This window comes from Bombina bombina, chromosome 9 (assembly GCF_027579735.1).
Source record: "Bombina bombina isolate aBomBom1 chromosome 9, aBomBom1.pri, whole genome shotgun sequence".
NCBI classification, from domain to species: domain Eukaryota; kingdom Metazoa; phylum Chordata; class Amphibia; order Anura; family Bombinatoridae; genus Bombina; species Bombina bombina.
In genome coordinates this window covers 275,945,173-276,233,530 of record NC_069507.1, presented here as the reverse complement: position 1 = coordinate 276,233,530, position 288,358 = coordinate 275,945,173, and the positions used below count along the sequence as shown (strand labels likewise).

At 42.0% G+C, this 288,358-nt stretch overlaps 1 protein-coding gene across 1 annotated transcript; it reads left to right on the top strand.

The window, feature by feature from the left end:
• Positions 1–55,260: 55,260 nt before the first annotated feature.
• Positions 55,261–275,372, top strand: LOC128640585 (centrosome-associated protein CEP250-like). Its single transcript, XM_053693056.1, is given in 12 exon segments — positions 55,261–57,493; positions 57,687–57,831; positions 69,651–69,797; positions 87,600–87,860; positions 145,438–145,538; positions 147,395–147,522; positions 147,602–147,705; positions 153,241–157,856; positions 157,858–161,194; positions 259,043–259,129; positions 260,698–260,748; positions 274,953–275,372. Coding segments are annotated over 12 exon segments (10,197 nt in total). The 5' UTR covers positions 55,261–56,495; the 3' UTR covers positions 275,175–275,372.
• Positions 275,373–288,358: the final 12,986 nt, after the last annotated feature.

Here is a 288,358-nt window from a genome sequence, read left to right as displayed (position 1 = left end):
AATGATACACTGACACGTTATATATACACACACACAATGATACACTGACACGTTATATACACACACACAATGATACACTGACACGTTATATTCACACACACAATGATACACTGACACGTTATACGCACACACACAATGATACACTGACACGTTATACACACACACACAATGATACACTGACACGTTATATACACACACACACAATGATACACTAACACGTTATATACACACACACACAATGATACACTGACACGTTATATATACACACACACAATGATACACTGACACGTTATATGCACACACACAATGATACACTGACATGTTATATACACGCACAATGATACATTGACACGTTATATACACACACAATGATACACTGACACGTTATATACACACACAATGATACACTGACACGTTATATACACACACAATGATACACTGACACGTTATATACACACACACACACAATGATACACTGACACGTTATATACACACACACACACACAATGATACACTGACATGTTATACACACACACACACACAATGATACACTGACATGTTATATACACACACACACACAATGATACACTGACATGTTATATACACACACACACACAATGATACACAGACACGTTATATACACACACACACAATGATACACAGACACGTTATATACACACACACACTGATACACTGACATGTTATATATATATATATATATATATACACACACACACACACACATACACTGACACGTTATACACACAGTAATATACACACACACAGTAATATACAAATTCTGACGTTTCACTCACACACATAAAGTTATACTCTGACATGTTATACACAGACAGTGACACACACAATAATACGCTGGCACGTTATATACACTCACACAGTAATATACAAATTCTGACATGTTTCACTCACACATGCAATGATACCTTGACACTTTATACACACACACACTGAAGCTTGTACACTGGCACACTTACACACACTGAAGGTTGTACACTGGCACACACACAAACACTGAAGCTTGTACACTGGCACGATCAATGAAATAAATGTGTATCTTGCAGCGCCACAAAAAACAACCATACAAGCTATACCTCAAAATGCGGAATCTCCCAACCAGATTCCGATGAGTCAGTGAAATAAAGTGCCAAAAGTACAGCGCTACAGTACCCTTGATGGGGGGTATGTGGCTAAAGATGGTGTCCATGATCAGTTATAAATAAATAGATAACTAGTTAGCTCAAATGGTAAAGATCCAAATATTAAAATATTAAAATATTGAAATCAATCAGTACATAACTGGATTAAAATATAACATTTAATATGACAATGAATTAAAATATGACAATGGGTTAAAATATATACAATTTATGCATATATTAAGATGCTGCTGAATAAGAAACTATAGGCAAAACTATAGTAGATATTTGACAGAAGTTATGTTGTTCAGTCAGTATGATGTCCAGTTAATTTGGGATATACAAAAGATACCCAAAAAATCCAAAAGCAGTCCTCAAACCTATTCAGGCTAGTGAAATGTCCAAATTTATTTGGAGCAATTGGTTAATGTGAAAGTGATGAAAAAAATCAAAAATGAAAAATTAATTGTCCATATGAACTCCAACGAAGGTGAAAAAATGAAAGTGTTAAAAAAATATAGTGATCCAAATTTGTGAGATGTAAAAGACTCCAAAATGTAAAATTAAACTCCAAAATTAAAAATTAAAATTATATGATATATCACATCACAAAAGTGTACGTGAAAAATAAAATTAAAAATCAGCAATACAGAGGACAAGGGAAAAAATAGAAACGTAAAAACGTTAAGGTGTACACCTATTGACAGCCCTAAAAAATGTCTTTGCAAATCATCCTTAAAAATCCTTAAAATAAGTCCTTTGTGTAAACCAGTTTTAGTGTTCCCAAAGTTAGTGTGATAAGTGATAAACCCAAATTGATCCAAACAGGTGATGTTATTAGATTTCTAGGTGATGGTCCTCTTCTCAAAGAATGTGTCAGTAATTTGATGATGCCATCATGAACCTATAAAATTATACAGAAAACGGACATAGTGCAATAAAACTACTATAAAATAGGAGTATAAGTGTTCTACTCACCAGATAAGATCCTGAGCCGTAATACCAGTTAATAGCCAACGCGTTTCGGTCCGCAAGGACCTTTCTCAAGACTGGTACCGGCTTTCTGGCATTTACACCTTAAATGTGTTTGGTTAGCCAATTGGATTACTTCAAAAATTTGTTACTCCTATTTTATAGTAGTGCAATAAAGCTACTATAAAATATAAAATACTATAAAATAGGAGTAACAAACAATATAGAAGGGGCAAAACGGAATATTATAGAAGGGGCAAAACGGAATATTATAAACACCACAAAATTGGCGCACTTTTTTCGGCGCAAATTTTAGGCGCACATTTTTTAAGTAATCCAATTGGCTAACCAAACACATTTAAGGTGTAAATGCCAGAAAGCCGGTACCAGTCTTGAGAAAGGTCCTTGCGGACCGAAACGCGTTGGCTATTAACTGGTATTACAGCTCAGGATCTTATCTGGTGAGTAGAACACTTATACTCCTATTTTATAGTAGCTTTATTGCACTATGTCCGTTTTCTGTATAATTTTATAGGTTCATGATGGCATCATCAAATTACTATGAAATCAAAAAAATGGAAAACAGCACACCAATTTACCTCTTCCAGTGGGGCACGGAGTAACAGACTTGCCAAGTCTCACCAAAGTCCATAAATTTCAAAAAACTCCAGCCACCAATTTCTTTAAAAGACCTTTATTCTTTTGTCATGGGTCCCATTGATATACAACGTTTCAAGCCAGCATTAGGCTCTTAGTCATGTACACTTTAACTATACAGGTTTCTGCTACTTATACCTACACCTGTTAGTCACTCACCTGGTGTTAATTAACCCATTCCATAAGGAACACAACTATTGCTATTGCAACAGTGACATCTTGTGGATGAAAGATATAGTACACCACATGTTTTTATTCTGAATTTTTCAGTGTTCCTTCATGGAATGGATGAACACCATCACACATTCTTAAAATCACATAAAACCTATATACAATTTAAAAGAGGAGTATAAAATCCCAATATCTATAGAGCCACAGTAGTAGGAATCAATGTACATAATACATTCTCATTATCATAAATTTCAAACAAAAAAATAAACATACAGAAAAATTTAAAGAGATATACCTTCCCAAAAACACCTGTTTTTTTCAAAAAAAATATATTTTATTTTTCAAATCCTATTTGCCAATATTTGACCAGTTCTTATTATCCTTAGATATTTGCCAGTATTTGACCAGTTATTATTATCCATAGATATTAATGTCTATACCCATAATATTTTTATGTATTAGTTGACTTATCCATACGCTACATAATTAATTAGAGGTCAACAAAACAGACTCCAATCAAAGTCTTTATTTAGACCCCTAGGGGTCAGGCAATCTAGTTTATGGATCCAGAACATCTCCCTCATTTTGAGGAGATGTTCCCTGTCACCACCCCTTCTTGGTTTCATTACCTGATATATGAGAGGACACAGGAGCCTCCATATTTTTACATCTTATGTTTGATTTATGTTCTGTTACCCTCTCCCTTACCTCTCTGCAGGTCTCGCCTATATAGATTAGTCCACATGGACACTTGATCATATAAATAGCAAAGGTGGTTCTGCATGTGAAATATGTATTTATTGTGAATTTCCGTCCGCTAGTTGGATGATAAAAGTTTTTTCCTTTTATCATGGAACTGCAATGGCTGCAGTTCAAGCACGGATAACAGCCATTATTTTTACTACCAATTGTTAATTGGATATTTCTTTTAGCAGAACCTATGTCAGTGTGTACAATCAAATCCTTAGTACTTTTATTTTTCTTATATGCTACCATGGGCACCTGTTTAAATTCAGCCATATTGGTGTGCACGTTATTCCCAGGGCAGCATACAATGAAATCAAAAAAATGGAAAACAGCACACCAATTTACCTCTTCCAGTGGGGCACGGAGTAACAGACTTGCCAAGTCTCACCAAAGTCCATAAATTTCAAAAAACTCCAGCCACCAATTTCTTTAAAAGACCTTTATTCTTTTGTCATGGGTCCCATTGATATACAACGTTTCAAGCCAGCATTAGGCTCTTAGTCATGTACACTTTAACTATACAGGTTGGGAGCCTATTAACATTCATAGAAGATTTGAATTGCTCAGTGCAAGGATTGAAATTTAGTATGAATATGAGTGAAGTAAGTATAGAATACTTGGAAACTTATGTATATAAAGACAAAGGTTTTTTAGAAACTGATCTATATATAAAAAAGACTGATAAAAATAATTTGCTACAATATGGCAGCTGCCATCCAGAAAGTGTGTTTAAAGCAATACCTAAGAGCCAGTTCACTAGGGTTAAGAGAATTGTATCAGATAGCAATAAATGTAAACAAAGATTAGGGGATATGGCGAATAAATTTATTGCCAGAAAATACCCTAGAAATTTGATAATGGAACAATTGGCTAATGAAGAAGCTGGCTCTAAACAAAATCAGAGACAAGGAAAGCTAGGCAAGAAAGGAGAGAACAACATAATATTTGTCACCCAACATAACAGGTTCAGTCAAAAAATAACCAGTGTCTTAAAAAGACACTGGCATATAATAAGGGAATGTAATCCACAAGTAGAAGAATTTAAACAGGTGCCCATGGTAGCATATAAGAAAAATAAAAGTATTAAGGATTTGATTGTACACACTGACATAGGTTCTGCTAAAAGAAATATCCAATTAACAATTGGTAGTAAAAATAATGGCTGTTATCCGTGCTTGAACTGCAGCCATTGCAGTTCCATGATAAAAGGAAAAAACTTTTATCATCCAACTAGCGGACGGAAATTCACAATAAATACATATTTCACATGCAGAACCACCTTTGCTATTTATATGATCAAGTGTCCATGTGGACTAATCTATATAGGCGAGACCTGCAGAGAGGTAAGGGAGAGGATAACAGAACATAAATCAAACATAAGATGTAAAAATATGGAGGCTCCTGTGTCCTCTCACTTCCTCTCTGCAGGTCATAATATTAGTCAACTTAGATTCCTTATCATAGATCAGGTAATGAAACCAAGAAGGGGTGGTGACAGGGAACATCTCCTCAAAATGAGGGAGATGTTCTGGATCCATAAACTAGATTGCCTGACCCCTAGGGGTCTAAATAAAGACTTTGATTGGAGTCTGTTTTGTTGACCTCTAATTAATTATGTAGCGTATGGATAAGTCAACTAATACATAAAAATATTATGGGTATAGACATTAATATCTATGGATAATAATAACTGGTCAAATACTGGCAAATAGGATTTGAAAAATAAAATATATTTTTTTTTGAAAAAAACAGGTGTTTTTGGGAAGGTATATCTCTTTAAATTTTTCTGTATGTTTATTTTTTTGTTTGAAATTTATGATAATGAGAATGTATTATGTACATTGATTCCTACTACTGTGGCTCTATAGATATTGGGATTTTATACTCCTCTTTTAAATTGTATATAGGTTTTATGTGATTTTAAGAATGTGTGATGGTGTTCATCCATTCCATGAAGGAACACTGAAAAATTCAGAATAAAAACATGTGGTGTACTATATCTTTCATCCACAAGATGTCACTGTTGCAATAGCAATAGTTGTGTTCCTTATGGAATGGGTTAATTAACACCAGGTGAGTGACTAACAGGTGTAGGTATAAGTAGCAGAAACCTGTATAGTTAAAGTGTACATGACTAAGAGCCTAATGCTGGCTTGAAACGTTGTATATCAATGGGACCCATGACAAAAGAATAAAGGTCTTTTAAAGAAATTGGTGGCTGGAGTTTTTTGAAATTTATCATCAAATTACTGACACATTCTTTGAGAAGAGGACCATCACCTAGAAATCTAATAACATCACCTGTTTGGATCAATTTGGGTTTATCACTTATCACACTAACTTTAGGAACACTAAAACTGGTTTACACAAAGGACTTATTTTAAGGATTTTTTAAGGATGATTTGCAAAGACATTTTTTAGGGCTGTCAATAGGTGTACACCTTAACGTTTTCACGTTTCTATTTTTTCCCTTGTCCTCTGTATTGCTGATTTTTAATTTTATTTTTCACGTACACTTTTGTGATACCATATCATATAATTTTAATTTTTAATTTTGGAGTTTAATTTTACATTTTGGAGTCTTTTACATCTCACAAATTTGGATCACTATATTTTTTGAACACTTTAATTTTTTCACCTTCGTTGGAGTTCATATGGACAATTAATTTTTAATTTTTGATTTTTTCATCACTTTCACATTAACCAATTGCTCCAAATAAATTTGGACATTTCACTAGCCTGAATAGGTTTGAGGACTGCTTTTGGATTTTTTGGGTATCTTTTGTATATCCCAAATTAACTGGACATCATACTGACTGAACAACATAACTTCTGTCAAATATCTACTATAGAGTTTTGCCTATAGTTTCTTATTCAGCAGCATCTTAATATATGCATAAATGGTATATATTTTAACCCATTGTCGTATTTTAATTAATTGTCATATTAAATGTTATATTTTAATCCAATTATGTACTGATTGATTTTAACATTTTAATATTTGGATCTTTACCATTTGAGCTAACTAGTTATCTATTTATTTATAACTGATCATGGACACCATCTTTAGCCACATACCCCCCATCAAGGGTACTGTAGCGCTGTACACAAAAGTTAATTCCCCACTGCTGGGAAATGAAACAAACCCCTCCGTGGTCAACCAGTGTGGATTAATTCTGACTTATGTCAGCTTGTAGATGAGGATTCAAAGGTACTTACCCCCCTCTTCACGGCTTAAACCCGGGATGATGCCTGTACTTGGAGAGCCGTGAGTATATTCACTTTGGGCGCACGCCGGTCCATATACCACGCTTGGAGTCTCCACGCTCAACAAGCTATTCCATCAGTCGCCGCCATCGTGACTCACCCGGCTCACAGGTCTGACGTCACCGGAAGATGCCGACTTGCTGGGGGTAAGGAGTCCCCGATGCTTTGGTTCCGAACAGCGGTCCTCACTCATCCACCTCGTAAGTAACCTTTAGCTTGTCACTGGGTAAAGATTGGACTGCTTGCTCCAGGAGTTCGGCTCATATCCAGGCAAATAATAAAGTTCTGGAGTCGCAGTGTTGAAATCAAACTTTCAGCTTTATTATCCTTAACCCCTTAACGACCGACGACGTATGCCATACGTCCTCAAAAAAAAAAGCACTTAACGACCGAGGACGTATGGCATACGTCGTCGATCGGAATCGCTTCCAGCTGCTCTAACAGTATTGCAGGCTTGCCTTGAGGTCTAGGCATCCTGCAATACTGTTCCCGAGTGCCGGGACCGGATTGATCACTCCCCCACGAGTGATCACTTCCGGTTTCGCTCCACGTGGAGCCCGGCAGTGTTTCAGAGCATCGGAAGCGATCGGACACGCTTCCGATGCTCTGATTGTGTGCTAAGTGCCTCGGTGGGTCGAGGCACTTAGTTAGTTATAAAATAAAAGTAATAATAAAAAAAAAAAAAAAAAACGTATATTAAAAAAAAAGCCCTAAATAGCCCCCCCCCCCCTTCACTAGGCATCCAAGATGGCGATGCCCAGTGCATCATGGGGCCTCTGGGGGTGTCCCTAGCCTGCCTCATCATAGGGGCAAGCTAGGGTCACCCAATCTGAGCCTCCCACCCTAAAAAAAAAAATAATAATAAAATACCCCATTTGTCTGATCATGTCAATATTTGTAAATATTGACTCTGATCAGTGTGGATCTCCCTCCCTCTCCTCACTTGCCATTTTGTTGGAGAGAGAGAGAGACCTGTATTTAGCAGAGAGAGAGATTTATTTCTTTTATTTGTTAAAAAATATAGAACCAAAGGCTCTTTTCAGAGCCATTAACCCCTAGCTTGCCAGTGATCACTATATATCACTGGCAGTAACATAGGTGCACTTTTTTTTTGCTGCATTTTGCTGTCTGTGCATTTTTTTAGGGGTTAATTTTGTTGTTATAATTTTTTAAAAACCCAAAGGCTCTTTTCAGAAACATTTAGTTAATTTAATTTAATTTTCAGAGCCATTAACCCCTAGCTTGCCAGTGATCACTATATATCACTGGCAGTAGCATAGGTGCACTTTTTTTTTGCTGCATTTTGCTGTCTGTGCATTTTTTTAGGGGTTAATTTTGTTGTTGTAATTTTTTAAAAACCCAAAGGCTCTTTTCAGAAACATTTAGTTAATTTAATTTAATTTTCAGAGCCATTAACCCCTAGCTTGCCAGTGATCGCTATAAATCACTGGCAGTTGCATAGCTGTACTTTTTTGCTGTCTGTGCATTTTTTTTAGGGGTTAATTTTGTTGTTGTAATTTTTTAAAAACCCAAAGGCTCTTTTCAGAAACATTTAGTTAATTTAATTTAATTTTCAGAGCCATTAACCCCTAGCTTGCCAGTGATCGCTATAAATCACTGGCAGTTGCATAGCTGTACTTTCTTTCATGTAATTAGCAAGAGTCCATGAGCTAGTGACGTATGGGATATACATTCCTACCAGGAGGTGCAAAGTTTCCCAAACCTCAAAATGCCTATAAATACACCCCTCACCACACCCACAATTCAGTTTTACAAACTTTGCCTCCGATGGAGGTGGTGAAGTAAGTTTGTGCTAGATTCTACGTTGATATGCGCTCCGCAGCAAGTTGGAGCCCGGTTTTCCTCTCAGTGTGCAGTGAATGTCAGAGGGATGTGAGGAGAGTATTGCCTATTTGAATGCAGTGATCTCCTTCTAAGGGGTCTATTTCATAGGTTCTCTGTTATCGGTCGTAGAGATTCATCTCTTACCTCCCTTTTCAGATCGACGATATACTCTTATATATACCATTACCTCTGCTGATTCTCGTTTCAGTACTGGTTTGGCTATCTGCTATTTGTAGATGAGTGTCCTGGGGTAAGTAAGTCTTATTTTCTGTGACACTCCTAGCTATGGTTGGGCACTTTGTTTATAAAGTTCTAAATATATGTATTCAAACATTTATTTGCCTTGACTCAGAATGTTCAACTTTCCTTATTTTCAGACAGTCAGTTTCATATTTGGGATAATGCATTTTAATTTAACATTTTTCTTACCTTAAAATTTGACTTTTTCCCTGTGGGCTGTTAGGCTCGCGGGGGCTGAAAATGCTTCATTTTATTGCGTCATTCTTGGCGCGGACTTTTTTGGCACAAAAATTCTATTTCCGTTTCCGGCGTCATACGTGTCGCCGGAAGTTGCGTCATTTTTTGACGTTATTTTGCGCCAAAAATGTCGGCGTTCCGAATGTGGCGTCATTTTTGGCGCCAAAAAGCATTTAGGCGCCAAATAATGTGGGCGTCTTATTTGGCGCGAAAAAATATGGGCGTCACTTTTGTCTCCACATTATTTAAGTCTCATTTTTTATTGCTTCTGGTTGCTAGAAGCTTGTTCTTTGGCATTTTTTTCCCATTCCTGAAACTGTCATTTAAGGAATTTGATCAATTTTGCTTTATATATATGTTGTTTTTTCTCTTACATATTGCAAGATGTCTCACGTTGCATCTGAGTCAGAAGATACTACAGGAAAATCGCTGTCAAGTGCTGAATCTACCAAAGCTAAGTGTATCTGCTGTAAACTTTTGGTAGCTATTCCTCCAGCTGTTGTTTGTATTGATTGTCATGACAAACTTGTTAAAGCAGATAATATTTCCTTTAGTAAAGTACCATTGCCTGTTGCAGTTCCTTCAACATCTAAGGTGCAGAATGTTCCTGATAATATAAGAGATTTTGTTTCTGAATCCATAAAGAAGGCTATGTCTGTTATTTCTCCTTCTAGTAAACCTAAAAAATCTTTTAAAACTTCTCTCCCTACAGATGAATTTTTAAATGAACATCATCATTCTGATTCTGATGATTCCTCTGGTTCAGAGGATTCTGTCTCAGAGGTTGATGCTGATAAATCTTCATATTTATTTAAAATGGAATTTATTCGTTCTTTACTTAAAGAAGTACTAATTGCTTTAGAAATAGAGGATTCTGGTCCTCTTGATACTAATTCTAAATGTTTAGATAAGGTATTTAAAGCTCCTGTGGTTATTCCAGAAGTTTTTCCTGTTCCTAATGCTATTTCTGCAGTAATTTCCAAAGAATGGGATAATTTGGGTAATTCATTTACTCCTTCTAAACGTTTTAAGCAATTATATCCTGTGCCGTCTGACAGATTAGAATTTTGGGACAAGATCCCTAAAGTTGATGGGGCTATTTCTACCCTTGCTAAACGTACTACTATTCCTACGTCAGATGGTACTTCGTTTAAGGATCCTCTAGATAGGAAAATTGAGTCCTTTCTAAGAAAAGCTTATCTGTGTTCAGGTAATCTTCTTAGACCTGCTATATCTTTGGCTGATGTTGCTGCAGCTTCAACTTTTTGGTTGGAAACTTTAGCGCAACAAGTAACACATCGTGATTCTCATGATATTATTATTCTTCTTCAGCATGCTAATAATTTTATCTGTGATGCCATTTTTGATATTATCAGAGTTGATGTCAGGTTTATGTCTCTAGCTATTTTAGCTAGAAGAGCTTTATGGCTTAAAACTTGGAATGCTGATATGGCTTCTAAATCAACTTTACTTTCCATTTCTTTCCAGGGTAACAAATTATTTGGTTCTCAGTTGGATTCCATTATTTCAACTGTTACTGGTGGGAAAGGAACTTTTTTACCACAGGATAAAAAATCTAAGGGTAAAAACAGGGCTAATAATCGTTTTCGTTCCTTTCGTTTCAACAAAGAACAAAAGCCTGATCCTTCATCCTCAGGAGCAGTTTCAGTTTGGAGACCATCTCCAGTCTGGAATAAATCCAAGCCAGCTAGAAAGGCAAAGCCTGCTTCTAAGTCCACATGAAGGTGCGGCCCTCATTCCAGCTCAGCTGGTAGGGGGCAGGTTACGTTTTTTCAAGGAAATTTGGATCAATTCTGTTCACAATCTTTGGATTCAGAGCATTGTTTCAGAAGGGTACAGAATTGGTTTCAAGTTAAGACCTCCTGCAAAGAGATTTTTTCTTTCCCGTGTCCCAGTAAATCCAGTAAAAGCTCAAGCATTTCTGAAATGTGTTTCAGATCTAGAGTTGACTGGAGTAATTATGCCAGTTCCAGTTCCGGAACAGGGGATGGGGTTTTATTCAAATCTCTTCATTGTACCAAAGAAGGAGAATTCTTTCAGACCAGTTCTGGATCTAAAAATATTGAATCGTTATGTAAGGATACCAACGTTCAAGATGGTAACTGTAAGGACTATCTTACCTTTTGTTCAGCAAGGGAATTATATGTCCACAATAGATTTACAGGATGCATATCTGCATATTCCGATTCATCCAGATTATTATCAGTTCCTGAGATTCTCGTTTCTGGACAAGCATTACCAGTTTGTGGCTCTGCCGTTTGGCCTAGCTACAGCTCCAAGAATTTTTACAAAGGTTCTCGGTGCCCTGCTGTCTGTAATCAGAGAACAGGGTATTGTGGTATTTCCTTATTTGGACGATATCTTGGTACTTGCTCAGTCTTTACATTTAGCAGAATCTCATACGAATCGACTTGTGTTGTTTCTTCAAGATCATGGTTGGAGGATCAATTTACCAAAAAGTTCTTTGATTCCTCAGACAAGGGTAACCTTTCTGGGTTTCCAGATGGATTCAAGAGACGTCTAAAGTTGATTACAGCTTGTCGAAACCTTCAGTCACAATCATTCCCTTCGGTAGCCTTATGCATGGAAATTCTAGGTCTTATGACTGCTGCATCGGACGCGATCCCCTTTGCTCGTTTTCACATGCGACCTCTTCAGCTCTGTATGCTGAAGCAATGGTGCAAGGATTACACGAAGATATCTCAATTAATATCTTTAAAACCGATTGTTCGACACTCTCTAACATGGTGGACAGATCACCATCGTTTAATTCAGGGGGCTTCTTTTGTGCTTCCGACCTGGACTGTAATTTCAACAGATGCAAGTCTCACAGGTTGGGGAGCTGTGTGGGGATCTCTGACGGCACAAGGAGTTTGGGAATCTCAGGAGGTGAGATTACGATCAATATTTTGGAACTCCGTGCAATTTTCAGAGCTCTTCAGTTTTGGCCTCTTCTGAAGAGAGAATCGTTCATTTGTTTTCAGACAGACAATGTCACAACTGTGGCATACATCAATCATCAAGGAGGGACTCACAGTCCTCTGGCTATGAAAGAAGTATCTCGAATTTTGGTTTGGGCGGAATCCAGCTCCTGTCTAATCTCTGCGGTTCATATCCCAGGTGTAGACAATTGGGAAGCGGATTATCTCAGTCGCCAAACGTTGCATCCGGGCGAATGGTCTCTTCACCCAGAGGTATTTCTTCAGATTGTTCAAATGTGGGAACTTCCAGAAATAGATCTGATGGCGTCCCATCTAAACAAGAAACTTCCCAGGTATCTGTCCAGATCCAGGGATCCTCAGGCGGAGGCAGTGGATGCATTATCACTTCCTTGGAAGTATCATCCTGCCTATATCTTTCCGCCTCTAGTTCTTCTTCCAAGAGTAATCTCCAAGATTCTGAAGGAATGCTCGTTTGTTCTGCTGGTAGCTCCGGCATGGCCTCACAGGTTTTGGTATGCGGATCTTGTCCGGATGGCCTCTTGCCAACCGTGGACTCTTCCGTTAAGACCAGACCTTCTGTCACAAGGTCCTTTTTTCCATCAGGATCTGAAATCCTTAAATTTAAAGGTATGGAGATTGAACGCTTGATTCTTGGTCAAAGAGGTTTCTCTGACTCTGTGATTAATACTATGTTACAGGCTCGTAAATCTGTATCTCGAGAGATATATTATAGAGTCTGGAAGACTTATATTTCTTGGTGTCTTTCTCATCATTTTTCCTGGCATTCTTTTAGAATACCGAGAATTTTACAGTTCCTTCAGGATGGTTTAGATAAGGGTTTGTCCGCAAGTTCTTTGAAAGGACAAATCTCTGCTCTTTCTGTTCTTTTTCACAGAAAGATTGCTATTCTTCCTGATATTCATTGTTTTGTACAAGCTTTGGTTCGTATAAAACCTGTCATTAAGTCAATTTCTCCTCCTTGGAGTTTGAATTTGGTTCTGGGAGCTCTTCAAGCTCCTCCGTTTGAACCTATGCATTCATTGGACATTAAATTACTTTCTTGGAAAGTTTTGTTCCTTTTGGCCATCTCTTCTGCCAGAAGAGTTTCTGAATTATCTGCTCTTTCTTGTGAGTCTCCTTTTCTGATTTTTCATCAGGATAAGGCAGTGTTGCGGACTTCTTTTGAATTTTTACCTAAAGTTGTGAATTCCAACAACATTAGTAGAGAAATTGTGGTTCCTTCATTATGTCCTAATCCTAAGAATTCTAAGGAGAAATCGTTGCATTCTTTAGATGTTGTTAGAGCTTTGAAATATTATGTTGAAGCTACGAAATCTTTTCGTAAGACTTCTAGTCTATTTGTTATCTTTTCCGGTTCTAGAAAAGGCCAGAAAGCTTCTGCCATTTCTTTGGCATCTTGGTTGAAATCTTTAATTCATCTTGCCTATGTTGAGTCGGGTAAAACTCCGCCTCAGAGAATTACAGCTCATTCTACTAGGTCAGTTTCTACTTCCTGGGCGTTTAGGAATGAAGCTTCGGTTGACCAGATCTGCAAAGCAGCAACTTGGTCCTCTTTGCATACTTTTACTAAATTCTACCATTTTGATGTATTTTCTTCTTCTGAAGCAGTTTTTGGTAGAAAAGTACTTCAGGCAGCGGTTTCAGTTTGAATCTTCTGCTTATGTTTTTCGTTAAACTTTATTTTGGGTGTGGATTATTTTCAGCAGGAATTGGCTGTCTTTATTTTATCCCTCCCTCTCTAGTGACTCTTGTGTGGAAAGATCCACATCTTGGGTAGTCATTATCCCATACGTCACTAGCTCATGGACTCTTGCTAATTACATGAAAGAAAACATAATTTATGTAAGAACTTACCTGATAAATTCATTTCTTTCATATTAGCAAGAGTCCATGAGGCCCGCCCTTTTTTTGTGGTGGTTATGATTTTGTATAAAGCACAATTATTCCAATTCCTTATTTTATATGCTTTCGCACTTTTTTATCACCCCACTTCTTGGCTATTCGTTAAACTGAATTGTGGGTGTGGTGAGGGGTGTATTTATAGGCATTTTGAGGTTTGGGAAACTTTGCACCTCCTGGTAGGAATGTATATCCCATACGTCACTAGCTCATGGACTCTTGCTAATATGAAAGAAATGAATTTATCAGGTAAGTTCTTACATAAATTATGTTTTTTTGCTGTCTGTGCATTTTTTTAGGGGTTAATTTTGTTGTTGTAATTTTTTAAAAACCCAAAGGCTCTTTTCAGAAACATTTAGTTAATTTAATTTAATTTTCAGAGCCATTAACCCCTAGCTTGCCAGTGATCGCTATAAATCACTGGCAGTAGCATAGCTGTACTTTTTTGCTAGTTAATTTAGTTAATTAATTTAGTTAATTTAATTTAATTTTCAGAGCCATTAACCCCTAGTTTGCCAGTGATCGCTATAAATCACTGGCAGTTGCATAGCTGTACTTTTTTGCTGTCTGTGCATTTTTTTAGGGGTTAATTTTGTTGTTGTAATTTTTTAAAAACCCAAAGGCTCTTTTCAGAAACATTTAGTTAATTTAATTTAATTTTCAGAGCCATTAACCTCTAGCTTGCCAGTGATCGCTATAAATCACTGGCAGTAGCATAGCTGTACATTTTTGCTAGTTAATTTAGTTAATTAATTTAGTTAATTTAATTTTTTTTTTTTTTTTGAAAAGCTTTATTGAATGTCCAGCATAAACAGAAATAACCAACAATCTTTGGCAAATAAACAAGAGTTGCATATTTAACATTGAGTTGAGTTACAGTCAAGTAAACAGTGCGTTAACAGTATTTTCAACATTGCTCTTGGTTTAAATATCTGGTACATTGTTCTCATCTTTTCAGTGCATTATTATACATTATAGTTTTAAGCGTATCAGTCTTTTCAGAGTTATAATTAAGCTTGGGTATTAAGTCATACCCAGAATTTAAACAGTATCGGAAGGAAGAAAGGAGGAAGATGAAGGGGGGAAGAAGAAAAAAAAAAAAAAAAAAAAAAAAAAAGGGGGGGGGGGAGGGGAAAGGAAGGAAGAGATGGGGAGGGAGGGAATCATGAATGTGCGGGAGCGAGTGAGGGATATGGGCAGGAGCGGGGTTCACCCTTGTAGGTAAGCTATTCCTATCACCCAATGTTATATATATATTACATTATTAGTTCTCATAAGTTCTTTCATCTAGGATGTGTTCTCTATAGCGAGTCAGGTTGTGCATCTCCAGGGTCTGCAACAGCGTATCAATTAGAATATTGGTCTCTATTTTGATCTATTATATGCTTTTGCCTTCCCATATCATGACCATGTGTTCATGAAGGGCTATTTTCCCAGATCTAAGGTAGTGATACCTTTCCAAACCCAGCAGATCTCTAACTCCATGTTTCCATTCATTTAAGCTTGGCACTGTTACTGATTTCCAATACTTTGGAATTAGGCCCTTAGCGCAGTTCAGCAGCAAAAGAAATAGAGCACGCTTCGCCTCTAGCACCATCTTAGGCATGGCATGGTAGACCAGGTATTGTGGGTTTGGGGGCAAGATCATTTGCAGGAGTCGGCTGCACTCTCGGAAGACCGCCTCCCAAAATACACCTATTCGTGGACATGTCCACCATATGTGCATGATCGATCCCTGTTCTCCACAGCCCCTCCAACACTCTCCATTTGTCTGTGGGTAGATCTTATTCAGCCTTTGTGGGGTCAGGTACCATCGGCTTAGAAATTTAAAATGCATCTCTTGTAGTTTCATAGAAACCGATGCTTTCTTAGCTTTATTGAAGATCTGTAACCAGTCTGTTGGGGTGATATTTAAGTCAAGATCCTTTTGCCATGCCTCTGTATAAGAGGGCAGTGTCTCTTCATCGCCTGTTGACAGTAATTTGTACAGGCGTGAAACCAGATGGCCCGGTGGTTGAGCCATTGTACATATCGATTCAAAGGGCGTTCTCTCTCTTGTGAAAGCAGCCATATCACTTTGTCCATTAACATAGTGATGAAACTGTGCTACTCTGAACCAGGAGGAGAATAGCCATTGATCCCATTCCTGCAGGCTCTCTTGGGCCTTGATCTTCCCGTCACAGAAAGCATTAGAAACCGCCGCTTCTGCTAACGTATATTTACGTCTTGGGGCATGTGTTCTGTATGCTAAAGCGTTGTCTGGGTTTTCATAAACCGGGGTTACGGGCGATGGTTTGGTAGAGATATATTTATCTTGCTTAACCAGAGAATCCCACACACAAAAAACGTCTTCCAATAGTGGGTATTGATGGATCAATGAGATCCGATTCTCTGTCGAGACCCACGCAAGGGTGCCTACGTTGCCTCTTTGTAAGATCTCGCAGTCAAGGTCGATCCATGCCTTGTCCGGTTTGTTATGACACCAGTGGGCCAGTCGTTGTACATTTATCGCTTTAAAGTACATTTTCAGCAGGGGAACTCCAGCTCCCCCTCTGTCTCTAGGCAGATACATTGTTTTTTTCCTGATTCTCGGCCGTATGCCATTCCATATGTATGCCTCCATTTCCGATTGGATCTGGTGGATAAGAGGTATTGCAGATAAAAGAGGTACCGCCTGCATTATATACAAAGCTCTAGGCAAAACATTCATTTTGATCGCATGGATTCGGCCCATCCAGGAGATGGACTTGTTTTTCCATTTCGTCAGGTCCTCTTTCACTGCATCTCTAAGCAATTTGTAATTTATGTCGACAATGTCGGAGACCACTGGTGTCAGGATGATCCCGAGATATCTCAAACGATGTTTTGTCACACTAAGTGGGCAGAGCGTGCATGTCTCCTTGAAAATATCAACTGGTATGGAAATATTAATAATCTCGGATTTGGTCAGATTAAGCAGAAAGTCCGAGACTTTTCCAAATTCCGCGAACTCTGCCAATAGTGCTGATAATGAGGCAGACGTATCAGATAACATCACAAGGACGTCGTCCGCGTACATGGCTAACTTGTGCTCTTTTTGCCCGACCACTAATCCCGAGATATTAGGATTGTTGCGGATTTTGCAAGCCAGCGTCTCCATCACTATTGCGAATAGTAGAGGAGACAGGGGACACCCCTGTCTCGTCCCATTGGTGATCTTAAAGGATTTAGAGAACATCCCATTGACTCGCACCTTAGCACTCGGTGATGAGTATAACGAGAAAATTGTGCGTATAATGCCGTTACCAAAACCCAGTTTAGCCAAGGCATGTCTCATAAATGACCAATTGACCCGGTCAAATGCTTTTTCAGCGTCCGTTGACACAAGGGCCAACGGAGCTGAGTTGTTATGGGCGAAGGATATCAGTTGTATTACCCTAAGGATATTGTCCCGGGCTTCTCTGCCCGGGACAAACCCCACTTGGTCCGTGTGGACCAATTGTGGTAAGAGCTTAGAAATGCGATTAGCGATAACCTTCGCCAGGATTTTAATGTCCGAGTTAAGGAGCGAGATTGGCCTGTAGCTACTAGGCTGGGTCTCAGGTTTTCCTGGTTTATGTATGACTGTGAGGTGCGCTTCAAGCATAGAGTCGGGCAGTGAGGTCCCTTCTGACAGCTTATTGAATATCTTCAGTAAGCGTGGAGCTAGTTTGTCTGAGAATGCTTTGTAGTAGCGCATGCCAAAGCCATCTGGGCCGGGGCTTTTACCTCCCGGCAGGAGCTTGATCGCTGATTGGATCTCTTTGATCGTGAATGGTGCCTCAAGCTTAGATGCCTCTGCCTGTGTCAGCCCAGGCATCTCTATTCCATTTAAGTAGTCTAGTATGGCTCTCTCCTGGGGATCCCCAAGAGTTTGATCCCGCTCCTCTTGGACTGTAGGATGCAGATTATATAGGGTTTCATAAAAGCTTCCAAAGGTGTCAGCAATAGCCGACCCTTCTTGGTGTTTGTTACCAGAGCAGTCAGTTATCTCATATACATATGTTTTCAGTCTTTGGCGTGCTAGTGCTCGCGCTAGGAGTTTGCCTGCTTTGTTACTTTGTTCGAAGTAATACTGTCGGAGCTTAAGGGCTTTAGATTGCTGTTCAGCCTGTATATGGGTCAAAAGAGCTGCCCTGGCTTCAGCAAGGTCTTCCTGCAATGCACAGTCTGCAGGTCGTGCTTTATGTGCAGTTTCAGCTTGTTCAACTTTTTGAAGAAGGATGTTATATCGGTGTCTATGTTCCCTTCGAAGGATCGAAGTGTGTCTAATCAAGACGCCTCTTATGACACACTTATGTGCCTCCCATACCAAGTTATCATCTAGGTCATCTTCTGAGTTAATGCAGAAGTATTCTTCAATGGCGCAGTTTAACTTCTGCTTTAATAATGGGTCATCCAGCAGGGCCTCATCGAGGCGCCATACAAACGGGGTGACAGGCATTTCCGGCCATTCGATGGTGCATCTCACAGGAGCATGGTCAGACCAGGTGATCTGCCCTATATTGCTGCTGGTGGTAATAGATAATCCTGCTGGATCCGTGAGAATATAATCAATTCTCGTGTATTTCCTGTGTGGATGAGAATAGAATGAGTAATTCTTGGTAGATGGGTGCATTGTACGCCATATATCGTGGAGGACCAGGTCCCTCATGCATTTAGTTATTTGTTTCACAATTTTGTGCTTAGTACTTGATAGACCGTCTGAAGTATCTAATGTAGGACAGAATGAAACGTTAAAGTCTCCACCTAGGAAGACAATCCCCTTCTGGTTTTCCAGGATGTTATTTGTTAGCTTTTTAAAAAAGACATCCTGTGCCACATTAGGCAAGTAGGCGTTAACAAATGTTACATGTTTTCCATATAGCGTCCCAATTAGCATCAGAAACCTACCCTCAGGGTCTTTTATTGTCTGCTCCATCCGAAAAGGTACCCTAGTCCCGAATAGTATTCCCACCCCGTTTTTTTTAGATGGGCCAGATGCAAAGTGCGCTACTGGAAATTTTTGATTATACCATTTCGGTTCTTTAAATTTAGAGAAGTGCGTCTCCTGAACATACACAACGTCCCCGCCCATCCTCTGAAGGTCCCTAGTGACAATTGACCGCTTCCCAGGGCTGTTAAGTCCTTTGACATTGATTGTAATGAGGTCTATGGTAAGATTTCCGGGACCTCTCATTGTATCGAGCGAGCACTCTAGGGCCACCTAGTTCGGCTAATAAGGCAAGTGGGTGTGGAGGGGAGAGACGTTGATCAGGGGGTGGTAGGGGGGGGAGAGGGTAATAGAATGAAGGAGAGGGAAGAAAAAGAAAGGGAAAAAAAAAAAAAAAAAAAAAAACGGGAAAGGTGGGCAAGCTAAATAGAAGATTGGGTGTGGTCAGTGTGGGGTATAGGCAGTAGGTAAGGTTCAGAGGGGTAGGTATGTGGGTGGGGTGAAGACAAATATCCCTATCTCAGGCAGGGAGGAAGAAAGTACAGAAATAGTTCGAAATAAGAATAAAGTAAAGAGTGTAGAGTGAATCTCTACTAACAAGTAATACAAATCAAAGGGGGTAGTAACCCTTATACTCTCAGCAATTGGTTTATACTTAAGAATTCTATATTTTGTAGGTAAACACGACAAACAATAAACAAAACATATCTTCAGCTTTACTTATCGAGCCAGGGACATATTCCTTATAAAGTCCTGTCCATAGCCTAACTATAGTATCTAAGGTGCGCTATTAGGAATCCTATACACTTTCTAGTGGGCTGGGCATCTGAGTTCTCTCTTGGTCTCACACACCTATCCCTTTCTTCTCATACCTAGTGTCAGTACTCTATATCTCTATTGAGATCTATTTATAATCAGTGCTATGTTATAAAATATATGATACTACCTAGTCGCTTGCGCATGAAATCTTTCTGAGGGGCGAATGACTTCGTGTGGGGGAGTTTCTGCAATCCATATAACCTCAGATATGCCTCAGGTTATGCTATACTCGGCTATGTATCCCTCTCCTTTACTCCCTCTTTCATTCTTCCCTTTCCCATTCTAGTTATTAATGATGGGGGGCTAAGGTGATCAAAGAGCTTTTTGAATAGTAATTACATGAGGAGACTGTGTGATTTAAAAGATCGGTTGTCTGAATTGCATAGGGTGGCGCAGTATTTCGCACCATCAAACCAAAGATAATAAGAGCATGTAATGGAGCGTATGAAAAATAAAACAATTAACATAGGTCAAGGCTGTGGGTAAAAATGTACTGGTCCCATACTCGATTCTATGACATAAAATGGTGAGCACAACTAACTGGTATGCTCCTAAATCTAATGATAACAATAAACATTTAAACAGTGCAGTAACATGTGCAAAATCAGTAATATCATTCTTTCTATTGTATTTTCTATATGGTAAGTGGTTAATGCTTGTTCACAGGTAGTCCACACATTTGCATTACAGCTAGAGGGAGTTCATGCAAAATTTCCAAGGGGGTGCTGTGACATATCGGTATAACTGTGGTTGAATATAGTCCCATAGGTCTGTGATCTTAAGCATGGCATACATAAATCAAAAAAGAATTGAAGTGTCCCAGACAATAATAACTACTATAGCCATGTGTGGGCCGCCAGTTGCTCTGCTGTCCCTGGGTGCTGGCTTTGTACATTTAATATGGAGCATGTGACATGTTATAACTTTATCATTATCAGGCTAACTATGTGCATTCAAGATAAATTATATACTTAGCTGCTAGACATGAAGATCCATGTCTTGAGTGAAGCATCTATCCTTTATAATGACCTGCAGTCTCAACATATTCACTTATGCAGACACAGTCCATTGTTCCAATGGGAGAGTAAGATGTTTAAGGCAGTCTTCTGTTTTGTGGGACTCTCTCTTCCATGTGTATTCCTCCTTTTTGTGCAGGTTCTGCTGCAGGGTGTAGAGGCCTTATTTGTGTTCCAAGTGCCTGGTTAAAAGCAGGTAGGTCAGATATTGTGCGATAAGTGGCTGTGACTCCATCCTTAGTGGCAATGAGACATGTTGGGAAACCCCATCTATATGGGATCCTTTGCTCTTTAAGTTGCAGTGTCAGAAAGCGCATCTCCCTCCGTTTTTGAAGGGTTGCAGGGCACAAATCTGTATAGACCTGTATCTCTGTTCCCTCGTAAGATAGTGGCTGTCTATTTCTGGCGTGGCGGAGTATTTCCTCCCTGTCTCTATATGACAGGAGCTTGACTATAATATCCCTGGGGGGTGCTCTCGCTGGCGGCTTAGGTCGCAAGGCCCTGTGGGCTCTCTCCACATGAATATCCCCTTCTTCAGGGTTATTTTTGATGTGTTTAAACAGCTTCTGAATGTACTCATTGATTTCATTCGGGGTCACTGTCTCAGGAACTCCTCTCAGTCTCAAGTTATTCCGTCGACTCCTGTTCTCTAAATCTTCAATCCTTTCAGTTAGATTTTGAACAGTCATGTCTTGTGATTGAATACAATTAGTGTTATGCTGTACATCAGCACGCAGCGCCTCTTGTGACTCCTCTGCAAGTGTAACACGATGATCTATAGTGGCAATGTCTTTTTTAAGGGCCCCAAACATATTTTTCATTTCCATAATGGCCTCCTTTATATCTTTTTTAGATGATAAATGTCTAATATCTTCTTTTGTGATATAATCACACTGTTTAGGCTCAATACCTTGGGAGGGAGCTGTCTCTTGTGAAAGTACAGGCTCTGTTATGTCTTTTAGTGGATTTTGTCCTGAATCAGTAGGTATCAAATAACTGTCCATATTTGATGTATGCAGGGCCTTGTGTACCTTGGGGCCTCTCTTGCTTGTCATATTAACGTTGCACACAAAGTTGGGCCTATGTTGCAATTTTCCCTTTTCACATCTGTCTCTGTCACTCCTTATTGTTAGGGGCTGTGTACAAGAGTAGCTGCTATTAGGGAGTGCGTATCAATCACAAGTGTGGCGGCCTAGTGGCATTTATTTCTCGACCATTTAGTTAGTACCTCTATGCCTCCAGTTTTCCCTGCAACTATATAAGCAGTCCCCTTATGTATATGTATACTTTTGTTGTGCTATCTAACTTGTGCTTCTGCAAGTGCACACTCTTGCTCTCTATTGCACGTGTACTGCCAGTTACTTGTCACCTCTCCACTCGGTTTTGAACTACGCACCGAGGTGCCACTCACCACTCCTCCGGTCAGTCTTCCCTGCCGCGGCCCCCTCGTAGGGATCTTTAATGCCGCCTGCCAGTAGTAGGTAAGTCACCGGTGTGTACCGGGGCCTCTTCACGGCTCTGGGGTTTATTAGCCGCGGTCAGGTGTGCGCCGGCAAGCGCTTCGTTACTGGGTCTATTTCGGACCGCAAGGAGGGGGCTACTCAGATATTGTCCAGTGCTCCGGCCGCTCAGTGTGCGATTCTCTGTTACTCCTCACAGGTAGGCCGCGGCACTGAAGGGCGCCAGATAGATGCGAGTTGTGACTCCTTCACGGCGTCGCTGTAGGCCTGGCTCTGCAATCTTATTAATATCCAGCCGTGCTTGATTAGGTGACCGCTTCAATGTATATATGTTCACCAGTCAATTGTGCTGCTTCAGGATCATTTTTAGTGCTGCATGTCGTGTTTAACCTTACACTGAGAGTATTTGGGTGTCAGAGCACTCTCAATGTGCAGCCATTAACAGTCGTGGCTAGGCTCCACCCAATTTAATTTTTTTTAGTAATTGTTTTCTGTGACAGATACAAAAATGTCACAGAAAAGATATAGTGCTGAGGAGGCGTATGCCATCCTTGCGTCAGAGTCAGATGCCTCTATTTCTGACTCAGACCCCAATTTTGACCCTGCCATGTGCTCAGATACATCACTAGATGCAGTCTCAACTGATAGTGATGTATCTGTGGCTGCTAGCCCCCCTGCCAGCCCCCCTGCTAGCCCCCCTGCCAGAAGGAGGCGTGTTGCTGCCATTGCTGCTGAAGAGTGGGTAACGCCTTATCTCCAGAGGCCAGATATCCCACCCTTCACAGCAAATGCTGGCATAAATATAGATGTGGCAGGTTTTAGCCCCCAGCAGTTTCTGGAAGTGTTTCTGGGCGATGATATATTGGGGAACATTGTCGCCCAAACTAATTTATATGCCCATCAGTTCCGTGCTGCAAAGCCTGGAACATATTTGGCAAAGCAGCAATGGGCCCCCATCAATGTGCCAGAATTCAAAAAATTCTGGGCATTGACTATGCTGATGGGCATCATAAAGAAACCCTCCATTCGCTCCTACTGGAGTACTAGCCCCATCTGCTCTACCCCCATTTTCTCCCAGACTATGTCGAGGAAGAGGTATGAAATGATTCTGCATTTCATGCACTTCAGCGACAACAGCCTGTGCCCCCCTAGGGAGCATCCCCAATTTGACAGGCTGTATAAAATCCGCCCCCTGATAACCCACTTTTCTGCCAGGTTTGCAGAGGCTTATACACCTGGAAGGAATATATGCGTTGATGAATCCCTAATGAAGTATAAGGGAAGGCTGGGATTCAAGCAGTATATTCCTTCCAAACGCTCCAGATATGGGGTAAAGGTGTATAAGCTCTGTGACAGCGAGACTGGGTATACTCAGGCCTTCCGGGTGTATGAGGGAAAGGATAGCCACCTTGACCCTCCAGGTTGCCCAGAACATATGGGAACCACTGGCAAGATTGTCTGGGACCTGATATTACCCCTAATGAACAAAGGGTATCACTTGTACTTAGACAATTTTTATACAAGTGTCCTTTTGTTCAAGCTACTGTATTGCTTTGATACAGTAGCTTGCGGTACAATTAAAAAGAACCGCGCAGGTTTCCCAGGACAGCTTGTACGCACCCGGCTACGAAGGGGGGAGACCTCAGCTCTGCGCCAAGAGGAGCTGTTGGCACTGAAGTACAGAGACAAGAAGGATGTATACCTTCTTACCACCATCCACACAGAGAGGACGGTGGCGGTTTCTGTACGTGGCAGAGCTGAGATCATAAGGAAGCCAGTGTGCATCAAGTCTTATAACCGGCATATGGGTGGGGTTGATCTGGCTGATCAGCTGCTGCAGCCCTACCTAATTATGCGGAAGACAAGGGCCTGGTACAAAAAGGTTGCAATTTACCTAATGCAGATTGCAACCCACAACGCTTTTTTGTTGTTCAAAAAAGCAAACCCCAGAGTTAAAAAAGACTTTTTTACAGTTTCAGCTCCAGATTATTACTGGGATTTTGTACCATGATGCACCTGCTCCCCGGGCGGTGATGGGAGAGAGCAGAGTTGGGGCTACCCATTTTATTTTTAAAATCCCCCCTACTGCCACAAAGCAGAAACCACAAAAAAAATGCAGAGTCTGTACCAAGAGGGGGAAGAGAAGGGACACCATATATTACTGTCCTGATTGCCCTGGACAGCCTGCACTCTGCATTGGGGACTGCTTCAAGCGGTACCATACAATGGTCAATTTTTAAAAAAATAAATACATTTGCTGTTACATATATATATATTTTTTTTTGGTTATGTTTACAGTTAGATGTTTTTTTGTTTTTTTTACTTTTACTGTGCCAGATTTTTACATTTCACTACTCTATTTTTTTTCTAAAATTGGGCCTGTTTTTTTTTAACCAAAACCCCTGTCAAACCTATGCATGGGGGACATAGGTGTTCTCAGGGTGCCTTGCAGAAAACAACCTGAAGTATGTTTTTGTAATAACTTACAACAGTCTCTCCTAAATTATAGTCAAAAAGCAATGTGTCTGTAAAAATGAAAATTGAAAAATTACCACCATACACTTTCTCCAATTTTTTGGGCTAAAACGGTTGCTTCAAAGGCATCAAAGCACACCATATACAATACCTTGGGGTGTCAACATTTAAAAAATATACACTTTGAATGCAATAAATAAAAGTGGGGTATGCGTATGCGATAGGCCCCAAACTAAAGATAGGCCTATCAGAAGAAATACTCTCATTTTTAATAACTAAAATCACAAGTCATAAAATTGTAACATAACCTTCCCAAAATCCTGGCAAACCTATGCATGGGGGGCATAGGTGTACTCAGGGTGCCTTGCAGAAAACAACCTGAAGTATTCTTTTGCAATAACTTACAACAATCTCTCCTAAATCATAGTCAAAAAGCAATGTGTCTGTAAAAATGAAAATTGAAAAATTACCACCATATACTTTCTCCAATTTTTTGGGCTAAAACGGTTGCTTCAAAGGCATCAAAGCACACCATATACAATACCTTGGGGTGTCAACATTTAAAAAATATACACTTTGAATGCAATAAATAAAAGTGGGGTATGTGATAGGCCCCAAACTAAAGATAGGCCTATCAGAAGAAATACTCTCATTTTTAATAACTAAAATCATGTAACATAACCTTCCCAAAATCCTGGCAAACCTATGCATGGGGGGCATAGGTGTACTCAGGGTGCCTTGCAGAAAACAACCTGAAGTATTCTTTTGCAATAACTTACAACAGTCTCTCCTAAATCATAGTAAAAAAGCAATGTGTCTGTAACAATGAAAATTGAAAAATTACCACCATATACTTTCTCCAATTTTTTGGGCTAAAACGGTTGCATCAAAGTCATCAAACCACTCCATGTATAATACCTTGGGGGGTCAACTTTTTAAATATAATCACATTTATGGAAAACAAATAAATTGGGGTATGTTAAAAGACCCCCAAAAAAGACAATAGGCAAAGAAAATATGTTAAATGTGAAAAAAAATCACAAACACATGTCAGACATTTGGCATTGCACCGCCCAAACAAGCCACCAAACCTATGCATAGGTGGTATCACTGAACTCAGGAGATGTTGGTGACCACATATTGGTGTCTTCTTTGGTAGTAACACATAACAGGAGCTGTGAATCCATGTCTAAAGTACAATGTATGTGAAAAATAACACAAAGAAATGAATGCCCAATAGTTTGACAAAGACTAGTGGTTGAATTAGTGTATGGAAAGTGTTAAAACACCTGCATTTGAAATACCCTAGGATGTCTACTTTTCAAAAATATATGGTTTTATGGGGGTAAATTACATTGGCCGGCTTCAGAAATGTCTTAAATAGAACATGGGTGCATGGGATGTGAAAAGGGGAAGTGTAAAAAATGGAATGCGCTTCCTAAAAATAAGGCCTTCTAGCCCCCAGAGAACCCAACACACCTATACATGGGTGGTATCACTGTACTCAGGAGATGTTGTTGAACACATATTGAGGTGTTTTTTGGCAGTAACACATAACAGGAACTGGGAATCCATGCCTAAAGTACAATGTGTGTGAAAAATAACACAAAAAAATGACTACCCAAAAGTTTGACAAAGACTGGTGGTTAAATAAGTTCATGGAAAGTGTGAAAATACCAGCATTTCAAATACCCTAGGGGGTCTACTTCTCAAAAATATATGGTTTGATGGGGGTAAATTCCATTGACCAGCTTCAGAAATGTCCCAAATAGGACATGGGTGCATGATGACCGATGTGAAAATTCCAAGTTGAAAAACTGGAATGCGCTTCCTAAAATTAAGGCCTTTTAGCCCCCAGAGAACCCGACACACCTATACATGGGTGGTATCACTGTACTCAGGAGATGTTGTTGAACACATATTGAGGTTTTTTTTGGTAGTAACACATAACAGGAACTGAGAATCCATGCCTAAAGTACAATGTGTGTGAAAAATAACACAAAATAATGACTACCCAAAAGTTTGACAAAGACTGGTGGTTGAATTAGTGCATGGAAAGTGTTAAAATACAAGCATTTGAAATACCCTAGGGTGTCTACTTTTCAAAAATATATGGTTTGATGGGGGTAAATTCCATTGACCAGCTTCAGAAATGTCCCAAATAGGACATGGGTGCATGGTGACCGATGTGAAAATTCCAAGTTGAAAAACTGGAATGCGCTTCCTAAAATTAAGGCCTTTTAGCCCCCAGAGAACCCGACACACCTATACATGGGTGGTATCACTGTACTCAGGAGATGTTGTTGAACACATATTGAGGTTTTTTTTGGTAGTAACACATAACAGGAACTGAGAATCCATGCCTAAAGTACAATGTGTGTGAAAAATAACACAAAATAATGACTACCCAAAAGTTTGACAAAGACTGGTGGTTGAATTAGTGCATGGAAAGTGTTAAAATACAAGCATTTGAAATACCCTAGGGTGTCTACTTTTCAAAAATATATGGTTTGATGGGGGTAAATTCCATTGACCAGCTTCAGAAATGTCCCAAATAGGACATGGGTGCATGATGACCGATGTGAAAATTCCAAGTTGAAAAACTGGAATGCGCTTCCTAAAATTAAGGCCTTTTAGCCCCCAGAGAACCCGAGACACCTATACATGGGTGGTATCACTGTACTCAGGAGATGTTGTTGAACACATATTGAGGGTTTTTTTGGTAGTAACACATAACAGGAACTGAGAATCCATGCCTAAAGTACAATGTGTTTGAAAAATAACACAAAATAATGACTACCCAAAAGTTTGACAAAGACTGGTGGTTGAATTAGTGCATGGAAAGTGTTAAAATACAAGCATTTGAAATACCCTAGGGTGTCTACTTTTCAAAAATATATGGTTTGATGGGGGTAAATTCCATTGACCAGCTTCAGAAATGTCCCAAAAAGGACATGGGTGCATGATGACCGATGTGAAAATTCCAAGTTGAAAAACTGGAATGCGCTTCCTAAAATTAAGGCCTTTTAGCCCCCAGAGAACCCGACACACCTATACATGGGTGGTATCACTGTACTCAGGAGATGTTGTTGAACACATATTGAGGTTTTTTTTGGTAGTAACACATAACAGGAACTGAGAATCCATGCCTAAAGTACAATGTGTGTGAAAAATAACACAAAATAATGACTACCCAAAAGTTTGACAAAGACTGGTGGTTGAATTAGTGCATGGAAAGTGTTAAAATACAAGCATTTGAAATACCCTAGGGTGTCTACTTTTCAAAAATATATGGTTTGATGGGGGTAAATTCCATTGACCAGCTTCAGAAATGTCCCAAATAGGACATGGGTGCATGATGACCGATGTGAAAATTCCAAGTTGAAAAACTGGAATGCGCTTCCTAAAATTAAGGCCTTTTAGCCCCCAGAGAACCCGACACACCTATACATGGGTGGTATCACTGTACTCAGGAGATGTTGTTGAACACATATTGAGGTTTTTTTTGGTAGTAACACATAACAGGAACTGAGAATCCATGCCTAAAGTACAATGTGTGTGAAAAATAACACAAAATAATGACTACCCAAAAGTTTGACAAAGACTGGTGGTTGAATTAGTGCATGGAAAGTGTTAAAATACAAGCATTTGAAATACCCTAGGGTGTCTACTTTTCAAAAATATATGGTTTGATGGGGGTAAATTCCATTGACCAGCTTCAGAAATGTCCCAAATAGGACATGGGTGCATGGTGACCGATGTGAAAATTCCAAGTTGAAAAACTGGAATGCGCTTCCTAAAATTAAGGCCTTTTAGCCCCCAGAGAACCCGACACACCTATACATGGGTGGTATCACTGTACTCAGGAGATGTTGTTGAACACATTTTGAGGGTTTTTTTTGGTAGTAACACATAACAGGAACTGAGAATCCATGCCTAAAGTACAATGTGTGTGAAAAATAACACAAAATAATGACTACCCAAAAGTTTGACAAAGACTGGTGGTTGAATTAGTGTATGGAAAGTGTTAAATACAAGCATTTGAAATACCCTAGGGTGTCTACTTTTCAAAAATATATGGTTTGATGGGGGTAAATTCCATTGACCAGCTTCAGAAATGTCCCAAATAGGACATGGGTGCATGATGACCGATGTGAAAATTCCAAGTTGAAAAACTGGAATGCGCTTCCTAAAATTAAGGCCTTTTAGCCCCCAGAGAACCCGACACACCTATACATGGGTGGTATCACTGTACTCAGGAGATGTTGTTGAACACATATTGAGGTTTTTTTTGGTAGTAACACATAACAGGAACTGAGAATCCATGCCTAAAGTACAATGTGTTTGAAAAATAACACAAAATAATGACTACCCAAAAGTTTGACAAAGACTGGTGGTTGAATTAGTGCATGGAAAGTGTTAAAATACAAGCATTTGAAATACCCTAGGGTGTCTACTTTTCAAAAATATATGGTTTGATGGGGGTAAATTCCATTGACCAGCTTCAGAAATGTCCCAAAAAGGACATGGGTGCATGATGACCGATGTGAAAATTCCAAGTTGAATAACTGGAATGCGCTTCCTAAAATTAAGGCCTTTTAGCCCCCAGAGAACCCGACACACCTATACATGGGTGGTATCACTGTACTCAGGAGATGTTGTTGAACACATATTGAGGTTTTTTTTGGTAGTAACACATAACAGGAACTGAGAATCCATGCCTAAAGTACAATGTGTTTGAAAAATAACACAAAATAATGACTACCCAAAAGTTTGACAAAGACTGGTGGTTGAATTAGTGCATGGAAAGTGTTAAAATACAAGCATTTGAAATACCCTAGGGTGTCTACTTTTCAAAAATATATGGTTTGATGGGGGTAAATTCCATTGACCAGCTTCAGAAATGTCCCAAATAGGACATGGGTGCATGATGACCGATGTGAAAATTCCAAGTTGAAAAACTGGAATGCGCTCCCTAAAAATAAGAGCTTTTAGCCCCCCGAGAACCCGACACACCTATACATGGGTGGTATCACTGTACCCAGGAGATGCTGCTGAAGACATATGAGGGTGTTATTTGGCAGTAACCCTTAATATTATCAGTAAATGTATTCTTAAATTGCTATTTTGTCAAAAAATCAAATTATTTTTTTTCCCCCCCCAAACTTTGGCATAGATTGGTGGTAAAATGGTTGCATGAAAAAAGTCAAAATACCCCAAGTTTAATACCTTAGGTTGTCTTCTTTTAAAAAATATATACATTTGAAGGGTTATTCAGGGATTCATGACAGATATTGGTGTTACAATGTAACTATCGCCAATTTTGAAAAAACATGGTTTTGAAATAGCAAAGTGCTACTTGTACTTATTGCCCTATAACTTGCAAAAAAAGCAAAGAACATGTAAACATTGGGTATTTATAAACTCAGGACAAAATTTAGAAACTGTTTAGCATTGGTATTTTATGGTGGTTGTAGATGTGTAAGAAATTTTGGGGCTCAAAGTTAGAAAAAGTGCATTTTTTTTCATTTTTTCCTCATATTTTATATTTTTTTTTATAGTAAATTATAAGATATGATGAAAATAATCATATCTTTAGAAAGTCCACAGTGACAAGATTAACTCATTCCTTTCCAGTAACTCTGTTCAATACATGTAAATCCTATTACTGTGTATATAACCTGTATTGCATATAACCCTTACTTTTATAAAAATAACAATATCAAAGTGTATACCTAATTTGAAAATGTCATTGTGTGAGTGATATTGATTATTACTTAAATAGCTAAACAATGGTAATTGCAGCTTGAGCTGCTTTGTACTAAATGCCTAAAAAGACAAAATAGACTATGGTTACCTCTCACTTACAGGCTTACCCCTGCTGTCCTGCATAACTTGTATTGTAACTCCCTTATCAAATTATGATTTCTATTTATTTGTGTCTACCGTTAACTCAGATAATGTCATACTACTGTAGCATTGAATCATATTAAGATTGAAATAAAGCCATAAAGGCTAAATTAACCTCAATTATTCCTTACCCTATACCCATAAAGAATCAGAGATAGTATGTGGGATAATATAATGCTTTAAAAGAGATCAGATTATAATTACTTCTTTAGGTTTCTAACTTTAATAAGACAGTAGTTTATGTAATCTAAGATAAACTAGTGGCTGGGAAATTACTTTATTTATGTCCAGTGGTTAATTAGGTCATAAGAGGAATTCAATCCTTTGGGGTACCTTGTCCCCAATTTGAATATCCAGAACACCTCTTTTTTGGCAAGTGCGGACTCCCTGTCCCCCCCCTCTTGGCCCTGCATCCACAGTTTCAATTATGGTCCATTTAAAGTTAACACTTTCTTTATTATGGAACAACTTGAAATGCTGGACGAGAGGGGTAGTCAGAGTGCCCGCCTTGATATCCAAGAGATGCTCTCTGATGCGCACCCGTCTCTCTCTTGTTGTCATACCTACATACTGTAGGTTGCATTCCACACAGCTTGCTAGGTATATTGAAAAAATGTTCCTACAATTCATACATTTTTTGTGATTGTAAATTTCATTTGTAACACTACTCCTGAATCCTTCTCCTACCAAAAGGTGCTCACATGCCTTACATGTGATGTTGCTGCACCTATACACCCCCTTAAACCTAAGCCAGGAACTAGATTCTTCCCTTCGGAGGTTCTTTAATTGGGTGGGGGCCAGTAGGTTACCCATGGTTACTCCTTTTCTAAAAGAATATTTGCAACCTTGCTCTACCACACCAGCCAACGCATTATCTGCTGCCAGCATTTTAAAATGTTTGCTTATTATCTGACATATTTTATTGTATTGGGTGCTATAGTCCATTACAAAGTACATATCTCCATTTTTTGCAGATTTGGTTTCAGCTTTTTCCAGCAGTTTAGTTCTGCCAGTGGTAGTGACCTCCTGCCTTACTTTCTGTATTTCATACTGCTTATATCCTCTCACCTTTAAGCGTTCTGATAATCGATCTGCATGTTTTTCATACTGTTCTGGACTGCTGCAATTGCGTTTAAGTCTGGTGAATTGGCCCTTTGCGACCGATCTAAACACCTGTTTTGGATGACTGCTCCTGGCGTGGAGTAGTGTGTTGCCTGTTATAGGCTTTCTGTAGACTTCGGTTACAACCCCGACTTTGGGAATCCCCTTTAGAGTGAGATCCAAAAAATTGATCTGATATTTATTTAGTTCAAAAGTGAACTCCAACCCAAAGTTGTTGTTGTTTAACCATTCCACAAAAGTCTTCGCATTCTCCACTGTTCCCCTCCACACCAGGAGCAGATCATCAATATAGCGCCGATAGAATTGTATACTTCCCCTGAAGGGGTTCTCATCTCCATAGATGCGGGACAGCTCCCACCACCCCATGTAGAGGTTGGCGAAAGAGGGCGCAAATTTAGCTCCCATTGCTGTCCCGGATCGCTGGAGATAGAAGACCCTCCCCAAAGGAGAAATAATTATGTGTCAAAAGATAGCGCGTAATTCTGAGTATATACTCCACTGAGTCATCAGAAAAACCTGTATTTCGCCTCAAAAAGAATTCAACTGCCTCCAAACCCTTCTCATGCGGTATGGAGGTGTACAGTGCTCTAACATCAATGGTGAGCCACATGTCAGTTTCCTCCCATGCCATGTTTTCCATCAACCTCAAAACATGTGTCGTGTCCTGTAAAAAGCTAGTTAATCTCCCCACAATGGGTTGCAAGATACCATCAAGCCACTGTGAGGTCCTTTCGAGGAGTGATCCTATACCACTCACGATGGGTCTACCCGTGACCCCCTCCAGGGACTTATGCACCTTGGGTAGATGATTAAAAATAGGTGTTACTGGATTGTCCACCAAGAGGAAGTCACAGGTAGACCCATCCAAAATACCTAGCTCCCTGCCATCGTCAAGGATCTGCGCCAATTCTCTCTTGTACCTGTTTGTAGGATCCCCTCCTAGAACCTGATATAATCTGTTATCATGTAGCTGTCTTTCAGCTTCTATGATAAATTGGTTTCTTGACATTACCACCACCGAGCCACCTTTTGTCTGCGTTTCTAATAACTAGATTATCATTGGTTTGAAGTTTCCTCAGAGCTTCTCTCTCCTTAAAGTTCAAATTATACTGATTATTAGGTGTGGCCTGGTGTAACAATGTCAAGTCCCTTTCGACTCTCTTTTGGAAGGTTTCCAATATGTCCCCCCTATATTGCATTGGATAAAACCTAGATGATGTTTTGAATTTTGGCGTCTGGACCTCTGTCACAACATCATCTATCTCTCCTTCATGCAACAAAGTTTCTAAATTCAGAATATCACATTCCTCCATGAAGGGAAGTTTTTCGGTAGTTAGGTGTCTGTCCTGCTTCAAAGGGGTCAAGTCTGTGTCCTCATTGGCCCTATTTGAGTAGAACTTTCGTACTGTTAGTCCTCTAATTAATTTATTAACATCTATTAAGGTGTTGAACAAGTTAAATTTTTGTGACGGAACAAAGCCCAATCCCAAACTCAACACTTTTATTTCCATGTCAGACAAAATATAATCAGACAAATTGATTACATTAATATCATTCACTGATACTTGCTCCCTTGTCTGCCCCGTCTGGTGGATTGACGGATGTGGCTTGGCTGGCCTGACTGGCCCCCTTTTCCTCTCCCCCCACCCTCTGGTTTCTTTGGGGGAAGGGAAAACACCTGCTCAAGATCTTGTTTGTCACTTTGACCTACATTCACCACCCTGTTATCATTGGATGGTCCTGCAAAAATTGTGTCATCTGGTATATATTTAGACCCCCCTTGTTGTTGCTTCTTCAAAATAGAGGGCATAGTTGTACTGGGGACTTTTGCTCTCACTACCAGTTGTTCAGATACCACTGGTGCTAGGAAATTGGATGACTCATTATTCTCTTCCCCACCCGACGCTGAGCTCTCGTCATAGGACTCAGCTTCACTTTCTGAAAACTGGACCTTTTTCTCCTTGGGGTACCCAACTACACCCTCCTTCTGCATTTTATTATCTACCACCTGATTATTCTTATTATTGAAGGGAGCTCTACCTCTTCCTCTACCACGTGACCTATTGTATGCTCTGCGGCCTTCAAATCTGTCTTTCCTGTTCCAAACATACACCCTATTTGTATCATAGTCAGATTGATCTCTAAGATACTTATTATGCTTTGTTGTAATCAGCAATACCTTAGATTCCATTAAAGTTTTTTGCAAAATGCTATCGTACTTTGGGTATTCCAAAGCCTCTCTCCTGTGATTTAATTCTACCTGTATTGTCTCAATCTGTATGGTGATTACATTAAGGGCTTTAGTCTTGTAATCAACTAAGAGGACCATTAGACGTAGAGAGCAATCTGACAAGATCATGTTCCACTCATTAATAAATTTGCGGTCATCAGTTTGAAAAGTTGGAAACTTGTTTACCCTGAGGCCCCTAGGTATAATTTTCAATTCTTGATATTTATTAAGGGTCATTATGTCCCATCTCAATTTACTTTCCTTCAGTAACAAAAATTCCATCTCTTCAAATAATTTGCCTAAAGTAAATTTAGACCTGTCAGTACAGAATACCTCCTCTAATTCATAGGCGCTATTATCTCTTTCCTGTAAAGTTTTAAGAGAAAAATACTCCTCACTTGCATTGGTGGCCACTACTTCCATGTTTAATATATAGGCTTACTTCACTCTAGCTAAGCCACTGATCTATTTATGGCAGGTTGTAAGTGGTTAGTTTCACACCTAATTAAATTGAAATAAGTAGCAATTGTGATAAAACCTACGGTTGATATTCAGAAATCTGCAGCCTTAAAGTGTCTACGCTATAAAATACCCTCTTATATCAAATATAGAGTAAGTGAACCCAGGACAGTATTACTGCTGTCTAAACATACCTAAATGAGCCCTAAGGTAAACCTGATACATTGTCTACAATCAACACCTATAATGATGGTCTTACATAATACCCAGAGGAGAATAAAAAAAACCCCCCTTGCTGTTGTTTCAATCCTAGTGCATTGCAACTAATACAAACTAAGCATATTAAACATATAGGGAGAGAAATAACATTGTACAAAGTGTACTAATAGGTAGTTATATGAACCTTACACCTTAGCAACCCAAAGTAACACAATGTTCTGTTTCGGTAAAGCTGACCTCTTATTCAGGTTATAATGAACTTAATGCAGGCTAAACGCCCTAGCAATCAAGCTCATATCCCCTGTAGATGATTGTAATTACCACCATTAAATGACAGACCAGAGTCCATAATACCGTTAATAAAGTCCAGGAATGAATAAATACAGAAGATGAAACACTTGTAAGGGAACAATTTCCAATATTCTTATTCTGCTGACATGTAGTAATCCTTATAGATGAAAGAGCATACAACCATACTGCTTTGCTGCAAATATCCACCGGCAAAGTGAGGAAAAAAAAAAAAAAAGGAGTAATTAGGCTGCTTGGTTTTACTTTCCACCTCAAATCGCCATGTACTTCATCTGTTATATACAAGGAGAAAAGTACTGTAAGTCAGTAGTGAATTATGTCATGAGAGTCGGGCTGTCGCACAAGAGAGACCTTGATCCGTCTTTCACAACAAGTAAGGTTATATGCTGGATAAAACACTGTCTTAACATTAGCTGCTTGTTATATACTTGTTATATATACTGTAGCGCTGTACTTTTGGCACTTTATTTCATTGTACACTGGCACGCTCACACACACTGAAGCTTGTACACTGGCACGCTCACACACACTGAAGCTTGTACACTGGCACGCTCACACACACTGAAGCTTGTACACTGGCACGCTCACACACACTGAAGCTTGTACACTGGCACACACACACACACTGAAGCTTGTACACTGGCACACACACACACACACACACTGAAGCTTGTACACCGGCACGCTCACACACACTGAAGCTTGTACACTGGCACACACACTGAAGCTTGGACACTGGCACGCTCATACACACTGAAGCTTGTACACTGGCACACACACACACACTGAAGCTTGTACACTGGCACACACACACACACACACTGAAGCTTGTACACTGGCACACACACACACACTGAAGCTTGTACACTGGCACGCTCACACACACTGAAGCTTGTACACTGGCACGCTCACACACACTGAAGCTTGTACACTGGCACGCTCACACACACTGAAGCTTGTACACTGGCACACACACTGAAGCTTGGACACTGGCACGCTCATACACACTGAAGCTTGTACACTGGCACACACACACACACACTGAAGCTTGTACACTGGCACACACACACACACACACTGAAGCTTGTACACCGGCATGCTCACACACACTGAAGCTTGTACACTGGCACACACACTGAAGCTTGGACACTGGCACGCTCATACACACTGAAGCTTGTACACTGGCACACACACACACACTGAAGCTTGTACACTGGCACACACACACACACACACTGAAGCTTGTACACTGGCACACACACACACTGAAGCTTGTACACTGGCACGCTCACACACACTGAAGCTTGTACACTGGCACGCTCACACACACTGAAGCTTGTACACTGGCACGCTCACACACACTGAAGCTTGTACACTGACACACACACACACAAACTGAAGCTTGTACACTGGCACACACACACACACTGAAGCTTGTACACTGGCATGCTCACACACACTGAAGCTTATACACTGGCACACACACACACACTGAAGCTTGTACACTGGCACGCTCACACACACTGAAGCTTGTACACTGGCACGCTCACACACACTGAAGCTTGTACACTGGCACACACACACACACTGAAGCTTGTACACTGGCACGCTCACACACACTGAAGCTTGTACACTGGTGCACCCCCACACTGAGGCTTGCGCACTGGTGCACCCCCACACTGAGGCTTGCGCACTGGCGCACCCCCAGACTGAGGCTTGCGCACTGGCGCACACACACACTGAGGCTTGCGCACAGGTGCACACACACTGAGGCTTGCGCACTGGTGCACACACACTGAGGCTTGCGCACTGGTGCACATACACTGAGGCTTGCGCACTGGTGCACACTCACTGAGGCTTGCGCACTGGTGCACACACACACTGAGGCTTGCACACTGGTGCACACACACACTGAGGCTTGCGCACTGGTGCACACACTCACTGAGGCTAGCGCACTGGTGCACACACTCACTGAGGCTTGCGCACTGGTGCACACACTCACTGAGGCTTGCGCAGTGGTGCACACACACTGAGGCTTGCGCACTGGTGCACACACACACTGAGGCTTGCGCAGTGGTGCACACACACACAGAGGGTCTTACACTGGCACGCACAGAGGGTCTTACAATGACACACACTGAGGGTCTTACAATGACACACACAGAGGGTCTTACAATGACACACTGAGGGTCTTACAATGACACACACTGAGGGTCTTACAATGACACACACTGAGGGTCTTACAATGACACACACTGAGGGTCTTACAATGACACACACAGAGGGTCTTACAATGACACACACAGAGGGTCTTACAATGACATAGAGGGTCTTACAATGACACACACAGAGGGTCTTACAATGACACACACAGAGGGTCTTACAATGACACACACAGAGGGTCTTACAATGACACACACTGAGGGTCTTACAATGATACACACAGAGGGTCTTACAATGACACACACAGAGGGTCTTACAATGACACACACTGAGGGTCTTACAATGACACACACAGAGGGTCTTACAATGACACACACACTGAGGGTCTTACAATGACACACACACTGAGGGTCTTACAATGACACACACACTGAGGGTCTTACAATGACACACACACTGAGGGTTTTACAATGACACACACAGAGGGTCTTACACTGGCACACACAGAGGGTCTTACACTGACACACACTGAGGGTCTTACACTGACACACACTGAGGGTCTTACACTGACACACACTGAGGGTCTTAAAATGACACACACTGAGGGTCTTAAAATGACACACACACTGAGGGTCTTACAATGACACACACACTGAGGGTCTTACAATGACACACACACTGAGGGTCTTACAATGACACACACACTGAGGGTCTTACAATGACACACACACTGAGGGTCTTACAATGACACACACACTGAGGGTCTTACAATGACACACACACTGAGGGTCTTACAATGACACACACACTGAGGGTCTTACAATGACACACACTGAGGGTCTTACAATGACACACACTGAGGGTCTTACAATGACACACACTGAGGGTCTTACAATGACACACACTGAGGGTCTTACAATGACACACACTGAGGGTCTTACAATGACACACACACTGAGGGTCTTACAATGACACACACACTGAGGGTCTTACAATGACACACACACTGAGGGTCTTACAATGACACACACTGAGGGTCTTACAATGACACACACTGAGGGTCTTACAATGACACACACTGAGGGTCTTACAATGACACACACTGAGGGTCTTACAATGACACACACACTGAGGGTCTTACAATGACACACACTGAGGGTCTTACAATGACACACACTGAGGGTCTTACAATGACACACACACTGAGGGTCTTACAATGACACACACACTGAGGGTCTTACAATGACACACACACTGAGGGTCTTACAATGACACACACACTGAGGGTCTTACAATGACACACACTGAGGGTCTTACAATGACACACACTGAGGGTCTTACAATGACACACACTGAGGGTCTTACAATGACACACACACTGAGGGTCTTACAATGACACACACACTGAGGGTCTTACAATGACACACACACTGAGGGTCTTACAATGACACACACACTGAGGGTCTTACAATGACACACACACTGAGGGTCTTACAATGACACACACTGAGGGTCTTACAATGACACACACACTGAGGGTCTTACAATGACACACACACTGAGGGTCTTACAATGACACACACTGAGGGTCTTACAATGACACACACTGAGGGTCTTACAATGACACACACTGAGGGACTTACAATGACACACACTGAGGGTCTTACAATGACACACACACTGAGGGTCTTACAATGACACACACACTGAGGGTCTTACAATGACACACACACTGAGGGTCTTACAATGACACACACTGAGGGTCTTACAATGACACACACAGAGGGTCTTACAATGACACACACTGAGGGTCTTACAATGACACACACACTGAGGGTCTTACAATGACACACACACTGAGGGTCTTACAATGACACACACTGAGGGTCTTACAATGACACACACACTGAGGGTCTTACAATGACACACACTGAGGGTCTTACAATGACACACACTGAGGGTCTTACAATGACACACACACTGAGGGTCTTACAATGACACACACACTGAGGGTCTTACAATGACACACACTGAGGGTGACACTAGTGCCATCATTTGCCTTTTGTGTCACAGAGCCATGGGGAGCTGGAGCTGGAGAGAGCGCTGCTGAGGCTAGAGGAAGAGCAGCAGAGGTGAGTCGTTCTGTCTGTGGATTGTTGTGTACAAAGTCAGTCGCTAACACTACCCCCTCCCCAGGTGTGAGAGTTTGGCCTCTGTGAATGATCTGCTCCGGCAGGACCTGGGGCGCATGCAAGACGCCAATCACGAGCTTGCGGCAGACCTGAGCAAACTGACTGTGGACTGGACAGGGGCTATGCGGGAGCTGCAGCAAAAGGAGAAGGACTGGGAGTCGGAGAGGGAGGTGAGGAACTGGATCAGTATGGACCGGTCCTAATCAGGGAAAAAGGGAGAACAACATTAGTTTTCCTGGGGTGGGCGGTTTTATGTCCTTTCTCTCACATTCTGCACATTATTGTCCTGCAAGCTTACTTTCTAAAGGGATATAAAACCAACAGGTTGTCTCTCGTGATTCAGATACAGTGTGTCATTTTCTACAACTTACGTTTAGTTTGCTTTGTTCTTTTGGTATCATTTTTTGAAAATCATTATTAGCTAGGCTCACAACACAACACAGCTAGTAGTCACAACACAACCTTACATGACTATTAACTAGTGTCAGAGTATGGGAAGTGTTTGCTTCACCAGATCTATCAGGGAGTAATTAGACTGTCAGCTGCTTAGTATTTATGTAGAATCTATGCTTGCGCACCTCTCTTTATATTCACACTGCACTTATCCAGCCTGTTCCTCTGCTGAGTCCTTGGTTTTTTTATGCTATTCATATTTTCATGTCGGGTTAGCGCATATGAGAATATGCGATTGTGTTTGGAGAGAGTGTTTTTTTATCCATTGACTTCTATGGGGGAATATGTGAACACGCACGCGATATTCAAAAAAGATTTTTACGCTTGTCGGGTTATCGCACAAGTGAAAACAGTTTACTTTCAACATGGTCCCTAATAAACACATTTATATCTGACTTTTGTGCTGACCCCTATGTTGCAGGTGTGTTGAGCTTTAGTATGAACCTGTCGGCTGTACTATGACTGCAACATTCTAGTGTTTTACTAACGCAAAAGCTGAGGAGTCCCAGCCATTTGGGTGGGGAGGTTTGAGAGGTGTATAGATCTCCCAGGGTTTTTTTAATTCCCCTTTCCTATACATTGAATGGAGCATGATGGGAAATGGTATCGTGCAAGGGGATTTGTCAAAGACCTTGAGTTCTCCTTCCTAAGTAACGTATTAGTAATTAATTTTCTTGTGTGTGCCGGAAGATGAAAAAACAGGATTTTTGCTTAAAGGGACAGTCTTCTTCAGAATTGCTATTGTTTAGAAAGATAGATAATCCCTTTTATCACCCATTCCCCAGTTCTGCATAACCAACGCTGCTATATTAATATACTTTTTACCTCTGTGATTACCTGGTATCTAAGCCTCTGCAGACTGCCCCTTTTCTTAGTTATATTAATATACGTTTTACCTCTGTGATTACCTGGTATCTAAGCCTCTGCAGACTGCTCCTTATCTCAGTTATATTAATATACTTTTTACCTCTGTGATTACCTTGTATCTAAGCCTCTGCAGACTGCCCCTTATCTCAGTTATATTAATATACTTATTACCTCTGTGATTACCTTGTATCTAAGCCTCTGCAGACTGCCCCTTATCTCAGTTATATTGATATACTTTTTACCTCTGTGATTACCTTGTATCTAAGCCTCTGCAGGCTTATCTCAGTTATATTAATATACTTTCTTTTTTAAGACACAATGAGTCCACATATCTTAATTACTAATGGGTTATTCACCTCCTGGTCAGCAGGAGGCGGCAAAGAGCACCACATCAGAGCAGTTAAATAGCTCCTCCCTTCCCTCCCACCCCAGTCATTCTCTTTGCCTACGTTATTGATAGGAAGAGGTAAAGTGAGGTGTTAGATTAGATTCTTCAATCAAGAGTTTATAATTTTTAAAGTAGTGCCAGAGAGTGCTGCTTTGTTCTAGGGTGTAGCCGTAGTCCATATCAGTCTCTTCAGTAGAGCTTTTGGTGGCTTTAGAGCAATGGGAACTTTTGGGACATAATTCTCACTGCGCCTCCCATACAGATGCTGCCCTGACTAAGAAAACCTGAAGGAATTTTACTCAGGACTTTCGTTTCTTTCCAGGTCCATGGGAGGGAGAGGACCTCTTAAACTAGGGTACTGCATTGTTGCCAGGCAGACAATGAGGTAAGTGCTAACTTCTATCTTCTGGGGTACGTACACAGAAATGTTGGCACTTTAATATATACTAATAATGGACACAAGATGACATTATCCCTAGGAAGGGTTAAGTCATGGGCAGTTTCTGCAGGCACTGGGGACGTGGAGAAGTGGCTCTTATGTTTTTGTGTTAGGTGCAACAGGATGGCAACTCTCAACGGCTTTATTTTAATTAGCAGCCGATCGGGAGGTTTGTTTTTGCTAGACAGCTAGTCTCATTATGTTTAATGGCTATCTCCTTTCTCCCAACGGCTTGTTTGTAATTCTAGCCGTATGGGAGGTTTACCTTGTTGCGCAACTAGTCCGGTTATATTTGCTGACAGCTCAATAGTCTAGCCGACCGGGAGGTGTACCTAGGGAATAGGCATTCTGAAAACAATGTGCGCCATGCGGTCCTTGCTCCCGGAGGTTCTATTTATGACATGAGTGTTACCGCCGGGAGGTTTACATTTGTTACGCCCATGATAGGCGGAGTTGGTCTACGTGTCATTGCGCGCCTTTTTCCCTCAGAGTCCGGAGGTTAATTTCGTTATGCCCACGATAGGCGGAGATAGATTGCGCGACATTGCGCGCCTTTATCCCACATAGCGCGGAGGTTTACTGGTTACGCCAACGATGGGCGGAGATAGACTGCGCGACATTGCGCGCCTTTATCATATATAGATGACACTGTGCACATAGCCCAAAGCCAGATGTGTCGGCTGGTGACCATTGGTCTCCTCTGCTGTGTTTGATAAGACGCGCAGCAGAGAGGATTCTCATTATGTATTTAAGTGTTTTGTTTTTTTCTTATGCAGTTTGATAAGCATTCCCAATTGTATGCCTACTATTGGTACTTTCCTATCTGTGGGTTGTCACACGCCGCTGCGCTGAGGTCTGGGGTTTTTCACTTATGGGCTAAGGCATTATTTTTCCCTAAAATAAAGTAATTTATTTTACCATTTAAAGTCACAGTAACATTAAACTTATAGTTACAAATTTGTGATCACTTGTCCAAAAGATCTCTTTATATGTTAATTAAATTACTTTTAATTTTTAAAGACACAGTATCTCTAGGCTATTAAGATTTTATGTGATCAAAATGTGAATAAGGATGTTACATATACCTTATGCTTTGCCAATCAAGACGTTCTGTTCTGGGTTTTACAGTTCAGAGATAAACCTCTTTTTCAGAGCCGAAATTGTCTCAGATGCTGTTCAAGATGCATTCTGACAATTGTCAGTATATTCTGCAGCCTTCTCCTCAAGTGTCCTAACAAAAAAACAAATTAGCGTCCATTCAACCAGTGTCCTGCGCTTCCTCCACGACTCCTCCTGGAGTTACCTTGCAAGACATCGCTTCCTTCTTGTACTAGGCGATCCAGGATGCGTTGTCGGCTTTTCCCATGCTGCAGGGAGAGCGCAAGAGGAAAACTAGACATTCAGTGAGCGAGGTTTTATGTCACAGTTGTTGCTATCTCAGAGGTTCTCTTCCAGAAGCCTGAGGATACTTCGGTAGCGCCTGAGAATAAATCCTCAGATTCTGACGGTAGAATTTCTCCTGCTGATACTGCAGTGGTATCTTTCTAGTTTAAGTTAGACCACCTCCGTCTATTACTTATGGAGGTTTTAGTTACTCTGGAACGACATTGTGGTTGTTGTTTTTCTTACGTCAGATTGAGTTTTCTCAGATCATTACTAAAGAGAGAACGGGTATCTCCTTTTTCTCCATTTCCTATATTGAAAGAGGGGTTTGCCTTAGCGGACCCCTCAAAGGAGTCTCCGCAGACGGTACACAGGGTGGATTACTTTCCACGCTAACCAGGAAACCTTCTATTCCCATAGAGGATAGTTGTTCCTTTAAGGTGCCCACGGATATAGGGGGGTTGCTCAGGATGGCAACCTAGATTGATATGACTACCTCATGTGGCAGCATACTGGTTCATACGTTATCTAATGCTATTCGGACCAGATATTCCTCTTGAGGAATTCCAAAATAAGTATTTCTTTCTATTAGCTACTTCCCGTCAAGTTTTAAGTGGGAAGTCTAAGCTTTCAGGCTTACCATGTTGGCTCGAAAATCTTAATGATTAAGATCTTGATTTGAGGATGCGTCATCTAAGACTATTCTTTGGCAATTCCTTCTTTTTTGGGCCTAGGTGTCTGGAGGTGAGGGTCATCCCTACCTCTACCTAAGATTTATTTTCATAACTTTCAGAAATTCAAGGGACTTTATTTTTCTTATATTCTTCCTACGAGCTGGAGGGTAGTTAATTTCTCGAGACTATCTATAGACCAGACAAAGAGAGCAGGGGAGTGATAGTTCCTGTTCTGATACAGGAACAGGGTCTGGGATTTTACTCCCTTTGTTCGTGGTTCCCAAAAAGAGAGGGAACCTTCATTCCAATTTAGAAGACAAATTGATCAGAGTCCCGTTCTTCTAGATGGAAACTATTTGCTCCATTCTCCCTTGATCTAAGAGGGTCAATTTATGTCAACAGTGGATTTAAAGGGCGCATACCTGTATGTTCCCATTCACAGGAATCATCCTAAGGTTTGTCTTTCTGGCCAATCACTACCAGTTTGTCGCTTTTCCTTTCAGTCTTGCCTCAACTCTCAGAATTTTCACAAAGGTTCTAGGATCGCTGTTGGCGGTGCTTCAATTCCGGGGCATCACAGTGGCACCCTATTTGGACGACATCCTAGTCCAGACGCCATAATTTTATCAAGCAAGATCTCACACGGACATGGTGTTATCCTTCTTGCGAGGAAGGTAAATCTTAAAGAGTTACCCTTCTTGGGAACTATATTAGATTCCCCATCTATGATGATATTTCTGACAAATACCTTGTATCTAACCCTCTGCAGACTGCTCATTATCTCAGTTATATTAATATACATTTTACCTCTGTGATTACCCTGTATCTAACCCTCTGCAGGCTGCTCCTTATCTCAGTTATATTAATATACTTTTTACCTCTGTGATTACCTTGTATTTAAGCCTCTGCAGACTGCTCCTTATCACAGTTATATTAATATACTTTTAACCTCTGTGATTACCCTGTATCTAACCCTCTGCAGACTGCTCCTTATCTCAGTTATATTAATATACTTTTTACCTCTGTGATTGCCTTGTATCTAAGCCTCTGCAGACTGCTCCTTATCTCAGTTATATTAATATACCTTTTACCTCTGTGATTACCTTGTATCTATTCCTCTGCAGACTGCCCCTTATCTCAGTTATATTAATATACTTTTTACCTCTGTGATTACCCTGTATCTAACCCTCTGCAGACTGCTCCTTATCTCAGTTATTTTAATATACTTTTTACCTCTGTGATTACCTTGTATCTAAGCCTCTGCAGACTGTCCCTTATCACAGTTATATTAATATACTTTTTACCTCTGTGATTACCTTGTATCTAAACCTCTGCAGACTGCTCCTTATCTCAGTTATATTAATATACTTTTTACCTCTGTGATTACCTTGTATCTAAGTCTCTGCAGACTGCTCCTTATCTCACTTATATTAATATACTTTTTACCTCTGTGATTACCTTGTTTCTAAGCCTCTGCAGACTGCCCCCCTTATCTCAGTTATATTAATATACTTTTTACCTCTGTGATTACCCTGTATCTAAGCCTCTGCAGACTGCCCCTTATCTCAGTTATATTATTACACTTTTTACCTCTGTGATTACCTTGCATCTAAGCCTCTGCAGACTGCCCCTTATCTCATTTATATTAATATACATTTTACCTCTGTGATTACCTTGTATCTAAGCCTTTGCAGGCTGTCCAATTAGTTGAGATCTTTTGACAGACTTGCATTTTATCCACTTAGTGCTGACTCATAAATAATTCCACAGGAATGAGTATGTTATCTATATGGCCCACATGAACCAGCACTGTCTAACTATGAAAAACTGTCAAAATGCACTGAGATAAGGTGGCCTTTAAGCATATGAGCCTACTTAGGTTTAGCTTTCAACAAAGAATACCAAGAGAACAAAGCACATTTGATGATAAAAGTAAATTGGAAAGATGTTTAAAATGACATGCCCTTAATCATGAAAGTATCATTTTTACTAGACTGTCCCTTTTAATGATATATTTTATCTGCATCCAGAGGTACAGCAGTCGGATTCAGGGTGAGCACTCCCGTCTCTTGCATATATGGACAGAGGTTGTCACTTTTCACAGACATTTCCGCGAACTGAAAACTGCAACGGACCGGTGAGTTGACACTGACTGTCAAGCTAATGTCATAAAGAAGAGGATTATGTCAGAAACTTGCTCTTTATTTATAGCTTACTTTTACTTACTGTCGTCTTAAAGGGACAGTCTACAATAGAATTTGTATTGTTTATAAAGATAGATAATCCCTTTATAATCCATTCCCCAGTTTTGCATAACCAAAACACAGTTATATGAATGTACTTTTTACCTCTGTAATTACTTTGTATTTAAGCATCTTCTGACAGCCCCCTGATCACATGACTATTTATTTATTATTTATTGACTTTCATTTAGTACTGTGTTGTGCTAACTCTTAAATAACTCAACGGCGTGAGCACAATGTTATCTATATGCCTTACATGAACTAGCTAACTCTATAGAGGCTTTAAAACAGGCAGACATTTAGATGTTTAAAGGTTATAAAGTATATTAATCTGACAATGTTGGTTGTGCAAAGCTGGGGAATGGGTGGTAAAGGCGTTGTCAATCTTTTTATATCATTTATGTGGCTTATTATACAAGGCTTTATTATCTATACACATGAATACTCTGTTGTGCTGAACCCACAGGATTGAGGCCTTCATTAATAAATGGTCATTTGTGTAGAAAGCAGAATCTGTTTGATCTTTTAACTTGTCTCTATTATTATTATTATTATCATTTATTTGTAAAGCGTCGCTAAATTCCGTAGCGCTGGTATAGTTTAGTTCAAATATTCGATCCATTTAGGTAAGGTATAAATGAACGGTCATGTAGCTGATATACAGGTTAGGACAGTCTACTAGAGAATTGTTATTGTATAAAAAGATAGATAATCCCTTTATTACCCATTCCCCAGTTTTGCACAACCAACACAGTTATATTAATATACTTTTTACCTCTCTGATTACCCTGTATCTAAGCTTCTGCAGACTGCTCCTTATCTCAGTTATATTAATATACTTTTTTACCTCTGTGATTACCCTGTATCTAAGCCTCTGCAGACTGCCCCTTATCTCAGTTATATTAATATACTTTTTACCTCTGTGATTACCCTGTATCTAAACCTCTGCAGACTGCCCCTTATCTCAGTTATATTAATATACTTTTTACCTCTGTGATTACCCTGTATCTAAACCTCTGCAGACTGCCCCTTATCTCAGTTATATTAATATACTTTTTACCTCTGTGATTACCTTGTATCTAAGCCTCTGCAGACTGCTCCTTATCTCAGTTATATTAATATTTCTCCAACATAGGTGTGTCCGGTCCACGGCGTCATCCTTACTTGTGGGATATTCTCTTCCCCAACAGGAAATGGCAAAGAGCCCAGCAAAGCTGGTCACATGATCCCTCCTAGGCTCCGCCTACCCCAGTCATTCTCTTTGCCGTTGTACAGGCAACATCTCCACGGAGATGGCTTAGAGTTTTTTAGTGTTTAACTGTAGTTTTTATTATTCAATCAAGAGTTTGTTATTTTGAAATAGTGCTGGTATGTACTATTTACTCAGAAACAGAAAAGAGATGAAGATTTCTGTTTGTATGAGGAAAATGATTTTAGCAACCGTAACTAAAATCCATGGCTGTTCCACACAGGACTGTTGAGAGCAATTAACTTCAGTTGGGGGAACAGTGTGCAGTCTCTTGCTGCTTGAGGTATGACACATTCTAACAAGACGATGTAATGCTGGAAGCTGTCATTTTCCCTATGGGATCCGGTAAGCCATGTTTATTACGATCGTAAATAAGGGCTTCACAAGGGCTTATTAAGACTGTAGACTTTTTCTGGGCTAAATCGATTCATTATTAACACATATTTAGCCTTGAGGAATCATTTTATCTGGGTATTTTGATATAATAATATCGGCAGGCACTGTATTAGACACCTTATTCCTTAGGGGCTTTCCCAAAGCATAAGCAGAGCCTCATTTTCGCGCCGGTGTGGCGCACTTGTTTTTGAGAGGCATGGCATGCAGTCGCATGTGAGAGGAGCTCTGATACTTAGAAAAGACTTTCTGAAGACGTCATTTGGTATCGTATTCCCTAGGGATGCACCGAAATTTCGGCAGCCGAAATTTTCGGCCGAAAATGAGCCTATCTCATTCGGGCCGAAAGAGGGGCAAACCGGCCGAAAATTGCGTGCTCTATCTGCCCCACACCTACACTTACTGGCCGCCGCTTACTGCATCTACTTGCACCTAAAATTAAGGATGGTGCAGCTAGAGGCCTTCTAGGCCGTTTAATTAGCAACTACATTTCCCACAACACCACTCACTGCAGCACAGCCTCCTCCCTCCTTTCCTACCTAGAGCGGTTCCTTCCTCTTTTTGCAAAATCTGCACTTCCTGTTCTGAAAGGCTCCGGTGTACTGTTTGCTTAGTGCTGTAGAAGAAGAGTTGCTCCGGTTCAGTGGTTCAGCAGTTCAGCTCTGTGAGAGACAACGGAGGTTTGATTTACAGTTGTGTAGTGTGAGGAGGTAGAGGGGGGTTGCTCTGTGTTATGCTGTTGTAAATCAAACCTCCGTTGTCTCTAACAGAGCTAAACTGCTGAACCGGAGCAACTCTTCCTCCACAAAATGCTGAATAATTGCAGTAATAGACAAAGCTTCTATGTTTTAAATCCCTAGTAAACAGTTATACAAGCAGGGCTTTTACTTAGTGTGTGTACCACATGTGTGACTTTATTGTGCTGTTATTTAGTCTGTAAATAGTGTGTGTGAGCTGTGTATAACATATTTACTGTATAACCTATATATATATATATATATATATATATATATATATATATATATATATATCTACTCATAACCTAAATATACAAAGCTTATCTGCTCTTTATTAAACCCAACAAATACCACACTACAGTTTTGTGCTGTTATATAGCCTGTACATAGTGTGTGTGAGCTGTGTATAACCCATAAATATCGAATACACAGCTTATCTGCTCTTTATTAAACATGACAAATACCAAACTGCAGCTCTGTGCTGTTATATAGTCTGTAATTAGTGTGTGAGCTGTGCATAACAACTATTTACTGTGTATAACCCATATACAGTATATCTAGTTATAAGCTAAATATCTAATACAAAGTGTATCTGCTCTTTATTAAACCTAACAAATACCAAGCTGTAGCTCTGTGCTGTTATTTAGTCTGTAATTAGTGTGTGTGAGCTGTGTATAACATAACTATTACACATGCAGTATTCCTGATCTGCCAATAAATATTAATACTGCAGTGTAAACCATTTCTTGCAAGTTTTAATTGTCTAGCCCTTACTGTTTTGCATAGATAGAAAGGTTTTCTAGGACTATACTAAATTTGGATAACTAGTAAACCAAAAGAAAATCTCTTAAATCTGATTCTGTTACATAGAACTGAATGAAGAATGTATATTGATATTAAATAATCAACAATATATTATTCTTCACTCATTCATATATAACAGAAACAGATTTAACAGATTTTTATTTATATTGCTTTTTAAAGTTATTTTTTTGTCCAATTTCAGTGTGGTTAATGGTTATTTATTTACTGGCTTGTAGTTTTTTTTATTTCAGATCCATTAAATTCATTAAAAACTGTAATATAATAAAATTATAGAAAAAAAACTATTTTAAAATCATTTTTGAAAAAAAAAGTCAGTTTCGGTTTCGGTTTCGGTTTTCGGCCAAGGGCATCCTGAATTTTCGGTTTCGGTTTCGGTCCAGAATTTTCATTTCGGTGCATCCCTAGTATTCCCCTTTGGGCTTGGTTGGGTCTCAGCAAAGCAGATACCAGGGACTGTAAAGGGGTTAAAGTTTAAAACGGCTCCGGTTCCGTTATTTTAAGGGTTAAAGCTTCCAAATTTGGTGTGCAATACTTTTAAGGCTTTAAGACACTGTGGTGAAAATTTGATAAATTTTGAACAATTCCTTCATGGTTTTTCGCAATTGCAGTAATAAAGTGTGTTCAGTTTAAAATTTAAAGTGACAGTAACGGTTTTATTTTAAAACGTTTTTGTACTTTGTTATCAAGTTTATGCCTGTTTAACATGTCTGAACTACCAGATAGACTGTGTTCTGAATGTGGGGAAGCCAGAATTCCTATTCATTTAAATAAATGTGATTTATGTGATAATGACAATGATGCCCAAGATGATTCCTCAAGCGAGGGGAGTAAGCATGGTACTGCATCATTCCCTCCTTCGTCTACACGAGTCTTGCCCACTCAGGAGGCCCCTAGTACATCTAGCGCGCCAATACTCCTTACTATGCAACAATTAACGGCTGTAATGGATAATTCTGTCAAAAACATTTTAGCCAAAATAAACACTTGTCAGCGTAAGCGCGGCTGCTCTGTTTTAGATACTGAAGAGCATGACGACGCTGATATTAATATCTCTGAAGGGCCCCTAACCCAGTCTGATGGGGCCAGGGAGGTTTTGTCTGAGGGAGAAATTACTGATTCAGGGAACATTTCTCAACAGGCTGAACCTGATGTGATTGCATTTAAATTTAAGTTGGAACATCTCCGCATTCTGCTTAAGGAGGTATTATCCACTCTGGATGATTGTGACAAGTTGGTCATCCCAGAGAAACTATGTAAAATGGACAAGTTCCTAGAGGTGCCGGGGCTCCCAGAAGCTTTTCCTATACCCAAGCGGGTGGCGGACATTGTTAATAAAGAATGGGAGAGGCCAGGTATTCCTTTCGTCCCTCCCCCCATATTTAAAAAATTGTTTCCTATGGTCGACCCCAGAAAGGACTTATGGCAGACAGTCCCCAAGGTCGAGGGAGCGGTTTCCACTTTAAACAAACGCACCACTATACCCATAGAGGATAGTTGTGCTTTCAAAGATCCTATGGATAAAAAATTAGAAGGTTTGCTTAAAAAGATGTTTGTGCAGCAGGGTTACCTTCTACAACCAATTTCATGCATTGTCCCTGTCGCTACAGCCGCATGTTTCTGGTTCGATGAGCTGATAAAGGCGGTCGATAGTGATTCTCCTCCTTATGAGGAGATTATGGACAGAATCAATGCTCTCAAATTGGCTAATTCTTTCACCCTCGACGCCACTTTGCAATTGGCTAGGTTAGCGGCTAAGAATTCTGGGTTTGCTATTGTGGCGCGCAGAGCGCTTTGGTTGAAATCTTGGTCGGCTGATGCGTCTTCCAAGAACAAGCTACTTAACATTCCTTTCAAGGGGAAAACGCTGTTTGGCCCTGACTTGAAAGAGATTATCTCTGATATCACTGGGGGTAAGGGCCACGCCCTTCCTCAGGATCGGCCTTTCAAGGCAAAAAATAAACCTAATTTTCGTCCCTTTCGTAGAAACGGACCAGCCCAAGGTGCTACGTCCTCTAAGCAAGAGGGTAATACTTCTCAAGCCAAGCCAGCTTGGAGACCAATGCAAGGCTGGAACAAAGGAAAGCAGGCCAAGAAACCTGCCACTGCTACCAAGACTGCATGAAATGTTGGCCCCCGATCCGGGACCGGATCTGGTGGGGGGCAGACTCTCTCTCTTCGCTCAGGCTTGGGCAAGAGATGTTCTGGATCCTTGGGCGCTAGAAATAGTCTCCCAAGGTTATCTTCTGGAATTCAAGGGACTTCCCCCAAGGGGGAGGTTCCACAGGTCTCAGTTGTCTTCAGACCACATAAAAAGACAGGCATTCTTACATTGTGTAGAAGACCTGTTAAATATGGGAGTGATTCATCCTGTTCCATTAAGAGAACAAGGGATGGGGTTCTACTCCAATCTGTTCATAGTTCCCAAAAAAGAGGGAACGTTCAGACCAATCTTAGATCTCAAGATCTTAAACAAGTTTCTCAAGGTTCCATCGTTCAAGATGGAAACCATTCGAACTATTCTTCCTTCCATCCAGGAAGGTCAATTCATGACCACGGTGGATTTAAAGGATGCGTATCTACATATTCCTATCCACAAGGAACATCATCGGTTCCTAAGGTTCGCATTCCTGGACAAACATTACCAGTTCGTGGCGCTTCCTTTCGGATTAGCCACTGCTCCAAGGATTTTCACAAAGGTACTAGGGTCCCTTCTAGCTGTGCTAAGACCAAGGGGCATTGCTGTAGTACCTTACTTGGACGACATTCTGATTCAGGCGTCGTCCCTTCCTCAAGCAAAGGCTCACACGGACATCGTCCTGGCCTTTCTCAGATCTCACGGATGGAAAGTGAACGTGGAAAAGAGTTCTCTATCCCCGTCAACAAGGGTTCCCTTCTTGGGAACAATTATAGACTCCTCAGAAATGAGGATTTTTCTAACAGAGGCCAGAAAAACAAAACTTCTAGACTCTTGTCGGATACTTCATTCCGTTCCTCTTCCTTCCATAGCTCAGTGCATGGAAGTGATCGGGTTGATGGTAGCGGCAATGGACATAGTTCCTTTTGCGCGCATTCATCTAAGACCATTACAACTGTGCATGCTCAGTCAGTGGAATGGGGACTATACAGACTTGTCTCCGAAGATACAAGTAAATCAGAGGACCAGAGACTCACTCCGTTGGTGGCTGTCCCTGGACAACCTGTCACAAGGGATGACATTCCGCAGACCAGAGTGGGTCATTGTCACGACCGACGCCAGTCTGATGGGCTGGGGCGCGGTCTGGGGATCCCTGAAAGCTCAGGGTCTTTGGTCTCGGGAAGAATCTCTTCTACCGATAAATATTCTGGAACTGAGAGCGATATTCAATGCTCTCAAGGCTTGGCCTCAGCTAGCGAGGGCCAAGTTCATACGGTTTCAATCAGACAACATGACAACTGTTGCGTACATCAACCATCAGGGGGGAACAAGGAGTTCCCTAGCGATGGAAGAAGTGACCAAAATCATTCTATGGGCGGAGTCTCACTCCTGCCACCTGTCTGCTATCCACATCCCAGGAGTGGAAAATTGGGAAGCGGATTTTCTGAGTCGTCAGACATTGCATCCGGGGGAGTGGGAACTCCATCCGGAAATCTTTGCCCAAGTCACTCAGCTGTGGGGCATTCCAGACATGGATCTGATGGCCTCTCGTCAGAACTTCAAAGTTCCTTGCTACGGGTCCAGATCCAGGGATCCCAAGGCGGCTCTAGTGGATGCACTAGTAGCACCTTGGACCTTCAAACTAGCTTATGTGTTCCCGCCCTTTCCTCTCATCCCCAGGCTGGTAGCCAGGATCAATCAGGAGAGGGCGTCGGTGATCTTGATAGCTCCTGCGTGGCTACGCAGGACTTGGTATGCAGATCTGGTGAATATGTCATCGGCTCCACCTTGGAAGCTACCTTTGAGACGAGACCTTCTTGTTCAGGGTCCGTTCGAACATCCGAATCTGGTTTCACTCCAGCTGACTGCTTGGAGATTGAACGCTTGATTTTATCGAAGCGAGGGTTCTCAGATTCTGTTATCGATACTCTTATTCAGGCCAGAAAGCCTGTAACTAGAAAGATTTACCACAAAATTTGGAAAAAATATATCTGTTGGTGTGAATCTAAAGGATTCCCTTGGGACAAGGTTAAGATTCCTAGGATCCTATCCTTCCTTCAAGAAGGATTGGAAAAAGGATTATCTGCAAGTTCCCTGAAGGGACAGATTTCTGCCTTGTCGGTGTTACTTCACAAAAAACTGGCTGCTGTGCCAGATGTTCAAGCTTTTGTTCAGGCTCTGGTTAGAATTAAGCCTGTTTACAAACCTTTGACTCCTCCTTGGAGTCTCAATTTAGTTCTTTCAGTTCTTCAGGGGGTTCCGTTTGAACCCTTGCATTCCGTTGATATTCAATTATTATCTTGGAAAGTTTTGTTTTTAGTTGCAATTTCTTCTGCCAGAAGAGTTTCAGAATTATCTGCTCTGCAGTGTTCTCCTCCTTATCTGGTGTTCCATGCAGATAAGGTGGTTTTACGTACCAAACCTGGTTTTCTTCCAAAAGTTGTTTCTAACAAAAACATTAACCAGGAGATTATCGTACCTTCTCTGTGTCCGAAACCAGTTTCAAAGAAGGAACGTTTGTTGCACAATTTGGATGTTGTTCGCGCTCTAAAATTCTATTTAGATGCTACAAAGGATTTTAGACAAACATCTTCCTTGTTTGTTGTTTATTCCGGTAAAAGGAGAGGTCAAAAAGCAACTTCTACCTCTCTCTCTTTTTGGATTAAAAGCATCATCAGATTGGCTTACGAGACTGCCGGACGGCAGCCTCCCGAAAGAATCACAGCTCATTCCACTAGGGCTGTGGCTTCCACATGGGCCTTCAAGAACGAGGCTTCTGTTGATCAGATATGTAGGGCAGCGACTTGGTCTTCACTGCACACTTTTACCAAATTTTACAAGTTTGATACTTTTGCTTCTTCTGAGGCTATTTTTGGGAGAAAGGTTTTGCAAGCCGTGGTGCCTTCCATTTAGGTGACCTGATTTGCTCCCTCCCTTCATCCGTGTCCTAAAGCTTTGGTATTGGTTCCCACAAGTAAGGATGACGCCGTGGACCGGACACACCTATGTTGGAGAAAACAGAATTTATGTTTACCTGATAAATTACTTTCTCCAACGGTGTGTCCGGTCCACGGCCCGCCCTGGTTTTTTAATCAGGTCTGATAATTTATTTTCTTTAACTACAGTCACCACGGTACCATATGGTTTCTCCTATGCAAATATTCCTCCTTAACGTCGGTCGAATGACTGGGGTAGGCGGAGCCTAGGAGGGATCATGTGACCAGCTTTGCTGGGCTCTTTGCCATTTCCTGTTGGGGAAGAGAATATCCCACAAGTAAGGATGACGCCGTGGACCGGACACACCGTTGGAGAAAGTAATTTATCAGGTAAACATAAATTCTGTTACTTTTTACCTCTGTGATTACCCTGTATCTAAACCTCTGCAGACTGCCCCTTATGTCAGTTATATTAATATACTTTTTACTTCTGTGATTACCCTGTATCTAAGCATCTGCAGACTGCTCCTTATCTCAGTTATATTAATATACTTTTTACCTCTGTGATTACCTTGTATATAAGCCTCTGCAGACTGCTCCTTATCTCAGTTATATTGATACACTTTGTACCTCTGTGATTACCCTGTATCTAAGCCTCTGCAGACTTCCCCTTATCTCAGTAATATTAATACACTTTTTACCTCTGTGATTACCCTGTATCTAACCCTCTGCAGACTGCTCCTTATCTCAGTTATATTAATATACTTTTTACCTCTGTGATTACCTTGTATCTAAGCCTCTGCAGACTGCTCCTTATCTTAGTTATATTAGTACACTTTTTACCTCTGTGATTACCTCGTATCTAAGCCTCTGCAGACTGCTCCTTATCTCAGTTATATTAATATACTTTTTACCTCTGTGATTACCCTGTATCTAAGCCTCTGCAGACTGCTCCTTATCTCCGTTATATTAGTACACTTTTTACTTCTGTGATTACCCTGTATCTAAGCATCTGCAGACTGCTCCTTATCTCAGTTATATTAATATACTTTTTACCTCTGTGATTACCCTGTATCTAAGCCTCTGCAGACTGCCCCTTATCTCAGTTATATTAGTACACTTTTTACTTCAGTGATTACCTTGTATCTAAGCCTCTGCAGACTGCCCCCTTATTATTATTATACTTTATTTATGAAGCGCCAACATATTCCGCAGTGCTGTCCATGGATACAATTCATATAAATAAAACAGTACAAGACTTGTAATTTACAAACATATACAGGAGGGATTGAGGGCCCTATTCCCGTGGGAATTTACAATCTAGAAGGGTAGGAGGTTGAGAAAACAGGAGGTGAGGACTGCAAGATTGAGAAATATGTTCATACAGAGTTAGATGAGGAAAATGTTAGGTAAGTGAAATTAATTTATTATTGAGTCTTCAGGGAACATTTAAAGGAAGACAGATTAGGGCAAAGCCTGACAGCACGAGGGAGAGTGTTCCAGAGGGTAGGTGCTGCACGACAGAAGTCCTGCAGTGTAGCATGAGAGGAGGTGATAGTCGCAGAAGCAAGGAGCAGGTCATTGTTGGATCTTAGTGGGCGGGCTGGAGTATACTTGTGTATTAGAGAGGAAAGGTAGAGGGGAGCGGCGTTGGTGAGAGCTTTGTATGTAAGGGTGAGAATTTTGAATTTAATTCTGGGGAGCCAATGAAGGGACTCGCAGAGAGGTGCAGCAGATACAGAGCAACAGGAAAGGTGGATCAGCTGGCCGAGGCATTTAAGATGGATTGAAGGGGAGAGAGGCGGGAACTAGGAAGGCCGGCGAGTAGGTTATTGCAGTAGTCAAGTCGGGAAATAACAAGGGAGTGGATTATTTGCTTTGTGGTGTCAGCGCTCAGAAAACGGCAAATCTTGGAAATATTGCGTAGATGGTTTGGCATGATATAGAAAGCGATTGGATATGGGGGACGAAGGATAGATTTGAGTCAAGTGTAACCCCATTATCTCAGTTCTTTTGACAGACTTGCATTTAGCCAATCAATGCTGACTCATAAATAACTCCATGTGAGTGAGTACAATCTTATCTATATGGCACACATAAACTAATGCCCTCTAGCTGTGAAAACCAGTCAAAATGCACCAAGATAAGAGGCGACCTTTAAAGGCTTAGAAATAAGCAAATGAGCCTACCTAGGTTTAGCTTTCAACTAAGTATACCAAGAGAACAAAGCAAATTTGATGATTAAAGTAAATTAGAAGGTTGTTTAAAATTGCATGCCCTATCTGACTCATGAAAGAGACGTGCATGGGTACAAACTGACTCTAGACGTTTCCTTTCTCAGGGACTTATCTGAGGTTCGGGCTGATTGGTCAAGATTCACTCGTCTTCTCCAGACCTCCTGTTCCTCCCTCATCTCACTGAGACCACATGGACCAGAAACTGCAGTGACACCAGCCACAGAGCCGCCATCCTACCTGCTTGTTACCTGGGAGCCAAGAGTGGGTTCAGTGCAGACCAAAGAGGAAAGGACAGAACCTCAGAGTCTGCTGGAGGCAGAACCTGCTGCGTTGTCTTTTGAGATGTCTCCACAGATTGAGGAGTCATTGAGGTCACAGTCTCTTGCACTTAAGCAGGAACTGCAAATGAAGGAATCATTACTGGAGTCATCTGACCAGGAAATAAGGCTGCTGAGGTCACAAATAGAAGGAACCGAGCGGGAAATTAAGCTGCTGCTGTCACAACAAGCGACATATGAACTGGAAACGAGGTCCCTAAGGTCACAAATAACTTCATCAGAACAGGAAGTAAGGTTAGTAAAGTCACAACATGCAACAGTACAACAGGAAGTTAGTTCACTAAAGTCACAGCTAAAGATGTCAGATCAGGAAGCAAAGTCAATACAGTCCCAATTAGTAGCCTCCGAGCAGGAAGTAAAATTAATTAAATCAAAAGTAGAGATATCTGATAAGGAAGCTGAAGTTGTCCGGGAAAATGCAGAACAGGAAGTAAGTTTTATGAAATCGTTATTAGAAGGATCTGTGCTGGAGGCTGAGTCTCTGAGGTCACGTGTGTACACATATGAGACGGAGGTAGAGACTCTGAGGTCACACGTGGACACATATGAGAAGGAGGCAGAGACTCTGAGGTTACGTGTGGACACATATGAGAGGGAAGTGGAGTCTCTGAGGTCACGTCTGGAGTCACAAGAGAGGGAGAAGGAGGAGACCAGACTGCTACAAGAGCAGCGAGAGCTGAGAGACCATCAGGAAAGGTAAGGAGTCACTGTGCCCCCTACACATGATACGACTTTCTGGACTTACCTAATTTCTGTCATATTTAATGTCATTCTCCTTTTTAGTTAGTTACCCTTAATTCTCATTAAGAGAATCCTGCCGTCACCGCGTAGGCCTGTCCTGCCTGTACCGCGTGCACCTGTCCTACACTGTCTTCTGTTCTCTCCCCAGCCAACGGTCACTGGAGCGACTGGATTATGAGCGTTCTGCGACGTTGCAGGAGCTCGTTGTGTGCCGGGAGGAGCTGCTGCGTTGTCACCTTGAAAGGGACATTGCTAGGGAGGAGGCTGGCAGTCTGCAGAATGCTCTGCACAAGGTAGGTGAGGATTAGTGTTACTGTGTCATGTATGGTAGGGACATGGTAAGTCTAATGACAGATGTGTAAGCTAGCCATGAAATGCTACTGCAGTTCCTGTAATTTTGCCGACAGAATTACTAGATCATTATGATTTTTGCCAGATTTACAAACAGCTTCTGTAATATTTGTGCTATGATTACTTGCAGAGGGCCAGTGGACAAGAAATGTTTACAGGTAACAGGTGTTTCATTCTAATGACACAGTGAGTCCACGGATCATCATTCATTTTCTAGCCTTAAATCTTAATGTCAGCGGCAGACAGCAGCTGTGACCCAGGTATACCCATACCTCCTGATCTGGTCACTGCCCTGAAACGCTGTTAAAAACAAAATTTATGCTTACCTGATAAATTTATTTATTTCTTGACACGGTGAGTCCACGGATCATCATCAATTACTGTTGGGAATATCACTACTGGCCAGCAGGAGGAGGCAAAGAGCACCACAGCAGAGCTGTTAAAGGGACAGTGTGGTCAAAATTAAACTTTCATGATTCAGATAGGGCATGCAATTTTAAACAACTTTCCAATTTACTTCTATTATCTAATTTGCTAAATTCTTTAGATATCCTTTGTTGAAGAAATAGCAATGCACATGTGTGAGCCAATCACACAAGGCCTCTATGTGCAGCAACCATTCAGCAGCTACTGGGCATATCTAGATATGCTTTTCAGCAAGTGATATCAAGAGAATGAAGCAAATTAGGTAATAGAAGTAAATTAGAAAGATGTTTAAAATGACATGCTCTTTCTAAATCACGAAAGAAAAAAATTTGGTTTCATGTCCCTTTAAAGGGACAGTATACACTGATTTTCATATAACTGCATGTAATAGACACTACTATAAAGAATAAGATGCACAGATACTGATATAAAAATCCAATATAAAATGGTTTAAAAACTTACTTAGAGGCTTTCAGTTTAGCTCTGTTGAAAAGGTAGCTGGAAAGCCCACTGCAAGTGGCAAATAAGACACTCCCCCCCCCCTTCTTTTCCATATGAAAAGACCCTTTACACAAACAGGAGCAAGCTGGAGAAGGTAGCTGACGGTATTCACATAAAACTTTGGGGCTTGGTTAGGAGTCTGAAAATCAGAGCAATGTTCTTTAAAAATAAGCAAAACTATACATTAATTTAAAAAAAATCTTTATGGGCTATATAAATAGATCATCTACAAAACATTTATGCAAAGAAAAAATGAGTGTATAATGTCCCTTTAAGTATCACTCCCCTACCCACAAACCCCAGTCATTCTCTCTGCCTCTAGTACAAGGAAGAGGTGAAGTAATTAGGTGTCCTGATTAAGATTTTTATCAAGATTTTTTTTATTTTGTATTCTGGGCAAGATTGCTCTGGCCTTCCATCACAATCTGTGTCTAGCCGTACTCCACGTTAGTCTCTTCAGCAGGGCTGTGGTGGCTTTAAAGCAGTTAGAAACTTGTAAAGTGGGCTTTGCTGCGTTTTCCTAACATGTTGCTGCCCTGGTATAGAAAGCCTGAGTAAACTTACTCTTTCTTTTTACACAGGTCTCTGTGAGGAGCGGCATCCTCTCAAACTTTGTGAGTCATCTGACTGCCGGACGGCTAGAATGCAGGTAAGTGCCTTTTGTTCTTCTGGGGCTAGAAGGCTGGCACTGAAGGGGTCAAAGGGCCCTCTGCGGTTAGTGGGACAAATCGTGAGGGATACTTAGGCAGTATGAGTTTTGATTTTTAGAAGTAGATGAAGCTAAAAACGTAACTGAGATTATTGCATGATCCCATATAAAAATGTCATTAATACTGGCTTCTGATTTACAAATGGCCAGTGGTTTAGAAATAAACAATATATCTATTCTGGAAAAAGTCTTATGGACATTTGACTCGCATGTAAAACTTCGCACATCAGGATTTTTGAACCTCCATATATCTACCAGACTTAATTCATGACAGCATTTTTAAAAATATTTTCCAGTTTTATGATATTCTCTAGCATTTTTTGTCCAGTTCGGGACAGATAGACATATTAACCCCCCCACCAATATTAAATTCCCCCAAATAAACGTGAATAGTTTACATTTAATACTATCCCAAAATTCTGGGGACAAAATATTCGGGCCATATACATTGCATAGAGTATAATTACAACCATTAAAGGGACACTGAACCCAAATTTTTTCTTTTGTGATTCAGATAGAGCATGCAAATTTAAGCAAGTTTCTAATTTACTCCTATTATCAATTTTTCTTCGTTCTCTTGCTTTCTTTATTTGAAAAAGAAGGCATCTAAGCTATTTTTTTGGTTCAGCACCATGAACAGCACTTGTTTATTTGTGGGTGAATTTATCCACCAATCAGCAAGAACAACACAGTGTGTTCACCAAAAATGGTCCGGCATCTAAACTTACATTCTTGCATTTCAAATAAAGATACCAAGAGAATGAAGAGAATTTGATAATAGTAGTAAATTAGAAAGTTGCTTAAAATTGCATGCTCTATCTGAATCACGAAAGAAAAAAATTGGGTTTAGTGTCCCTTTAAGCTGAACTTGTAGGATAATATACCTTCCTTCTGGATCTGTTTCAAATCTTATAGTTTAAATTTTTATGAAAAATAATCGCTACCCCAGATCTCCTTTTGACTATTTCCCCTACCCATTTACATCTCAGTTTAGGGAGTTCTGACTCTTTAAGGTGTGTTTCCTGCAGCATTACCACATCAGGATTAAACTTTGCAAGATATTTAATAATAAGTTTACGCTTCCTGGGGGATGTTATGCCCCCAACATTCCAAGAAAGAATAATAATCTTAGCTGTAATTTCAACCATCACACTCTCATGGATACAAGATATTTTATTCTATGTAAGAAAAAAGAGCAGAGCGGGCAGGATAGGGGGAGAAAAATAAAAAAATACTCTGACTATATATACAAGGAGCCACCCTTTTTGTTTGACAGAGAGGACCCTGCTATGCAAATTATTTACACACAGCATTTCAAACAGTTTCCATAAACCTATTCTTACAGTCACTTAAAAATACAAATAATAAAACTCGACCAAATAAACTTTGCACCTGACCAGAGAATAGCTCTCCATATTATACTATCTAGTACCAATAAATTGAGCTTCTTGTGGGTTGTTTAAAACACGTCTAGTACCATTATCTTCAACTATAATCTTTGCAGGATAAATTAACCAAGCTTTCAAAATTTTTTGTACACTACGGAATCATTTGCTTTCTCTTAGAGGAAGTTTCAAAGGAAAAATCATGAAATAATGAGTTTATTTTTATCAAATATAAATGCCTCAGTTTTTCTGTATAACTTCAGTAATTCTACCTTATCTTGGAATCTCAGTAATTTAAAAATACACATTCTACTTTTGTTTGGGGGACTGCCAATAGCTTTCCTGGGGCCAGTCCTATCCGCCCTTTCAACTACTAGTGGGAGCTGATGCGCCGGAAAACCTAGCGCTTGAGGAAGTAATATAGATGTAACCTTCATAAGGTCCTCATAATGAGAGGTTTCTGGGAGACCAACAATTCTTATATTGTTGCGCCTGGAGCGATCTTCCAGGTCTTCCAGGCGCGTTTGTAAATTAGTAATTTTGACCTCTTGACTTTGCACTATATTGTCCTGAGCATTAACCAGATCTTCCAAATCTGAAATTCTATTTTCTGCCTCATTTATTCCTGATGCAAATTGCTTGACCTCGTTTGATAAAGACACAATATCTGAAGATATACTGTTAAGCTCTTTTTTGATAATATCAAATTGTGGAGTGGACATATCTGCTAGCTGGGATAATAAGGTTTGTGAATCAAAAGAAGGAGTAACTGAATCTATAGATGGTTCTACACTCTTGTTCTTCCTGTCCTTAACTCTTGGCGGCATTATGGGAGAATTTTGTTTCGCCTGTGTGATAAATCTTTCCATGAATTTTACGTGTACTAAAAAAAACAAAAAAACAAAGAAAACAAACACTGCAATATAATAGTGGTTCAAAAAACAAACAATAATGTGTCTACCAATTAATACTAAACAAGGTTCATATACAAGAATCTCTAAAGTGATATGTGAGGGATCTTTCCCTCCCCCCCCCCTTTTCTCTCTCTTTTTTTTTTTTTAATAAAAAATAAACTGTGCAATGAGAGCCTATTTTATATACTAAAAGATCCTTTAAAGACACACACAGGAAGTAATAATAAACACAGCTCCTCTAAAGATTTTGTGAGAAAAAGCCTACCCCTGCTACCCCTTTACCAGAGACAGTTTATTTATAACAGCCTAACTTTAACATAAATTAGATCTCATGAGACAAAGCAAGGTTAATTAAGCAAGACAAGTATTTCTTTAAATTGTATCTTCCCTTTTTATTTTCATTTTCCTTCTCCCAGATTTTTTCTTATATACTGTTGTGTGTTCCTTTTTTATTTTAACCCCTTTTTCTAGGTTTAATATAGGGGAAAAAAGGAGATCAAGAAGACCTTCAGAATAGAGAGCACAAGCAAATAGTGAATAACAACTTGCTACTTTCCAGGAGTTCTTCACAAGCTAACAGATATTAGATAGTTCCCTGATCCACTCAGTGGGATAATTATCAAGGGTGCAGTTCAAACACTCTACTTATAGATCCCCAATGGAGATGATCTTGTACAGTCTCATATAAACAGCAACTACAACTATCTGGGTTCTTTAAAAAGAAAATAGCCTCGTCTGTAAGTGTTACATATACTCCATCTAACACAGTAAGGTAAGAACCAATGAGCAGATACTTACGAAGTTCAGCTGAAGGTCAGGAGGCTCCTTAACGACCCCACAATATTTCAAGCAAGGAACAACGGTGGATTGAGCCTTACAAAGTACACGTTTGCGCTTTCCTCCAGACAAAAATGACCCCAAATCAAAATAAGAATACTAGGGCCACAAACAGGTAAGCATCAGGTTAACAGCTCCTTGAAAACATCCAGCCCGCCTTGGGGTGCACAGAAAAAGGGGAAGTGCCCTCGTATATTTGGTAATTCCTTTTCAGTAGTCGGGTGATGCTCTCCATCACGAGGAGGAGGCGCCGCCTACGGATCCCTCCGCAGGCTGACAGCCTCGACCTACAAGCGGCTGCACCAGTCACGGATCCAGGGAATACTTCTCACAACCCTTGGCTTCTTAGCAGCTTGTTACTGCCCTGGCAATCCACTTCACTGGCGTTCTTCGGCGGCAAGTGTGGTATTTACCACTAGGCTCCACAGCCAAATAGAGCTTCCGATTCGCAGGCTTAAACACAGCCTCATCTCCCGTAACAGACCCGGATCAAGGCCAGGCACAACTGGTAAAGAAAAGCGCTTGGGCAAGATTTCACAGCTCCTGATCTCATGAGCCCGTTTGGAACTGCACAGCATGTTTGTCAGCTCCGCCCCCAATGGAAGTTCCGATTGTCAGACATGACTTGTTAGTCGAACTTCTTCCCTTTGTTAAATGGTGCAAGGAGCAGTGATTTAACTCTGTATCATTTTCAAAATTATTTTAGCCTCATGTCTCCCTTGATGATGCTGTTCAGGTTAATGCCACAGCTTCTCTTCAAACGTCCCAAGTCCCTTTTTTATGATGTTACATGCAGTGCCCTGCAGTTCCTCTCGCTCTCCTGGAAGAGTTATTTGTTGCAGAATTGCTGCCAAGGTTTCTTCTGGTATCTGGGACATTATCTGTTTTTTCCCTATATTAATGAGAAATCATTAGAGGAAATTTTAATAAATCAGATAGTAAGGTTTCTGCTCCGCTTTCTGCTATACATATTGCCTTTCTTATAGTTTAATAAGAAGGATAGTTGGTAGACTTTGAGGGTTAAATCTCCGTTTTGGACAGTATAATCCCTTCATCTGGTGCTGAAGTAGTTTTATTCAGAGTCAAGCCTGTTCACCCTTTAGTGTTATTTAGGAGGGGTTGGCTTCTTGGTAGACTGCGACTCTTTGGTCGTTGTCACTCCTCAAGAATCTAGTAATTTTTATATACACTAGGTTTCATTGGTAAAGATTTCTCCTGTTCTTGATTATGCTAGGAGAATTTCTCAGGTATGGGAGAAGTCAAGGATTCCTTTTTTCCCCATCTGCTGTCTGTATTAAACTGTCTCCTTTAATTATCAGCATAGTACTTAAAGTTGTAGGAGCCTCTATTATTCAGATAAAGATTGATGCTCCTTCAGGATAGAGACCTTTATGGACCTGTGCAGCATCCTTTGGTACGACGCCTGGTCTTATTCCATGTAAAGGCCAATTTGTTGTCTTTCGTTAAAGAAACCCTCAGCTAAATCTCACTCAGCAGGTAGGGTTTACCCCGAGCCAGGATCAGATACTATGGGGGGGGGGGGCAATCTATCTCAGTTTTTGTATTGCCTGGATACGATAGGTCCTAGATCTCTAAATGGGCCGTTGATATAGTATTCCAGGGTTTCGATTTGGAATCAACCCCTTCCTCCCAGGGGCAGGTTTTTCTTTTTAGGATTATCTGTAGTCCAATAAGAAGAGATGCATGCTTGTAATGTGTTCAGGGTCTTCCTTCCTGGGAGTAATGGTCCAGTTCCAGTTTGGGAACAGGGATTGTTTATTTTCCATTCTGTTCGTGGTTACAGAGGGAACTTTTTGATCTAATTTAGAACTGAATTGTTTAAACAGTTTCTTGAGTACTGTCCTTCAAGATGGAGACAATTCGCTCCATTCTTCCTTGGTGCAGAGGGTCAGTTTATAGTGACCTTAGACCTAAGGGATGCGTACACTCAGGCTCCCATTAAAGGGTGGTTCTTAGAATTTTTCCTTCTGACCAAACTTTTTCAGTTTGTGGTTAAACAATGGCTTTGCCCCAGCTTCCTGAGTTTTCTAACAATGGTTCTGGGATTGCAGTGGCGGCCTGCCTGACTGAACTTTTGGTTAGGCGACATTCTTCTTCAAGCAAAATCTCATTCAGATGTTTCTTTTATCTTGCTCACATTTGTGGAGTGGAGCTGGGAAAGAAGTCCCTTATTTCAGCTACAGAGAGGGACTATAATTGTTTTCCTAGCGATGCACATCCTACTGACAGAAAAGCCAATCCTTTTCTCTTCATTCTACTGTTCGGCAGCTGCGGTTCAGTGTATGGAGACAATTGGTATGATGGGGCCTCCATGGACATCATCCCTTTTTGTATTTCGTTTGAGAGCCTGCAGCTTGGCATGGTTAGTCATAGGAATGGGGATTATTGGGATGTCTCTGGAAATAGATCTACTCAACAAGAGTCTCTTCCCTTGGTGGTTTTTCAGGAATCTTGGTCTCAGCACTCATATTTCAGAGACCTTCCTGGGCATTTGTGATTGTTAACTCCAGCCTGCTGGGCTGGGAGTACTCTGGGACTCGTTGAAGGCGCTGGGACGTTGGTTCCGTGAGACTGCTCTCCCTTTCATCATTTGGGAATTGTGAGAGAGTTACAATAATCTAAATTTTTGGCCTCAGTGTCCTAGCCCAGTTTAGCGGGTTCTATTCTGAGCAGCGCCTTAAGACATTATAGCCTCTGTGGCTTATATCATTATCTTTCTGAGTTCCTTAGTCATGTAGGAAATGTTTCAGATTTTTTCTGTGGGCAGGTGCTCACAGTGTCTGTCTATCGGCCATCCACTTTTTTGGAGGGGACATGTGGGAAGCGTTGTTTCTGTACCTCCATCCGGAGGTGTTCGTCTGGTTCACAACTAATTAGGGTTTAACAGAATGGGTTCTAATGGCGTTTTGTCAAAACACCAAGTTCCCTAATTGGTCGAGATCAAGAGATCTTCATGCCTTTCTGATAGATATTCTGGCAGTTCTTTGGAACTTCAGGTGGACTTTTTCTAGGGTTATTCTCCTTCCATGAGTCTTCGTTCAGCTCAAGAGGGAGAGAGTATTGATTTTTCTAGTTGCTCCTGCGTTGCATTGCAAGATCTGTAGGTGGATTTAGTGGAGATGTCGTTTCGAGAGGTCATCTAAAATTTTCATTCTCTGAGAATGACGACTTGGAGATTGAATGTTTGTATCTTAATTTAGCCGGACAGTTAGTTCTGCTTGCTAAGGCACTGTGGCTGAGCTCTGTAGCAACCCAAGGGTTGCAGGTTCATCCCCGGCGAGGTCTACTCAACCTTTTATCCTTCTGAGGTCGATAAAATGAGCGGCGCTTTGAGACCCTTGCGGGTGATTGGCCGCCATCCAAGTACCCAATACATTCATTCTTTTGTGCTAAGTAATCACTGAAGCACATTTTAATGAGTTATCTCTTAGTAGCCACAAGGTCAGATTCTGGCTAATTCCATTAGGCGGATGGTGACCTACGTTGGCTTAGTGGTGAACTTTGCTGCTTTATAAGATGAAAGTCGAGAGTTTGAATCCAGCTGTGGCTATGTACTCTTATTACCCTAGCATCCGGCAAATGGGCCGGATGTACAATCCTTATCAGCTCCTGGTCAGTATCAGGCCTGTGTTAAGAAGGTTGCTCCTCCTTGAAGCCTTATCGTTGTTCTTAAGGTTTTTTATTCTACATGGGATTATGCGGTCCATAGATCTCTTGGAAAGTTTTTGTTTCTTTCTGCTTCTTCTGCTAAGAGAGTTCTGGATTCTCAGCGTGGCAGTGTGGTTCTCCTTATCTCGTATTTACTGTTAGATAAGGTAGTTCTCTGTACCAAGTTTGGTTTTCTTCTTGGGTCCTTTTGGACAGAAAGGAGATTGGGTTCCCTTTCTCTGTCCTATCCTTCTCTTCATGTAGATCGGCTGTTACACATCCTAGATGTTGTGCGGGCCAAATCATTTTATCTACACTATTAGGACTTTTTGTCAGTCTTCTACATTGTTTTGTTTTTCTAAACATAATTACTGTAAAATTCCTTCCACTTTCTTCTCTGGTTGCAAAGTATTATTCGTAGGGCTTATAAGCCTGCAGGACAGCAGCCTCCTGAGGATATTTCAGCATCTCCGCTGGGGCTATGTATTTTTCGGGCCTTCAAAAATGAGACCTCTGTGGAAAAGTTTTTTCTAACTTTTCTTAATTTGGTGTTGCCTCGGCTGGGGCTTCTTTTGGGAGAAAGGTTTTTCAAGCAGTAGTGCCTTCTGTTTAGATTACCTGTCTTGTCCCTCCCGTATCATCTGTGTCCTCTAGCTTGGGTATTGATTCCCAACAGTAATTGATGAAGATCCGTGGACTCACCATGTCATTAGAAGGAAAACAAAATTTATGCTTACCTGATAAATTTATTTATTTCTTGTAGAGCTGCAACAACTAATCGTCATAATCGATAATAATCGATTATGAAAATAGTTGTCAACGAATCTCATAATCGATTAATCGATTAGTTGGTTTGCAATTAGTTGGTCTGTGCACAACACCAGCTGCTTCACTCCAATGAACTCCTGCACATGGTATTGTGTTTTATGTCCTTAGCCTAAAGGACGTTTACAGACGTCTACTTTTCACTTTTTCAGGACAGTATACGTTTACAACTACCTCTGGCTTATGTGCAACCCTGATATTATAGTCATCATTTGTATTGTTTATATTAAATCAGGTGATTTGGAACTATGCTTTTCATGATATAGTGCCAAGCTTGTTGTTTACACCTAGCCCTTAGATTGATGGGAGTTATTTAAATTGATGTGCACTATTATCTGTTTGCACAATTATTAGCGTATTGCTTGCTATTGCTGATTATATGTACTGTATAAATAAATGTGTAAGGCTTTGTCCTGTTATTGATATACAGTCCTTAGCGCTTTTGATTTTGTTTTTTATTGTTTTTCTATATTTTTAATAAATTGTGATATGTACCAGATTCAACCTTTATAAGTATATATCCGTTATTTTTAGAGCGGACTAGATATTTCCCCTAACCTTATAGCTGGTTATTTACCATTGCATATAGATATTCACAATATTTTTATGGTAGAGTGAAGTCAAGGGTTACTTTGAGAGGCCCTTGTCAAGGTAGAAAACCCTTAGCATTGGTGAAGATCTAACAAAGATAAATATCCCACTTTGGTGAAATTGGCAAAACCCTACTTATACACCTCAACAGCCTTTTCTCTGCTGCAGGAAATATAGCTGCAAACAGAGAACCAGCCTTAGCCAGAAGCATGTGGACATGTTGAGATTTTTGCATTTCAATGCAAAGTTTCTGAAAGAGTGAATAACAGAATGTGATTAACAGTGATAGTCTAACTCTTTCTAGTTCTACCTCTTTTCAAACAGTTTGTGGTTTTGTTTTGTTTAATTATAAAACTGTGCTCTGCTGCTTAAAAATTGAAGAAACAGTTGTGTTAATGTAAAGTTTTAGTCTGAAGTTTATATTTGTAACACTCATTATGTGAATTTTATTTAAAACAGAAAACTATTATTGATTCTCTTTTTATCCGATTAGTTGATTAATCGAAAAAATAATCGGCCGATTAATCGATTATGAAAATAATCGTTAGTTGCAGCCCTAATTTCTTGACACGGTTAGTCCACGGCCCTCCCTTTTTTTCAGAGAGGGTTATTGATATAAACCTCAGGCACCTCTGCACCTTGTGTTATTTCCTTCCTCTCCTTTTCCTTTGGTCGAATGACTGGGGGTTGTGGGTAGGGGAGTGTAACGGTACCAACAGGATACCAAGGGTTAACACCAGGGAACAATGTCCTGCATAGGGAATCAGCAATTCACAACCCAGCCAGTTTTCAGGTTTAAAACAGAATGACATTTATTAAAAGGCTATGCCTAGTATTTATGCAGGTCTGACCCCCCAGATGGGGGGTTGAAAGAATGTTGTACATTAGATGGAGGGCCCACACCCTTGGACAGATCACATTACTTTACTTAGGCAGATAACAACTTAAACACAAAACACATTTGGCTTTTCTTATCACCTAGGCATCTGCTCTCTGAGGGTGATTAAACAATGGACTGCTTATCACTAACTTTAATGACAGTACACAATAGCTTCTTAAAGTTGAACACAGTTAACTCCTTCAGCACTGACAGAAGGGTCTGTCACATCTACATAGCACCCAATGCAGCCTATAGACAACCTTTCTTACATTATAGTCCAGAAGTGGCTAGGTTTGCCACAGGGAGTGATACTTAACAGCACTCTTTGCCTCCTCCTCCTGGCCAGGACTGATATTCCAAACAGTAATTGATGATGATCCGTGGACTTACCGTGTCAAGAAAGAAATACATTTATCAGGTAAGCATAAATTTTGTTTTTAACAGCGTTTCAGGGCAGTGACCCTCAGTCAGGAGGTTTGGGTATACCTGGGTCACAGCTGCTGCCTGGGCTAAAAAAAATCATTCTGAACCTCAAACAATTTGTGTATATAAAAGAGCAGCATTGTTTTTTTAAGTTTTTTTTGTTTACATAAATTATGCATAAACTAGTTTGAAAAGTGTTCCTTAATTGTCATATTGCTCACTGTTTGATAAGGGCAAATCCCACCGGTATACAGGTGCCAGCATAAAAAAAGGTTTAGCAAGCTCAAGCATGACCATTTATCAGGAAATATACAGCTGTAATATTCACTTTTTCTATGTAACAATTATGTTAACTTGTTTGCCGCTAACACTTTTTGTTATGATTTTATCCTTATAAATATATATATTTTATTTTACTTGTACAGTAGGGCACACCCCGAGGTGCCACTTAAGTTTGATAAATTAGTCAGGGGAGCCGCACTTGTGCTGATCTAGCAGATGGTCATGGAACATTTGTCTCAGACTCATGAGCAAACACATTGTGAGATCATAGGTCAGTGAGTTTCTAGGGTCACCCAGTGATCTAAACACTCTCACACAGACAGAAAAAAATATCATGGAAGTGTCTATGGCCCAGAGCCGTCAAAAGGCTGAACTGGAAGACATGCGGGATGCGGTCACTAAAATGGGAGACTTGAACAGAGCACTGAGTCTGGACAAGGTGGAACTGCACCGTCTCTTGCATGAGGTGAGGAGTCTCTTGCCTGAGGTGAGGAGTGTCGTCTTGCATGAGGTGAGGAGTCTCGTCTTGTGTGAGGTGAGGAGTGTCGTCTTGCGTGAGGTGAGGAGTGTCGTTTTGCGTGAGGTGAGGAGTGTCGTCTTGCGTGAGGTGAGGAGTGTCGTCTTGTGTGAGGAGTGTCGTCTTGTGTGAGGAGTGTCGTCTTGTGTGAGGAGTGTCGTCTTGTGTGAGGAGTGTCGTCTTGTGTGAAGAGTGTCGTTTTGTGTGAGGAGTGTTGTCTTGCGTGAGGTGAGGAGTGTCATCTTGTGTGAAGAGTGTCGTCTTGTGTGAGGAGTGTCGTCTTGTGTGAAGAGTGTCGTTTTGTGTGAGGAGTGTCTTCTTTTGCATGAGGTGAGGAGTGTCGTCTTGCGTGAGGTGAGGAAGAGCCTCTTGCGTGAGGTGAGGAGGAGCGTCTTGCTTGAGGTGAGGAGTGTCGTCTTGAGTGAGGTGAGGAGTGTCGTCTTGAGTGAGGTGAGGAGTGTCGTCTTGAGTGAGGTGAGGAGTGTCGTCTTGCGTGAGGAGTGTCGTCTTGCGTGAGGAGTGTCGTCTTGCGTGAGGAGTGTCGTCTTGCGTGAGGAGTGTCGTCTTGCGTGAGGTGAGGAGGAGCGTCTTGCGTGAGGTGAGGAGGAGCGTCTTGCGTGAGGGGAGGAGGAGCATCTTGCGTGAGGGGAGGAGCCACTTGGCCCTGCACTTTCTGCTGGTCTTTGTTTTCTGAGGTGTCAGTGTTTCCCCTTCTTCACTTTGTACTGAGAAACAGATTGTAATGAAATCACAAATAAAGAATACTATTTGTTTTCAATGGCATGGAGAGTCTACTATTCCATTCAATTACTGTTGGGAATTCAACTCCTGGCCACCAGGAGGAGGCAAAGAACACCCCAGCAAAGCTCAAGTATCCCTCCCACTTCCCATAATCCCCATAATTTTTTGCCTTTGTACATTGGAGGAAGCGAAGATAGTGCTCTGAAGAAAAATTTAATTAAGTCCTTAAATGAGTTGCTTCCCTTTCAAGAAAGGCCCGGGGTGATGCTGTGTCCATGTAATCCTTTTGAGTAAGAATATTGGGAGCTGTTAGCTGCTGGAGGTCACAGAGTAGTCTCTGTTATCTCTTCAGCAATCTATGCTAACCCCCAACCCGGCAGCCAGGGTTAGTTACTCTGCTTTGCTTCTCCATCTCAGGTCCCTGTCAGGTGTGGAAATGACACTGCGGGTAAGTAGACCCCTGCGGGTAAGTCCCTGTTTTTCTCCTAGTGCTGGGAAGGGCTCTAACCTAATCTATGAACGTTATAGCAGCCTATTAAGTGCAGGACTGGCTGGTTCTATAGAACCATATGTGTTTATTGAGAAGAAAGGGGTCTGTAATTTATTAATATCCCTGGAATGGGATTAAACGATAACTTAAATCTAAAGTGTGCAGTTGGGGTTATTATAAGGCCTATAGTGGTTTCTTATACCCCTTATACGCCGATAGTCCTCGAGTGGGGTTTGGCATTTTATTATACCTTAAAGGGACACTGAACCCAATTTTTTTCTTTTGTGATTCAGATAGAGCAGCATTTTTAAACAACTTTCTAATTTATTCCTATTATCAAATGTTCTTCATTCTCTTGGTATTTTTATTTGAAAAGCAAGAATGTAAGTTTAGATGCTGGCCCATTTTTGATGAACATCCTTGGTTGTTCTTGCTGATTGGTGGATAAATTCATCCACCAATAAACAAGTGCTGTCCAGGGTACTGCACTTTCTTTTCTTTTTTAAGACACGATGAGTCCACGGATCATCTTAATTACTAATGGGATATTCCCACTCCCTTCCCTCCCACTCCAGTCATTCTCTACATCAGTGATAGGAAGTGGTAAAGTGAGGTGTTAGTATAGATTCTTCAATCAAGAGTTTATTATTTTTAAAGTAGTACAAGATTGTGCTGCTTTTTTCTAGGGTGTAGCCGTAGTCCATATCAGTCTCTTCAGTAGAGCTTTGGTGACTTTAGAGCAATGGGAACTTGTGGGACATAATTCTCACTGCGCCTCCCATACATTGATGCTGCCCAAACCCTGATAGCCTAAGTAAGATTACTCAGGCTTTATCCTTTTTCCACAGGGCTATGGGAGGGAGAGGACCTCTTAAACCTGTTGAGCTGCCCTGCTGTCGGGCAGATTTTAAAGGTAAGTGCTGATTTTTTTTATTCTGGGGGAGATCTCAGAAGAAATGGAGCACTTTATTGGGACATAACTCCTTCATATTTAAAGGAGGACACCCTATGACAGCACGTTGTAAACATGCACTGGGCTGAGGAGACTAGAAGGTGGCTTTCCCTGGGATAACAGAACTCACTAGGAAGCTAATATGCAGTGATTGTTTGGGTCACATATATGACTAACGTGCTATCTATCATGCAGTAGCACAATTTGCCCCCAGGTTCGCAACAGGGGTTGCTAAAGCGGTTCGGTTAGCTCCCGGTGGCCTATCTCTAACATTATAATGGCGACCGGGAGATTATGTGTTGTATCGCCCACGATGGACAGAGCTAGTTTGTGGCGCCATTTTGGGATGCGCATTCCTCTATCTCTATGCAGTGACGGAGAAATTGAGTGTTATCACGCCCACGAGGGGCAGAGCTATGTTTGAGGTGTTTTTACAAATGCGCACTCTTCATCTCTTCCGATATCGGAAGATAGAGCCACTACATAGTTCCAATAATTTGTTATTCACAATACTATTCCTATATAGTTCCAACACAGTCCTTGGTGTTTTGCCAATATGTGGGTCCGGCCAACGCTACTAAGCTGAGTTCCAGATCTTCAGCCATTTATTGTTTAATCATCCTTTGTGACTCAGGATGGAACAAGAGGCTCTGAAAGGGATTTATTGTTTTAAGATTGGATACCAAGGTGGTACTACCAATCTGTTTGCATTCTCATTTATTGATACAGTCTAATTGATAATGATAGACTTGTTCTGAACCTATTTCACCAAAGGCGCATGATGTTTAGGAGCCTATTGTTGAGATATGCCACAAATTTCTCCTAATATGTCCCAAAAAAATTATAGCCCAAATGCAGTGCCCTGTGTTTCCTCTCACACTACACTTTGTGTTACCTTGCTTTAATGCGTTATCTGTTTTTACCACAAGGTAGAAAACATTGATAGAGGAATTATTTCCAATCATTTAGGGAGATTGATTCAGTAGTTGCTATTACGAAGGTTTCTTCCTCATTACCTGAAAAGAGGAGGATACTTCGGGAGTATCTGAGAGAGAATCCTCTGACTCAGATGGAGTAATATCTTTATCTGATCTGAGGTTGTTTTCTTTCAGTTTTTTTTTTGTAGCTTGAACACCTCCATTAATTACTTGGGAGGCTTTGGCTACCTTGAGTGACTCTGACACTACTGACGTAGTCTATTCTTGTACATCCAGTAAATTATAAGGAATGGGAGAGGCCTCATGCCCTATATTTAAAAGGATGTTTCCTGAGCCGAATCAGCTAAGGAGGCTGGGCAGACTTTCCCTAGGGTGGAAGGAGTCGTTTCCAGCTTAGCTAAGACATCTACTATACCCTTAGAGAATAGTGGTGCTTTCAGAAGTCCTATGGACAAAAAAATAGAAAAGGGATGTACACCAGGGTTTACAATGACAACCAGCTGTGTACTCTGCTACCCTACCGTCACTAGTGAAACGGCTTATTGCTTCAATGCGTTGTCTGATACTACTAGGTCAGAAACTCCCATGAATGATATCCAGGATAGGATAAAAGCTTTCAAATTGGCTAATTCTTTTATTTGAATTCTCTTAAAGTTTGCAATCTGGGGGCATAGATTTCAAGTTTCTCTGTTACATCTTACAGAGCCCTATGGTTAGAGCCTTGTTCTACGGATGTGTGCTCTAAGTTTAAGCTTTTGGTGAGTCCTTAGAAGGGGAAGACCTTGTTTGGACCTGGCTTGATGGAAATATTATCTTTGGAAATTTAAAAACAAAACAAACCCCCCCCCCCCAAAAAAAAAACACAATCCAAAGAGCCTGCTGTTGACTCAAGGAACAGCATGAAGGGCATGCCCCCGATCCTGGACTCAATCTTGTAGCGGGCAGACTTTCCTTCTTCGTTCAGACTTGGGTTTGAGATGTTCAGTCTACGGCCACTCCACCCTGGATGTGCCTGATCTCGTCTAAGATCTCGGTAGCTAAGCAGGGTCGGGCCTAGGTTAGTACTTAGAGTCTCTCTGGCATAGCTTAGTGGTTAACTTTCCTGCCTACGAAGCAGAAGGTTGAGGGATCAATGCCGTCCTCTGCCTTCTGTTTAATGGGAGACCGCCTGGGAATACCAGGTACTAACAGATCTCTGGGCAATAGAAATTGTGTTCCAGGGATACAACTTAGAGTTTTTTCTTCCCAGAGGCAGGTTTCTGTTTTCAAGATTATCTGCAGAAAGAGAGGCATTCTTACACTGTGTAAGAGACCCCTCCGTCTTGGGAGTGATTGTTCCTGTCTCAATACAGGAACAGGGTTTTTATTCCAATCAGTTCATGGTTCCTAAATAAGGAGGGAGCTTTCAGGCCAATTGTAGATCTCAAGAGTCTAAACAAATTTCTCAGAGTACTGTCCTTCAAGATGGAATTAGTTCCATTCTTTTTTTGATTCAAGAGGGTCAACTTAGGACAACAGCAGATTTAAAGGACGCTCTTCCTTTCAGTCTTAACACAGCTCCCAGAATTTTTCATAAGGAGTTCTGGGATCTCTGTGGGTGGTGCTTCGGTCACAGGGCATTGCAGTGGCTCCCTATCTGAACGACATCCTAGTTCAGGCGCCATCCTTGCAACATACAAGATTACACACGGACATGGTCTTATCCTTCCTACGATATCACAGGTGGAAGGTAAATTTGGAAAAGAGTTCCTTAGTCCCAAATACAGGGGTAACTTCTTGGGAACAATAATAGATTCCCTTCCTAGGAGGATTTTGCTGGCAGAGTCATAAAAATCAAAGATATTGATACTTGTCTAGTCCTTCAGTCCACTCTTCGGCCGTCAGTGGCCCTGTCCATGGAGGTAATCGGACTGATGGTGACAGCAATGGACACCATTTCGTTTGTTCGGTTCCACCTCAGTCCTCTGCAGTTACGCATGCTCAAGCAATGGAACAGGGATTATACGGATTTGTCTCCTGGAATACTACTGGAGCAGGAGACAAGGGATTCTCTTCGATGGTGGTTGCCTCTGGCTCACCTTTCCCAGGGATCCGGCCTTCACAGTCCATTTGGGGTGATTGGGATAACAGACGCCAGCCTTCTAGTGTGGGGAGCAGTCTGGGGCTCCCTAAGGGCTTAGGGGGTTTGGACTCGGAGTCTGTTCTTCTTATAATCATTCTGGAGCTGAGAGCGATCTAAATGCTCTTCTGGCCTGGCCTCAGTTTGACTCTGTCCTTTTTATTAGGTTCCAGTCGGTCAACATAACTCCAGTGGGCGGAGACCCATTCTGGCTACCTGTCGGTGATCCACATGCCAGGGGTGGACATCTGGGAGTCGGATTTCCTGAGCAGACAGGCCTTTTCTTCCGGGGGAGTTCTCCTTCCGGAAGTGTTCTCCTGCTATTTTCTCCTTTACTCTTCTCCTCTGGTCAGTGTTTGGATCAAGCAAGAGAAGGCATTGGTGATCTGCTTTGCACCGGTTTGGCCTTGCAGGATTGGTCTGCAGATCTGGTGGATATGTCATCTCTGTCACCTTAGAGACTTCCGTTGAGGAAGGTCCTTCTGGTTCAAGGGTTTTTCCTTCTTACAAATCTGGTTTCTCTGAAACTGGCTGCTTGGAGATTGCATGCTTGATTTTATCCAAGCGGGGGGAGGTTTTTTTCTGACTCGGTCATAGAAACTATGATTCAGACTTGTAAGTCTGTATATAGAGGGTTTTACAGTAAGATTTGGCGTAAATATTTCTATTGGTGCGAATCCAAGGCTACTCATGAGTAGAGTTGCGATCCCTAGAATGTTGTTTTTTCTCCAGGAAGGTTTGGAGAAACGGTTTATCGACAAGTTCCCTAAAGGGTCAAATCTCAGCATTATCTATTTTGTTACAGAAACGTCGGGCGGATGCCCCAGACGTACAATCATTTTGTCAGGCCTTGGTCAGGATCAGGCTTGTGTTCATACCAGTTACTCCTCCATAGAGTCTTAATTTAGTTCTGAAAGTCTTTCAAGGGGCTCAGTTTGACTCTATGCATTCCTTAGATATTAAGTTACTATCATGGAAAGTTTTTATTTCTTGTGGCTTTTTCTTCTGCTAGGAGAGTGTCAGAGATCTCTGCATTTCAGTATGAGTCTCCTTATCTTATTTTCCATTCATATAAGGTGGTTTTACGTACTAAATTAGGATTTCTTCCTAAGGTTTTTTCTGATCGGAACATTAATCAGGAGATTGTTGTTCCTTCCTTGTGCACAATTTGGACGTGGTCCATGCTTAAAGTTTTATTTGCAGAAGACTAAGGAATTTTGTCAGTATTTTTCTAAAGAGTATCATACGTTTTGCATATGAGTCTGCTGGACAGCAGCCTCCCGAGAGAGTTACGGCTCTTTCCTCGAAGGCTGTTACTTCCTCATGGGCGTTCAAAAACAAAGCTTCTGTGGAACAGATTTGCAAGGCTGCCACTTTGTCCTCTATTCACACTTTTTCACAGTTCTACAAATTTGACACTGTTGACTCGGCTGAGGCTGCTTTTGGGAGAAGGGTTCTTTAAGCAGTGGTGCCTTCCGTTTAGGTTCCCTGTCTTGTCCCTCCCGTATCATCTGTGTACTCTAGCTTGGGTATTGAATCCCATTAGTAATTAAGATGATCCGTGGAATCATCGTGTCTTAAAAAAGAAAAAGAAAATTTATGCTTACCTGATAAATGTATTTCTTTTTTGACACGATGAGTCCACGGCCCGCCCTGTTCTTGTAGACAGGTTGTTGGTTATTATAAACTTCAGACACTTTTGCACCTTGGTTTTTCCTTTCTCTTCCTAACTTCGGTCGAATGACTGGAGTGGGAGCGAAGGGAGGAGCTATTTAACAGCTCTGCTGTGGTGCTCTTTGCCTCCTCCTGCTGACCAGGAGGTGAATATCCCATTAGTAATTAAGATGATCCGTGGACTCATCGTGTCAAAAAAGAAATACAATTATTAGGTAAGCATGAATTTTCTTTTTCAAATAAAGATAGCAAGAGAACAAAGAAAAATTGATAATAGGAGTAAATTAGATAGTTGCTTAAAATTGCATGCTCTATCTGAATCACAAAATAAAAAATTTGGGTTCAGTATCCCTTTAAGTTAAGAGCAAATATATCGGTTGGGGAAGGTCCTGAGAAGCCGATGTTCACTTGTTTGAACGATGTAAATATATGTGTGTTTTACCGATCATTCACACAGGGCGGTAGCCTAACCAGCATTATCTTTATTCGCTTTAAGAGACTGTATGGGACGTGTCCTCTTTTTCTGCATGGCGGCAGCGTGACATACTTTTATGTGTAGCACTTTATTTGCTAACAACTTTAGGATTCGAACAGCTGCCTTTAGCCTATACCTTAATGGGAGGCATCTTAGTCGTGTGGATTTCAGCAGCGGCACCTCTGGTTTCACAGGCGAACGGAGGCTACCGCTGAGTGGTGTGTCTGTAGTTGGGGGCCACGTGTATGTTCGCCTCTATCAGGAGATGGTTTTAGGTACATACTTGGGGACAATCGCATTGCGCGCCAATAGTTTAAGCCTCCTCTTTTTCGAGCAATCTCTCAAGTGCAGGCTCTCATGAAAATGTTTATTTTATGTTGATAGGTATATATGCCCCTTTGAGCGCACTATATTAAATGGAAGTGCTCATACTAATCTGCCTGCATTTTTTATTTAATCTGACAGAAGGGTGCTTATTTTAAGAATGGCGGCGGGGTTAATATTAGACCGCCAAGGTCTATTTCTTCTACAAGATACGACGAGTCCACGGATTTCATCCTTACTTGTGGGATATTATCCTCCTGCTAACAGGAAGTGGCAAAGAGCACCACAGCAGAGCTGTATATATAGCTCCTCCCTTCCCTCCACCCCCAGTCATTCTCTTTGCCTGTGTTATACTAGGAAGAGGTAAAGTGAGGTGTTAGTTTTAGTTTCTTCAATCAAGAAGTTTTTTATTTTAAATGGTACCGGTGAGTACTATTTTCCTCAGGGGGATATGAAAGAAGATTTCTACCCTGAGGTTGATGATCTTAGCAGATGTAACTAAGATCCACGTTGGTTCCCACAGAGCTTCTGAAGGTAATACAAGAGACATCTTCAGTGTGGAGAACGGTTTCATGCTACAAGCAGCATTGAGGTATGTGCAGCCCTTTATTTCTGAGGAGACTTGGTATATCAGAACTGGCTGACATTTATTTCCCTGCAAGGGAAGGGGTAAGCAGTAGACCTGTAAAACATAGGGGTGTTACTGGGAAACCTGTGTTTAATTTATTTCAGTTGACATATTGGGCCACGCATTATAATGGGCTTCACAGCATTATAAGAGACACTGGGAGAGGCAGGAATATGCTTAACGTTTTTTGTGTGCAAAATAAACAGTTTGACCGTATTGGGAGTGTACTTAGGGGTTAAAGAATTCCACATGACTTATACTTTAAACCGCTTCTCCATGCGGTTGTTCAGGCCTACACGATCATCGGACATGATGGGTGGGGCTTGTTTTCGCACGCTCAGATGCGCTCTTTACTCTGGCTGAGAAGCAGCAGGCATTAGCTCTGGTTGATCCTAGACAGGGGCTCTGTTAACTGGATCGTTGTTGAGTCATTTTGAAGTACCATGGGGGCAGGTAGGAGCCACAGCAGAGCTGTGGCGAGGTGCAGGGGGTAAATTTGTCAAATTTAACATATTGACTATAAATACCTGTTAGAGGTTAATTTCTCCCCTTACTCTAATAATTTTTGGTACCAATAATTAGGTGTAGTTAATTTTAAAGAGCAAATTAACGTTTTGAAGCAGTTTTGGAAAATTTGTGCGTTTTTTTATTACTTATTGGCACAGTACACGTTAATCAAAAAAATTTTAAAGCAATAAATAAAGTGTTTAACGACTATTGTGGTTATTACCAGTCTGTTCAACATGTCTAACATTGAGGAATCTCATTGTTCTATGTGTTTTGAAGCCATTGTGGAACCCCCTCTTACATTGTGTACCTCTTGTACTGAAAGGGCCTTACATTGTAAAAAGCATATTTTAGGTCAAGAAAGTGTGCCTAAGAATGATTCTCAATCTGAAGAGAACCAGGATATACAATCCAATTCTCCCCAAGTGTCACAACCTTTAACGCCCACACAAGCGACGCCAAGTACCTCTAGTGCGTCTAATTCTTTTACGCTGCAGGAGATGGCTGCAGTTATGTTACTACCCTTACAGAGGTATTATCTAAATTACCAGTGTTACAGGGTAAACGCAGTAGGTCAGGTATTAATGTGAATACTGAATCCTCTGATGCTTTATTGGCTATTTCCGATGTACCCTCACAGTGCTCTGAGTTGGGGGTCAGGGAATTGCTGTCTGAGGAAGAACTTTCAGACTCAGGAAATGTGTTACCTCAGACAGATTCGGACATGATGTCCTTTAAATTTAAGCTTGAACACCTCCGCCTGTTACTTCGGGAGGTTTTAGCGACTCTGGATGATTGTGACCCTATTGTGATACCACCAGAGAAATCGTGTAAGATGGACAAATGTCTAGAGGTGCCTACTTACACTAATGTTTTTCCGGTTCCTAAAAGAATTTTGGAAATTGTTAAAAAAGGAATGGGATAGACCAGGTATACCGTTCTCTCCCCCTCCTAATTTTAAGAAAATGTTTCCGATATCAGACATTATTCGGGACTCGTGGCAAACGGTCCCTAAGGTGGAGGGAGCTATATCTACCCTGGCTAAGCATACAACTATACCTATTGAGGACAGTTGTGCTTTCAAAGACCCTATGGATAAAAAGTTAGAGGGTCTTCTAAAGAAATTATTTATTCATCAGGGTTTCCTTTTACAACCTACGGCTTGCATTGTTCCAGTAACTACTGCAGCAGCTTTTTGGTTTGATGCTCTAGAAGAGTCTCTGAAGGTTGAGACTCCATTAGATGACATTTTGGATAGAATTAAGGCTGTCAAGCTGGCTAATTCTTTTATTACTGATGCCGCTTTTTAAATTGCTAAATTAGCAGTGAAAAATGCAGGATTTGCCATTCTAGCGCGTAGAGCGTTATAGCTCAAATCTTGGTCTGCTGATGTGTCATCAAAAACTAAGCTTTTAGCTATTCCTTTTAAAGGTAAGACCCTTTTTGGGCCTGAATTGAAGGAAATCATTTTTGACATTACTGGAGGTAAAGGCCATGCCCTGCCTGAGGATAAGTCTGTTAAGATAAGGGGTAAACAAAATAATTTTCGTTCCTTTCGAAATTTTAAAGGAGGACCCTCTGCTTCCTCTTCCTCCACAAAGCAGGAAGGGAATTTTGCTCAATCTAAGTCAGTCTGGAGACCCAACCAGGCTTGGAATAAAGGTAAACAATCCAAGAAGCCCGCTGCTGCTACAAAGACAGCATGAAGGGGCTGCCCCCGATCCGGGACCGGATCTAGTAGGGGGCAGACTTTCTTTCTTTGCTCAGGCTTGGGCAAGAAATGTTCAGGACCCCTGGGCGATGGAAATCGTGACCCACGGGTATCAACTGGAATTCAAGGATTTTCTCCCAAGAGGGAGATTTCATCTTTCACGATTATCTGTAGACTAGATAAAAAGAGAGGCATTCTTACGCTGTGTAAAAGACCTCCCTACCATGGGAGTAATTTGTCCTGTTCCAAAACCAGAACAGGGACAGAGGTTTTACTCAAATCTTTTCTTGGTTCCCAAAAAAGAGTGATCTTTCAGACCCATTTTAGATCTCAAGTGTCTAAACAAGTTTCTCAGAGTCCCATCGTTCAAGATGAAGACTATACGAACAATCTTACCAATGATCCAGGAGGGTCAATATATGACTACCGTGGACTTGAAGGATGCTTACCTTCATATTCCTATCCACAAGGATCATCATCAGTTTCTAAGATTTGCCTTCCTGGACAAACATTATCAGTTCGTGGCTCTTCCCTTTGGGTTGGCCACAGCACCCAGAATCTTCACAAAGGTTCTTGGGTCCCTTCCAGCGGTTCTCAGACCGCGGGGCATAGCAGTGGCGCCTTATCTGGACGATATTCTGTTTCAGGCGTCAACCTATCATTTGACAAAATCTCACACGGACATAGTATTGTCTTTCCTGAGAACTCACGGTTGCAAAGTGAACATAGAATAGAGTTCACTAGTTCCACGGACAAGGGTTCCCTTCTTGGGGACTCTTATAGACTCGGTAGACATGAAAATATTTCTGACAGAGGTCAGAAAAATAAAGATTCTAAATACTTGCCGAGCACTTCAGTCCATTCCTCGGCCATCAGTGGCTCAGTGTATGGAGGTCATTGGATTAATGGTAGCGGCAATGGACATCATTCCGTTTGCCTGCTTTCATCTCAGACCACTGCAGCTGTGCATGTTTCCCTCAGCTGAATGACTGGGGGATTATGGGACGTGGGGGGTGTGGGATACTTGAGCTTTGCTGGGGTGTTCTTTGCCTCCTCCTGGTGGCCAGGAGTTGAATTCCCAACAGTAATTGAATGGAATCGTGGACTCTCCATGCCAGGAAAGAAAATAATTTATCAGGTAAGCATACATTTTGTTTCTTGAGATGCCACTGGCATTTAGTTGTGTGCATCTGATCTGTTGTTCCAAACAGTTCCATGCCAGACAGATTATTTCTCTTGTAAGGTGTATCCAGTCCACGGGTTCATCCATTACTTGTGGGATATTCTCCTTCCCAACAGGAAGTTGCAAGAGGACACCCACAGCAGAGCTGTCTATATAGCTCCTCCCCTAACCCCCCCCTCCAGTCATTCTCTTGCAACTCTCGACAAGATAGGAAGTATCAAGGGATATGTGGTGACTTAGTGTAGTGTTACCTTCAATCAAGAGTTTGTTATTTTTAAATGGTACCGGCGTTGTACTGTTTTACTCTCAGGCAGAAATTAGAAGAAGAATTCTGCCTGGAGGTTGATGATCTTAGCGGTTTGTAACTAAGGTCCATTGCTGTTCTCACACATAACTGAAGAGTATGGGAAAACTTCAGTTGGGGGAACGGTCTGCAGATTACCTGCTTTGAGGTATGTTCAGTATTTTTATTTCTAGAGAGATGAATAAGTTCTAGAAAATGCTGACAGAGCCTTGTGTATTTGAGGTAAGCTAGATGCAGTGATTTAACAACGACTGGGATCATGCTTACAAAACAGGGTAATACTCATGTTAATACTCATATTACTTAGTGACAAAACGTTTACATCTTTCATAAATAGGACGTTTTTTCTCTGAGGGAGATAAGTCTTTTATTTGGGGCCTAGTTTCCACATGGCTAGTCAGATACTCCTAGGAGTATTTTCTTAAGGTCTCTCTGGCATCCAGTACATGGTGGGAGGGGCCTATTTTCGCGCTCTAGATGCACAGTTTTCCTTAAGACTGAGATATCCAGCTTCCCTAGAGGAGTCCTCTGGCATCTGATGACCATTATAAAGGGTTTATTTCTTCCAAAAATCGTATTTGAGGGCAGGTAGGAGCTTCAGCAGAGCTGTGGCAAGGTGCTCAACTGTCTTTTACCGGTGGTTGACGTTTTTCAAATCTGGTTTGGGGGCTAAGGGGTTAATCATCCATTTGCAAGTGGGTGCAATGTTACTTTAGTCCCTTACACACACTGTAAAAATTTCGAAGACTTTACTATATTTTTACACTGTTTTGCAGTTTAAGTGCTAGTTTTTTTCTCTTAAAGGCACAGTAACGTTTTTGTTTAATTGCTGTTTCACCTTTAGTAAAGTGTTTTCCAAGCTTGCTTGTCTCATTACTAGTCTGTTAAACATGTCTGACATAGAAGAAACTCCTTGTTCAATATGTTTGGAAGCCAATGTGTACCAAATGTACTGAAATTTCTATAAACTATAAAGACCATATTATGGCGCTTAAAGATTTATCTCCACGGGATTCTCTGACTGAAAAAAAGGGAGATTATGCCATCTAGCTCTCCCCATGTGTCAGAACCTATAACTCCCGCTCAAGTGACGCCAAGTACATCTAGCGCGTCTAATTCTTTTACCTTACAGGACATGGCGGCAGTTATGAATGCTACCCTCTCAGAGGTATTGTCCAAACTGCCAGGGTTACAAGGAAAGCGAGACAGCTCTGGGGCTAGAACTAATACAGAGCTTTCTGACGCTTTAATACCTGTGTCCGATATACCCTCACAATGCTCAGAAGCCAAGGCAGGTGAGCTTCTATCTGTGGGTGACATTTCAGATTCAGGGAAGGCGTAACTTCAGTCTGACTCTGAGATGACAGCGTTTAAATTTAAGCTTGAACACCTCCGCTTATTGCTTAGGGAGGTTTTAGCGACTCTGGACGACTGTGAACCCATTGTAGTTCCAGAGAAACTGTGTAAGATGGACAAATACTTTGCAGTGCCTGTTTACACTGATGTTTTTCCAGTCCCTAAGAGGTTTTCGGAAATTATTACTAAGGAATTGGATTAACCAGGTGTGCCGTTCTCTCCCCTTCCTGCTTTTAAAAAGTTGTTTCCCATAGATGCCGCCATACGGGACTCGTGGCAGACGGTTCCTAAGGTGGAGGGAGCAGTCTCTACCCTAGCTAATCATACAACTATCCCCATCGAGGACAGTTGTGCTTTCCTAGATCCTATGGATAAAAAATTGGAGGGTCTCCTTAAGAAATTTTTTATACATCAAGGTTTTATTCTCCAGCCTCTTGCATGCATTGCCCCAGTTACTGCTGCAGCGGCTTTTTGGTTCGAGTCTCTGGAGGAGGCTCTACAGGGGGAGACCCCGTTAGATGATATTTTAGACAGGATTAAGGCTCTTAAGTTAGCTAATTCCTTTATTTCTGACGCAGTTTTTCATTTAACCAAACTAACGGCTAAGAATTCAGGTTTTGCCATTCTGGTGCGTAGGGCGCTATGGCTTAAGTCCTGGTCAGCAGACGTTACTTCAAAGTCTAAGCTTCTTAATATCCCCTTCAACGGACAGACCCTATTCGGGCCTGGTCTGAAGGAGATCATTTCTGATATTACTGGAGGAAAAGGTCACGCCCTTCCTCAGGATAGGTCCAATAAGTTAAGGACCAAACAGAATAATTTTCGTTCCTTTCGAAACTTCAAGAGTGGCACAGCTTCAGCTTCCTCTAATACAAAACAAGAAGGAAATTTCGCCCAGTCCAAACCAGTCTGGAAACCTAACCAGGTTTGGAACAAGGGGAAGCAGGCCAAAAAACCTGCTGCTGCCTCTAAAACAGCATGAAGGAGTAGCCCCTAATCCGGGACCGGATCTAGTAGGGGGCAGACTTTTTCTCTTCGCTCAGGCTTGGGCAAGAGACGTCCAGGATCCCTGGGCACTAGAGATTGTTTCCCAGGGATATCTTCTGGAATTGAAAGGTTCATCTCCAAAGGGGAGATTTCACCTCTCACAACTATCTGCAAACCAGATAAAGAGAGAGGCATTCTTATGTTGCGTTCAAGACCTACTGGTTATGGGAGTGATCCACCCAGTTCCAAGGGAGGAACAGGGGCAGGGTTTCTATTCAAACCTGTTTATAGTTCCCAAAAAAGAGGGAACGTTCAGACCAATCTTGGATCTCAAGATCCTAAACAAATTTCTCAGGGTCCCATCTTTCAAGATGGAGACAATCCGAACCATCCTCCCTATGATCCAGGAGGGTCAATATATGACTACCGTGGACTTAAAGGATGCTTATCTCCACATCATCAGTTCCTCAGGTTCGCCTTCCTAGACAGGCATTACCAGTTTGTGGCTCTTCCCTTCGGATTAGCCACGGCACCAAGAATCTTTACGAAGGTTCTAGGGTCCCTTCTGGCGGTTCTAAGGCCGCGCGGCATAGCGGTGGCCCCTTACTTAGACGACATTCTGATTCAGGCGTTGACTTTTCAAATCGCCAAGTCCCATACGAACTTTGTTCTGGCCATTCTGAGGTCTCACGGGTGGAAAGTGAACATAGAAAAGAGTTCTCTCTCTCCTCTCACAAGAGTTTCCTTCCTAGGAACTCTGATAGATTCAGTAGAAATGAAAAATTTTCTGACAGAGGTCAGGATATCAAAGCTTCTAACTTCCTGCCGTGCTCTTCATTCCACTTCTCGGTCGTCAGTGGCTCAGTGTATGGAAATGATCGGCCTGATGGTAGCGGCAATGGACATAGTTCTGTTTGCCCGCCTACATCTCAGACCACTGCATCTTTGCATGCTCAACCAGTGGAATGGGGACTACACAGATTTGTCTCCCCTGTTAAATCTGGATCAAGAGACCAGGGATTCTCTTCTCTGGTGGTTATCTCGGGTCCATCTGTCCAGGGGAATGAGTTTCCGCAGGCCAGAGTGCACTATAGTGACGACAGATGCCAGCCTTCTGGGCTGGGGCGCAGACTGTAAATCCCTGAAGGCTCAGGGTTCGTGGACTCAGGAGGAAGCCCTCCTTCCGATAAACATTCTGGAACTAAGAGCGATATTCAATGCTCTTCAGGCTTGGCCTCAACTAGCTGCGGCCAGGTTCATCAGATTTCAGTCAGACAATATCACGACTGTAGCCTATATCAACCATCAGGGACGAACAAGGAGTCCCCTGGCAATGATGGAGGTTTCCAAGATAATTCTATTGGCAGAGGTTCACAATTGCCATCTCTCAGCTATCCATATCCCAGGAGTAGAGAACTGGGAGGCGGATTTTCATCCGGGGGAGTGGGAGCTCCATCCGGAGGTATTTGCCCAGCTGATTCAACTATGGGGCAAACCAGAACTGGATCTGATGGCGTCTCGTCAGAACGCCAAGCTTCCTCGTTACGGGTCCAGGTCAAGGGATCCCCAGGCAACGCTGATAGATGCTCTAGCAATGCCCTGGTCCTTCAGCCTGGCTTATGTGTTTCCACCATTCCTCTCCTCCCTCGCCAAGATCAAGCAGGAGAGAGCTTAGGTGATTTTGATATCACATGCGTGGCCACGCAGGACTTGGTATGCAGATCTGGTGGACATGTGACAGATTTCTGCTCTGTCTATTCTTTTGCACAAGCGTCTGGCTGATGTTCCAGACGTTCAGGCGTTTTGTCAGGCTTTGGTTAGAATCAGGCCTGTGTTTAAACCTGTTGCTCCGCCATGGAGTTTAAATTTAGTTCTTAAAGTTCTTCAAGGGGTTCCGTTTGAACCCTTGCATTCCATAGAGCGTACCAAACCTGGGTTTCTTCCTAAGGTAGTATCTAATAGGAATATCAATCAGGAAATTGTTGTTCCGTCACTGTGTCCTAATCCTTCTTCAAAGAAGGAACGTCGGTTACACAATCTTGACGTGGTTTGTGCTTTAAAGTTTTATTTGCAAGCTACTAAGGATTTTCGTCAAACATCTGCATTGTTTGTTGTCTACTCTGGAAAGAGGAGAGGCCAAAAGGCTTCGGCAACTTCTCTTTCTTTTTGGCTGAGAAGCATAATCCGTTTAGCTTATGAGACTGCTGGCCAGCAGCCTCCTGAAAGAATTACAGCTCATTCTACTAGAGCGGTAGCTTCCACATGGGCTTTTAAACATGAGGCCTCTGTTGAACAGATTTGTAAGGCGGCGACTTGGTCTTCGCTTCATACTTTTTCTAAATTCTACAAATTTAATACTTTTGCTTCCTCGGAGGCTATTTTTGGGAGAAAGGTCTTACAGGCAGTGGTGCCTTCCGTTTAAGTGTCTGCCTTGTCCCTCCCTTCATCCGTGTCCTAAATCTTTGGTATTGGTATCCCACAAGTAATGGATGAACCCGTGGACTGGATACACCTTACAAGAGAAAACAAAATTTATGCTTACCTGATAAATTTCTTTCTCTTGTGGTGTATCCAGTCCACGGCCCGCCCTGTCACTTTAAGGCAGGTGTTTTTTATTTTTAAATTACAGTCACCACTGCACCCTATAGTTTCTCCTTTTTATTACTTGTCTTCGGTCGAATGACTGGAGGTGGGGGTTAGGGGAGGAGCTATATAGACAGCTCTGCTGTTGGTGTCCTGTTGCAACTTCCTGTTGGGAAGGAGAATATCCCACCAGTAATGGATGAACCCGTGGACTGGATACACCACAAGAGAGAGAAATTTATCAGGTAAACATAAATTTTGTTTTTTTACTTATTTAAAAAGTGCAGGATAGACCCAACTCATTTTTATTATTATTATTATTAGTAGTAGTAGTATTATTTTTATTATTAGTAGTATTAGTATTATTATTAGTATTATTAGTATTAGTATTATTTTTATTATTATTAGTAGTATTATTAGTATTATTATTATTAGTAGTAGTAGTATTATTATTTGTATTATTTGTATTAGTAGTAGTATTACTGTATTAGTAGTAGTAGTATTAGTATTATTATTTGTATTATTAGTATTATTAGTAGTAGTATTAGTATTTTTATTATTATTATTTTTAGTAGTATTAGTATTATTATTTGTATTATTAGTATTATTATTATTATTATTAGTAGTAGTATTAGTAGTATTAGTATTTTTATTATTATTATTATTATTATTATTATTAGTGCATGAAATAAACAAAGATCAAACTTTCAAAGGATGGTGGAAGTTTCTGTCTATTTGCGGTCTCGCACCTTATTTTATGAGCTTTCACCTCTGTACAGATGGAGAAAGACAAAGAGTCTCTACTAGCAAAGCTACAGCAGTCTGAGCAAGAGAAAGTCTCAGCCCAGGAGAATCTGAGGCTTTGTGAAGGAGAGCGCTCACAGCAGGAAGTAGAAAAAACAAAGATACGGCTGCTCGTGGAGGACAGTGAGCGTCTGAGAGAGAGCCTAGAGACAGAGCTGAGATACGCACAGAAGGACAGAGATACCCTAGAGACTGCCGTGAGAAATATCCAGAATGAGAGAGACCGAATACAAGAGGTAATAAATCAGGCAACACAGAATTTGTAGTAACCTGACGCTGCCAGCACAATTGCTGACATACAGGATTGTGAGAAATCTAACCGCAACATGAATGCTGAATAATATGCTTCTAGGTATCCATATTGCTTATTTTGTCAGTCTCCTCTCACATTATCCCTCCCACTGATCTCCCCTCGGTTTCATTTTTCTTTTTCCTTCCCCTTGATCATGCTTCTCTTGGCCTAGCCCTCCTCCACATCTCACCTCCCCATCTTTCCCCTGCCCTTACTGTTCTTTAATCTGTCTCCCCAATCTCCCCTTACTGTTTGCTCTCTCTTCCCTTACCCACAATTTTCACTTACTCTCCATTTCCTATTCTCCTTCTATTGATCAGTCTTTTTTCTTTAAGGTGGTCAGAGGCCACGATTCCTAACTGTTGGTAGTTCATCACCTGGCCACCAGGAAGAGGCAAAGACATCCTACACCAAGAGCTTTAATATCTGTCCTACTTCCCTGTACCTCCCAGTTTTCTTTGCCTCTCTATGAGCAGGTGAAGATTAAGGTGTTCAGGATTTTATTAGGGGATCTCTGATCCTTTATTCTCCTCATAAGGTAAAACGCAAGAAGAGGGGCATAGGAGAGTACTGGCTGTGCAATGTAAATCTCCTGCGGGAGTTCTGGCCACAAGCCTGCCTCAGGTGTTGCTGGGACTGGCTGTTCAGCCACCTCCTGTAGATGTACTCTATATTCTCTACTGTCTAGTGCAGTACTGGATGGGCTCTCTACTGTAGCCTCATGTTACATCTGGGTAAGAACAGTAGAGTAGGTGTTTGCTGGGTAAATACCTGCATCTTTAACACAGCCCACAGGCTATCAGTGGGTACATATGCAAGTGTACATCATAGCCAAATGATAGCATGATGGTAACACAGCCCACAGACTATCAGTGGGTACATACGCAAGTGTACATCATAGCCAGATGATAGCATGATGGTAACACAGCCCACAGGCTATCAGTGGGTACATACACAAGTGTACATCATAGCCAGATGATAGCATGATGGTAACACAGCCCACAGGCTATCAGTGGGTACATACGCAAGTGTACATCATAGCCAGATGATAGCATGATGGTAACACAGCCCACAGGCTATCAGTGGGTACATACGCAAGTGTACATCATAGCCAGATGATAGCATGATCGTAACACAGCCCACAGGCTATCAGTGGGTACATACGCAAGTGTACATCATAGCCAGATGATAGCATGATGGTAACACAGCCCACAGGCTATCAGTGGGTACATACGCAAGTGTACATCATAGCCAGATGATAGCATGATCGTAACACAGCCCACAGGCTATCAGTGGGTACATACGCAAGTGTAGATCATAGCCAGATGATAGCATGATCGTAACACAGCCCACAGGCTATCAGTGGGTACATACGCAAGTGTACATCATAGCCAGATTATAGCATGATGGTAACACAGCCCACAGGCTATCAGTGGGTACATACGCAAGTGTACATCATAGCCAGATTATAGCATGATGGTAACACAGCCCACAGGCTATCAGTGGGTAGATACACAAGTGTACATCATAGCCAGATGATAGCATGATGGTAACACAGCCGAGCTCCCTAACAGCTACACATATTATCATTGTTCGTTAATGCGCTGAAACATTTTTATTAGTAATTGGCAGGATGCTCAGTGTTGTGTTTTAAACCCAACGCAAATTTTTTTCAAAGGGACCACCCTAGTTAAAGTTTTTTATTCTGCCGGTAGTGATTTATAACTCTCCTCATTTCTGACTAGATACAGCAGGGTCACATTGAGCGCTTTGAGGGTGCCTGGGGTGGTTTATTGGGTGCGCAGCTGGGCTTGTTCATAGCGCAGCATTAGTGTCATTTCTCTCTAGAATAGATAGCTTTAAGTAATTTTCCAACGCACAGCCCTTTTCGCTCGCTCGCCGCTCCTTCCTCACTCTGTTGGCAGCTACCATTAGCATCAGACATGCTGGTCTTCCTTGCTGAGCAGTATTTTGGATAGGGTGAGATTCCCTATAACAGGAGCAGGGGAGTCGTTTTAAGGGCGTACTTATTTTTATTATTATTACTGCCTTCAGCAATTGCAGTTTAATGGTTAACCTTGCTTTCACTCAACTCTGGTCCTTTTTTCTCACTATTGGTGTGAATATTGTTTTGTCATTTCCTATTGTAATATATCTTCTGTATTATTCTGTGCTGTTTAATTTACTTTAATTTTTGTAATGGAGCAGACTGGAACTGTCCCTTCTGGGGTACAACCTTCAGAAGATAGACCCACAGATTTTGAGTTTCCAACCAACAAATATGCTTTACAAACTGGTTACTGTCTGTCCTCCAGATCAGCTTTGCAGTACCTGTTTAAATTCTATATTGCATTCTCAAATGTCTACTTCTACTACCGCAAGATCAGTTTACCTTCAGTCAGTGAGAACCTTTTTACTCCGGTTTTAAGGACTACCTAAAGTCCACTATTTTTAAGGTTTTGACACCTATGCTGCCTTCAAGTAAAAATAAGCGCAAACGTATTTCCTCTAGTACTTCTGCTAGAAGTGATTTACTTACTGTATCTGCTTCTGTCAAGCTAGTTCAGGATTCAGACTCTGAGGTCTCTAACTCATCCTCTGAGGATGAGTTGCCTTTAGAGGATTTGTCCTCGAATCCGGATCAGGATTCTGAGGAGGTGTCATTTAACTTCAAGGTAGAGCATTTACATTCCTTACTTAAGGACGTTTTACAGATTTTGGGGGTTCAGGAACCTAAACCTGTTGAGAAAAAGACTGTAGAACAGCTGGATCTAATCTTCAAACCAAAAGCTAAGTCTGTTGATGTTTTTCCTGTTCCTGATGCAGTGTCTGAAATTATATCCAAGGAATTAAACAAGTCTGGGGTTGCTTTTATCCCTTCCCCAAGATTGAAGATGTTTCTGTTTTCAGCTTCTAATTTAGAACTTTGGAAATCCAATTTGAAAGTGGATAAAGCCATTTCTACTTTAGGAAAAGAGTCACAATTCCTCTGGAAGATAGCTGTTCTTTCAGAGATCTTATGGATAGGAAATTAGAAATCTATCTCAGGAAGGGGGTCTGTTGTTTCAACCAGCTGTAGGAATCGCTTATGTTGCTTGAGCAGCATCACTCTGGTGCAATTCTTTGTCTGAGTTGGTGTCAGTTAAATGTTCTTTAGAGGATATTCAGGAACATATAAGCTTTTTAAGATTGGCTAACTACTTTATTTGTGATGCGATAATTGAAATTAATCTCATTAATACAAAAAATGCGGCTCAGGCTGTCCTCACTTGAAGGCCCTTATAGTTAATTTTGGTCTGCAGAGATGGTTTCAAAGTCTTGGCTTTTATCTTTATTGTTTCAGAGTAAAATCTTGTTTGGACCAGGTTTGAATTCTATTATTTCCACTGTTACAGGTGGAAAGGGAGCATTTTTATCCCATGATAAGAAATCCAGATCCAGGGGCAAATCTAATTTTGTAAATAAGATATCGGAAGGATGCCTGGTAGCACAGTAATTAATGTTGTGCCTTATGTGGGACTGGATTGCGCCACTGCTGTGGTCTGAATCCGTTTTGAATGAAATTAGAACCAGTATCTTATTTTTCTTCCTTGCAACTTGTTATAATAAAGTTCGGGATTTTATGGTTTCAAAGTGAGATGGACACCTCAGCAATGTTAGGCTGAGGTGTAGATAGGTTCTAATATAGTTACGTTCTTTTTTTATCCTTCTGTTGCTCTGAAAAATATAAAGTTTCTTTTTAATTTTTAAAGAGACAGTAATGTTTTTCATGGTTATCTTTTATTACAAGATTTTGCATGTGTATTTCTTTTATTCATCCTTTGTGACTTAGGATGGATATAGAATATAAAAAAAATAAAAAAATAGTTTCTTTTTAAGTTTTTAAAGATACAGTAACATTTTTCATGGTTATCTGGGAAATGGAAAATAGGTCCCATGGATACAAGTTAGAGTTCAAAAGTTTTCCTCCCAGTGGCAGTTTTCTGTTTTCAGGATAATCTGTAGACCAGACAAGAAGAGAGGTGTTCTTGCTCTGTGTAAGAGACTTCTATGACCTGGGAGTAATAGTTCCGATTCAGGAACGGGATCTGGGATTTTATTCCATTTTGTTTGTGGTTCCCAATCAAGGAGGGAACCTTCAGGCCTATTTTAGATTTCAAGAGTCTAAACAAGTTTCTTAGAGTACCGTCATTCAAGATGGAAACTATTTGTTCCAGAATCCTATCAGCCAATTGGAATTCGAGGGACGCCATCTTGAATGACGTCACTTAAAGGAACCTTCATTCGTCGGGTAGTCGTTGGGGAAGAAGGATGTTCCGCGCTGGAGGTCTTGAAGATGGAGCCGCTCCTCGTCGGATGGATGAAGATAGAAGATGCCGCTTGGATGAAGATGTCTGCCGGTCCGGATGTCCTCTTCTGCCCGGATAGGATGAAGACTTCTGCCGGTCTGGATGTCCTCTTCTGCCCCATCGGATGAAGACTTCGGCCCGGCTGGGTGAAGACGACTCAAGGTAGGGAGATCTTCAGGGGGGTAGTGTTAGGTTTATTTAAGGGGGGTATGTGGGTGGTGGGTTTTATTGTTGGGGGGGTTGTATTTTTTTTTACAGGCAAAAGAGCTGATTACTTTGGGGCATGCCCCGCAAAAAGCCCTTTTAAGGGCTGGTAAAAGAGTTGGTTACTTTTTAATTTAGAATAGGGTAATGACCTTTATTATTTTGGGGGGGCTTTTTTATTTTATTAGGGGGCTTAGAGTAGGTGTAATTAGCCTAATATTCTTGTAATCTTCTTTTATTTTTTGTATTTAGTTTAGTTTATTTAATTGTATGTAATTGTAGGTAATTTATTTATTTAATTTATTGATAGTGTAGTGTTAGGTTTAATTGTAACTAGGTAGCTATTAAATAGTAAAGAACTATTTAATAGCTATTGTACCTAGTTAAAATAAATACAAAGTTGCCTGTAAAATAAATATAAATCCTAAAATAGCTACAATATAATTATTCGTTATATTGTAGCTATATTAGGGTTTATTTTACAGGTAAGTATTTAATTTTAAATAGGAATACTTTAGTTAATAAGATTTAATTTATTTCGTTAGATTAAAATTATATTTAATTTAGGGGGGTGTTAGGGTTAGACTTAGCTTTAGGGGTTAATACATTTATTAGAGTAGCGGCGAGGTCCGGTCGGCAGATTAGGGGTTAATACATGAAGTTAGGTGGTGGCGACTTGGGGGGGGGCAGATTAGGGGTTAATACTATTTATTATAAGGTTTGCGAGGCAGGAGTGCGGCGGTTTAGGGGTTAATAACTTAATTATAGTGGCAGCGAGGTCCGGTCGGCACATTAGGGGTTAATAAGTGTAGTTAGGTAGCGGCGTCATTGCGGGGGGCAGATTAGGGGTTAATAAATATTATGTAGGTGTCGGCGATGTTAGGGGCAGCAGATTAGGGGTTCATAGGGATAATGTAGGTGGCGGCAGTGTGTGGTCGGCAGATTAGGGGTTAAAAAAATTATAGTGGCGGCGATGTGGGGGGGCCTCGGTTTAGGGGTACATAGGTAGTTTATGGGTGTTAGTGTACTTTAGAGCACTGTAGTTAAGAGCTTTATAAACCGGCGTTAGCCCATAAAGCTCTTAACTACTGACTTTTTTTTGCGGCTGGAGTCTTGTCGGTAGAGGGTCTACCACTCACTTCAGCCAAGACTCTAAATACCAGAGTTAGGAAGATCCCATTGAAAAGATAGGATACGCAATTGGCGTAAGTGGATCTGCGGTATGGAAAAGTCGCGGCTTGAAAGTGAGCGGTAGACCCTTTCCTGCTTGACTCTAAATACCAGCGGGCGACCAAAAGCAGCGTTAGGACCCCTTAACGCTGCTTTTGACGGCTAACGCAGAACTCTAAATCTAGGCGTATGTTTATTTTTAAGTTTACAACTACTCCTGTCTTATGTGCAACCCAGAAATAAAATAGGAGTTATCATTTGGATTGTTTATATAAAATCAGGTGATTTGGGACTGTGCTTTGCATAATATAGTGCCAAGCTTGTTATTTACACCTAGCCTAGATTGATGGCATTTGTTATATGAATTGATTTCACTATTACCTGTTTGCACAATTTTTAGCGGATTGCTTGCTTTTGCTAATATATGTACTGTATATATAAATTTGTAAGGCTGTGTCCTGTTACTGATATATAGACTTTAGCCCTTTTGCCTTTTTTTTGTTTTTTTTATATTTTTAATTAATTGGAATATGTTCCAAATTCAACCACTGTAAGTATATATCTGTTATTTTAAGAGTGGACTACATATTTTTCCCCTAACCTTATAGATGGTTATTTACCACTGCATATAGATATTAAAGATATTTTTATGTCAGAATGAAGTCAAGGCTTACTTTGTTAAGAGGCTCCTTGCATTGGTGGAGAACTAACAAAGATAAATAGCCCACCTTGGTGAAATTGACAAAACCCTACTTATGCATCTCAGGCACCTCAACACCATCTGAGCGCCTCTTCTCTGCTGTAGGCAAAATAGCTGCAAAAAAGAGAGCCAGCCTCAGCCAGGAGCATGTGGACATGGTGACATTTGTGCATTTCAATGCAAACTTTCTGAAAGAGTGAATAACAGAATGTTATAAACAGCGGTAGTCTACCTCTTTCTACTTCTACCCCTTTACAAACAGTTTGTGGTTTTGTTTTGCTTAATTATATAAAATTGGACCAACAGTTGTGTTAATGTAAAGTTTTAGTCTGAAGTTTATATTTATAACACTTAGTATGTGGATTTTACTTTAAATATAGGATTTTTTTTATCCGATTAGTCGATTATTTGAAAAAAATAATCGGCTGATTAATCGATTATGAAAATAATCGTTAGTTGCAGCCCTGATATATATATATATATATATATATATATATATGAATATATATACACACATACATAAAAACATTTATTGCATGAAGTGTTTGGACACTATAAGTTTCAATGACAAATGACACACACACACTACATATTTTTTTTTTTAATGACACAATGAGTCCACGGATCATCTTAATTACTAATGGGATATTCACCTCCTGGTCAGCAGGAGGAGGCAAAGAGCACCACAGCAAAGCTGTTAAATAGCTCCTCCCCTCCCTCCCACTCCAGTCATTTTCTTTGCCTACGTTAGTGATAGGAAGAGGTAAAGTGAGGTGTTAGAAAAGATTCTTCAGTCAAGAGTTTATTATTTTTAAAGTAGTGCAAGATTGTGCTGCTTTGTTCTAGGGTGTAGCTGTAGTCCACCTCAGTCTCTTCAGTAGAGCTTTGGTGGCTTTAGAGCAATGGGAACTTGTGGGACATAATTTTCACTGCGCCTCCCATACATTTATGCTGCCCTAATCCTGATAGCCTAAGCAAGATTACTCAGGCTTTATCTTTTTTCCACAGGGCTATGTGAGGGAGAGGACCTCTTAAACCTGCTGAGCTGCCCTACTGTCGGGCAGAATACAAAGGGAAGTGCTGACTTTTTATTCTGGGTCTGGGATGATCTCAGTAGAAGTGGAGCACTTATTGATCTGGGACTTATCTCCTAAATACTAAAGGAGGGGTTTTTCAGCGACAGCACATTATAAGCAGGCACTTGTCTGAGGAAAAAAATAAGTGGTTTTATATCTGGGGACCTTGTGTTCACTAGGGCTGAGGGAAGATAAACTTTCAGTGGGAAGTGATACGTTGGTTTCATTTAGAGGCTAAGCTGCTGTTCAGCAAGCGGTTGCCCTATCTGCCCCCAGACTTCACATATAGTCACAAGAAGCAATAGATATATGGCGCTCACCTGCACCACGTGTGTATTCGGCAGCGTTTCTTCAGCGTGCACACGTCAAAGGGAGCCTGTTCCTGGTATTGGGTGTAGCTGGAAAGAGAATCTTTATTGGTGGTGAATACAGGTAAAACCATGGGGGAGCAAGCAGCTCACATCAGCAGGAAAGAATATCCGGCAGTGCAGGAAACAGCAGACATGTTTCGTGTGGGATCTCCACACTTGTTCACTACTATAGTCTGCACTTACCGGAATGCCCTTTTAAAGGGATACACTTCAAAAATGAAATTGAACACACATGTGATAGTTAACACATTCCTGCCTGTATAGTGAAGCTATATTGCACTAAATCAGTTGAAAGTGGCTATACAATTAGATCATACTACATATTAATAATAAAACATCTACAATCCTATAATCTAGTGAAATGGGAGATAAAAGACAAGAATACATATAGATAAAACTAAAGACTTTAATTTCCTGTGAGCAGGAGTTGCGGTGGAAAAATTTGTGTATACTTCACATATAGTCAGTTTGCTCCCTGTGGCTTATTTGTTTTAACTATCATAATGGCGACCGGGAGTTTAATATTGTAAAGCCCACAATGGGCGGAGCTACGTGTGGTGACAATTTTGGCTGCACACTTTCTTCTCCACTTCCGAGTTTGGCAACGGAAGGAGGAGTTTTTCTGTTTAGCACTGTACTTAGTGTTTTCCCATATCAGGGGGCCGGACAAAGTATACAGTTATGTTCCGGGCCTCTTATGCCTAGAGATGTAGACAGTTATGAGTCTATTGGGCTAAGGGCTTCGTTTTACAAAATAAAGAAACAGTAACGTTTTCAGATGGGTACCTCAGCAGGGTATGCTGAGGTGTTGACAGGTTGGGCAGTAACTGCGTGCTAAGTTACCTTCCTGCTGCACATAAAAATAAAAAATTGTGTTTTAAAATTTAAAGAAACAGTAACGTTTTTATGTGATAATTTTTTTCTTCTAAAAATGTAAACTGTTTACTTGTTTAACTCATCCTGTAGACAGGATGGACCAAGAGGCTCTCTTGTCTTGAGCTTGATATATAATGGTACCGTCAAACCTTTATGTTTTCTCATCTATGGTGAGAAAATTATTTCTCTTGTAAGGTGTATCCAGTCCACGGGTTCATCTATTACTTGTGGGATATTCTCCTTCCCAACAGGAAGTTGCAAGAGGACACCCACAGCAGAGCTGTCTATATAGCTCCTCCCCTAACTGCCACTCCCAGTCATTCTCTTGCAACTCTCGACAAGATAGAAAGTATAAGAGATATGTGGTGACTTAGTGTAGTTTTTACCTTCAATCAAGAGTTTGTTATTTTTAAACGGTACCGGCGTCGTACTGTTTTACTCCCAGGCAGAAATTAGAAGAAGAATCTGTCTGGAGGTTGATGATCTTAGCGGTTTGTAACTAAGGTCCATTGCTGTTCTCACGCATAACTGAAGAGTATGGGAAAGACTTCAGTTGGGGGAACGGTTTGCAGATTACCTGCTTCGAGGTATGTTCAGTATATTTATTTCTAGAGAGATGATAAGATCTAGAAAATGCTGACAGAGCCTTGTATAATTGAGGTAAGCCTGATGCAGTGATTTAACAACGACTGGGATCATGCTTGCAAAAAAGGGTAGTATTCATGTTAATACTCATATTACTTAGTGACAAAACGTTTACATGTTTCATAAATAGGACGTTTTTTCTCTGAGGGAGATGTCTTTTATTTGGGGCCTAGTTTCCACATGGCTAGTCAGATACTCCTAGGAGTATTTTCTTAAGGCCCTCTGACATTGAGTGCATGGTGGGAGGGGCCTATTTTCGCGCTCTAGATGCGCAGTTTTTATACAGACTGAGACATCCAGCTTCCCAAAAGGAGTCCTCTGGCATCTGAGGACCACTATAGAGGACTTATTTCTTCCCTAAATCGTATTTGAGGGCAGGTAGGAGCCACAGCAGAGCTGTGGCAAGGTCTTAACGGTTTATTAACGTTTTTTAACGTTTTTCAAATCCGGTTTGGGGCCTAAAGGGTTAATCATCCATTTGCAAGTGGGTGCAATGCTGCTTTAGTCCCTTATATACACTGTAAAAATTTCGAAGAGTTTACTACTTTTTAACACTGTTTTGCAGTTTATGTGATAGTTTTTGTCTCTTAAAGGCACAGTACCGTTTTTGTTTAATTGCTGTTTCACATTTATTAAAGTGTTTTCCAAGCTTGCTGGTCTCATTACTAGTCTGTTAAACATGTCTGACATAGAGGAAACTCCTTGTTCAATATGTTTAGAAGCCATTGTGGAACCCCCTCTTAGAATGTGTACCAAATGTACTGAAATTTCTATAAATTATAAAGACCATATTATGGCTTTTAAAGATTTATCACCAGAGGTTTCTGAGACTGACAAAAGGGAGGTTATGCCATCTAGCTCTCCCCACGTGTCAGAACCTATAACTCCCGCTCAAGTGACGCCAAGTACATCTAGTGCGTCCAATGCGTTTACCTTACAAGACATGGCGGCAGTTATGACTAATACCCTCACAGTGGTATTGTCCAAACTGCCAGGGTTACAAGGAAAACGAGACAGCTCTGGGGCTAGAACAAATACAGAGCTTTCTGACGCTTTAGTAGCTATGTCTGATATACCCTCACAATGCTCCAAAGCCGCGGCAAAGGAGTTGCTATCTGAGGGTGAGATTTCAGATTCAGGGAAGATGTTACTTCAGTCCAATTCTGAGATTACAGCCTTTAAATTTAAGCTTGAACACCTCCGCTTATTGCTCAGGGAGGTTTTAGCGACTCTGGATGACTGTGACCCCATTGTAGTTCCAGAGAAATTGTGTAAAATGGACAAATACTTTGCAGTGCCTGTTTACACTGATGTCTTTCCAGTCCCTAAGAGGTTCTCGGAAATTATTACTAAGGAATGGGATAGACCAGGTGTTTCGTTCTCTCCCCTTTTAAAAAGATGTTTCCCATAGATGTCGCTATACGGGACTTGTGGCAGACAGTCCCTAAGGTGGAGGGTGCTGTTTCTACCCTAGCTAAGCGTACAACTATCCCCGTCGAGGACAGTTGTGCTTTCTTAGATCCTATGGATTAAAAATTGGAGGGTCTCCTTAAGAACATTTTTATCCATCAAGGTTTTATTCTCCAGCCTCTTGCATGCATGCATTGCCCCAGTTACTGCTGCAGCGGCTTTTTGGTTCGAGTCTCTTGAGGAGGCTCTACAGGTGGAGACCCCGTTAGATGATATTTTAGACAGGATTAAAGTTCTCAAGTTAGCTAATTCCTTTATTTCTGATGCCATTTTTCATCTAACCAAACTAACGGCTAAGAATTCCGGTTTTGCCATTCTGGCGCGCAGGGCGCTATGGCTTAAGTCCTGGTCAGCAGACGTTACTTCAAAGTCTAAGCTTCTTAACATCCCCTTCAAAGGACAGACCCTATTCGGGCCGGGCCTGAAGGAGATCATTTCTGATATTACTGGAGGAAAAGGTCACGCCCTTCCTCAGGATAGGTCCAATAAATTAAGGACCAAACAGAATAATTTTCGTTCATTTCGAAACTTCAAGAGTGGCGCAGCTTCAACTTCCTCTAATGCAAAACAAGAGGGAAATTTCGCCTAGTCCAAACCAGTCTGGAGACACAACCAGGCTTGGAACAAGGGGAAGCAGGCCAAAAAACCTGCTTCCGCCTCTAAGACAGCATGAAGGAGTAGCCCCCGATCCGGGACCGGATCTAGTAGGGGGCAGACTTTCTCTCTTCGCCCAGGCTTGGGCAAGAGACGTCCAGGATCCCTGGGCATTAGAGATTGTTTCCCAGGGATATCTTCTGGACTTCAAAGCTTCATCTCCAAATTGGAGATTTCATCTCTCACAATTATCTGTAAACCAGATAAAGAGAGAGGTATTCTTACGTTGTGTTCAAGACCTTCTGGTTATGGGAGTGATCCACCCAGTTCCAAGGGAGGAACAGGGGCAGGGCATCTATTCAAATCTGTTTATAGTTCCCAAAAAAGAGGGAAATTTCAGACCAATCTTGGATCTCAAGATCCTAAACAAATTTCTCAGGGTCCCATCCTTCAAGATGGAGACTATCCGAACCATCCTCCCTATGATCCAGCGGGGTTAATATATGACTACCGTGGACTTAAAGGATGCTTATCTCCACATTCCGATTCACAGAGATCATCATCAGTTCCTCAGGTTCGCCTTCTTAGACAGGCATTACCAGTTTGTGGCTCCCCTTCGGGTTAGCCATGGCACCAAGAATCTTTACGAAGGTTCTAGGGTCCCTACTGGCTGTTCTAAGGCCACGGGGTATATCGGTGGCTCCTTACCTAGACGACATTCTGATACAGGTGTCGACTTTTCAAATCGCCAAGTCCCATACGGACATTGTTCTGGCCTTTCTGAGGTTTCACGGGTGGAAGGTGAACGAAGAAAAGAGTTCTCTCTCCCCTCTCACAAGAGTTTCCTTCCTAGGAACACTGATAGATTCAGTAGAAATTAAAAATTTTCTGACAGAGTGTAGCAGAGAGGCAGTAGGATCTGTAATATATTTTGGGTAGGCAGAGACAAGCAAGTAACTACTCTTGGTAATTGTAGCAGAAAGGCAGTAGGATTTGTAATATCTTTTTGGTAAGCAGAGACAAGCAAATGACTACTCTTGGTAATTGTAGCAGAGAGGTAGTAGGATCTGTAATATCTTTTTGGTAAGCAGAGACAAGCAAATAACTACTCTTGGTAATTGTAATAATAACCCCTTTCCACCAAGAACTAGACGCCACATAGGTTGGGAGTCAACAACAACTATTTCTTCAACAGAAAAAAAAACAAACACTTTTTAAAAACAGTCTCCCCCTACAATGGGTTTCCCAACTGAAACAGCAGGAAGTTTAAACAGTAACATACAGTTTAACATACATTTTAACCATTAGCCTAAATAACAATTCCTGCATAGTTCATAAGTGGCGAGGTTTGCCACAATGCTCCCCCAGAACCAAACCGGTATACCCAGTCTGATCCCAACGGATTGGCTTGGGGAGGTCCGGAGGAGTGTTCACAGATCAAGGTTCAAGTTCAGTTTGTCTGGACAACCCGTCGGCGTTGCCGTTTTGCTTCCCAGGTCGGTAATGGATTGTTAAGTCAAACGGCTGCAGCGCCAAACTCCAGCGCAACAGCCGGGCATTGTCTCCGGATACCCTGTTCAGCCACACCAACGGGTTGTGATCTGTGAGCAGGGAAAATTGTTGTCCATATAGATATGGCTGAAGTTTCTTGAGGGCCCACACCACGGCCAGGCATTCCTTTTCGATGGCGGCATAGCTAACTTCTCGGGGTAACAGTTTCCTGCTTAGGTAGGCCACAGGATGCTCGCTGCCATCAGCCCCGACTTGGCTCAGCACGGCTCCCAATCCAAACATAGAAGCGTCTGTATGGACGAGAAAGCATTTAGTTGGATCCGGGGCAGCAAGGATAGGGGCATTTACGAGAGCGTTTTTCAGTTCTTGGAATGCTTGTTCACACTCTGGGCTCCAAGTAACAATCTTCGGAAGGTTTTTACGGGTGAGGTCGGTGAGGGGTTTGGCTAGGGTACTATAATTAGGTACAAACTTCCTATAATAGCCTGCGGTACCTAGAAAGGCTAGCACTTGGGTCTTGGTACGGGGAGTGGGCCACTTGGCTATGGCCTCTACCTTGGCCGGTTCTGGCTTCTGCTGCCCGCTACCTGCCTAGGTACTGGACCTCCGCTATCCCTATATGACATTTGATAGGCTTAAGGGTTAATCCTGCCTCCCTAATGCGATCTAGTATCGCCCCTATATGGTTCAAATGCTTGTCCCAGGAGCTGCTTGGGACCCATCCAGTAGCCGATCTACCATTTGCTGGAAAGTAGCCGGAGCGTTCTTCATCCCGAATGGCATGATCTTGAATTGGTACAGGACAAACGGGGTGACGAACGCTGATTTGGGGATGGCATCCTCGGCTAGTGGGATCTGCCAGTACCCCTTACACAGATCTATGGTGGTGAGGTACTGGCCTCAAGCCATTTTATCTAGGAGCTCATCTATCCGGGGCATAGGGTAGGCGTCAGAGATGGTTTTATCATTAAGTTTCCGGTAGTCTACGCAGAAGCGGGTTGTGCCGTCCCGCTTTGGCACTAGAACTACCTGCGAGGCCCAGGGGCTGTCCGAGTGCTCAATCACTCCTAACTGTAGCATCTCGTCAATCTCCTTCCGCATATGTTCTCTCACCGATTCTGGTATGCGGTATGGAGGTTGACGCATGGGGAGGTGACCTGGGGTTTCTACCCTATGGGTGGCCAGTCGAGTATATCCAGGCACGTTGGAGAACGTGTCTCTCTTTTCCTGCAGTAGCTCTGCTATTTGAGCTCGTTCCCGAGGACTTAACCGCTCACCCAATTGTACCTCTCCCAGACCTTCATTCCGGTTCTTCATTCCTAGGAGGTCGGGAAGAGGTAAACTGTCTGCGTCGTCCGCGGCAGGGGCGCAAATAGCATTCACCTCCTTTGCGCGTTCATGGTACTGCTTCAACATATTTACATGGAGCATGCGTCTACCGTCTGCTCCAGTACATGGGCCGATCACATAGGTGGTGTCACAGATTTGTTCCACTACCTTGTATGGGCCCTGCCAGGAGGCCTGCAGTTTATCATTTTTGACTGGTTTTAAGATTAGCACCTTCTGCCCAGTCTGAAAACTGCGGTCCCTGGCGCCCCTATTATACCAACCGCGCTGACGGGTTTGAGCCGCCTGAAGGTTGGAGCGGACGGTCCGAGTCGGGGCCTCCAGGCGCTCCCTAAACTCCAGCACGTATGGTACGATAGGAGTACCGTCACTAGTGACTTCCCCCTCCCAATGCTCTCGGATTAAGTCTAGGGGACCCCGTACCCTCCTTCCGAATAATAATTCAAAGGGAGAGAACCCCGTGGACTCCTGAGGTACCTCCCGGTAGGCGAAAAGCAAATGGGGTAGAAACCGCTCCCAGTTCTTCTGGGTATTCATGAACGTGCGGAGCATCTGTTTTAGTGTTCCATTAAACCGTTCACAGAGCCCATTAGACTGGGGGTGATAAGCGGAATTTACAATGGGTTTCACCCCACATGCTCTCCACAACTGGTGGGTAATCTCGGCCGTAAACTGGGTGCCCTGGTCCGAAATAATCTCCCGGGGAAATCCCATGCGGGAGAAGATTCTGATGAGGGCATCCGCCACGGTCTTGGCATGAATATTAGCCAGAGCCACTGCCTCGGGATATCGGGTGGCATAATCCACGACCGTGAGTATATACCTCTTCCCCGAGGGGCTAGGCTTGGGTAGGGGGCCAATGAGGTCCACCGCCACTCGACTAAAAGGCTCCTCTATTATGGGGAGGGAGTGTAGCTTCGCCTTATATCGGTCTCCTCTTTTCCCTACTCGTTGGCAGGTGTCACACGTCTGGCAATACTGCCTAATATCTTTGGTGATCCCTGGCCAAAAGAAATTCTGAGTTAGGCGGTGCTTCGTCCAACTAACTCCTAGGTGGCCTGACCGGAATATCGTGGGCAACCCGTAGCAGTTCTCGTCTATACCTCTGAGGTACTATTAACTGCTGAACGGACAGGGGAATAGATCCAGCCACTATCTTCTCTGTACAGTAACCCCTTGTCCCAACCGTACCTCTCTCCTTCCAACCCTGCCTGATTCTGGTCTACCTTATCCCTATATACTTGCAACGAGGGTCAGTGGCCACTTCGCTACCAAACTCTAGTGGAGGGGCCCAAGAGACATTAGGGGGGTGATTGCTTACCTGAGCCTCGGAGTGATCAGCCAGTGCGTTGATGCAGGCCTGTTGTCGGGTAACCACGGGCAGTGCTGCTTGTGGGGAGGTTCGGGGTGCAAACGCTGAAGTCAGCTCCCCTAAGTCGTTGCCCAAAATAACGTCTGTGGGCAAATTTTGCATAAGGTCCACTTCTACGTTCCCCGACCCTGCTCCCCAATCCAAGTGTACTTTGGCTGTGGGAATCTTGTAAATGGCTCCCCCGGCCACCCGGACAGCTACACAGTCTCCAGTGAGTTGATTGGTGGAAACTAAATGTTGCCAGAACAAGGTTATGGTGGCCCCAGAGTCACGCAGCCCTTGGACATGCCGACCCTCTATATAGACCACCTGGCGGTGGCTTTGTAGGTTGTCCGAAGCGGCCTGTACTGGGTTTACCTCGTGTAAGATGCCCAAGGGTTCCTCGTGGAAGACTGCGGGTTGGGTCTGTAGTCGTGGCTCGTTCTGGTAGCAGTGTACAGCTGCCCGGTTGTTTGACAAGTTGTTCTTGTTGTTCCAGGTGGATCGGTTCTTGTTCCTGGGACAGTCTCTCTGAATGTGCCCTTGTTGGTTACAAAGATGGCAACGGATAGCTGATCGAGTCTGGTATCGGGGAGGGGGTGGGTAGATTCCCCCTCCAGTATGGGGTAGCAGAGTTGTGGGAGCTGCAGTGGGGGTTGGGGTGACCCCAATACTGGAGCATTGCTGTGTTCGTTGAGCTCTCCGAGCGTCTTGGTATTCGTCGGCCAAGGTCGCTGCGGTATGTACTGTGCACGGTTTTCGATCTCTCAGCCAGTTTTGCAATTCAGTGGACACCCCTTGGAAGAATTGCTCCATCAACAGGAGTTGTAAAAGGTCTTCCAACTGGGTGACTTGGGCTGCCTGCAGCCAGCCTTTAGCGGCCCTGGTTAGCCGATGCGCCCACTCAGTGTGGGTATCTTTCTTCAGGTCTCGGAACCGCTGTTGGTATGCCTCCGGGGTAATAGCATACCTAGTCAGGATGGCCTGTTTTACCTTCTGGTAGTCCCTGCTGTCCTCATCTGGTATGGTGCGGCAGGCTTCAGCGGCCCGCCCGGATAACTTGCCAGCCAGTAGGGGAACTTGGTCAGCGGTACTAATATTATGCAGTTGGCATAATCGCTCAAAGTACTGTAAGTACCCATCGATATCCTCCGTGTCGGTATGATCCTTGAATGCGTGGTAGGGAATCTTAGCTTTCCCTGTACCAGCACTGGAGTGTACTGGTTGCCCCTCTCCGGGTCTCGGGGTGGTTTGTCGGGTCACCATCAAGTACTCCTGTACGTCTGCTGATATCCGTGTCAGGAGCTCCTCCGAATGGGGTAGCGGAAAAAAAGCCAACCGGTCCGCATCTCTTTTTGGAATTCAGTTTCGTTGTTCGCCATGGGTTCGCCATGGGTACGGCCGTACCTGCTACCCGGTCTCCCTCCATGAGCTCTGCAATCAGCCTTGCTGGCAATAATTCCTCTCGCCTCCTGTAATTCCTTCAATGCAGTTCTCTTTAGTCTGGTATAATCTGTCCCCATTCACCGTCTGTTCATATACATCACATGTCCTACGACTTGCTGTGCAGTTTGAATCCCGTCGCTTGCCACCAATTGTAGCAGAGATGCAGTAGGATCTGTAATATATTTTGGGTAGGCAGAGACAAGCAAGTAACTACTCTTGGTAATTGTAGCAGAGAGGTAGTAGGATCTGTAATATCTTTTTGGTAAGCAGAGACAAGCAAGTAACTACTCTTGGTAATTGTAATAATAACCCCTTTCCACCAAGAACTAGACGACACATAGCTTGGGAGTCAACAACAACTATTTCTTCAACAGAAAAAAACAAACAAACACTTTTTAAAAACAGTCTCCCCTACAAGGGGTTTCCCAACTGAAACAGCAGGGAGTTTAAACAGTAACATACAGTTTAACATACATTTTAACTATTAGCCTAAATAACAATTCCTGCATAGTTCATAAGTGGCGAGGTTTGCCACACAGAGGTTAGGTTATCAAAGCTTCTAACTTCCTGCCGTGCTCTTCATTCCACTTCTCGGCCGTCAGTGGCTCAGTGTATGGAAGTAATCAGCCTAATGGTAGCGGCAATGGACATAGTTTCGTTTGCCCGCCTACATCTCAGACCACTGCAACTTTGCATGCTCAATCAGTGGAATGGGGACTACACAGATTTGTCCCCTCTGCTAAATCTGGATCAGGAGACCAGGGATTCTCTTCTCTGGTGGTTATCTCGGGTCCATCTGTCCAGGGGAATGAGTTTCCACAGGCCAGAGTGGACTATAGTGACGACAAAGGCCAGCCTTCTGGGCTGGGACGCAGTCTGGAACTCCCTGAAGGCTCAGGGTTCGTGGACTCAGGAGGAAGCCCTCCTTCCGATAAACATTCTGGAACTGAGAGCGATATTCAATGCTCTTCAGGCTTGGCCTCAACTAGCTGCGGTCAGGTTCATCAGATTTCAGTCGGACAATATCACAACTGTAGCCTATATCAACCATCAGGGGGGGAACAAGAAGCCCCCTGGCAATGTTGGAGGTTTCAAAGATAATTCTATGGGCAGAGGTTCACTCTTGCCATCTCTCAGCTATCCATATCCCAGGAGTAGAGAACTGGGAGGCGTATTTTCTAAGTCGGCAGATTCAACTATGGGGCAAACCAGAACTGGATCTGATGGCGTCTTGTCAGAACGCCAAGCTTCCTTGTTATGGGCCAGGTCAAGGGTTCCCCAGGCAGCACTGATAGATTCTCTAGCAGCAGTGCCCTGGTCCTTCAGCCTGGCTTATGTGTTCCCACCATTTCCTCTCCTCCCTCGTTTGATTGCCAAGATCAAGCAGGAGAGAGCTTCAGTGATTTTGATAGCACCTGCTTGGCCACGCAGGACTTGGTATGCAGATCTGGTGGACATGTCATCCTTTACACCATGGACTCTGCCGCTGAGGCAGGACCTTCTACTCCAAGGTCCATTCAAACATCCAAATCTAATTTCTTTGCGGCTGACTGCTTGGAGATTGAACGCTTGATTTGATCAAAACGTGGTTTCTCCGAGTCGGTCATTGATACCTTAATTCAGGCTCGAAAGCCTGTCACCAGGAAAATCTATCATAAGATATGGTGTAAATATCTTCATTGGTGTGAATCCAAGGGTTACTCATGGAGTAAAGTCAGGATTCCTAGGATATTACAGATTTCTGCTCTGTCTATTCTTCTGCACAAGCGTCTGGCAGATGTTCCAGACGTTCAGGCGTTTTGTCAGGCTTTAGTTAGAATCAAGCCTGTGTTTAAACCTGTTGTTCCGCCATGGAGTTTAAATTTAGTTCTTAAAGTTCTTCAAGGGGTTCCGTTTGAACCTCTGCATTCCATAGATATCAAGCTTTTATCTTGGAAAGTTCTGTTTTGGGTAGCTATCTCTTCGGCTCGAAGAGTTTCAGAGTTTTCTGCCTTACAGTGTGATTCCCCTTATATGATCTTCCATGCAGATAAGGTAGTTTTGCGTACCAAACCTAAGTTTCTTCCAGTTTCTTCCTAAGGTGGTATCTAATAAGAATATCAATCAGGAGATTGTTATTCCGTCACTGTGTCCTAATCCTTCTTCAAAGAAGGAACGTCTGTTACACAATCTTGACGTGGTTCGTACATTAAAGTTTTATTTACAAGCTACTAAGGATTTTCGTCAAACATCTGCATTGTTTCTTGTCTACTCTGGACAGAGGAGAGGCCAAAAGGCTTCGGGATCTTCTCTTTCTTTTTGGCTGAGAAGCATAATCCGTTTAGCTTATGAGACTGCTGGCCAGCAGCCTCCTGAAAGAATTACAGCTCATTCTACTAGAGCGGTAGCTTCCACATGGGCTTTTAAAAATGAGGCCTCTGTTCATACTTTTGCTTCCTCGGAGGCTATTTTTGGGAGAAAGGTCTTGCAGGCAGTGGTGCCTTCCGTTTAAATTCCTGCCTTGTCCCTCCCTTCATCCGTGTCCTAAAGCTTTGGTATTGGTATCCCACAAGTAATGGATGAACCCGTGGACTGGATACAGCTTACAAGAGAAAACAAAATTTATGCTTACCTGATAAATTTCTTTCTCTTGTGGTGTATCCAGTCCACGGCCCGCCCTGTCACTTTAAGGCAGGTGTTTTCTCTTGTTAAGTGTATCCAGTCCACGGATCATCCATTACTTATGGAATATATTCTCCTTCCCAACAGGAAGCTGCAAGAGTCCACCCACAGCAAAGCTGCTATATAGCTCCTCCCCTAACTGCCATATTCAGTCATTCTCTTGCAAGCCTCAACTTAGATAGGAGGTCGTGAGAGTCTGTGGTGCTTTCTACTTAGTTTATTCTTCAATCAAAAGTTTGTTATTTTTAAATGGCACCGGAGTGTGCTGTTTATCTCAGGCAGTATTTGGAAGAAGAATCTGCCTGCGTTTTTCTATGATCTTAGCAGACGTAACTAAGATCCATTTGCTGTTCTCACACATTCTGAGGAGTGAGGTACTTCAGAGGGGGAATGGCGTGCAGGTTTTCCTGCAGATAAGGTATGTGCAGTAAAATATTTTTCTAGGAATGGAATTGACTAAGAAAATACTGCTGATACCGAAGTAATGTAAGTAAAGCCTTAAATGCAGCGATAGCGACTGGTATCAGGCTTATTAATAGAGATACATACTCTTATAAAAATGTGTTTTAAAACGTTTGCTGGCATGTTTAATCGTTTTTTAACGTACATTGGTGATAACACTGTAATGTTGGTATAGCCTTAAATGCAGTAAAAGCGACTGGTATCAGGCTTATTAATAGAGATACATACTCTTGTAAAAATGTGTTTTAAAACGTTTGCTGGCATGTTTAATCGTTTTTTAACATATGTTTGGTGATAAAACTTATTGGGGCCTAAGTTTTTTCCACATGGCTGGCTTAAATTTTGCATAGAAACAGTTAACTGAAGCTTCCCACTGTTGGCTGTGGCAGTTTGTTGTGTCTGTTTTTAAAAACGTCTATGTCGTTTTTTTTTTTTTATCTGTTTTTTGCATTAAGGGGTTAATCATCCATTTGCAAGTGGGTGCAATGCTCTGTTACCTTATTACATGTACTGTAAAAATTTCGTTTGTTTTACTGCCTTTTTTTCACTGTTTTTCAAATTTTGACAAAATTTGTTTCTCTTAAAGGCACAGTAACGTTTTATATATTTGCTTGTTAACTTGATTTAAAGTGTTTTCCAAGCTTACTAGTCTCATTATTAGTCTGTTCTAACATGTCTGACATAGAGGAAGCTCTGTGTTCATTATGTTTTAAAGCCATGGTGGAACCCCATCTTAGAATGTGTACCAGATGTACTGATTTCATGTTAAACAATAAAGATCATTTTTTGTCTTTAAAAACATTATCACCAGAGGATTCTGTCGTGGGGGTAGTTATGCCGACTAACTCTCCCCACGTGTCAGACCTTTTGACTCCCGCTTTAGGGACTCACGCTCAAATGGCGCCAAGTACATCAAGGGCACCCATAGCGTTTCTTTTACCAGGGGATTCTATCGAGGGGAAAGTTATGCCGACTAACTCTCCCCACGTGTCAGACCCTTCGACTCTCGCTTCAGGGACTCACGCTCAAATGGCGCCAAGTACATCAAGGGCGCCCATAGCGTTTATTTTACAAGACATGGCAAAGGTGGTGAATAATATTCTGGCAGCAGTATTAGTCAGACTACCTGAAATTAAAGGAAAGCAGTTAGCTCTGGGGGTAGATACAGAGCATACAGACGCTTTAAGAACCATGTATGATACTACCTCACAATATGCTTAGTCTGTGGGTGATTTTTTTTTTGACTCAGGGAAGATGATTTAACCTGATTCTGATATTTCTACATTTAAAATTTATGCTTGAGAACCTCCACTTGTTGCTCAGGGAGGCTTTGGCTGCTCTGAATGAATGTGTACAATCGCAGGGCCAGAGAAATTGTGTAGACTGGATAAATAATATGCAGTGCCGGTGTGTACTGATGTTTTTCCAATACCTAAAGAGGTTTACTAAAAATTTTTTAATAAGGAATGGGATAGACCAGGTGTGCCGTTCTCTTCCCCTCCTATTTTTTAGAAGAATGTTTTCTAATAGTTACCACCACACGGGACTTCTGGCAGACAGTTCCTAAGGTGGAGAGAAGAGTTTCTACTCTAGCTAAGCGTACCACTACCTCTGACGAGGACAGTTGTGCTTTTTAGATCCAATGGATAAAAAATGTTTATTCAACAGGGTTTTATCCTGCAGCCCCTTGCATACATTGCTTCTGTCACTGCTGCTGCGGCGTTCTGGGTTGAGTCTCTTGATGAGGCTTTACAGTTAAGCGACTCCATTGGATGAATATATTTGACAAGCTTATGCTAGCCAATTCCTTTGTTTTCTGATGCCTTGTTCATTTGACTAGACTAACGGCTAAGAATTCTGTTTTTTACTATACTGGCGCGCAGAGCGCTATGGCTTATTTCATGGTCAGCTGTCGTGACTTTAATAAATAAGCTACTTAACTTCCCTTCAAGGGGCAGACCCTATTCGGGCCTGGTTTGAAGGAGATTATTGCTTATATCACTGGAGGAAAAGGTCATGCCCTTCCTCAGGATAGGTCTAAATCAAGGGCAAAAAAAAAGTCTAATTTTCGTACCTTTTAAAAACTTCAGGGCAGGTGTGGCATCCTCTTCCTCTAAGGCAAAACAAGAGGGAATTTTTGCTCAGTCCAAGGCGGTCTGGAGACAATCGGACTTGGAACAAAGATAAGCAGGCCAAGGAGCCTGCTGCTGCCTCTAAGGCAGCATGAAGGAACGGACCCCTATCCGGTAACGGATCCTATAGGGGGCAGACTTTCATTCTTTGCCCAGGCGTGGGCAAGAGATGCCCAGGATCCCTAGGCATTGGAATTTATATCCCAGAGATATCTTCTGGATTTCAAAGATTCCCCCCCAAAAAAAGGGAGATTTCGCCTTTCACAATTATCTGCAAACCAGACAAAGAAGGAGGCATTCTTACATTGTGTACGAGATCCATCCAGTTCCAAGAGAGGAACAGGGACAGAGTTTTTACTCAAATCTGTTTGTGGTTCCCAAGGAGAGGGAACCTTCAGACCTATTTTGGATCTAAAGATCTTAAACAAATTCCTCAGAATTCCGTCATTTAAGATGGAAACTATTCGTACCATCTTAACTATGATCCAGGAGAGTCAATAGAGGACTACAATGGATTTGAAGGATGCTTATCCTCACATTGTGATGCATAAAGATCACCATCGTTTTTCAGGTTTGCCTTTCTAGACAGGCATTACCAGTTTGTAGCTCTTTCCTTTGGGATATCTACAGCCCCAAGAATCTTTATGGAGGTTCTGGGGTCGCTTTGGCGGTCCTTAGACCGCGGGGCATAGAAGTGGCCCCTTATTTAGACGACATCCTGATACAGGCGTCAAACATCCAAATTGCCCAGTCTCATACGGACGTAGTACTGGCATTTCTGAGATCACATGGGTGGAAAGTGAACAAGGAAAGAGTTCTCTATCCCCAATCTCAAGGGTTTCCCTCCTAGGGACTCTGATAGATTCTGTAGAAATGAAAATTTACCTGACGGAGTCCAGGTTGTCAAAGTTTCTAAATTTCTGCCGTGTTTTTTCATCCCATCCGCGCCCTTCGGTGGCTCAGTACATGAATGAAATTGGCTTAATGGTAGCGGCAAGGGACATAGTACCGTTTGCACGTCTACATTTCAGACCGCTGCAACTATGCATGCTCAGTCAGAGGAACGGGGATTACACAGATTTGTCCCCCTGTTAAACCTGGACCAAGAGACCAGAGTTTCTCTTCTCTGGTGACTATGTCGGGTCCATCTGTCCAAGGGTATGACCTTCCGCAGGTCAGATGGGACAATTGTTACAATAGATGCCAGCCTTTTAGGTTGGGATGCAGTCTGGAACTCCCTGAAGGCTCAGGGATAGTGGACTTAGGAGGAGACCCTCCTTCTAATAAATATTCTGGAACTGGGAGTGATATTCCATGCTCTTCAGACTTGGCCTCAGTTAGCAACTCTGAGGTACATCATACTCAGTCGGACAATATACACGACTGTGGCTTACATCAACCATCAAGGGGGAACAGAAGTTCCCTAGCGATGTTAGAAGTCTTACAATAATTCACTGGACAGAGACTCACTCTTGTCTATCAGCTATCCATATCCCAGGTGTTGAGAACTGGGAGGTGGATTTTCTAAGTCGTCAGACTTTTCTTCCGGGGGAGTGGGATTTCCTCCGGAGGTCAAGACCAAGCAGGAGAGGGCTTTGGTGTTTTTGACAGCGCCTGCGTAGCCACGCAGGACCTGGTATGCAGATCTGGTGGACATGTCATCCTTTCCATCACGGTCTCTGCTTCTGAGACAGGTCCCTCTACCTCAGGGTCCTTTCAACCATCTAAATAGAATCAATCTGAGATGGACTGCCTGGAGACTGAACGCTTGATGTTATCAAAGCATGGCTTCTCCGAGTCAGTCATTGATACCTTAATACAGACATGAAAGCCTGTCTCTAGGAAAATTGAACATAGATATGGTGTAAATATCTGATTGTTATGAATCCAAGGGTTACTCATGGAGTAAAGTCTGGATTCCCAGGATATTATCTTTTCTCCAAGATGTTTTTGAGAAAAGGGTTGTCAGCTAATTCCTTAAAAGGGGACAGATTTTTACTCTGTCTATTTTTTTGCACAAGCGTCTGGAAGGTATTTTAGACGTTCAGGCATTTGGTCAGGCTTTGGTTAGATCCAAGCCTGTGTTTAAAACTGTTGCTCCGCCATGGAGCTTAAACCTGATTCTTAAGGTTCTTCAAGAAGTTCCGTTTGAACCTTTTTTGTTCCATAGATATCAATCTTTATCTTGGAAAGTTCCTTTTGGGTAGCTAATTCCTCGACTCGTAGAGTCTCCAAGTTATCTGTGTTACAATGTGATTCTCCTTATCTGGTCCTTCGTACGGATAAGGTAGTCCTGCGTACCAACCTGGGTTTTTTCCTAAGGTGGTATCTAACAAGTACATCACTCAAGAGATAGTTGTTCCATGCTTGTATCCTAATCCTTCCTCAAGGAAGGAACGTCTATTACACAATATTGGACGTGGTTTGTGCTTTAAAGTTTTACTTACAAGCTACTACAGTTTTCATCAAACGTTCACCTTGTTTGTTGTCTATTCTGGACAGAGGAGAGGTCAAAAGACTTCAGCAGCCTCTCTGTCTTTTTGGTTAAAAAGCATAATTCATTTAGCTTATGAGACTGCTGGACAGCAGCCTCCTGAAGGGATTACAGCTCATTCTACTAGAGCTGTGGTTTTCACTTGGGCCTTTTTTAAATGTGGCTTCTGTTGAACAGATTTACAAGACGGAGTCTTGGTCTGCGCTTCATACTTTTCAAATTTAACAAATTTGATACCTTGCTTCTTCGGAGGCTATTTTTGGGAGAAAGGGTTTTTTACAGGCAGTGGTAACTTCCGTTTAAGTACCTGCCTTGTCCCTCCCATCATCCGTGTACTTTAGCTTTGGTATTGGTATTCCATAAGTAATGGATGATCCGTGGACTGGATACACTTAACAAGAGAAAACATAATTTATGCTTACCTGATAAATTTATTTCTCTTGTAGTGTATCCAGTCCACGGCCCGCCCTGTCACTTTAAGGCAGGTAATTTTTTCATTTGAACTACAGTCACCACTGCACCCTATGGTTTTTCCTTTCTCTGCATGTTTTCGGTCGAATGACTGAATATGGCAGTTAGGGGAGGAGCTATATAGCAGCTTTGCTGTGGGTGGACTCTTGCAGCTTCCTGTTGGGAAGGAGAATATATTCCATAAGTAATGGATGATCCGTGGACTGGATACACTACAAGAGAAATAAATTTATCAGGTAAGCATAAATTATGTTTTTTATTTTTAAACTACAGTCACCACTGCACCCTATAGTTTCTCCTTTTTTCTTGCTTGTCTTCGGTCGAATGACTGGGAGTGGCAGTTAGGGGAGGAGCTATATAGACAGCTCTGCTGTGGGTGTCCTAATGCAACTTCCTGTTGGGAAGGAGACTATCCCACAAGTAATGGATGAACCCGTGGACTGGATACACCACAAGAGAAATAAATTTATCAGGTAAGCATAAATTTTGTTTTTATAAAAATAGACTTTCTCCTTCTAAGACTCATGCTGTTTAGGAGTCTATGGTCAAGGGTCAAGCTATGCCACAAATGCTCCTGTAGAGTACCACAAAACTTCTAGCCCACATGCAGTGCCCTGCGGTTCCTTTCACTCTCCATTTGAAGTTACCTTGCATTTCAAACATTGTCTGTTTTCCCACACTGTAGGGAAAAGTGCAAGAGGATATATTTTCAATCAGTTGAGTGTGATTGATTTAGTAGTAGCTATTACGAAGATTTTTTCCCTGTAACCTGAAAGAGGAAGATACTTCTGTAGTTTCTGAGGGGGAATTCTTAGACTCAGATGGGGTAATTCCCCTATCTGATTCTGAGGTTTTTTTCTTTCAGTTTTAGCTTGAATACCTCTATTGATTACTTAAAGAGGTTTTTAGCTACCATGGGCGACTCCGTCTCTACTGGCGTAGTCTATCCTAGAGAGTCCGCCCTTCATGGTGGATGTATTTCCTATATCAGATAGGGCTATAAGGATATTTGTCCAGGAATCGAAGAATCTGGTTATTACCTTTTTCTCCTTTCCTATATTAAATAGGATGTTTTATATAGTAGACTCTATAACGGAGTCTTTGCAGTAGGGAGATACTATTCCCATAGTGAATAGTAGTTCCTTTTGGAACTGATGGAGGAGAAGAACCCTATGAAGGGAGGTTTGATGGTTTAAATGGACAACCTGCGATTGGTAGGGCTACTGTCTCCAGTGCGGCGGAGTACTGGTTTGATGTGTTGTCTGTTTCTATTGGACAGACACTCTCCCCTTCGAAGGAAAGGTATAAAGGCCTTTAAGTGAGTAATCTCCTTTAATATAGAGGAGTGATGGGCACTATGATTCAGGCTTTACCATACTGCCCCGCAGAGCATTATGGTTAAAATCTTGGTCTGCGGTTGTTTCATCTACAGAATAAGAAATAAACGATAGGACGTCAGAGATAATTTCAGTTCTTCCGAGTTTTCTGGGGAAATACTTTCACTCCTTCTCCCAAGCAGGAGCAGTCTAAGCCTGCTGGTACCCCCAGCCAGGCTTATAATAGGGGAAAACAGTCCGAAATTCCTGCTGTTAAATCAAGGACAGCATGAGGGGTGTGTGCCTGATCCGTAAGGGAGCAGGTTTTTCCTTCTTCGATCAAGCTTGGGGTTTGTGATTTCATGATCACTTGGGAATTTTGTGTCTCTGGGATACAAATTAGAGTTCAAGACTTTCTCCCAGGTGCAGGTTTCTGCTTTCAAGATTGTCGGCAGACCAGAGAAGAGGAGAGGCATTCTTACACTACATAGGAGACCTCTCTGACCTGGGAATGATAATTCCTCTTCCAATTAGGATCAGGGTCTGGAATTCTTTTCCAATCGGGTTCTCAAATCAAGAGGGAACTTTTCGGTTCAGGAGGGTCAATTTATTGACAACGGTGGATTTGAGGACGCGTTCTTGCATGTTCCTATTCACTGGGATCATTACAAGTTTCTAAGGTTTCCTTTCTAGAAAATACTTCCAATCTGTGGCTTGCTACAGCTCCCGAAATTTTCACAAGGGTTCTGGGATTGCTGTTGGCGATGCTTCGGTCACTGGGCATTGCAGTTGCACCTTATTTAGACGACATCTTAGTCCAGGGGCCATTCTTACAGCAAGCAAGTTCCCACACGGACATGGTGTTATCCTTCCTGAGATCTCAGGGATAAAAGGTAAATTTAGGAAAGAGTTCCTTAGTCCCAAGTACAAGGGTTTCTTTCTTGGGAACAATAAAAGATCCCATCAATGAAGATATTTCTGGCAGAAGTCAGGAAATCAAAGATTTTCTGTACTCGTCTAGTCCTTCAGTCCACCCCTCGGCCATCAGTGGCCCAGTGCATGGAGGTAATTGGGCTGATGGTGGCGGCAATGGACATCATCCCGCTTGGTTCCACCTCCAGACCTCTGCATTTAAACATGCTCAAGCAATGGGACGGAGATTATACAGACTTGTCTCCTCAAATAACTCTGGAGCAGGAGACAAGGGACTTTCTGCAATGGTGGTTGTCTCTGGCTCATCTTTCCCAGGGAACCTGCTTTCGCAGACCGTCTGATGTGATTGTGACAACAGATTCCAGCCTTCTCGTGTGGGGAGCTGTCTGGGGCACCCTAATGACTCAGGGTGTTTGCCTCGCTCCAGTTTGTTAGGTTCCAGTCGGACAACATACCTTCAGTGGCTTACATCAATCATCAGGGAGGAACGAGGAGTTCCTTAGCAATGATAGAGGTAACCTAGATAATTCAGTGGGCAGAGGCCCATTCTTGCTACCTGTCGGCCATCCACATCCTAGGGGTGGACAACTGGGAGGTGGACTTCCTGAGCAGGCAGACCTTTCATCCGAGGGAGTGGGAACTCCATCCGGAAGTGTTGTCCAGCCTGATTCTCGAGTGGAGTCAGCCGGAATTAGATCTCATGGCATTTTGACGGAATGCCAAGCTCCCAAGATACGGGGCAAGGTACAGGGACCCCCGGGTGGAACTGACAGATGCTCTGGCGGTTCCTTGGACTTTCAGTATAGCATTCATTTCCCCTCTGTTTGCGCTTTTTCCTCGGGTCATTGCTCGAATCAAGCTTATACAGCCCCTGCTGGGCTTCGCAGGATTTGGTATGCAGATCTGGTGGACATGTCTTCTCTGCCACCTTGGAGACTTCCGTTGAGGAAGGACCTTCTAATTAAAGGGTCCTTACTTCTCCCAAATCTACTTTCTCTGATGCTGACTGTTTGGAGATTGAACGCTTAATTCTATCTAAGTGAGGTTTTTCTGACTCGGTCATAGAGACCATGATTCAGGCTCGTAAGCCTGTAACTAAAAAGATTTACCATAAGATATGGCGTAGCTATCTTTATTGGTCTGACTCCAAGGGCTACTCATGGAGTAGAGTTAGGATTCCTAGATTTTTGTCTTTTCTCCAAGATCGATAAGTTCCCTAAAGGGTCAAATCTCTTGTTGCTATTTCTTCTGCCCGTAGAGTGTCAGAGCTCTCTGCTTTGTAGCGTAAGTCTCCTTACCTTATATTTCATTCAGATAAGATAGTTTTACGTACTAAATTAGGATTTCTTCCTAAGGTTGTTTTCGGATCGGAACATTAATCAGGAAATTGTTATTCCTTCCTTGTGTCCTAATCCTTCTTCTCATAAGCACGACGTGCTCCGTGCTTTAAAGTTTTACCTGCACTAAAGGCTTTCGTCAGTCTTTTTCTTTGTTTGTGGTTTTCTCAGGAAAACGTAAGGGACAGAAAGTTACGGCTACTTCTCTTTCTTTTTGGCTGAAGAGTATCATACACTTTGCATATGAGACTGCTGAATTCCGATTGTCTGATAGGATTCTATCAGCTAATCGGAATTCAAGGGACGCCATCTTGGATGATGTCATTTAAAGGAACCTTAATTCAGTCTTAGCCGTCGGAAGAAGAGGATGCTCTGCATCGGACGGCTTCAAGATGGACCCGCTCCGCTCTGGATGGAGGAAGATAGAAGATGCCGCCTGGATGAAGCATTCTGCCCGTCTGGAGGTCCTCTTCTGCCCGGATCGGATGAAGACTTCTGCCCCTCTGGAGGACCACTTGTGCCAGGCTGGGTGAAGACGTCTCAAGGTAGGGTGATCTTCAAGGGGGTAGTGTTAGGTTTTATTAAGGGGGGATTGGGTGGGTTTTAGAGTGTGGTTGGGAGTGTGGGTGGTGGGTTTTAATGTTGGGGGGTTTATTGTATTTTTTTTTTTTTTTTACAGTTAAAAGAGCTAATTACTTTGGGGCAATGCCCCGCAAAAGGCCTTTTTAAGGGCTATTTGTAATTTAGTATAGGGTAGGGATTTTTATTATTTTGGGGGGCTTTTTTATTTTATTAGGGGGATTAGATTAGGTGTAATTAGTTTAAAATTCTTGTAATTATTTTTTCAATTTCTTTAATTTAGTGGTTTTTTTTTTTCGTACTTTAGTTTATTTTATTTAATTGTATTTAATTGTAGGTAATTTAGTAAATTAATTTAATGATAGTGTAGTGTTAGGTGTAATTGTAACTTAGGTTAGGATTTATTTTACAGGTAAATTTGTCTTTGTTTTAACTAGGAAGTTATTAAATATTGGGAGTCAAAGCAGTAGACAAAACTTAGCTTTCTAAGAGCAACTAGTGCCCGAAATAATTGAGCATCATTTTACAAATGTAAGTGGCTATCACCTACCCCGGAACGCTTTATCCTGCTTCTCTCAGAGGGTCCCTCAGTGCCTTCTCCTCTTACTAATACTACTAATTACTTTGCAACCCCTCCCCCATAGCTCAGCCCCAGCAAGTTATGTAAGGGAAAATAAACAACAATGTAACTAAATTAAATCTTTGAGCACAGTACATAATAATTGTGTGACTGCCGAGAGGAGCGAGGAAAATATATTTTACGACTTACTGCCTCCTGTCATGTGCGACCTGTCTTTATCTGTGTGCAGGCCTACACAGATCACTGCGCGCCCATTTATTAATTTTAAGTCCGACAACATCACTGTAGTAGCCTATATCAATAATCAAGGAGGTACTCACAATTCCCTAGCAATGAAGGACGTGTCTCACATTCTAGCTTGGGCAGAATCTCATGAGTGTACCATTTCAGAAACCCACTTTCCCGGAGTCAACAATTGGGAGGCGCATTGCTTGAGTCCTTAGACTCTCTATTCCAGAGGAATGGTTTCTCAATCAGGAGATTTTTTATCATTTGGTGCATAGCAGGGGTCTCTCAGGTATGGGGTGAGGTCAAGGGATCCTCAAGTGGAATGATAGATGCATTAGCATTTCCTTGGCCATTTTTATCTAGTCTATCTTTTTGCATCAATTGTGCTTATTCTGAGGATAATTGCTCGGATCAAACAGGAACGTAATTCAGCAATTCTAATAGCTGCCACTTGGCCCCGGTGAACTTGGTATGCTGATTTGTTTAAAATATCCAGTGGTCCACTGTGCCAGCCCTTCTTTTATCAACATTTTTAGTCTCTCAATTTGACTACTTGGAGGTTGAATGGGTAATACTTTCTGACTCGGTGGTAGATACCATGATTCAGGCTCGTAAGCCAGTTACTAGGAAAATGTGTCATAAGGTTTTGAAATTATTATATATTTTTTGGTGTTTAGAGCAAGTTTATACATGGTATTCTTTTTAGAATCCCTTAAATTGATGGCTTAGATAAGGGTTTGCCAGCCATAACCTTGAGGGTCACATTTCTGTTCTTTCTGTCTTATTCCATCGAAAGCTGGCTTGACCTCAAGATATTCAGGCCTTTGTTCAGGCTCTGGTTAAAATCAGACCTGTTATAAACGGATTGCTCCTCCATAGAATATCAATTTAGTTTTGAGAGTTTTACAACATCAAGCAATAAGTGACAGGGACATAGACTATATGTCTATGTCCCTGTCACTTATTGCTTTATGTTTTTAATGTGATTTTAAATAAACCATTTTTAACTGAAGCAAAGTAAAATAACCCTTTTATCCATTGGAATCAAACTCTGGGGCGTATTCAGTTCCCTGGACTTGGATCCAGTTCGCCTTTATGAAGCCAGGAGAGGGTTAGCTGATACACCCTGAGATATCAGCCCGCCACTACTAGCACATAAGGGTGCTTCTGCTACATGTGAGTACCCATTTGGCATTTATTGATGTTCATCTGCTTGTGGCACCAATGATCTACACATGAGGCGCCCCTCTGTATTGTGTTTATTTTATAGCCTTATCCGGATTGATCTGTGAGGGGGAGAGCAGCCGCCCATTCCCTTGGGACTTTAACTTAATGTACTTATTTTTTTATTTTTTTATTTCCTTGTTTACTGTATTATGATATTTTATGTGCAACTAATTTTTTCTTTAGCTTATAGTTATAAGATCCTTTTGCTTGAGTGCGCCCCCTCTCATTCTTGTTATATGCAGAGACAGGCTGAGTGTTATCTGCCTGTCCTATTGTTTACTGTCATTGTTCCCTGACTGAGTTAATTATTGTGTATTCCAATTGTTCCCTTGGAGAGCAGCGTTTGGCAGAGGTACCAGGCGGTTTGTCATAAAGCCACTAAAGAATTTCGTCAGTCTTCAAGCTTATTTGTTTTGCTTTCAGGAAAACTTAAGGGTCAGAAGGCTACGTGAGTTTCCTTAGCTTCCTGGTTAAAGATTCTGATTCATAGGGCTTACTTGAAGGCAGAACAGACTCCACCTTTACGTATTACAACTCATTCAACTCATTCAATTCTACTTGGGCCTTTAAGAATGAGGCTTCAGCAGACAATATTTGCAAGGCAGCAACTTGGTTGTCTTTGTATAATTTTAATATGTTTGCCTTGGCAGCGGGCAGCCTTTGGCTGGAAGGTTCTTCAAGTTGTAGTTCCTGGTAAATAGGTGCCTGCCTTTTCTTTTTTGTCCACACTCCTCTTATAAGTGTGCTGTTGTGTTCTGCTGCCATTACACTCCTCCTATTAGTGTTATGTTGCACTCCTATTGCACTCCTATATGTGTTATGTTGTGTTCTGCTCTCCTTGCACTCCTATAAGTGTTATGTTGTGTTCTGCTCTCCTTGCACTCCTCCTATTAGTGCCCTGTTGTGTTCTGCTGCCCTTGCACTCCTCCTATTAGTTTCCTGTTATGTTCTGCGGCTCTTGCACAACTCCTATTAGTGTCCTGTTGTGTTCTGCTCTCCTTGCACACCTCTTATAAGTATCATGTTGTGTTCTGCTCTCCTTGCACTCATCTTATAAGTATCATGTTGTGTTCTGCTCTCCTTGCACACCTCTTATAAGTATCATGTTGTGTTCTGCTCTACTTGCACTCATCTTATAAGTATCATGTTGTGTTCTGCTGTCCTTGCACTCCTATAAGTGCAAGGACAGACAAGAAAAGGGGGAGGTGGGATCGCACTACAACTAGCTGTTTGTTATTTGGTTTTTATTATACACCCAGCAAAGATCATAGGGGAAATATATTTATCCATTGGAACTTAATTTACTCACGTACACATACGGTAATTACCGTTATTAGTTTACTATTTACATTTAGAACTCTCCAGCTAGTTGTAGCGCGATCCCACCTCCCCCTTTTCTTGTCAGACAAAGTTTACTGGTAATGTGCAGTGATCTGACCCTTGTATTAAATTGAGCAGTATAGCAAAAAGATTAGGCAGTTCTTTCAGCAGACAAAGTTTAATAAGATACTTGCGGTAGCAATATAGCATAAGTGTTAACAGTCTTTATGCAAGCAATAAAGTATAAGGGGATACTTGCGGTAGCAATATAGCATAAGTGTTAACAGTCTTTATGCAAGCAATAAAGTATAAGGGGATACTTGCGGTAGCAATATAGCATAAGTGTAAACAGTCTTTATGCAAGCAATAAAGTATAAGGGGATACTTGCGGTAGCAATATAGCATAAGTGTAAACAGTCTTTATGCAAGCAATAAAGTATAAGGGGATACTTGCGGTAGCAATATAGCATAAGTGTAAACAGTCTTTATGCAAGCAATAAAGTATAAGGGGATACTTGCGGTAGCAATATAGCATAAGTGTAAACAATCTTTAGGCAAGCAATAAAGTATAAGGGGATACTTGCGGTAGCAATATAGCATAAGTGTTAACAGTCTTTATGCAAGCAATAAAGTATAAGGGGATACTTGCGGTAGCAATATAGCATAAGTGTAAACAATCTTTAGGCAAGCAATAAAGTATAAGGGGATACTTGCGGTAGCAATATAGCATAAGTGTAAACAATCTTTAGGCAAGCAATAAAGTATAAGGGGATACTTGCGGTAGCAATATAGCATAAGTGTAAACAGTCTTTATGCAAGCAATAAAGTATAAGGGGATACTTGCGGTAGCAATATAGCATAAGTGTAAACAATCTTTAGGCAAGCAATAAAGTATAAGGGGATACTTGCGGTAGCAATATAGCATAAGTGTAAACAGTCTTTATGCAAGTAATAAAGTGTAATAAGATACTTGCGGTTCCTTTACCTGTGTGGCTTGTGAGTCCTTTCTTATCCGGTATCCGGAGACTAGCTGGTGAGCCCCTGAGTCCTTTGGCGGTGAACGCTATGGAGGAGCGTCTGTGCGTCGTTAGGGAAGCTGTCGGCTTTGGTGACGTCACATAGGTTGTGAATCAGCAGGGCTGAGTTGAGGCTGCAGAGGGACAGCTGTCCTAGGTAGATGGAGGATCCGCAGTCCAGTGAAGGACTAAATAAATAGATACAGGTAACTTGAGTCAGGGAATGAGGTTTAATCTCACTCAGATGACTTAGGAGACTGGCAGATAGTAGGTTTGAAGTTCTTTCAAAAATGACTTGAAGCTGTTGACAGGCAATAGATCCTTGAACGAAGTTAGGGAGCTTTAGCACACACAACACATGCTAATAATCAAGCAGTTAGTAAGCTATTGGGCTCCTCTTTATATAGGGTGGCTGGTAATAGGTGGAGTATGTGTCTTAAAGGGGTAGTACATCATGACAGATCCCCCCAATCAGGACACCCCCTTCCACACTGCAGCCCCTGGTTTAGATGGGTATCGAGCATAGAAGATAGCGAGTAGACGAGGTGCATGCAGATCATGGATAGGCACCCAGGAATCTTCTTCAGGACCATACCCTTTCCAGTGAACAAGACATTCCAGTTTTCTCCATCTAAGTTGTGAATACAGTATTTTCTCTACTTCATATTCTGAGTGGTCAGCTACGGTGACTGTTGGTGGAGGACTACCTTTATCTGAAGAGCTTTCATCCCCAAAGTAAGGCTTCAACAGGGATACATGAAAAGAAGGGTGAACACTGAGGGTGTGTGGAAGGTTGAGTATAACTGCATTTGGATTGATAATCTTAGTTATTTTGTATGGGCCAATGAATTGATTTGCTAATTTTTTGCATGGTACTGTCAACTTAAGGTTCCTGGTGGAAAGCCATACGCGATTTCCAATTTTGTAGTTTGGGGGAACACACCGTTTCTTATCAAAATATCCTTTCTTTCATGTAATTAACAAGAGTCCATGAGCTAGTGACGTATGGGATATACATTCCTACCAGGAGGGGCAAAGTTTCCCAAACCTCAAAATGCCTATAAATACACCCCTCACCACACCCACAAATCAGTTTTACAAACTTTGCCTCCAAGGGAGGTGGTGAAGTAAGTTTGTGCTAGATTCTACGTTGATATGCGCTCCGCAGCAAGTTGGAGCCCGGTTTTTCTCTCAGCGTGCAGTGAATGTCAGAGGGATGTGAGGAGAGTATTGCCTATTGAATGCAGTGATCTCCTTCTACGGGGTCTATTTCATAAGGTTCTCTGTTATCGGTCGTAGAGATTCATCTCTTACCTCCCTTTTCAGATCGACGATATACTCTTATATTTACCATTTCCTCTACTGATTCTCGTTTCAGTACTGGTTTGGCTTTCTACAAACATGTAGATGAGTGTCCTGGGGTAAGTAAGTCTTATTTTCTGTGACACTCTAAGCTATGGTTGGGCACTTTATTTATAAAGTTCTAAATATATGTATTCAAACATTTATTTGCCTTGACTCAGAATGTTCAACTTTCCTTATTTCCAGACAGTCAGTTTCATATTTGGGATTATGCTTTAAATTATCATATTTTGTCTTACCTCAAAAATTTGACTTTTTTCCCTGTGGGCTGTTAGGCTCGCGGGGGCTGAAAATGCTTCATTTTATTGCGTCATTTTTGGCGCGGATTTTTTTGGCGCAAAAATTCATTTCCGTTTCCGGCGTCATACGTGTCGCCGGAAGTTGCGTCATTTTTTGACGTTATTTTGCGCCAAAAATGTCGGCGTTCCGGATGTGGCGTCATTTTTGGCGCCAAAAGCATTTAGGCGCCAAATAATGTGGGCGTCTTATTTGGCGCCAAAAAATATGGGCGTCGCTTTTGTCTCCACATTATTTCAGTCTCATTTTTCATTTGCTTCTGGTTGCTAGAAGCTTGATGTTTGGCATTTTTTTCCCATTCCTGAAACTGTCTTATAAGGAATTTGATTTATTTTGCTTTATATGTTGTTTTTTCTCTTACATATTGCAAGATGTCTCACGTTGCATCTGAGCCAGAAGATACTACAGGAAAACCACTGCCTGCTGGATCTACCAAAGCTAAGTGTATCTGCTGTAAACTTTTGGTAGCTTTTTCTCCAGCTGTTGTTTGTATTAATTGTCATGACAAACTTGTTAAAGCAGATAATATTTCCTTTAGTGATGTACCATTGCCTGTTGCAGTTCCCTCAACATCTAAGGTGCAGAATGTTCCTGATAACATAAGAGATTTTGTTTCTGAATCCATAAAGAAGGCTTTGTCTGTTATTTCTCCTTCTAGTAAACGTAAAAAGTCTTTTAAATCTTCTCTCTCTACAGATGAATTTTTAAATGAACACCATCATTCTGATTCTTTGGACTCTTCTAGTTCAGAGGATTCTGTCTCAGAGATTGATGCTGATAAATCTTCATATTTATTTAAGATGGAATTTATTCGCTCTTTACTTAAAGAAGTACTAATTGCTTTAGAAATAGAGGATTCTAGTCCTCTTGATACTAATTCTATACGTTTGGATAAGGTTTTTAAAGCTCCTGCGGTTATTCCAGAAGTCTTTCCTGTTCCTAATGCTATTTCTGCAGTAATTGCTAAGGAATGGGATAAATTGGGTAATTCATTTACTCCTTCTAAACGTTTTAAGCAATTATATCCTGTTCCGCCTGACAGGTTAGAATTTTGGGACAAAATCCCTAAAGTTGATGGGGCTATTTCTACCCTTGCTAAACGTACTACCATTCCTACGTCAGATGGTACCTCGTTTAAGGATCCTTTAGATAGAAAAATTGAATCTTTTCTAAGAAAAGCTTATCTATGTTCAGGTAATCTTCTTAGACCTGCTATATCATTGGCTGATGTTGCTGCAGCTTCAACTTTTTGGTTGGAAACTCTAGCGCAACAAGTAACAAATCGTGATTCTCATGATATTATTATTCTTCTCCAGCATGCTAATAATTTCATCTGTGATGCCATTTTTGATATTATTAGAGTTGATGTTAGATTTATGTCTCTGGCTATCTTAGCCAGAAGAGCTTTATGGCTTAAGACTTGGAATGCTGATATGGCTTCTAAATCAACTCTACTTTCCATTTCTTTCCAGGGAAACAAATTATTTGGTTCTCAGTTGGATTCTATTATTTCAACTGTTACTGGTGGGAAAGGAACTTTTTTACCACAGGATAAAAAATCTAAAGGTAAAAACAGGGCTAACAATCGTTTTCGTTCCTTTCGTTTCAACAAAGAACAAAAGCCTGATCCTTCGTCCTCAGGAGCAGTTTCAGTTTGGAAACCATCTCCAGTCTGGAATAAATCCAAGCCTGCTAGAAAGGCAAAGCCTGCTTCTAAGTTCACATGAAGGTACGGCCCTCATTCCAGTTCAGCTGGTAGGGGGCAGGTTACGTTTTTTCAAAGAAATTTGGATCAAATCTGTTCACAATCTTTGGATTCAGAACATTGTTTCAGAAGGGTACAGAATTGGTTTCAAGATGAGACCTCCTGCAAAGAGATTTTTTCTTTCCCATGTCCCAGTAAATCCAGTGAAAGCTCAAGCATTTCTGAATTGTGTTTCAGATCTAGAGTTGGCTGGAGTAATTATGCCAGTTCCAGTTCCGGAACAGGGGATGGGGTTTTTATTCAAATCTCTTCATTGTACCAAAGAAGGAGAATTCCTTCAGACCAGTTCTGGATCTAAAATTATTGAATCGTTATGTAAGGATACCAACGTTCAAGATGGTAACTGTAAGGACTATATTGCCTTTTGTTCAGCAAGGGAATTATATGTCCACAATAGATTTACAGGATGCATATCTGCATATTCCGATTCATCCAGATCATTATCAGTTCCTGAGATTCTCTTTTCTAGACAAGCATTACCAATTTGTGGCTCTACCGTTTGGCCTTGCTACAACTCCAAGAATTTTCACAAAGATTCTCGGTGCCCTTCTGTCTGTAATCAGAGAACAGGGTATTGTGGTATTTCCTTATTTGGACGATATCTTGGTACTTGCTCCGTCTTTACATTTAGCAGAGTCTCATACGAATCGACTTGTGTTGTTTCTTCAAGATCATGGTTGGAGGATCAATTTACCAAAAAGTTCTTTGATTCCTCAAACAAGGGTAACCTTTCTGGGTTTCCAGATAGATTCAGTGTCCATGACTCTGTCTTTAACAGACAAGAGACGTCTAAAATTGATTACAGCTTGTCGAAACCTTCAGTCACAATCATTCCCTTCGGTAGCCTTATGCATGGAAATTCTAGGTCTTATGACTGCTGCATCGGACGCGATCCCCTTTGCTCGTTTTCACATGCGACCTCTTCAGCTCTGTATGCTGAACCAATGGTGCAGGGATTACACGAAGATATCTCAATTAATATCTTTAAAACCGATTGTTCGACACTCTCTAACGTGGTGGACAAATCACCATCGTTTAATTCAGGGGGCTTCTTTTGTTCTTCCGACCTGGACTGTAATTTCAACAGATGCAAGTCTCACAGGTTGGGGAGCTGTGTGGGGATCTCTGACGGCACAAGGAGTTTGGGAATCTCAGGAGGTGAGATTACCGATCAATATTTTGGAACTCCGTGCAATTTTCAGAGCTCTTCAGTTTTGGCCTCTTCTGAAGAGAGAATCGTTCATTTGTTTTCAGACAGACAATGTCACAACTGTGGCATACATCAATCATCAAGGAGGGACTCACAGTCCTCTGGCTATGAAAGAAGTATCTCGAATTTTGGTTTGGGCGGAATCCAGCTCCTGTCTAATCTCTGCGGTTCATATCCCAGGTGTAGACAATTGGGAAGCGGATTATCTCAGTCGCCAAACGTTGCATCCGGGCGAATGGTCTCTTCACCCAGAGGTATTTCTTCAGATTGTTCAATTGTGGGGGCTCCCAGAGATAGATCTGATGGCCTCTCATCTAAACAAGAAACTTCCCAGGTATCTGTCCAGATCCCGGGATCCTCAGGCGGAGGCAGTGGATGCATTATCACTTCCTTGGAAGTATCATCCTGCCTATATCTTTCCGCCTCTAGTTCTTCTTCCAAGAGTAATCTCCAAGATTCTGAGGGAATGCTCGTTTGTTCTGCTAATAGCTCCGGCATGGCCTCACAGGTTTTGGTATGCGGATCTTGTCCGGATGGCATCTTGCCAGCCATGGACTCTTCCGTTAAGACCAGACCTTCTGTCACAAGGTCCTTTTTTCCATCCGGATCTGAAATCCTTAAATTTAAAGGTATGGAGATTGAACGCTTGATTCTTGGTCATAGAGGTTTCTCTGACTCCGTGATTAATACTATGTTACAGGCTCGTAAATCTGTATCTCGAGAGATATATTATAGAGTCTGGAAGACTTATATTTCATGGTGTCTTTCTCATCATTTTTCTTGGCATTCTTTTAGAATACCGAGAATTTTACAATTTCTTCAGGATGGTTTGGATAAGGGTTTGTCCGCAAGTTCTTTGAAAGGACAAATCTCTGCTCTTTCTGTTCTTTTTCACAGAAAGATTGCTATTCTTCCTGATATTCATTGTTTTGTACAAGCTTTGGTTCGTATAAAACCTGTCATTAAGTCAATTTCTCCTCCTTGGAGTTTGAATTTGGTTCTGGGAGCTCTTCAAGCTCCTCCGTTTGAACCTCTGCATTCATTGGACATTAAATTACTTTCTTGGAAAGTTTTGTTCCTTTTGGCCATCTCTTCTGCTAGAAGAGTTTCTGAATTATCTGCTCTTTCGTGTGAGTCTCCTTTTCTGTTTTTTCATCAGGATAAGGCGGTGTTGCGAACTTCTTTTGAATTTTTACCTAAAGTTGTGAACTCCAACAACATTAGTAGAGAAATTGTGGTTCCTTCATTATGTCCTAATCCTAAGAATTCTAAGGAGAAATCATTGCATTCTTTGGATGTTGTTAGAGCTTTGAAATATTATGTTGAAGCTACGAAATCTTTCCGTAAGACTTCTAGTCTATTTGTTATCTTTTCCGGTTCTAGGAAAGGCCAGAAAGCTTCTGCCATTTCTTTGGCATCTTGGTTGAAATCTTTAATTCATCTTGCCTATGTTGAGTCGGGTAAAACTCCGCCTCAAAGAATTACAGCTCATTCTACTAGGTCAGTATCTACTTCCTGGGCGTTTAGGAATGAAGCTTCGGTTGACCAGATCTGCAAAGCAGCAACTTGGTCTTCTTTGCATACTTTTACTAAATTCTACCATTTTGATGTATTTTCTTCTTCTGAAGCAGTTTTTGGTAGAAAAGTTCTTCAGGCAGCGGTTTCAGTTTGAATCTTCTGCTTATGTTTTTTGTTAAACTTTATTTTGGGTGTGGATTATTTTCAGCAGGAATTGGCTGTCTTTATTTTATCCCTCCCTCTCTAGTGACTCTTGTGTGGAAAGATCCACATCTTGGGTAGTCATTATCCCATACGTCACTAGCTCATGGACTCTTGTTAATTACATGAAAGAAAACATAATTTATGTAAGAACTTACCTGATAAATTCCTTTCTTTCATATTAACAAGAGTCCATGAGGCCCACCCTTTTTTGTGGTGGTTATGATTTTTTTGTATAAAGCACAATTATTCCAATTCCTTATTTTATATGCTTCGCACTTTTTCTTATCACCCCACTTCTTGGCTATTCGTTAAACTGATTTGTGGGTGTGGTGAGGGGTGTATTTATAGGCATTTTGAGGTTTGGGAAACTTTGCCCCTCCTGGTAGGAATGTATATCCCATACGTCACTAGCTCATGGACTCTTGTTAATATGAAAGAAAGGAATTTATCAGGTAAGTTCTTACATAAATTATGTTTTTTTTTCGCTTTTGCTTCTTCCAGATGTTTTTTTAAGGGGTCAGGGTGTTCCTAACGTTTTGAGTATAGTCTGATACAGCAGGATTTCTTGATACTGAGTCCCTACCAGGTAATGAGTTTGGATGATAACCGTAGGATGCAAAGAATGGTGAAGTTTTTGTGGAGGAGTTCATGGAATTATTATAGGTGAATTCAGCCAAGGGTAACCAGTCTGACTAGTCTTCCTGTAGATGGGATATATAGCATCTCAAATATTGCTCCAGTGTTTGGTTGGTACGTTCAGTTAAACCGTTTGACTAAGGATGGACAGCAGTTGAAAACCGTGGGGTAATCTTTAGTATACAACATAACTCCTTCCAGAATTTAGACGTGAATTGTGTCCCACGGTCCGAGACGATGGATGATGGCAAACCATGTAGTTTCACTATTTGAGAGAAGAATACTTTAGCGGTGGTCAAAGCATTTGGAATATTTTTTAATGGTAAAAAATGAGCTAATTTGGTGAAGTGATCAACCACTACTAAAATAGTGGTATAGTTATTTGAGGGGGGCAGGTCCACTATGAAATCCATAGCAATCATACTCCATGGAGTGTCTGGTATGGGCAGAGGACACATTAGGCCAAATGGTTTGTGATGATCTTTTTTTATTCCTGGCACAGGTGTGACAGTTTCTCACATAATCATATACTTCTTGGTTAACTTGAGGCCACCAAAATGTTCTGCCTATGAGTTCCCTTGTCTACATGATTCCAGGGTGTCCACATAGAGAGGAATCATGAAAATGCTGTAAGAGTCCTTTCCTTAGCTAAGGTGGAACATAAACTAAATTTCCGTAAAAGAAGAACCCTAAGGTGGCATCTTTTATGCAAGTTGGAGGAATCTCTTTGTCAGACTGTAATGCTTCCTATATGTCTGACTGTAGGGAGGTCATAGTTGCTAAGATTTTATGTGGTGGAACAATATGTAATTTCTCGTTTTCCTCGGGTACAGGTTTCAACGAACGGGAGAGTGCATCTGCCCTTATATTTTTCTATCCCGGTCTGTAACTAATGAGGAAATCAAAACGATCGAGAAACAAGGCCCATCGTACTTGTCTGGAAGATAACGTTTTATTGTTCTTCAAATACTGCAAATTCTTGTGGTCTGTAAAGATATAGAATGGTTTGGAGGTACCCTCTAGCAAATGTCTCCAGTGTTCCAGTGCACATTTAATTGCCAGTAGCTCCTTATCACCCACTGAATAATTTCTTTCCGGTACTGTGAGTAACCTGGAATAGTAGGCTATCGGATGTAAAGCAGGTGAAACTAAGTTTTGTTGGGAGAGAACTGCACCAATTCCCATGTTTGAGGCATCAACCTCTAGTGTGTATTGGTATTCCGGATTAGGCAGTTGCAGAATTGGGGCAGTGGAAAAACTTTGTTTCAAGGAATCGAATACTTCTTGAGCTTCCTTATTCCAAACAAATTTCTGTTTGCCGGTTAATTTAATTAACGGTTGTACTATTGAGGAGAAATGATTTATGAATCTCCTATAGAAATTCGAGAACCCTAGAAATCTTTGTAAGGATTTTACTGTTGTTGGTTTTGTCCAGTTGAGTATAGCTGTAACTTTTTCTGGATCCATATGTATACCATCAGGAGAGATTATGTAGCCCAGGAATTTTATTGTCTTTACATGGAACCTACACGTCTCCATTTTAGCGTAGAGGTGATGTTATATAAGTCTGGCTAATACCCACCTTACATGTTTTATATGTTCAGACTTATCCCGTGAATATATTAAAATGTCATCAAGGTAAATTACAACACACACATCCATCAGATCTTTAAAGATATCATTAATAAAAAATTGGAAAGTGACAGGTGCGTTTGTTAAACCGAAAGGCATGACATTATACTGAAAAAGCCCGTACCGGGTTCTGAAGGCAGTCTTCCACTCATCTAGCTTTTCATCCTAATAAGGTTATAAGCCCCTTTCAGGTCTAGCTTAGCAAAAAATCTTAGCTTCACTTAGCCTTTCGAGAAGCTCAGGGATAAGAGGAAGGGGATACCGATTTTTTATGGTTATGGAGTTTAGTGCCCTATAATCGATTATGGGTCTGAGAGTACCATCTTTATTATTTACAAAGAATATACCTGCGGCAGCTGAAGAGGTGGAGGGAGATATAAAACCTTTTCTTAAGTTTTTGTCTAAATATTCCCTAAGATACTTCAATTCTTTTTGCGATAATGGGAAAATTCTGCCAAAAGGTATGACGGCACCTGGTCTAGTGTCAATAGGGCAATCATATGGCCTGTGAGGTGGTAATATTTCTGCATCTTTTAAATTAAAGACATCTGAGAACTCAGTGTATTTTTTTTTTTTTTATAATTGTTTATTAACCAATTCGACATGCAATTCCATTGACATAACAAAATAAATAAAGCAAAAACAAAAACATCAGGGATCCCTGAAGATACAGTACAATCAACATAGTTATTTACAGTGTCACAACACTTTTTTGTCATCACATTATTACACATAACTTTAAATAATACATACTACTATAATTATTAATTTCAGTACATACTTCTATACAATCAATAATTGGTACTGACACCTTATTTGCGTATCGAATTGGAAATTTTCCTTATACCATAAAAAAAAAAAAAAAAAAAAAGAACAAAAAACACAACGGGAAAAAAAAAAAGGGTAGCGCGCTTCTCTCCCTCGGATCTCCTGACCCCCGTACCTCCAATACCCCCATACCGACCCCCTATGACTGACTACGCAGGGTATTCATTGTTCGCTATAGCTTGTTCCAAATAAATTGTACCCCTAAAAGGCGCAATTATCTGCCTCTGCATGTTTTCTGGCATAATATTAATTATACTTTTCCACTTGTAAAAGAATTTCTTAACTTGCATTTCTGAATTTACAGATGTATCAATTTGTTCCAAAATAATTTCATTTTGGAGTTTTTGCTTAAATTCTTTTAAGCTTGGGGCTTTTTTAGATTTCCAATATTTCAGGATTAGGAGCCTTCCTGTAATAATTATGGTATTCAGCTGACGCGTATTTTTAGATACAGTTTCTTCCTGATTAATAAAAAAGAAAACATTCTTATCAGTTATTTGGAAGTTGCATTGGTTAATTTTACTAACCCAATTACCTATCTTGTACCAGAATTTTTTAACTTTGAAACAGTACCAGAAACAATGCTGTAGATCTGCACTGGCATTCTTACATTTCTGACAAAATATTACAGTTTTATCCCATTTGCTTTTACCTGTGGGGTAATATAAATTCTATTTATAAATTTAGTATGTGTCTCCCTCCAGGAGGTGGAGACTGTTGCTCTGTCTATAAGACTAAAACTTTCTTGAATTCTTTCTGACGAGACCCGCCAAATTTCTGCTAACTTTTGTAAGTTATTGAGGCCGTTTTGAGAAATAATCATTCTGTATATTGTTGAGATACTGTATCTGCCTGCTGCCTTAAAAAGATTTATAATAGGTTCTATTTGATCCCAAGAGTCTATTGCCAAGTTACTTTGTAGTATTTCTTGTATATAGTGTCTAATTTGTAAAAATGCGTAAAATTCTTTGTTTTCTATCTCAAAATCTTGTTTTATTTTAGTAAAAGTCTTACAGGTCCATGATTCTTTATCTATCAATTGATATACCTTATTGATCCCTTTTTGAGCCCAGTTTTTAAATATATTTGATTCCAGCGCAGGCACAAAGCTAGGGTTTCCCAAAATGGGTAAATATGTAGAAAAAGAGCTAGGAGCATCTAAGATCTGTAGTATTTTTTGCCACGCAATAATTACCATCTGAACGGCCGGCAAACATTTAATTTTATGAGGCCATTTATCTCTAGATATATGAAGAAGGGCAATAAGGGAGAATGGATATACTAAGACTCTTTCCAGGGGAAGGGCTGCGTAATAATCGGCTTCAGTCAGCCAGTCTAATGCGATCTTGCCAATACAGACTAAATTATACATCTCTATATCGGGCAGCGCTAGCCCTCCTTCAGTTCTAAACAACATAAGTTTCTTATATGAAATTGCCCTTCTTTTTCCCCCCCATAGAAATTGTATACATGTTTGTTTGAATCTGTTAAGGTCCTTTTTTTAATTATTATTGGCAGATTTTGCATTAGGTATAGCAATTTTGGGAATAATAACATCTTAATTAAATTAATTTTACCTGTCAACGTAAATTTAAATTTAGCCCACTTCTCCATGTAGTGTTTTATTTTAAGAAAGATTGGTGGGTAATTAAAATCGTACCATTCTTCAAAATTAATTGACAGTTTAATGCCCAGATAAGTGAAGTGGTCTTTTGTTTCTATAAAAGGGGGGGTTTTGTAGCGAGTTCTTATTTTTATTTAGCCAGTAAATTTCTGTTTTTGTAAGGTTGACTTTATAGCCCGAGAAAGCCCCAAAGTCTCGTAGAATTTGCTTTAGAGCTGGGATATTTTTTTTTGTATTAGATAGTAAAACTAATAAGTCATCCGCATATAGCAGTGTTGTTATCGTTCTTTTGCCTATATTAATCCCCTCCAGTTCTTTCCTAATCTGGGTATACTTCTTGGTTAACTTGAGGCCACCAAAATGTTCTGCCTATGAATTCCCTTGTCTACATGATTCCAGGGTGACCACATAGAGAGGAATCATGAAAATGCTGTAAGAGTCCTTTCCTTAGCTAAGGTGGAACATAAACTAAATTTCCGTAAAAGAAGAACCCTAAGGTGGCATCTTTTATGCAAGTTGGAGGAATCTCTTTGTCAGACTGTAATGCTTCCTATATGTCTGACTGTAGGGAGGTCATAGTTACTAAGATTTTATGTGGTGGGACAATATGTAATTTCTCGTTTTCCTCAGGTACAGGTTCCAACGAACGGGAGAGTGCATCTGCCCTTATATTTTTCGATCCCGGTCTGTAACTAATGAGGAAATCAAAACGATTGAGAAACAAGGCCCATCGTACTTGTCTGGAAGATAACGTTTTATTGTTCTTCAAATACTGCAAATTCTTGTGGTCTGTAAAGATATAGAACGGTTTAGAGGTACCCTCTAGCAAATGTCTCCAGTGTTCCAGTGCACATTTAATTGCCAGTAGCTCCTTATCACCCACTGAATGATTTCTTTCCGGTACTGTGAGTAACCTGGAATAGTAGGCTATCGGATGTAAAGCAGGTGAAACTAAGTTTTTTTGGGAGAGAACGGCACCAATTCCCATGTTTGAGGCATCAACCTCTAGTGTGTATTGGTATTCCGGATTAGGCAGTTGCAGAATTGGGGCAGTGGAAAAACTTTGTTTCAAGGAATCGAATACTTCTTGAGCTTCCTTATTCCAAACAAATTTCTGTTTGCCGGTTAATTTAATTAACGGTTGTACTATTGAGGAGAAATGATTTATGAATCTCCTATAGAAATTCGAGAACCCTAGAAATCTTTGTAAGGATTTTACTGTTGTTGGTTTTGTCCAGTTGAGTATAGCTGTAACTTTTTCTGGATCCATATGTATACCATCAGGAGAGGTTATGTAGCCCAGGAATTTTATTGTCTTTACATGGAACCTACACTTCTCCATTTTAGCGTAGAGGTGATGTTATCTAAGTCTGGCTAATACCCACCTTACATGTTTTATATGTTCAGACTTATCCCGTGAATATATTGAAATGTCATCAAGGTAAATTACAACACACACATCCATCAGATCTTTAAAGATATCATTAATAAAAAATTGGAAAGTGACAGGTGCGTTTGTTAAACCGAAAGGCATGACATTATACTGAAAAAGCCCGTACCGGGTTCTGAAGGCAGTCTTCCACTCATCTCGCTTTTCATCCTAATAAGGTTATAAGCCCCTTTCAGGTCTAGCTTAGCAAAAAATCTTAGCTTCACTTAGCCTTTCGAGAAGCTCAGGGATAAGAGGAAGGGGATACCAATTTTTTTATGGTTATGGAGTTTAGTGCCCTATAATCGATTATGGGTCTGAGAGTACCATCTTTATTAGTTACAAAGAATATACCTGCGGCAGCTGAAGAGGTGGAGGGAGATATAAAACCTTTTCTTAAGTTTTTGTCTAAATATTCCCTAAGATACTTCAATTCTTTTTGCGATAATGGGAAAATTCTGCCAAAAGGTATGACGGCACCTGGTCTAGTGTCAATAGGGCAATCATATGGCCTGTGAGGTGGTAATATTTCTGCATCTTTTAAATTAAAGACATCTGAGAACTCAGTGTATTCTATAGGTAGTAGAGGTTCAATGTGTTTGATCTCAATATAGGGAAATCAGGTTGATGAACAATATGGATAGTCGAAAGTTAACTTGTTATTAGACCAATCTATTTTGGTATTTTGTCGGTGTAGACCATGGGTAACCCAGTATTAATGGATGTATACAACTTGGTATGATATTGAATGTGATGTATTCTTTGTGACCTGTTGTTGTTGTTGTGAGAAGAGATATGGTGTGGTGTGTTATAGGACCCTTGAGGTAGTTTGAACCATCAATAACCTTAACATAAACAGGTGTTTTTTTAAGCACGCAAGGTATTTTATTTTTTGTTACAATATTTTGGTCTATGAACATCCCAAACGCCCCTGAGTCAATCATAGCCTCGTTCTGGATGAGGTGTTGATCCCACTGCAAAGACAAAGAAATTGCTAAATGAGTACTGTTATCAGGATCACTTTTTGGACATACATGTAATATCTTACCCTTCTTTTGACGAATTAATGATGGGCATGTAGACACATTGTGGTCTTTATTGGCGCAATACGTACAGAGATTGGACAAGCGCCTTCTCCACTTCTCTTCTTGAGAGAGTGGGCCTTTTATGGTCCCTATTTCCATGGCAACTGATGTGTTACTGGGTTTTTCCATCTGTGTAGGATAGTATTTTTTGGGGTAGCTGTCTGGATGTTGTTTCTCAAGCTTTCTCTCTCTGTAACGGCGGTCCATGGAAATACATAATTTTATTAAAGATTCTAGGGTATCAGGTAATTCAACCCGGGAGAGTTTGTCTTTAAGATGTTCTGACAGTCCTAGGCGGAACTGATTCTTAAGGCTTTGAATTCCACTGAGAATCAGTCGCCCACAACTGAAACTCAGCAACATAGTCTTCTACCGCTCTTTTGCCCTGTTTTAGGGATCTTAAATTGTGCTCAGCGGTATTCTGTTTATTAGTGTCCTCGTAAAGGACCGACATAGCATTAAAAAAGCTATCCAGTGAATCCAAAACAGGGTCACCTGACTCGAAAAATCTGTCCGCCCAAGTTCTGGGCTCCCCACTAAGGTAGGAAATTGTGGTACAGACTTTAATACGTTCAGTGTAGTATGTTTTGGGTTTCATTGTATACAACAAAAGGCAAGAGTTTCTAAATTCACGAAATTGTGAACGGACTCCGGTAAATGGTGAAGGAGGGTTTATGTGGGGTTCTGGGTGTTCAGTGGATTTTTGAGTAAAAAAAATCATTCATAATACGTTTTAATGTGTTATTCTCATTTTGGACTTCATTTAATCCCTGTGCAAGTATGTCCATTTTTTGATTTGCAATATGTTGTTGCAATCTGATTGGACATTTCTGTGGGATCCATTTTGCCTTAGAAGGCACACAGGCTTGTTTATTCTGCAATATTCTTCAATAACTTCAATAACACTAGCCTATAGCTTGCTATGTTAATGAATGTTGTGTAGATGTTCCTGTGAAAACAACTCCCAATGGGGTACTGAGAGGGTTAAATCTAGGAACAGCAATTAGTTTAATAACAGAATGATCCCACAGGAAACAACAAGTTTGGTGAGATTAGAATAAGAATCATCTTTCAGGATGGAGTAACTACTGCTTGTATATTAGAAAATCATCTGGTTAGCATACAGACAAAGTTTACTGGTAATGTGCAGTGATCTGACCCCTTGTATTAAATTGAGCAGTATAGCAAAAAGATTAGGCAGTTCCTTCAGCAGACAATAAAGTTTAAGAAGATACTTGCGGTAGTAATATAGCATCAGCATAAACAGTCTTTAGGCAAGCAATAAAGTATAAGGGGATACTTGCGGTAGCAATATAGCATAAGTGTAAACAGTCTTTAGGCAAGCAATAAAGTATAAGGGGATACTTGCGGTAGCAATATAGCATAAGTGTAAACAGTCTTTAGGCAAGCAATAAAGTATAAGGGGATACTTGCGGTAGCAATATAGCATAAGTGTAAACAGTCTTTATGCAAGCAATAAAGTATAAGGGGATACTTGCGGTAGTAATATAGCATAAGTGTAAACAGTCTTTAGGCAAGCAATAAAGTATAAGGGGATACTTGCGGTAGCAATATAGCATAAGTGTAAACAGTCTTTAGGCAAGCAATAAAGTATAAGGGGATACTTGCGGTAGCAATATAGCATAAGTGTAAACAGTCTTTAGGCAAGCAATAAAGTATAAGGGGATACTTGCGGTAGTAATATAGCATAAGTGTAAACAGTCTTTAGGCAAGCAATAAAGTATAAGGGGATACTTGCGGTAGCAATATAGCATAAGTGTAAACAGTCTTTATGCAAGCAATAAAGTATAAGGGGATACTTGCGGTAGTAATATAGCAGAAGTGTAAACAATCTTTAGGCAAGCAATAAAGTATAAGGGGATACTTGCGGTAGTAATATAGCAGAAGTGTAAACAATCTTTAGGCAAGCAATAAAGTATAAGGGGATACTTGCGGTAGCAATATAGCATAAGTGTAAACAGTCTTTAGGCAAGCAATAAAGTATAAGGGGATACTTGCGGTAGCAATATAGCATAAGTGTAAACAGTCTTTAGGCAAGCAATAAAGTATAAGGGGATACTTGCGGTAGCAATATAGCATAAGTGTAAACAGTCTTTAGGCAAGCAATAAAGTATAAGGGGATACTTGCGGTAGCAATATAGCATAAGTGTAAACAGTCTTTAGGCAAGCAATAAAGTATAAGGGGATACTTGCGGTAGCAATATAGCATAAGTGTAAACAGTCTTTAGGCAAGCAATAAAGTATAAGGGGATACTTGCGGTAGCAATATAGCATAAGTGTAAACAGTCTTTATGCAAGCAATAAAGTGTAATAAGATACTTGCGGTAGCAATATAGCATAAGTGTAAACAGTCTTTATGCAAGCAATAAAGTGTAATAAGATACTTGCGGTAGCAATATAGCATAAGTGTAAACAGTCTTTATGCAAGCAATAAAGTGTAATAAGATACTTGCGGTAGCAATATAGCATAAGTGTAAACAATCTTTATGCAAGCAATAAAGTGTAATAAGATACTTGCGGTAGCAATATAGCATAAGTGTAAACAGTCTTTATGCAAGCAATAAAGTGTAATAAGATACTTGCGGTAGCAATATAGCATAAGTGTAAACAGTCTTTATGCAAGCAATAAAGTGTAATAAGATACTTGCGGTAGCAATATAGCATAAGTGTAAACAGTCTTTATGCAAGCAATAAAGTGTAATAAGATACTTGCGGTAGCAATATAGCATAAGTGTAAACAGTCTTTATGCAAGCAATAAAGTGTAATAAGATTTCTTCTGTTATGTGTGATCAGTCCACGGGTCATCATTACTTCTGGGATATAACTCCTCCCCAACAGGAAATGCAAGAGGATTCACCCAGCAGAGCTGCATATAGCTCCTCCCCTCTACGTCAGTCCCAGTCATTCTCTTGCACCCAACGACTAGATAGGATGTGTGAGAGGACTATGGTGATTATACTTAGTTTTTATGACTTCAATCAAAAGTTTGTTATTTTAAAATAGCACCGGAGCGTGTTATTACTTCTCTGGCAGAGTTTGAGGAAGAATCTGACAGAGATTTTTTACTATGATTTTAACCGGAGTCGTTAAGATCATATTGCTGTTCTCGACCATCTGAGGGAGGTAAAGGCTTCAGATCAGGGGACAGCGGACAGATGAATCTGCATTGAGGTATGTGGCAGTTTTTATTTTCTGAATGGAATTGATGAGAAAAGCCTGCCATACCGTTAAAATGACATGTATGTATACACTTCAGTATTCTGGGGATGGTATTTCACCGGAACTACTGTGTTAAAGGTCACTAATCATTTTAATAACTATTCTCATGTTAAACGTTTTTGCTGGAATGTAGAATCGTTTACATTGCTGAGGTACTGTGTGAATAAATATTTGGGCATTATTTTCCACTTGGCAGTTTTTTGCTTTAATTGTGACAGTTTCGTTTCTCTTCACTGCTGTGTGGGAGAGGGAGGGGCCGTTTTTGGCGCTCTTTGCTACGCATCAAAAAATTCCAGTCAGCTACTTTTATATTTCCTGCATGATCCGGTTCATCTCTGACAGATCTCAGGGGTCTTCAAACTTCTTTGAAGGGAGGTAAATTCTCTCAGCAGAGCTGTGAGAATTCTTATAGTGACTGTGTATAAAAAACGTTGTTTTGTTTTCTTATGTACAAATTTAATTAGTGTTGTTTTTTACTAATGGGAACAAACCTTTGCTAAAAGTTGTGTTGTTTTAAAGTTTGATGCAATAACTGTTTTTCAGTTCATTATTTCAACTGTCATTTAATCGTTAGTACCTCTTTGAGGCACAGTGCGTTTTTTTGCTAAAAAAGATTATAACCAAGTTGTAAGTTTTTTTGCTAGTGTGTTAAACATGTCTGACTCAGAGGAAGATATCTGTGTCATTTGTTCCAATGCCAAGGTGGAGCCCAATAGAAATTTATGTACTAACTGTATTGATGCTACTTTAAATAAAAGTCAATCTGTACAATGTGAACAAATTTCACCAAACAGCGAGGGGAGAGTTATGCCGACTAACTCGCCTCACGCGACAGTACCTGCATCTCCCGCCCGGGAGGTGCGTGATATTTTGGCGCCTAGTACATCTGGGCGGCCATTACAGATAACATTACAAGATATGGCTACTGTTATGACTGAAGTTTTGTCTAAATTACCTGAACTAAGAGGCAAGCGTGATCACTCTGGGGTGAGAACAGAGTGCGCTGACAATGCTAGGGCCATGTCTGATACTGCGTCACAGCTCGCAGAGCATGAGGACGGAGAGCTTCATTCTGTGGGTGACGGTTCTGATCCAAACAGATTGGACTCAGATATTTCAAATTTTAAATTTAAATTGGAGAACCTCCGTGTACTACTAGGGGAGGTCTTAGCAGCTCTCAACGATTGTAACACTGTTGCAATACCAGAGAAACTGTGTAGGTTGGATAAATACTTTGCGGTACCGGCGAGTACTGACGTTTTTCCTATACCTAAGAGACTAACTGAAATTGTTACTAAGGAGTGGGATAGACCCGGTGTGCCGTTCTCACCCCCTCCAATATTTAGAAAGATGTTTCCAATAGACGCCACCACTCGGGACTTATGGCAAACGGTCCCCAAGGTGGAGGGAGCAGTTTCTACTTTAGCTAAGCGTACCACTATCCCGGTGGAGGATAGCTGTGCTTTCTCAGATCCAATGGATAAAAAATTAGAGGGTTACCTTAAGAAAATGTTTGTTCAACAAGGTTTTATATTACAACCCCTTGCATGTATCGCGCCGATTACGGCTGCGGCAGCATTTTGGATTGAGTCGCTTGAAGAGAACCTTAGTTCCTCTACGCTAGACGACATTACGGACAGGCTTAGAGTCCTTAAACTAGCTAATTCTTTCATTTCGGAGGCCGTAGTACATTTAACCAAACTTACGGCTAAGAACTCAGGATTCGCTATACAGGCACGCAGGGCACTGTGGCTAAAATCCTGGTCAGCTGATGTTACTTCTAAGTCCAAATTACTTAATATACCTTTCAAGGGGCAGTCCTTATTCGGGCCCGGTTTGAAAGAAATTATCTCTGACATTACGGGAGGTAAGGGCCACGCCCTACCTCAAGACAAGGCCAAAGCTAAGGCTAGACAGTCTAATTTTCGTCCCTTTCGGAATTTCAAAACAGGAGCAGCATCAACCTCCACTGCACCAAAACAGGAAGGAGCTGTTGCTCGTTACAGGCAAGGCTGGAAGCCTAACCAGTCCTGGAACAAAAGCAAGCAGGCCAGGAAACCTGCTGCTGCCCCAAAGACAGCATGAACCGAGAGCCCCCGATCCGGGACCGGATCTAGTAGGGGGCAGACTCTCTCTCTTCGCCCAGGCCTGGGCAAGAGATGTTCAGGACCCCTGGGCACTAGAGATCATATCTCAGGGATACCTTCTAGACTTCAAATTATCTCCCCCAAGAGGGAGATTTCATCTGTCAAGGTTGTCAACAAACCAGATAAAGAAAGAAGCGTTTCTACGCTGCGTACAAGATCTGTTAACAATGGGAGTGATCCATCCGGTTCCGTGGTCGGAACAAGGACAAGGGTTCTACTCAAACCTGTTTGTGGTTCCCAAAAAAGAGGGAACTTTCAGGCCAATCTTAGATTTAAAGACTCTAAACAAATTCCTAAGAGTTCCATCGTTCAAAATGGAAACTATTCGGACAATCTTACCCATGATCCAAGAGGGTCAGTACATGACCACAGTGGATTTAAAGGATGCTTACCTTCACATACCGATCCACAAAGATCATCACCGGTATCTAAGGTTTGCCTTCTTAGACAGGCACTACCAGTTTGTAGCTCTTCCATTCGGATTGGCTACGGCTCCAAGAATCTTCACAAAGGTTCTGGGTGCCCTTCTAGCGGTACTAAGACCGCGAGGGATTTCGGTAGCTCCGTACCTAGACGACATTCTAATACAAGCTTCAAGCTTTCAAACTGCCAAGTCTCATACAGAGTTAGTTCTGGCATTTCTAAGGTCGCATGGATGGAAAGTGAACGAAAAGAAGAGTTCTCTCTTTCCTCTCACAAGAGTTCCATTCTTGGGGACTCTTATAGATTCTGTAGAAATGAAGATTTACCTGACAGAAGACAGGTTAACAAAACTTCAAAATGCATGCCGCGTCCTTCATTCCATTCAACACCCGTCAGTAGCTCAATGCATGGAGGTGATCGGCTTAATGGTAGCGGCAATGGACATAGTACCTTTTGCACGCCTACACCTCAGACCGCTGCAATTATGCATGCTAAGTCAGTGGAATGGGGATTACTCAGATTTGTCCCCTACTCTGAATCTGAATCAAGAGACCAGAAATTCTCTTCTATGGTGGCTTCATCGGCCACACCTGTCCAGGGGGATGCCATTCAGCAGGCCAGACTGGACAATTGTAACAACAGACGCCAGCCTACTAGGTTGGGGCGCTGTCTGGAATTCTCTGAAGGCTCAGGGACTATGGAATCAGGAGGAGAGTCTCCTTCCAATAAACATTCTGGAATTGAGAGCAGTTCTCAATGCCCTTCTGGCTTGGCCCCAGTTAATAACTCGGGGGTTCATCAGGTTTCAGTCGGACAACATCACGACTGTAGCTTACATCAACCATCAGGGAGGGACAAGAAGCTCCCTAGCAATGATGGAAGTATCAAAGATAATTCGCTGGGCAGAGTCTCACTCTTGCCACCTGTCAGCAATCCACATCCCGGGAGTGGAGAACTGGGAGGCGGATTTCTTGAGTCGCCAGACTCTTCATCCGGGGGAGTGGGAACTTCATCCGGAGGTCTTTGCCCAAATACTTCGACGTTGGGGCAAACCAGAGATAGATCTCATGGCGTCTCGCCAGAACGCCAAACTTCCTCGCTACGGGTCCAGATCCAGGGATCCGGGAGCAGTTCTGATAGATGCTTTGACAGCACCTTGGAACTTCAGGATGGCTTATGTGTTTCCACCCTTCCCGCTGCTTCCTCGATTGATTGCCAAAATCAAACAGGAGAGAGCATCAGTAATTCTAATAGCACCTGCTTGGCCACGCAGGACTTGGTATGCAGATCTAGTGGACATGTCATCCTGTCCGCCTTGGTCTCTACCTCTAAGACAGGACCTTCTGATACAGGGTCCATTCAAACATCAAAATCTAACTTCTCTGAAGCTGACTGCTTGGAAATTGAACGCTTGATTTTATCAAAACGTGGTTTTTCTGAGTCGGTTATTGATACCCTGATTCAGGCTAGGAAGCCTGTTACCAGAAGGATTTACCATAAAATATGGCGGAAATACCTATACTGGTGCGAATCCAAAGGTTACTCCTGGAGTAAGGTTAGGATCGCTAGGATATTGTCTTTTCTACAAGAAGGTTTAGAAAAGGGTTTATCAGCTAGTTCATTAAAGGGACAGATTTCAGCTCTGTCCATCTTGTTACACAGACGTCTGTCAGAAAATCCAGACGTCCAGTCCTTTTGTCAGGCTTTAGCTAGGATCAAGCCTGTGTTTAAAGCTGTTGCTCCACCATGGAGTTTAAACTTAGTTCTTAACGTTTTACAGGGTCTCCCGTTTGAACCCCTTCATTCCATTGATATAAAGATGTTATCTTGGAAAGTTCTGTTTTTAATGGCTATTTCCTCGGCTCGAAGAGTCTCTGAGTTATCAGCCTTACATTGTGATTCCCCTTATCTGATTTTTCACTCAGACAAGGTAGTTCTGCGTACTAAACCTGGGTTCTTACCTAAGGTAGTCACTAACAGGAACATCAATCAAGAGATTGTTGTCCCATCCTTGTGTCCAAATCCTTCTTCAAAGAAGGAACGTCTTTTACACAATCTGGATGTAGTTCGTGCCCTCAAGTTCTACTTGCAGGCAACTAAAGATTTTCGCCAAACTTCTTCCTTGTTTGTCGTTTACTCTGGACAGAGGAGAGGTCAAAAAGCTTCTGCTACCTCTCTCTCTTTTTGGCTTCGTAGCATAATACGTTTAGCCTATGAGACTGCTGGACAGCAGCCTCCTGAAAGAATTACAGCTCACTCCACTAGAGCTGTGGCTTCCACTTGGGCCTTTAAGAATGAGGCCTCTGTTGAACAGATTTGCAAGGCTGCAACTTGGTCTTCGCTTCATACTTTTTCCAAATTTTACAAATTTGACACTTTTGCTTCTTCGGAGGCTATTTTTGGGAGAAAGGTTCTTCAGGCAGTGGTTCCTTCTGTATAATGAGCCTGCCTATCCCTCCCGTCATCCGTGTACTTTTGCTTTGGTATTGGTATCCCAGAAGTAATGATGACCCGTGGACTGATCACACATAACAGAAGAAAACATAATTTATGCTTACCTGATAAATTCCTTTCTTCTGTTGTGTGATCAGTCCACGGCCCGCCCTGTTTTAAGGCAGGTAAATATCTTTTAAATTATACTCCAGTCACCACTTCACCCTTGGTTACTCCTTTCTCGTTGATTCTTGGTCGAATGACTGGGACTGACGTAGAGGGGAGGAGCTATATGCAGCTCTGCTGGGTGAATCCTCTTGCATTTCCTGTTGGGGAGGAGTTATATCCCAGAAGTAATGATGACCCGTGGACTGATCACACAACAGAAGAAAGGAATTTATCAGGTAAGCATAAATTATGTTACTTGCGGTTCCTTTACCTGTGCGGCTTGTGAGTCCTTTCTTATCCGGTATCCGGAGACTAGCTGGTGAGCCCCTGAGTCCTTTGGCGGTGAACGCTATGGAGGAGCGTCTGTGCGTCGTTAGGGAAGCTGTCAGCTTTGGTGAAGTCACCGAGGTTGTGAATCAGCAGGGCTGAGTTGCGGCTGCAGAGGGACAGCTGTCCTAGGTAGATGGAGGATCCGGAGTCCAGTGAAGGACTAAATAAATAGATACAGGTAACTTGAGTCAGGGAATGAGGTTTAATCTCACTCAGATGACTTAGGAGACTGGCAGATAGTAGGTTTGAAGGTCTTTCAAAAATGACTTGAAGCTTTTGACAGGCAATAGATCCTTGAACGAAGTTAGGGAGCTTTAGCACATACAACACATGCTAATAATCAAGCAGTTAGTAAGGTATTGGGCTCCTCCTTATATAAGGTGGCTGGTAATAGGTGGAGTATGTGTCTTAAAGGGGTAGTACATCATGACATAGTGTCCTGTTATGTTCTGCTGCCCTTGCACTCCTCCTATTAGTGCCCTGTTGTGTTCTGCTCTCCTTGCACTCCTATAAGTGTCATGTTGTGTTCTGCTCTCCCTGCACTCCTCTTATAAGTATTCTGTTGTGTTCTGCTGCCCTTGCTATCCGCATGTTAGTGCCCTGTTGTGTTCTGCTGCCCTTGCTATCCGCATGTTAGTGCCCTGTTGTGTTCTGCTGCCCTTGCTATCCGCATATTAGTGCCCTGTTGTGTTCTGCTCTCCTTGCACACTTCTTATAAGTATCCTGTTGTATTCTGCTGCTCTTGCACTCCTCCTATTAGTGTCCTGTTGTGTTCTGCTCTCCTTGCACTCCTATAAGTGTCATGTTGTGTTCTGCTCTCCCTGCACTCCTCTTATAAGTATTCTGTTGTGTTCTGCTGCCCTTGCTAGCCGCATGTTAGTGTCCTGTTGTGTTCTGCTGCCCTTGCCCTCCTCCTATTAGTGCCCTGTTGTGTTCTGCTGCTCTTGCACTCCTTGTATTAGTGTCCTGTTGTGTTCTTCTCCCATTGTACTACTCTTATGTTACCCTCTGCTTGATCTCAACCCTTCTTGTCTCTCTCAATGCTCCCTCCTGTTGTTTGTTAACCCTTTCCTTTGATTTCTTCTTGCCCTCTCATCCCCTTATTCTCCTTCTTGCTCAACTCTGCCCATGATCTCCCCTCACATTTTTATACTTGTGATGTCCCCATGTTTTGCTTTTCCCTTTGCTATCACCTACATTCAGTTCCCCCTTCATTTGTCCTCTCCACCTTCTTCAGTTCACTTGCTTTCCAATCACCCATCACATCATTTAAATCTATTCCTTATACTTTGCCATCCTCTTGCTCTGTGCCTGTCTCACAGGAGAGTGACCATCTCAGCATGGAGCTTTCTACTGTACTTGTGCAGCAAGGACTGATGGAGAGAGAGTGCGGTGACCTGAGGACGCAGTTGGCAGACGCACGGTGAGAGCAGATTTTTGTGATCTCTGTCTTTGTTCTCAGCCACAACCTCCCAGTTTATTCTCCTTCCACTAGTTATTTTCTTTTTTTGCCAATAGTCTTTCCAGCTTATGTCTCCTTCTCTAGGACCTTCTGTCTTTTTCAGTGGCCTACACTGACCATGATTGTGAAGAGAGGTTAGATGTGACATGAGCTTCACAAACCTGTGTGAAGAGAGGTTAGATGTGAGAAGGGCTTCATCAGGCTGTGTGAATAGAGGTTAGATGTGAGATGAGCTTCACCAGGCTTTGTGAATAGAGGTTAGATGTGAGATGAGCTTCACCAGGCTGTGTGAATAGAGGTTAGATGTGAGATGAGCTTCATCAGGCTGTGTGAATAGAGGTTAGATGTGAGATGAGCTTCATCAGGCTGTGTGAATAGAGGTTAGATGTGAGATGAGCTTCACCAGGCTTTGTGAATAGAGGTTAGATGTGAGATGAGCTTCACCAGGCTGTGTGAATAGAGGTTAGATGTGAGATGAGCTTCATCAGGCTGTGTGAATAGAGGTTAGATGTGAGATGAGCTTCACCAGGCTGTGTGAATATAGGTTAGATGTGAGATGAGCTTCATCAGGCTGTGTGAAGAGAGGTTAGATGTGAGATGAGCTTCACCAGGCTGTGTGAAGAGAGGTTAGATGTGAGATGAGCTTCACCAGGCTGTGTGAAGAGAGGTTAGATGTGAGATGAGCTTCACCAGACTGTGTGAATAGAGGTTAGATGTGAGATGAGCTTCATCAGGCTGTGTGAATAGAGGTTAGATGTGAGATGAGCTTCACCAGGCTGTGTGAAGAGAGGTTAGATGTGAGATGAGCTTCACCAGGCTGGGTAAAGAGAGGTTAGATGTGAGATGAGCTTCACCAGGCTGTGTGAATAGAGGTTAGATGTGAGATGAGCTTCACCAGGCTGTGTGAATAGAGGTTAGATGTGAGATGAGCTTCACCAGGCTGTGTGTATAGAGGTTAGATGTGAGATGAGCTTCACCAGGCTGTGTGAATAGAGGTTAAATGTGAGATGAGCTTCACCAGGCTGTGTAAATAGAGGTTAGATGTGAGATGAGCTTCACCAGGCTTTGTGAATAGAGGTTAGATGTGAGATGAGCTTCACCAGGCTGTGTGAATAGAGGTTAGATGTGAGATGAGCTTCATCAGGCTGTGTGAATAGAGGTTAGATGTGAGATGAGCTTCACCAGGCTGTGTGAATAGAGGTTAGATGTGAGATGAGCTTCACCAGGCTGTGTGAAGAGAGGTTAGATGTGAGATGAGCTTCACCAGGCTGGCTAAAGAGAGGTTAGATGTGAGATGAGCTTCACCAGGCTGTGTGAATAGAGGTTAGATGTGAGATGAGCTTCACCAGGCTGTGTGAAGAGAGGTTAGATGTGAGATGAGCTTCACCAGGCTGGGTAAAGAGAGGTTAGATGTGAGATGAGCTTCATCAGGCTGTGTGAATTCACTAAAGAGCTTTTTATGTTAGAGGTGATGCTTCCCGCTGTACAAGTGTGCAAGAATCTCACCACTTATTACACAAGTTATACATACAGTATATATACATCATCATATACATGTATCTCATTATTATACACATCTGACTGGGGACCACTTATTTAGAATAATAAGGATTTTGTGTTGGTTTTCCTGTCTGCTATGTTTATATAATTACACATTAATAAACACCAGTGATTGGCTGAATCAATAACAGATGCCTGTACAGTGCTCGTGGTAACTATGCACCTACAACGTCACTAACTTCTGTCTCCGATTTGTGCCCGGCATCTGTCACGCTGGGATAATGGTGCCCTTATCTACCCCTCTCTCTGTTTCTCAGGACTTTGAAGCAGTCACTTGACAGCAATCTCTATGTGTCTCAGGATAGAGCGTCACAGCTGGAGATCTTGTGCAGTCAACTCAAGATGGAGTTAGCGACTGTCTTACAGTCTAAAGAGACAATCCAAAGTGAGTATGAGACCTTTGTGCTTGCAGAGAGCGAATGTCATATAGGCAGTGCAGTCACACTTATCTGGATTTTCTACAGATGAATTGTCAATCCTACACACGGAGCGCGAGATGTCAGAGAAGAGACTGTCTGAATTAGAAAGAGAACTTCAAGCGAAGACAGACGACATAGAAAATAATACAGTGAGTTTGTGAGAGAGGTAATAAAGCTGAGAGAGCCTAACTGACAAATGTATGGCAGGGCTGTGACAGGCGCTAAGTGATGAGATGGTCTGCAGGGGGTTAGTGATGAGATGGTCTGCAGGGGGTTAGTGATGAGATGGTCTGCAGGGGGTTAGTGATGAGATGGTCTGCAGGGCTGTAACAGGCGCTAAGTGATGAGATGGTCTGCAGGGCTGTAACAGGCGCTAAGTGATGAGATGGTCTGCAGGGCTGTGACAGGCGCTAAGTGATGAGATGGTCTGCAGGGCTGTGACAGGCGCTAAGTGATGAGATGGTCTGCAGGGCTGTGACAGGCGCTAAGTGATGAGATGGTCTGCAGGGCTGTGACAGGCGCTAAGTGATGAGATGGTCTGCAGGGCTGTGACAGGCGCTAAGTGATGAGATGGTCTGCAGGGCTGTAACAGGCGCTAAGTGATGAGATGTTCTGCAGGGCTGTAACAGGCGCTAAGTGATGAGATGTTCTGCAGGGCTGTGACAGGCACTAAGTGATGAGATGGTCTGCAGGGCTGTGACAGGCGCTAAGTGATGAGATGGTCTGCAGGGCTGTGACAGGCGCTAAGTGATGAGATGGTCTGCAGGGCTGTGACAGGCGCTAAGTGATGAGATCGTCTGCAGGGCTGTGACAGGCGCTAAGTGATGAGATGGTCTGCAGGGCTGTGACAGGCGCTAAGTGATGAGATGGTCTGCAGGGCTGTGACAGGCGCTAAGTGATGAGATGGTCTGCAGGGCTGTAACAGGCGCTAAGTGATGAGATGGTCTACAGGGCTGTGACAGGCGCTAAGTGATGAGATGGTCTGCAGGGCTGTGACAGGCACTAAGTGATGAGATGGTCTGCAGGGCTGTGACAGGCGCTAAGTGATGAGATGGTCTGCAGGGCTGTGACAGGCGCTAAGTGATGAGATGGTCTGCAGGGCTGTGACAGGCACTAAGTGATGAGATGGTCTGCAGGGCTGTGACAGGCGCTAAGTGATGAGATGGTCTGCAGGGCTGTGACAGGGGGTTAGTGATGAGATGGTCTGCAGGGCTGTGACAGGCGCTAAGTGATGAGATGGTCTGCAGGGCTGTAACAGGCGCTAAGTGATGAGATGGTCTGCAGGGCTGTGACAGGCGCTAAGTGATGAGATGGTCTGCAGGGCTGTGACAGGCGCTAAGTGATGAGATGGTCTCCAGGGCTGTGACAGGCACTAAGTGATGAGATGGTCTGCAGGGCTGTGACAGGCACTAAGTGATGAGATGGTCTGCAGGGCTGTGACAGGCGCTAAGTGATGAGATGGTCTGCGACAGGCGCTAAGTGATGAGATGGTTACAGCCCTGCAGATTATAAAGTAATGCTCTGCAGGGTATAGCTGGGGAGTATAAATTAATGCTCTGCAGGGTATAGCTGGGGATTATAAAGTAATGCTCTGCAGGGTATAGCTGGGGAGTATAAAGTAATGCTCTGCAGGGTATAGCTGGGGAGTATAAAGTAATGCTCTGCAGGTTATAGCTGGGGAGTATAAAGTAATGCTCTGCAGGGTATAGCTGGGGAGTATAAAGTAATGCTCTGCAGGTTATAGCTGGGGAGTATAAAGTAATGCTCTGCAGGGTATAGCTGGGGAGTATAAAGTAATGCTCTGCAGGGTATAGCTGGGGAGTATAAATTAATGCTCTGCAGGGTATAGCTGGGGATTATAAAGTAATGCTCTGCAGGGTATAGCTGGGGAGTATAAAGTAATGCTCTGCAGGGTATAGCTGGGGAGTATAAAGTAATGCTCTGCAGGTTATAGCTGGGGAGTATAAATTAATGCTCTGCAGGGTATAGCTGGGGAGTATAAAGTAATGCTCTGCAGGGTATAGCTGGGGAGTATAAAGTAATGCTCTGCAGGGTATAGCTGGAGATTATAAAGTAATGCTCTGCAGGGTATAGCTGGGGAGTATAAAGTAATGATCTGCAGGGTATAGCTGGGGAGTATAAAGTAATGTTCTGCAGGGTATAGCTGGGGAGTATAAAGTAATGCTCTGCAGGGTATAGCTGGGGATTATAAAGTAATGTTCTGCAGGGTATAGCTGGAGATTATAAAGTAATGCTCTGCAGGGTATAGCTGGGGAGTATAAAGTAATGCTCTGCAGGGTATAGCTGGGGAGTATAAAGTAATGCTCTGCAGGGTATAGCTGGGGAGTATAAAGTAATGCTCTGCAGGGTATAGCTGGGGAGTATAAAGTAATGCTCTGCAGGGTATAGCTGGGGAGTATAAAGTAATGCTCTGCAGGGTATAGCTGGGGATTATAATTTAATGCTCTGCAGGGTATAGCTGGGGAGTATAAAGTAATGCTCTGCAGGGTATAGCTGGGGAGTATAAAGTAATGCTCTGCAGGGTATAGCTGGGGAGTATAAAGTAATGCTCTGCAGGGTATAGCTGGGAATTATAATTTAATGCTCTGCAGGGTATAACTGGGGAGTATAAAGTAATGCTCTGCAGGGTATAGCTGGGGAGTATAAAGTAATGCTCTGCAGGGTATAGCTGGGGATTATAATTTAATGCTCTGCAGGGTATAGCTGGGGAGTATAAAGTAATGCTCTGCAGGGTATAGCTGGGGAGTATAAAGTAATGCTCTGCAGGGTATAGCTGGATATTATAAAGTAATGCTCTGCAGGGTATAGCTGGGGAGTATAAAGTAATGCTCTGCAGGTTATAGCTGGGGAGTATAAAGTAATGCTCTGCAGGGTATAGCTGGGGAGTATAAAGTAATGCTCTGCAGGGTATAGCTGGGGAGTATAAAGTAATGCTCTGCAGGGTATAGCTGGGGATTATAAAGTAATGCTCTGCAGGTTATAGCTGGGGAGTATAAAGTAATGCTCTGCAGGGTATAGCTGGGGAGTATAAAGTAATGCTCTGCAGGGTATAGCTGGGGAGTATAAAGTAATGCTCTGCAGGGTATAGCTGGGGAGTATAAAGTAATGCTCTGCAGGGTATAGCTGGGGAGTATAAAGTAATGCTCTGCAGGGTATAGCTGGGGAGTATAAAGTAATGCTCTGCAGGGTATAGCTGGGGAGTATAAAGTAATGCTCTGCAGGGTATAGCTGGGGAGTATAAAGTAATGCTCTGCAGGGTATAGCTGGGGAGTATAAAGTAATGCTCTGCAGGGTATAGCTGGGGAGTATAAAGTAATGCTCTGCAGGGTATAGCTGGGGAGTATAAAGTAATGCTCTGCAGGGTATAGCTGGGGAGTATAAAGTAATGCTCTGCAGGGTATAGCTGGGGAGTATAAATTAATGCTCTGCAGGGTATAGCTGGGAATTATAATTTAATGCTCTGCAGGGTATAACTGGGGAGTATAAAGTAATGCTCTGCAGGGTATAGCTGGGGAGTATAAAGTAATGCTCTGCAGGGTATAGCTGGGGAGTATAAAGTAATGCTCTGCAGGGTATAGCTGGGGATTATAATTTAATGCTCTGCAGGGTATAGCTGGGGAGTATAAAGTAATGCTCTGCAGGGTATAGCTGGGGAGTATAAAGTAATGCTCTGCAGGGTATAGCTGGAGATTATAAAGTAATGCTCTGCAGGGTATAGCTGGGGATTATAAAGTAATGCTCTGCAGGGTATAGCTGGGGAGTATAAAGTAATGCTCTGCAGGGTATAGCTGGGGAGTATAAAGTAATGCTCTGCAGGGTATAGCTGGGGATTATAAAGTAATGCTCTGCAGGGTATAGCTGGGGAGTATAAAGAAATGCTCTGCAGGGTATAGCTGGGGAGTATAAAGTAATGCTCTGCAGGGTATAGCTGGGGAGTATAAAGTAATGCTCTGCAGGGTATAGCTGGGGAGTATAAAGTAATGCTCTGCAGGGTATAACTGGGGAGTATAAAGTAATGCTCTGCAGGGTATAGCTGGGGAGTATAAAGTAATGCTCTGCAGGGTATAGCTGGGGAGTATAAAGTAATGCTCTGCAGGGTATAGCTGGGGATTATAAAGTAATGTTCTGCAGGGTATAGCTGGGGAGTATAAAGTAATGCTCTGCAGGGTATAGCTGGGGAGTATAAAGTAATGCTCTGCAGGGTATAGCTGGGGAGTATAAAGTAATGCTATGCAGGGTATAGCTGGGGAGTATAAAGTAATGCTCTGCAGGGTATAGCTGGGGAGTATAAAGTAATGCTCTGCAGGGTATAGCTGGGGAGTATAAAGTAATGCTCTTCAGGGTATAACTGGGGAGTATAAAGTAATGCTCTGCAGGGTATAGCTGGGGAGTATAAAGTAATGCTCTGCAGGGTATAGCTGGGGAGTATAAAGTAATGCTCTGCAGGGTATAGCTGGGGATTATAAAGTAATGCTCTGCAGGGTATAGCTGGGGAGTATAAAGTAATGCTCTGCAGGGTATAGCTGGGGAGTATAAAGTAATGCTCTGCAGGGTATAGCTGGGGAGTATAAAGTAATGCTCTGCAGGGTATAGCTGGGGAGTATAAAGTAATGCTCTGCAGGGTATAGCTGGGGAGTATAAAGTAATGCTCTGCAGGGTATAGCTGGGGAGTATAAAGTAATGCTCTGCAGGGTATAACTGGGGAGTATAAAGTAATGCTCTGCAGGGTATAGCTGGGGAGTATAAAGTAATGCTCTGCAGGGTATAGCTGGGGAGTATAAAGTAATGCTCTGCAGGGTATAGCTGGGGATTATAAAGTAATGTTCTGCAGGGTATAGCTGGGGAGTATAAAGTAATGCTCTGCAGGGTATAGCTGGGGAGTATAAAGTAATGCTCTGCAGGGTATAGCTGGGGAGTATAAAGTAATGATCTGCAGGGTATAGCTGGGGAGTATAAAGTAATGCTCTGCAGGGTATAGCTGGGGAGTATAAAGTAATGCTCTGCAGGGTATAGCTGGGGAGTATAAATTAATGCTCTGCAGGGTATAGCTGGGGAGTATAAAGTAATGCTCTGCAGGGTATAGCTGGGGAGTATAAAGTAATGCTCTGCAGGGTATAACTGGGGAGTATAAAGTAATGCTCTGCAGGGTATAGCTGGGGAGTATAAAGTAATGCTCTGCAGGGTATAGCTGGGGAGTATAAAGTAATGCTCTGCAGGGTATAGCTGGGGATTATAAAGTAATGTTCTGCAGGGTATAGCTGGGGAGTATAAAGTAATGCTCTGCAGGGTATAGCTGGGGAGTATAAAGTAATGCTCTGCAGGGTATAGCTGGGGAGTATAAAGTAATGCTCTGCAGGGTATAGCTGGGGATTATAAAGTAATGCTCTGCAGGGTCTAGCTGGGGAGTATAAAGTAATGCTCTGCAGGGTATAGCTGGGGAGTATAAAGTAATGCTCTGCAGGGTATAGCTGGGGAGTATAAAGTAATGCTCTGCAGGGTATAGCTGGGGAGTATAAAGTAATGCTCTGCAGGGTATAGCTGGGGATTATAAAGTAATGCTCTGCAGGGTATAGCTGGGGAGTATAAAGTAATGCTCTGCAGGGTATAGCTGGGGAGTATAAAGTAATGCTCTGCAGGGCTCCCTTAACATTACTTTTTTTCAGGATGAACTGGAGAGCTTGCGCAACAGTCTGGAGGATGAGACCTTAAAGAGACAGGCTGCGGAGAGCCGTGCTGAGAGAGCACTTCAGGTGCAGCACGAGCTGCAGGACCGAGTTGAACAAGAGCAAGAGATGACTGTGCAGCTTCAAGCAAACCTCGCAGGCGTGACTTCCTCTCTGAGACAGCTCGAGAGTGAGATGTCAGAGCTCAGAGAGAGCCTGAAGAAGAGCCATGATGAGAAAGAGACTTCCCTGGACCGGTTAGAACATCATATTCTAATGATGAGAGAGCAAAATCGGGAGCTGGAAACATTAAGAGAGACAGTGAGAGAGTGCCTGGAAGAAAAAGAAACTGCGCAAAATGCTCTTGAGAGACTATCTGCAACTTTACAAGAGAGGGACCGGCAAATGAAAGAATTAAGAGTTACCATTCAAGAGTGCAATGAAGCAAAAGAGACTGCTTTAACATCATTAGCATGTCTAACAGTAACTGTACAGGAGAGAGAGCGTTCCATCAGTTTATTGAAAGAAAGTGTTCGTCAGAGCCAGCAAGAGAAAGAGACAGCAATCACTGCCCTAGAACATCATATTGAGATTTCAAAAGAGACAGACTTGCTAGTTACAGGTTTGAGAGAAAGTGTTCGAGTTTATGAATTAGAGAAAGAGACTGCTTTGAAGGCAGAAGAGCACAGGTCTTTGGTTATTAAAGAGAAAGATAGTGAAATTGATAATCTCACAGAAAGAATTCAAGTGCTCCAAGAAGAGAAAAATGTGGCTTTAGAGAGACTGTCTCATGTAGAGAGTGATTCTGAACAAGAACTGTCATCTCTGCGGCATCAGGTGACTCAGAGTCTGAAGGAGCGAGACAGGGCAGAGAGAGACGTCAGAGAGAGAGACCAGAAAATTAAGATGTTGAGAGAGGGCATGAGAGAGCACAGATATGAATTAGAAAGCACACATGGGAGATTAGATTATCAAATGCTAATCGTGAAAGATAGAGACAGTTTGATTGAAACTTTAAGAAAGCAATTGGAAGACTCACAGTCTGAGAAAGAAAGTGCTCTTAAGTCTTTACAGAATCAGATTGTCCTAGTAGATGAAAGAGACCGAGAAATCAGAGCAATTAAAGAAACTGCTCAGGAGAGAGAGGCTGCTCTGTTGTCTCTAGACAGCTTGCGTGTGGCTCTTGAGGAGCGTCTCACATTCACACAGAGAGAGCAAGAACATGACATTACGGAGCTAAAGGAGGCTCTTCAAGAGAGCCAGGATGAAAATGAGGCATCCCGGAGTTCATTAGAGTCCCAGATAAAGAAAGTAAAGCAACATGAGTTGGAGATTCAGACGTTAACAGATACAGTCAGGATATTGCAAGTTGAGAAAGAGACTGCTCTGCATTCCTTGGAAAAGACAGCTGCCATGCTCACATCTTTGCAATCGGATCTCCGAGAGTGTGAGAGAAAGAAAGAGAGTGCTGTGCAACAGCAGGTTGTGTTGTTAGACAACAAAGAGAGAGATATCCAGGCATTGCAGGAGACTTTGCAGAGGTGCCAGAGTGAGAGAGATGATGCACAATTTGCTCTAGAAAGCTTGGAGTCTCAGAGAGAGATAACTGAGAGACAGACGCAGATAGAGATGAACACTCTGAGAGAGAAGGCTGCTGAACTGTCACAGATTCTGAGAGAGACTGAAAACATCAAACAGCAGTATGAGAGAGAGTGCAAAGCTCTGAAAGCACAAATAGAAAATCTTTACCTCACTGAGAGACAGGGCAAAGCTCTGGAGCAGAGAGTGACTGAACTCTCCCAAGCTCTGGACAAGAGCAGAGCAGCTGAAGATCAGAGAGAACAGGCCAACAAAGCTCTGGATGAGAGAGTGACTGAACTCTCCCAAGCTCTGGACAAGAGCAGAACAGCTGAAGATCAGAGCGAACGGGCCAACAAAGCTCTGGATGAGAGATTGACTGAACTCTCCCAAGCTCTGGAAAAGAGCAGAACAGCTGAAGATCAGAGCGAACGGGCCAACAAAGCTCTGGATGAGAGAGTGACTGAACTCTCCCAAGCTCTGGACAAGAGCAGAACAGCTGAAGATCAGAGCGAACGGGCCAACAAAGCTCTGGATGAGAGAGTGACTGAACTCTCCCAAGCTCTGGAAAAGAGCAGAACAGCTGAAGATCAGAGCGAACGGGCCAACAAAGCTCTGGATGAGAGAGTGACTGAACTCTCCCAAGCTCTGGACAAGAGCAGAACAGCTGAAGATCAGAGCGAACGGGCCAACAAAGCTCTGGATGAGAGAGTGACTGAACTCTCCCAAGCTCTGGAAAAGAGCAGAACAGCTGAAGATCAGAGCGAACGGGCCAACAAAGCTCTGGATGAGAGATTGACTGAACTCTCCCAAGCTCTGGACAAGAGCAGAGCAGCTGAAGATCAGAGAGAACGGGCCAACAAAGCTCTGGATAAGAGAGTAGAAGACCTTTCCCAGGCACTGCTAAATAAGGAGACGGAGATTGAGGAGTATAGGAGGCAGTCATTAAGAGAGTGCAGAGGCTTAAATGAGAGGGTAACTGAGCTTTCCAAGGCTCTGCTAAATAAGGAAATGGAGATTGAGGAGTGTAGGAGACTGTCAGAAAGAGAGCACAGAGGCTTAAATGAGAGAGTTTCTGAGCTTTCTAAGGCTCTGCTAAATAAGGAGACTGAGATTGAGGAGTGGAGAAAACAGTCTGAAAGGGAGTGCAGAGGCTTAAATGAGAAGCTAACTGAGCTTTCCCAGGTTTTGACAGCTAAGGAGGCTCAAGAAGAGGAGAGCTTGAGACAAATTAGATCTATGATGGCAGAGATCGCTGGACTTAAGGAAGATGTGTTGAACAAGACCACTGGGGCCCAAGAGGATGAGAGAGAACGGAGCACTCTTAGACAGAAAGTCTCACAGCTTTCCCAGGTTCTGATAGATAAAGGGATTCTGTTAGATGAGAAAGAGGGACAGGTGAACGCTCTAAAGGGAAGACTAGATCTTGCTGTCAAAGCTCTGAAAGAGAAAGAGAGGGAAGCAGATGTAGAGAAGAGGAAGAGAAAAGCTGTAACAGTGCGACTGATGGAGCTCTCCAAGACTCTAGGCGAGACACCGGCAGTTCAGGAGGATGACACTGATTTACTGGAAAGGATGGAAATGCTGGTGAAAGCTCAGAAAGAACATGCGAAAAGAGAGGGGGAATCGGTGAGAGAGGCTCTGAAACAGAAAGTGTCAGAGATTTCCCAGGCTTTGACAGAAAAACAGAGAGAGATGGAACAAGTGACAGCAGCGAACAACAGAAAGATAGAGTCTTTGACATGGAGAGTGACAGAGCTTTCCAAAGCTCTCACCGATAAAGAGAGAGAGTTGGAAGAAGAGACAGCCAAGAATGTCAGAGAGAGAGAAGCTCTGGGACAGATGGTGACAGATCTTTCCCAGGTCCTGAGAGAGAAAGAAAGAGAGATGGAAGAAGAGACAGCCAAGAACGTCAGAGAGAGAGAAGCTCTGAAACAGAGAGTGACAGATCTTTCTAAGGTTTTGACAGAGAAAGAGAGAGGGATGGAAGAAGAGACAGCCAAGAACGTCAGAGAGAGAGAAGCTCTGAGACAGAGAGTGACAGATCTTTCCCAGGTTCTGACAGAGAAGGAGAGTGAGATGGAAGAAGAGGCAGCCAAGATTGTCAGAGATAGAGAAGCTCTGGGACAGAGGGTGACAGATCTTTCCCAGGTCTTGAGAGAGAAAGAAAGAGGGATGGAAGAAGAGACAGCTAAGAACGTCAGAGAGAGAGAAGCTCTGAGACAGAGAGTGACAGATCTTTCCCAGGCTCTCACAGAGAAAGAAAGACAGATAGAAGAAGAGAAAGCCAAGAACGTCAGTGAGAGAGAAGCTCTGAGACAGAGAGTGACAGATCTTTCCCTGGCTCTCACAGTGAAAGAAAGACAGATAGAAGAAGAGACAGCCAAGAACGTCAGAGAGAGAGAAGCTCTGAGACAGAGAGTGACAGATCTTTCTCAGGTTTTGACAGAGAAAGTGAGGATGGAAGAAGAGACAGCCAAGATTGTCAGAGAGAGAGACACTCTGGGACAGAGGGTGACAGATCTTTCCCAGGTCCTGAGAGAGAAAGAAAGAGAGATAGAAGAGACAGCCAAGAACGTCAGAGAGGGAGAAGCTCTTAGACAGAGAGTGACAGATCTTTCCCAGGTTCTGACAGAGAAGGAGAGTGAGATGGAAGAAGAGGCAGCCAAGATTGTCAGAGAGAGAGAAGCTCTAGGACAGAGGGTGACAGATCTTTCCCAGGTCTTGAGAGAGAAAGAAAGAGAGATGGAAGAAGAGACAGCCAAGAACGTCAGAGAGAGAGAAGCTCTGAGACAGAGAGTGACAGATCTTTCCCAGGCTCTCACAGAGAAAGAAAGACAGATAGAAGAAGAGACAGCCAAGAACGTCAGTGAGAGAGAAGCTCTGAGACAGAGAGTGACAGATCTTTCCATGGCTCTCACAGAGAAAGAAAGACAGATAGAAGAAGAGACAGCCAAGAACGTCAGAGAGAGAGAAGCTCTGAGACAGAGGAGTGACAGATCTTTCCCAGGTTCTGACAGAGAAGGAGAGTGAGATGGAAGAAGAGGCAGCCAAGATTGTCAGAGAGAGAGAAGCTCTGGGACAGAGGGTGACAGATCTTTCCCAGGTCTTGAGAGAGAAAGAAAGAGAGATGGAAGAAGAGACAGCTAAGAACGTCAGAGAGAGAGAAGCTCTGAGACAGAGAGTGACAGATCTTTCCCAGGCTCTCACAGAGAAAGAAAGACAGATAGAAGAAGAGACAGCCAAGAACGTCAGTGAGAGAGAAGCTCTGAGACAGAGAGTGACAGATCTTTCCATGGCTCTCACAGTGAAAGAAAGACAGATAGAAGAAGAGACAGCCAAGAACGTCAGAGAGAGAGAAGCTCTGAGACAGAGAGTGACAGATCTTTCTCAGGTTTTGACAGAGAAAGTGAGGATGGAAGAAGAGACAGCCAAGATTGTCAGAGAGAGAGACACTCTGGGACAGAGGGTGACAGATCTTTCCCAGGTCCTGAGAGAGAAAGAAAGAGAGATAGAAGAGACAGCCAAGAACGTCAGAGAGAGAGAAGCTCTTAGACAGAGAGTGACAGATCTTTCCCAGGTTCTGACAGAGAAGGAGAGTGAGATGGAAGAAGAGGCAGCCAAGATTGTCAGAGAGAGAGAAGCTCTAGGACAGAGGGTGACAGATCTTTCCCAGGTCTTGAGAGAGAAAGAAAGAGAGATGGAAGAAGAGACAGCTAAGAACGTCAGAGAGAGAGAAGCTCTGAGACAGAGAGTGACAGATCTTTCCCAGGCTCTCACAGAGAAAGAAAGACAGATAGAAGAAGAGACAGCCAAGAACGTCAGTGAGAGAGAAGCTCTGAGACAGAGAGTTACAGATCTTTCCATGGCTCTCACAGTGAAAGAAAGACAGATAGAAGAAGAGACAGCCAAGAACGTCAGAGAGAGAGAAGCTCTGAGACAGAGAGTGACAGATCTTTCCCAGGCTCTCACAGAGAAAGAAAGACAGATAGAAGAAGAGAAAGCCAAGAACGTCAGTGAGAGAGAAGCTCTGAGACAGAGAGTGACAGATCTTTCCCAGGCTCTCACAGAGAAAGAAAGACAGATAGAAGAAGAGACAGCCAAGAACGTCAGTGAGAGAGAAGCTCTGAGACAGAGAGTGACAGACCTTTCCCAGGCTCTCACAGTGAAAGAAAGACAGATAGAAGAAGAGACAGCCAAGAACGTCAGAGAGAGAGAAGCTCTGAGACAGAGAGTGACAGACCTTTCCCAGGCTCTCACAGTGAAAGAAAGACAGATAGAAGAAGAGACAGCCAAGAACGTCAGAGAGAGAGAAGCTCTGAGACAGAGAGTGACAGATCTTTCTCAGGTTTTGACAGAGAAAGTGAGAAGGATGGAAGAAGAGACAGCCAAGATTGTCAGAGAGAGAGACGTTCTGGGACAGAGGGTGACAGATCTTTCCCAGGTCCTGAGAGAGAAAGAAAGAGAGATAGAAGAGACAGCCAAGAATGTCAGAGAGAGAGAAGCTCTTAGACAGAGAGTGACAGATCTTTCCCAGGTTCTGACAGAGAAGGAGAGTGAGATGGAAGAAGAGACAGCCAAGATTGTTAGAGAGAGAGAAGCTCTGGGACAGAGGGTGACAGATCTTTCCCAGGTCCTGAGAGAGAAAGAAAGAGAGATGGAAGAAGAGACAGCTAAGAACGTCAGAGAGAAAGAAGCTCTGAGACAGAGAGTGACAGATCTTTCCCAGGTTTTGACAGAGAAAGAGAGAGAGATGGAAGAAGAGACAGCCAAGAACATCAGTGAGAGAGAAGCTTTGAGACAGAGAGTGACCGAGCTTTCTCAGGCTCTCACAGAGAAAGAGAGAGAGATGGAAGAAGAGACAGCCAAGAACATCAGAGAGAGAGAAGCTCTGAGACAAAGGGTAACGAATATCTCCCAGGTTCTGACAGAGAAAGAGAGAGAGATGGAAGAAGAGACAGTCAAGAAAAGAGAGAGAGAAGCTCTGAGACAGAGAGTGACATACCTTTCCCAGACTCTGACCCAGAAGGAAAGAGTGATAGAGCATAGCAATAAAGAGACAGAAGATCTTAGGCTGAGAGTGCTTGAACTTTCAAAGGCTTTCATAAAGAATGAGACCTCTCAGGCTGATAGAATGGGGGAGAGGGCAGCTCTGGAGGACAAGATTGGAAAGTTATCTCATGCTCTGAGAGACACTGAATGGAAGATACAAGACAGGGAGAGAATGGATCAAGCTCTAGAGGAGAAGATAGAAGAACTTGTGCAGGCTCTAAATAAGTCAGATTCACAAAGAGCGGAAAATTGTAGAGAAAATGAGATGCTAAGGATAAGGATCATAGAACTTTCCCAAGCTCTGAATGAAAAGGAGGCAGAAGCAGAAGAGGCTCAGGGGGATAGGAAAGCTCTAGAGTACAAGATTCTAGAACTTGGACAAGCTCTGACAGTGAAGGAAAGTCTTGTATGGGAAGAGAAACAAAGACAGAAAGAGAGTGCAGCTCTAAGGGATAGAGTGGCAGCTCTAAGGGATAGAGTGGCAGAGCTTTCCCAGGCGCTGGCAGAGAGCAAGAAAGTGATAGAGAAAGAGAGGACAATGGGAAATGAAGAGTGTGAGACTCTAAAGAGGAGGATAACTGAACTTTCCCAGGCTCTAACTGAGAGAGAGTCAGGGATAGAGGAAGAGAGGGCAATGATGGATAAAGAGAGTGCGGTTATTAAGAAGAGAATGACATTGGCTTTGGAAGCAAAGGAAAGAGGGTTTGAAGAAGACAGGACATCAAGAACCAATGAGAGGGAGGCTTTCGCAAAGAGAGTGGCAGAGCTTTCACAAGATCAAGAAATTGCTGGGAAAGAAAATGAAGATTTAAAGAAAAAGGTTGCAGAGCTTTCTCAGCTGATGATCAGGGAAAGGGAATATCAGGAGGAGAAAAAAGCAGCACTGGAAGAGGTGGAGACTCTGCATTGTGAGTTAGGAGAGGCTAATCAGAGAGAAGAGAGACTGAGACAGAGGCTAGAAAGTGCTGAAGCTGCCCTCAGACACACAGAATCTGAAGAGATTTCATGGAGAGAGCAAATCAAAGAAATGGAATCTATTATACGGGTTGGAAGAGTGACAGGCTCATTGAAAGTTGCAGACACAGTGGTCCCTGTAGAAGACAAAAAGGAAACCAGTGTGGCCTCTACAGAGGACCATGAGGAAACCAGAGTACCCCACAACAGGCACCAGCAGGAAGGTGTGCATGCACACTCTGAGAGAGCACAGGACAGACGTGCTTTACAGAGGAGGATTGAAGTTTTACAGGAGGCAGTAGCGAGGCTGGAAAATGGAAATAATGAGCTAGAAATTCAGAACCAACAGCTGCGCCAGATCTTGCAAAGGGTGAGTGTTATTGAGGGGATCTCACAGAGGAGAGATTAAGCACAGGCTGGGGTATCTCACATAAGGGCAATAAGGCACAAGCAGGGGTGATGCACAATATTCTGTAAAACCTGTGGTTTAGATTGTAAATAAACATCTGTGTGTAAGGCTGATACCAGTTTGCTCTTGTACTGGTCAATAGCAAGATCATTAGGCAATGTCCAGACAGCAGCAAATGGCTTTATTACATTTAAACAAAACATTACATCCACAGCGCTTCGGTCAGGGTGACCTTAATCATGTGGTATCTATTTGTGTATATCAATAGCAAGATCATGGCCAGAGATATCGATTAAGCAATCAGTGGAATAAGGGATGGAGGTGTACGGATAAACACATCAGGCAAGCAATGTAGACTAGAGTATCCCCTCAGACGCTGATGTAGCACACAAACCATCAGTGGGTTTGTCAATCAGATGTAGATGTGAAAGTTTAGAGACAAATATCACTAGTTCAGTAGATTTATGTAGGAGGTAAACTAGCGTACTTGACCAGACACAGATGAACACATTTCCAAAGCTTAAAGATATCGACCAGCAAATGGTTGTATCCTGTAATTAAAGGGACAGTCAACACCATAAATTTTGTTCTTTAAAAAGATAAGTAATCCCTTTATTACCCGTTCCCCAGTTTTGCATAACCAACACAGTTATATTAATATACTTTTTACCTCTGTGATTACCTTGTATCTAAGCTTCTGCTGACTGCCTCCTTATTTCAGTTCTTTTGACAGACTTGCATTTTAGCCAATCAGTGCTCAATCCTAGGTCACTTCACGTGCATGAGCTCAATGTTATATATATGAAACATCTGAACTAATGCCCTCTAGTGGTCAAAATGCATTCAGATTAGAGGCAGTCTTCAAGGTCTAAGAAATTAGCATATGAACCTCCTAGGTTCAGCTTTCAACTAAGAATACAAAGCAGAAGAAGAGAACAAAGCAAAATTGGTGATAAAAGTAAATTGGGAAGTTGTTTAAAATTACATGCCCGTCCTATTTAAATCATGAAAGTTTTTTTTTTACTTGACTGTCCCTTTAAATGCGGTTGTGTCCATGCTGGTGCTGAACATTTACGTCTCAAAATATTGTGAGTTGCTTATCCTCTTTATGGCCTTTTTTTAATTAAATGGACAATTGTTACACATGCTTCCTTGATCATAAGTGGTTGAGAACCATCCTTTGGTCTTTTTCCCCTATCCCACTTTGTTACATATCTAGGAATGCTGCATATTCATGGAGTAAACGCAACAAATATTTCTTTCCAATGGCATGGAGAGTCCACAAATCCATTCTAATTACTAGTGGGAATTCTCCTGGCCACCAAGAGGAGGCAAAGAACACCCCAGCAAAGCTTTAAGTAAGTATCCCCTCCCATAATCCCCAGTCATTCTTTGCCTTCGTATATCTAGGAAGTGTACAAAGATGGTGCGCTGAAGAAAATTAAGTTTTTATCCTTTAATGGTAGTTTCCCTGCAAGCAAGGATTGGGGTAATGCTGTGTCCATGTAATCCTCTTGAGTAAGAGTTGTGGTGGCTATTAGCTGTTGGAGATCGGCAGGGTAGTCCTTGCTTCTCCAACGATTTAGGCTAACCCCTATATGGAAAACCAGAGTTGGTTATTCTGCTTTACCTTTCTCTTCAGGTCCCTGTCAGCAGTCATCTGGATTTGTCAGACCTGAGATGCTGTGCCTGCCCTGCAGCTGAAGCTCCTCAGGTAAGTGCTTATTTCCTTCTAGGTGAGAAGGCTCAAGTACTTTTGTGGTTTAAAGGGACACTGAACCCAATTTTATTTCCTTCATGATTCAGATAGAACATACAATTTTAAGCAACTTCCTAATTTGCTGCTAGAAAAATACTGCAAAATTTCTTCATTCTCTTGCTATCTTTATTTGAAAAAGAAGGCATCTAAGCTAAGGAGCCAGCCAAGGACAATCCAGGTTGTGATCCAAAAATGGGCCGGCTTCTAAACTTACATTCTTGCTTTTCAAATAAAGATGTTGCCATTCTGTTACTATTAGGGTAGGATAACCAGATATATAAATTATTTTATATAAAGATGGAGGAAAAATCACACAGGCACTTCTTGCTTCTATGTCTTTATTATACTACACTGCTTCTGCTTCCTGTGTCAGGAGGAGGTAACAACATAAAATAAACTTTATTTACACTTCTGTTAACATACAATGCATATAGGCTACAACACTGTAAGAACAGTTTCAGTTTATATCTCAACACCCCCACTTGCTCTCAAGTGTTTCATTTTGCATGTGTCCCCCTTTTAAACATATTCATACATTACATGACTTACATTCCAAACATATAACTCAAAAACGTTTCTAACTTGAATTTTGTTGCAGACGTAGTCATAACATCTGCTACCATCTTGTCAGTTGGACAATACTCAAGAACTATGTTACCTTCACTGATCGAATGAAGTGGTACTTGATATCAATGTGTTTACATCTCTGACGGCAAACAGGATTCCTTGAAAGAGCAATTGAACCCTGATTGTCTCCAAAGATTTGTATTGGTTCATAATGACACCCTTTATCCATTCCTTTGAGTAACTGCATAAGGTACAGACTTCCCTGTGTAGTTGCAGCCGATGCCATGTATTCAGTATCACATGTAGATAAAGCTACTGTGGGCTGTTTCTTTGATTCCCATGCAATCAGTGGACCATTCTTGCTTAGGCTAAAGCATTATCGAGTCATACTCCTCCTATCATTCACATCAGAGGCCCAATCGGCATCACTATTCGCCTCGAGTTTCAAGTTTTCACTACATATTCTATAGCACAACTCATAGTTAATAGTACGCTTTAAGTACCTCATCACATGCTTACTTGTGGTTAGATGTTGTTCTGTTGGCTCTGATAAGTATTGTGACAGTTTACGGATCACCTAGCCAACATAAATCTGGCCTTGTACAGGTCATAACATACAGCAAGCTACCTACTATGTCTCAATATTTTCTTGCATCTACTTGATCATTGTGATCACTTTTGTCTAGTTTTTGCTCACATGGTGTCGATCTGGGTTTACAATCTATCATTCCAAACTTCTCCAGAATCTTTAATATGTATCTCTTGATTCATCTTTACCAAACCATCACTTTGTTCATAATCAATACTAGGAAATGTTTGATCCTTCCAAGATCTTTCATCTTAAATTTTGCTGTAAGCATTTTTTTTTTCACATCATTAAGTACTGTTTCTTCATTAGCACCGATAATTAGATCGTCAACCCATATTAACAGTATTACTCTATCATGTCCAAATTGTTTGACATATACACAGTGGTCTGCTGGATTTTGTTCAAACCCATTCTCATTTAAATAATCATGCAGCATCTTGTTCCAATTTCTACCTGATTGTTTTAGACCATACAATGACTTCTTCAATTTTAAAACTAGTTTCTCATTTTGTTTGCACTTTACCTCAAATCCTACAGGTTGTTCCACATAAATCTCACAATTAATTGGGTCATGTAAGTAGGCTGTTTTCACATCCATCTGGTGAAGAAGTAAATCATACTGTGCTGCCAGTTTCATAAAAATACGTACTGATGTAATATTTGCAGTTGGAGAAAAAACGTCTTAGTATGTTTCTGATCCATTAACATTGTTTCTTTTTTAAGACACAATGAGTCCACGGATCATCTTAATTACTAATGGAATATTCACCTCCTGGTCAGCAGGAGGAGGCAAAGAGCACCACAGCAGAGCTGTTAAATAGCTCCTCCCTTCCCTCCTACTCCAGTCATTCTCTTTGCCTACGTTAGTGATAGGAAGAGGTAAAGTGAGGTGTTAGTATAGATCCTTCAATCAAGAGTTTATTATTTTTTGAAGCAGTGCAAGATGTACTGCTTTGTCCTAGGGTGTAGCTGTAGTCCATATCAGTCTCTTCAGTAGAGCCTTGGTGGCTTTAGAGCAATGGGAACTTGTGGGACATAATTCTCACTGTGCCTCCCATATTTTCTTGCTGCCCTATATCCTTCACTCTGAGGTATCATTGACTCAGCATTTTATTTTCCTTAGGTCGATGTGAGGGAGAAGTTAAGGTAAGTGCTACTTTAAATTTCTGGGGCACAAGGAGACTCAGAATAAGCACACAGTGAACATAAGGGGCTCTAGGGAAAGTAGCTCTTTATGTTGGGACGTTTATATCTTTCCTTTGGGGAAAGTAATTGGGCAGTGTTTTTTAGCAGGCACTGGGGCTGGAGTTAAGCTGCTACACAAATTCATTTTGTGATGGCTCTGGTGGTTTCACTTTTCTATGCAAAAAGGGAAAAGATTTTTTCATTGAATAGAACGGCATAGGTTTACGCCCAGGATGGGCGGTCCTTCCTGTCTTTGCACGCCACTTTCATAGCGCTTCAGTTCCGAGAGGCTGAGGAAATAGTGCGACATCAGGAAGGATTTATCCGCTCTGTCCTAGAGTCGCATGGTAAAAGTAATCATGCGTTGCTAGTATAGAGACGGTATTTCCTTTTTTCACAGCGTATCGTTGTTGCTTTCAAATCAAGGCAATACGAAAACGGATCATCTGAGGGGAAATCTAGCTGATCTTCAGTCAGGTAGGAGCACTTCAGCAGAGTGCTGAGGTGCAGAGGTTGTTTTTTTGTTGTATAAAAAGTGATTTGCAGTAAAAAGGAAACCGATTTTTTAAACTGACAATCTGCAGTAAAAAAGAAAACCGTTTTGAATTTAAAGAGACAGTAACGGTTTTTATAATTAAGATTAGCAAATACTTTTGAATTTTTTTGTTTACTATTTGGCAAATTGTGAACAAGTATGGACCAAGGGGACTTGCAAGATGTCACCTGCTCCTTATGTTTTGACGCCAACGTGGAACAACGAATCCCTTTCTGTTCTTCATGTATTGAAAGGACTTTGAATTATAGGGAAAATATTTTTTCAGAGCCAGTCTCCTCTAAGGCAGATGTTGTCCAAGAGTCTAATGATGAGGGTCAATATATGCCGCAGCTTTCTCCCCAAGTGTCCCAAATTTTACTGCCCTCACAAGCAGTGCCTTGCGCTTCAGCTGTAGTCCCTTCTGGGATTTCTTTACAAGACATAGCTTCTCTCATGTCTTCTACTATTTCTGATGCCCTGTCTGCCTTTCCAGTGTTGCAGGGCAAATGTAAGAGGAAAGCCAGACATTCAGTAAGTGAGGTTTCTGATGCAATTGTTGCAATTTCGGCGGTATTCTCCCAAAGACCTGAAGAGGAGGGTACCGCAGTAGCTTCTGAAGGAGACATCTCAGATTCAGAGAGTCTATTACCTCTGACGGACTCGGAGGTGGTATCTTTCAGATTTAAACTTGAACACCTTCGTCTGTTAATCAGGGAGGTTTTAGTTACCTTGGATGATAGTGACTCCACAGTGGTGGTTGTCGCTCAGAAGTCTAGTAAACTGGACAGATATTTTGAGGTTCCTTCCTACACAGATGTATTTCCAGTTCCTAAAAGAGCCACTGAAATCATTGCTAAGGAGTGGGAGAGACCTTTCTCTCCCCCTCCTATTTTTAAGAAAATGTTTCCAGTAGCCGATTCTGTTAAAGAGCCTTGGCAAACTGTTCCTAAGGTAGAAGTAGCCGTTTCCACCTTAGCTAAGAGAACTACTATTCCCATAGAGGATAGTTGTGCTTTCAAAGATCCTATGGATAAGAAGTTAGAGGGGTTACTCAAGAAGATTTATGTACACCAGGGTCTGCAGTGGCAACCAGCGGTGTGCATTGCCACCGTCACTAGTGTGGCGGCATATTGGTTTGATGCACTGTCTGAGGCCCTCAGGACAGAGACTTCTTTGGATGAGATCCAAGGTAGGATGAAAGCTTTTAAACTAGCTAATGCCTTTTTTTCGGACGCGTCCCTTCAAGTTATCAAATTGGGAGCTAAGATCTCGAGTTTCTCTATTCTAGCCCGCAGAGCCTTATGGTTAAAACCTTGGTCTGCGGATGTGTCATCTAAGTCTAAGCTTCTAGCTATTACTTACAAGGGGAAGACCTTGTTTGGTCCTGATCTGAAGGAGATTATTTCTGATATCATGGGAGATAAGGGTCATCTTCTCCCTCAAGATAAGAGAAATAAACAAAAAGGACGACAGAGCAATTTTCGTTCCTTTCGAAATTTCAAAGGCAACTCTTCCTCTTCCGCCTCTAAGCAGGAACAGTTTAAGCCTACATGCAGACCCAGCCAGTCTTGGAACAAAGGAAAACAGTCCAAGAAGCCGGTTAGTGATTCCAAGACAGCATGAAGGGCATGCCCCCGATCCGGGACCGGATCTGGTAGGGGGCAGACTTTCCTTCTTCGTGTCAAGCCTGGGTTCGGGATGTCCAGAATCCCTGGGCAATAGAAATAGTGTCTCCAGGGATACAAACTGGAGTTCAAAGTTTTTCCTCCAAGAGGCAGATTTCTACTTTTAAGATTATCTGCAGACCAGACAAAGAGAGAGGTGTTCTTACATTGTGTAGGAGACCTCTCTGCTCTGGGAGTGATTGTTCCCGTTCCAATTCAGGAACAGGGTCTGAAGTTTTATTCCAATCTGTTTGTGGTTCCCAAAAAAGAGGGAACCTTCAGGCCAATTTTAGACCTCAAGAGTCTAAACAAGTTTCTCAGGGTACCGTCCTTCAAGATGGAAACAATTCGTTCCATTCTTCCATTGATCCAGGAGGGCCAATTTATGACAACAGTGGATTTAAAGGATGCGTATCTACATGTCCCCATTCACAGGGATCATCACAAGTTCTTAAGGTTTGCCTATCTGGACAAACACTTCCAGTTTGGGGCTCTTCCTTTCGGTCTTGCTACAGCTCCCAGAATTTTCACAAAGGTTCTGGGATCTCTGTTGGCGGTGCTTCGATCAAAAGGCATTGCAGTGGCGCCTTATCTGGACGACATTCTAGTTCAGGCGCTATCCTTTCAGCTAGCAAGATCCCACACGGACTTGGTGTTGTCCTTCCTAAGATCCCACGGATGGAAGGTAAATTTAGAAAAGAGTTCCTTAGTTCCAAACACAAGGGTAACTTTCTTAGGAACCATAATAGACTCTCTGTCTATGAAGATTTTTCTGACAGAAGTCAGGAAATGAAAGCTTATCGATACTTGTCTAGCCCTTCAGTCCACTCCTCGACCATCAGTGGCTCAGTGCATGGAGTTAATTGGGCTGATGGTGGCGACAATGGACATCATCCCGTTTGCTCGCTTCCATCTCAGAGCTCTGCAGTTGAACATGCTGAGACAATGGAACAGAGATTATTCGGACTTGTCCCCTCAACTTTTTCTGGAGCAGGAGACAAGGGTCTCTCTACAATGGTGGTTGTCTCTGGATCATCTCTCCCAGGGAACATGCTTTCACAGACCATCTTGGGTGATTGTGACAACAGATGACAGCCTTCTAGGGTGGGGAGCAGTCTGTGGCTCTCTAAAGGCTCAGGGAATATAGACTCACTCAAAGTCGGTTTTACCCATAAACATTCTGGAACTGAGAGCGATCTACAATGCTCTTCTGGCCTGGCCCCAGTTAGCCTTGGTACAGTTTATCAGGTTCCAGTCGGACAACATAACTTCAGTGGCCTACATCAATCATCAGGGAGGAACGAGGAGTTCCTTGCCGATGACAGAGGTATCCAAAATAATTCACTGGGCGGAGGCCTATTCTTGCTGTCTGTCGGTGATCCACATCCCAGGGGTGGACAACTGGGAGGCGGATTTTCTGAGCAGGCAAACTTTTCATCCGGGAAAGTGGGAACTCTATCCGGAAGTGTTCTCCAGCCAGATTCTCAAGTGGGGTCAGCCGGAATTAGATTTCATGGCATCGCGGCAGAATGCCAAGCTCCCGAGATACGGGTCGAGATCCAGGGACCCCCAGGCGGAACTGATAGATGCTCTGGCGGCCCCTTGGACCTTCAATCTAGCATACCTATTTCCTCCGTTTGCTCTTCTTCCTCAAGTAATTGCTCGACTCAAATAGGAAAGGGCCTCAGTGATTCTCATAGCATTGGCCTGGCTTCACAGGATTTGGTATGCAGATCTGGTATGCAGAGCTGGTGGAGATGACATCTCTACCACCTTGGAGACTTCCGTTGAGGAAAGACCTTCTGATTCAGGGGCCCTTCCTTCACCCAAATCTAGTTTCTCTGAACAACTAGATAAACTAATTGTAAAGGAAGATACAATTGAGTATATAGAGATAAGCTCCACAATAGTGAAATGGAGATTCACTCTGCAAAAATGTAAAGTAGTATCGATTGGAGATTTAAATAGTTAAAAAGTTCCAACACATTCATACATTATGATCTTTATTAAATAAACTAGGAACAAACCATACACACAATAGCAAAGGCTGAAATATATTTAAAAACACTTAAACTCGGTTGTGAGAAAATATTGATGTACTATAATGAGCATCAGCAATAATAATAAACAGCCAACAGTCTGAAAATAGTTAAGGTAAACTAAGCCCTTACAATCCGAGGGCTGTATTACATTTAATAATTATGGCTAAGACTGAAGGCTGATAATGTAATTAGCAATATAGCATCATATCATATCCAGAGGAAGCATTCTTTGTGAAATGCGCGTCAGGGGTGTGACAGGACTAGCTTTGTCTCTCTTTGTTGTCCTTCTTTTAATTTGCTTACTCGGGTTGAATGCTATATTGCTAATTACGTTATCAGCCTTCAGTCTTAGCCATAATTATTAAATGTAATACAGCCCTCGGATTGTAAGGGCTTAGTTTACCTTAGCTATTTTCAGACTGCTGGCTGTTTATTATTATTTCTAATGCTCATTATAGTACATCAATATTTTCTCACAACCGAGTTTAAGTGTTTTTAATATATTTCAGCCTTTGCTATTGTGTGTATTGTTTGTTCCTAGTTTATTTAATAAAGATCATAATGTATGAATGTGTTGGAACTTTTTAACTATTTAAATCTCCAATCGATACTACTTTACATTTTTGCAGAGTGTATCTCCATTTCACTATTGTGAAGCTTATCTCTATATACTCAATTGTATCCTCCTTTACAATTAGTTTATCTAGTTGTTTTGTCTTACTGCTATTAAGACTCCACAACAGGTGTTGTTGTTAAAACTTATTATAATAATTTTGTACCTATGATACCAGTATATCTGTATTACAACCACACCTGACATTACACAACTCTGTAACCCCCAAACCCTATAAGTTCTAGTTTCTCTGAAGCTGACTGCTTGGAGATTGAACGCTTAATTTTATCCAAGCGGGATTTTCTGACTCTGTTATAGAGACTATGATTCAGGCTCGTAAGCCTGTTACTAGAAGGATTTACCATAAGATTTGGCGTAAATATCTCTATTGGTGTGAATCCAAGGGCTACTCATGGAGTTGAGTTAGGATTCCTAGAATTTTGTCCTTTCTCCAAGAGGGTTTGGAGAAAGGTTTATCGACGAGTACACTAAAGGGTCAAATCTCGGCCTTATCTATTTTGTTACACAAACGTCTGGCGGATGTTCCAGATGTACAATCGTTAAGTCAGGCCTTGGTCAGGATCAGGCCTGTGTTCAAACCAGTTACTCCTCCATGGAGTCTTAATTTAGTTCTCAAAGTTCTTCAAGGGGCTAAGTTTGAGCCTATGCATTCCTTAGATATTAAGTTGTTATCTTGGAAAGTTTTATTTCTTGTTGCTATTTCTTCTGCTCGGAGAGAGTCAGAGCTCTCGGCATTACAGTATGAGTCACCTTATCTTATTTTCCATTCAGATAAGGTAGTTTTACGTACCAAATTAGGATTTCTTATTAAGGTTGTTTCTGATTGGAACATTATTCATGAGATTGTTGTTCCTTCCTTGTGTCCTAACCCTTCTTCTTAGAAGGAAAGACTTCTACACAATTTGGATGTGGTCCGTGCTTTAAAGTTTTACCTGCAGGCGACTAAGGACTTCCGTCAGTCTTCTTCTTTGTTTGTGGTTTTCTCAGGAAAACGCAAGGGACAGAAAGCTACGGCTACTTCTTTCTTTTTGGCTGAAGAGTATCATACGTTTTGCATATGAGACTGCTGGACAGCAGCCTCCCGAGAGAGTTACGGCTCATTCCACGAGGGCTGTTGCTTCCTCATGGGCGTTCAAAAATGAAGCTTCTGTGGAACAGATTTGCAAGGCTGCAACTTGGTCCTCTCTTCACACTTTTTCAAAGTTCTACAAATTTGACACTTTTGCCTCGGCTAAGAACGCTTTTGGGAGAAAGGTTCTTCAAGCAGTGGTGCCTTCCGTTTAGGTTCCCTGTCTTGTCCCTCCCATATCATCTGTGTACTCTAGCTTGGGTATTGACTTCCATTAGTAATTAAGATGATCCGTGGACTCATCGTGTCTTAAAAAAGAAAAGAAAATTTATGCTCACCTGATAAATTTATTTATTTTTTGACACGATGAGTCCACGGCCCGCCCTGTTCTTTTAGACAGGTTGTGGGTTATTGTAAAACCAACACTCATACAAATTCTTCATGAAATACCAAACACGACTTTACGGCTGAGTACAATATTATCACTGTTTAGTTGGTCTTTTATAATTATGTGGTAAACACGTCCCAGAATTGCATTAGTCTTCAGCCTAAATAGTAGAGACTTGCTGTCACATAAGTATCTATGTTTATATTGTATATTCAATGCTAGTAACGTCCATGTATAAGTGGACAAACAAGTTTAGGCTTGATATTTCTGATATCTAATAGACTTAATATATCTGCTGAATGCAATACATGAAAAGAAAGAATGGATTATACCTTAGACTTCTTAAGGATTCCGAAATTTCGCCCCATACCGGAGAGCAATGAGATTTGTGACCTTCTTATTCTGTCCGGTCCTACACACCGCAGGAATGGGGGGACTGCATCACAGATCCAGGGCGGTCTACAATTTTGTTCACCGCCAATTGCGGCTTCAGGCTCTCTGGAGGTTCAAAGGTTGTAAGTGCTCTTGAAACGTGTCGTAGAACAGCATAATCCCTGTGTGCTAGGGTGATTCTACTAAGAGTATGTGCTTGCTAATAAGTTTTTAAATAATGAAATAAAATCAGTATTTTTTACTTTTTAAACTCCAAAGTGCAGCCTCCATTCTTCCTATTCTTTTTGTATATTTTGTGGGTTATTGTAAACTTCAGACACCTCTGCACCTTGGCTTTTCCTTTCTCTTCCTAACTTCGGTCGAATGACTGGAGTGGGCGGGAAGGGAGGAGCTATTTAACAGCTTTGCTGTGGTGCTCTTTGCCTCCTCCTGCTGATCAGGAGGTGAATATCCCATTAATAATTAAGATGATCCGTGGACTCATCGTGTCAAAAAAGAAATACATTTATCAGGTAAGCATAAATTTTCTTTTTTTAATGCATACACCCATCGACCCCTCACTGAAAGTTTACCTTCTGGTAAAATGGTCAAAGTGAATATGTCATTCTCTCTTAGTGAATCCATTTCCTGTGTCATAGCATTAAACCAATTCTGTGACTGAGGTGAGCTCATAGCATCTTTAAAGGTTTGTGATACATCAAACACTCTGTAACAATAATCAATGTTTGTTAGTATCTGATCATCACATTCAAAATCTGAAACATAGTCTTGCAAGTATTGAGGAGTTTTTCTGTCTCTTTTAGGGTAACATGTATTATGGTCACTCCCTGCCTGTCCATTGTTCTCACTCTTCAAAGTTTCTATTTCAGAAATTTGGACTATCTCTGGACACTCAATTTCAGTCTGATTAGTCCTTGGTATAGTGGGTGCATAGCCCTCCCTATGGCAATCCTCATCATGTAACAGATCAGTCTGAGTCTGTCTTTCAAAAACTTTCTTTGTGATAAACCTCACAAGCCTGTGTTTAAGGACCTTTCCAGTGTCTGGATAAAACACTAGATAAGAGGGGCTGTTCTTGTCATATCCAATAAAAATCCCTCTCTCACATTTTGAATCTAGTTTCTTTCTGTCATATTTGTATGCAAAACATTCTGACCCAAAACTAAGGGGTTTGTGCTAAGCGGTTATTAAAGCATCTGTTTCGTATATGAGCGGCAGTCATTTGCTCTTAACTAACAGACATCTTGCCATTTTAAATAGCGTTCTCCAATTTCTCTCAGCAGTCCCATTCTGATGGGCTGAGTAAGGTGCTGAGGTCTCATGTCTTATGCCTCGCTTACTTAGCAGTGACTTAAAACTATTTGCTACAAACTCAGTACCATTGTCAGATCTTATACATTTTAAGACTCCATATGGGGCTGTGTCAGCAATAAACCTTTCAGTGGCTAACACTGCATCACTCTTGTTTTTCTGAAAATATACAAATACTGCACCAGAATAATCATCAGTGAATGATATTGTGCATCTGAAATCTTCTCTAGCTTGTGGTTCTATAGGACCTGCTAAATCAGTATGTACTAGTTCTAATGTAGCTGTGGTTCTATAGGACCTGCTAAATCAGTATGTACTAGTTCTAATGTAGCTGTGGTTCTATAGGACCTGCTAAATCAGTATGTACTAGTTCTAATGTAGCTGTGGCTCTATAGGATCTGCTAAATCATTATGTACTAGTTCTAATGTAGCTGTGGCTCTATAGGACCTGCTAAATCAGTATGTACTAGTTCTAATGTAGCTGTGGTTCTCTAGGACCTGCTAAATCAGTATGTACTAGTTCTAATGTAGCTGTGACTCTATAGGACCTGCTAAATCAGTATGTACTAGTTCTAATGTAGCTGTGGCTCTATAGGACCTGCTAAATCAGTATGTACTAGTTCTAATGTAGCTGTGGCTCTATAGGACCTGCTAAATCAGTATGTACTAGTTCTAATGTAGCTGTGGTTCTATAGGACCTGCTAAATCAGTATGTACTAGTTCTAATGTAGCTGTGGCTCTATAGGACCGGCTAAATCAGTATGTACTAGTTCTAATGTAGCTGTGGTTCTATAGGACCTGCTAAATCAGTATGTACAAGTTCTAATGTAGCTGTGGTTCTATAGGACCTGCTAAATCAGTATGTACTAATTCTAATGTAGCTGTGGTTCTCTAGGACCTGCTAAATCAGTATGTACTAGTTCTAATGTAGCTGTGGTTCTATAGGACCGGCTAAATCAGTATGTACTAGTTCTAATGTAGCTGTGGCTCTATAGGACTGGCTAAATCAGTATGTACTAGTTCTAATGTAGCTGTGGTTCTATAGGACCGGCTAAATCAGTATGTACTAGTTCTAATGTAGCTGTGGTTCTATAGGACCTGCTAAATCAGTATGTACTAGTTCTAATGTAGCTGTGGTTCTCTAGGACCTGCTAAATCAGTATGTACTAGTTCTAATGTAGCTGTGGCTCTATAGGACCGGCTAAATCAGTATGTACTAGTTCTAATGTAGCTGTGGTTCTATAGGACCTGCTAAATCAGTATGTACTAGTTCTAATGTAGCTGTGGTTCTATAGGACCTGCTAAATCAGTATGTACTAGTTCTAATGTAGCTGTGGTTCTATAGGACCTGCTAAATCAGTATGTACTAGTTCTAATGTAGCTGTGGTTCTATAGGACCTGCTAAATCAGTATGTACTAGTTCTAATGTAGCTGTGGTTCTATAGGGCCTGCTAAATCAGTAAGTACTAGTTCTAATGTAGCTGTGGTTCTATAGGACCTGCTAAATCAATATGTACTAGTTCAAATGTAGCTGTGGCTCTTTAGGACCTGCTAAATCAGTATGTACTAGTTCTAATGTAGCTTGTGGTTCTATAAGACCTGCTAAATCAGTATGTACTAGTTCTAATGTAGCTGTGGCTCTATAGGACCTGCTAAATCAGTATGTACTAGTTCTAATGTAGCTGTGGTTCTATAGGACCTGCTAAATCAGTATGTACTAGTTCTAATGTAGCTGTCTGCTAAATCAGTATGTACTAGTTCTAATGTAGCTGTGGCTCTATAGGACCTGCTAATCAGTATGTACTAGTTCTAATGTAGCTGTGGTTCTATAGGACCTGCTAAATCAGTAAGTACTAGTTCTAATGTAGCTGTGGCTCTATAGGACTTGCTAAATCAGTATGTACTAGTTCTAATGTATCTGTGGCTCTATAGGACCTGCTAAATCAGTATGTACTAGTTCTAATGTAGCTGTGGTTCTATAGGACCGGCTAAATCAGTATGTACTAGTTCTAATGTAGCTGTGGTTCTCTAGGACCTGCTAAATCAGTATGTACTAGTTCTAATGTAGCTGTGGTTCTATAGGACTTGCTAAATCAGTATGTACTAGTTCTAATGTAGCTGTGGTTCTATAGGACCTGCTAAATCAGTATGTACTAGTTCTAATGTAGCTGTGGTTCTATAGGGCCTGCTAAATCAGTATGTACTAGTTCTAATGTAGCTGTGGTTCTATAGGGCCTGCTAAATCAGTATGTACTAGTTCTAATGTAGCTGTGGTTCTATAGGGCCTGCTAAATCAGTATGTACTAGTTCTAATGTAGCTGTGGTTCTATAGGGCCTGCTAAATCAGTATGTACTAGTTCTAATGTAGCTGTGGTTCTATAGGGCCTGCTAAATCAGTATGTACTAGTTCTAATGTAGCTGTGGCTCGGGTATCAGGTTCTCTGTTCCTTCTCTGAACAGTTACAAAAAACTAACAACTAAGTTACAAAAAATAACAAACACTAAATTACAAAAAAAAATAAACACTAAGTTACACAAACCAAAAAATAAATTATCAAAGATTTAAACTAATTACACCTAATCTAAGGGCCCTATGAAAAAAAATAAAAAAAAATAAAATAAATAAAAACCTAGCCTACAATAAACTACAAATAGCCCTTAAAAGGGCCTTTTGCGGGGCATTGTCCCAAAAGAAATCAGCTCTTTCTTTTTCAATGATATGACGAGTCCACGGATTTCATCCTTACTTGTGGGATATTAACCTCCTGCTAACAGGAAGTGGCAAAGAGCACCACAGCAGAGCTGTGTATATAGCCCCTCCCTTCCCCTCCACCCTCAGTCATTCTCTTTGCCGGTGTTATACTAGGAAGAGGTAAAGTGAGGTGCTAGTTTTATTCTCTTCAATCAAGAAGTTTTTTATTTTAAATGGTACCGGTGTGTACTATTTTCCTCAGGGGGTTATGGAAGAAGATTTCTGCCCTGAGGTTGATGATCTTAGCAGTTGTAACTAAGATCCACGCTGGTTCCCACAAGTCTTCTGAAGGTAACACATGAGACATCTTCAGTGTGGAGACCGGTTTCATGCTACAAGCAGCATTAAGGTATGTGCAGCCTTTTATTTCTGAAGAGACTTGATATATCAGAACTGTCTGGCATTTATTTCCCTATATGGGAATGGGGTAAGCAGTAGGCCTGTTTCATAGAAGGGTGTTACTGGAATCCCTTTTATTATTTTGCATTTTGACATAGGGGCATGATATGACACTCTGGGAGAGGCATAAGGACTTTACATCGTTAAGCAGTTTAACGATTGAGCTATTTTTTATTTATATATCCAGCATGACTTGCTGGGATGTGTTTGGGGTGTGTTTTGTGTTTCACTTAGTTGATGATAAACCGCTTCCCATGCGGTTGTGTTTGGGCCTACTCCAACTTCGGCCATAAGGGGCGGGGCTTGTCTTCGCACGCTCAGATGCGCACTTCCTTCTGACAGAGGAGCAGCAAGCAGTAACTCCGGTTGCTCCTGGACAGTAGTCTCTGGATTGGAGTGTGGGCTATTCATTTCGAAGTACCCTGGGGGCAGGTAGGCGCCACAGCAGTGCTGTGGTGAGGTGCAGAGGGTGTTTTTGTGTAAACTGATATATTTTTCACTTTAGAGATTTATTTTTCACCTTTCTTGTAGGGTGCAATAATTTTTGGATATACTAATTAGTTTTAGTGAATTTTGGTAGCAAATTAACGTTATTTAAGCAGTTTTGGAAAAATTGTTCACTTTTTCTTTCTTAAAGGCGCAGTACACATTTTTCAAAGTTTTATTTAAAGCAATAAATAAAGTGTTTAAACGACTTTTGTGGCTATTATTAGTCTGTTCAACATGTCTGACATTGAGGATTCTCATTGTTCTATGTGTTTAGAAGCTATTGTGGAACCCCCTCTTACATTGTGTACCTCTTATACTAAAAGGGCCTTACATTGTAAAGACCATATTTTAGGTCAAGATAGTGTGCCTAAGGATGATTCTCAAACTGAAGAGAATCAGGTTATGCCATCCAATTCTCCCCAAGTGTCACAACCTTTAACGCTCACACAAGCAACGCCAAGTACCTCTAGTGCGTCTAATTCCTTTACTCTGCAGGAGATGGCTGCAGTTATGTCAACTACCCTTACAGAGGTATTATCTAAATTACCAGTGTTGCAGGGTAAATGCAGTAGGTCAGGTATTAATGTAAATACTGAATCCTCTGATGCTTTATTAGCTATTTCCGATGTACCCTCACAGTGTTCTGAGTTGGGGGTCAGGGAATTGCTGTCTGAGGGAGAAATTTCAGACTCTGGGAATGTGTTACCTCAGACAGATTCGGACGTTATGTCCTTTAAATTTAAGCTTGAACACCTCCTTCTGTTACTTCGGGAGGTCTTAGCGACTCTGGATGATTGTGATCCTATTATGATACCACCAGAGAAATTTTGTAAGATGGACAAATATCTAGAAGTACCTACTTATACTGATGTTTTTCCGGTTCCTAAAAGAATTTCGGAAATTATTAAGAAGGAATGGGATAGACCAGGTATACCATTTTCTCCCCCTCCTACTTTTAAGAAAACGTTTCCCATATCGGACACCATTCGGGACTTGTGGCAAAGGTCCCTAAGGTGGAGGGAGCTATATCTAACCTGGCTAAGCGTACAACTATACCCATTGAGGACAGTTGTACTTTCAAAGACCCTATGGATAAAAAATTAGAGGGTCTCCTAAAGAAATTGTTTATTAATCAGGGTTTTCTTTTACAACCTACTGCTTGCATTGTTCCAGTAACTACTGCAGCAGCTTTTTGGTTTGAAGCTCTGGAAGAGTCCCTGAAGGTTGAGACTCCGTTAGATGATATTTTGGATAGAAATAAGTCTCTCAAGTTAGCTAATTTTTTTATTACTGATGGCGCTTTTCAAATTGCTAAATTAGCTGCGAAAAATGCAGGATTTGCTATTTTAGCACGTAGAGCGTTGTGGCTCAAATCTTGGTCTGCTGATGTGTCATTAAAACATAAGCTTTTAGCTATTCCCTTTAAAGTTAAGACCCTTTTCTGGCCAGAATTGAAGGAAATAATTTCTGACATTACAGGAGGTAAAGGCCATGCCCTACCTCAGGATAAGTCTGTTAAGATGAGAGGTAAACAGAATAATTTTCGTTCCTTTCGAAATTTTAAGGGAGGACCTTCTACTTCCTCTTCCTCCACAAAGCAGGAAGAGAATTTTACCCAATCTAAGTCAGTCTGTAGAGCCAACCAAAATTGGAATAAGGGTAAACAATCTAAGAAGCCCGCTGCTGCTACTAAGACAGCATGAAGGGGTGGCCCCCGATCTGGGACCGGATCTAGTAGGGGGCAGACTTTCTTTGCCCAGGCTTGGGCAATAGATGTTCAGGACCCCTGGGCACTAGAAATAGTGACCCACGGTTATCAGTTGGATTTCAAGGATTTTCTCCCAAGAGGGAGGTTTCATCTTTCAAGATTATCTGCAGACCAGATAAAAAGAGAGGCCTTATTACGCTGTGTAAAAGACCTTGTTTCCATGGGAGTAATTTGTTCCAAAATCAGAACAAGGACAAGGGTTTTACTCAAATCTATTTGTGGTTCCCAAAAAGAGGGCACTTTCAGACCCATTTTAGACCTCAAGTGTCTCAAGTGTCAAATTTCTCAGAGTTCCATCGTTCAAGATGTAGACTATACGAACAATTTTACCAATGATCCAGGAGGGTCAATATATGACTACCGTGGACTTGAAGTATGCTTACCTTCATATTCCTATCCACAAGGATCATCATCAGTTTCTAAGGTTTGCCTTCCTGGATAAACATTATCAATTTGTGGCTCTTCCCTTCGGGTTGGCCACAGCACCCAGAATCTTCACAAAGGTTCTAGTGTCTCTTTTGGCGGTTCTCAGACCGCGAGGCATAGCAGTGGCGCCTTATCTGGACGATATTCTAATTCAGGCGTCAACATATCAACTGACTAAATCTCACACGGACATAGTGTTGTCTTTCCTGAGAACTCACGATTGGAAGGTGAACATAGAGAAAAGTTCACTTGTTCCACAGACAAGGGTTCCTTTCTTGGGAACTCTTATAGACTCGGTAGCCATGAAAATATTTCTGACAGAGGTCAGAAAATCAAAGGTTCTAAATACTTGCCGAGCACTTCAGTCCATTCCTCGGCCATCAGTGGCTCAGTGTATAGAGGTAATTGGATTAATGGTAGCGGCAATGGACATTGTTCCGTTTGCTCGCTTTCATCTCAGACCACTGCAACTGTGCATGCTTTGACAGTGGAATGGGGATTATGCGGATTTATCTCCTCAGATAAATCTGTATCAAGAGGCCAGAAACTCTCTTCTTTGGTGGTTGTCGCTGGATCATCTGTCCCAGGGGACTTGTTTCCGCAGACCCTTGTGGGTGATAGTGACAACGGATGCCAGCCTTCTGGGCTGGGGTGAAGTTTGGAACTCCCTGAAGGCTCAGGGTGTTTGGACTCAGGTGGAGTCTCTACTTCCAATCAATATTCTGGAACTGAGAGCAATATTCAATGCGCTTCAGGCGTGGCCTCTGTTGGCTTCAGCCAAATTCATCAGATTCCAATCTGACAACATCACGACTGTGGCTTATGTCAATCATCAGGGGGGAACAAGGAGTTCCTTAGCGATGATAGAAGTATCAAAGATAATCCGTTGGGCGGAGGCCCACTCTTGTCATCTGTCAGCGATCTACATCCCAGGAGTAGAGAACTGAGAAGCGGATTTTCTAAGTCGACAGACTTTTCATCCGGGGGAGTGGGAATTTCATCCGGAGCCTCATTGATTCTCAGATGGGGCAGACCGAAATTGGATCTGATGGCATCTCGGCAGAATGCCAAGCTTCCCGGTCAAGGGATCCTTAGGCCGAACTGATAGATGCCTTGGCAGTGCCTTGGTTGTTCAGCCTGGCTTATGTGTTTCCACCGTTTCCTCTCCTCCCACGCGTGATTGCTCGAATCAAACAGGAGAGAGCTTCATTGATCATGATAGCGCCTGCGTGGCCACGCAGGACTTGGTATGCGGATCTAGTGGACATGTCCTCTCTGCCACCGTGGAAACTTCCATTGAGACAGGACCTTCTCATTCAAGGTCCTTTCCAACATCCAAATCTAATTTCTCTGCAGCTGAGTGCGTAGAGATTGAATGCTTGATTTTATTGAAGCGAGGATTCTCTGATTCGGTCATCAATACTTTGATACAGGCTAGAAAGCCTGTCACAAGAAAAATCCATCATAAGATATGGCGTAAATATCTTTATTGGTGTGAATCCAAGGGTTACTCATGGATTTAAGTTAGGATTCCTAGGATTCTGTCTTTTCTCCAAGAAGAAGGGGTGGTGTAACCAAGCACTAAGATGGTCCCTAAGCTGTACACAGAAGGGGTCCTAACCAAACCCCAAGTGACTAAAATGACAGTGAAAGTAGTGAGTACAGCGCCAGAAGGCTAAGGGATAAAGTGAAAGCCCTAAATGTACTCAGAGGTGTAGAGTACAACTGCTATAATAGGCAGTGAATAATAGTGCTGACCAAGTAAGTGATGAAGACAATATATTTAATACAAAGGGTATAAAAATAAAGGGTATAAAAATACAATGGATATACAGATAAAAATGATTACAAAATATCTACATTAAAATCTTCAATTCTAAACAATGAGAATTCATGGATCCATGATGAACAATAATATAATAAACAGTACTAAGAGGAGTAAAAATGTAAACCTTGAGGTTTAGCAATAGTAAATAAATGGTATGATGATGATGCAAAGTGATTCTCAACTAGTGCAAACAATGAATTAAGATAGTGGAGTATATAAGTGAAAAATAATGAACAGTTTAGTATGCAAATGGCACTGCAGTGCAAAAAAAATGAGGGTGTTAGGCAAAACAAGTTGGAGACATGGTGAAAAAATGATGAAAAAAAATGGAGTAGGAAAACACAATGGATGTGAAGCAAACCAAAAAATGAAAAAATGCAAAAGATCCAATAAAAATGTGAAAAAAGTGAAATACACAGTGATGTTCAACAAATGTTAGTAATGATCAGAAAAGTATATGATTTGTATTATTACAAATCATATACTTTTCTGATCATTCATCCGGGGGAGTGGGACCTTCATCCGGAGGTATTTGCCTCATTGATTCTCAGATGGGGCAGACCAGAATTGGATCTGATGGCATCTCGGCAGAATGCCAAGCTTCCCGGTCAAGGGATCCTCAGGCCGAATAGGCTAATAGAATTCTATTAGCCAATCGGAATTAAGGTTGAAAAAATCCTATTGTCTGTTGCAATTAGCCAATAGGATTGAGCTTTCATCCTATTGGCTGATCCAATCAAGACATCATTTAAAGGAACCTTCATTCGGGAAGAAGACGTCGAACGAAGAGGATGCTCCGTGTTGGATGTCTTGAAGATGGAGCTTCCCCGCGCCGGATGGATGAAGATAGAAGATGCCGTCTGGGTGAAGACTTCTGCGGGCTTGGATGAAGACTTCTGCAGGCTTGGATGAAGACTTCGGCCGCTTGGAGATGAAGACTTCTGCCGGCTTCTTGGAGGATGGATGTCGGATCTTCAAAACTGTAAGTGAATCTTCAGGGGTTAGTGTTAGGATTTTTTAAGGGTGTATTGGGTGGGTTTTATTGTTAGATTAGGGTTTGGGCTGCAATAGAGCTAAATGCCCTTTTAAGGGCAATGCCCATCCAAATGCCCTTTTCAGGGCAATGGGGAGCTTAGGTTTTTTTAGTTAGGGTTTTATTTAGGGGGTTGGTTGTGTGGGTGGTGGGTTTTACTGTTGGGGGTATTTGTATTTTTTATTTACAGGTAAAAGAGCTGATTTCTTTGGGGCAATGCCCCGCAAAAGGCCCTTTTAAGGGCTATTTGTAGTTTATTGTAGGCTAGGGTTTCCTTTTACAAGATACGAGTCCACAGATTTCATCCTTATGGGATATCGCCTCCTGGTCAGCAGGAGGAAGCAAAGAGCACCACAGAAGAGCTGTATATATAGCTCCTCCCTACCCTCCCACCCCAGTCATTCTCTTTGCCTGTGTTAGTGATAGGAAGAGGTACAGTGAGGTGTTAGTTTAGATTCTTCAATCAAGAGTTTATTATTTTTAAATGGTACCAGTGAGTGCTATTTTATTCAAGGGTAAAGCTACAGGCTTTTCAGCAATGGGAACTGAGGAGATTCTACATTCTTAGAAATGGAAGTGAACCAGGCGCCAACTAACGGAGGCTAGGTGAGGTAGGTCGAAATACAAAAATGTATTACATACAATAAGTAGAAACAATAACAATAAAATCACTAAACAATAAAATCATGGATCCATGACGATATAAAAACAATATTCATACAAAAAAGTTAAAACAATATTCATATACAGACGATATAGCAGTAAATTGTAGAAAATACTTGCAATACAATATTGGCAGAAAAATACAAAATACAGAACTCTTCAATATGCAGTGGTCTGGAATAAATGTCTATTGAAGGCCGGTGGGCTTGATTCAGTACTGGAAGATTACAATCCTAATAGTGTGTCCAATTAATGTTGAATCCCAAAAAATATGTGAAATATGTGTCCAAAAAAATTATGTGCAAAATATAAAAATGTATAAAAACAAAGGAATCCAACGTGCTCTATGTGATAATGGTAAAAACAGCAAATAATTCCAAGGAATCAAAAAAATCAAAAAAGTCAATGCACAATCTTTTAACAACGGTGTGTGAAGAACAAAAACTCAAAGTCAAATTCAAAAGTAAAAGAAAAAGCAAAACAAATATTCTCAATATATCCAACAAATCTTATCCAATGGGGGAAAGTGGAGAGATTTTAATTGTTAAGCGTTAGTATTGATTAGCGAAAACAATCTGATATTAGATAACAACATTTATACACATATATATCCATACATATATATATATATGTATATATGGAGTTCTTTAAAACAAATTTAGGAGTCCACCAAGAGGAAACAATTAGGTTGTATTCTCTATTACATATTATATTTTTACCTTATTTTATAAAAAAAGCTTGAATCTAAAAGAACATGAACATAACTATACAGAAATTCACTTAAAAGTGAAAGCATAGAGTCTACTCTAATCGCAAAATCTAGGGATACACAATAGAATCCCAGAAATGTAATTACCATTGCCGCAATTATCCACTTTTTAATTATAAATTCCATTAAGGTAACTATAGAGTTAAGTGAACCCCAGAAAGTTACATTATTTAGGAAGTTACATAACCATGAGTAATTGGTTCCTTCTAGATATAGCCTGAATCCAATTGACCCTCTTCTCTTTATTCAAGAAGAAATTTACACAGATTATAATCAGGGAAGACCTGTATCTATTAACTATATCATAACCATATCATAGGTTTATCAATGACTAACAATCACATTTACTCAATCAATGGAGTTAGACCATCAGTATACATATTATAGGTTATGTTTAGTAATCATTATCCCATTCGGAATTTGGTCACATCATAGGGTTGAGCTTGATTTATTTACTTGAAATTAGGTAACATTATAGAGTTGAGCTTAACCAAGAATCGTTCCCTCTTTTTTCTTCTCTTTTGAAAAACACTCAGCAAACAGGCCCATCTAATAGAAGTTGTATTTATCTATTACTGATGTTGGTAAATATCCTATATCCAAAAAGGTTTAGTTGTTATACAAATCCTCCCAAATAGCATGTTGTAGCGATACATGAACTCGTGCTATATAAATGGAAGGTATACGTCAATGCCCTTACTTTTTTATCTATCTATAGTCATTGTTGTATTCTCCCAACCATCCGATCATGGTCAGTAATCGAGTAAGTCAACTATAATACACACTGTGTAAATTCATTTTGTATACAATCTTGTAATAAATAAGATGTTCCGCAACAGATTAAGAATTCACTTTATTTATGTTTAGATTTTCGTTTAATTTTCGCTTTTTAAAATACGCCAATTCAGGGTGTTATAAGACAAGCTTCAACATTTAATTTTCTGATGCAAATAAAAAAAATTGTATCAATAGTATCTCTCAGCGCTCATAATATCCCAATAATGCTTAATGATAGATGGGGTACCTAGCTGCCCCAAAAAATGGTTAAGAAATGTTGATTGTATATCAGAAAGCGCCTAATTAAAGGCTATGGGAATTAGGTTTGGGAAATACTGTATATATCTGTTATTCCTTATATGGTTAATTCTCATATGTGTAGGAATGTATGCCTGAATGCTGTATAGAAATATATACAATTTATTTCTTCATACAATTAATAAACATATAATAGAAACATACATTTAAAACATGGATCCATGTGACAGTATACAAATATAATAGATTACGATCTTTGTTCATAAAAAACAATAAATTGACATAATAATTCCTAAATTAGTGTCTTAAAAATCTCCAAATCAGTTCCTAAATTAGTTTCTTAAAATCTCTAAAAAATCTTTATAAAATCCTTACAAAATTAATTAAAACATATAATCCGTTGTAGTCCCTAACCGGTTAGGGTGATTTGATATTCTCAAAAAACAGTATTAGTCTCTTATTTGGTGTAACTTCATTAAAAAGTGTGAAACAAAAAATGTGAAGCAAAAAAGAGTGTGAAACACAAAATTTCTTGGCGTGTTGTAATAGTGATAAAAAATATATATATTGAAAAAATATTTTAAAATAGATTCCAAAAAAACTTTTAAAACGTGAAGTCCAATATTCAAAAATCAAAAAGTAAAGCTAATATAAAAGACATAAAGTTCTTCCGTGTTTTAAATCCAAAATGGTGGTTGAGGTGGTTGTGAAATGTCAAATGTGTTAAAAAATGGAGAAAAAAATAATAATGAATTAAATCCAAATCCTTATCAAATAATAAGTCTGTGCTTTCTATGGGTGTAGAAAATTAGAATTGGTGTGAATCTTCCTTCTTCTTAACAAATGGTTTGTTGTTGATATATTGATTATAGGGTATTCGGTCTGTGATGAAAGACTCTATCCTTATAAAACCTGTAAACAACAAAATAACATAGTGCAATAATGCTACAAATGTGATAGAAAAAATGAAAAACTGCTCACCAATGACTGTCAACGCGTTTCGGCCTCTCAGTAAGGCCTTTCTCAAGACTATAGTTTCTGGTGAGTTATGGTGGCTATTTATGGTGCTTTGTGCCAATCAAAGAGTAGTGATTTTGGCGCCAAAAAACGCTATTCAAGCGTAACCCGGAAGTGGTATTCATACTTCTTTTCCTGTTTTGTTCTGGGGCTCTTTTTCTTATATATTTGCCTATTTTCCCCTTTAATTTTGATGTTATATCAGTTTATTATTGTTGTCGATGCACTTAGTATTGTTGTCTTTATAAGACTCTACCTTTATTCTTACCCTTAGCTAACCGGATGTTTACGCTTGTACGGAACACCGGAAGTGACGTCATTGCATATTGCGTCACTTCCGGTATGTTCGTTGTTTACAAACATACTCGTTTCCATGCCGATACTTCCGGTGTTTGTGAAATATTGCGGATTTCACTCAGCAATTAAGATTACAGTTTCTGGTATTAGTGCGGTTTGAGATAAATTGTTATCATAAGAATATATGATAAAGGGATAAAATCTAATGATAAAAGCCGATAAACGAGAAAAAAAAAAAAATATATATATAATATATAATATAATAAATTAGATTCTGTTAGGTTCTGGCATGAATAACATTTTGGTCCTTACAAATATCTAGCATTATAATGATCGCTAAAAAACTAGATCTGAACGATAAAATTACTAATTGGGGTGTCTTGGACTAATGCTATAAAAAACGGTTTCGGATGAGAAATATAATACAAGATGTATAATATAATAAAAGGAGTAAATTTTGCTTGGTAAAATAAGTAAAATTAAAAATTAATAAAATGCATATTAATTTAATAAATACTGGCTTGAATAACAATATAATCCCTACAAATAGATGACAATATGATGATCGCTAAAGGAGACTTAATCTTAATATTGGTAGTCTAACTATAAGTGTTTCTATGTTAGGACAATTTGGATCTATTTATGATGACGGCCCCTAGGTGTACTGGTCCACTAATGGTATTGTTTAAAACTACATAGAGAGGAATATCTTTAATTGTCTATTATTCTATTATTTTGGGATGTCTCTCATGTAATTTGAGAATTCCCCGATAATATTATGGATCTCGGACACCTACCCTTGTGTCTTGGTTAAAGTTAAGTCACCACCCAAAGATGGTGGGGGAAACTACTTCATTTGGTTATCTACTAGTACTGTATGAATAATAAAGTTTCCGGTGACATGTAGCTTTAGGAGCTAGTATGAAAATACATGCTAAGTGGCTATGTGTCATCCTACACAGGATTATATAGGTTGTTATTTCAGGTTTAGTAGATGTGAGAGGTCTTCTCTGTTGTTTAAGCCCCTAGGGTATAAACTATCGATGTCGAAAATCCATCTTGATTCGGCAGTGAGTAAACTTTTTTCGTAGTCCCCTCCTCTCCAATTTGGTTTTACTATTTGTATCCCTGTGTAATGGAAATCTTTTTTGTTTCCCTGATGGTGATTTGTAAAATGTTTGTAAAGTGCAGTCTCTGTGCTTTTGTGTTTGACCTTCAATAGATGTTCCCTGATTCTATCTTTAAGGATTCTGGATGTTTGTCCTATATATTGAAGTCCACAACTGCACCATATCAAATAAATGACTCCTTTGCTGGTACACCTTATCAGGTCATTGATCTTATATTTGACCTTTGTATTAGTTGAGATAACTTCTTTTGTTTTGATACCTCTTTTGCAGGCTTTGCAAGTCAAGCAGGGATAGAAACCTTTGATTTCTTTACCAAACATATCTTTGGTCTTATTTATTATATTTCTAGGTACGCTGGGTGATAGTTTACTCTTCAGATTCTCTGTTTTCTTGTATATAAAAACAGGTCTAGTTGTTAATTTCTCTCCTATCACCTCATCATTTCTTAAAAGTGGCCAGTGCTTTTCTATGATTCTTTCCACAGTTCGTCTGTTCTCGCTAAACTCTGTAATGAAGGGAATAGTGAGTCGATCTTCTTCAAAGTTGATGTTTATTTTCTTTGATTTATAGATTAGGAGATCTTTCCTATCTTTTTGTCTTACTTCTTCAATATTCTGGTTAAGAGTCTCTTCGTCATAGCCTCTTTCCAAAAATTTTTCTTTCATGGTAGTTGCTTGTTCTTCCCATTTACTTGGGTCTGAGCAGTTCTTTTTCAGCCTTAGGAATTGTCCTTTCGGTATATTCGTTTTCCATCTTTCGAGATGGCAGCTTTCCTTGTGTATATAATTATTGCAGTCCACTTCCTTAAAGAAAGTGGACGTCTCGAGCTTGCCATTTGTTATCTCAATTTTAAGGTCCAAAAAGGTAATTCCTTTTCTGCTCATTTCATATGTAAATTTGAGATTCTTAGTATTGTTATTCATGACATTTATTGTGTGTTTCAGATCATCCATGGAACCTTTCCATATCATAATAATATCTTCAATGTACCTTTTGTAGAGGACCAGGTCCGCGCTAGCTGGGCATGATTCCCAAAAGATGAGTTCCCAGTGGCCCATATACAAATTGGCATAGCTGGGCGCGAACCTGGTCCCCATAGCTGTGCCGCATATTTGCTTATAGAATATGCCATCATTCGAAAAGTAATTGTGCGTCAAAATATATTGTATCCCATCCAGAATGAATTGTCTCTGTAGATCAGGTAAATCACAATCTTTTTCCAGGAAGAAATTCACCGCTTCTATTCCACCTTCGTGGGGTATGCTGGTATATAGGGACGTAACGTCGCATGTTACCAGTATATAGTTTTCTTCCCATTCTATATTTTCAAGTGTATTTAGTATCTGGGTAGAGTCCCTCAAATACGATGGTAGCTCAGTTACATATTTTTGTAACTTCCTATCCACATATTCAGACAGGTTACTTGAGAGACTCCCTATCCCCGAAATTATCGGACGGCCTGGGGGTCGTTCCATGGACTTGTGGACTTTTGGGAGGTAATAGAATACTGGGGTTATCGGGTGTTTAATACTAATATATTTAAACTCCTTGTTGTTGAGTATCCCAATGCTATGTGCATCTCCCAAAATTAAGTCCAAGTCCCTCTTGAAATTTTCAATGGGATTCTTCTTCAGAATTTCATAGGTGTCTCGGTCTGATAGGATTCTGTTGCATTCCTCCTCATAGTCTATTTTATTTAGAATGACGATGCCCCCGCCTTTATCTGCTGGTTTTATAACCAAATTGTGATTCTTTTCGAGGGACTTAATTGTATTCATCTGTTCCGTTGAAAGGTTGTGTTTATAGTTGTTCACACTTTTTTGTTTAAGGTCTCTGATTTCATTGCATATCATTGTTTCAAAGGTTTCTATAGTATTGCCTTTGCTGGCAACTGGAAAGAAATTAGATCTAGGTTTTAGATCTGTGTGCAAATAGGGACTGTTGTTACTATTTCCATATTGAGATGCACATGTTTCTAGCGGAGACTTCATAAAATGTCTTTTGAGTGTCAATCTCCTGACAAGCTCCTTTGCATTTATGAAGGTGTTAAATTTATTTAGCCCTTTTGAGGGGGCAAAAGAAAGGCCATAGCTAAGAACTGAGGATTCCTTTTCAGTGAGTTCCTTAGAACTTAGATTGAATATACCTTTAATCTGAGTGCTGGTATGGGTTTGGGGGTTGGTTGCTTTATTCTTATTTAGTTTTCTTCCTCCTCTCTTTCCCCTATGGGTTTTCTTTTTTCTGTGGGTGTGTGAAATTCGTCTTGGTGGGAGTTCTTTCTCTTTGTTGAGCCTCTTTCTAGATCTTTGGTTGCTTTTGATGCTACCCCTAAAAAAGAGTGCCCTGAATTTGATGCTTTTGATTGTTCATTGCTAATGGAGTTTGATGATTGCTTATCTGGGTGTTTGGTTCCCTGCATTGTTTGAGGTGTTGCTCTAATAGTGTTAGTTCTGAATTCTGTATAGTTAGTCGGGGGGTAGTTACTCGTATGGTTATGTTGTTGTTGTTGTCTATGTCCCCCTCTATTATAATCGTATGCCTGATTATCATTGTAGTATCTTTGGGGTCTCTCTTGTCCCCAAAAATGGTTGGGAGCTTCCCCAAAGTTCCTATTTGATCTTTGGTAATATCTATGTTGTGGGTGTTCCTGATCTCTGTTTGTGTATTGACGTGGGGGTGAGTACGATTCTTGATTTGTATTTCTGACATGAAATCCTTCCTTATATGGGGTATCTGAGAATTGTCTGTGATTATATTGTTGTTGATTATCTCTATTTGGATGAGTGTAATATCTATTATAATCCCAGCCCCTTCTCTGTCTGTGATGGCGAAATGTTGCCCTCGGGGTCCTATTATTTATTCTTGTGTTCTGTCCCTGATGCCATCGGTTAAACCTTGGTGTGTATTCTTGGTTCCATGGTGTGTAGTTTTGAATGTATTCATCTCTGTAGTTAGAGTTCTGATATCCTCTACTTTCATCTCTTGGTTTATGTCTTCTCCCTCTATTTGTAACTTCGATCCATTCCCCCTCATTTATAGTGTCCCCATTCTTGTTTTCTTTTATAGTGTTATGCATCTCATCTGTTGTTTGTTGATCGATTTGTTCTTTAGTGTTCTTAATTAATTCTAATTCTCTGTTTAGTTTTCTGGATTTTTTGTTTGTGATGTCCTCTCTAATCTTAGTTACCTTTTTCGTTAGATTTTCCTTTCTTTCTAGGAAATCCTTGGATTCTAATATGAATCCATCGGGCCCTATAAGGTTATCCTCAGTATTCTTTATATCAATATCGACTTTAGTTAGAATGGATTCCCTATAGTCTATAATCGATTGCATAAGTTTTCTTGAGGATTCTATTAAAATCTCCGCCCATTTAGTAAGGAAAATTGGGTCTTCTGATTGGAAGGCACAATCCTTTCTAATGATTAGTCCCTTTGGGATTATATTTAATTCCAGACATTTTTTTAAAAAAGAAATCTCCGCCTTAAATTTGACCTCTTGTACTAATAATTTTTCTAAATCCTTAAAAATAGTGGCATAATCTAAGTTCTCTGTGTTATTCATGCCAGAGTTGGTAATAGAATAATTGATATCTAGGGTTATGTCTTGTCTGATGGATCTAGTAACTTCCATATTGGATATAGATGGTATGGTATGAGTTTATCCTTCTGGTCCCTTTTAGAATGTAAAAAAATCTTAATGTGTAGTTGTGTGGTGGTATATCTAAAACCCAAATGAGCTGCTGGTCGATTGCTAGGGTTGAAAGAACAATTGTATCAATAGTATCTCTCAGCGCTCATAATATCCCAATAATGCTTAATGATAGATGGGGTACCTAGCTGCCCCAAAAAATGGTTAAGAAATGTTGATTGTATATCAGAAAGCGCCTAATTAAAGGCTATGGGAATTAGGTTTGGGAAATACTGTATATATCTGTTATTCCTTATATGGTTAATTCTCATATGTGTAGGAATGTATGCCTGAATGCTGTATAGAAATATATACAATTTATTTCTTCATACAATTAATAAACATATAATAGAAACATACATTTAAAACATGGATCCATGTGACAGTATACAAATATAATAGATTACGATCTTTGTTCATAAAAAACAATAAATTGACATAATAATTCCTAAATTAGTGTCTTAAAAATCTCCAAATCAGTTCCTAAATTAGTTTCTTAAAATCTCTAAAAAATCTTTATAAAATCCTTACAAAATTAATTAAAACATATAATCCGTTGTAGTCCCTAACCGGTTAGGGTGATTTGATATTCTCAAAAAACAGTATTAGTCTCTTATTTGGTGTAACTTCATTAAAAAGTGTGAAACAAAAAATGTGAAGCAAAAAAGAGTGTGAAACACAAAATTTCTTGGCGTGTTGTAATAGTGATAAAAAATATATATATTGAAAAAATATTTTAAAATAGATTCCAAAAAAACTTTTAAAACGTGAAGTCCAATATTCAAAAATCAAAAAGTAAAGCTAATATAAAAGACATAAAGTTCTTCCGTGTTTTAAATCCAAAATGGTGGTTGAGGTGGTTGTGAAATGTCAAATGTGTTAAAAAATGGAGAAAAAAATAATAATGAATTAAATCCTATTAGAAAAATACCATTGGTGTTCTATGTACTGTTACAATACGTTTATACAAGTGACATATTGTTAATCTACAATTTTGCAGATTGTAGAAACTATATGGCAAAGAGCATTTTTTTATATAAATAGCAATTTGCATACAACAAAACCGGAAGTTGGTTTACAAATCACATATCCGGTCAATTGGTATAAAAGGCTATCAGTAAGCATTAGAAATCAGTCTTGATAAAGGCCTAGCAGGGCCGAAACGCGTAGACCAAGCATTGGTAAGCCTGATTTCATTATAGTCCACTATTGTTTAATTTATCACACATTGGATTTATCTTTTTTTTCACAGGATATTCATTTGTGTACTTTGTTGGTGAATTTAATCCCTATATCAAGGAGACTAGTAGTCTCACCACTTTCCCCCATTGGATAAGATTTGTTGGATATATCGAGAATATTTGTTTTGCTTTTTCTTTTACTTTTGAATTTGACTTTGAGTTTTTGTTCTTCACACACCGTTGTTAAAAGATTGTGCATTGACTTTTTAGATTTTTTGGATTCCTTGGATTTTTTGGATTTTTTTGCTTTTTTTTACCATTATCACATAGAGCACGTTGGATTCCATTGTTTTTATACATTTTTATATTTTGCACATAATTTTTTTGGACACATATTTCACATATTTTTTGGGATACAACATTAATTGGACACACTATTAGGATTGTAATCTTCCAGTACTGAATCAAGCCCACCGGCCTTCAATAGACATTTATTCCAGACCACTGCATATTGAAGAGTTCTGTATTTTGTATTTTTCTGCCAATATTGTATTGCAAGTATTTTCTACAATTTACTGCTATATTGTCTGTATATGAATATTGTTTTAACTTTTTTGTATGAATATTGTTTTTATATCGTCATGATCCATGATTTTATTGTTTAGTGATTTTATTGTTATTGTTTCTACTTATTGGAGGAGAGGTCTTTTACACAACGTAAGAACGCCTCTCTTTTTATCTGGTCTACAGACAATTGTGAAACAAGAAACCTTCCTCTGGGAAAGGAATTTTTGAACTCCAACTGATACCCTTGAGACAAGATTTCCAGTGTCCAGGGATCCTGAACGTCTCTTATCCAAGCCTGGACAAAGAGAGAAAGTCTGCCCCCTACATAGGTTACTCACTGAAATTATTTACAAACAGCTTGTGCAAGGGAATGGGAAAGACCAGGTATCCCGTTCTCCCCTTCCCCTATATTTAAGAAAATGTACCCTATAACCGTTAGGGGTTCTTGGCAGACGGTCCCTAAGGTGGAGGGAGCTTTCTCTACCCTGGCTAAGCGTATGACTATCCCTATCAAGGACAGTTGTGCTTTCAAAGACCCCATGGATAAGAAGTTGGAGGGTCTTCTCAAAAAACTCTATGTTCATCAAGGGTTCTTATTGCAACCGGCGGCCTGCATTGTAACAGTCACAACTGCGGCTGCGTAGTGGTTTGACGCTCTAGAAGAGTCTCTTAGGACTGAGACTTCTTTGGAGGAACTACAGGATAGAATTAAGGCTCTTAAGCTGGCTAATTCTTTTATTACGGATGCTTCCTTTCAGATCACCAAATTGGCGGCTAAGAGTTTGGGATTCTCCATCTTAGCACAAAGAACCTTATGGTTGAAATCTTGGTCTGCGGATGTGTCCTCTAAATCCAAGCTTTTGGCTATTCCTTTCAAGGGAAAGACCCTATTCGGGCCTGACTTGAAAGAAATAATTTCTGACATTACAGGAGGTAAGGGTCACCTCCTCCCTCAAGATAAGACATCTAAGCAAAGGCGCAGACAGAGTAATTTTCGTTCCTTTTGAAATTTCAAGGGAGTCCCCTCTTCCTCTTCCACTAAACAGGAAGGGAACTATTCACAAGCCAAGCCCACCTGGAGACCCAACCAGGCTTGGAACAAGGGTAAACAACCCAAGAAGCCTGCTGCTGCTACCAAGACAGCATGAAGGGGCGGCCCCTGATCCAGGACCGGATCTAGTAGGGGGCAGACTTTCTCTCTTTGTCCAGGCTTGGATAAGAGACGTTCAGGATCCCTGGACACTGGAAATCTTGTCTCAAGGGTATCAGTTGGAGTTCAAAAATTCCTTTCCCAGAGGAAGGTTTCTTGTTTCACGATTGTCTGTAGACCAGATAAAAAGAGAGGCGTTCTTACGTTGTGTAAAAGACCTCTCCTCCATGGGAGTAATTTGTCCCGTTCCAATAGAGGAACAGGGGCAGGGGTTTTACTCAAATCTTTTTGTAGTTCCCAAAAAAGAGGGAACGTTCCAACCCATCTTAGATCTCAAGAGTCTAAACAAGTTTCTCAGAGTCCCATCCTTCAAAATGGAGACTATTTGGATAATTCTTCCATTGATCCAGGAGGGTCAATATATGACTACCGGGGATTTAAAGGATGCATACCTTCATATTCCTATCCACAGAGATCATCACAAGTTCCTGAGGTTTGCCTTTCTGGACAAACATTTTCAGTTTGTGGCCCTTCCTTTCGGTCTGGCCACTGCACTCAGAATCTTCACAAAGGTTCTGCGGTCTCTGCTAGTGGTTCTCAGGCCACAGGGCATTGTGGTGGCGCCTTATCTGGACGATATTATGATCCAAGCGTTGTCTTATCAGCTGACAAAGTCTCATACCGACATTGTTCTGTAAGGACTCACGGGTGGAAGGTGAATCTAGAAAAGAGTTCCCTAATTCCACAGACAAGAGTTCCTTTCCTGGGAACTCTAATCGACTCTCTATCCATGAAAATCTTTCTGATGGAAGTCAGAAAGTTAAAGATTTTGAATACATGTCGAACCCTTAAGTCCAATCCTCGGCCGTCAGTGGCTCAGTGCATGGAAGCGATTGGATTGATGGTGGCAGCAATGGACATCATTCCATTTGCTCGCTTTCATCTCAGACCTCTACAACTGAGCATGCTCAGACAATGGAATGGAGATTATGCAAATTTGTCTCCCCAAATAGATCTCGATCAGGAGACAAGGGACTCTCTTCTTTGGTGGTTGTCGTCGGATCATCTCTCCCAAGGGACGTGCTTCCGCAGACCCTCATGGGTGATAGTGACAACGGACGCCATCCAGCTAGGATGGGGTGCAGTCTGGAACTCCCTGAAGGCTCAGGGTGTGTGGACCAGGTCGGAGTCTCTACTTCCAATCAATATTCTGGAGTTGAGAGCAATATACAATGCGCTTCAGGCTTGGCCTCAGTTGGCTTTGGCCAAATTCATCACATTCCAGTCGGACAACATCACGACTGTGGCTTACATCAATCATCAGGGAGGAACAATAAGATCCTTGGCGACGATAGAAGTATCCAAGATAATTCAGTGGGCAGAAACTCACTCTTGTTATCTGTCAGCTTGTTATCTGTCAGCAATCTACATCCCAGGAGTGGACAACTGGGAGGCGGATTTCTTGAGCAGACAGACGTTTCATCCGGGGGAATGGGAACTTCATCCGAAGGTCTTTGCCAGCCTGATTCTCAGTTGGGGGCAGGCCGGAGCTGGATCTTATGGCATCTCGTCAGAATGCCAAGCTCCCGAGATACGGATCCAGGTCCAGGGATCTTCAGGCCGAACTGATAGATGCCTTGGCAGTGCCTTGGTCGTTCAACCTAGCTTATGTGTTTCCTCCGTTTGCTCTCCTTCCTCGGGTGATTGCTCGAGTCAAACAGGAGAGGGCATCGGTGATTCTCATCGCTCCTGCGTGGCCTCGCAGGACTTGGTATGCCGATCTGGTGGACATGTCATCTCTGCCACCGTGGAAGCTTCCATTGAGGCAGGACCTTCTCATTCAGGGATCCTTCCATCATCTGAATCTAATTTCTCTGCAGCTGACTGCTTGGAAATTGAACACTTGATTTTATCTAAGCGAGGGTTCTCTGATTCGGTCATTGATACCTTGATTCAGGCACGCAAGCCTGTTACTAGAAAAATTTACCATAAGATATGGCGTAAATAACTTTATTGGTGTGAATCCAAGGGCTACTCATGGAGTAAGGTTAGGATTCCTAGGATTTTATCTTTTCTCCAGGAAGGATTGGAGAAAGGGTTGTCAGCAAGTTCCTTAAAGGGACAGATTTCTGCTTTGTCTATCTTGCTACACAAGCGCCTGGCAGATGTTCCAGATGTTCAATCTTTTTGCCAGGCTCTGACTAGAATTAAGCCTGTGTTTCGACAAATTGCTCCTCCTTGGAGTTTGAATTTAGTTCTTAATGTTCTTCAAGGGGTTCCGTTTGAACCTATGCATTCCATAGATATTAAGTTATTATCTTGGAAGGTTTTATTTTTGGTAGCTATTTCTTCTGCTCGCAGAGTTTCTGAGCTTTCGGCATTACAGTGTGATTCTCCTTATCTTATTTTCCATTCTGATAAGGTAGTGTTATGTACCAAACCTGGTTTTCTTCCTAAGGTTGTTTCTAACAAAAATATTAATCAGGAAATTGTTGTTCCTTCCTTGTTTCCTAACCCTTCTTCTAAGAAGGCGTGTCTGTTACATAATTTGGATGTAGTCTGTGCCTTGAAGTTCTACTTGCAGGCGACTAAGGATTTTCATCAAACATCTTCCTTGTTTGTGTTTTTTTCTGGGAAACGTAGGGGCCAGAAAGCTAAGGCTACCTCTCTTTCTTTTTGGCTGAAGAGTATCATCCGTGTTACATATGAGACTGCTGGACAGCAGCCTCCAGAACGAATTACGGCTCATTCCACTAGGGCTGTGGCTTCCTCATGGGCATTTAAAAATGATGCTTCTGTTGAACAGATTTGCAAGGCTGCAACTTGGTTGTCTCTTCATATTTTTTTCCAAATTTTACAAATTTGATACTTCTGCCTCGTCAGAGGCTGTTTTTGGGAGAAAGGTTCTTCAAGCAGTGGTGCCTTCCGTTTAGGTTCCTATCTTGTCCCTCCCTTTCATCCGTGTCCTATAGCTTTGGTATTGTATCCCATAAATAAGGATGAAATCCGTTGACTCGTCGTATCTTGTAAAAGAAAAGGAAATGTATGCTTACCTGATAAATTTATTTCTTTTACGATACGACGAGTCCACGGCCCACCCTGTCATTTTCTAAGACAGGTCTTTATTTTTTGTTAAACTTCAGTCACCTCTGCACCTTGGCTTTTCCGTTCTCTTCCTAACTTCAGTCGAATGACTGGAGTGAGAGGGAAGGGAGGAGCTATATATACAGCTCTGCTGTGGTGCTCTTTGCATTCTCCTGCTGAACAGGAGGCGATATCCTATAAGTAAGGATGAAATCTGTGGACTTGTTGTATCGTAAAAGAAATAAATTAATCAGGTAAGCATAAATTTCCTTTTTTTATTTTCATAGGGCCCTTAGATTAGGTGTAATTAGTTTAAATCTTTAATAATTTATTTTTTATTTTGTGTAACTTAGTGTTTATTATTTTTTGTAACTTAGTAATTTTTTAGTGTAGATTTAAATTATTTGAGTAGGGTTAGGTGTTTAAATATATAATATAGTTAATTTAAAGGGACACTAAACCCAAATTTTTCTTTCTTGATTCAGATAGAGCATGCACTTTTGTAGCAACTTTCTAATTTACTCCTATTATCAATTTTTATTAGTTCTCTTGTTATCTTTATTTGAAAAAGAAGGCATGTATGCTTTTTTTTTGTTCAGTACTCTGGACAGCACTTTTTTATTGGTGGATGAATTTATCCACCAATCGGCAAGAACAACCCAGGTTGTTCACAAAAAATGGGCCGGCATCTAAACTTACATTCTTGCATTTCAAATAAATATACCAAGAGAATGAAGAAAATTTGATAATAGGAGTAAATTAGAAAGTTGCTTAAAATTGCATGCTCTATCTGAATCAGGAAAGATAAATTTTGGGTTCAGTGTCCCTTTAATTTGTAGTTTAATGTAATTTAGTCTAATAGGGTAGGTTAATTATTAGTTTAATATAGTTTAATTTAATTCTACAGGTAAGTTTAAATTTATTATAAGATAGGGATGAGTTAATATATAATGTAAAGTTAGCGGGTTGTTAGGTTTAGGGGTTAATAGTTTAATTTAGTTTATGGCGATGTGGGGGGCTGGCGGTTTAGTGGTTAATAGGTTTAGTAAGTGCTAGTGATCTGGGAGGCCAGGGGTTTAGGGGTTAATACATTTATTTAGTTGCGGTGGGCTCTGGGAGCGGCGGGATAGGGGTTAATAACTTTATGTAGGTGGCGGCGGTGTCGGGAGCAGCAGATTAGGGGTTAATAACTTTTATTTAGGTGGCGGCGGTGTCGGGACGGCAGAATAGGGGTTAATAAGTATAATGTAGGGGGCGGCAGATTAGGGGTGTTTACACTCGGGGATTATGTTAGGGTGTTAGGTGTAAACATAACTTTTATTCTCACATAGAAATCAATGGAATATCAGGCAGCAGCGAACATGAGCTTTTGCTGCTTTCAGACTCCCATTGATTCCTATGGCATCCGCCGCCTCCAGGACGGCGGATTGAAAAGCAGGTACGCTGGGCCGGAATAGTGGCGAGCGTACCTGCTAGGAATTTGTTAACTAGCAAAAGTAGTCAGATAGTGCTGAATTTCATTCGGAACATCTGTAGTGACGTAAGCATCGATCTGTGGCGGACTGAGTCCGGCGGATCGTATGTTACGTCACAGATTTCTACTTTTGCTGGTCTGTAGGCTTTGATAACTAAGGGGAATCGGGCTCGCCACAATTACGCTGTGGATTTCCAGCTTATTTGCGGTTGACGACTTAATAAATAGGGGCCATTATCTTCATTTGTACTAGTACGGTATTTTTCAGTATCCTCAAAACATCTCAACTGTGTTTTAAACTCTGCAAAAGTTACTTTTCCATCACCCTGTGTAATGTGTACGGCAAACGGTTTAAATGATTCAGGCAAACAAAATCATAGCAATCAACAATCCGTCACTTAATGTTTCTCCAGCATTTCTCAGTGCTGTAATGGCTATCTCTGCACGTATAATATAGTCTGTCACTTTCATTTACAGTTTTCTGAAGACATGTCAGTTCAGTATATAAACTTATTATGCAGGGCTTTCCTTTACCTGCATAATAGTCTCTCAATATTTGAAGAGCCTTTCTTCCATCATCAGCTGCTTTTCTCATAATCAGAGACAAACTTTTATCATCTAAACATTGAATTAATTCAGCATAAGGTTCCTCATTCTTACTGTCATCTTCATCCTCCACTGTCTGCAGCATAAGCTTCCTCATTCTTACTGTGATCTTGATCCTCCTCTTCACTGTCTGCAGCATATGCTTCCTCATTCTTACTGTGATCTTCATCCCCCTCTTCACTGTTTGCAGCATAAGCTTCCTCATTCTTACTGTGATCTTCATCCTCCTCTTCACTGTCTGCAGGCATAAGCTTCCTCATTCTTACTGTGATTTTCATCCTCATCTTCACTGTCTGCAGCATAAGCTTCCTCATTCTTACTGTGATCTTCATCCCCCTCTTCACTGTCTGCAGCATAAGCTTCCTCATTCTTACTGTGATCTTCATCCTCCTCTTCACTGTCTGCAGCATATGCGTCCTCATTCTTACTTTGATCTTCATTCTCCTCTTCACTGACTGCAACATAAGCTTCCTCATTCTTACTGTGATCTTTATCCTCCTCTTCACTGTCTGCAGCATAGGCTTCCTCATTCTTACTGTGATCTTCATCCTCATCTTCACTGTCTGCAGGCATATGCTTCCTCATTCTTACTGTGATCTTCATCCTCCTTTTCATTGTCTGCAGGCACATGCTTCCTCATTCTTACTGTGATCTTCAGCCTCTTCTTCACTGTCTGCAACATATTCTTCCTCATTCTTACTGTGATCTTCATCCTCCTCTTCACTGTCTGCAGCATTAGCTTCCTCATTCTTACTGTGATCTTCATCCTCCTCTTCACTGTCTGCAGCATAAGCTTCCTCATTCTTACTGTGATCTTCATCCTCCTCTTCATTGTCTGCAGGCATATGCTTCCTCATTCTTACTGTGATCTTCATCCTCCTCTTCACTGTCTGCAGCATAAGCTTCCTCAATCTTACTGTGATCGTCATCCTCCTCTTCACTGTCTGCAGACACATGCTTCTTCATTCTTACTGTGATCTTCATCCTCCTCTTCACTGTTTGCAGGCATATGCTTCCTCATTCTTACTGTGATCTTCATCCTCCTCTTCACTGTCTGCAGCATAAGCTTCCTCATTCTTACTGTGATCTTCACCCTCCTCTTAAGTATCTGCAGGCATATGCTTCCTCATTCTTACTGTGATCTTCGTCCTCCTCTTCAGTGTCTGCAGGCACATGCTTCCACATTCTTACTATGATCTTCTTCCTCCTCTTCAGTGTCTGCATGCATATGCTTCCACATTCTTACTGTGATTGTCATCCTCCTCTTCACTGTCTGCAGGCTCATGCTTTCTAATTCTTACTGTGATCGTCATCCTCCTCTTCACTGTCTGCAGGCATATGCTTCCTCATTCATACTGTGATCTTCATCCTCCTCTTCACTGTCTGCTGGCATAAGCTTCCTCATTCTTACTGTGATCTTCATCCTGCTCTTCAGTGTCTGCAGCATAAGCTTCCTCATTCTTACTGTGATCTTCATCCTCCTAGTCACTGTCTGCAGGCATATGCTTCCTCATTCTTACTGTGATCTTCATCATCCTCCTTCACTGTCTGCAGCATAAGCTTCCTCATTCTTACTGTGATCTTCATCCTCCTCTTCACTGTCTGCAGGCATAAGCTTCCTCATTCTTACTGTGATCTTCATCCTCCTCTTCACTGTCTGCAGGCATATGCTTCCTCATTCTTACGGTGATCTTCATCCTCCTCTTCACTGTCTGCAGGCATATGCTTCCTCATTCTTACGGTGATCTTCATCCTCCTCGTCACTGTCTGCAGGCATATGCTTCCTCATTCTTACTGTGATCTTCATCCTCCTCTTCACTGTCTGCAGGCACATGCTTCCTCGTTCTTACTGTGATCTTCATCCTGCTCTTCACTGTCTGCAGCATAAGCTTCCTCATTCATACTGTGATCTTCATCCTCTTCACTTTCTGCAGCATTAGCTTCCTCATTCTTACTGTGATCTTCATCCTTCTCTTCACTGTCTGCAGGCACATGCTTCCTCATTCTTACTGTGATCTTCATCCTGCTCTTCACTGTCTGCAGCATAAGCTTCCTCATTCTTACTGTGATCTTCATCCTCCTCTTCACTGTCTGCAGCATAAGCTTCCTCATTCTTACTGTGATCTTCATCCTCCTCTTCACTGTCTGCAGCATAAGTTTCCTTATTCTTACTGTGATCTTCATCTTCACCTTCACTGTCTGCAGGCATATGCTTCCTCATTCTTACTGTGATCTTCAGCCTCATCTTCACTGTCTGCAGCATAAGCTTCCTCATTCTTACTGTGATCTTTATCCTCCTCTTCACTGTCTGCAGCATAGGCTTCCTCATTCTTACTGTGATCTTCATCCTCATCTTCACTGTCTGCAGGCATATGCTTCCTCATTCTTACTGTGATCTTCATCCTCCTTTTCATTGTCTGCAGGCACATGCTTCCTCATTCTTACTGTGATCTTCAGCCTCTTCTTCACTGTCTGCAACATATTCTTCCTCATTCTTACTGTGATCTTCATCCTCCTCTTCACTGTCTGCAGCATTAGCTTCCTCATTCTTACTGTGATCTTCATCCTCCTCTTCACTGTCTGCAGCATAAGCTTCCTCATTCTTACTGTGATCTTCATCCTCCTCTTCATTGTCTGCAGGCATATGCTTCCTCATTCTTACTGTGATCTTCATCCTCCTCTTCACTGTCTGCAGCATAAGCTTCCTCAATCTTACTGTGATCGTCATCCTCCTCTTCACTGTCTGCAGACACATGCTTCTTCATTCTTACTGTGATCTTCATCCTCCTCTTCACTGTTTGCAGGCATATGCTTCCTCATTCTTACTGTGATCTTCATCCTCCTCTTCACTGTCTGCAGCATAAGCTTCCTCATTCTTACTGTGATCTTCACCCTCCTCTTAAGTATCTGCAGGCATATGCTTCCTCATTCTTACTGTGATCTTCGTCCTCCTCTTCAGTGTCTGCAGGCACATGCTTCCACATTCTTACTATGATCTTCTTCCTCCTCTTCAGTGTCTGCATGCATATGCTTCCACATTCTTACTGTGATTGTCATCCTCCTCTTCACTGTCTGCAGGCTCATGCTTTCTAATTCTTACTGTGATCGTCATCCTCCTCTTCACTGTCTGCAGGCATATGCTTCCTCATTCATACTGTGATCTTCATCCTCCTCTTCACTGTCTGCTGGCATAAGCTTCCTCATTCTTACTGTGATCTTCATCCTGCTCTTCAGTGTCTGCAGCATAAGCTTCCTCATTCTTACTGTGATCTTCATCCTCCTAGTCACTGTCTGCAGGCATATGCTTCCTCATTCTTACTGTGATCTTCATCATCCTCCTTCACTGTCTGCAGCATAAGCTTCCTCATTCTTACTGTGATCTTCATCCTCCTCTTCACTGTCTGCAGGCATAAGCTTCCTCATTCTTACTGTGATCTTCATCCTCCTCTTCACTGTCTGCAGGCATATGCTTCCTCATTCTTACGGTGATCTTCATCCTCCTCTTCACTGTCTGCAGGCATATGCTTCCTCATTCTTACGGTGATCTTCATCCTCCTCGTCACTGTCTGCAGGCATATGCTTCCTCATTCTTACTGTGATCTTCATCCTCCTCTTCACTGTCTGCAGGCACATGCTTCCTCGTTCTTACTGTGATCTTCATCCTGCTCTTCACTGTCTGCAGCATAAGCTTCCTCATTCATACTGTGATCTTCATCCTCTTCACTTTCTGCAGCATTAGCTTCCTCATTCTTACTGTGATCTTCATCCTTCTCTTCACTGTCTGCAGGCACATGCTTCCTCATTCTTACTGTGATCTTCATCCTGCTCTTCACTGTCTGCAGCATAAGCTTCCTCATTCTTACTGTGATCTTCATCCTCCTCTTCACTGTCTGCAGCATAAGCTTCCTCATTCTTACTGTGATCTTCATCCTCCTCTTCACTGTCTGCAGCATAAGTTTCCTTATTCTTACTGTGATCTTCATCTTCACCTTCACTGTCTGCAGGCATATGCTTCCTCATTCTTACTGTGATCTTCAGCCTCATCTTCACTGTCTGCAGCATAAGCTTCCTCATTCTTACTGTGATCTTCATCCTCCTCTTCACTGTCTGCAGGCATATGCTTCCTCATTCTTACGGTGATCTTCATCCTCCTCGTCACTGTCTGCAGGCATATGCTTCCTCATTCTTACTGTGATCTTCATCCTCCTCTTCACTGTCTGCAGGCACATGCTTCCTCGTTCTTACTGTGATCTTCATCCTGCTCTTCACTGTCTGCAGCATAAGCTTCCTCATTCATACTGTGATCTTCATCCTCTTCACTTTCTGCAGCATTAGCTTCCTCATTCTTACTGTGATCTTCATCCTTCTCTTCACTGTCTGCAGGCACATGCTTCCTCATTCTTACTGTGATCTTCATCCTGCTCTTCACTGTCTGCAGCATAAGCTTCCTCATTCTTACTGTGATCTTCATCCTCCTCTTCACTGTCTGCAGCATAAGCTTCCTCATTCTTACTGTGATCTTCATCCTCCTCTTCACTGTCTGCAGCATAAGTTTCCTTATTCTTACTGTGATCTTCATCTTCACCTTCACTGTCTGCAGGCATATGCTTCCTCATTCTTACTGTGATCTTCAGCCTCATCTTCACTGTCTGCAGCATAAGCTTCCTCATTCTTACTGTGATCTTCATCCTCATCTTCACTGTCTGCAGGCATATGCTTCCTCATTCTTACTGTGATCTTCATATCCTCCTTTTCATTGTCTGCAGGCACATGCTTCCTCATTCTTACTGTGATCTTCAGCCTCATCTTCACTGTCTGCAGCATAAGCTTCCTCATTCTTACTGTGATCTTCATCCTCATCTTCACTGTCTGCAGCATAAGCTTCCTCATTCTTACTGTGATCTTCATCCTCCAATTCACTGTCTGCAGCATATGCTTCCTTATTCTTACTGTGATCTTCATCCTGCTCTTCACTGTCTGCAGGCATATGCTTCCTCATTCTTACTGTGATGTTCATCCTCCTCTTCACTGTCTGCAGGCATATGCTACCTCATTCTTACTCTGTCTGCAGCATATGCTTCCTCATTCTTACTGTGATCTTCATCCTCCAATTCACTGTCTGCAGCATATGCTTCCTTATTCTTACTGTGATCTTCATCCTCATCTTCACTGTCTGCAGGCATATGCTTCCTCATTTTTACTGTGATCTTCACTCTCTTCTTCACTGTCTGCAGCATATGCTTCCTCATTCTTACTGTGATCTTCATCCTCCAATTCACTGTCTGCAGCATATGCTTCCTTATTCTTACTGTGATCTTCATCCTGCTCTTCACTGTCTGCAGGCATATGCTTCCTCATTCTTACTGTGATCTTCATCCTCCTCTTCACTGTCTGCAGGCATATGCTACCTCATTCTTACTGTGATCTTCATCCTCCTCTTAAGTGTCTGCAGCATAAGCTTCCTCATTCTTACTGTGATCTTCATCCTGCTCTTCACTGTCTGCAGCATGATCTTCCTCATTCTTACTGTGATCTTCATCCTTCTCTTCACTGTCTGCAGCATAAGCTTCCTCATTCTTACTGTGATCTTCATCCTCCTCTTCACTGTCTGCAGCCATATGCTTCCTCATTCTTACGGTGATCTTCATCCTCCTCTTCACTGTCTGCAGGCACATGCTTCCTCGTTCTTACTGTGATCTTCATCCTGCTCTTCACTGTCTGCAGCATAAGCTGCAGCATAAGCTCATTCTTACTGTGATCTTCATCCTCCTCTTCACTGTCTGCAGCATAAGCTTCCTCATTCTTACTGTGATCTTCATCCTCCTCTTCACTGTCTGCAACATAAGCTTCCTCATTCTTACTGTGATCTTCATCCTCATCTTCACTGTCTGCAGGCATATGCTTCCTCATTTTTACTGTGATCTTCATCCTCATCTTCACTGTCTGCAGCATAAGCTTCCTCATTCTTACTGTGATCTTAATCCTCATCTTCACTGTCTGCAGGCACATGCTTCCTCATTCTTACTGTGATCTTCATCCTCCTTTTCATTGTCTGCAGGCACATGCTTCCTCATTCTTACTGTGATCTTCAGTCTCTTCTTCACTGTCTGCAGCATATGCTTCCTCATTCTTACTGTGATCTTCATCCTCCAATTCACTGTCTGCAGGCATATGCTTCCTCATTCTTACTGTGATCTTCATCCTCATATTCACTGTCTGCAGCATAAGCTTCCTCATTCTTACTGTGATCTTAATCCTCCTCTTCACTGTCTGCAGGCATATGCTTCCTCATTCTTACGGTGATCTTCATCCTCATCTTCACTGTCTGCAGCATATGCTACCTCATTCTTACTGTGATCTTCATCCTCCTCTTCACTGTCTGCAGCATATGCTACCTCATTCTTACTGTGATCTTCATCCTCCTCTTCACTGTCTTCAGGCACACTCAGGATGGTTTCTTTAAGCTTCAGCAATCTCAGATGTCCCAAGAATTTAGTCTCCCAAAGTTCATAATTATTTTCATCTCCATCAAAGCAAAGTCTGCTCCATCGGTTTCCTGCATCCCTCCTGGGCCCATAACCTGTTGCCATTCTTTTATTATTAGGGTAGGATAACCGGATATATAAATTATTTTATATAAAGATGGAGGAAAAATCACAGAGGCACTTCTTGCTTCTATGTCTTTATTATATTACACTGCTTCTGCTTCCTGTGTTAGGAGGAAGGAGGAGGTAACAACATAAAATAAACTTTATTTACCACTTCTGTTAACATACAATGTATATAGGCTACAACACTGTAAGAGCACTTTCAGTGTATATCTCAACAAAAGATAGCAAGAGAATGAAGAAAAATTGATAATAGGAGTAAATTAGAAAGTTGCTTAAAATTGCTGCTCTATCTGATTCATGAAAGAAAAAATTTGGGTTCAGTGTCCCTTTAATTTCTCCTTTTTAAAAATGAAGACTGGGGACTGTTATAAATCTCTTCAAGGTTGGGATTTATAGGTAGAGGGCTGCTTGATATTATTAGGCAGTTAAGCCAATGAGTATGTGTGAGGTAATTGTGTGGGCACAAAGTGACAAAAACATTGTCCTCAAAGGGAGACTGGGATCGACATCGTTATTCCCTTTATCGTTAATGGAACTAGGAAGGGGTTCAGGCACTTCCCTTATAACATACATAGGGCCTCTGTACTAGCGCTTACCACAGGTTTTCTGTGGCGCAGCTTGCAGTGCGGTATTAGTTAAGTTATAAGCCACAAAAAAGACATCCATGAGGGAACCTCAGGAATCGGTATTCATTAGCACGAAGCTGATATTTCTTGTGCCATTTCGCCCGATCATTTGGGCTATTAGGTGTATCAACAGTATCCCTATGGGCATTAGGCCTTTATTTTCACTGTGTGTGGTTGTGTGAGAGTAGATCGTCTCTATGCGGCACTGCCGTCTTGTCAGCCTGACATGTATGCTGCTTATAACTGTGGTGTGAAGGGCAATATAACATGTCCGTGGGCGCAATTTGTTTTTGACTGATATATTTAAAAAGTAGGTCATCATGGCGTCGTCCTTTTTTTTTTTTTTTTTTTTTTTTTTTTTTATATATCTTTTTATTGATTTCCAACATATTTGTTTTTACAATAGAAAGGCAAAAGAAAAAACAAAAAATAACACAAAAACAATAATAAAGAGAAAAAATTGAACATTTACAACTTGTATGATATCAGTACATGATCAGTTAAACATTATATATCTAGTTTTTACTACTAATCAATTGAAAAGATCGATCAAAAATGAAAAAGAGGATTGATTCTTCCTCAACTGATACTTTCTCTCTTTATTTTTCTATTGAGCCCTAAAAGAAAATTGTTCTCTCTCTCCTCTTCTTCCCCTTTCCGTCTTCGTCCCTCCTCCTTCTACGCTCCCTCCCTCTCCCCCTCACTCTCTCTCATCCTCTCTCTCCCCTTCTATTTCCACTTTCCTTTTTTAATCAAAACAAATTGTATACAAGTATGATAAATACAACAACAACAGATGGGGGAAGAAAAAAAAAAAAAAAAAAAAGAAGGGAAATAATTCATCCCCTCTTCCCTCTTCCCCTCCCTCCTCCCCTCCTCTCCCTCTCCGTCATGTTACCATATCCCTAGTAGTACTAACTCTGTGTTCCTGAACGGATAGATTAAGTATTCAATTTCACTCAAAGAGAAGGATTTGATAAAGATTGACCATTTTCTAAAGAATCTTATTACGCTATTTTCATTATTTAAATCCGTATCTATCTGCTCATGTATGCACTGCTTTTTGAGACAATTTTTAACCTCTTGGATACTGGGGGGTGTCCTATTTTTCCATTTTTTAAGAATTAAATATCTTACTGCCAAAATAGCTAAGTTTACAATCTTAGTGTTCATGAGCCTATGTGTAATGGTGATAGTGTTGGAGGAGAGGCTCCTTTTGCCCCAAGCCAGTATTGTATTTTTAGCCAAAATTGCTGAATGATAGGGCATTCCCACATCATATGTATAGTATTTGCTAAAGGCAGGGAGCATCTAGGACATCTAGTAAAGTCGGGGCTCCCACATTTAAAACCTTTCTCAGGGGTGAAGAAGGTTTCTAATAACAATTTTACATGGGTCTCTCTCCATGTAGATGAAAGAGTGATTCTTGAGACCTCTGATATAGAAAATTACTCCAATGTCTCTGCAATTTTGTGGAAGTGTCGGTGCCCATTTGATAAGTATATTTTCCAGATTTGTATCTCCCTTTAAGGAAACTAAATCTAGATAACTAGTCGATATAGACAGGATGCCATTTTTGGCTAAAGTTAACCATTTTTCTATGGGTCCAAGTGTCCAATTCCATCCTATTTTGTGTACTAAACTTAAGGCTAAGTGTCTTGCCTGCAGATATGTAAAGAACTCCTTATGTGGGATATTAAACTCCTCTCTTAAAGAGCCAAAAGTTTTTATACATTTCCTATCAAAGTCAAGTAGCTGAGAGATTTTACTAAGACCCAGTGCTTCCCATCTTTGAAAGAGAGGTGATTGAATTCCAGCTTGGAATTGTGGATTCCCTGTTATTGGGGTAATTCTAGACCCAGTGTATTCTATGTTTAATAGTTTACAAACTTTCCACCAGATCTTAAGTGGGTTAAACATGGAACTCATTTTTTTCACCTCTTTAGGTACGGTACATGGGGTACAGTGGATAATTGCCACCGGGTTATATGGAAATATTGCATTTCTTTCATGTAATTAACAAGAGTCCATGAGCTAGTGACGTATGGGATATACATTCCTACCAGGAGGGGCAAAGTTTCCCAAACCTTAAAATGCCTATAAATACACCCCTCACCACACCCACAAATCAGTTTTACAAACTTTGCCTCCAAGGGAGGTGGTGAAGTAAGTTTGTGCTAGATTCTACGTTGATATGCGCTCCGCAGCAAGTTGGAGCCCGGTTTTCCTCTCAGCGTGCAGTGAATGTCAGAGGGATGTGAGGAGAGTATTGCCTATTGAATGCAGTGATCTCCTTCTACGGGGTCTATTTCATAAGGTTCTCTGTTATCGGTCGTAGAGATTCATCTCTTACCTCCCTTTTCAGATCGACGATATACTCTTATATTTACCATTTCCTCTACTGATTCTCGTTTCAGTACTGGTTTGGCTTTCTACAAACATGTAGATGAGTGTCCTGGGGTAAGTAAGTCTTATTTTCTGTGACACTCTAAGCTATGGTTGGGCACTTTATTTATAAAGTTCTAAATATATGTATTCAAACATTTATTTGCCTTGACTCAGAATGTTCAACTTTCCTTATTTCCAGACAGTCAGTTTCATATTTGGGATTATGCTTTAAATTATCATATTTTTTCTTACCTCAAAAATTTGACTTTTTTCCCTGTGGGCTGTTAGGCTCGCGGGGGCTGAAAATGCTTCATTTTATTGCGTCATTCTTGGCGCGGACTTTTTTGGCGCAAAAAATTCTTTCCGTAAGACTTCTAGTCTATTTGTTATCTTTTCCGGTTCTAGGAAAGGCCAGAAAGCTTCTGCCGTTTCTTTGGCATCTTGGTTGAAATCTTTAATTCATCTTGCCTATGTTGAGTCGGGTAAAATTCCGCCTCAAAGAATTACAGCTCATTCTACTAGGTCAGTATCTACTTCCTGGGCGTTTAGGAATGAAGCTTCGGTTGACCAGATCTGCAAAGCAGCAACTTGGTCCTCTTTGCATACTTTTACTAAATTCTACCATTTTGATGTATTTTCTTCTTCTGAAGCAGTTTTTGGTAGAAAAGTTCTTCAGGCAGCGGTTTCAGTTTGAATCTTCTGCTTATGTTTTTTGTTAAACTTTATTTTGGGTGTGGATTATTTTCAGCAGGAATTGGCTGTCTTTATTTTATCCCACCCTCTCTAGTGACTCTTGTGTGGAAAGATCCACTTCTTGGGTAGTCATTATCCCATACGTCACTAGCTCATGGACTCTTGTTAATTACATGAAAGAAAACATAATTTATGTAAGAACTTACCTGATAAATTCATTTCTTTCATATTAACAAGAGTCCATGAGGCCCACCCTTTTTTGTGGTGGTTATGATTTTTTTGTATAAAGCACAATTATTCCAATTCCTTATTTTTTATGCTTCGCACTTTTTTTCTTATCACCCCACTTCTTGGCTATTCGTTAAACTGATTTGTGGGTGTGGTGAGGGGTGTATTTATAGGCATTTTAAGGTTTGGGAAACTTTGCCCCTCCTGGTAGGAATGTATATCCCATACGTCACTAGCTCATGGACTCTTGTTAATATGAAAGAAATGAATTTATCAGGTAAGTTCTTACATAAATTATGTTTTTTTTCGAGTTCATTGTCAGTTACATAGTTTCTCTCTGCAATCCAATCTAAAATCAAACGAATCTGGTATGCATAATTGTATACTTTGATATCGGGAAGGGCTAGTCCCGCGTATTCTCTGGGAAGGGATAATTTAGTTAGGGAAATCCTGGGTTTTTTATCTTGCCAAATGAATTTTCTTAATGCTATGTTAAACGTCAAAATATCTTTTCCTTTAATAATCAAAGGAGTATTTTGTAAAATATATAATATTTTAGGGAGGCTAATCATTTTAAAAAGAGCAATTCGACCCGACAGGGAGAGCGGAAGATTCTGCCAATTTTTCAAGTTATCTTTAATTCTATTCAGAACTGGTAAAATATTGAGATTATACCACTCATTAGGATTTGAGGAAACTGAAATACCCAAGTATTTGAATTAATTAGTCACTATTTTAAATGGGATATTCACCAAGGAATCTTTAGTTTGTTTGATCCATAGTAATTCAGTTTTAGAAGTGTTTACTCTATATCCCGAGAATGAGCCGAATTTTTTAATAATAGAGACTAGTTTAGGAATATTCATAGAGGTGTTTGAAATATATATTAGGATGTCATCAGCGTAAAGTGCAATTCTCATTTCTTTCTTGCCCACTTTAATACCATTAAGATGTTGCCTAATAAATATAGCTAATGGTTCGATAGAAATATTAAAAAGCAGAGGGGAGAGAGGACACCCCTGTCGGGTTCCTCTTTTGAGAAAGATGTTTGAAGAAATTAGTCCATTGACTAAGAGTTTAGTGGAAGCTTTTTTATATAAATTATGGATAATGTTAAGAAAGTTTCCATAAAAACCAAATTGCTGAAGAGAGTATAAGTGGTCAAAATGGACTGAATTGAAAGCTTTCTCTGCATCGATTGATATGATTGCAGAGTCAGGGGTGTCTCCCTCTCTATCCCTCTCCACCTCTTCTTTGGCCCAGTGATAATCTATGGTTAGAAAGAGTTCTCTTATCTTCGCTGATGAATTTCGTTTAGACATAAACCCTGCCTGATCTTTATGAATAATTTTAGGAAGCAGTATTTGTAACCTTGAAGCTAAGATTGATGACATTATTTCTCCAACATAGGTGTGTCCGGTCCACGGCGTCATCCTTACTTGTGGGATATTCTCTTCCCCAACAGGAAACGGCAAAGAGCCCAGCAAAGCTGGTCACATGATCCCTCCTAGGCTCCGCCTACCCCAGTCATTCTCTTTGCCGTTGTACAGGCAACATCTCCACGGAGATGGCTTAGAGTTTTTTAGTGTTTAACTGTAGTTTTTATTATTCAATCAAGAGTTTGTTATTTTAAAATAGTGCTGGTATGTACTATTTACTCTGAAACAGAAAAGAGATGAAGATTTCTGTTTGTAAGAGGAAAATGATTTTAGCAACCGTTACTAAAATCGATGGCTGTTCCACACAGGACTGTTGAGAGGAATTAACTTCAGTTGAGGGAACAGTGAGCAGAATTTTGCTGCTTGAGGTATGACACATTCTAACAAGACGATGTAATGCTGGAAGCTGTCATTTTCCCTATGGGATCCGGTAAGCCATTTTTATTACAGACAGTAAATAAGGGCTTCACAAGGGCTTTTTAAGACTGTAGACATTTTCTGGGCTAAATCGATTCATATATAAACATATTTAGCCTTGAGGAATCATTTTAATCTGGGTATTTTGTAAAATAATATCGGCAGGCACTGTTTTGGACACCTTATTCTCTAGGGGCTTTCCCTAATCATAGGCAGAGTCTCATTTTCGCGCCGGTATTGCGCACTTGTTTTTGAGAAGCATGACATGCAGTCGCATGTGTGAGGAGCTCTGATACATAGAAAAGACTTTCTGAAGGCGTCATTTGGTATCGTATTCCCCTTTGGGCTTGGTTGGGTCTCAGCAAAGCAGATACCAGGGACTGTAAAGGGGTTAAAGATAAAAACGGCTCCGGTTCCGTTATTTTAAGGGTTAAAGCTTCCAAATTTGGTGTGCAATACTTTTAAGGCTTTAAGACACTGTGGTGAAATTTTGGTGAATTTTGAACAATTCCTTCATACTTTTTCGCAATTGCAGTAATAAAGTGTGTTAAGTTTAAAATTTAAAGTGACAGTAACGGTTTTATTTTAAAACGTTTTTTGTACTTTGTTATCAAGTTTATGCCTGTTTAACATGTCTGAACTACCAGATAGACTGTGTTCTGAATGTGGGGAAGCCAAGGTTCCTTCTCATTTAAATAGATGTGATTTATGTGACACAAAATTTAGAGAAAATGATGCCCAAGATGATTCCTCAAGTGAGGGGAGTAAGCATGGTACTGCATCATCCCCTCCTTCGTCTACACCAGTCTTGCCCACTCAGGAGGCCCCTAGTACATCTAGCGCGCCAATACTCCTTACTATGCAACAATTAACGGCTGTAATGGATAATTCTATCAAAAACATTTTAGCCAAAATGCCCACTTATCAGCGTAAGCGCGACTGCTCTGTTTTAGATAATACTGAAGAGCATGAGGACGCTGATGATATTGTTTCTGAAGGGCCCCTACACCAGTCTGAGGGGGCCAGGGAGGTTTTGTCTGAGGGAGAAATTTCAGATTCAGGGAAAATTTCTCAACAAGCTGAACCTGATGTGATTACATTTAAATTTAAGTTGGAACATCTCCGCGCTCTGCTTAAGGAGGTGTTATCCACTCTGGATGATTGTGAGAATTTGATCATCCCAGAGAAACTATGTAAAATGGACAAGTTCCTAGAGGTCCCGGGGCCCCCAGAAACTTTTCCTATACCCAAGCGGGTGGCGGACATTGTAAATAAAGAATGGGAAAGGCCCGGTATACCTTTCGTCCCTCCCCCCATATTTAAAAAATTGTTTCCTATGGTCGACCCCAGAAAGGACTTATGGCAGACAGTCCCCAAGGTCGAGGGGGCGGTTTCTACTTTAAACAAACGCACCACTATACCCATAGAAGATAGTTGTGCTTTCAAAGATCCTATGGATAAAAAATTAGAAGGTTTGCTTAAAAGGATGTTTGTTCAGCAGGGTTACCTTCTACAACCAATTTCATGCATTGTCCCTGTCACTACAGCCGCGTGTTTCTGGTTCGATGAGCTAGAAAAGGCGATCACTAGTGATTCTCCTCCTTATGAGGAGATTATGGACAGAATCCGTGCTCTCAAATTGGCTAATTCTTTCACCCTAGACGCCACTTTGCAATTGGCTAGGTTAGCGGCGAAAAATTCTGGGTTTGCTATTGTGGCGCGCAGAGCGCTTTGGTTGAAATCTTGGTCAGCGGATGCGTCTTCCAAGAACAAATTGCTTAACATTCCTTTCAAGGGGAAAACGCTGTTTGGCCCTGACTTGAAAGAGATTATCTCTGATATCACTGGGGGTAAGGGCCACGCCCTTCCTCAGGATAGGTCTTTCAAGGCCAAAAATAAACCTAATTTTCGTCCCTTTCGTAGAAACGGACCAGCCCCAAGTGCTACGTCCTCTAAGCAAGAGGGTAATACTTCTCAAGCCAAGCCAGCCTGGAGACCAATGCAAGGCTGGAACAAGGGAAAGCAGGCCAAGAAACCTGCCACTGCTACCAAGACAGCATGAAATGTTGGCCCCCGATCCGGGACCGGATCTGGTGGGGGGCAGACTCTCTCTCTTCGCTCAGGCTTGGGCAAGAGATGTTCTGGATCCTTGGGCACTAGAAATAGTCTCCCAAGGTTATCTTCTGGAATTCAAGGGGCTTCCCCCAAGGGGGAGGTTCCACAGGTCTCAATTGTCTTCAGACCACATAAAAAAACAGGCATTCTTACATTGTGTAGAAGACCTGTTAAAAATGGGAGTGATTCATCCTGTTCCATTAGGAGAACAAGGGATGGGGTTCTACTCCAATCTGTTCGTAGTTCCCAAAAAAGAGGGAACGTTCAGACCAATCTTAGATCTCAAGATCCTAAACAAGTTTCTCAAGGTTCCATCGTTCAAAATGGAAACCATTCGAACAATTCTTCCTTCCATCCAGGAAGGTCAATTCATGACCACGGTGGATTTAAAGGATGCGTATCTACATATTCCTATCCACAAGGAACATCATCGGTTCCTAAGGTTCGCATTCCTGGACAAGCATTACCAGTTCGTGGCACTTCCTTTCGGATTAGCCACTGCTCCAAGGATTTTCACAAAGGTACTAGGGTCCCTTCTAGCGGTGCTAAGACCAAGGGGCATTGCAGTAGTACCTTACTTGGACGACATTCTGATTCAAGCGTCGTCCCTTCCTCAAGCAAAGGCTCACACGGACATAGTCCTGGCCTTTCTCAGATCTCACGGATGGAAAGTGAACGTAGAAAAGAGTTCTCTATCTCCGTCAACAAGGGTTCCCTTCTTGGGAACAATAATAGACTCCTTAGAAATTAGGATTTTTCTGACAGAGGCCAGAAAAACAAAACTTCTAAACTCTTGTCAAATACTTCATTCCGTTCCTCTTCCTTCCATAGCGCAGTGCATAGAAGTAATAGGTTTGATGGTAGCGGCAATGGACATAGTTCCTTTTGCGCGCATTCATCTAAGACCATTACAACTGTGCATGCTCAGTCAGTGGAATGGGGACTATACAGACTTGTCTCCGACGATACAAGTAAATCAGAGGACCAGAGATTCACTCCGTTGGTGGCTGTCCCTGGACAACCTGTCACAAGGGATGAGCTTCCGCAGGCCAGAGTGGGTCATTGTCACGACCGACGCCAGTCTGATGGGCTGGGGCGCGGTCTGGGGACCCCTGAAAGCTCAGGGTCTTTGGTCTCGGGAAGAATCTCTTCTACCGATAAATATTCTGGAACTGAGAGCGATACTCAATGCTCTCAAGGCTTGGCCTCAGCTAGCAAAGGCCAAGTTCATACGGTTTCAATCAGACAACATGACGACTGTTGCGTACATCAACCATCAGGGGGGAACAAGGAGTTCCCTGGCGATGGAAGAAGTGACCAAAATCATTCAATGGGCGGAGACTCACTCCTGCCACCTGTCTGCAATCCACATCCCAGGAGTGGAAAATTGGGAAGCGGATTTTCTGAGTCGTCAGACATTACATCCGGGGGAGTGGGAACTCCATCCGGAAATCTTTGCCCAAATTACTCAACTGTGGGGCATTCTAGACATGGATCTGATGGCCTCTCGTCAGAACTTCAAGGTTCCTTGCTACGGGTCCAGATCCAGGGATCCCAAGGCGACTCTAGTAGATGCACTAGTAGCACCTTGGACCTTCAAACTAGCTTATGTATTCCCGCCGTTTCCTCTCATCCCCAGGCTGGTAGCCAGGATCAATCAGGAGAGGGCATCGGTGATCTTGATAGCTCCTGCGTGGCCACGCAGGACTTGGTATGCAGATCTGGTGAATATGTCATCGGCTCCACCATGGAAGCTACCTTTGAGACGAGACCTTCTTGTTCAAGGTCCGTTCGAACATCCGAATCTGGTCTCACTCCAACTGACTGCTTGGAGATTGAACGCTTGATCTTATCAAAACGAGGGTTCTCAGATTCTGTTATTGATACTCTTGTTCAGGCCAGAAAGCCTGTAACTAGAAAAATTTACCACAAAATATGGAAAAAATATATCTGTTGGTGTGAATCTAAAGGATTCCCTTGGGACAAGGTAAAAATTCCTAAGATTCTATCCTTTCTTCAAGAAGGATTGGAGAAAGGATTATCTGCAAGTTCCTTGAAGGGACAGATTTCTGCCTTGTCTGTGTTACTTCACAAAAAGCTGGCAGCTGTGCCAAATGTTCAAGCCTTTGTTCAGGCTCTGGTTAGAATCAAGCCTGTTTACAAACCTTTGACTCCTCCTTGGAGTCTCAACTTAGTTCTTTCAGTTCTTCAGGGGGTTCCGTTTGAACCCTTACATTCCGTTGATATTAAGTTATTATCTTGGAAAGTTTTGTTTTTGGTTGCAATTTCTTCTGCTAGAAGAGTTTCAGAATTATCTGCTCTGCAGTGTTCTCCTCCTTATCTGGTGTTCCATGCAGATAAGGTGGTTTTACGTACTAAACCTGGTTTTCTTCCGAAAGTTGTTTCTAACAAAAACATTAACCAGGAGATAGTCGTGCCTTCTTTGTGTCCGAATCCAGTTTCAAAGAAGGAACGTTTGTTGCACAATTTGGATGTTGTTCGCGCTCTAAAATTCTATTTAGATGCTACAAAGGATTTTAGACAAACATCTTCCTTGTTTGTTGTTTATTCTGGTAAAAGGAAAGGTCAAAAAGCAACTTCTACCTCTCTCTCTTTTTGGATTAAAAGCATCATCAGATTGGCTTATGAGACTGCCGGACGGCAGCCTCCTGAAAGAATCACAGCTCATTCCACTAGGGCTGTGGCTTCCACATGGGCCTTCAAGAACGAGGCTTCTGTTGATCAGATATGTAGGGCAGCGACTTGGTCTTCACTGCACACTTTTACCAAATTTTACAAGTTTGATACTTTTGCTTCTTCTGAGGCTATTTTTGGGAGAAAGGTTTTGCAAGCCGTGGTGCCTTCCATTTAGGTGACCTGATTTGCTCCCTCCCTTCATCCGTGTCCTAAAGCTTTGGTATTGGTTCCCACAAGTAAGGATGACGCCGTGGACCGGACACACCTATGTTGGAGAAAACAGAATTTATGTTTAACTGATAAATTACTTTCTCCAACGGTGTGTCCGGTCCACGGCCCGCCCTGGTTTTTTAATCAGGTCTGATAATTTATTTTCTTTAACTACAGTCACCACGGTATCATATGGTTTCTCCTATGCAAATATTCCTCCTTTACGTCGGTCGAATGACTGGGGTAGGCGGAGCCTAGGAGGGATCATGTGACCAGCTTTGCTGGGCTCTTTGCCGTTTCCTGTTGGGGAAGAGAATATCCCACAAGTAAGGATGACGCCGTGGACCGGACACACCGTTGGAGAAAGTAATTTATCAGGTAAACATAAATTCTGTTTTTATAGTCTACGTTTAACAATGCAATTGGCCTATAGGATTCTTTCTTATCCGGTTCCTTCCCGGGTTTGAGTATTAGAGTGGTATATGAGGCCGTAAAACTCGATGGTGGGGTATTGTTCTTTATGTAAATATCATTATATAATAAGGATAGGTATGGTAGCAGATTTGGTGAAAGCATTTTATAAAATTCATTTGGAAGCCCGTCCGGTCCTGGGGATTTATTAAGGGAGAGATTTTGTATTGCCTTAGATATTTCAGTTTCCAATATGGGAGAGTTAAGGGAATCAATCAGATCTGGGGACATGACTTCAGTTGTAATTTTTCTCCAGAAACTTTCCTGTTCCTTGGAATTTGAGCTTTTTAAGGAATATAAATCTTGATAGTAATCGGAAAAATATTGTAAAAGTTCATCTGGTGCTGTTATAGTTCTATCGTCTTTCTTTAATGAGTCAATATTTGGGGATTGTTTCTCCCTTTTTACTAAGTTGGCAAGAAGTTTTCCCGTTTTACTCCCGTATCTATAAAGTCGAGATTGGAATTTTAAGTCTCTCTGGGTGGTCTTATATAACAAAAAGGAGTCCCTTACTTTTAGTGCTTGTGCATATCGTGACCAATTTCTTGATGTTTTTTCTAAGAGATAAGAGTTATATGTATTAGATATAGATTTCAACATTTCCCTTTCCTGAGTCTTAAATTTCTTTGTTCTATTTATACTATAGGCTAGGATTTCTCCTCTTAACACTGCTTTTGCAGTTTCCCATAGGATAATGGGTCGGTTTGTATATTCTTTATTGAAAGAAATAAATTCTTGAAATTTATTATTAAGCCAATTCTTAAATTTAAGGTCTGCCGCTAGATAATTTGGAAAAAAAAATCTTGAGTACTTTGGAATATTATTAATAGCATAGAATTCTAAAAAAAATTGGAGCATGATCCGAGATACAAATAGAAAGGATTTCTGCAGTAGGTCTAAATTTACAAAGTCTTTCATCTATAAGAAATAGGTCAATCCTTGAGAGTGACTTATGTGCTTTGGACATACACGTAAAGTTTCTGGAGTCTGGGTTCTGTGATCTCCAGATATCCCTGACCCTGAGGTTCCGAAACAGTTTTAAAAACATTTTAGTTTCTAGGTTATCCCTTTTGGTTCTAAGGGAGGGGCTTTTATGTCTTAACCTATCTAAAGGATATTGAGGCGACATATTAAAGTCCCCCCCTATTATTAAAAATCCCTCTGTGTAGGTCATTATATTGGCTTGAAGAGTGTCCCAAAAGGAGGAACTAAAGACATTAGGAGCATATATGTTGCATAACGTATATAATGTTGTATCTATTTTAATTTTAGCCATTAGGAACCTCCCCTCCGGGTCTGATTTTATATGGTTAATTTGATATTGTAATTTTTTCCCTAGTAATATTGCCACTCCCCCCTTACGTTGAGTGCTGGGTGAGGCAAGAACTTCTTTAACCCAGGAGCTTTTTAATTTAGAGACTTCTTCTACTTTTAAGTGAGTTTCCTGTATAAAAGCGATGTCTATATTTTTCTTTTTTAAGTGAGTGATTATAGTTTTACGTTTAATAGGTGATGTTAAGCCCCTAATATTCCAAGAAGCCATCCTAAAACCGTGTACTATGTTAGTCATCCTCTATAACAAAAAGGGAGGAAGGGAGCAAGAAGAAGAGAAAAAGAGAAGAGAAAAACAAAAAAACAACAAAAAAAAACCCCTTTTAACTTCCCCCTCTCTATGGGGTTATTAATATGCTTCAAAGCTTTTATCCCAGCTAGGGCCATTAAATTAATTTTTATGAGTCTAGCCATAATCTGAACCTTATTCCATTTATCTAGCAAGGGACTTATAGAGATTTTCAGCTATTTGAGCATCCTCAGTAATATGTGTTATTCCGTTTAATACCACTTTCAATTTTGAGGGGTAGATCAGAGTCGCCCTGTACCCTTGTTGTATAAATTTTGAACAAATCGGGTCTAGTTCCCGTCTTTTTAAAGCAGTGTCTGCCGAAAAGTCTTGGAATATCATGATTTTATTACCCTCTATCATAATCGGCTGATTCTTTCGTGAGTTCTGTAACATTAGGTCTTTATCCTTGTAATTAAGTAGCCTAGCTATTACCGGACGATTTCTGCTGCTATTGTTACCCTCTAACTGAGGGGGACCTATCCTGTGGGCTCGCTCCACTATAATCGGGGGATACGAAGAGGGAATTTTTAGAGCTTTAGCAAGAGTATCGGATATGAAGATATCAAGATTTTCAAATTGTTTACTTTCAGGAAGACCAATTATTCTAAGATTATTCCGTCGTGAACGGTTTTCAAGATCCTCTAATCTATCCATGATTTTTTGTAGCTTTTTGTCTGAATTCTCAATCTTAGAGCTATGAGTAATTGTTTGATCTTCCAGATCCGATACTCTCTGCTCCACTTCTTGGAGTCTATTTGAAAATTGTCACACCTCTTGAGTTAGAGAGGAAATATCATGCTTGATTTCATTTTTGAGGATTTCAAATTTAGGGGCAAGTGCCTCTGCAATATTAGACACTAATGTCTGCATATTAAGGTTTTCTGGCATTATTGCTAGATTTAAAAGACTTGTTTGTTCAGCAACTGGTTCTGATGGATTCTTAAGTTTCCTGTCTCTATGCCTCCCTGTCATATTTGGGGAAGGGTGTTTTGGGGAGTTGGAAAGATATTTATCCATGTACCTCTTGATTGTGAGTTATAAAAAAGTGCCCAGGAGAGAAAAAAGGGGGGGGGGGGGGATAGTGAGTGTGTATTATGTGGTGGAACAGTTAGGGTTGGGGGAAAGTGAGGATGTGCCAGTGAAGGAAGGTGAAGGTCTAATGCGAGGGGGTTGCAATTAAAGAAAATTTTTTAAATTGGGGTGTATTATAGTGAGGGAGATTAATTATTAATAATTTGTGTGAGAGAGTGAAATTATTGTGAGTAGTGATAGAGTGAGTTTATTACGGCAACAGGGAAATATTCCTCCCAACTCCTCTGAGTCCAACCTGGACTTCTTCCGATTTTGACTGAGGTTGCCTAAATGTCAATTTTTATATATCCAGACCACCTAATTGTTAGGAGAGAAGGGAAAGTAACCAGAACTTTGAGATACTATCTTTCTTTCTCTAAAGAGTAAATATTTTTATGCTTAAAGAATTTTTGGCAAAAAAAATAAAAAAAATAAGGACTATGTTATTTTTGATTTGAGGAATCTTTCAGCGTGTATGTTGCTGCTCAGGCCAGGCTTAGTATAGTTCCACTATTCCAATCTTTTTACCACTTTTCCATCTGGTTTTATACTAAGAAGAAATGAGACATTTAGCCTATTATATATTAGTAAACAATTGTTTACGAATGTAACACTTGGGAGGCTAATTTAAGGAAAGGAAAAACACCTGCAGAGACAAAAAGTTATATAGCTCAAATAACGGCAAAAAGTAGTAGCTCTTTTTCCTTTGCCTCTTTAAAGCAAACGAAACTGTAGTTTCATGTGGCAATGTGATTATAACAGAAGCAAGGAGAAATTTTAGCAGGGCAATATCCCTTTTTTACCTTCTTTTCCTCACCCCTTATCCCCTCTCATTCATCCTTTAACCCTGCTAGACAATGTTATACTTATAAATACATAAATATTGATATTTGTCCCAGAGTGCAAGCTAGCAATTTGAGTACATACAGTTCCTGTTAAGCATTACATTTTTTAACAAAAAAAAAAAAAAAAAAAGAAAGAAAAAAAGGCTTTTCTTTATCTTTTAAGTAGCCTAGGAAAAAACTGTGCTTAATAAGTCTAACTATGAAACATTGTACTCTAGATGATTATCACAATCTTATATATGAACTCAGACAGTTCAAAGTACTGGATGTAGCTTTTTGTGTAAGCAAGTCCCCGGGTCATAACAGTGTAACTTTTAGACACAGATGGTTACTATTGTTTCTCCTTCGGTGTAATTCCCCTTAGTTATACAGTCATTTTATGGTTTTATTACTTCAGTAAGCCCTGGCTCAGGGTTGCTCAGTCCAGACTAAAAGATAGTTTGAAGCCTTAGTTTTGTAGGTTTTATTACCTCCTACTCCCCTTTCTTATGTTGTAATAAACCTATATCATAGGGGAGTAGGGTTTTAAGCCTGTTCCCTCCTGTGCGCCCCAGAGTTCTTTTATCCACCTAAAAAGTTACAGTTTTCCTCAGAAGAACTCACCTCCTCCTCCTCTATCCGGATGCCCTGTGAAGAGGCAAGAAGACGCCAAGTGAGTCTCCTCCTGGTCCCAGCGGTATCCAGCGATTTTCGTAGAGACTACAGTTCCCCTCACCCCCTCCCGCGCAGCACCGGTGGGAGAGGGGGGAGAGGAAATAGCACCAACAGACTTTACAGGGCAAAACGTAGCCCCAGGAGCGTTCCTCCTATCTGCCGCCGGAGCCAGCGCCTCCTCCCACGCAGCACCGGTGGGGGAGGAGGGAGTACGCTCACAGCACGGCTCTATCAGACGGCGCAGCGGAATTCAAGGATCTCCTCAGAAGAGGCCGCCAATGTCACCTCTCTCTGGACTTCAAGATGCACAAACCAGGTTCAGATCAGTAGGGGCAACGGGTGAGGAGGGTAGGGAGATTTGAAGCAGGCAGTTTGTATGTTTACTCACAGGGGCGCACAGGGGATCCACACTAGGTGTTCAAGCAAACTATATGCTTCTCTCATTTCTTCATATGCAGTCCTCGCAGGGGAGGGGAATGGCCCTTGGTATAGGGCAACAGCGACCGTATAGCCAAGTGTTGCAGTGCCCAAGCCAAATCAATGGTCTTTCTCAGTTAACTCTATCTGTCAGGTCAGTGGGTTGGAGTTCCACTGACTGGGTCCCAGAGATGGTAGTACTGTCCAGGTAGCAACCCCAATCAAGGGGAGGCGCGAAAATCCCACCGCCAGGTGCTGTTGGACTGGAGCAGAGAGCACAGCAGCATAGGCTCTGCTCCTCCTCCACCGAAACCCAGGAAAAGAAACTATAATCTCTCGGCGTCCTCCTTTTTATTATAACATCTTATGAGGGGACTTAAGTGTATGGCGCGGTTCAGTCAACGTGCTGTGGAGTTAAGGTTGCCACCTCGGGCCATGTTTTCCTGAACACTTATGAGTTACACATGCTGCAGGGTAAGCAGGGAGGAACATGCATTGTGCCTCTGGCCATCACATGAATACTGCTGTTGAACAATACATGTCCCGCCCTGCTTATTTCTTTTACAAGATATGATGAGTCCACGGATTTCATCCTTTCTTATGGGATATTGCCTCCTGGTCAACAGGAGGAGGCAAAGAGCACCACAGCAGAGCTGTATATATAGCTCCTCCCTTCCCTCCCACCCCAGTCATTCTCTTTGTTTGTGTTAGTAATAGGAAGAGGTAAAGTGAAGTGTTAGTTTAGATTCTTCAATCAAGAGTTTTTTATTTTTAAATGGTGCCAGTGAGTACTATTTTATTACAGGGTGTAGCCAGGACCTGGTCAGCCTCTTGTTAGCAGAGCTACAGGTGGCTTTAAAGCATTAGGAACTGGTGGGATTCACTTCTCACTGCGCCTCCCATATTGAGTGCTGCCCTTTTTCAATATGGTCTTAGCAATTACTAACTAAGACCCGGTATGTCTCCACAGAATGGCAAGGAGGTAAGAAGACTTCTTGATGCCTGTGGTACTGTTCATGCTGTCGATCAGCACCCAGGTATGTGCAGCTCTTAACTTCTGGGACAGCACTAACTCAGATATGGCTGCTGAAATGGTTCCTATGTCTCACTGTGTAAAGTTGATTGGGCTTCTCTAATGTTTTTAAGGGAAGATGGGGTGGGGGAAGACTGAATAGGAATGCTCAGATCACATTTTCATTTCTATGTGAGAGCGCAGATGGACTGTGGGATAGACGCTGGGATCCTAATTACAGACATAAGCTTTTAGTGTGCAATCTTTTCTGTTGTAGAGTGTTCTGGTGCATGTCTTTATTGGGCATTTTTATCGCATGGTATGCTTAGACTTTCAGACAGCGACATACAGATCACGGTTGTGTGTAAGACGCTCTGAGACTAGTTAACGCCCACGAAGGGCTGAGTTATTCTCCCACTCTCAGGAAAGCCACGCGGCTGTGTTCTTCCGACAGTGTCTACTGGAGCGTGGGTAAAGACAGAGCGGAGCATTCCCTAACTGCCGAGACCGCATGGTTTCTGTTTAAAAGCAAGCAGTCTTAGGCAGATTACTTTGGCAACGGATGTTTTAACGTGGGGGCAGGTAGGCGCCTCAGCAGAGCTGTGGCAGAGGCTTCTTAGTTAACGGACCTGTGGTAAAGGGATGACTTGTTTTTTCTTTTAACCCTTCTTCTTATGTCCGTGTATAGTTTACCTTATTATCTTGGAAGGTTTTATTTTTGGTTGCTATTTCTTCTGCTTGCATAGTTTCTGAGCTTTCGGCATTACAATGTGATTCTCCTTATCTTATTTTCCATTCGGATAAAGTGGTGTTACGTACCAAAACTGGTTTTCTTCCTAAGGTTGTTTAAAATAAAAATATTAATCAGGAAATTGTTGTTCCTTCCTTGTGTCCTAATCCTTGTTCTAAGAAGGAGCGACTGCTACATAATTTGGACGTGGTCCGTGCCTTGAAGTTTTACTTACAGGCCACTAAAGATTTTCGTCAATCATCTTCCCTGTTTGTTGTGTTTTCTGGGAAGTGCAGGGGTCAGAAAGCTACGGCTACCTCTCTTTCTTTTTGGCTGAAGAGTATCATCCGGGTTGCATATGAGACTGCTGGACAGCAGCCTCCAGATCGAATTACAGCTCATTCCACTAGGGCTGTGGCTTCCTCATGGGCATTCAAAAATGATTCTTCTGTTGAACAGATTTGCAAAGCTGCAACTTGTCGTCTCTTCACACTTTTTCCAAATTTTACAAATTTGATACTTTTGTTTCGTCCAAGGCTGTTTTTGGGAGAAAAGTTCTTCAAGCAGTGGTTCCTTCCGTTTAGGTTCCCTGTCTTGTCCCTCCCTTTCATCCGTGTCCTATAGCTTTGGTATTGTATCCCATAAGCAAGGATGAAATCCGTGGACTCATTGTATCTTGTAAAAGAAAAGGAAATTTATGCTTACCTGATAAATTTGTTTCTTTTATGATACAATGAGTCCACGGCCCACCCTGTTTTTGTATGACAGGTCTTTTATTTTGTTAAACTTCAGTCACCTCTGCACCTTGGCTTTTCCTTTCTCTTCCTAACTTTGGTCAAATGACTGGAGTGGGAGGGAAGGGAGGAGCTATATATACATCTCTGCTGTGGTGCTCTTTGCCTCCTCCTGTTGACCAGGAGGCGATATCCCATAAGAAAGGATGAAATCCGTGGACTCATCGTATCGTAAAAGAAGCAAATTTATCAGGTAAGCATAAATTTCCTTTCTGCAGCATGTGTAACTCATAAGTGTCCAGGAAAACATGGCAACACGATGTGGAGTGGAAGGCCGTTGCTTGAGACATTGCCTATTCTCCATGCTGATGATGGTGTGCGTTCTCTCTCATCCTCATACAGAGTAAACCTTTTTGCGGCGATCGTAATGCTCGCCCTTACTTTTTAACTATGCCCTGCTCTCTACCGCCTTTTAATTTTTAATGTTGCAGTGTGGGCTATGTGTAAGGGGTCTCCTGGTGTTTGTGGGAGGTAACAAGAGGGGTTTCACAGAGGGGGCTGCAGTTGGATTTTACTGTAATCTGCAATCCTATCTTTATTATCTCCTGATAATACTGGAAGTTCCCAGTTCTCATGTGACTGTCTCTTTTGTCATGTGACTGTCCCTTTTGTCATGTGTGTTGCATGACTGTAAAATCATCCCATAGTCATCTTCAGTTTCTATGTCTGACTGATATGAAGGGCAACTGTATCAGAACATAAAAGCTGGTGCTCACTTACTATTACCTAATTAGTTACTGACTGTGTGACTTTCTTTTTTATGACACAAGTCCACGGATCATCTTAATTACTAATGGGATATACACCTCCTGGTCAGCAGGAGGCAGGAAAAAGAGCACCATAGCAAAGCTGTTAAATAGCTCCTCCCTTTCCTCCCACCCCAGTCATTCTCTTTGCCTACGTTAGTGATAGGAAGTGGTAAAGTGAGGTGTTAGAAAAGATTCTTCAATCAAGAGTTTATTATTTTTAATGTAGTGCAAGTTTGTGCTGGGGTGTAGCCGTAGTCCATATCAGTCTCTACAGTAGAGATTTTGGTGGCTTTAGAGCAATGGGAACTTGTGGGACATAATTCTCACTGCGCCTCCCATACATTTATGCTGCCCTAATCCTGATGGCCTAAGCAAGATTACTCAGGCTTTATCTTTTTTACACAGGGCTATGTGAGGGAGAGGACCTCTCAAACCTGCTGAGCTTCCCTGCTGTCGGGCAGATGTTAGAGGTAAGTGCTGACTTTTTATTCTGGGTATGGGAGATCTCAGAAAGTGAAGCACTTTATTGAGACATAACTCCTATTTCTTTCATGTAATTAGCAAGAGTACATGAGCTAGTGACGTATGGGATATACATTCCTACCAGGAGGGGCAAAGTTTCCCAAACCTCAAAATGCCTATAAATACACCCCTCACCACACCCACACATCAGTTTTACAAACTTTGCCTCCCATGCAGGTGGTGAAGTAAGTTTGTGCTAGATTTGGAGGATCAATTTACCAAAGAGTTCGTTGATTCCTCAGACAAGGGTAACCTTTTTAGGTTTCCAGATAGATTCAGTGTCCATGACTCTGTCTCTGACGGACAAGAGACGTCTGAAATTAGTTTCAGCTTGTCGAAACCTTCAGTCTCAATCATTCCCTTCGGTAGCCTTATGCATGGAAATTCTAGGTCTTATGACTGCTGCATCGGACGCGATCCCCTTTGCTCGTTTTCATATGCGACCTCTTCAGCTCTGTATGCTGAACCAGTGGTGCAGGGATTATACAAAGATATCTCAATTAATATCTTTAAAACCGATTGTACGAAATTCTCTGACGTGGTGGACAGACCACCATCGTTTAGTCCAGGGGGCTTCTTTTGTTCTTCCGACCTGGACTGTGATCTCAACAGATGCAAGTCTGACAGGGTGGGGGAACTGTATGGGGTTCTCTGACAGCACAAGGGGTGGACTTCCAGAAATAGATCTGATGGCTTCTCATCTAAACAAGAAGCTTCCCAGGTATCTGTCCAGATCCAGGGATCCTCAGGCGGAAGCAGTGGATGCATTGTCACTTCCTTGGAAGTATCATCCTGCTTATATCTTTCCGCCTCTAGTTCTTCTTCCAAGAGTGATTTCCAAGATTCAAAAGGAACGTTCGTTTGTTCTGCTGGTGGCTCCAGCATGGCCTCACAGGTTTTGGTATGCAGATCTTGTCCGGATGGCTACTTGCCAACTGTGGACTCTTCCGTTAAGACCAGACCTTCTATCGCAAGGTCCTTTTTTCCATCAGGATCTCAAATCCTTAAATTTGAAGGTATGGAGATTGAACTCTTGATTCTCAGTCATAGAGGTTTCTCTGACTCCGTAATTAATACTATGTTACAGGCTCGTAAATCTGTATCTAGGAAGATATATTATCGAGTCTGGAAGACTTACATTTCTTGGTGTTCTTCTCATCATTTTTCTTGGCATTCTTTTAGAATTCCTAGAATTTTACAGTTTCTTCAGGATGGTTTGGATAAAGGTTTGTCTGCAAGTTCATTGAAAGGACAAATCTCTGCTCTTTCTGTTCTTTTTCACAGAAAGATTTCTAGTCTTCCTGATATTCATTGTTTTGTACAGGCTTTGGTTCGTATAAAACCTGTTATTAAGTCAATTTCTCCTCCTTGGAGTTTGAATTTGGTTCTGGGGGCTCTTCAAGCTCCTCCGTTTGAACCTATGCATTCGCTGGATATTAAATTACTTTCTTGGAAAGTTTTGTTTCTTTTGGCCATCTCTTCTGCTAGAAGAGTTTATGAATTATCTGCTCTTTTTTATGTCTCCTTTTCTGATTTTTCATCAGGATAAGGCGGTGTTGCGAACTTCATTTAAATTTTTACCTAAGGTTGTGAATTCTAACAACATTAGTAGAGAAATTGTGGTTCCTTCATTGTGTCCTAATCCTAAGAACTCTAAGGAAAGATCGTTGCATTCTTTGGATGTAGTTAGAGCTTTGAAATATTATGTTGAAGCTACTAAAGATTTCCGAAAGACTTCTAGTCTATTTGTTATCTTTTCTGGTTCTAGGAAAGGTCAGAAGGCTTCTGCCATTTCTTTGGCATCGTGGTTAAAGTCTTTGATTCATCATGCTTATGTTGAGTCGGGTAGAACTCCGCCTCAAAGGATTACAGCTCATTCAACTAGGTCAGTCTCTACTTCCTGGGCATTTAGGAATGAAGCTTCGGTTGATCAGATTTGCAAAGCAGTAACTTGGTCCTCTTTGCATACTTTTACTAAATTCTACCATTTTGATGTGTTTTCTTCTTCTGAAGCAGGTTTTGGTAGAAAAGTACTTCAGGCAGCTGTTTCAGTTTGATTCTTCTTCTTATAATTTCAGTTTTTTTCATTATAAGATTTAAACTTTGTTTTGGGTGTCGATTATTTTCAGCAGGAATTGGCTGTCTTTATTTTATCCCTCCCTCTCTAGTGACTCTTGCGTGGAAGATCCACATCTTGGGTATTCATTATCCCATACGTCACTAGCTCATGGACTCTTGCTAATTACATGAAAGAAAACATAATTTATGTAAGAACTTACCTGATAAATTCATTTCTTTCATATTAGCAAGAGTCCATGAGGCCCGCCCTTTTTGTGGTGGTTATGATTTTTTTGTATAAAGCACAATTATTCCAATTCCTTATTTTTTATGCTTTTGCACTTTTTTCTTATCACCCCACTTCTTGGCTATGCGTTAAACTGATTTGTGGGTGTGGTGAGGGGTGTATTTATAGGCATTTTGAGGTTTGGGAAACTTTGCCCCTCCTGGTAGGAATGTATATCCCATACGTCACTAGCTCATGGACTCTTGCTAATATGAAAGAAATGAATTTATCAGGTAAGTTCTTACATAAATTATGTTATGTATATACAAAGGGAGGGGATCCTGTGACAGCTTGTTGAAAGCAGGCAATGGGGCTGAGGAGACTAGAAGGTGGCTTTTACTCTGGGGGTTAAAATGACTCACTAGAATGATTGTTTGGGTCACATATATGGGCTAACGTGTTATCTAACATGTGGTATCACTATTTGCCCCCAGGTTCACAACAGGGTTTGTTAAAAATGGTTCATCAGCACCCGGTGGCTTCTCTATATACATAATCATGGCGACCAGGAGATTGTTTGTTGTAACGCCCACGATGGGCGGACCTAGATTTGGTGCCATTTTGGGCTGCGCAATCCTCTCTCTATAAGCACAATAATAATAGTGGCCGGCAGATTGAGTGTTATCACGCCCACGGGGGACGGAGCTATTTTTGATGCGCACTCTACATCAATTCCGATCTCGGAAGGTAGAGACATAAGAAAAAAAACAATGTTGGGAATGTCTATATATGTTTTCAGCACAGTCCTTATTGTTTTTGCATATATGTGGGTCCGGCCAGCGCTACTAAAAGCTGCGTTCCTGATCTGTTTAGGAACAAAGATGTAACGCTTATTTTAAGTTCTGTTTTTAAGAAAATAAACAATGTTGGGTAGTAGGTTCTGATGGACAGATGAGCACCTCAGCAAGATTATGCTGAGCTGTAGATAGATTCTGCAATAGTTGCTTGTTAATTTTTAAAATTTAAAGAGACAGTGTGGTTTTTGATGTGTTAATTTTTATTAAAAAATTCCAGCTGTTTAGTTGTTTAATTCTTCCTTTGTGACTCAGGATGAACCAAGAGGCCCTGCTAGGGGACTTTTGTTTTGGTCTTGGATGCCAATGTGGTATTTCCAATCCGCTTCTATTTCTCATTTATTGAGAGATCTTTAATTGATAAAGATAGACTTGTCCTGAACCTAATTCTCCTAAGGCGCATGCTGCTTAGGAGCTTATTGACAATGGTCAAGATATGCCACACATTTCTCCTAAGGTATTCCAAAAAATGTATAGCCCACATGCAGTGCCCTGCGTTTCCTCTCACACTCTACCTGTAGTTACCTTGCATTTAATGCATTGTTTGTTTTTCCCCACGCTGTAGGGAAAAAGTGCAAGAGGACATATTCTCTCAGAATAGCGTGTTTGATTCAGTTGTAGCTATTCCGACTGTTTCTTCCCTATAACTGAGGAGGAAGATACTTAGGTAGTATCGGATAAGGAATTTTCGGTCTCAGGTGAGGTAATACCTTTATCTGATCCTGAGTTTGTTTTTCTTCTTTTTTAGCTTGAATACTTCCATTTGCTACTTGAGGAGGTTTTAGCTACTGTGAGTGACACCGACACCAGTAGGTTATACTAATGTTGTGATGTGCCCCTCATGGTGGAAGTATTTCCTGTACCAGATAGGGCTATAGAGATACCCCTTTTCTCCTACCCTTAGAAAGAAGACGATACCCAGGGTGAATGAGAATTTCCACGCTAGCCAAGGGAGATACTATTCGCAGTAGTTCCTTAAGGACTCTATGCAGGAGAAAGACCCTATGGTTAGAAGTTAGAGGGTTTTCATTGTCAACCTGCGGTTGGTATGGCTACTGTTTCCAGTGCTGCGACGTACTGGTTTGTTGCGTTGTCCGTTTCTATTGGACAGACACCCCTGTCACAGGGATAGGATAAGGGCCTTTAAGTTAGTAGACTCCTTTAATACAGAAGTTTATTATGTTGGGAGCTATGTTTCAGGTTTTGCCATAATGGCCCGCAGAGTGCTAAGGTAAAATCTTGGTCTGCGGATGTTTCATCTACAGGGTAAGAAGAATAGCGAAAAGGATGTAAGAGATAATTTCGTTCCTTTCGAGATTTCTAGGGAGACCCTTCCACTTCTTTTCCCAAGCAGAAGCAGTTTAAGCCTTGCTGGAGACCCTATCTGGCTTAGAATAGGGGAATTAGTCCAAGACGCCTGCTGTTGAATCAAAGACAGCATGAGGGGCATGCACCCGATCCGTAAGGGGCAGGTTCTCCTTTTTCAACCAGGTTTGGTTTTGTGATCCCTGGGGGGTGTACTCTGTGCCCCAGGGATACAAATTAGAGTTCAAGAATTTCCTCCCAGGGGCAGGTTACTGCCTCAAGATTATCGACGGACCAGACAAAGGGTGAGGCGCTCTTACACTGTGTACGGTTCCTCTCCGACCTGGGAGTGACAGTTCCTGGTCCAATGCAGTAATGAGGTTGGGGATGCTATTCCTATCTGTTCGGGGTTCCCAAGAAGGAGGGCATCTTCAGACCTATTTTAGAATCCACACAGGGTTCTCAGAGTGCCGTGTTTCAAGAGGGAAACTATTTTTCCAAAAGGGTCAATTAAGACCACGGGGGAATTGAAGAATGCATACTAAATGCATATTCCCATCATCAAGGACTATCTTAAATTTCTAAGGTTTGTCTTTTCAAGACAAACATTACAACTCGTGACCTTTCCGGCCTGGTCACAGTTCTCAAATTTTCTCGAGGGTTCTGAAAGATTACGCACAATTTTTTTTTATTTTTTTTTTTGAAAGACAGGTTGTTGGTTATTATAAACTTCAGACACATCTGCACCTTGGTTTTTCCTTTCTCTTCTTAACTTCGGTCGAATGACTGAAGTGGGAGGGAAGGGAGAAGCTATTTAACAGCTTTGCTGTGGAGCTCTTTGCCGCCTCCTGCTGACCAGGAGGTGAATATCCCATTAGTAATTAAGATGATCCGTGGACTCATTGTGTCAAAAAAGAAATACATTTATCAGGTAAGCATAAATTTTCTTTTTGCAATGGCCAATATCACTGCATTTTCAGGAAATATGGTTTTGCAATATATTTTTAAAAACAGAATTTATGTTTACCTGATAAATTACTTTCTCCAACGGTGTGTCCGGTCCACGGCGTCATCCTTACTTGTGGGATATTCTCTTCCCCAACAGGAAATGGCAAAGAGCCCAGCAAAGCTGGTCACATGATCCCTCCCAGGCTCCGCCTACCCCAGTCATTCGACCGACGTTAAGGAGGAATATTTGCATAGGAGAAACCATATGATACCGTGGTGACTATAGTTAAAGAAAATAAATTATCAGACCTGATTAAAAAACCAGGGCGGGCCGTGGACCGGACACACCGTTGGAGAAAGTAATTTATCAGGTAAACATAAATTCTGTTTTCTCCAACATAGGTGTGTCCGGTCCACGGCGTCATCCTTACTTGTGGGAACCAATACCAAAGCTTTAGGACACGGATGAAGGGAGGGAGCAAATCAGGTCACCTAAATGGAAGGCACCACGGCTTGCAAAACCTTTCTCCCAAAAACAGCCTCAGAAGAAGCAAAAGTATCAAACTTGTAAAATTTGGTAAAAGTGTGCAGTGAAGACCAAGTCGCTGCCCTACATATCTGATCAACAGAAGCCTCGTTCTTGAAGGCCCATGTGGAAGCCACAGCCCTAGTGGAATGAGCTGTGATTCTTTCAGGAGGCTGCCGTCCGGCAGTCTCGTAAGCCAATCTGATGATGCTTTTAATCCAAAAAGAGAGAGAGGTAGAAGTTGCTTTTTGACCTCTCCTTTTACCAGAATAAACAACAAACAAGGAAGATGTTTGTCTAAAATCCTTTGTAGCATCTAAATAGAATTTTAGAGCGCGAACAACATCCAAATTGTGCAACAAACGTTCCTTCTTCGAAACTGGTTTCGGACACAAAGAAGGCACGACTATCTCCTGGTTAATGTTTTTGTTAGAAACAACTTTTGGAAGAAAACCAGGTTTAGTACGTAAAACCACCTTATCTGCATGGAACACCAGATAAGGAGGAGAACACTGCAGAGCAGATAATTCTGAAACTCTTCTGGCAGAAGAAATTGCAACCAAAAACAAAACTTTCCAAGATAATAACTTAATATCAACGGAATGTAAGGGTTCAAACGGAACCCCCTGAAGAACTGAAAGAACTAAGTTGAGACTCCAAGGGGGAGTCAAAGGTTTGTAAACAGGCTTAATTCTAACCAGAGCCTGAACAAAGGCTTGAACATCTGGCACAGCTGCCAGCTTTTTGTGGAGTAACACAGACAAGGCAGAAATCTGTCCCTTCAAGGAACTTGCAGATAATCCTTTCTCCAATCCTTCTTGAAGAAAGGATAGAATCTTAGGAATCTTTACCTTGTCCCAAGGGAATCCTTTAGATTCACACCAACAGATATATTTTTTCCATATTTTGTGGTAAATTTTTCTAGTTACAGGCTTTCTGGCCTGAACAAGAGTATCAATAACAGAATCTGAGAACCCTCGTTTTGATAAGATCAAGCGTTCAATCTCCAAGCAGTCAGCTGGAGTGAGACCAGATTCGGATGTTCGAACGGACCTTGAACAAGAAGGTCTCGTCTCAAAGGTAGCTTCCATGGTGGAGCCGATGACATATTCACCAGATCTGCATACCAAGTCCTGCGTGGCCACGCAGGAGCTATCAAGATCACCGACGCCCTCTCCTGATGGATCCTGGCTACCAGCCTGGGGATGAGAGGAAACGGCGGGAATACATAAGCTAGTTTGAAGGTCCAAGGTGCTACTAGTGCATCTACTAGAGTCGCCTTGGGATCCCTGGATCTGGACCCGTAGCAAGGAACCTTGAAGTTCTGACGAGAGGCCATCAGATCCAAGTCTGGAATGCCCCACAGTTGAGTAATTTGGGCAAAGATTTCCGGATGGAGTTCCCACTCCCCCGGATGTAATGTCTGACGACTCAGAAAATCCGCTTCCCAATTTTCCACTCCTGGGATGTGGATTGCAGACAGGTGGCAGGAGTGAGTCTCCGCCCATTGAATGATTTTGGTCACTTCTTCCATCGCCAGGGAACTCCTTGTTCCCCCCTGATGGTTGATGTACGCAACAGTCGTCATGTTGTCTGATTGAAACCGTATGAACTTGGCCTTCGCTAGCTGAGGCCAAGCCTTGAGAGCATTGAATATCGCTCTCAGTTCCAGAATATTTATCGGTAGAAGAGATTCTTCCCGAGACCAAAGACCCTGAGCTTTCAGGGATCCCCAGACCGCGCCCCAGCCCATCAGACTGGCGTCGGTCGTGACAATGACCCACTCTGGTCTGCGGAAGGTCATCCCTTGTGACAGGTTGTCCAGGGACAGCCACCAACGGAGTGAGTCTCTGGTCCTCTGATTTACTTGTATCTTCGGAGACAAGTCTGTATAGTCCCCATTCCACTGACTGAGCATGCACAGTTGTAATGGTCTTAGATGAATGCGCGCAAAAGGAACTATGTCCATTGCCGCTACCATCAAACCTATTACTTCCATGCACTGCGCTATGGAAGGAAGAGGAACGGAATGAAGTGTCCGACAAGAGTTTAGAAGTTTTGTTTTTCTGGCCTCTGTCAGAAAAATCCTCATTTCTAAGCAGTCTATTATTGTTCCCAAGAAGGGAACCCTTGTCGACGGAGATAGAGAACTCTTTTCCACGTTCACTTTCCATCCGTGAGATCTGAGAAAGGCCAGGACTATGTCCGTGTGAGCCTTTGCTTGAGGAAGGGACGACGCTTGAATCAGAATGTCGTCCAAGTAAGGTACTACTGCAATGCCCCTTGGTCTTAGCACCGCTAGAAGGGACCCTAGTACCTTTGTGAAAATCCTTGGAGCAGTGGCTAATCCGAAAGGAAGAGCCACGAACTGGTAATGCTTGTCCAGGAATGCGAACCTTAGGAACCGATGATGTTCCTTGTGGATAGGGATATGTAGATACGCATCCTTTAAATCCACCGTGGTCATGAATTGACCTTCCTGGATGGAAGGAAGAATTGTTCGAATGGTTTCCATTTTGAACGATGGAACCTTGAGAAACTTGTTTAAGATCTTGAGATCTAAGATTGGTCTGAACGTTCCCTCTTTTTTGGGAACTATGAACAGATTGGAGTAGAACCCCATCCCTTGTTCTCCTAATGGAACAGGATGAATCACTCCCATTTTTAACAGGTCTTCTACACAATGTAAGAATGCCTGTCTTTTTATGTGGTCTGAAGACAATTGAGACCTGTGGAACCTCCCCCTTGGGGGAAGCCCCTTGAATTCCAGAAGATAACCTTGGGAGACTATTTCTAGTGCCCAAGGATCCAGAACATCTCTTGCCCAAGCCTGAGCGAAGAGAGAGAGTCTGCCCCCCACCAGATCCGGTCCCGGATCGGGGGCCAACATTTCATGCTGTCTTGGTAGCAGTGGCAGGTTTCTTGGCCTGCTTTCCCTTGTTCCAGCCTTGCATTGGTCTCCAGGCTGGCTTGGCTTGAGAAGTATTACCCTCTTGCTTAGAGGACGTAGCACTTGGGGCTGGTCCGTTTCTACGAAAGGGACGAAAATTAGGTTTATTTTTGGCCTTGAAAGACCTATCCTGAGGAAGGGCGTGGCCCTTACCCCCAGTGATATCAGAGATAATCTCTTTCAAGTCAGGGCCAAACAGTGTTTTCCCCTTGAAAGGAATGTTAAGGAGTTTGTTCTTGGAAGACGCATCAGCTGACCAAGATTTCAACCAAAGCGCTCTGCGCGCCACAATAGCAAACCCAGAATTCTTTGCCGCTAACCTAGCCAATTGCAAAGTGGCGTCTAGGGTGAAAGAATTAGCCAATTTGAGAGCACGGATTCTGTCCATAATCTCCTCATAAGGAGGAGAATCACTATCGATCGCCTTTACTAGCTCATCGAACCAGAAACACGCGGCTGTAGTGACAGGGACAATGCATGAAATAGGTTGTAGAAGGTAACCCTGCTGAACAAACATCTTTTTAAGCAAACCTTCTAATTTTTTATCCATAGGATCTTTGAAAGCACAACTATCTTCTATGGGTATAGTGGTGCGTTTGTTTAAAGTAGAAACCGCTCCCTCGACCTTGGGGACTGTCTGCCATAAGTCCTTTCTGGGGTCGACCATAGGAAACAATTTTTTAAATATGGGGGGAGGGACGAAAGGTATACCGGGCCTTTCCCATTCTTTATTTACAATGTCCGCCACCCGCTTGGGTATAGGAAAAGCTTCTGGGAGCCCCGGGACCTCTAGGAACTTGTCCATTTTACATAGTTTCTCTGGGATGATCAAATTCTCACAATCATCCAGAGTGGATAATACCTCCTTAAGCAGAGCGCGGAGATGTTCCAACTTAAATTTAAATGTAATCACATCGGGTTCAGCTTGTTGAGAAATTTTCCCTGAATCTGAAAATTCTCCCTCAGACAAAACCTCCCTGGCCCCCTCAGACTGGTGTAGGGGCATTTCAGAACCATTATCATCAGCGTCCTCATGCTTTTCAGTATCTAAAACAGAGCAGTCGCGCTTACGCTGATAAGTGGGCATTTTGGCTAAAATGTTTTTGATAGAATTATCCATTACAGCCGTTAATTGTTGCATAGTAAGGAGTATTGGCGCGCTAGATGTACTAGGGGCCTCCTGAGTGGGCAAGACTTGTGTAGACGAAGGAGGGAATGATGCAGTACCATGCTTACTCCCCTCACTTGAGGAATCATCTTGGGCATCATTTTCAGTGTCACATAAATCACATTTATTTAAATGAGAAGGAACCCTGGCTTCCCCACATTCAGAACACAGTCTATCTGGTAGTTCAGACATGTTAAACAGGCATAAACTTGATAACAAAGTACAAAAAACGTTTTAAAATAAAACCGTTACTGTCACTTTAAATTTTAAACTGAACACACTTTATTACTGCAATTGCGAAAAAGTATGAAGGAATTGTTCAAAATTCACCAAAATTTCACCACAGTGTCTTAAAGCCTTAAAAGTATTGCACACCAAATTTGGAAGCTTTAACCCTTAAAATAACGGAACCGGAGCCGTTTTTAACTTTAACCCCTTTACAGTCCCTGGTATCTGCTTTGCTGAGACCCAACCAAGCCCAAAGGGGAATACGATACCAAATGACGCCTTCAGAAAGTCTTTTCTATGTATCAGAGCTCCTCACACATGCGACTGCATGTCATGCCTCTCAAAAACAAGTGCGCAATACCGGCGCGAAAATGAGGCTCTGCCTATGATTAGGGAAAGCCCCTAAAGAATAAGGTGTCTAAAACAGTGCCTGCCGATATTATTTTACCAAAATACCCAGATTAAATGATTCCTCAAGGCTAAATATGTGTAATATATGAATCGATTTAGCCCAGAAAATGTCTACAGTCTTAATAAGCCCTTGTGAAGCCCTTATTTACTGTCTGAATAAAAATGGCTTACCGGATCCCATAGGGAAAATGACAGCTTCCAGCATTACATCGTCTTGTTAGAATGTGTCATACCTCAAGCAGCAAAAGACTGCTCACTGTTCCCCCAACTGAAGTTAATTCCTCTCAACAGTCCTGTGTGGAACAGCCATGGATTTTAGTAACGGTTGCTAAAATCATTTTCCTCTTACAAACAGAAATCTTCATCTCTTTTCTGTTTCAGAGTAAATAGTACATACCAGCACTATTTTAAAATAACAAACTCTTGATTGAATAATAAAAACTACAGTTAAACACTAAAAAACTCTAAGCCATCTCCGTGGAGATGTTGCCTGTACAACGGCAAAGAGAATGACTGGGGTAGGCGGAGCCTGGGAGGGATCATGTGACCAGCTTTGCTGGGCTCTTTGCCATTTCCTGTTGGGGAAGAGAATATCCCACAAGTAAGGATGACGCCGTGGACCGGACACACCTATGTTGGAGAAATATATTTATCAATCACTCCTTAGTGTTTGGTGCCATCTTGTGGTGATTTGATGTTATTACATCTTTATTATACAGTACCTAAAATTTTGTTTCTCCGAGGTTCATAATCATGTTTAATTTAGCATATTCAGGTTTATGTGTTTTTTTTTTTTTTTTTTTACATTGCCAGGGTGTTATTTTATGTTTCCCTTTATCAATGTATTATTTTTATTATTATTTGTCTCTTATTTTAGGGATAATTTATGAGAACTCCTCTGAGAGATATAAATTGTATATGATGTTCACACAATTATTTCTAGGTTGAAAGTCTTTCCATCTCTAAGGTTTTCAACTGTTCTTACCTCTGAAGGTTATACGTAATGATATATAGGATGTCCATTATATATATTATAGTATAGGAGTGCTAATTATTACAATCTCTATCATAATAAAGAGATTCACAGTGCTGACAGCAACATGATTAATTTCATATTTTTATATATATATATATATATATATATATGTGCTATATTTCAATCTCCCTCTTAATGAGCAGATTTATAGATCGGTCTGTCGCATATAGCTCTGACTTCTATTGTGTAATGTAAATTACATATTTATCTTAGTGATTTTAAGATCACTAATATAAATATATTCTCTCTGGTGAGGACTCGGAGATTTCCTGTTTGTATTATTTATAATTCTTTTTATCTTAGTGATTTTAAGTCACTAATAGGATACATTATTCTCATGTATTTTATGTATATGTGTACTATATTCTGTATCTCCCAGAGGGATTAGAATTTCTGTTACTGATGTATTTGTTCAAGATCAAGAGGGGTTTCAAGTCTTGTCCTCCATGGACTAGATTTATCCTAGTCTATATACTTCCCGTTGATAGGAGTGGCTTTCTTAAATGGAAGAGGATCTCCCCCGGAAGTTCAGGACTTAGGGTTTTATCCAAGTAAATTAGTCCCTTCCGCCCTATTTTAGATCTAAGGGCCTCTACAGATGGTCCAGGAGGTTCAGGTCATGACCAATATAAACCTGAAGGACGCATATCTCTATGTTCCTATTCAAGGAACATTTTCATTTTTGATGTCTTCTTTTCTAGTCCTTCCTTTTGGTCTGGTTACAGCCCTCAGTATCCTTTCTAAAGTGCTGGGGGTTCTTTTAGTGGTAGCTAGATCTCAGGGAATCATTGGGACCCTATGCCAAGACGATTTCTTGGTTCAGGCTCCATCTTTTCCTTTGGCAAGATCTCACACAATCTCTCTGTTGTCCCTTCTTCACTCTCACGGGTGGAAGATAATTCTGGACAAGTGTTCCCTGGTTCCAGTTACCAGGGTTTGGTTTTTGGGGACAATCATAGTTTCAGTCTCCATGAAGATCTTTCTTCCAGATGTGAGACAGTCCAATCTCTCTCTGACTGTCTTTACCCTCTATCCTCTACTCTCCCCTCAGTAGGACAGTGCATGGAAGTAACAGTCTCATGCTGGTTTTGCAACTCAAAAGGTTGTTGGTTCGAATTCAGCTGCTGGCGCATGCTGGTTGTCCCTTTACTCCATGAAGATTGTTCTTGTTGCTGAGCCCTCCTGTGGCTCAAGGTGTAGGGCAATCAGCCAGAGACTGGAGGTTCCAGTTTCAACTCCGGGTATGGCAATGTGCAGAATCTGATAGTATGTTAAACTCTTCCATCTGAGGCCTTTCTAATTATGTATACTCAGACAAGGGAACGGTTAAACTTCTGACCTATCTTAGCAAATTGTCTTAGACAACTACACGAGAGAATATTACTTTGTGGATTATTCAGAATCTCTGGTTCTAGACATGGGCCTGTTGAGATCGTCTTGGGTGATTGTGTCTGCGGATGCCAGCCTCTTTAGACTGGGGAACAGTTGGGTCCCTTAAGAGCTCAGGGATCTTGGTTTCCTAAGGTAGCCGTCCTCCCAATGTATTTTCTGGAGTGGGGTTGTTGTGGCTCAGTGGTTAGGTGAATTCAATTGGACAACATTTTTCTGTGGCCTATATCATCCATAGAGAGGAACAAGGAGTTCCCTAGCTATGAAGGAGGTCTCACGCTTCCGTCAGTTCCTTAGTTGTCTCTTTTCGGTCTTCATTCCCAGGAGTGGACATCTGGAAAGCGGGCTATCTGAGCTGACAGATGTTCCACCCGGGGGAGTGGGCTCTTCATCTGGAGGTGTTCTTTGAGATGTCTCTCAGGGGGGTGTTCCAGAAATAGACCTCATGGCTTCTCGTCTCTGTACCTAACTGTCCAGACACAAATCCAGATCCTGGGATGCTCAGGTAGTGCCAGTGGACGGGTTTGCGGTTCCTTGGGAATCGGTCGGATTTATCTTTTTGTCCTAATCCTTCTTCTCAGAAGGATTGGTTGTTACTCAATCTGAATGTGGTTCGTTCTCTTAAGTCTATCTCCAGGCTACCATGGAATTTTGACATTTGTCTGTTTTCTTTGTGGAGTACGCCGATAGGCGCATTAATCAAATGGCCTCTGCAACCACTCTTTCCTTTAAGTTGAGGAGTGTTATTCTTTCGACTTATGAGGAATCTGGACTTCAGCCTCCATAAGAGGATTACAGCTCTCTTTTTTTTTTTGTTCTGTTTCTTCTTCCTGGGCTTTTAAGAATAAAGCCTCCAGAGAACAATTCTGTAAGAATGCTACTTGGTCTTTTTCTAGATTTTATACTTAGTTTGTCTTTATTCCCAGGGTCATAGTCCGCTCCAAACATGAGCGGGCTTCGGTGATCCTAATTCTTCCAGCATGGGTTTGCAGAACTTGGTTTGTGGACCTGGTGAGATGTCGTTCTCCCCTCTGTGGAGGCTCTAGCTGTGGTTGGGCCTTAATACTTCTAGGCCCATTTCTCTCTCAAACTCTTGACTCTCAAGAGGATTTCGACATGGAGATTGAACACTTAGTCCTGTTTAAAAGGTGTTTTTCAGCTAAGGTCTTTGACACTGTATTCCAGGCTCGTGAGCCAGTGACTCGACCGGATGTATCACAAGGTCTGGCGTCCCTATCTATCCGGGTGCGAGTCGCAAGGTTTTCTTTGGCACAAGGGGAGAGTACCTCGTATTCTGTTGTTTACGGTTTGGTTACTCGAGATGTTTGCCAATTTGACGTTTAGTCCTTTGTTCAGGTCATGGTTAGAATCAGGCCTATGTTTGAACCTGTTACTCCTCCTTGGAGCCTTACTCTGTGTCCTCTAGCATGTGTATTGGTTCCCACTAGTAATTAGAATGAATTTGTGGACTCTCCATGCCATTGGAAAGAAAACAAAATTTATGCTTACCTGATAAAGTCTTTTCTTTCCTGGCATGGAGAGTCCATGACCCTCCCTTGTCTAAATTCAAGGCGGCTTTTTATTTTATTTTTTAAACTTCAGGCACCTACAGTAAATACCCCTGGTGTTCCTCTTCTCTTTCCGTATTCCCTTGGCTGAATGACTGGGGATTATGGGAAGGGGGAGGGATACTTAAAGCTTTGCTGGGGTGTTTTCTCTTGTTGAGTGTAGTCAGTCCACGGGTCATCCATTACTTATGGAATATATCTCTTCCTAACAGGAAGCTGCAAGAGGATCACCCAAGCAGAGCTGCTACATAGCTCCTCCCCTCACATGTCATATTCAGTCATTCTCTTGCAGCCTAACTAAAGATAGGTCGCTGTGAGAGGTCTGTGGTGTTTTTTAACTTAGTTTATTTCTACAATCAAAAGTTTGTTATTTTAAATGGCACCGGAGTGTGCTGTTTATTCTCAGGCAGCATTAGAAGAAGAATCTGCCTGCGTTTTCTATGATCTTAGCAGACGTAACTAAGATCCACTGGCTGTTCTCATCTGAGGAGTGAGGTAACTTCAGAGAAGGGGAATAGCATGCAGGGCCCCTCTGCAAATGAGGTATGTGCAGTAAATTATTTTTCTGAGGAATGGAATTGACTGAGAAAATACTGCTGATACCATTGTAAAGTATGTTCAGCCTTAAATGCAGTGATAGCGACTGGTATTAGGCTGATGAGTGTGTGTACACTGAATGTATTTTTCTAAGGAATGGAATTGACTCTGAAAATACTGTTAATACTGAAGTAATGTATGAGCCTTAACTGCAGTAAAAGCGACTGGTAGCAGGCTTATTAATAACAATTCATAACTTTTCAAATGTATGTTTAAAACGTTTACTGGCATGTTAATCGTTTTTTGTGAGGTACTTGGTGATAAAACTTATTGGGGCATGATTTTTACCACATGGCCATCTTTGTTTTCTGCATAGAAACAGTTTTCTGAGCTTAACCACTGTTGTAATATGAGTGGGAGGGGCCTATTTTAGCACTTTTTTGCGCAGTAAAAATTCAGTCACAATCTGTCTACTTCATCCTCCATGATCCAGATCGTCTCTAGAGAGCTCAGGGGTCTTCAAAATTCATTTTGAGGGAGGTAATCAGTCACAGCAGACCTGTGACAGTGTGTTTTGACTGTGAGAAAAACGTTAATTATTAAATTGTTATCCGTTTTTGGGTATTAAGGGGTTAATCATCCATTTGCTGGTGGGTGCAATCCTTTGCTAACTTAATACATTTACTGTGAAAAATTGGTTGCTATAACTATTTTGGTTCATTGTTATTTCAACTGTGACAGCTTTTTGTGCTTCTTAAAGGCACAGTAGCGTTTTTTATATTGCTTGTAAATTTATTTAGAAAAGTATTTCCAAGCTTGCTAGTCTCATTGCTAGTCTGTTTAAACATGTCTGACACAGATTAATCTCTTAACAGTCTAATTTTCGTGCCTTTCGTAACTTCAAGGCAGGAGCAGCATCAACTTCCTCCGCTCCAAAACAGGAAGGAGCTGTTGCTCGTTACAGGCAGGGCTGGAAAGTTAACCAGTCCTGGAACAAGGGCAAGCAGGCCAAGAAACCTGCTGCTGCCCCCAAGACAGCATGAAGAGAGGGCCCCCTATCCGGAAACGGATTTAGTGGGGGGCAGACTTTCTCTCTTCGCCCAGGCTTGGGCAAGAGATGTCCAGGATCCCTGGGCGTTGGAGATCATATCTCAGGGATATCTCCTGGACTTCAAAACTTCTCCTCCACGAGGGAGATTTCATCTTTCAAGGTTATCAGCAAACCAAATAAAGAAAGAGGCGTTTCTACGCTGTGTACAAGACCTCTTACTAATGGGGGTGATCCACCCAGTTCCGCGGACGGAACACGGGCAGGGATTCTATTCAAATCTATTTGTGGTTCCCAAGAAAGAGGGAACCTTCAGACCAATCTTGGACTTAAAAATCCTAAACAAATTTCTAAGAGTTCCATCATTCAAAATGGAAACTATTCGAACCATCCTTCCCATGATCCAAGAGGGTCAGTACATGACCACAGTGGACTTAAAGGATGCCTACCTTCACATACCGATTCACAAGGATCATTATCGGTACCTAAGATTTGCTTTCCTAGACAGGCATTACCAGTTTGTAGCTCTTCCCTTTGGATTAGCTACGGCTCCAAGAATCTTTACAAAAGTTCTGGGCTCACTTCTGGCGGTACTAAGACCGCGTGGCATAGCGGTGACTCCGTACCTAGACGACATTCTGATACAAGCGTCAAGTTTTCAAACTGCCAAGTCTCATACAGATATAGTTCTGGCATTTCTGAGGTCGCATGGGTGGAAGGTGAACGTGGAAAAGAGTTCTCTATTACCACTTACAAGAGTTCCCTTTCTAGGGACTCTTATAGATTCTGTAGAGATGAAAATTTACCTGACAGAGGCCAGGTTATCAAAACTTCTAAATGCTTGCCGTGTCCTTCATTCCATTCCACACCCGTTAGTAGCTCAGTGCATGGAAGTAATCGGCTTAATGGTAGCGGCAATGGACATAGTACCATTTGCGCGCCTGCATCTCAGACCGCTGCAATTGTGCATGCTAAGTCAGTGGAACGGGGATTACTCAGATTTGTCCCCCCTACTAAATCTGGATCAAGAGACCAGAGATTCTCTTCTATGGTGGCTTTCTCGGCCACATCTGTCCAAGGGGATGACCTTTCGCAGGCCAGATTGGACGATTGTAACAACAGACGCCAGCCTTCTAGGCTGGGGCGCAGTCTGGAACTCCCTGAAAGCTCAGGGATTATGGACTCAGGAGGAGAAACTCCTCCCATTAAATATTCTGGAATTAAGAGCAATATTCAATGCTCTCCTAGCTTGGCCTCAGTTAGCAACTCTGAGGTTCATCAGATTTCAGTCGGACAACATCACGACTGTGGCTTACATCAACCATCAAGGGGGAACCAGAAGTTCCCTAGCGATGTTGGAAGTCTCAAAGATAATTCGCTGGGCAGAGTCTCACTCTTGCCACCTGTCAGCGATTTACATCCCAGGCGTGGAGAACTGGGAGGCGGATTTTCTAAGTCGCCAGACTTTTCATCCGGGGGAGTGGGAACTTCATCCGGAGGTCTTTGCTCAACTGATTCATCGTTGGGGCAAACCAGATCTGGATCTCATGGCGTCTCGCCAGAACGCCAAGCTTCCTTGTTACGGATCCAGGTCCAGGGACCCGGGAGCGGTGCTGATAGATGCTCTGACAGCCCCTTGGGTCTTCAACATGGCTTATGTGTTTCCACCATTCACGATGCTTCCTCGTTTGATTGCCAAGATCAAACAGGAGAGAGCTTCAGTGATTCTGATAGCGCCTGCGTGGCCACGCAGGACCTGGTATGCAGACCTAGTGGACATGTCGTCCTGTCCACCGTGGTCTCTGCCTCTGAGACAGGACCTTCTAATTCAGGGTCTTTTCAACCATCCAAATCTAATTTCTCTGAGGCTGACTGCATGGAGATTGAACGCTTGATTCTATCAAAGCGTGGCTTCTCGGAGTCGGTTATTGATACCTTAATACAGGCTAGGAAGCCTGTTACCAGAAAAATTTACCATAAGATATGGCGTAAATATTTATATTGGTGCGAATCCAAGAGTTACTCATGGAGTAAGGTTAGGATTCCTAGGATATTGTCCTTTCTACAAGAGGGTTTAGAAAAGGGCTTATCTGCTAGTTCTTTAAAGGGACAGATTTCTGCTCTGTCTATTCTTCTACACAAACGTCTGGCTGAAGTTCCAGACGTTCAGGCTTTTTGTCAGGCTTTAACTAGGATTAAGCCTGTGTTTAAGACTGTTGCTCCGCCGTGGAGCTTAAACTTAGTTCTTAATGTTCTTCAAGGCGTTCCATTTGAACCCCTTCATTCCATTGATATCAAGCTGTTATCCTGGAAGGTTTTGTTTTTGATGGCTATTTCCTCGGCTCGAAGAGTCTCTGAGTTATCTGCCTTACATTGTGATTCTCCTTATCTGATTTTTCATTCAGACAAGGTAGTTCTGCGTACTAAACCTGGGTTCTTACCTAAGGTAGTTACTAACAGGAATATCAATCAAGAGATTGTTGTTCCATCACTGTGTCCTAACCCTTCTTCAAAGAAGGAACGACTTTTGCATAATCTGGACGTAGTCCGTGCCCTGAAGTTCTATTTGCAGGCAACTAAAGATTTTCGTCAAACTTCTTCCCTGTTTGTCGTTTACTCTGGACAGAGAAGAGGTCAAAAGGCTTCGGCTACCTCTCTCTCTTTTTGGCTTCGTAGCATAATACGTTTAGCCTATGAGACTGCTGGACAGCAGCCTCCAGAAAGGATTACAGCTCATTCTACTAGAGCTGTGGCTTCCACCTGGGCCTTTAAAAATGAGGCCTCTGTTGAACAGATTTGCAAGGCTGCGACTTGGTCTTCGCTTCAAACCTTTTCAAAATTTTACAAATTTGACACTTTTGCTTCTTCGGAGGCTATTTTTGGGAGAAAGGTACTTCAGGCAGTGGTTCCTTCTGTTTAATGTTCCTGCCTTGTCCCTCCCTTCATCCGTGTACTTTAGCTTTGGTATTGCTATTCCATAAGTAATGGATGACCCGTGGACTGACTACACTTAACAAGAGAAAACATAATTTATGCTTACCTGATAAATTTATTTCTCTTGTAGTGTAGTCAGTCCACGGCCCGCCCTGTCTTTAAGGCAGATCTAAATTTTAATTAAACTCCAGTCACCACTGCACCCTATGGTTTCTCCTTTCTCGTCTGCTTTGGTCGAATGACTGAATATGACATGTGAGGGGAGGAGCTATGTAGCAGCTCTGCTTGGGTGATCCTCTTGCAGCTTCCTGTTAGGAAGAGATATATTCCATAAGTAATGGATGACCCGTGGACTGACTACACTACAAGAGAAATAAATTTATCAGGTAAGCATAAATTATGTTTTTTGCCTCCTCCTCGTGGCCAGGAGTTGAAATCCCACTAGTAATTAGAATGGATTTGTGGACTCTCCATGCCAGGAAAGAAAATAATTTATCAGGTAAGCTAAGCATAAAGTTTGTTACTTATGTAGCGTATCTATATTTATTTACTGTCTGGAGGAAACTGTATCGAGCAAACCCTGATTTTAACGAGATCTTAATAGATTAAATCTAACATTACCTTACAGAAAATGTTAGTAACTTAGCTACACGTGGAATAACTTTAGAAAGTCCATTAACACCCCAATAATCACTTGTGAGGTATGTTTTGGTGTTTCTGTCAGTAGGCTCTATAAAAGTACTGTGTTTCAGAGGTAGTTTGTTGCCAAGACTGAACTAGGACATTGCCTCATGCTTCCATTAAAGCCTTGAAACATTAGCACAAATACAAACGTTCTCTATAAAAAAGTATGTGTGTGTGTGTGTGTGTGTGTATATATATATATATATATATATAAACAGAAGCAGAGACCGCACTCATAGGTCTTATATTTCACCACTGATGTGGACTTTATTCAATCTGTAACGTTTCGGGGTTTCCCCCTTTGTCAAACATATTTGACAAAGGGGGAAACCCCGAAACGTTACAGATTGAATAAAGTCCACATCAGTGGTGAAATATAAGACCTATGAGTGCGGTCTCTGCTTCTGTTTATATTATTTCTATGCACTGCACCTAGGCATTATATGGATAACGAGAGTGCTTGGTGACCACAATTTGCTTATATATATATATATATATATATATATATATATATATATATATATATACACACATACATACATACCTTTATAGAGGTTTGTACTTTTTAAAAAAAATCATGTTAGTGGTCCATGGGATTCAAAATTGTGAGTTTAGTGGTTCTTGAGGTTCGAAAGGTTGGCGACCCCTGCTCTATATTATGTACTCACCATTCATTTTTTCCTTGAAATGTGAATGTAACTTATGTTAAAACGTCTTAACCTCCTACGTCTAATGATAGCAGGGTATACAGGGATATAACAGTACTGACAATACAGCAGCTTGTTGATAGAAGCATATACAGGGATATAGTAGTTAGTGCTTACAGTACAGCAGCTTGTTAATAGCAGCATATACAGGGATATAACAATTAGAATGGATAGAATAGGAGCTTGTTAATAGCAGCATATATAGGGATATAACAGTTAGTACTGACAGTACAGCAGTTTGTTGATAGCATATACAGGGATAGAGCAATTAGTACTGACAGTACAGCAGCTTGTTGATAGCAGCATATACAGGGATATAACAGTTAGTACTAACAGTACAGCAGCTTGTTGTTAGCAGCATATACAGGGGTTTAACAGTTAGTACTGACAGTACAGCAGCTTGTTGATAGCAACATATACAGGATATAACAGTTAGTACTGACAGTACAGCAGTTTGTTGATAGCAGCATATACAGGGATATAACAGTAATGACAGTACAGCAGTTTGTTAATAGCAGCATATACAGGGATATAACAGTTAGTACTGACAGTACAGCAGCTTGTTGTTAGCAGCATATACAGGATATAACAGTTAGTGCTGACAGTAGAACAGCTGGTTGTTAGCAGCATATACAGGATATAACAGTTAGTACTGACAGTACAGCAGTTTGTTGTTAGCAGCATATACAGGGATATAACAGATAGTACTGACAGTACAGCAGCTTGTTGTTAGCAGCATATACAGGGGTATAACAGTTAGTACTGACAGTACAGCAGCTTTTTTTATAGCAGCATATACAGGGATATAACCGTTAGTACTGACAGTACAGTAGTATATACAGGTATATAACAGTACTGACAGTACATCAGCTTGTTGATAGTAGCATATACAGGGATATAGTAGTTAGTACTGACAGTACAGCAGTATATACAGGGATATAACAGTACTGACAGTTCAGCAGTTTGTTGATAGTAGCATATACAGGGATATAACAGTATTGACAGTACAGTAGCTTGTTGTTAGCAGCATATACAGGGCTATAACAGTCAGTACTGACAGTACAGCAGCTTGTTGATAGAAGCATATACAGAGATATAACAGTTAGTACTGACAGTACAGTAGCTTGTTGTTAGCAGCATATACAGGGATATAACAGTTAGTACTGACAGTACAGTAGCTTGTTGATAGCATCATATACAGGGATATAACAATGACAATACAGCAGCTTGTTGATAGCAGCATATAAAGGGATATAACAATGACAGTACAGCAGCTTGTTGATAGCAGCATATACAGGGATATAACAGTTAGTACTGACCATACAGCAGCTTGTTTATAGCAGCATATACAGGGATATAACAGTTAGTGCTGACAGTACAGCAGTTTGTTGATAGCAGCATATACAGGGATAGAACAGTTAGTACTGATAGTACAGCAGCTTGTTGATAGCAACATATACAGGGATAGAACATTTAGTACTGACAGTACAGCAACTTGTTGATAGCAGCATATACAGGGATATAACAGTACTTACAGTACAGCAGCTTTTTGATAGCAACATATACAGGGATAGAACAGTACTGACAGTACAGCAGCTTGTTGATAGCAGCATATACAGTGATATAACAGTTAGTACTGACAGTACAGCAGTTTGTTATTAGCAGCATATATAGGGATATAACAGTTAGTACTGACAGTACAGCAGCTTGTTGATAGCAGCATATACAGGATATAACAGTTAGTACTGACAGTACAGCAGTTTGTTGTTAGCAGCATATACAGGGCTATAACAGTTAGTACTGACAGTACAGCAGCTTGTTGATAGCAGCATATACAGGATATAACAGTTAGTACTGACAGTACAGCAGTATGTTATTAGCAGCATATATAGGGATATAACAGTTAGTACTGACAGTACAGCAGCTTGTTGATAGCAGCATATACAGGATATAACAGTTAGTACTGACAGTACAGCAGTTTGTTATTAGCAGCATATATAGGGATATAACAGTTAGTACTGACAGTACAGCAGCTTGTTGATAGCAGCATATACAGGATATAACAGTACTGACAGTACAGCAGTTTGTTGATAGCAGCATATACAGGGATATAACAGTTAGTACTGACAGTAAAGCAGCTTGCTGATAGCAGCATATACAGGGATATATCAGTAATGACAGTACAGTAGCTTGTTGATAGCATCATATACAGGGATATAACAGTTAGTACTGACCGTACAGCAGCTTGTTGATAGCATCATATACAGGGATATAACAGTTAGTACTGACAGTACAGCAGTTTGTTGATAGCAGCATATACAGGGATATAACAGTTAGTACTGACAGTACAGCAGCTTGTTGATAGCAGCATATACAGGGATATAACAGTTAGTACTAACAGTACAGCAGCTTGTTGTTAGCAGCATATACAGGGGTTTAACAGTTAGTACTGACAGTACAGCAGCTTGTTGATAGCAACATATACAGGATATAACAGTTAGTACTGACAGTACAGCAGTTTGTTGATAGCAGCATATACAGGGATATAACAGTAATGACAGTACAGCAGTTTGTTAATAGCAGCATATACAGGGATATAACAGTTAGTACTGACAGTACAGCAGCTTGTTGTTAGCAGCATATACAGGATATAACAGTTAGTGCTGACAGTAGAACAGCTGGCTGTTAGCAGCATATACAGGATATAACAGTTAGTACTGACAGTACAGCAGTTTGTTGTTAGCAGCATATACCGGGATATAACAGATAGTACTGACAGTACAGCAGCTTGTTGTTAGCAGCATATACAGGGGTATAACAGTTAGTACTGACAGTACAGCAGCTTTTTTTATAGCAGCATATACAGGGATATAACCGTTAGTACTGACAGTACAGTAGTATATACAGGTATATAACAGTACTGACAGTACATCAGCTTGTTGATAGTAGCATATACAGGGATATAGTAGTTAGTACTGACAGTACAGCAGTATATACAGGTATATAAAAGTACTGACAGTTCAGCAGTTTGTTGATAGTAGCATATACAGGGATATAACAGTATTGACAGTACAGTAGCTTGTTGTTAGCAGCATATATAGGGCTATAACAGTCAGTACTGACAGTACAGCAGCTTGTTGATAGAAGCATATACAGAGATATAACAGTTAGTACTGACAGTACAGTAGCTTGTTGTTAGCACCATATACAGGGATATAACAGTTAGTACTGACAGTACAGCAGCTTGTTGATAGCAGCATATACAGGGATATAACAGTACTGGCAGTACAGCAGCTTGTTGATAGCAACATATACAGGGATAGAACAGTTAGTACTGACAGTACAGCAGCTTGTTGATAGCAGCATATACAGGGATATAACAGTACTGACAGTACAGCAGCTTGTTGATAGTAGCATATACAGGGATATAGTAGTTAGTACTGACAGTACAGCAGTATATACAGGTATATAAAAGTACTGACAGTTCAGCAGTTTGTTGATAGTAGCATATACAGGGATATAACAGTATTGACAGTACAGTAGCTTGTTGTTAGCAGCATATATAGGGCTATAACAGTCAGTACTGACAGTACAGCAGCTTGTTGATAGAAGCATATACAGAGATATAACAGTTAGTACTGACAGTACAGTAGCTTGTTGTTAGCACCATATACAGGGATATAACAGTTAGTACTGACAGTACAGCAGCTTGTTGATAGCAGCATATACAGGGATATAACAGTACTGGCAGTACAGCAGCTTGTTGATAGCAACATATACAGGGATAGAACAGTTAGTACTGACAGTACAGCAGCTTGTTGATAGCAGCATATACAGGGATATAACAGTACTGACAGTACAGCAGCTTGTTGATAGCAGCATATACAGGAATATACCAGTACTGACAGTACAGTAGCTTGTTGATAGCATCATATACAGGGATATAATAATGACAATACAGCAGCTTGTTGATAGCAGCATATACAGGGATATAACAATGACAGTACAGCAGCTTGTTGATAGCAGCATATACAGGGATATAACAGTTAGTACTGACCATACAGCAGCTTGTTTATAGCAGCATATACAGGGATATAACAGTTAGTGCTGACAGTACAGCAGTTTGTTGATAGCAGCATATACAGGGATAGAACAGTTAGTACTGATAGTACAGCAGCTTGTTGATAGCAACATATACAGGGATAGAACATTTAGTACTGACAGTACAGCAACTTGTTGATAGCAGCATATACAGGGATATAACAGTACTTACAGTACAGCAGCTTTTTGATAGCAACATATACAGGGATAGAACAGTACTGACAGTACAGCAGCTTGTTGATAGCAGCATATACAGTGATATAACAGTTAGTACTGACAGTACAGCAGTTTGTTATTAGCAGCATATATAGGGATATAACAGTTAGTACTGACAGTACAGCAGCTTGTTGATAGCAGCATATACAGGATATAACAGTTAGTACTGACAGTACAGCAGTTTGTTGTTAGCAGCATATACAGGGCTATAACAGTTAGTACTGACAGTACAGCAGCTTGTTGATAGCAGCATATACAGGATATAACAGTTAGTACTGACAGTACAGCAGTATGTTATTAGCAGCATATATAGGGATATAACAGTTAGTACTGACAGTACAGCAGCTTGTTGATAGCAGCATATACAGGATATAACAGTTAGTACTGACAGTACAGCAGTTTGTTATTAGCAGCATATATAGGGATATAACAGTTAGTACTGACAGTACAGCAGCTTGTTGATAGCAGCATATACAGGATATAACAGTACTGACAGTACAGCAGTTTGTTGATAGCAGCATATACAGGGATATAACAGTTAGTACTGACAGTAAAGCAGCTTGCTGATAGCAGCATATACAGGGATATATCAGTAATGACAGTACAGTAGCTTGTTGATAGCATCATATACAGGGATATAACAGTTAGTACTGACCGTACAGCAGCTTGTTGATAGCATCATATACAGGGATATAACAGTTAGTACTGACAGTAGAGCAGTTTGTTGATAGCAGCATATACAGGGATATAACAGTTAGTACTGACAGTACAGCAGCTTGTTGATAGCAGCATATACAGGGATATAACAGTTAGTACTGACAGTACAGCAGCTTGCTGATAGCAGCATATACAGGGATATATCAGTAATGACAGTACAGTAGCTTGTTGATAGCATCATATACAGGGATATAACAGTTAGTACTGACCGTACAGCAGCTTGTTGATTGCATCATATACAGGGATATAACAGTTAGTACTGACAGTACAGCAGTTTGTTGTTAGCAGCATATACAGGGATATAACAGTTAGTATTGACAGTACAGTAGCTTGTTGATAGCAGCATATACAGGGATATAACAGTACAGACAGTACAGCAGCTTGTTGATAGCAGCATATACAGGGATAGAGCAATTAGTACTGACAGTACAGCAGTTTGTTGATAGCAGCATATACAGGGATATAACAGTACTGACAGTACAGCAGCTTGTTGATAGCAACATATACAGGGATATAACAGTTAGTACTGACAGTACAGCAGCTTGTTGATAGCAGCATATACAGGGATATAACAGTTAGTAATGACAGTACAGCAGCTTGTTGATAGCATCATATACAGGGATATAACAGTAATGACAGTACAGCAGCTTGTTGATAGCAGCATATACAGGGATATAACAGTTAGTACTGACAGTACAGCAGTTTGTTGTTAGCAGCATATACAGGATATAACAGTTAGTACTGACAGTACAGCAGTTTGTTGTTAGCAGCATATACAGGGCTATAACAGTTAGTACTGACAGTACAGCAGCTTGTTGATAGCAGCATATACAGGATATAACAGTTAGTACTGACAGTACAGCAGTATGTTATTAGCAGCATATATAGGGATATAACAGTTAGTACTGACAGTACAGCAGCTTGTTGATAGCAGCATATACAGGATATAACAGTTAGTACTGACAGTACAGCAGTTTGTTATTAGCAGCATATATAGGGATATAACAGTTAGTACTGACAGTACAGCAGCTTGTTGATAGCAGCATATACAGGATATAACAGTACTGACAGTACAGCAGTTTGTTGATAGCAGCATATACAGGGATATAACAGTTAGTACTGACAGTAAAGCAGCTTGCTGATAGCAGCATATACAGGGATATATCAGTAATGACAGTACAGTTGCTTGTTGATAGCATCATATACAGGGATATAACAGTTAGTACTGACCGTACAGCAGCTTGTTGATAGCATCATATACAGGGATATAACAGTTAGTACTGACAGTACAGCAGTTTGTTGATAGCAGCATATACAGGGATATAACAGTTAGTACTGACAGTACAGCAGCTTGTTGATAGCAGCATATACAGGGATATAACAGTTAGTACTGACAGTACAGCAGCTTGCTGATAGCAGCATATACAGGGATATATCAGTAATGACAGTACAGTAGCTTGTTGATAGCATCATATACAGGGATATAACAGTTAGTACTGACCGTACAGCAGCTTGTTGATAGCATCATATACAGGGATATAACAGTTAGTACTGACAGTACAGCAGTTTGTTGTTAGCAGCATATACAGGGATATAACAGTTAGTATTGACAGTACAGTAGCTTGTTGATAGCAGCATATACAGGGATATAACAGTACAGACAGTACAGCAGCTTGTTGATAGCAGCATATACAGGGATAGAGCAATTAGTACTGACAGTACAGCAGTTTGTTGATAGCAGCATATACAGGGATATAACAGTACTGACAGTACAGCAGCTTGTTGATAGCAACATATACAGGGATATAACAGTTAGTACTGACAGTACAGCAGCTTGTTGATAGCAGCATATACAGGGATATAACAGTTAGTAATGACAGTACAGCAGCTTGTTGATAGCATCATATACAGGGATATAACAGTAATGACAGTACAGCAGCTTGTTGATAGCAGCATATACAGGGATATAACATTTAGTACTGACAGTACAGCAGTTTGTTGTTAGCAGCATATACAGGATATAACAGTTAGTACTGACAGTACAGCAGTTTGTTGTTAGCAGCATATACAGGGCTATAACAGTTAGTACTGACAGTACAGCAGCTTGTTGATAGCAGCATATACAGGATATAACAGTTAGTACTGACAGTACAGCAGTATGTTATTAGCAGCATATATAGGGATATAACAGTTAGTACTGACAGTACAGCAGCTTGTTGATAGCAGCATATACAGGATATAACAGTTAGTACTGACAGTACAGCAGTTTGTTATTAGCAGCATATATAGGGATATAACAGTTAGTACTGACAGTACAGCAGCTTGTTGATAGCAGCATATACAGGATATAACAGTACTGACAGTACAGCAGTTTGTTGATAGCAGCATATACAGGGATATAACAGTTAGTACTGACAGTAAAGCAGCTTGCTGATAGCAGCATATACAGGGATATATCAGTAATGACAGTACAGTAGCTTGTTGATAGCATCATATACAGGGATATAACAGTTAGTACTGACCGTACAGCAGCTTGTTGATAGCATCATATACAGGGATATAACAGTTAGTACTGACAGTACAGCAGTTTGTTGATAGCAGCATATACAGGGATATAACAGTTAGTACTGACAGTACAGCAGCTTGTTGATAGCAGCATATACAGGGATATAACAGTTAGTACTGACAGTACAGCAGCTTGCTGATAGCAGCATATACAGGGATATATCAGTAATGACAGTACAGTAGCTTGTTGATAGCATCATATACAGGGATATAACAGTTAGTACTGACCGTACAGCAGCTTGTTGATAGCATCATATACAGGGATATAACAGTTAGTATTGACAGTACAGTAGCTTGTTGATAGCAGCATATACAGGGATATAACAGTACAGACAGTACAGCAGCTTGTTGATAGCAGCATATACAGGGATAGAGCAATTAGTACTGACAGTACAGCAGTTTGTTGATAGCAGCATATACAGGGATATAACAGTACTGACAGTAAAGCAGCTTGTTGATAGCAGCATATACAGGGATATAACAGTTAGTACTGACAGTACAGCAGCTTGTTGATAGCAGCATATACAGGGATATAACAGTTAGTAATGACAGTACAGCAGCTTGTTGATAGCATCATATACAGGGATATAACAGTAATGACAGTACAGCAGCTTGTTGATAGCAGCATATACAGGGATATAACAGTTAGTACTGACAGTACAGCAGCTTGTTGATAGCAGCATATACAGGGATATAACAGTTAGTACTGACAGTACAGCAGCTTGTTGATAGCAGCATATACAGGGATATAACAGTTAGTACTGACAGTAAAGCAGCTTGTTGATAGCAGCATATACTGGGATATAACAGTTAGTACTGACAGTACAGCAGCTTGTTGATAGTAGCATATACAGGGATATAACAGTACTGACAGCACAGCAGCTTGTTGATAGCAGCATATACTGGGATATAACAGTTAGTACTGACAGTACAGCAGCTTGTTGATAGTAGCATATACAGGGATATAACAGTTAGTACTGACAGTACAGCAGCCTATACATGGATATAACAGTTAGTACTCACAGTACAGCAGTTTGTTGATAGCAGCATATACAGGGATATAACAGTTAGTACTGACAGTACAGCAGCTTGTTGATAGCAGAATATACAGGGATATAACAGTAATGACAGTACAGCAGTTTGTTGATAGCTGCATTTACAGGGATATAACAGTACTGACAGTACAATATATCACAAGTGTTTGGGGTGAATAGTGTAGTTTGGGACATTTTTTTATTATGTTTATAATTTATTAATTAATAATTACTTTAATCTGTTTTAAGTTGAACACTAAAAATAGGTCTGGGCTTACATATATAGTTTGAGTTTAGAATTCCTTTTCAAATTTCTTCAGTACCTTTGATTTCCTGTAATGTACAAGAGAAGAATGTGATATGCAAAGACACACGGCAAAAGCCTTGCACATTACAGAAATGTCTTATGTGCAATTGTGTATTCCATACTGCTAGGAGGTATCTTTTATATGCAAAGCGGTATCACTCATAGCTGGGAATATTACTGATCCAGGGAGGTATCTTATATGCAAAGCTGGATCACTCATAGCTGGGAATATTACTGATCCAGGGAGGTATCTTATATGCAAAGTTGTATCACTCATAGCTGGGAATATTACTGATCCAGGGAGGTATCTTATATGCAAAACTGTATCACTCATAGCTGGGAATATTACTGATCCAGGGAGGTATCTTATATGCAAAGCTGTATCACTCATAGCTGGGAATATTACTGATCCAGGGAGGTATCTTATATGCAAAGCTGTATCACTCATAGCTGGGAATATTACTGATCCAGGGAGGTATCTTATATGCAAAGCTGTATCACTCATAGCTGGGAATATTACTGATCCAGGGAGGTATCTTATATGCAAAGCTGTATCACTCATAGCTGGGAATATTACTGATCCAGGGAGGTATCTTATATGCAAAGCTGTATCACTCATAGCTGGGAATATTACTGATCCAGGGAGGTATCTTATATGCAAAGCTGTATCACTCATGGCTGGGAATATTACTGATCCAGGGAGGTATCTTATATGCAAAGCTGTATCACTCATAGCTGGGAATATTACTGATCCAGGGAGGTATCTTATATGCAAAGCTGTATCACTCATAGGTGGGAATATTACTGATCCAGGGAGGTATCTTTTATATGCAAAGCTGTATCACTCATAGCTGGGAATATTACTGATCCAGGGAGGTATCTTATATGCAAAGCTGTATCACTCATAGCTGGGAATATTACTGATCCAGGGAGGTATCTTATATGCAAAGCTGTATCACTCATAGCTGGAAATATTAGTTATCCAGGGAGGTATCTTATATGCAAAGCGGTATCACTCATAGCTGGGAATATTACTGTTCCAGGGAGGTATCTTATATGCAAAGTGGTATCACTCATAGCTGGGAATATTACTGTTCCAGGGAGGTATCTTATATGCAAAGTGGTATCACTCATAGCTGGGAATATTACTGATCCAGGGAGGTATCTTATATGCAAAGCTGTATCACTCATAGCTGGAAATATTAGTAATCCAGGGAGGTATCTTATATGCAAAGCGGTATCACTCATAGCTGGGAATATTACTGTTCCAGGGAGGTATCTTATATGCAAAGTGGTATCACTCATAGCTGGGAATATTACTGATCCAGGGAGGTATCTTATATGCAAAGCTGTTTCACTCATAGCTGGGAATATTACTGATCAAGGGAGGTATCTTATATGCAAAGCTGTATCACTCATAGCTGTGAATATTACTGATCCAGGGAGGTATTTTATATGCAAAGCTGTATCACTCATAGCTGGGAATATTACTGATCCAGGGAGGTATCTTTTATATGCAAAGCTGTATCACTCATAGCTAGGAATATTACTGATCCAGGGAGGTATCTTATATGCAAAGCAGTATCACTCATAGCTGGGAATATTACTGATCCAGGGAGGTATCTTATATGCAAAGCTGTATCACTAATAGCTGGGAATATTACTGATCCAGGGAGGTATCTTATATGCAAAGCAGTATCACTCATAGCTGGGAATATTACTGATCCAGGGAGGCATCTTATATGCAAAGCTGTATCACTCATAGCTGGGAATATTACTGATCCAGGGAGGCATCTTATATGCAAAGCTGTATCACTCATAGCTGGAAATATTACTGATCAAGGGAGGTATCTTATATGCAAAGCAGAATCACTCATAGCTGGGAATATTAGTAATCCAGGGAGGTATTTTATATGCAAAGCGTTATCACTCATAGCTGGGAATATTACTGATCCAGGGAGGTATCTTATATGCAAAGCTGTATCACTCATGGCTGGGAATATTACTGATCCAGGGAGGTTTCTTATATGTAAAGCTGTATCACTCATAGCTGGAAATATTAGTAATCCATGGAGGTATCTTATATGCAAAGCGATATCACTCATAGCTGGGAATATTACTGTTCCAGGGAGGTATCTTATATGCAAAGCTGTATCACTCATAGCTGGGAATATTACTGATCCAGGGAGGTATCTTATATGCAAAGCGGTATCACTCATAGCTGGGAATATTACTGTTCGAGGGAGGTATCTTATATGCAAAGTGGTATCACTCATAGCTGGGAATATTACTGATCCAGGGAGGTATCTTATATGCAAAGCTGTTTCACTCATAGCTGGGAATATTACTGATCAAGGGAGGTATCTTATATGCAAAGCTGTATCACTCATAGCTGTGAATATTACTGATCCAGGGAGGTATTTTATATGCAAAGCTGTATCACTCATAGCTGGGAATATTACTGATCCAGGGAGGTATCTTTTATATGCAAAGCTGTATCACTCATAGCTGGGAATATTACTGATCCAGGGAGGTATCTTATATGCAAAGCAGTATCACTCATAGCTGGGAATATTACTGATCCAGGGAGGTATCTTATATGCAAAGCTGTATCACTAATAGCTGGGAATATTACTGATCCAGGGAGGTATCTTATATTCAAAGCAGTATCACTCATAGCTGGGAATATTACTGATCCAGGGAGGCATCTTATATGCAAAGCTGTATCACTCATAGCTGGGAATATTACTGATCCAGGGAGGCATCTTATATGCAAAGCTGTATCACTCATAGCTGGAAATATTACTGATCAAGGGAGGTATCTTATATGCAAAGCAGAATCACTCATAGCTGGGAATATTAGTAATCCAGGGAGGTATTTTATATGCAAAGCGTTATCACTCATAGCTGGGAATATTACTGATCCAGGGAGGTATCTTATATGCAAAGCTGTATCACTCATGGCTGGGAATATTACTGATCCAGGGAGGTTTCTTATATGCAAAGCTGTATCACTCATAGCTGGAAATATTAGTAATCCATGGAGGTATCTTATATGCAAAGCGATATCACTCATAGCTGGGAATATTACTGTTCCAGGGAGGTATCTTATATGCAAAGCTGTATCACTCATAGCTGGGAATATTACTGATCCAGGGAGGTATCATAGCTGGGAATATTACTGATCAAGGGAGGTATCTTATATGCAAAGCTGTATCACTCATAGCTGTGAATATTACTGATCCAGGGAGGTATTTTATATGCAAAGCTGTATCACTCATAGCTGGGAATATTACTGATCCAGGGAGGTATCTTTTATATGCAAAGCTGTATCACTCATAGCTGGGAATATTACTGATCCAGGGAGGTATCTTATATGCAAAGCAGTATCACTCATAGCTGGGAATATTACTGATCCAGGGAGGTATCTTATATGCAAAGCTGTATCACTAATAGCTGGGAATATTACTGATCCAGGGAGGTATCTTATATGCAAAGCAGTATCACTCATAGCTGGGAATATTACTGTTCCAGGGAGGCATCTTATATGCAAAGCTGTATCACTCATAGCTGGGAATATTACTGATCCAGGGAGGCATCTTATATGCAAAGCTGTATCACTCATAGCTGGAAATATTACTGATCAAGGGAGGTATCTTATATGCAAAGCAGAATCACTCATAGCTGGGAATATTAGTAATCCAGGGAGGTATTTTATATGCAAAGCGTTATCACTCATAGCTGGGAATATTACTGATCCAGGGAGGTATCTTATATGCAAAGCTGTATCACTCATGGCTGGGAATATTACTGATCCAGGGAGGTTTCTTATATGCAAAGCTGTATCACTCATAGCTGGAAATATTAGTAATCCATGGAGGTATCTTATATGCAAAGCGATATCACTCATAGCTGGGAATATTACTGTTCCAGGGAGGTATCTTATATGCAAAGCTGTATCACTCATAGCTGGGAATATTACTGATCCAGGGAGGTATCTTATATGCAAAGCGGTATCACTCATAGCTGGGAATATTACTGTTCGAGGGAGGTATCTTATATGCAAAGTGGTATCACTCATAGCTGGGAATATTACTGATCCAGGGAGGTATCTTATATGCAAAGCGGTATCACTCATAGCTGGGAATACTACTGATCCAGGGAGGTATCAAATATACCGGTGTGGATCACTCATGTCTTAGAAAACATTTGCCATTTGTGATGCACAAATATATACCTGATATTGTCACACCTCACATGCACCAGAAAATACCTTCTACAGAATACTGCATACTTCCAGAGGCATCACATACTTATTGTTACAGGATTGATATCCTACATGGCACTAGGAAATGTAATAGTCACAGTACACCTAGCAGGGAATACGGTATTGTCAGAAGGGAAGCCATTTGATATGGGCAATGTGACATACAATATATCATAAGGTGCCACGGCAGTGGTTATTCTGGTGCTTGATCTTTCTTTAGGTGGAAAGTGAGAGGCGGAATCTCCGCAGGGAGCTGCGCAGCAGGACTACGTCACTAAAACACTCTAATGAAATCCATCCAGGAAAGGTAAGTACTGCATCCAATGTAAACCAAAAGTAGTTAACATACTTGTTAGATGTGTGGGCAGCAAGCACTTTCTATGGCACATTGACAGTTATAGAGTCTTCTGTGAGATGGTGACAGTGATAAAGTACAATTGGAACTCTCAGGGATGATGACAGTGACACATTGGACATTCAGGGATGATATCAGTGACAAAGGACCCATGGAATACTTGGGGATAGTGACCGTGACACAGTACTATTGGGACATTTAAGTATGGTTACAATTCAAGACCCATGAGAAATTCTGGGATGTTGACAGTGACACTGGACTCATGGAACATTCAGGGATGGTGACAGTTACACAGGAATCATGGGTCATTTAGTGATGTAACCGTGACACAGGACTCATGGGATATTCAGGGATGGTAATAGTGACACAGGACTCATGGGACATTCATAGATGATCGTAAGATTAGGAAAAATGGGAGGATTTGTAGCATTTAAGCTAAGTGTAGAATTATACACTAAGAATTGTATATATAGAAAGTTTAAAAATTACACTTTATTGAACATATATGCGAGACAAACATAAATGCGAGTGGTTATGGTTATGTTTGTCTCGCATATATGTTCAATAAAGTGTAATTTTTAAACTTTCTATATAGACATTCATAGATGGTAATAGTGACACAGGACTCATGGGACATTCAGGGATGGTGACAGTGACATAGGACTCTGAATTTTCAGGGATGCTGACACTGATTCAGGACTCATGGAACATTCAAGGATGGTGGCCGTTACACAGGTTTCATGGGACATTCAGGGATGGCAATAGTGACACAGGATTCATGGACATTCATGTATGGTAATAGTGACACAGGACTCATGGGACATTCATAGATGGTAATAGTGACACATGACTCATGGGACATTCATAGATGGCAATAGTGACACAGGACTCAAGGGACATTCAGGGAGGTTGACAGTAACTCAGGACTCATGGAACATTCAGGGATGGTGACCGTTACACAGGACTCATGGGACATTCAGGGATGTTGACAGTAACTCAGGACTCATGGAACATTCAGGGATGGTGACCGTTGCACAGGACTCATGGGTCATTCAGGGATGTTTACAGTGACTCAGGACTCATGGAACATTCAGGGATGTTGACAGTGACTCAGGACTCATGGGGCATTCAACAGTGACTCGGGAATATAGACATATAGGATGTTGACAATAAAGGACTCAGTGGGACACACACCAATGACACAAGGTCTAGAGAACTATCATTCACAGAGTAACACTGGATGCCGTGTGGTCTCTGCGGTGTGCCCTACACACCCTGTGTTCAGACCATCACAAAGCATGGACTGATATCTAGCCTCCCTCAGCTGCAGATTCAGCTGCTTTTTAGCTTATTGCTGCTACCTGATGCCCTCCCTGATCCCATGGGCTAGCTGTGACAAGAGGGAGGGCACTATTACATTAGCAACTGAGATAAAATGACTACTTCTGTTATGCAGGGAACTGTGGTTTTAATGCTCATAGTTCCAGGAATTCTGATTTCTGTCCTATTCAAATTTCTAGAATACAGAAGATTCCTCATCCTCAGAACACCTCACAGATTTAATGAGAGAGGTAAGTCAGTGCATCTGGAGAAAACAAATAGGTTGAAGAGAACTTTGGGGAGAGAGCAAGTTATTTAAAGAGTGGTATGTATGGAGAAATAGGGAGGGAATAACAAGGCAGTGAGGGGCAGCAGGATGTATATGGAGGGTAAAACAAGGTAGTGAGGGGCAGCAGGGTGTATAAGGAGAGTATAACAAGACAGTGGGGGGCAGCAGGGTGTATAGGGAGGGTATAACAAGGCAGTGTGGGGAAGTTGGGTGTATAGCGAGGGTATAACAAGGCAGTGAGGGGCAGAAGAATGTATAGGGATGGTATAACAAGGCAGTGAATGACTGCAGGGTGTATAGGAAGGATATAACAAGGCAGTGAGGGGCTGCAGGGTTATAGGATGGTATAACAAGGCAGTGAGGGGCAGCAGAATATATAGTGAGGGTATAACAAGACAGTGAATGGCTGCAGGGTGTATAGGAAGGATATAACAAGGCAGTGAGAGACTGCAGGGTTATATGATGGTATAACAAGGCAGTGAGGGGCAGCAGGGTATATAGGGAGGGTATAATAAGGCAGTTAGGGAAAGCAGAATGTATAGGGAGGGTATAACAAGGAAGTGAATGGCTGCAAGGTTTATAGGGAGCATATAACAAGACAGTGAGGGACTGTAGGGTTATAGGATGGTATAACAAGCAGTGAGGGGCAGAAAGGTCTATAGGGAGGGTATAATAAGGCAGTTAGGGAAAGTAGGGTGTATAGGGAGGGTATAACGAAGAAGTGAGGGGCAGCAGGATGTATAAGGAAGATATAACAAGGCAGTGAGGGGCAGCAGGGTGTATAGTGAGGGTATAACAAGGCAGTGAGGGTATAACAAGGCAGTAAGGGGAAGCAGAATGTATAGCAAGGGTATAACAAGGCAGTGAAGGGAAGCAGAATGTATATGGACGGTATAACAAGGCAGTAAGGGCAGCTGGGTGTATAGGGAGGGTATAACAAGAAAGTGAGGGGCAGCAGGGTATATAGGGAGGATATAACAAGGCAGTGAGGGGCAGCAGGGTGTATAGGGAGGTTATAAAAAGGCAGTTAGGGAAGTAGGGTGTATAGGGAAGGTATAACAAGGCAGTGAGGGGCAGCAGGGTGTATAGAGAGGGTATAACAATGCAGTGAGGGGCAGCAGGGTGTATAGAGAGGGTATAACAAGGCAGTGAGGGGAAGCAGAATGTATATGGACTGTAAAACAAGGCAGTAAGGGGCAGCTTGGTGAATAGGGAGGATATAACAAGGCAGTAAGGGTAAGTAGGGTGTATAGGGAGAGTATAACGAGAAAGTGAGGGGCAGCGGTGTATATAGGGAGGATATAGCAAGGCAGTGAGGAGCACCAGGGCACTCATAGGGAGGGTATAACAAGGCATTGATGGGAAGCAGGGTGTATAGAGTGTAGGGTACACAGGCAGGGTATAACAAGGCAGTGAGAGGCAGCAGGATGTATAGGGAATATATAATAAGGCAGTGAGGGGCAGCAGGGTGAATAGGGTGAGTATAATAAGGCAGTGAGGGGCAGTGGGTGAATAGGGAAGATATAACAAGGCAGGGAAGGGCAGCAGGGTGTATAGGGAGGGTATAACAAGGCAGTGAGGGGAAGTAGGGTGAATAGGGACGGTATAACAAGGCAGTGAGGTTCTTCAGGGTGTGTTGGTTTTGGCGCAGTATACAGTTTCATAATAAGCAGGGTGAGGTTTGCGTGTTAGTGTTGCAGTATACAGACCATAAGAAGCAGGGTGAGGTTGCGTGTTAGTGTTGCGGGGTGAGGTTGCGTTTTGCGGGGTGAGGTTGCGTGTTGCGGGGTGAGGTTGCGTGTTGCAGGGTGAGGTTGCATGTTAGTTTTGCAGGGTGAGGTTGCATGTTAGTGTTGCAGGGTGAGGCTGCGTGTTAGTGTTGCAGGGTGAGGTTGCGTGTTGCAGGTTGAGTGTTGCAGGGTGAGGTTGCTTGTTAGTGTTGCAGGGTGAGGCTGCATGTTAGTGTTGCAGGGTGAGGTTGCATGTTAGTGTTGCAGGGTGAGGCTGCGTGTTAGTGTTGCAGGGTGAGGTTGCATGTTGCAGGGTAAAGTTGCGTGTTAGTGTTGCAGGATGAGGTTGCATGTTGCAGGGTGAGGTTGCATGTTAGTGTTGCAGGGTGAGGCTGCGTGTTAGTGTTGCAGGGTGAGGTTGCGTGTTGCAGGGTGAGGTTGCGTGTTAGTGTTGCAGGGTGAGGTTGCGTGTTAGTGTTGCAGGGTGAGGTTGCGTGTTAGTTTTGCAGGGTGAGGTTGCGTGTTAGTGTTGCAGGGTGAGGCTACGTGTTAGTGTTGCAGGGTGAGGCTGCATGTTAGTGTTGCAGGGTGAGCTTGCGTGTTAGGGTTGCAGGGTGAGGCTACGTGTTAGGGTTGCAGGGTGAGCTTGCGTGTTAGGGTTGCAGGGTGAGGCTGCATGTTAGTGTTGCAGAGTGAGGTTGCCTGTAAATGTTGCAGGTTGAGCTTGCATGTTAGGGTTGCAGGGTGAGCTTGCGTGTTAGGGTTGCAGGGTGAGCTTGCGTGTTAGGGTTGCAGGGTGAGCTTGCGTGTTAGGGTTGCAGGGTGAGGTTGTGTGTTAGTGTTGCAGAGTGAGGTTGTGTGTTAGTGCTGCAGGGTGAGGTGTGTTGCAGGCTGAGGCTGCGTGTTAGTGTTGCAGAGTGAGGTTGCCTGTAAATGTTGCAGGTTGAGCTTGCATGTTAGGGTTGCAGGGTGAGCTTGCGTGTTAGGGTTGCAGGGTGAGCTTGCGTGTTAGGGTTGCAGGGTGAGGTTGCGTGTTAGGGTTGCAGGGTGAGGTTGCGTGTTAGTGTTGCAGGGTGAGGTTGTGTGTTAGTGCTGCAGGGTGAGGTTGTGTGTTAGTGCTGCAGGGTGAAGTTGTGTGTTAGTGTTGCAGGGTGAGGTTGTGTGTTAGTGCTGCAGGGTGAGGTGTGTTGCAGGGTGAGGCTGCGTGTTAGTGTTGCAGGGTGAGCTTGCGTGTTAGTGTTGCAGGGTGAGGTTGTGTGTTAGTGCTGCAGGGTGAGGTTGCGTGTTGCAGGGTGAGGTTGCGTGTTAGTGTTGCAGGGTGAGGTTGCGTGTTAGTGTTGCAGGGTGAGGTTACGTGTTAGTGTTGCAGGGTGAGGCTGCATGTTAGTGTTGCAGAGTGAGATTGCCTGTAAATGTTGCAGGTTGAGCTTGCATGTTAGGGTTGCAGGGTGAGCTTGCGTGTTAGGGTTGCAGGGTGAGCTTGCGTGTTAGGGCTGCAGGGTGAGGTTGTGTGTTAGTGTTGCAGGGTGAGGTTGTGTTGCAGGGTGAGGCTGCGTGTTAGTGTTGCAGGGTGAGCTTGCATGTTTGGGTTGCAGGGTGAACTTGCGTGTTAGGGTTGCAGGGTGAGGTTGTGTGTTAGTGTTGCAGGGTGAGGTTGTGTGTTAGTGTTGCAGGGTGAGGTTGTGTGTTAGTGCTGCAGGGTGAGGTTGCGTGTTGCAGGGTGAGGTTGCGTGTTAGGGTTGCAGGGTGAGGTTGCGTGTTAGGGTTGCAGGGTGAGCTTGCGTGTTAGGGTTGCAGGGTGAGCTTGCGTGTTAGGGTTGCAGGGTGAGCTTGCGTGTTAGTGTTGCAGGGTGAGGTTGTGTGTTAGTGTTGCAGGGTGAGGTTGTGTGTTAGTGCTGCAGGGTGAGGTGTGTTGCAGGGTGAGCTTGCATGTTTGGGTTGCTGGGTGAACTTGCGTGTTAGGGTTGCAGGGTGAGGTTGTGTGTTAGTGTTGCAGGGTGAGGTTGTGTGTTAGTGTTGCAGGGTGAGGTTGTGTGTTAGTGCTGCAGGGTGAGGTTGCGTGTTGCAGGGTGAGGTTGCGTGTTAGGGTTGCAGGGTGAGGTTGCGTGTTAGGGTTGCAGGGTGAGCTTGCTTGTTAGGGTTGCAGGGTGAGCTTGCGTGTTAGGGTTGCAGGGTGAGCTTGCGTATTAGTGTTGCAGGGTGAGGTTGTGTGTTAGTGTTGCAGGGTGAGGTTGCGTGTTAGTGTTGCAGGGTGAGGTTGCGTGTTAGTGTTGCAGGGTGAGGTTGCGTGTTAGTGTTGCAGGGTGAGGCTGCGTGTTAGTGTTGCAGGGTGAGGCTACGTGTTAGTGTTGCAGGGTGAGGCTGCATGTTAGTGTTGCAGAGTGAGATTGCCTGTAAATGTTGCAGGTTGAGCTTGCATGTTAGGGTTGCAGGGTGAGCTTGCGTGTTAGGGTTGCAGGGTGAGCTTGCGTGTTAGGGCTGCAGGGTGAGGTTGTGTGTTAGTGTTGCAGGGTGAGGTTGTGTGTTAGTGCTGCAGGGTGAGGTGTGTTGCAGGCTGAGGCTGCGTGTTAGTGTTGCAGGGTTAGCTTGCATGTTTGGGTTGCAGGGTGAGCTTGCGTGTTAGGGTTGCAGGGTGAGGTTGTGTGTTAGTGCTGTATGGTGAGGTTGCGTGTTGCAGGGTAAGGTTGCATGTTGCAGGGTAAAGTTGCGTGTTAGTGTTGCAGGATGAGGTTGCATGTTGCAGGGTGAGGTTGCATGTTAGTGTTGCAGGGTGAGGCTGCGTGTTAGTGTTGCAGGGTGAGGTTGCGTGTTGCAGGGTGAAGTTGCGTGTTAGTGTTGCAGGGTGAGGTTGCGTGTTAGTGTTGCAGGGTGAGGTTGCGTGTTAGTTTTGCAGGGTGAGGTTGCGTGTTAGTGTTGCAGGGTGAGGCTACGTGTTAGTGTTGCAGGGTGAGGCTGCATGTTAGTGTTGCAGGGTGAGCTTGCGTGTTAGGGTTGCAGGGTGAGGCTACGTGTTAGGGTTGCAGGGTGAGCTTGCGTGTTAGGGTTGCAGGGTGAGGCTGCATGTTAGTGTTGCAGAGTGAGGTTGCCTGTAAATGTTGCAGGTTGAGCTTGCATGTTAGGGTTGCAGGGTGAGCTTGCGTGTTAGGGTTGCAGGGTGAGCTTGCGTGTTAGGGTTGCAGGGTGAGCTTGCGTGTTAGGGTTGCAGGGTGAGGTTGTGTGTTAGTGTTGCAGAGTGAGGTTGTGTGTTAGTGCTGCAGGGTGAGGTGTGTTGCAGGCTGAGGCTGCGTGTTAGTGTTGCAGAGTGAGGTTGCCTGTAAATGTTGCAGGTTGAGCTTGCATGTTAGGGTTGCAGGGTGAGCTTGCGTGTTAGGGTTGCAGGGTGAGCTTGCGTGTTAGGGTTGCAGGGTGAGGTTGCGTGTTAGGGTTGCAGGGTGAGGTTGCGTGTTAGTGTTGCAGGGTGAGGTTGTGTGTTAGTGCTGCAGGGTGAGGTTGTGTGTTAGTGCTGCAGGGTGAAGTTGTGTGTTAGTGTTGCAGGGTGAGGTTGTGTGTTAGTGCTGCAGGGTGAGGTGTGTTGCAGGGTGAGGCTGCGTGTTAGTGTTGCAGGGTGAGCTTGCGTGTTAGTGTTGCAGGGTGAGGTTGTGTGTTAGTGCTGCAGGGTGAGGTTGCGTGTTGCAGGGTGAGGTTGCGTGTTAGTGTTGCAGGGTGAGGTTGCGTGTTAGTGTTGCAGGGTGAGGTTACGTGTTAGTGTTGCAGGGTGAGGCTGCATGTTAGTGTTGCAGAGTGAGATTGCCTGTAAATGTTGCAGGTTGAGCTTGCATGTTAGGGTTGCAGGGTGAGCTTGCGTGTTAGGGTTGCAGGGTGAGCTTGCGTGTTAGGGCTGCAGGGTGAGGTTGTGTGTTAGTGTTGCAGGGTGAGGTTGTGTTGCAGGGTGAGGCTGCGTGTTAGTGTTGCAGGGTGAGCTTGCATGTTTGGGTTGCAGGGTGAACTTGCGTGTTAGGGTTGCAGGGTGAGGTTGTGTGTTAGTGTTGCAGGGTGAGGTTGTGTGTTAGTGTTGCAGGGTGAGGTTGTGTGTTAGTGCTGCAGGGTGAGGTTGCGTGTTGCAGGGTGAGGTTGCGTGTTAGGGTTGCAGGGTGAGGTTGCGTGTTAGGGTTGCAGGGTGAGCTTGCGTGTTAGGGTTGCAGGGTGAGCTTGCGTGTTAGGGTTGCAGGGTGAGCTTGCGTGTTAGTGTTGCAGGGTGAGGTTGTGTGTTAGTGTTGCAGGGTGAGGTTGTGTGTTAGTGCTGCAGGGTGAGGTGTGTTGCAGGGTGAGCTTGCATGTTTGGGTTGCAGGGTGAGGTTGTGTGTTAGTGTTGCAGGGTGAGGTTGTGTGTTAGTGTTGCAGGGTGAGGTTGTGTGTTAGTGTTGCAGGGTGAGGTTGTGTGTTAGTGCTGCAGGGTGAGGTTGCGTGTTGCAGGGTGAGGTTGCGTGTTAGGGTTGCAGGGTGAGGTTGCGTGTTAGGGTTGCAGGGTGAGCTTGCTTGTTAGGGTTGCAGGGTGAGCTTGCGTGTTAGGGTTGCAGGGTGAGCTTGCGTGTTAGTGTTGCAGGGTGAGGTTGTGTGTTAGTGTTGCAGGGTGAGGTTGCGTGTTAGTGTTGCAGGGTGAGGTTGCGTGTTAGTGTTGCAGGGTGAGGTTGCGTGTTAGTGTTGCAGGGTGAGGCTGCGTGTTAGTGTTGCAGGGTGAGGCTACGTGTTAGTGTTGCAGGGTGAGGCTGCATGTTAGTGTTGCAGAGTGAGATTGCCTGTAAATGTTGCAGGTTGAGCTTGCATGTTAGGGTTGCAGGGTGAGCTTGCGTGTTAGGGTTGCAGGGTGAGCTTGCGTGTTAGGGCTGCAGGGTGAGGTTGTGTGTTAGTGTTGCAGGGTGAGGTTGTGTGTTAGTGCTGCAGGGTGAGGTGTGTTGCAGGCTGAGGCTGCGTGTTAGTGTTGCAGGGTTAGCTTGCATGTTTGGGTTGCAGGGTGAGCTTGCGTGTTAGGGTTGCAGGGTGAGGTTGTGTGTTAGTGCTGTATGGTGAGGTTGCGTGTTGCAGGGTAAGGTTGCGTGTTAGTGTTGCAGGGTGAGGTTGCGTGTTGCAGGGTGAGGTTGCGTGTTAGGGGTGCAGGGTGAGGTTGCGTGTTGCAGGGTGAGGTTGCGTGTTGCAGGGTGAGGTTGCGTGTTAGTGTTGCAGGGTGAGGTTGCGTGTTGCAGGGTGAGGTTGCGTGTTAGGGTTGCAGGGTGAGGTTGCGTGTTGCAGGGTGAGGTTGCCTGTTAGGGTTGCAGGGTGAGGTTGCGTGTTAGGGTTGCAGGGTGAGTTTGCCTGTTAGTGTTGCAGGGTGAGGTTGCGTGTTAGGGTTGCAGGGTGAGCTTGCGTGTTAGGGTTGCAGGGTGAGGTTGCGTGTTAGGGTTGCAGGGTGAGGTTGCGTGTTAGGGTTGCAGGGTGAGGTTGCGTGTTAGGGTTGCAGGGTGAGGTTGCGTGTTAGGGTTGCAGGGTGAGGTTGTGTGTTAGGGTTGCAGGGTGAGGTTGCGTGTTAGGGTTGCAGGGTGAGGTTGCGTGTTAGGGTTGCATGGTGAGCTTGTGTGTTAGGGTTGCAGGGTGAGGTTGTGTGTTAGTGCTGCAGGGTGAGGTTCTGTGTTGCAGGGTGAGGTTGCGTGTTAGTGTTGCAGGGTGAGGTTGCGTGTTAGTGTTGCAGGGTGAGCTTGCGTGTTAGGGTTGCAGGGTGAGGTTGCGTGTTAGGGTTGCAGGGTGAGCTTGCGTGTTAGTGTTGCAGGGTGAGGTTGTGTGTTAGTGCTGCATGGTGAGGTTGCATGTTGCTGGGTAAGGTTGCGTGTTAGTGTTGCAGGGTGAGGTTGCGTGTTGCAGGGTGAGGTTGCGTGTTGCAGGGTGAGGTTGCGTGTTGGGGTTGCAGGGTGAGGTTGTGTGTTAGTGTTGCAGGGTGAGGTTGTGTGTTAGTGCTGCAGGGTGAGGTGTGTTGCAGGGTGAGGCTGCGTGTTAGTGTTGCAGGGTGAGCTTGCATGTTTGGGTTGCAGGGTGAGCTTGCGTGTTAGTGTTGCAGGGTGAGGTTGTGTGTTAGTGCTGCATGGTGAGGTTGCGTGTTAGTGTTGCAGGGTGAGGTTGCGTGTTAGGGGTGCAGGGTGAGGTTGCGTGTTGCAGGGTGAGGTTGCGTGTTAGTGTTGCAGGGTGAGGTTGCGTGTTAGGGTTGCAGGGTGAGGTTGCGTGTTAGGGTTGCAGGGTGAGTTTGCTTGTTAGTGTTGCAGGGTGAGGTTGCGTGTTAGGGTTGCATGGTGAGCTTGCGTGTTAGGGTTGCAGGGTGAGCTTGCGTGTTAGGGTTGCAGGGTGAGCTTGCGTGTTAGGGTTGCAGGTTGAGCTTGCGTGTTAGGGTTGCAGGGTGATGTTGTGTGTTAGTGCTGCAGGGTGAGGTGTGTTGCAGGGTGAGGCTGCGTGTTAGTGTTGCAGGGTGAGGCTACGTGTTAGTGTTGCAGGGTGAGGCTGCATGTTAGTGTTGCAGAGTGAGGTTGCCTGTAAATGTTGCAGGTTGAGCTTGCGTGTTAGGGTTGCAGGGTGAGCTTGCGTGTTAGGGTTGCAGGGTGAGCTTGCGTGTTAGTGTTGCAGGGTGAGGTTGTGTGTTAGTGTTGCAGGGTGAGGTTGTGTGTTAGTGCTGCAGGGTGAGGTGTGTTGCAGGGTGAGGCTGCGTGTTAGTGTTGCAGGGTGAGCTTGCATGTTTGGGTTGCAGGGTGAACTTGCGTGTTAGGGTTGCAGGGTGAACTTGCGTGTTAGGGTTGCAGGGTGAACTTGCGTGTTAGGGTTGCAGGGTGAGGTTGTGTGTTAGTGTTGCAGGGTGAGGTTGTGTGTTAGTGTTGCAGGGTGAGGTTGTGTGTTAGTGCTACAGGGGGAGGTTGCGTGTTGCAGGGTGAGGTTGCGTGTTAGGGTTGCAGGGTGAGCTTGCTTGTTAGGGTTGCAGGGTGAGCTTGCGTGTTAGGGTTGCAGGGTGAGCTTGCGTATTAGTGTTGCAGGGTGAGGTTGTGTGTTAGTGTTGCAGGGTGAGGTTGTGTGTTAGTGTTGCAGGGTGAGGTTGCGTGTTAGTGTTGCAGGGTGAGGTTGCGTTTTAGTGTTGCAGGGTGAGGTTGCGTGTTAGTGTTGCAGGGTGAGGCTGCGTGTTAGTGTTGCAGGGTGAGGCTACGTGTTAGTGTTGCAGGGTGAGGCTGCATGTTAGTGTTGCAGAGTGAGATTGCCTGTAAATGTTGCAGGTTGAGCTTGCATGTTAGGGTTGCAGGGTGAGCTTGCGTGTTAGGGTTGCAGGGTGAGCTTGCGTGTTAGGGCTGCAGGGTGAGCTTGCGTGTTAGGGCTGCAGGGTGAGGTTGTGTGTTAGTGTTGCAGGGTGAGGTTGTGTGTTAGTGCTGCAGGGTGAGGTGTGTTGCAGGCTGAGGCTGCGTGTTAGTGTTGCAGGGTTAGCTTGCATGTTTGGGTTGCAGGGTGAGCTTGCGTGTTAGGGTTGCAGGGTGAGGTTGCGTGTTGCAGGGTAAGGTTGCGTGTTAGTGTTGAAGGGTGAGGTTGCGTGTTGCAGGGTGAGGTTGCGTGTTAGGGGTGCAGGGTGAGGTTGCGTGTTGCAGGGTGAGGTTGCGTGTTAGTGTTGCAGGGTGAGGTTGCGTGTTGCAGGGTGAGGTTGCGTGTTAGGGTTGCAGGGTGAGGTTGCGTGTTGCAGGGTGAGGTTGCGTGTTAGGGTTGCAGGGTGAGTTTGCCTGTTAGTGTTGCAGGGTGAGGTTGCGTGTTAGGGTTGCAGGGTGAGCTTGCATGTTAGGGTTGCAGGGTGAGGTTGCGTGTTAGGGTTGCATGGTGAGGTTGCGTGTTAGGGTTGCATATTGAGCTTGCGTGTTAGGGTTGCAGGGTGAGGTTGTGTGTTAGGGTTGCAGGGTGAGGTTGCGTGTTAGGGTTGCAGGGTGAGGTTGCGTGTTAGGGTTGCATGGTGAGCTTGTGTGTTAGGGTTGCAGGGTGAGGTTGTGTGTTAGTGCTGCAGGGTGAGGTTCTGTGTTGCAGGGTGAGGTTGCGTGTTAGTGTTGCAGGGTGAGGTTGCGTGTTAGTGTTGCAGGGTGAGGTTGCGTGTTAGGGTTGCAGGGTGAGGTTGCGTGTTAGGGTTGCAGGGTGAGGTTGCGTGTTAGGGTTGCAGGGTGAGCTTGCGTGTTAGTGTTGCAGGGTGAGGTTGTGTGTTAGTGCTGCATGGTGAGGTTGCATGTTGCTGGGTAAGGTTGCGTGTTAGTGTTGCAGGGTGAGGTTGCGTGTTGCAGGGTGAGGTTGCGTGTTGCAGGGTGAGGTTGCGTGTTAGGGTTGCAGGGTGAGGTTGCGTGTTAGGGTTGCAGGGTGAGGTTGCGTGTTAGGGTTGCAGGGTGAGGTTGTGTGTTAGTGCTGCATAGTGAGGTTGCGTGTTGCAGGGTGAGGTTGCGTGTTAGGGTTGCAGGGTGAGGTTGCGTGTTAGGGTTGCAGGGTGAGCTTGCGTGTTAATGTTGCAGGGTGAGGTTGTGTGTTAGTGTTGCAGGGTGAGGCTACGTGTTAGTGCTGCATGGTGAGGTTGCGTGTTGCTGGGTAAGGTTGCGTGTTAGTGTTGCAGGGTGAGGTTGTGTGTTAGGGTTGCAGGGTGAGGTTGCGTGTTAGTGTTGCAGGGTGAGGTTACGTGTTAGTGTTGCAGGGTGAGGTTACGTGTTAGTGTTGCAGGGTGAGGTTGCGTGTTAGTGTTGCAGGGTGAGGTTACGTGTTAGTGTTGCAGGGTGAGGTTACGTGTTAGTGTTGCAGGGTGAGGTTGCGTGTTAGGGTTGCAGGGTGAGCTTGCGTGTTAGGGTTGCAGGGTGAGGTTGCGTGTTAGGGTTGCATGGTGAGGTTGCGTGTTAGGGTTGCATATTGAGCTTGCGTGTTAGGGTTGCAGGGTGAGGTTGTGTGTTAGGGTTGCAGGGTGAGGTTGCGTGTTAGGGTTGCAGGGTGAGGTTGCGTGTTAGGGTTGCATGGTGAGCTTGTGTGTTAGGGTTGCAGGGTGAGGTTGTGTGTTAGTGCTGCAGGGTGAGGTTCTGTGTTGCAGGGTGAGGTTGCGTGTTAGTGTTGCAGGGTGAGGTTGCGTGTTAGTGTTGCAGGGTGAGGTTGCGTGTTAGGGTTGCAGGGTGAGGTTGCGTGTTAGGGTTGCAGGGTGAGGTTGCGTGTTAGGGTTGCAGGGTGAGCTTGCGTGTTAGTGTTGCAGGGTGAGGTTGTGTGTTAGTGCTGCATGGTGAGGTTGCATGTTGCTGGGTAAGGTTGCGTGTTAGTGTTGCAGGGTGAGGTTGCGTGTTGCAGGGTGAGGTTGCGTGTTGCAGGGTGAGGTTGCGTGTTAGGGTTGCAGGGTGAGGTTGCGTGTTAGGGTTGCAGGGTGAGGTTGCGTGTTAGGGTTGCAGGGTGAGGTTGCGTGTTAGGGTTGCAGGGTGAGGTTGTGTGTTAGTGCTGCATAGTGAGGTTGCGTGTTGCAGGGTGAGGTTGCGTGTTAGGGTTGCAGGGTGAGGTTGCGTGTTAGGGTTGCAGGGTGAGCTTGCGTGTTAATGTTGCAGGGTGAGGTTGTGTGTTAGTGTTGCAGGGTGAGGCTACGTGTTAGTGCTGCATGGTGAGGTTGCGTGTTGCTGGGTGAGGTTGCATGTTAGGGTTGCAGGGTGAGGTTGTGTGTTAGGGTTGCAGGGTGAGGTTGCGTGTTAGTGTTGCAGGGTGAGGTTACGTGTTAGTGTTGCAGGGTGAGGTTACGTGTTAGTGTTGCAGGGTGAGGTTGCGTGTTAGGGTTGCAGGGTGAAGGTTGCGTGTTAGTGTTGCAGGGTGAGGTTGCGTGTTAGGGTTGCAGGGTGAGGTTGCGTGTTAGGGTTGCAGGGTGAGGTTGCTTGTTAGGGTTTCAGGGTGAGGTTGCGTGTTATGGTTGCAGGGTGAGGTTGCGTGTTAGGGTTGCAGGGTGAGGTTGCGTGTTAGGGTTGCAGGGTGAGGTTGCGTGTTAGGGTTTCAGGGTGAGGTTGCGTGTTAGGGTTGCAGGGTGAGGTTGCGTTTTATGGTTGCAGGGTGAGGTTGCGTGTTAGGGTTGCAGGGTGAGGTTGCGTGTTAGGGTTGCAGGGTGAGGTTGCGTTTTATGGTTGCAGGGTGAGGTTGCGTGTTAGGGTTGCAGGGTGAGGTTGCGTGTTAGGGTTGCAGGGTGAGGTTGCGTGTTAGGGTTGCAGGGTGAGGTTGCGTGTTAGGGTTTCAGGGTGAGGTTGCGTGTTAGGGTTTCAGGGTGAGGTTGCGTGTTAGGGTTTCAGGGTGAGGTTGCGTGTTAGGGTTTCAGGGTGAGGTTGCGTGTTAGGGTTTCAGGGTGAGGTTGCGTGTTAGGGTTGCAGGGTGAGGTTGCGTGTTAGGGTTGCAGGGTGAGGTTGCGTGTTAGGGTTGCAGGGTGAGGTTGCGTGTTAGGGTTGCAGGGTGAGGTTGCGTGTTAGGGTTTCAGGGTGAGGTTGCGTGTTAGGGTTGCAGGGTGAGGTTGCGTGTTAGGGTTGCAGGGTGAGGTTGCGTGTTAGTGTTGCAGGGTGAGGTTGCGTGTTAGTGCTGCATGGTGAGGTTGCGTGTTGCTGGGTAAGGTTGCGTGTTGCAGGGTGAGGTTGCGTGTTAGGGTTGCAGGGTGAGGTTGCCTGTTAGGGTTGCAGGGTGAGCTTGCGTGTTAGGGTTGCAGGGTGAGCTTGCATGTTAGTGTTGCAGGGTGAGCTTGCGTGTTAGTGCTGCATGGTGAGGTTGCGTGTTGCTGGGTAAGGTTGCGTGTTAGTGTTGCTGGGTAAGGTTGCGTGTTAGGGTTGCAGGGTGAGGTTGCGTGTTGCAGGGTGAGGTTGCGTGTTAGTGTTGCTGGGTGAGGTTACGTGTTAGTGTTGCAGGGTGAGGTTACGTGTTAGTGTTGCAGGGTGAGGTTGCGTGTTAGGGTTGCAGGGTGAAGTTGCATATTAGGGTTGCAGGGTGAGGTTGCGTGTCAGGGATGCAGGGTGAGGTTGCGTGTTAGGGTTGCAGGGTGAGGTTGCATGTTAGGGTTTCAGGGTGAGGTTGCGTGTTAGGGTTGCAGGGTGAGGTTATGTGTTAGGGTTGCATGGTGAGGTTGCGTGTTAGGGTTGCAGGGTGAGGTTGCGTGTTAGTGTTGCTGGGTGAGGTTACGTGTTAGTGTTGCAGGGTGAGGTTGCGTGTTAGGGTTGCAGGGTGAAGTTGCATATTAGGGTTGCAGGGTGAGGTTGCGTGTCAGGGATGCAGGGTGAGGTTGCGTGTTAGGGTTGCAGGGTGAGGTTGCGTGTTAGGGTTTCAGGGTGAGGTTGCGTGTTAGGGTTGCAGGGTGAGGTTATGTGTTAGGGTTGCAGGGTGAGGTTGCGTGTTAGGGTTGCAGGGTGAGGTTGCGTGTTAGGGTTTCAGGGTGAGGTTATGTGTTAGGGTTGCAGGGTGAGGTTGCCTGTTAGGGTTGCAGGGTGAGGTTGCGTGTTAGGGTTGCAGGGTGAGGTTGCATGTTAGGGTTGCAGGGTGAGGTTGCATGTTAGGGTTGCAGGGTGAGGTTGCGTGTTAGGGTTTCAGGGTGATGTTGCGTGTTAGGGTTGCAGGGTGAGGTTGCGTGTTAGGGTTGGAGGGTGAGGTTGCGTGTTAGTGTTGCAGGGTGAGGTTACGTGTTAGTGTTGCAGGGTGAGGTTACGTGTTAGTGTTGCAGGGTGAGGTTGCGTGTTAGGGTTGCAGGGTGAAGTTGCATATTAGGGTTGCAGGGTGAGGTTGCGTGTCAGGGATGCAGGGTGAGGTTGCGTGTTAGGGTTGCAGGGTGAGGTTGCGTGTTAGGGTTTCAGGGTGAGGTTGCGTGTTAGGGTTTCAGGGTGAGGTTGCGTGTTAGGGTTGCAGGGTGAGGTTGCGTGTTAGGGTTGCAGGGTGAGGTTGCGTGTTAGGGTTGCAGGGTGAGGTTGCGTGTTAGGGTTTCAGGGTGAGGTTGCGTGTTAGGGTTGCAGGGTGAGGTTGCGTGTTAGGGTTTCAGGGTGAGGTTGCGTGTTAGGGTTTCAGGGTGAGGTTATGTGTTAGGGTTGCAGGGTGAGGTTGCATGTTAGGGTTGCAGGGTGAGGTTGCGTGTTAGGGTTGCAGGGTGAGGTTGAATGTTAGGGTTGCAGGGTGAGGTTGTGTGTTAGGGTTGCAGGGTGAGGTTGCGTGTTAGGGTTGCAGGGTGAGGTTGCGTGTTAGGGTTTCAGGGTGAGGTTGCGTGTTAGGGTTGCAGGGTGAGGTTGCGTGTTAGGGTTTCAGGGTGAGGTTGCGTGTTAGGGTTTCAGGGTGAGGTTATGTGTTAGGGTTGCAGGGTGAGGTTGCATGTTAGGGTTGCAGGGTGAGGTTGCGTGTTAGTGTTGCAGTACAATTACCACTTGTGGAGGAAGAATCGTATTAATTAACTTTTCTGTTGTTGCCACTTTAGGTTTCTCTGCTTAGGTCACAGCTTGTGATGGAGCGCGGTCACCGCTCTGTGTACATCCGGCGCTGCTCGCACATCACTGACGACCTCCTCAGCCTGCGACAGAGTCTAAGCCGCTCATTGGTTGCTGTGGCCTCTGACCCCCAACCTCAGGTTTTGGAGAGAGAAACTGCCATTCTGGATGATACACTGAGCCGCAGTCTGGGCGCACAAACTTCTGTGTGAATTAGTCTGTAATGCCGTGACTGCACTGCAGCATAAATGTATGTTACTGGTGTATTACAGTAGTATGTGATGCCGTGACTGCACTGCAGCATAAATGTATGTTACTGGTGTATTACAGTAGTATGTAATGTTGTGACTGCACTGCAGCATAAATGTATGTTACTGGTGTATTACACTAGTATGTGATGCCGTGACTGCACTGCAGCATAAATGTATGTTACTGGTGTATTACACTAGTATGTAATGCCGTGACTGCACTGCAGCATAAATGTATGTTACTGGTGTATTACAGTAGTATGTGATGCCGTGACTGCACTGCAGCATAAATGTATGTTACTGGTGTATTACAGTAGTATGTAATGTTGTGACTGCACTGCAGCATAAATGTATGTTACTGGTGTATTACAGTAGTATGTAATGTTGTGACTGCACTGCAGCATAAATGTATGTTACTGGTGTATTACAGTAGTATGTAATGTTGTGACTGCACTGCAGCATAAATGTATGTTACTGGTGTATTACAGTAGTATGTAATGTTGTGACTGCACTGCAGCATAAATGTATGTTACTGGTGTATTACACTAGTATGTGATGCCGTGACTGCACTGCAGTATACATGTATGTTACTGGTGTATTACACTAGTATGTGATGCCGTGACTGCACTGCAGTATACATGTATGTTACTGGTGTATTACACTAGTATGTGATGCCGTGACTGCACTGCAGCATAAATGTATGTTACTGGTGTATTACACTAGTATGTGATGCCGTGACTGCACTGCAGTATACATGTATGTTACTGGTGTATTACAGTAGTATGTAATGTTGTGACTGCACTGCAGCATAAATGTATGTTACTGGTGTATTACACTAGTATGTGATGCCGTGACTGCACTGCAACATAAATGTATGTTACTGGTGTATTACAGTAGTATGTGATGCCGTGACTGCACTGCAACATAAATGTATGTTACTGGTGTATTACAGTAGTATGTAATGTTGTGACTGCACTGCAGCATAAATGTATGTTACTGGTGTATTACACTAGTATGTGATGCCGTGACTGCACTGCAGCATAAATGTATGTTACTGGTGTATTACACTAGTATGTGATGCCGTGACTGCACTGCAGCATAAATGTATGTTACTGGTGTATTACACTAGTATGTGATGCTGTGACTGCACTGCAGCATAAATGTATGTTACTGGTGTATTACACTAGTATGTGATGCTGTGACTGCACTGCAGCATAAATGTATGTTACTGGTATATTACACTAGTATGTGATGCCGTGACTGCACTGCAGCATAAATGTATGTTACTGGTGTATTACAGTAGTATGTGATGCCGTGACTGCACTGCAGCATAAATGTATGTTACTGGTGTATTACACTAGTATGTGATACCATGACTGTGCTGCAGTATACATGTATGTTACTGGTATATTTCACTAGTCTGTAATGGTTTAACTCTACTGCAGCATAATGTATGTTAGTGCGGGTTACGTCAGCTGCGCAGATAGTGCGGGTTACGTCAGCTGCGCAGATAGTGCGGGTTACGTCAGCTGCGCAGATAGTGCAGTGCATGTCATTGGCTGTTGTTCAGAGACTGGATCTAACGGCATGTTTAGTTACTATAAGGTATTTTTGTCAGACAGAAGGACTGGAAGAGTAATACTTGTAGCAAATAATTGGAGACTTGTTACGCTGAGGGACAAAGTTACATAGAACATTATAAAACAAGGCTATGCGCAAGGTGCCAGCTAGGGGCAATCAGCACAAGCGAGGTATAATTAATACTATATATAGCTATGTAGATAGGTACAATATGCAGTTAGGCAAGACGGTTTTTACTGAAAAAAGCACCAAATGTTTTTTTTTTTTTATTTAAATAATTTAAATTCTATTTCAGTGGGGCATTATTTTAAGGAATAGTAAACCCATTTTATTCTTTCATGATTCAGACAGAGCAGCAATTTTAAGCAACTTTCTAATTTACTCCTATTCTTCGTTCTCTTGGTATTTTCTCTTGTAAGGTGTATCCAGTCCACGGATCATCCATTACTTGTGGGATATTCTCATTCCCAACAGGAAGTTGCAAGAGGACACCCACAGCAGAGCTGTAATATAGCTCCTCCCCTAACTGTCATAGCCAGTCATTCTCTTGCAACTCTCAACAAGCAAGGACGTTGTAGGAGAGAGTGGTTAAATATAGCTAGTTTATTTTCTTCAATCAAAAGTTTGTTATTTTTAAATAGTACCGGAGTTGTGCTATTTTATCTCAGGCAGTAAATAGAAGAAGAATCTGCCTGAGGTTTCTATGATCTTAGCAGGTTGTAACTAAGATCCATTGCTATTCTCACATATGTCTGAGGGGATTACACAGATGAGGTAACTTCAGCGAGAGAATGGCGTGCAGTTTATTCTGCTATCAGGTATGTGCAGTTATAATTTTTTCTAGAGATGGAAAACACTAGAAAATGCTGCTGATACCGGATTAATGTAAGTTAAGCCTGAATACAGTGATTTAATAACGACTGGTATCATGCTTACTCCCAGGGGTAATACCCTTATGATATTTACAATATAAAACGTTTGCTGGCATGTTTAATCGTTTTTATATATGCTTTGGTGATAAAACTTTATTGGGGCCTAGTTTTTTCCACATGGCTGCTTAAATTTTGACTAGAAACAATTTCCACTGTTGTATAAAAGTTACAGTTGGTGCAGTTAAAATTACAAACTGTGACATCCAGCTTCCCTCAAAGGCCCTCTGAATGCTATAGGACATCTCTAAAGGGCCCAAAGGCTTTCCAAAGTCGTTTATTGGGGAAGGTAGGGCCACAGCTTGCTGTGGCAGTTGGTTGTGACTGTTAAAAAACGTCTATTTCGTTTTTTTTTATCCGTTTTTTGAACTAAGGGGTTAATCATCCATTTGCAAGTGGGTGCAATGCTCTGTTAGCCTATTACATACACTGTAAAAATTTTGTTTGATTTACTGCATTTTTTCACTGTTTTTCAAATTCTGACAAAATTTGTTTCTCTTAAAGGCACAGTACCGTTTTTTATATTTGCTTGTTAACTTGATTTAAAGTGTTTTCCAAGCTTGCTAGTTTTATTGCTATTCTGTATAAACATGTCTGACATAGAAGAAACTCCTTGTTTATTATGTTTAAAAGCCATGGTGGAACCCCCTCTTAGAATGTGTACCAAATGTACTGATTTCATTTTATGCAATAAAGATCATTTTCTGTCTTTAAAAAAATTTATCACCAGAGGAATCTGACGAGGGGGAAGTTATGCCGACTAACGTTCCCCACGTGTCAGACCTTTTGACTCCCGCTTAAGGGACTTACGCTCAAATGGCGCCAAGTACATCTAGGGCACCCATAGCGTTTACTTTACAAGACATGGCGGCAGTCATGGATAATACACTGTCAGCGGTATTAGCCAGACTACCTGAACTTAGAGGTAAGCGAGATAGCTCTGGGGTGAGACAAAATGCAGAGCATACTGACGCTTTAAGAACCATGTCTGATACTGCCTCACAATATGCAGAAGCTGAGGAAAGAGAGCTTCAGTCAGTGGGTGATGTTAATGACTCGGGAAAGATACCTGATTTTAATATTTCTACATTTAAATTTAAGCTTGAACACCTCCGCGTGTTGCTTAGGGAGGTTTTAGCTGCTCTGAATGACTGTGATACCATTGCAGTGCCAGAGAAATTGTGTAGACTGGATAAATACTTTGCAGTGCCGGTGTGTACTGATGTTTTTCCAAATACCTAAAAGGTTTACAGAAATTATTAATAAGGAATGGGATAGACCCGGTGTGTCGTTCACTTCCCCTCCTATTTTTAGAAAAATGTTTTCCAATAGACGCCACCACATGGGACTTATGGCAAACGGTCCCTAAGGTGGTCTAGTAAAGCGTACTACTATCCCTGTCGAGGACAGTTATGCTTTCTTAGATCCAATGGATAAAAAGTTAGAGGGTTACCTTAAGAAAATATTTATTCAACAAGGTTTTCTCCAACATAGGTGTGTCCGGTCCACGGCGTCATCCTTACTTGTGGGATATTCTCTTCCCCAACAGGAAATGGCAAAGAGCCCAGCAAAGCTGGTCACATGATCCCTCCTAGGCTCCGCCTTCCCCAGTCATTCTCTTTGCCGTTGCACAGGCAACATCTCCACGGAGATGGCTTAGAGTTTTTTGGTGTTTAAATGTAGTTTTATTCTTCAATCAAGAGTTTGTTATTTTAAAATAGTGCTGGTATGTACTATTTACTCTGAAACAGAAAAGAGATGAAGATTTCTGTTTGTAAGAGGAAGATGATTTTAGCAACCGTTACTAAAATCGATGGCTGTTTCCACACAGGACTGTTGAGATGAAGTAACTTCAGTTGGGGGAAACAGTGGGCAGACTTTGCTGCTTGAGGTATGACACATTTCTAACAAGACTTGGTAATGCTGGAAGCTGTCATTTTCCCTATGGGATCCAGTAAGCCATTTTCTTAGTTTTAAATATAAGAATAAAGGGCTTCACAAGGGCTTTAAAGACTGGTAGACATTTTTCTGGGCTAAAACGATTACTTTATAAGCATATTTAATGGTTTATAACTTTGAAGAGTTATTTTAATCTTGGGAATTGTGTTAAAAAAACGTCAGGCACTGTATTGAACACCTTTTTCACTGGGGGCCTTTTCTAGTCATAGGCAGAGCCTCATTTTCGCGCCACTAATGCGCAGTTGTTTTTGAGAAGCAAGGCATGCAGATGCATGTGTGAGGAGCTCAGATCCACTGAAAAAGCTTATTGAAGGCGTCATTTGGTATCGTATTCCCCTCTGGGCTTGGTTGGGTCTCAGCAAAGCAGATACCAGGGACTGTATAGGGGTTAAATGTAAAAACGGCTCTGGTTCCGTTATTTTAAGAGTTAAAGCTTTCAAATTTGGTGTGCAATACTTTTAAGGCTTTAAGACACTGTGGTGAAATTTTGGTGAATTTTGAACAATTCCTTCATACTTTTTCACATATTCAGTAATAAAGTGTGTTCAGTTTAAAATTTAAAGTGACAGTAACGGTTTTATTTTAAAACGTTTTTTGTGCTTTGTTATCAAGTTTATGCCTATTAACATGTCTGAACCATCAGATAGACGATGTTCTGTATGTTCGGAAGCCAAGGTTCCTCTCCATTTAAATATATGTGATGAATGTGACAAACAAAGTAGGGACAATGATGCCACTGATAATAATGTTGCCCAAAATGATTCCTTAAGTGAGGGGAGTAAGCATGGTACTGCATCATCTCCTTCTATGTCTACACCAGTCTTGCCCACTCAGGAGGTCCCTAGTTCATCTAGTGCGCCAATCCTCCTTACTATGCAACAATTAACGGCTGTAATGGATAATTCTATTAAAAACATTTTAGCCAAAATGCCCACTTATCAGCGAAAGCGCGACTGCTCTGTTTTAGATACTGAAGAGCATGAGGACGCTGATGATAATGGTTCTGACATGCCCTTACACCAGTCTGAAGGGGCCAGGGAGGTTTTGTCTGAGGGAGAAATTTCAGATTCAGGAAAAATTTCTCAACAAGCTGAACCTGACGTTATTACATTCAAATTTAAATTGGAACATCTCCGCGCTCTGCTTAAGGAGGTGTTATCTACTCTGGATGATTGTGACAATTTGGTCATTCCAGAGAAATTATGTAAGATGGACAAGTTCCTAGAGGTCCCGGTGCCCCCCGAAGCTTTTCCTATACCCAAGCGGGTGGCGGACATTGTAAATAAAGAATGGGAAAGGCCCGGCATACCTTTTGTCCCTCCCCCTATATTTAAGAAATTATTTCCTATGGTCGACCCCAGGAAGGACTTATGGCAGACAGTCCCCAAGGTCGAGGGGGCGGTTTCTACTCTAAACAAACGCACTACTATCCCTATAGAAGATAGTTGTGCTTTCAAAGATCCTATGGATAAAAAATTAGAGGGTTTGCTTAACAAGATGTTTGTTCAGCAAGGTTGCCTTCTACAACCAATTTCATGCATTGTTCCTGTCACTACAGCAGCGTGTTTCTGGTTCGAAGAACTAGAAAAGTCGCTCAATAAAGAATCTTCTTATGAGGAGGTTATGGACAGAGTTCAAGCACTTAAATTGGCTAACTCTTTTACCTTAGACGCCACTTTGCAATTAGCTAGATTAGCGGCGAAAAATTCAGGTTTTGCTATTGTGGCGCGCAGAGCGCTTTGGCTAAAGTCTTGGTCAGCGGATGTGTCCTCCAAGAACAAATTGCTTAACATCCCTTTCAAGGGGAAAACGCTGTTTGGCCCTGACTTGAAAGAGATTATTTCAGACATCACTGGGGGAAAGGGCCACGCCCTTCCTCAGGATAGGTCTTTTAAGGCTAAAAATAAACCAAATTTTCGTCCCTTTCGCAGAAACGGACCAGCCTCAAATTCTACATCCTCTAAGCAAGAGGGTAATTCTTCTCAAACCAAGCCAGCCTGGAGACCGATGCAAGGCTGGAACAAAGGTAAGCAGGCCAAGAAGCCTGCTACCGCTACTAAGACAGCATGAGATGTTGGCCCCCGATCCGGGACCGGATCTGGTGGGGGGCAGACTCTCTCTCTTCGCTCAGGCTTGGGCAAGAGATGTTCAGGATCCTTGGGCGCTAGAAATAGTTTCTCAAGGTTATCTCCTGGAATTCAAGGAACTACCCCCAAGGGGAAGGTTCCACAGGTCTCAATTGTCTTCAGACCAAATAAAAAGACAGGCATTCTTACATTGTGTAGAAGACCTGTTAAAAATGGGAGTGATTCATCCTGTTCCATTAGGAGAACAAGGGATGGGGTTTTACTCCAATCTGTTCATAGTTCCCAAAAAAGAGGGAACATTCAGGCCAATTTTGGATCTCAAGATCCTAAACAAATTTCTCAGGGTTCCATCATTCAAAATGGAAACCATTCGGACAATTCTTCCTACCATCCAGGAAGGTCAATTCATGACCACGGTGGATTTAAAGGATGCGTATCTACATATTCCTATCCACAAGGAACATCATCGGTTCCTAAGGTTCGCCTTTCTGGACAAGCATTACCAGTTTGTGGCACTTCCATTCGGATTAGCCACTGCTCCAAGAATTTTCACAAAGGTACTAGGGTCCCTTCTAGCGGTGCTAAGGCCAAGGGGCATTGCAGTAGTACCTTACTTGGACGACATACTGATTCAAGCGTCGTCTCTGCCACAAGCAAAGGCTCATACGGACATTGTCCTAGCCTTTCTCAGATCTCACGGGTGGAAAGTGAACGTAGAAAAAAGTTCTCTATTCCCGTCAACAAGAGTTCCCTTCTTGGGAACAATAATAGACTCCTTAGAAATGAAGATTTTTCTGACAGAGGCCAGAAAATCAAAACTTCTAAGCTCTTGTCAAGTACTTCATTCTGTTCTTCTTCCTTCCATAGCGCAGTGCATGGAAGTAATAGGTTTGATGGTTGCGGCAATGGACATAGTTCCTTTTGCGCGAATTCATCTAAGACCATTACAACTGTGCATGCTCAGACAGTGGAATGGGGATTATACAGACTTGTCTCCGACGATCCAAGTAGATCAGAGGACCAGAGATTCACTCCGTTGGTGGCTGACCCTGGACAACCTGTCACAAGGGATGAGCTTCCGCAGACCAGAGTGGGTCATTGTCACGACCGACGCCAGTCTGGTGGGCTGGGGCGCGGTCTGGGAACCCCTGAAAGCTCAGGGTCTATGGTCTCGGGAAGAATCTCTTCTCCCGATAAACATTCTGGAACTGAGAGCGATATTCAATGCTCTCAAGGCTTGGCCTCAACTAGCAAAGGCCAAATTCATAAGGTTTCAATCAGACAACATGACAACTGTTGCATATATCAACCATCAGGGGGGAACAAGGAGTTCCCTGGCGATGGAAGAAGTGACCAAAATAATTCAATGGGCGGAGATTCACTCCTGCCACTTGTCTGCAATCCACATCCCAGGAGTGGAAAATTGGGAAGCGGATTTTCTGAGTCGTCAGACATTTCATCCGGGGGAGTGGGAACTCCATCCGGAAATCTTTGCCCAAATAACTCAATTATGGGGCATTCCAGACATGGATCTGATGGCGTCTCGTCAGAACTTCAAGGTTCCTTGCTACGGGTCCAGATCCAGGGATCCCAAGGCGACTCTAGTAGATGCACTAGTAGCGCCCTGGACCTTCAACCTAGCTTATGTATTCCCACCGTTTCCTCTCATTCCCAGGCTGGTAGCCAGGATCAATCAGGAGAGGGCTTCGGTGATCTTGATAGCTCCTGCGTGGCCATGCAGAACTTGGTATGCAGACCTGGTGAATATGTCATCGGCTCCACCATGGAAGCTACCTTTGAGACGGGACCTTCTTGTTCAAGGTCCGTTCGAACATCCGAATCTGGCCTCACTCCAACTGACTGCTTGGAGATTGAACGCTTGATTTTATCAAAGCGTGGGTTCTCAGATTCTGTCATTGATACTCTTATTCAGGCTAGAAAGCCTGTAACTAGAAAAATTTACCATAAAATATGGAAAAAATATATCTGTTGGTGCGAATCTAAAGGATTCCCATGGAACAATATAAAAATTCCTAAGATTCTATCCTTTCTACAAGAGGGTTTGGAGAAAGGATTATCTGCAAGTTCTTTGAAGGGACAGATTTCTGCTTTATCTGTTTTACTTCACAAAAAGCTGTCGGCTGTGCCAGATGTTCAAGCTTTTGTTCAGGCTCTGGTTCGAATCAAGCCTGTTTACAAACCTTTGACTCCTCCTTGGAGTCTCAATTTAGTTCTTTCAGTTCTTCAAGGGGTTCCGTTTGAACCCTTACATTCCGTAGATATTAAGTTATTATCTTGGAAAGTTTTGTTTTTGGTTGCAATTTCTTCTGCTAGAAGAGTTTTAGAGTTATCTGCGCTGCAGTGTTCTCCTCCTTATCTGGTGTTCCATGCAGATAAGGTGGTTTTGCGTACTAAACCTGGTTTTCTTCCGAAAGTTGTTTCTAACAAAAATATTAACCAGGAGATAGTTGTGCCTTCTCTGTGTCCGAATCCAGTTTCAAAGAAGGAACGTTTGTTGCACAATTTGGATGTAGTTCGTGCTCTAAAATTCTATTTAGAGGCTACAAAGGATTTCAGACAAACATCTTCCTTGTTTGTTGTTTATTCTGGTAAAAGGAGAGGTCAAAAAGCAACTTCTACCTCTCTCTCTTTTTGGCTTAAAAGCATCATCCGATTGACTTATGAGACTGCCGGACGGCAGCCTCCTGAAAGAATCACAGCTCACTCCACTAGGGCTGTGGCTTCCACATGGGCCTTCAAGAACGAGGCTTCTGTTGATCAGATATGTAAGGCAGCGACTTGGTCTTCACTGCACACTTTTACCAAATTTTACAAATTTGATACTTTTGCTTCTTCGGAGGCTATTTTTGGGAGAAAGGTTTTGCAAGCCGTGGTGCCTTCCATCTAGGTGACCTGATTTGCTCCCTCCCATCATCCGTGTCCTAAAGCTTTGGTATTGGTTCCCACAAGTAAGGATGACGCCGTGGACCGGACACACCTATGTTGGAGAAAACAGAATTTATGCTTACCTGATAAATTACTTTCTCCAACGGTGTGTCCGGTCCACGGCCCGCCCTGGTTTTTTAATCAGGTCTGATGAATTATTTTCTCTAACTACAGTCACCACGGTATCATATGATTTATCCTATGCATATTCCTCCTTTACGTCGGTCGAATGACTGGGGAAGGCGGAGCCTAGGAGGGATCATGTGACCAGCTTTGCTGGGCTCTTTGCCATTTCCTGTTGGGGAAGAGAATATCCCACAAGTAAGGATGACGCCGTGGACCGGACACACCGTTGGAGAAAGTAATTTATCAGGTAAGCATAAATTCTGTTTTATCCTACAGCCCCTTGCATGCATTGCCCCTGTCACTGCTGCTGCGGCGTACTGGTTTGAGTCTCTGGAAGAGGCTTTACAGGTAGCGACTCCATTGGATGACATACTTGGCAAACTTAGAGCACTTAAGCTAGCCAATTCTTTTATTCTGATGCCATTGTTCATTTGACTAAACTAACGACTAAGAATTCTGGTTTTGCTATACAGGCGCGCAGAGCGCTATGGCTTAGATCATGGTCAGCTGACGTGACTTCAAAATCTAAGCTACTTAACATTCCCTTCAAGGGGCAGACCCTATTCGGGCCTGGTTGAAGGAGATTATTGCTGATATCACTGGAGGAAAAGGTCATGCCCTTCCTCAGGACAGGTCCAAATCTAGGGCCAAACAGTCTAATTTTCGTGCCTTTCAAAACTTCAAGGCAGGTGCGGTATCAACTTCCTCTAATAATAAACAAGAGGGAACTTTTGCTCAATCCAAGACGGTCTGGAGACCAAACCTGACATGGAAAAAAGGTAAGCAGGTAAAAAAGCCTGCTGCTGCCTCTAAGACAGCATGAAGGAACGGCCCCCTATCCGGGAACGGATCTAGTAGGGGGCAGACTTTCACTCTTTGCCCAGGCGTGGGCAAGAGATGTTCAGGATCCCTGGGCGTTGGAAATTATATCCCAGGGATATCTTCTGGACTTCAAAGCTTCCCCCCCAAAAGGGAGATTTCACCTTTCACAATTATCTGCACACCAGATAAAGAGAGAGGCATTCTTACACTGTGTACGAGTCCTCCTAGTTATGGGAGTGATCCATCCAGTTCCAAAGGAGGAACAGGGACAGGGTTTTTACTCAAATCTGTTTGTGGTTCCCAAAAAAGAGGGAACCTTCAGACCAATTTTGGATCTAAAGATCTTAAACAAATTCCTCAAAGTTCCGTCGTTCAAGATGGAAACTATTCGTACCATCCTACCACTGATCCAGGAGGGTCAATATATTACTACAGTGGATCTAAAGGATGCTTATCTTCACATTCCGATACACAAAGATCATCATCGGTTTCTCAGGTTTGCCTTTTAAGACAGGCATTACCAGTTGTAGCTCTTCCCTTGGGATTAGCTACAGCCCCAAGAATCTTTACAAAGGTTCTAGGGTCACTTATGGCGGTCCTAAGGCCGCGGGGCATAGCAGTAGCCCCTTATTTAGACGACATCCTGATACAGGCGTCAAACTTCCAAATTGCCAAGTCTCATACGGACGTAGTACTGGCATTTCTGTGGTCGCATGGGTGGAAAGTGAACGAGGAAAAGAGTTCTCTATCCCCACTCGCAATGGGGAAAAGAGTGATTTTTCATACGGATAAGGTAGTCCTGCGTACAAAACCTGGGTTCTTACCTAAGGTGGTATCTAACAAGAATATCAAGCAAGAGATTGTTGTTCCATCCTTGTGTTACACAATTTGGACGTGGTCCGTGCTTTAAAGTTTTACTTACAAGCTACTAAAGATTTTCGTCAAACATCTGCTTTGTTTGTTGTCTACTCTGGACAGAGGAGAGGTCAAAAGGCTTCAGCAACCTCTTTTTCTTTTTGACTAAGAAGCTTAATCCGCTTAGCCTATGAGACTGCTGGACAGCAACCTCCTGAAAGGATTACAGCTCATTCCACTAGAGCTGTGGCTTCCACTTGGGCCTTTAAAAATGAGGCTTCTTTTGATCAGATTTGCAAGGCGACGATTTGGTCTTCGCTTCATATTTTTTCAAAATTTTACAAATTTGATACTTTTGCTTCTTCGGAGGCTATATTTGGGAGAAAGGTTTTACGGGCAGTGGTTCCTTCCATTTAAGTTCCTGCCTTGTCCCTCCCTTCATCCGTGTACTTTAGCTTTGGTATTGGTATCCCACAAGTAATTCATGATCCGTGGACTGGATACACCTTACAAGAGAAAACACTATTTATGCTTACCTGATAAATTTATTTCTCTTGTGGTGTATCCAGTCCACGGCCCGCCCTGTCATTTTAAGGCAGGTAATTTTTAAATTTAAACTACAGTCACCACTGCACCCTATGGTTCCTCCTTTCTCGGCTTGTTTTCGGTCGAATGACTGGCTATGACAGTTAGGGGAGGAGCTATATAGACAGCTCTGCTGTTTGTGTCCTCTTGCAACTTCCTGTTGGGAAGGAGAATATCCCATAAGTAATGGATGATCCGTGGACTGGATACACTACAAGAGAAATAAATTTATCAGGTAAGCATAAATTATGTTTTTATTTGAAAAAGTAGGAATATATGCTAAGGAGCGGCCCATTTTTTGTTTCAGCACCTTGGCTAGTGCTTGTGATTGGTGGCTGTATTTAGCAAACCAATAAGCAAGTGCAACCAAGGTTCTCAACCAAAAATGCGCCGGCTCCTAAGCTTTATATTGCTGCTTTTAAAATAAAGATACCAAGAGAACGAAGAACATTTGATAATAGGAGTAAATTAGAAAGTTGCTTAAAATTGCTGCTCTATCTGAGTCATAAAAGAAAAAAAAATGGGTTTACTATCCCTTTAATGATTTGGCAAGTGCTGTCATGGTTACACTACCAGCATTATTTAATGATATGGCAAGTGCTGTCATGGTTACACTACCAGCATTATTTAGTGATTTGGCAAGTGCTGTCATGGTTACACTACCAGCATTATTTAGTGATATGGCAGGTGCTGTCATGGTTACACTACCAGCATTATTTAATGATATGGCAAGTGCTGTCATGGTTACACTACCAGCATTATTTAGTGATATGGCAGGTGCTGTCATGGTTACACTACCAGCATTATTTAGTGATATGGCAAGTGCTGTCATGGTTACACTACCAGCATTATTTAATGATATGGCAAGTGCTGTCATGGTTACACTACCAGCATTATTTAATGATATGGCAAGTGCTGTCATGGTTACACTACCAGCATTATTTAGTGATATGGCAAGTGCTGTCATGGTTACACTACCAGCATTATTTAGTGATATGGCAGGTGCTGTCATGGTTACACTACCAGCATTATTTAGTGATATGGCAGGTGCTGTCATGGTTACACTACCAGCATTATTTAATGATATGGCAAGTGCTGTCATGGTTACACTACCAGCATTATTTAGTGATATGGCAAGTGCTGTCATGGTTACACTACCAGCATTATTTAGTGATTTGGCAAGTGCTGTCATGGTTACACTACCAGCATTATTTAATGATATGGCAAGTGCTGTCATGGTTACACTACCAGCATTATT